Consider the following 224,912-nt stretch of genomic DNA (forward strand, 5'->3'; position numbering starts at 1 on the left):
GGACGAGGCGGAGGCCGCTGGAAGCCATGGCGGGAGGCTAGAGGATTCGGTCCTCCCGGAGGGATGACAGGAGGGCCAGGGCGCGTCGCCTAGGGTGCTGAGTGGCTGGGAGTTCGAGTTCTTTCTTGGAGCCTGGAAGGCTGGGCCCTGACCCCAGGGATTCCCGGCCCTCCCGCACTGGCGGGTGATGGTTGTATTTCAGTTTGGGTTGAGGAAATGAAGGAGCGGGCTGAGTTGCTTGAAGCAGGATAGACTCTTGAGGCATGAATAGGAGTTAATGAAGAGGTGGAAACCAGTCTTGGGGATTGAACTCTGGGCCTGGGCCCTGTCCCTGAGATGCTGTTGCTTCCTTTTCTGCCAGTCCTGGGGCTTGGACTCAGGGCCTGAGCACTGTCCCTGGCTTCCATTTGCTCAAGGCTAACAACACTCTACCACTTGAGCCACAGCACCACTTCTGGCCTTTTCTGTATATGTGGTGCTGAGGAAACGAACCCAAGGCTTCATGCATTCAAGGCAAGCTCTCTTACCACTAAGCCACATTCCAGGTCCCCCTCCCCCCCACCTTCTTTTGCTCAAAGGGAGCTCTCTACCTCTTGACCCACAGCACCACTTCTGGCTTTTTTGAGTAGTTTATTGGAGATAAGGGTCTCACAGACTTTCCTGCCCATACTGGCTTCGAATTGAGGTCCTCAGATATCCTGAGTAGCTAGGATTATAGGCATGAGCCACCAGCGCCCAGTGTATTTTACAATTTATTTGAGAGCTTTCTGTCCTGTGCCAGGTCCCATGGCAATCATTACAGACTTCTGTTTTAGTCTGGTCAGATCCTTTCCCCTCTTATGAGCCTTAGTTTCCACATAATCAAACGCCAAGAGACAACCAGAACTTTTTCCCCCTTAATTTACAGCAAACTCAAACCTACATTCCCCACCCCCTCCCCCCCCCCCCCCCGCCCTTGGCAACAGAATCATCTCAAGAATATGAGTATTTTTCAGATTTTACAAAAATAATAGAGTGCATATTTCATAATGCAGAGTCTGGAGCCAATTCTTTTTTTTTTTGCCAGTCCTGGGCATTGGACTCAGGGCCCGAGCACTGTCCCTGGCTTCTTTATGCTCAAGGCTAGCTAGCACTCTCTCACTTGAGCCACAGCGCCACTTCTGGTCGTTTTCTATATATGTGGTGCTGGGGAATTGAACCCAGGGCTTCATGTATACGAGGCAAGCACTCTTGCTACTAGGCCATATTCCCAGCCCTGGTGCCAATTCTTGATTGTCAAGTATTTCTGTAAGATGGGCTGGGAATATGGCCAAGTGGTAAATACCTTGCCTTGCATACATGAAGCCCTGGGTTTGATTTCTCAGCACCACATAAATAGAAAAAGCCAGAAGTGGTGCTGTGGTGAGCCACAGCACTTGAGAGTGGTAGAGTGCTAGCCTCATGCAAAAAGAAGCCAGGGACAGTGCTCAGGCCCTGCATTCAAGCCCCGGGACTGGCAAAAAAATTTTAAAAAAAGTATTTCTGCAAGAAAAAGCATGGTGTATTCACACTGATGAAAAGATGTCAAGGGGGCTGGGAATATGGCCTAGTGGCAAGAGTGCTTGCCTCGTATACATAAAGCCCTGGGTTCGATTCCTTAGCACCACATATACAGAAAACGGCCAGGAGTGGCGCTGTGGTGAAGTGGCAGAGTGCTAGCCTTGAGCAAAAAGAAGCCAGGGACAGTGCTCAGGCCCTGAGTCCAAGCCCCAGGACTGGCCAAAAAAAAAAAAAACAACAAAAAAAAAACAAAAAAAAAAGAAAAGATGTCAAGGTAGCTGTTTTAGAAAAAGCTACCGCTTTGGAGGTCAATTCATTTGGCTCAAATCTAGAGAAATACAGGCATAGTGGTTTATGCCTGTAATCCCAGCTATGTGGGAGGCAGAGATACTGAGTATCCTGATTTGTAACCAACCCTGGGCAGAATGCCAGACCTCAAAACAAGCCTAGAGCCTGGTGCTGGTGGCTCACAACTATATTTCCAGTTTCTCAGGAGGCTGAGATCTGAGGGTCACAGTTGGAAGCTAGCATGTGCAGGAAAGTCCATATATCTTTTATCTCCAATTAACCACCAGAAACACTGAAGTGGAGCTGTGGCTCAAAAGGTAGAGCACTAGCCTTGAGTGAAAGAGTCTGAGTTCAAGCCCCATGACACCCAAGACAAAAACAAGCCCAGAGTGGAAGCACACATGTGTTAATCCCAGCTCCACAGAGGATGAATGTAATAGGCAGACTGTAGTCATAGGCCACCTGGGAAAAATTGGAAAGATCTGACCTGAAAAGTAAAGTCCAAATGGTTGGATGGGCGGAGCACAGGGCTCAAGTAGTAGAATGCCTAACATGCACAAGGGTCTAAGTTCCAATGTCACCAACAAATCCTAAAGCAGAAAATCAGAAACCCAAGAAGCATTGTCTTAGAGGTTCAGTTAGAGACATCTTGCTTCTGGTGGGGGGGGGGGGGTGTCAAGTCTTGTGGAAAGCACTTGGTATAGAGTGCCCCCTGCTGTAGTGACAGGGCAATGAGAAGGACGGCAACCAGGGCAGAAAAAATTTGTGGGGGGACCTGCCTCCCAACACCTGCCAACCCACATTTGGGTGTAATGGGAGGCTGAGTTCGGGAGAATCATGGTGCCAGGCCAGGCTGGATAGAAAAGTCCAGGAGACCCTGACTCTAGGGACAGGAGCCAGATGTGGTGTCTGGCGTATGCGTGTGATGACAGAGGACAATGGGAGGCAGATGGGATGCAGCTCAGTGGCACACCCAGGTAGAGAATAAGACCCTATCCCAAAAATAACAGTTCGAAATAGGGCTGGAGCCGGTTGCCCGTGGCTCACACCTGTCATCCTAGCTATTCAGGAGGCTGAGATCTGAGGATCATGGTTTGAAGCCAGCCAGGGCAGAAAAGTCCCTGTGAAACTCTTATCTCCAATTAACCACTCAAAAACTAGAAGTTGGGCTGTGACTCACAGTGGTAGAGCACTAGCCTTGAGCAAAAGAGCTCAAGGAGGGACAGCATTCACATCCTAAGTTCAAGCCCCATGACTGACAAAATAAAAAATAGGGCTGGAGGCATGGCTCAGCAGCATCACACCAGATCTTAGCATAAAGCCCAGCAGTGGAAATGGAGGGTGGGTGTATTTTCTTTTCTTTTTTTTTTTTTTTTTGCCAGTCCTGGGCCTTGGACTCAGGGCCTGAGCACTGTCCCTGGCTTCTTCCCGCTCAAGGCTAGCACTCTGCCACTTGAGCCACAGCGCCGCTTCTGGCCGTTTTCTGTATATGTGGTGCTGGGGAATCAAATCTAGGGCCTCCTGTATCCGAGGCAGGCACTCTTGCCGCTAGGCTATATCCCCAGCCCCAGGTATTTTCACTAAGTACAGTTGTCATTGTGATTGCTGCATGGAGACGAACTCCCAATTCTAGACATTGGAGGACTCAGCATGGACTGGGGTCAGTCCTGGAGGGACAGGGACCATCTGCAGTGCTCCCAGCGATGGGTATGGAAGGGGAGGAGGAAGAGCCTCAAGATCACTCGGCACAGGCAGCCATGACCGAGGTGAGAGTGGCTTTGTCTTCACCAAGCATCTCCAAGGGAACAGCAGCGTGCCCTGCCTGTGCCTTGCCGTGGTTCCCAAGCCATTTACAGAATCTAAACTCTTGGGGCTGGGAATATGGCCTAGTGGTAAGAGCGCTTGCCTACTATACATGAAGCCATGGGTTCGATTCCTCAGCACCACATATATAGAAAAGGCCAGAAGTGGCGCTGTGGCTCAAGAGGCAGAGTGCTACCCTTGAGCAAAAAGAAGCCAGGGACAGTGCTCAGTCCCTGAGTCCAAGCCCCAGGACTGGCAAAACAACAACAACAACAAAACAAAACAAAAAAAACCAAAAAAACCAATCTAAACTCTCAGGGTGTCCTTCCAGGAACCCCGATTGGCTATAGGATAAAAGTGGGTTTCTCCACCTGTCCTGGCATCGTCCACCATTTCCCTAGATAACCAGTACCCACCCTGGTGGCCAGATGTTACACTGTACTTGCCAGTCGCCCTGCCTTGCCTTCTGCCTGCATATCCTGCCACTGTCTTTCCCAGCCCTTCAGACTGCTCAGCCCCGCTCTTCCTGCCCCTGCAGTCTGCCTGTCCCTGCTGTGGTCCCCTGACCACAGTCTGCCACCTCGATGGTAGCCTAGCTCACCTCAGTGTCACTGTCCCTGCCCCTTCTGCCCTTCTGCCCTTCTGCCCCAGCTCTTGTGGAACAAGATGTGCATGGGATTCTTTTGTTCTTGTTTTTGTTTTTGAAGGGGGGTTGGTCCTAGGGCTTGAATTCAGAGCCTGGGCAGTGTCCTTGAGCTTTTGTTTTCAAGGCTAGCACTCTATCACTAAGCCACACCTCTACTTCAGGATTCTTGGTGGTTCCTTGGTGGTTCCTAAGAGTTTCATGGATTTTCCTGCCCTGGCTGTCTTTGAACCAAGATCTTCAGATCTCGGCCTCCTGAGTAGCGAGGATGACAGGCATGAGCCACTGATGCCCCACATAGGCTGGTTACACAGCAAGACTCAGGAGGCGTTTGTTGAATGAATGAATACATTTTTCTACTTGGTGAATATCTGCTCATCTCTTAACAGTCCCCACTGGATGTCCTCCCCGCACAGGAAGCTTGCCTCTCCCCTCCTCCCTGATTCCCCCAGCCTCTAATGCCGTGGCTGCCACTCAGGCTGTCCACTGGTGCTATTCACATCCACCCAGCAGACTGAGCAATCTTCAAGGCCAAGGCCAGGTCTGACACATATCTGAGTGCTGCTCTTGCCATGGGGTTCTGGCCTCCAGGAGAAAGGCATCCTTAGCTGCTTCTTGAGTGTTTGGATTTTTAACAAAAAGAGCTCAGAGGTTCTGAATGCAAAAGTTGTGTCTAGAAGGTGGACAGCAGCCACGTGTCTCCAAGGGCCTGGTGTCACTAAGTCATATCACAAGTCGGGCCTCAGCTCTTACCAATTTCCAGCAAATGCAAGGGGCAGGAGGTGGCATGGTGACACCAAAAGACAGCAGGTGCCACATTCAGAATGTGGGACTATACTGGAGCCCAGCAAAGGAAAAGAGTGTATGGGGTGACACGTACAGTAGGTGGGCATGGTGGCACATTCCTGTAATCCCAGCACTCAGGAGGATGTGACATGGGAGGTTTGCTGGGTGGTAGCCAAGGACGGGACACCTGTGCAGTTCTCCTCCACCCCACTCGCCTAGGAAGCCTGAGCCCACACACATGGAGGTCTGCCTCCTCCTCTCCCCCTCCCCTTCCTTCTCCTCTTCTCCTCCCTCTCTCCTTCTTCTTTGGCTAGTCCTGGGGCTTGATCTCAAGGCCCCTGAGCTTATTTTTCTTTCTTCTTTTTTTTTTTTTGGCCAGTCCTGGGCCTTGGACTCAGGGCCTGAGCACTGTCCCTGGCTTCTTCCTGCTCAAAGCTAGCACTCTGCCACCTGAGCCACAGCGCCCCTTCTAGCCGTTTTCTATATATGTGGTGCTGGGGAATCGAACCGAGAGCTTCATGTGTAGGAGGCAAGCACTCTTGCCACTAGGCCATATTCCCAGCCCTGAGCTTCTTTTTCTCAAGGCTAGCATTCTACAACTTGAGTCACAGTATCACTTCCATATTTTTTTTCTGTTTATATGGTACTGAGGAATTGAACCCAGGGCTTCATGCAGGCCAGTCTGGGCTACAGCCTGTCCCTAAGAAACAAACAGCGAAGCACCTGCAGAGCAATGCTGGCTGAGTGCAGGGGCCAGACCATCATCTATTCTCACCAAGGAAAATGGTGGGCACATTTTCTGTGGCCTCAGGATTCAGTGATGAATTAAAAATTTGAACTAAAACCAAGAACCCAAAAATCAGGAGGCAGCTGGATTCAGGGCCAGGCAAACCCTAAGCCCTGCCTGTGGCACTTATGGGCCTCATCTCTGTCCAAGACTGTTCCCTCTGCAGTCTCCCATTCCTTCAGGTTCCGTTCAGGCTGATTTGTGCCAAGAGGTCTGGTGCACTGGGCACCGAGGACGAGGGGGTGGGCTGGTGGGCTTCGCCCCAAGCCCCCAGGTGGCCACCATGTGCTTGCATTGCAGAACACTGGTGCCCTAGCAGATGTGGACCTGGGCGTCACTTTGAATGACTGGGAGTATCTGAGTATGGACCAGGAGCCCCTGTTCTGGGAGGCAGTGCTGGACATCTGCCCGGACCTCATGCCCAGTAAGTGTTGCCATCCTGAGGCCCCGTGGCAGGGGGTGGAGATGCCCCTTGTCCACAAAGCCCGCAATCCCAATACTTCAGTAAGGAAGGCAGACCTCTGTGGGTGGGCTCAGGCTTCCTAGGGGCGTGGGATGGAGGAGGAGAGAACTGCACAGCTGTCCCGTCCTCAGCCACCACCCAGCAAACCTCCCATGTCACCATCTCAGCACCCTCAGCACCCATTCTACCTTGCTATCTGCATACCATGCCTTTGGGAATCAAGTTTCCACAGAAGTTACTAGAGGGAGCTACAACGTTTTTGCAATTTCTTTTGGCTTTTAATTTTTTTTGGCAGTCCTGGGCTTGAACTTAGGACCTAAGCACTGTCCCTGACTTCTTTTTGCTCATGGCTAGCATTCTACTACTTGAGTCACAGTGCCACTTCTGACTTTTTCTACATATGTGGTGCTGAGGAATCGAAAACGGGGCTTTGTGTATGCTAGGCAAGCACTCTAACACTAGGCCATATTCCCAGCCCCTTCTTTTGGCTTTTAAGATATATTTTTTTTCTGTGCAAGTCTTGGAACTTTAACTCAGGGTCTTGGTGCTGTCCTTGAGCTCCTCCCTCCCCCTCCCCTCCCCCCCTCCCCCTCCCCCTCCCCCCCCCCTCCTCCTCTTGCCAGTCCTGGGGCTTGAACTCAAGGCCTGAGCACTGCCCCTGAGCTTCTTTTTCTCAAGGCTAGCATTCTATCACTTGAGTCACAGTGTCACTTCCAGCTTTTTTTTTTTTTTCTGGTTATGTGGTACTGAGGAATTGAATCCAGGGCTTCATGCATGCTAGGCAAGCACTCTACCACTAAGCCACATTCCCAGCCCCCTGAGCTTCTTTTGCTCAAAGCTAGCACTCTACTACTTGAACCATACCTCCACCTCCACTTCTGAATTTTTTGGTAGTTTAGTGGAGATAAGAGCCTCACGGTCTTTGCTGCCTGTGCTGGCTTTGAACCATGAGTCTCAGAACAGCCTCCTGAGTAGCTAGAATTATAGGCCTGACCCAGGTTCTTTATGCCTCAGACCTCACAGCTGGGAGCCTAAGACTGTCCCCTCCCTTTCCTGATGACAGTGCCCGCCCCTTGCAGACTTGCATCCCAGTGGAGAAGAAGAGCTGCAGACCCTGAGCGGAGAAAGCTCAGAAGTGATGGGCTCAGGTGAGTGGGAGGGAGACCCTTGGTGTGGCCTGGGACCTCACAACTCAGTCTTCCTCAAGCTGGCATGGTGCTCTGCCATCCCCCCTTCCTCCCTTCCTCTTTTCCTTCCTCCTTCTCTCCCTCCATCTCTCCTTCCCTTCCTCCCTTACTTCCTGATTTGGCCAGGGGAGGCCTCCACTCTCTCTCTGGCCTTTCTTCCAGGCTCATCTGAGAGCAAGAACTCTCCCCTGCTGCAGGGGTTCTCGGAAGATGGATTCCCCCAGGAGATTTCGGAGGCACTTTCCAAAGACAGCTTCAGGAATCCCAGCTTCAAATCCTGTTTAAGCGACAGCTGGTTAGAGTTTGCTGTGAAATGCAGAAAACCTTCTGGGGTCTGAGGTCACCCACAAGGAGACTCCCACACCGTGGGAGAGCAATGGCAGTCCTGGGAGCCTCCTGCCCAGAGGAAGGAGCCCTAAAGAGAGCCTCCTGGCAGGCAGGTCAAAAGAAGACAGGAGTGCAGAGGCGAGGCAGGAGGAGGAAGAAGGGGAAAGTCTCAGCCAAGTTCCCACCTTGTGGAGCGCCAGGGGGTCCACACCGAGGAGAAGCCCCTGGTGTGTGTTGACCAGAAGGGCCTCAGCCAGTGTGTGCTCCTCTTAGTGTGGCCCATTCAGCCTAGCTCCAATTCCCATGCGTGGGAGGTATTTTGCTCTGAATGTGGACCTCGGGCGCCATTGGAGAGTTCGCACTCGTGGGCAATGGGGGGACTCAGCTGCTTGTCGCCCCCAGCATGTTAGGCGCCAGAACCTTCTCCGAATAGCGAAGGCCTACAAGTGTGATCAGTGTGAGCTGGCGTTCACGCGGGCCATGCTACCAGGCGGTCTTCTGCCACAAGACCTTCCTACAGCACCACCACGCGTGTGCTCCGCCGCTGAGTGCCAGCAGTGCGGGAAGGCCTTCAGATGGGTGGCCACGCTCACACTGCACCACATGGCCCACACAGGACAGAAGCCCTACAAGTGTGCTGAGTGCCAGAAAGCCTTCAGCCACCCCACCACCCTGAAACTCCACCAGCGGAACCACGCGGGCAAGCTGCCCTACCAGTGCGGCACCTGCGGGAAGGCCTTCTGCCAGCGCAGTCGCCTCCGCGATCCCCAGCGCAGCCACAGGGGACAGACCCCACCCATGTCTGCACTGCACCAGGAGCTTCATTCGCACCACACAACTCCTTCGCCACCAGTCCAGTCATGGCGCGGGGCAGCTCTTCAGCTGTGCCAGGTACCTGGAGACCTTCAGTTGCAGAGAACATCTGGAGCGGCACCAGAAGAGCCACACCATCGAAGCTCCGCACAAGTGCCCGCACTGTGGCGAGCGCTTCGTGTGCAGCTCCACCCTGCACTGCCACCTGGCTGGTCACAGTGGACAGAAGCTGGGTCTCCAAGTGGGTGGGATGTTGTGATGTGTGGGGAACAGGGTACCTGCTTCACGTGGGGCAGATGTGGAAAAAGCTCCCACCTCAGCAAGTACCTGGCGCAGCATGAGAAGATCCATGAAAAGTCCAAGGCTTTTGTGTGCCTGCATTGTGGGAAAGCCTTCAGCCAGGCCCGCGGCTGGATCGACACCAGAACACCCACTCTTGGGTGAGGTTGGGGGAGAAGGCCGGGCCCAGTAGCTCCCTCACTCATCCCCAGAGCACCCACCTCTCAGAACACCCATTAATTCATGTCACAGAGAAGCCCCTGAAATGCAGCCAGGGTGGCATGGTGTTCACACAAGAGCAGCCTCGCTCAGCACCGGAGATCACACACCGCCAGGAAGCATTTCCCGTGTGCCGACTGTAGGAAAACCTTTGGGCAGAGCTGCAGTCTCTCCAGGCACCTGCGCGTCCACTCGGGGGAGAAACCCTACACCTGCCACCACTGTGGGAAAGCCTTTGCCCGGAGAGCTAACCTAAGCTGGCACGAGAGAACACACACTGGGGAGAAGCCCTTCATGTGTGATGTGTGTGGCAGGACCTTTGGTGTCCGTGCCCATCTCAGTCAGCACTGGAGGATCCACACCCAGGAGAAACCGTATGGCTGTCCACATTGTGAGAAAACCTTCCGGAGCTGCCCGGGGCTCAGCAGACATTTGCGCGGGTCTCACTCTGCCCGCAGCAATTCCAGCAGCAGCCTCTCTGGGGCAGCAGAGCCCCACACGTCTGAACTGGTTCCTCCAGTCAGAAGATGAGCCTGACTAATCACAAGTCTTCTCCTTGTTATTGAAGACTAGAGATCTTGCATGCAGCAGTTTCAGTAAAGCTAGGAAAATCTGAAGAATGAACAGCTGGGTAGCATTCCGGAATAGACCTGGAGCCATTCTGCCTGAGTTCAATGCAAAGTGTTGCAGGGCCTTAGTGTCAAAGCTGTAAACTGGGCATGACAGTCGCCTGCCTCAGGGCTGCTGAAGATTGACAGGTGTATGTCGGCCAGCCCTTACACCCATGCCCAGCATGTAATGTTCATTGAGCATGAGCTAGGGCTGCAGGTAAATATAACGTGAATATATGCTTTTATATTAAAAGAAGAACTAGTAAAGTCTGTTTACCAAGCTTCATATTCTCTATATTATATATTGCTTTTAACTGGTGTTTTTTTGCTTTTTAAGTTTTTGTTCAGCCCATGACATTTAAGTACCTTCCCCCCCTTTCCCTTCCATCTCTGCTCTTCAGTTTTTTCTTAAGGAATCTCAGGAAAACAAAAGTGCATGCCAACTTTTCAACTCAAATGGCTAAACATATTGTTCCTAACACATGCCAGTTCTTTCCATAGCCTTCCTCCATTTGGGCCTGTGTGTGGACAGTAAGAACCAAATCTGTCCTGGTTGATAACTGAGGACAGCTGGCTCATGAATGGCTCTGGGTCCTTAGATTACATGGATCCTCTGTTGGTGTCCTTGTGTATAAATTTGGGGTAGCAGAGGCCCCTTCATATGGGGACTCTGCCAAAAATTGAGCTAAAAATAAACATCTCAGCTCTTGTTGTTTTGGCAGTGGTTTGCCTACTTTGTGTTTGTGCATATGTGTATGGTTTACACCTTTATAATCACCAGAGATACATAAGTGGGTTTTTTGTGGTTTTAGTATTCTCTTGTTAACACTTTCTCCTGTCATTTTGTGGTCAGTATTATTTCAGAGCACAAACATTTCCTGAGTGGTCTTTTGAACCTGTACTGCATTGCTGATGAGATGATGAGGAACTTGTGTATTATATTCGGTTACTTGTATGAATTTAGTTAAAATTTTCTTTGCAGATAGGTAACAAGTATGTAACCTGCTTTTTGCTGAAAAGCACTGAATACTTACTTGGGAGAAGAGCTTGACATTCCTGCTTCCATTTTATATGTGTCTTGGAGCCATTCTCTTTGCAGACACTTTGTGATCAACTTAGTACCCAGAAAGGGCAGGACTAATGGATAACATTTGTATAAACAAGAGGCCCAAACCATCCCTAAGAAAGCAATACAGCCTCCTCAAACCAGACCACTCTCCAGGCAACAGTGGCAGATAGATTTATCCTGATCAGTGATGGTATGGACAACAGTAACAACTTCTCCAAACAAGTATTCAAATTATAGCCAATCAGGCTACTACTAGAACCAAAATGGTCTCCATTTTTTGGTCTATTTAAACCTATAGCTCTTGTATAGCTTTTGTATCTATCCCAAATATAGCTGAAGACGGGCCTAAGTGTCAAACCTCTTCCCATGTGGACTAAACCTTTCTATGCCCAGAGGCAGCATAAAGTAGTGCTTAATCCTGCTGGCTGGGTGACACTCCCCCCAAATTGAACCCTTGCCTCAGTTTCCTCATTATATACAGGGAGATAATTAACACCCTCATCAATTTAGAAGATTTCAATAAGTCAATACAAGCAAAGCCATTAGAACAGTACGTGGCAGAAAGAAAACACCCTTAGAAGCCCTTGCTATTATTAAGTTATTAGTTGTTCCCACAGTATGACTTGTTTAGCTGTTCCCGCTGCCTTTCCTCCTACATCTTCTGGAAAACACTGATTTTTCTCGCCAGAGCAGGTTTTCACAGCCTCGCTCGTGGCAAACTTTCTCCCATTCCCACCCTACCCAACCACAGAGGACAATTGCTTTCCTGGGTTCTCACAGGTATACCTCACCATCCCAGGCTGATAGTGGAATAATTGCTGTGCTGGAATTCTTTAATAACTGCTTGTCCCCCCTGCCCTAGACGACGCTCATCAGAAGCTCTCGTGACACTATAATTTAGGCACAATTTAATTATCCACTCCTGGTGCCTTTCTCCCAGAAAATTCCCATGAAGGTAAAAGGAGCGTCTGAACTTGCAGCTGGAAGATATTTTTAAAACAAAGTTAAAAAAAAAATCAACAACGCGACTCACGGTTACGCAGACAAGAGGCATCGTTAGGCCACGGGTTTGCCACCTCTGCAATCTTGGGAGCTTGCTACGTGGGGTGCGTCTGCTTGCGGGATCAGCCAAGTCCAGCATCTCCAACTAGGGAGCTGTAGCCACGCCCCCGCGCACCTGCGATGACGTCATACGCCGCAGGCGGGCAGTCGTCATGGCGACCAGCCACCCGGACTTAGCTGTGCACTCAGGTTGTAGAGACGAAGCCGGCCGCTCTGCCTCGCGGAGGCTCACGGTGGAGAGAAAGAGGGGAGGCATTGCTGGGTCGGGGGCAAAAAGCTGCAGGCATGTGGACTGCGTCCCGCCGGCACAACGGCAAGGAAGACGACGCTTGGCCGCAGCCACTTTAGGAACTAAGTCTGCGAGGTGTGAGGTTAGAAACTACCATTCCCAGAATCCTCGGCGCTGCGGCCTGCTTTAGTTCAGAGCTTGGTTGGTTGCCTCCACATCGCACTGGACTGCGCAAGTGTAAAATGATGTTAAGATTTCAGCCAATCACGGGCTGGGAATGAGGCTTAGTGGTAGAGTGCTGGCCTAACATGCCCGAAGCCCTGGGTTCGATTCCTCAGCACCACACACATAGAAAAAGCCAGAAGCGCTGTGGCTCAAGTGGTAGAATGCTAGTCTTGGGCAAAATAAGCTCAAGGACAGTGCTCAGGCCTTGATTTCTGGCAGCCCTGGGACTGGCAAAAAAAAAAAATCCAGTAGTTTCCGACACTACTGGAGACATTACACTTACAGACCTGAATTTGTATTATCTTAAGAAATCTGAAGATCTGAAAACACCGGGCTTGTTTCCTCATATTTTTTTTTCTTTGCCAGTCTGGAGCTCCAACTCAGGGCCTGAGCACTGTCCCTGAACCTCTCTGTGCTCAAGGCTAGCACTCTACCACTTGAGCCACAGTGCCATTTCTGGCTTTTTCCTGTTTATGTGGTACTGAATTGAACCCAGAGCTTCATGGATGTTAGGCAAGCACTATACCACTAAGCCACATTCCCAGCCCCCTCATGACTCTCAATAGGATGAGTCTGAGTGCTTTATGAATGCAATGACTTTAACTAGACAGAGAGACATATGAAGTCTTCATGTCAGATTCTAGGAAAAAACATCAAACGTCTCTTCCTGGCTGGCATTTAAGCCCCATAGGGTTTGTTTGTTTTGGGTCATGGGACTTGAACTCAGGGCTTGGGCACTGTCCCTGAACTTTTTTTTTTTTTTTTGGCCAGTCCTGGGGCTTAAACTCAGGGCCTGAGCTGTGTCCCTGGCTTCTTTTTGCTCAAGGCTAGCACTTGGCCACTTGAGCCACAGTGCCAATTCTGGCCATTTTCTATATATGTGGTGCTGGGGAATTGAACCTAGGACTTCATGTATATGAGGCAAGCACTCTTGCCACTAGGCCATATTCCCAGCCCTATCCCTGAACTTTTTTGATCAAGGCTAGTGCTCTACCACTTTGAGCTACAGCTCTACTTCTGGTTTCCTGGTGGTTAATTGGAGATAAGAGTCTCACAGACTTTTCTGCCTGGGTTGGTTTCAAACCTTGATCCTCAAATATCAACCTCTTGAGTAGCTAGGATTACAGGTGTGAGCCACTGGCACCTAGCTCCCAAGGGTATTTTTCAAAAAGTTGTGTGTGTGTGCTGATTCTGGGGCCTGAACGCAGGGCCTGGGCTCTGTCCCTATTTTTTCTCTCAAGGCCAACACTCTACCCCTTGAGCTACAATGCCACCTCCAACTTTTTGGTTGTTAATTGCAGATGAGACTGACTTCCCTTATCTGGATGGCTTTAAACCATGATCCTCAGATCTCAGCCTCCTGAGTAGTTAGGATTACAGGCGTGAGCCATGGTGCCCGGCTGATCTTGGCTCTTCACATCTTTGGCTCCCCACAGTTCTGCTCCTATTAGTCTCTTCAAGTCTTCATTTACCCTTTAACTGTGGCTGGCTGTACTTGTGGGGCTGACAGCCCAGAAATATTGTTGTGTACCATCTTAGCCCTCTCTGCTCACCATGAAGACCAGGAGTAAGATCAGGCTTTATGGGGGTGGGGGCTGCCACACAGTGGGGCAGTGCATCAGAGGAAAGACCTCCTGATCTTTTCCAAGGAGGGTGATGTGAGCTCTAAGTTGCAGGAAGTTGTCCATGCTCACAAGCATGGCTCCTCCCTGACCAGGACAGCTGTAATGAGGTTGGGAGATGCTGTGGGCTGGGCATAAGGCCTCAAGTTCAAAGTCCAGCACTGCCACAAATAAATAATAAAAGTAAAATCCAGATAGAGAAGGAAACCTGTGCCCTCCCCCACTGACCACCATCCTCATCCAAATGACCATCAAGGGTCTCATACTGACCCTGCCCAAAGTACTTCCTCCCCCAGTGAGGCAGGCAAGGTGTCCCCTCAACAAGTCCCTCACCCCCTGGATTTCAACTCTACGAGGAGCACCTGATTCATCAGAAAAATGGCTAGAGGGCCAGGTGCTTGTGGGCTTACACTTGTAATCCTAGCTACTCAGGAGGCTGAGATCTGAGGATTGAGGTTCATAGCCAGCTAGGGACAGAGAAGTCACCGTGAAATTATCATCTTCAGTGGTAGAGCGCTAGCCTTGAGCAAAAGTGCTCAGGGATAGCACCCAGGCCCTAAGAGTAAGCCCCACACTGACAAAACAACAGCTAGACACCAATGGGGGGAAACGGTTCCCAGGAAACAGAGTCATTAAGAAATCTATTTTATTAAACTTCTTTTCCTTTCCCTTTACAAGCCTCCCCAAAATCACCACTCTACCGCAGCAGGAGTTTTCGGTTTTCCCTGTAGGTGCAAGCCCTGGTCAGAGAGAAAATGTCTGGAGGTTAGAGAATTTGGAGCCACCACTCAGGGCAAGAAACCCTCCCCCAAGCTCCCCTCCAATCATTGGCATGATTTGGCTCAGCCAGTGACGTGATGTCATGGGTTGTCGGGCAGATTTCCAGGGTTGTCAGCTGGTCTATATTGATACATGAGAAAATTTCGGACTGGGTGTGAGAGAAAGAGACAGGAGGAAGAGACATGCTGTATGTAACAGGTTAGGCTGCGTCCTCACCTCAAGATATAGCCAGGTGCAAATTCTAGCCCTCACAGACGTGGCCTTATTTAGAAGTAGGCTTTTTGCAGATGTAAGGTGAGATCTAGAGATTTTAGTTCAAAACCAACCCTGTCAAAATTACCAAGACTCGGGGCTGGGAATATGGCCTAGTGGCAAGAGTGCTTGACTCGTATACATGAAGCCCTGGGTTTGATTCCTCAGCACCACATATATAGAAAAGGCCAGAAGTGGCGCTGTGGCTCAAGTGGTAGAGTGCTAGCCTTGAGCAAAAAGAAGCCTGAGTTCAAGCTCCAGGACTGGCAAAAAAAATTTCCAAGACTCCAGCATCTCAACAAAATATCTGGGCGTGATGGTAAACACTTATGATGCTAGCTATACAGGAGAGCATAAATATGAGGTTTGAGGTCTGAGGCTGACCCCTGAACACCTTATCTGGAAAATAACTAAAGCTTTTGTTGTTGTTGGTTGTGGGGCTTGAACTCAGGGCCTGAACACTGTCCCTGAGCTTTTGTGCTCAAGATTAGAGCTCTACCACTTTGAGCCACAGCACCATTTCTCATTTCTGGTTTTCTGGTTGTTAAGTGCAGATAAGAGTCTCACAGACTTTCCTGATTGGGCTGGCTTTGAACCATGGTCCTCAGATCTCAGCCTCCTGTATAGCTAGGATTATAACTATGAGCCATTGACGCCCAGCTTAACTAAAGCTTTTAGGGTTGGGAGTGTGGCTTAAGTGGCAGAGGACCTGCCTAGCAAGCTAAAGGCACCAAACTCAAGCACCAGTACTCCTAAGTAACTAGGATCTCCCAGCTTGTTTGTTTCTTGGGGGTGGAGTATACTGGGGATGGGGGATACTGGGGTTTGAACTCAGGACTTTTGCATTTGGTAGGCAGGCACTCTACTACCTGAACCACACCTCCATGTTTGGCTTTTTACTGATGAATTGGAGCTAAGCGTCTCATAGACTTTCCTGCCCAGGCTGGCTTTGAATGGGAATGCTCAGATCTCAGCTTCCTGCGTAGCTGGGGTTACAGAGGCGCTCCTCTGGTAGAGGGCTGTTCTTTTTTTTTTTTTTTTTTTTTTGGCCATAGGGTTTGAACTCTCGGCTTGGGCTCTGTCCCTGAGCTCTATCTACAGCTCAAGGCTAGCACTCTAACCACAGTGCCACTTCCTGTTTTCTGGTAGTTAATTGGAGATAAGAGTTTCAGGGACTTTCCTGCCTGGGCTGGCTTTGAACCACAATCCTCAGATCTCAGCCTCCCGAGCAGCTAGGATTACAGGCATGAGCCACCAGCACCCAGCTAGGGGGCATTTTTGAAAAGCCCAGTTGGGGACTGGGTCGGGGGTGCTATGACTCACGAGGTGAGGATGGCCAAGAAGACCAGAATAGACACAAGCACAGAGACGGCGATGCCAATCAACTTCATGTCACTCCTGGAGTCACCATCCTTGTACTTCAGCGTCATGCGAGGCTGTCCGTCCACTGGTGAGGGGCCAGAGATCCTAGTCTGGGTCCCTCCCTTCTGTAACCTCACATTCCTCTCAGCCTCCCACCCCAAGGAGGGACAAGGGTAGGCTTTGATGTTTCTCTACACTTGGTATCTGGGGCTGTGACAGTCCCACTGTTGTGTGTGTGGGTGTGTGCACCACTCTGATGACTTGCCAACCCTAAAGGTGGCCTTAGGAGTTGCATTCAGGGCTGTCCACTCTCCTCCCTCCTCGGGTTCCAGGTTTGAGCCACCATGCCCGGCTGGCTTATGACTATCCAGTGACTTTCAGAATGTGGGAGCAAATCATTGGCCATGCTGTAAGACAGTGGTTAAGGGCAGAACCCCCAGGCTGCAATGGGGAGCCTCCGGCCTAGCTGGAAGGTAGCCTAGCTCACAGTGGGCATGGCTGTCTGCATCCCGGAACCATCAACTTACCAAAGCAGTATTTGTTCCTGATACAGGTGGAACTGATTTTCTGACAGTGCAAGCAGTCCAAGACCTCTTTTTTGAGCAAGCCTAGACAAGGGCAAAGGGAGGACAGGGCAGAACTAGCAGGGGTGGAAAGGAGAAGAGACAAGGTCTCCTTGGGCCCGTGAATTTTGGAGGAACCACAATGCCTGGCAGAGAAACTGTGGCCAAATGTATTGGCAAGTCCTGTGAAAAATAATGTGTGTGTGTGTGTGTGTGTGTGTGTGTGTGTGTGTGTGCATAACAGTGCTGGGAATTGAACTCAGGGCCTAGGAGCTGTCCCTTAGTTTTCTTTGCTGAAGGCTGGTGCTGTTTTACTTAAGCCACAGCTCCACTTCTGACTTTTTGCTGGTCACATGGAGATAAGTGTCTCAAAGACTATATTTTGTTTGGACTAGCTTTGAACTGCATTTCTCAGATCTCAGCTACGATTACAGGTGTGAACACCAGGGCCCAGATTGAGAGATGCAAATCTCGATTGTATGAGACTTCCTAGAATGTGGTGCAGCATGTTCTACCCTATCCTGATTTGCCTTCTGGAAAAATGATTTATTTGTGAGTCACGTCCAGTTTAATCCTCTTTCAAAAAGCAGGCTTTGAATCTTTAGGAATCTTGGCTTGGGGTAAGTTGATGTGTGGTAGCTGGGCTGGATTTGAGGGGAAGGACATGGTAAAAAGGTGCAGAAGGGTGGAGGAGGGAGGAAGAGACAAGAAATCCAGGACTCACGGCACAATTTGTGATCACAGGCTGCAAGAGAAATAGAACAGGTGAGCAGGGTTGGGAGAGTGGTCTGAGAATTTAATTGGGTAGGGATGGATTGGGGAGGGGGTGTTGGGTCTAGGGAAAGCAGAGAAAGGAATATTACGAGGAGGCGAAGAAGCTGGGAGGACGGGAAGAGGAGGAAGGGATCTGATTGGGAACAGTGAGGCGCACCTTTCATCTCGTAGGAGCGTAAAGCCTTCTTGAGCTCCTTGGTCAACCTTTCCCTGAAGCTCACTAGCGCTTCCAGGAGGGGAAGGTCTGGGGAGAGAAAGAACGGATGGTTGTGGGATAGAGACAGCGTGCCCTTCCGCCTCTCCCCTGTCCCCCCTCTGCAGCTGGCCTGCATACATATAGCCCAAGCATCCCAAATCGGAGATTTTTTGGGACTCATTTTGATTTCAGGGTTTTGGAGCCGGCCTTTGCCCTCTCCTGTCCTACCTGTCAGAGGCGTTTCCTGCAAGTCATGGGTTTCGTTCTTGACAAAGGCCCTGATGCCTTCTATGCGATCTACTTCTGGGGGTGAGAGGGGAGGACATGCCAGGAGTCCCCTTACTCAGAGGGAGCCCTCCCCCTCCTCCAGGCTTCAGTCTCCCCCACCCCACCCCAGCACACACCCAGTTTCCCCACAAAGGCGTTCTTGGCGTAGTCCCTGAAGAAGTGCCCCTCCATGCCCTGCAGCAGCGCGTGGGCCCGCTCCTGCAGGCCCTGGGAAGAGAAGTGGGCCGGGACGAGGGTAGAGCGCAGCTCGTGCAGGTCCCTCTGCACAGAGGAGTCGCACTGCAGGCAGCCCCAAGCGGCCGGGGCGCCCAGGCCCCACACGAGAAACGCCAGAACCCAGGCTGCAGGCATGGCAGGGAGGGGCTCTGTGACGTCGCGGGGCGGGGCATAGGGAGGGCAGGGCCAGGTTGCCAAGGAGCCGTAACAAGATGGGCGTGGCCCTAGGAGAAGGCGAGTTCGAGGCCAATAGGAACAAAGAAGGGCTGGGGGTGTGACCAGGGGGCGTGGCCTGGGCGTAACCAAGGTGGTAGAGGGCTCGCCTTGCAGGTGCAAGGCTCTGAGTTCAGATCCTAGCATTGCAAAAGAAATAAAAATAAACTGTGCTGTGGATTTTGGAATTTTTCCTCACCTTTGGAATTCATCCACTCAATACACACATGATGTGTGTATGTGTGTGTGTGTATACACGCACACACACACAATCTATTTGGGGGGATATGGTCTTTTTTTTTTGGCAGTTGGGGCTTTAACTCAGGGCCTGTGGGCTCTCCTTGAGCTTTTCCACTTACGACTAGAACTCTATCACTTTGAGGCACAGCACCACTTCCGGTTTCTGAGTGTTAATTGAAGATGAGTCTCATGGACTTTACTGCTGGGGCTGGCTTTGAACCAGGATCCTCATATCTCAGCCTCCTGAGTAGCAAGGATTACAGGCGCAAACCACTGGTGCCCGGAGTATGGTCTTTCTTTGTACCCCGGCCTGACCTGGAACTTGCAATCCTGTGTCCGCCTCTTGAGTGCTGAGATTATGGGCATGCCCCGCCATTTAAATTTCAATTTTAGGCTGGGAATGTGGCTTAGTGAGCATGCATGAAGCCCTGGGTTCGATTCCTCAGTATCACATAAACAGAAAAAGCCAGAAGTGGCTCAAGTGGTAGAGTGCTAACCTTAAGCACAGACAGGCTCATGTGCAGTGCCCAGGCCCTGAGTTCAAGTCCCAGGACTGCCAAAAAAAGATTAATTTTAAAATCTGGCTCTTCAGTTACTGAGAAGCTTGTTGATATGTTTATACTAACTCCAATGTTCATAAAAATCAGATATATATGTATATATGATATGTCAGAATTTTGATGAAAAATGCAGTCTGGACCAACGTGTTGTCCTGAGAAGGCTGACAAGAATAACTCATTGATCATTTTTACATTAGTCACAAGCTGACTGACATCCTCCTAGTTACACTTTCTGTGTAGCTGGAACGATAGGTGTGACCATTATGCCAGGCTTTTAAGTTGAGATGGGAGTATTGTTAACTTTTTCCCCCCAGCTGGTCTCCCAATCTCTGCTTCCCAATTATCTAGGACTAAAGGTATGTGCAACAGCACCTGACTCATTTTACTTTCCTGATATGTCCAGAAGAAAGCCTAAAATTACTTAAGGATCTCCCATTGTATTTTGATTGAACATCGCTGGCCCAACACGGCTAGGGCTCTTAATTGATACCATGTGAATTGAATTAGATGGGATAAATTAGCTAGGGTTAAGGAAGGCATTCCCTCAGGGGCAACGAGGCCATCACAGCACCAGGGGGCGTGTGCACCCCAGGCTTAGCTTCTGGGCCAGAACACCTCCTAGTCCCAGGAGTAGCCCATCACAGCTCCCAGGGAGACCAGAATTCGAGATGGGGCCTGAGGTGGTGACTGAATCCTCTTCCTTGTCTAAGAATTAGGAGCTGTGAGAATGGAACATAGCACACACCCCTCCCCCATCTCAGCTTCAAACGACCTAATTTCTTCCCTCACCCCCTCCCCATCATGGGCTGGGCTATGGCTGAGGGAGAAAAGAATAAATCCCACAGTCATCATGCTTCTGCCCACAAGGGACAGGTGCTCGTTACCCAGTGACATCACACAGCCACACCTAACTTGGAGCTGTGAGAATAAGTACTCAGCCCCTCTGCACAACACCTTAACAATAACAATAAAATTATATATTTAAAAGAATAAGTATTCATGTGTCCAGCAGTCAAGAGACATTCACCAACAGCGCTGAGGACCCCCACAATGTCAGAGCTTGGGCCTCAAATCTGGAAACGACAGAGAGATGAGGCTCTCAAGCTCCCTGCCTGTGGGGTCAGAGCGAGACAGTATAACAGGCACCTGCTGCTGTGTAACAAATCACCACAACCATGTAGGGACTACAGACAGTGAGACCTGTAATCCTAGCTACTCAGGAAGCTGAGATCTGAGGATTCATGGTTTGAAGCCAGCTTGGGTAGGAAAGTCTATGGGATTTATTTTTATTTTTTTAGATCTTAGGGCTTGAACTTGGGGCCTGGGCACTGTCCCTAAGTTCTTTTGCTCAAGACTAGCACTCAACCACTTTGACCTACAGCTCCATTTCCAGATTTCTGGTGGTTCATTGGAGTTAAGTCTCATAGACTTTCCTGCCTGGGCAGGTTTTTTTTTTTTTTTTTTTTTTTGGCCAGTCCTGGGCCTTGGACTCAGGGCCTGAGCACTGTCCCTGGCTTCTTCCCGCTCAAGGCTAGCACTCTGCCTCTTGAGCCACAGCGTCGCTTCTGGCCGTTTTTTCTGTATATGTTGTGCTGGGGAATCGAACCTAGGGCCTCGTGTATCCGAGGCAGGCACTCTTGCCACTAGGCTATATCCCCAGCCCCCTGCCTGGGCAGGTTTTGAACCTTGATCCTCAGATCTCAGCCTCTTGAGTAGCTAGAATTATAAGTGAGAAGATTGCCTCCAGCGAACCACCAGAAGAGCCAGAAGTGGAGCTATGGCTCAAGTGGTAGGATGCCAGGCTTGAGCAAAACATGCTCAGGGACAGTGCCCAGACCCTGAGATCAAGCTGCAGGACTGGCACACACACAAAAATTTTTAACTGATAGATGCACTGTGCTATTTGCTGTGTAATTATTGTACCCACAGCCAGCACAACCCAGTGCAGTCTGAAGCAGAGGTGGGACTGTGCCCTGCGTCCCCGTCCCCTTCTCCCGACCAGTATCTCTCACACCCACGGAGGAGACATGGTGCCACAACCAGCTCCCCGCCCCAGGGCGGCACCAGGCTTGCCCAGACGCTGGAATCCAGATGCCCGGGGCCAGAGTGCCCTACGCCCTGCCCAGGCCAGGGCAACCTCTGCATCTCAGCCTGGCCGCCTGTGTGATGGGTGACTCCCATGCTCCAAGGCTTTCGCTCTTCCAGCTTCAGTGCGAGAGCCACAGATTGCTGTGTGCCTCAGTTTCCTTCCCTGAACTATAGCACAGGCATGGTGGGGTGGGGTGGGGGAGAGAGCTAAGGGCAAGGGTGACTTGGTCTCGGAAGTTTATTTGCATGAATGAAAACAGAACAATGAAGCTGGCTGAAATTGTGTGAAGGGGGAGAAGGACAGGGCGAGGGGCATAGGGGGTGTTAGGGGGCTGGAGGAGGCCTGGGGGGCTGATGTGTGGGAAACCCCGGGGCTGGGCCTTGGTGCCAGGTGCAGTCCCAGGCAGCTGGGAGGGTGGTGGTGAGGCCTGGCAGGGGCCCCTCTCTCCCTGAAATGGGGCTCTGGCAGCTCCACCCCACCCCCCTCAGCTGTCCTGGCTTCTCAGGGCTGCAGATTTCATGGATTTGACAGGGCAGAAACATTCTTTCTTGAGCAAATTTTTTTATTCCCCAAAAGCTTTTATTCTTTTCTTTTGACCAGCACACTGTCTGGTCCCCTGCCACAGAGGCACTCAAGAATCCTTCTTAAACAGCAATTTATAACACTGGGAAGATTTCTGAAAACGATTCTTCCTGGCAGGGACTCAGCCCATGACTTGGGTAATATAGGTTCTGCCTTCAGGTTTATAAGCCGCCTCAGTCAGAGATCTGAGAGAACACTTAAGTGCTTTGGAAGGGCAATTCAAAAACCATTCAAGACCAAAAGTCAAGAGTTGTTCTAACTGCTGGGAAGACTTGGCTTGTGAGTCCGGGGCAGCATCATGGGACATGTCCCTTCCCCACCAAGGGCATCCAGGACTCTTCCTGGGAGTCTTCAGCAGAGGATGGAGCAACAGGGAAGAAGCTCAGAACTTGGCTGACTGGCCGGGGCCTCCTGCAGCTGGTTTAGCTGTGGGGATGTCATTCTGAAGCGCACCCTCCATGGGTCCCCAGACAGAGCAGCAGAGCCATCACGAAAGGCACAGAGACCCCACTCCTACTGCCTCATTGCCTGGCATTCAACACATACTCTGCATGGACAGACATTTTACAAATGAAATGATTTTCTCAAAAATACAATAAGACATCATCCTACACAATTCTCTTTGCAAAGTCCAATTCCATCCTGAAAATTAATTTATAAAGATGTACAAAAACAAACACTGATTTCAAATAAATAGAAAAGTGGAGGAAGAGCTGAATCTTCTTGTGTGTGTGTGTGTGTGTGTGTGTGTGTGTGTGTGTGTGTGTGTGTGTGTGTGTGCCAGAATTGATACTTGAACTCAGGGCTGAGCTCAGTCCCTGAGCTTTTTCACTCAAGGCTGGCACTCTATCATTTGAGCCACAGACTTACTTCTGGCCTTTTGGTAGATAATTGGAGAGATAAGAGTCTCACAGACTTTCCTGCCTGGGCTGACTGTGAACCTAGATTCTCAGGTCTCAGCTTCCTGAGTAGCTAGGATTACAGGTGGGAGCCAAGATGCCAGCTGGTTTTTGTTGTTTTTAAATTAAAAGTTAAAAACACCAGCTGCATTTCAAAATATTTGCAGGATGAAAGACATCGAGAGGGCTCTTGGGCCTTCAGAATCCCAGTTGCAGTTCCAAGTGAGGTTTGCTGGGCTCAGAATTCACAATGGATGCCCCTGCTGAGGTCCTTCACGAAGCCCTCTTTGATGAGCTTCAGGAGGAACTTGGTCTCCATGGTGATGTTATGCATGGTCTGCCAGTCCATAGCCACCATGCACTGATTGCCAAAGTAGTGCAAGGGTGTTCTGGGCTGATTGAGATCGTACCCAAAACTCACTAAGCTGACTTCATCACACAGATGTGTGGCAAACACCACAACAATAATGCCCATAGTGGGGACATTCTTATCTTGGCCCCAGAATCTTGACTGAGGCTCAGAGGATAGAAGGATGTCAAAGGCAGTCTCTGATAATAACCGGATTCAAAATCCTGAAATGTTTTGGCTGTAATGGTATTTTTTCGGCCACCTGCTTCCAAAAGAAGAGTCGTACCCAAAATGGCAGGCTCTCATTTTTTTTGTTGTTGTTGTTGCCAGTCCTGGGCCTTGGACTCAGGGCCTGAGAACTGTCCCTGGCTTCTTTTTGGCTCAAGGCTAGCACTCTGCCACCTGAATCACAGCGCCACTATTAGCCTTTTGTATATATGTGGTGCTAGGGAATCGAACCCAGGGCTTCCTGTATATGAGGTAATGAGCACTTTTACCACTAGACCATATTCCCAGCCCCCCCAGGCTCTTATTTTTTACCGTTGCTTGAAGCCAGTTGAGGTCAACACTTTTAAATAAAACAGCAATGAACAAATCATTGGCATAATATTCACCCTCAGACAGGGGTGCACCTTCTGGGTAAGTCTTCCTTATAGAAGTTTTGTTTCCAACATGCTCAGAATACCCTTCAACTGGTGAGCTGTTTAACCTTATCACAAAATCAAACTGGTTCAGGGTGTGGCCCAGTTCTAGTCCATGCAGTATCCCACCATTTCCAATAACCACGCAGCACCGCCTACATGGGTTGGCTTGCAAGTGATCAGGGAAGTTGTGCTTGGGCAACACATCCAGGAGCTCTTGGACTTGGCTGGAGAACTTCCAGAATCCGAAAGGAAGGTCATACAAGTCCTGGCTTTCACTCACTGTGGGAGCCTTCTGCACGAAAGGCACCAAGTCCACATCGTACCTGTGCTCAAATGCCGTCTTCACAAACTTTGGCCAACATTCTTCCTGCAAGACTTGCTGAGTATATTTCTGAGCCCTCATTATGCGGTCAGGATCCACATAATGCGCTTTTTTCCTGTTGCACTCTTTGGAACTGTAGTTTAACTTGAGCATGTAAAGGATCCACATCCCAAACACCAGCAATGTGCATTTGAGGATATCCTTTAACAACAAGCTGGGTCTTCTCATCTTGTTCTGGGCTCTGGTATACCATTGCAAGGTGGCCTTGAGCAACCACTTCTCAGCTTCACAAAGTTGTGCTCGCTTGGCATTTCTCGGCTGGCAGGTGCCGCAGGTGCATACTAGGGAGGGGGCGCCGGCCAGCTGCCCGCCCCCTCCTCCCCCCCAGCCCATTCAGCTTCAGGGCGCGGATCTGAGCGAATTCCTGTGAGAGCCAGGCCCTCCCATTTAATCTGTGCCCTTGCAAACCAGGAAATGAGCTGAGAGAAAAACAATTTAAGCTCCTCTGAGAAGAGGAGAGGAAGGGAGAGGAGGGGAGGGGTCCCCAGATCCTCCAGAGCTGTGACTCTTTCCCAGGCTATCCACTTTTGGGGGACAGCCCTCACCCTTCCATTTCCTGCTCTCTTCTCTGCTTTGTATTTTACCTTCATGGATTACTGATGGATTTGTGTCCTTCATGAACTTGGGACTTTTTTTTTTCAGTTGTAGGACTTGAACTCAGGGCCTAGGCTATGTCCCTCTGCTCTTTTTTGCTTAAGGCTAGCACTCTACCACTTTGAGCCACAGCACCACTTCTAGTTTTCTGGTGGTTGATTGCAGAGAAGTCTCATAGACTTTCTGGCCTGGGCTGGCTTTGACCTTCAGATCCTCAGCCTCCTGGGGCTGTGGTCCTCAGATCTCAGCCTTCTGACTATCTAGGATTACAGGAATGAGCCACCAGTGCCTGGCATCTCTTCTGGACTGGAAATGAGTAAAAAAAAAGACTCATGCAAATCAAAGCAATAGGCATTTGTGTGGTACCTTGGTCACCCAGAATTCCCCTAGAAGAGTTTTTCACACCCAAGTAGCTCAAGTGAGGAGGATTTCCCACCAAAGTATTGAAAAAAGAAAAGTGCCTGGAGCTTCTGGTTCATGTGTGTAATCCTAGCTACTCAGGAGATCTGAGTATCTGAGATCTGGGATCTGAGGCTCCCGGTTTTAAGCCAGCCCAGGCAAGAAAGCCCATGAGACTCTCACCTCCAATAAACTACTCAGAAAAAGCCAGAAATGGAGCTGTTGCTCAAGTGGTAGAGTACTAGCCTTGAGTAAAAATGCTCAGGGACAGCCCCAGGACCAGCAAAAAAAAAAAAAGGTAAGCCAAGCACCAGTGGTTCATGCCTATAATCCGAGCTACTGAGGAGGCTGAGATCTGAGGATTGTAGTTTGAGGCCATCTCAGATAGGAAAATCTTTGAGACTCTTGTCTCCAATTAACCACTAAAAAGCCAGAAGTCGAGCATTGGTTCAAGTAGTAGAGTGTTGGCCTTGATTGAAAAAGCTCAGGAACAGGGCCTCAGAATCAGCACTAAATAAATAATTATTTTTTCTGGAAGCAGTTCATTGGCCAGGCAAAAATCTGAAATGGACAGTTTGCTAATTAGGGAACTCCCAGCTGCGAGGTGTTGAAGGAGCCACTGACTTCAGTTGTTTATCCACGTCAACTGGAAAGTTCTGTGGTTTGGCCTTCAGCAGGCGGGAGGGGCTCCAGCCCTGCCTCTGTCTCCTCTTTGGGAAGAACAGCCTGAAATGCATTGGCTCTAGGACCTTATTTGGAATCAGGCTCACTGAAGATGGCTTTAATTAAGATGAGTTCATGTTGGAGCAGGGTGGGCCCCAAATTCAAGACAGTAGGTGCTTGGTGCAAAGAATGCCAGGCCGGCATGGTGGCGCATGCCTGTCCTCCTGGCATGCAAGACACAGAAGCTGGAGGGTCTAGGAAACCCTGTGTCATACACACACACACACACACACACACACACACACACACACACACACTCGAGGCCACAAGCCAACAGCGGAGGCTGGTGATGGTGGAGGCTCAAGTCACATTTTAAGCCATCCTCAGCTCCTGCTGGAGGAGGCCCTGACCCTGATGGTCCTCTCCTAATCACTGGCCCAGGTGGAGTGGCTCAGCTTACACTATCATCTCAGACTTCAGCCCTCAGACATGCTGGACCACGCACAGCGGGCATTGTGAGCATGTGTGTAGGCCTTGTTCTTGCATTTGCTCTTTGTCATCTGTCTCTAATTTGCCATGCTGAGCCTCGAACCCAGGATCCCCTGTATGCTACGCTGGCCTGCTGCCCCTCCTTCCCACCTCCCACCCAGCCTCGCAGTGGTCACACAGTGGAGCAGAGGGTAGGAGACCTCGGCTGCAGGGTAGTGCTAAGGGGAGTGGGAAGTGACCTTTCTCCCAGTGCTTGGATGGGAGGGCGGCATTTGCCACTCGGGGAGGGACAAGCTGGCATGGATACAGGTGTGGCTAGGTGGATAACGAGGACAGGACTGACCCTCTCCCCGCGCGCGTGCCTGGACCACACCGGGAGCTGAAGGAGTGCAGTGCTGACTGACCTGTGGCTTGGAAAAAGCAGATCCTGATGATGACTTTCTGTCCGGCTCCTATTTCTCTGGGAATAAACATTTCTTGTTTTGTGCTCTTTTTCTTCAGATAATGTGGTTAGAAAGTACCTGAGTACCAGCTTGGGGCACAGTCACCACCTGGCACTTATGTACTTCAAAAAAATGTAATAGGGGCTGGGAATGTGGCTTAGCGGTCGAGTGCTCGCCTAAAGTGCATGAAGGCCTGGGTTCCATTCCTCAGCCCCACAGAAACAGAAAAGGCCAGAAGTGACGTGGCTCAAGTGGTAGAGTGCTGGCCTTGAGCACCAAGAAGCTCAGGGACAGTGCTCAGGCTGAGTCCAAGCCTCAGGACTGGCAAAAGAATTTTAAAAATGTAATAAGTACTTACACCTTGCCAGACAAGAATTATGATTAAGACCTCTTTCTCCATCCCTTACCAGGGGGGATGGTGACTGTTTAGCATAATAATACACCTTAGGGGAGTAGCCACTCCCAGACACTGAGCCCTGATGGTGCCCCCTGGAAGCTTCTAGAATGTTCCACAAGGTTGGGAATGTGGAATATCTTACTGTCTAGCATGGGAAAGATCTAGCCTCGTTGTGGCTGTTGATCACAGCTAATCAGGAGGCTGAAATGTGGAGACAGTGGTTCAATGCCAACCGAAGCAGAAAAGTCCACAAGACCACATCTCCAATTAACCAGCATAAAGCTGCGCTGGAAGTGTGGCTGAGATGGTAGATTGCCAGCCATGAACAAGCCAAAGAGAATGTGGAGCCCTGAGTTCAAGCCCTGGCCCCACCATGAAAGAAAGAAGGAACAGAAAGGAAGAAAGTTAGGAAGGAAGAAGATTAAGGATGTAAATTACAGTACCAAATGCCAGAGAGATATAGCCATAAATTGTAGAAAAATGTCGACCTCTGGAAGCTTCCAGGGACCCGGAAGCAAATTCTCCTTCAGAGCCTCCAGAACATAGCCCTGAACACGCCTTGATCCACCCTGTAAAACCCATCTCAAAATCCAACCTTGAGAATTATAAAGCCATAAATCTGTGCTGTTCCAAGCCTATATAACTTCATGGCGATTTGTCCCAGCAGCCCCAAGAAGGTTGTCAGATACCTCAGAGGAAAGGCCTGCATTTCTTAAAATAAACCCATACTCACCCTGTGACCAAGAAATTCCACTCTTTTTTTTTTTTTTTTTTTGCCAGTCCTGGCGCTTGGACTCAGGGCCTAGGCTCTGTCCCTGGCTTTTTGCTCAAGGCTAGCACTCTGCCACTTGAGCCACAGCACCTCTTCTGGCCTTTTCTATATATGTAGTGCTGAGGAATCGAACCCAGGGCTTCATGTACATGAAGCAAGTGCTCTTGCCACTAGGCCATATTCCCAGCCCTAAGAAATTCCACTCTTAAATATTTATTATTTATTTTTATTCAGTTTAAGTAACTATATACATTTTAAATGATTACATATATATATTAAGTAACATACATATATTTCACAGTACCTATTTTAACCTTCACAATGATGAAAGTCATCATGCTACTCTGCAAAGCTTATGAACACTATGAACTTTAAAACTATTTCCTCCAGGGGGCTGGGGATATAGCCTAGTGGCAAGAGTGCCTGCCTCGGATACACGAGGCCCTAGGTTCGATTCCCCAGCACCACATATACAGAAAACGGCCAGAAGCGGCGCTGTGGCTCAAGTGGTGGAGTGCTAGCCTTGAGCGGGAAGAAGCCACGGACAGTGCTCAGGCCCTGAGTCCAAGGCCCAGGACTGGCCAAAAAAAAAAAAAAAACAAAAAAAAAAACTATTTCCTCCAGGGGCTGGGGATATGGCCTAGTGGCAAGAGTGCTTGCCTCGTATACATGAGGCCCTGGGTTCGATTCCCCAGCACCACATATACACAAAATGGCCAGAAGGAGCGCTGTGGCTCAAGTGGCAGAGTGCTAGCCTTGAGCAAGAAGAAGCCAGGGACAGTGCTCAGGCCCTGAGTCCAAGCCCCAGGACTGGCCAAAAAAAAAACAAAAAACTATTTCCTCCAGATTGGGTGATATGTACATTTCTTTCCATTTGTTTAGTATCATCTGTTCCCTCTTTCACGCTCATTCCCTCCCTCCCATCCCTCCTTGAGTTGTTTAGTTCACTTTCATCCATGTCCAATGTAGCTGATGGGCCCCTCTGCTGTATTTTTTTTCTCACCCTCTTTCCACTCATTCTGTGCCCTCCTCCCAGCTTCCCTCAGATATGCTTGTGTATACCTCATATATGAAGTAAAAAATACAGAGTCATCTAAAAATAATAAGATAATTACAGAAGAGGTCCTTTGTTGCCTTATCTTTGGGGTTCTTTTCAGTCTGTAAGTTACTTTATGTTCATATGAAGAGGTGCTTGGGTCTTTCAGTTTGGTGCTTTTCTCTCAAGACTGTTCTCTTCACTCTGAAATATATACTGTTAGAGAAATAAAACCAGTGCCCAAGCTAGGTGCTGGTGGCTCACGCCTATAATCCTAGCTACTCAGACTGAGATCTGACGGTGGCAGTTTGAAGTCAGCTTGGGCAAGAAAGTCTGTAAGACACCTCTTTCCAATAACCTACTCAAAAATGCCGAAAGTGGCACTGTGGCTCAAGTGGTAGAGCAATAGCGTTGAGCAAAAGAAGCTCAGAGACAGTGCTCAGGCCCAAAGTTCAAGCCCCAGGACCAGAAAAACAACAAACAAAAACCCAACAACAGTGCCCAGACACATGCACATCACAACCCCAAACCAGGACTATCCCAGGAGAAGGGAGAAACACATTAACTCATCTGCACCATGGAATACTGTTTGGCAATGAAAAAGATCAAGGCATTTTTAAAAAATTTATTTATTAATTAAACAAATTTTTTTGATAAGGTGTTGTGCAAAAAGGGTACAATTACATAGTAGGGCAGTGTGTACATTTCTTGTGATATCTTACACCCTGTTTTTCTTTCCCTTCCCTAGGTCAGGTAGACATATATACAATACCCAATGTGCCAAGAACATATACAGTAGCCATGTGGCCTACGCCAAAGAAAATTCGCCTACGGCTTTAAATGTAATGTCGACATTAGACAATATGTCAACAGTAGTCTTATATAAACGTACATACATAGCTTTTGAGCTATTGTATTCCACTGAGAGGTCAATTTTTGACCTTTATATGTTGAGTAGTTGTTTGGTTTTAGTTACATAATGTTGGGTCGCTGACCCAATCCTGTGGGAAATACCATTTGACAAGCAGTTTTTGGTTTCACAGACCTGGTCTTTACTGTCTCTCCGTCACCCCATTTTAACAGTCATATATCAGGGAGATCATGCCCCTTTGTTTTCTGTGTTCTAGGCTTGTCTCGCTCAACATTATTTGTTCAAGTTCTGACCATTTCCCTGCGAATAACAATATTTCACCATTCCTAACCGCTATGTAGTATTCCATTGTGTATAGGTACCATATAAGATCAAGGCATTTTTAAGGGCCACTCCTACAACATGGGTGAATATCAAAAGGTTATCGTGGTAAGAAAATAAAAAAGACACAAAAGATCGCCTACCTTAGGATTCCATTTATAGGAAAGTCTAGAGGACTGGAAAATGATTGAGGGTGATAAAAGGGGGGTGGTAGTTACCTGGGTGGAGTTGTGGATGAAGTGGGTGTGGGAGTGGGTAGGAAGGTAGCTGTCTTGGGCATAGAGACGTCGTTTTGAAGTGTATCAACTTGTCCAAGCTCACTGACTGAAGCTGGCTGTGGGTGGTTTATACCTGAAATCCCCATGATTTAGGAGGCTGAGAAAAGGAGGATGGAGGTTTGAGGCCAGCCAGGGCAGAAAGCTCCACAAAGCCATCCCTTGTGTGTTTGCACACCCTGTCTTTGTATAGCCAGTTTTAATTCTTTCAGGTGAATACCTGGGGGTAAGTGGGGATGTTGGTGTATAAAGCTGTTTCAGAAGAAGCTTCCAGATCATGGGTCCAAATGTGGTTATGGTAGGGGTGTGGTGGGTGTTCACAATGGAGTATTATTTAGTCATAAGTAAGAATAGGATGTTTTCAAAGAAAGATCATCAGTATAAGCAAAAAACTGATTTTAAAGTGTTGTTTTTTTCTGGGGAAATGTCCTGAAGCTTTTTTTTTTTTTTTTTTTTCTGGTCTTGTGGCTTGATTTCTGGGCCTGGGTGCTATCCCTGAGCCTTTTTGGTGGGTCATGGAGCTTGAACTAAAGGCCTGAGTTTCACAGACTTTCCTGCCCATATTGGCTTTGAACTGTGATCCTCAGATCTCAGCCTCCTTAGTTGCTTAGGACTACAGGTGTGAGTACCTGCGCCCGGCTGTCCTGAAGTTTTACCAGATGCCTAGGGACCCTGGCACCTAGGCAAAACCGTGCGCTGTTCTCAGGGTGGCTTGGCTGAAGGAAAGGGCCAGACAGTGTTTTGAGGAGCTCAGCCTGGCCTGGATTCAGGCTCAGTGGCACTCCAGGGCCAGGAGGGTGGTGACAGGCAGGGAGTGGTGAGGCCAATTGATCCTGAAAGGGGACACAGCATGGGTGGCTTCTGCCCTGGTCTCTAGGCCGCTATCCTGCCCTGCTGGCCATTTAGCCCTGTTAATTATCTACTTGCCTTATCTGTCTGTCTCACCTGCATTCCGTCTACATGCATAGAGGCTTCTGGAAAGCTGAGGGATAACAAGCCCCCATGCCAGGCCACGAGGACCGCCAGGCCACCCCACCCTGGTCCCAGCCCTTGAGGCCAGCCCAGACCAGCAGGGGAGACAGACAGGTGAGCAGGCAGCACCTGTGGAGGGGTTCAACTGGGAACAATCAGGGAAGGCTTCCTAGAGGTGGTAGCTCAGGGGCCTTTTCTATTGCCCTGAGTCTGAACCTAGCTCCGATCACAGGCCAATGTTTTCAGACGTAGCCTGGGATGCAGTTTGCTTTCTGATGGCTCTGTGTGGTAGATATGTCCCTCTTACAGCTGAGGGAAACTGAGGCACAGACTGGATTCCTTGCCCTTTGGTTGGAGAGAGCCACAGGCATGGTCTCCATCTAGGGAGGGCAGGTCCAGGGCATAGGAGGAGGCTTTGGCAGGAACTGAAGGGGGTTATGGCTTGGGGAAGAAGGGGATGTGGGGTCATGACTGGCAGGCTGCTGAGAGAGATGGGAGGTCACTTCCACAGGATGCAGCTGGGTACATAGAACTGTCTGCTCTTGTCTCTTACTTTGTCAACCCCCCCATCTCTCTTCCCCCCCCTTTATTTATTTATTTATTGGTGGTACCAGGATTGACCTCAGTGTTTGGGCCCTGTCCCTGAGCTTATTCACTCAAGGCTGGTGCTCTACCACTTGAGTCATAGCTCCACTTCCAGCTTTTTGGTGGTTCTTTAGAGATAGGAGTCTCATAGACTTCCCTGCCCAGGCTGGCTTCGAACCGTAATCCTCCAATTCAGCCTCTTGAGTAGCTAGGATGAGAGGCCGATTTCTATCTTTTAGTTTGGGCACTAGGCCCCAGCTGTAATTCTTACCTTTTCCACAGTATAATATGTTTCCAGAATCGCTCCACATGTCCACCTGAAACTCCCATTGAGCTTTGCTGCTCCTTACCAGCTCCCTGAGTGACTCTCATTATCGAAGGAGTCTTGAGATAAACTCGTACTTACTGTCAGTCTGCTGCATTGTTTATGGCGGGTTTTGAAACCTTAGCAACCCCTCTGTAGGCAGAGGTGGCACCCGGCAGCACAAAGGGCAGCCGTGCACCGGTGCCTTTGGCCAGGCAAGTCCATGTGTGCCTCGAAAAGGGCAGGGCCACACCCAGAAGAGCTGAGTAATGAATACTTGACTGGATTAGTTTCTTTTTTCTCTTTCTTCCTAAGAAGGTAAAAAGTATTGTCATGGGTGGGTGTTCAGCCATGTCTATTAAAATCACTGTGCTATTGATGCTCTTTGGCCCAGCATCATGCCTACCAGCTATGAGGAAGTAGGAGGATAAGTGCTATTTACAAGGGTTTAAGACAGAGGAAAACAACTTAAGACTTACACCAAATGAGAGGTGTCAAAGGAACTGTAGATCGTGTCCATGGGATACTATGCAGATATAAAAATGATCAAGGAGTTTTTTTAAAAAATTTGTTTATTAATTGAACACAAATTTTTTTACAAGGTGTTGTGCAAAAAGGGTACAGTTACATAGTAGGGCAGTGTGTACCTTTCTTGTGATATCTTATGTCCTGTTTTTCTATCCCTTCTCTAGGTCGGGTAGACATATATACAATATACAATGTATCAAGAACATATATAGTATTCACAGACTTGGTCTCTACTGTTTCTCCATCTCCCTTTGTTAACAGTCATATATCAGGGAGATCATGCCCCTTTGTTTTCTGTGTTCTAGGCTTGTCTCGCTCAACATTATTTGTTTGAGTTCTGACCATTTCCCTGCGAATAACAATATTTCACCATTCCTAATCGCTATGTAGTATTCCACTGTGTATAAGTACCATATTTTTTGGATCCATTCGTCTGTGGAGGGGCATCTGGGTTGTTTCAATATTTTGGCTATTGTGAATTGTGCCGCGATAAACATGGAAGTACAAATGTCTTTTTGATATCTTAGGTTTTGCTGTTTAGGATAGATGCCTAGGAGTGGTATGGCTGGGTCATAGGGTAGGTCTATATTGAGCTTTTTGAGAAACCTCCATACTGTTCTCCAAAGTGGTTGTACTAGTTTGCACTTCCACCAACAATGGAGAAGGGTTCCTCTTTCCCCGCACCCCCTCCAGCATTTGTTGTTTCCTGAGTTCAGAGTATAGGCCATTCTAACTGGGGTGAGGTGGTATCTCAGGGTTGTTTTTATTTGCATTTCCTTTACTACCAGGGATGTTGAGCATTTCCTCATGTGTTTCTTTGCCATTTTTATATCTTCTCTTGTGAAGTCTCTCTTTAGCTCTTTTGCCCATTTCCTAATAGGTTTATTGGGCTTGGAGGGGCTTAGTTTTTTGAGTTCTCTGTAGATGACAGATATCAGGCCTTTGTCTGTTGCTGTGCTGGTAAATATCCTTTCCCATATGCTTGGCTGTCTTTCTATTTTGGTGGCTATGTCCTTAGCTGTGCAGAAACTTTTTAATTTGTAGTAGTCCCATTTGTCGAGTCTTTCCCCTATTTGTTGTGCCCCTGGGACTCTATTCAGGAAGTTCCTTCCTGTGCCTATAAGTTCTAGCGTCTTTCCTACTCTGTCCTTCAGTAGTTTCAAGGATTCAGGTCTGATATTGAGGTCCTTGAATAAAAATGATCAAGGAGTTTTAAATGTAGGGAAATTAAAAAACAAACTGCCCAAGACACATTTTTTATGTATGTATGCGAGGCAAGCACTCTACCACGAGGCCATATTCCCAGCCCCACATTTTTATTAAGAAGAGCAAGTTGGAATTTCCTGTGTTGATGTGTTGATTATCATCCTGTTTCTCTATACACAACAAATCCTAAAATGTATCTACTTCTATACGTATATCTATATCTATATAGGTATATATGTCTATACACAGTGTTTGGTGGGCACTCAAGGCTGATGCTCTACCACTTGAGCTATGCTTCTAGTTTTGACTTTTTTGTTAATTAATTGGAGATAAGAGTCTTAGGGAAAGCCTGTTGCCAGTGGCTCATGCTTGTAATCCTAGTTACTTATGAGGCTGAGATCTGAGAATCACTGTTCAAAGCCAGCCCAGGCAGGAAAGTCTGTGAGACTCTTATCTCTAATTAACCACCAGAAAACCAGAGGCGGTGCTGTGGCTCAAGTGGTAGAGTGCTAGCCTTGAGCTAAAGAGCTCAGGGACAGCACTGAGGCCAAGTTCAAGCCTCATTCCATGACCGACCAAAAGAAAAAAAGGTCCTAGGGCTTTGTCTTTCCAAGGCTGGCTTTAAACCATGATCCTCAGATCTCAGCCTCCTGAGTAGCTGGGATTATAGGCATGAGCCACAATGTCTGGCATGAGTGAGCATTAGACCAGAGTTAGATTCTGGCCTTATGTGTTTGCTGAGTGGACGGAGAAAGTGAGAAGAGGAATGGAAGCCCACGCCAAGAGTTTTGATTCTAGAAAGATCTAGAATTTTGCTGTTCTTCTGCCTCTGTGACACAAAGTCCCAGCCTGGGTGTTCATAAAGAAAAGAAGTTTAAGTCTGTCTGTAGTTATGGAGACTGGGAAGGCCAAGGCCAAGGTGCCTGCATCTGTGTGCAACCTGCACCCAGAACAGGGCACAATCTGCCAGGGGTGGAGCCAGCTTTTTTAGGAAGGCAACTCCCACAATAACGAATCTACTCCCACGATATCTAATCGATTCCCAGGATAACTGGCCATCTCTCCCCACAGCTAATTTTTATTCATGTATTTGGGTGGGCAGGGCTTTCTCATGACATCATTGCATCTTACAGGTCTTACCTCCAGATTACCCAGGGATGGTGGCTGGTGTGTGTGTGTGTGTGTGTGTGTGTACTGGGGGGCATTTGGCTCAAAAGGCAGAGTAGTGGCCTAGTAAGTGACTGGCCCCGGTACCCTCTACAGTATTGCTAAGTAAATAAATACAATAAAAATGGCAACTGGCATGTGGGAATTTGATAAAATGCAGGTTCTTGGGGCCTCCTGGAGCTCTGCTCCATTGGCGCCTCTGGGGCGGGAGACCGGGCCCCCCATTTCTTTACCTGTCAGGGGAGACTGTCGGTGATGTCTATCTGTGTGTTGTATGTTCCAAATGAGTCCCCAAGTATAAAATATTTAAAACAGCGGCAGTACATAAAATCTCCCAACAAAGGGTGGCTATAATTAGCACTCTCTTGCAAAGATGATAAATACTTAATACCAAATAAAAAATGTCATCAAAATATTATCCAGCTTGGTAATATGAGATGGATAAAGTGGATTTTTTTTGCCATTTTTGCCAAATGAAAATGGATTTTGTTTTGTTTTTGCTTTTTGGAGAGCAGATCTCACTATGTAGCCCAGGCTGATTTTGAATCTGCAGTTTACCTGCCTCTGCCTTCTGAGGGCTGGGATTATAGGTGTATACCACCCTGCCCAGCTAAAACTCTTAATTAAAATGTAGACCAAAAAAGATGGCAACATTGGTTCTCCACGGTGGAATAGGACTGAAATCAGAAGTGTTGGCAAGGGCGCTGGTCGAATCTAAAGCTCTACTGGAGAAGTAGCCAGAACTACAGGTGTGAGCACCAGTGCCTGGCTTGTCTATCTGTTTAAAGAAACATTTGCTTGACCTCTTGATCTAGAAGACCTGGCACACAGTAGGCACACAATAAGTAATGGGAGGAGTCTGTCACCTATCTGGGATCCATGTCAGGGCTGCCAGCTTGTGCTTGTCTCTAAGCCAGCCCAAGTCACATGCACCAGAACAGCAGCCCAGTGGACAAAAATAAAATCTTGGAGCCATTCACGCCTTTGCCACAGAAAGAATGCCCTGGCAGTGTTACAGACAGGACCATGGAGAGACTCCCTCCCTCTTCCCTCCCAACCATACAGGAAAACTGCCCTCTAATTTTTTTTTTGTTTGTTTCTTTGGCCAGTCCTGGGTTTGGACTCAGGGCCTGAGCACTGTCCCTGGCTTGTTTTTGCTCAAGGCTAGCACTCTGCCACTTGAGCCACAGCGCCACTTCTGGCCATTTTCTGTATATGTGGTGCTGGGGAATTGAACCTAGGACCTCCTGTATACGAGGCGAGCACTCTTGCCACTAGGCCATATCCCCAGCCCTCTAAAATTTTTTTATACACCCAGAAATGGTCCCCAATTGTGGGGAGCCAGGCGCTGGGGGTTCAAATCCAGGCCCTGTCACTTTGGAAATATGTAAACATGGGCAGCTGTGCCTTACTCTACCTGCCTGTAAAATGAGTAGGCCATTAGGACTTGCCACTGAGTTACTATATAGGAGTGAGAAATAGGGATTTAACACATGCTCAAGAAATATTAATGTTTAGTCAAGTACTTAGCATAGGCATCTAGACCATAGAAAACTCTCAGCAAGGCCAGACATATGGTGGTTAACACCTGTAATCCTAGCAACAAAAGGAAGTCTGAATAGGAGGGTCAAGGTCCAAGCTGACTCAGGTGTAAAATGAGACTGTTAACTTGAAAATAATCAACATAAAAAATGCACAACCCCCAGCGCTGCAAAAAAAAAAAAATCCTTAGGAGAGGGAAACAAATTTCTATCAGTGTAATACTCTTAAGCCTTTGCCAGGCACTGGTGGCTCATGCCTGTAATACTAGCTTCTTAGGAGGCTGAAATCTGAGGGTGGTGGTTCAAAACCAGCCTGGGCAGGGAAGTCTGTTAGACTCTTATCTCCAATTAACACCCCAGAACTGGAAGTGGAACTGTGGCTCAAAGTGGTAGAGTGCTAGCCTTGAGCAAAAGAGCTCAGGGACAGTGCCCAGGTCCTGAGTTCATGTCCCATAACTGACAGACAATAATAATAACAACAATAACTAATAATAATAATAATATAGCTCTCAGCTTCCCCATAGACGACAGAATAAATGACAACTTTCATCAGGCAACTTTGGCAGTGGGTGGAAATGATGACATCACTGGTTGTCAGGCAGATTTAGCACGGAATGGGTTAATGACATCACCAGTTACCAGGCAGATTTTGGTGCCTATATGAAATTCTGCAGGCTGGGAATGAATGCAGGGCCTCCCGCAGGTGCTCTACCACGCGAGCCACGCACCTAACTACTTTGGCTTTAGTTATATTTAGAAGAGGGTCTAGTGTTTGTATTGCCCGGGCGGGGAGGCCTGCATCTCAATCCTTTTAATTTCATGCCTTCCTTCATAGCTGGGATGACAGGCATGTGCCATCACACCCAGCTTTCTTCGGTTAAGATGGGGTCTTGCCAGCCCTTTCCCCAGGCTAGCCTCAAACCACGATCCTGCCACTATCACTATCACTACAGGCGTGAGCTACCACGTCTGTAGGTTGTTTTTACAGTCACAGATAATAGCCACAGTAACAAAGTCTACTCTTTTCTTCTTCTCGCCCGGCCCCTGGCAGCCTTCGTTCCACATCGTTGGAGTGGCTTTCAGTCCCTTCCTCGCAAGCCCAGGTTCTGAGTTCAGATCTGGACGTTTCCAAGTCCTCGATCTGCCATTCTTCAGCTCCGTGGCGCCCGCCGCCCGGAATGATCTCAGGCCCGGGGCGCTGGGGCGAGGGCCGAAGCTCGGCGGGGGCCGGGCGTCTATCAATGCTCCCTGTGAGACGACTTCACCGCCCACCCCTCCCGCTGGGTGGGAGCCTGAGATCGGGCTGCTTCTCTCTCCGCGTCTCCTGCCCGCCAGCTCCCGGGGGAAACAGGCATTCCGGCCTCGGCCCCCCCACCGCGCCCCACGCCGGCCCGCACAAAGGCCCCCATTCATGCCCGGTGCACAAAGCCGCCCATTCACCCGAGCCCTAGGGCCTCCGGACCCCCACCGGTCCCCGCGCCTCTCCATTGGTCACGCTCGCTGTCTGCCAGGACTCAGGTCCCACCCACAAGCGCACCGCCTGCCGCGGCTCCCCTGGGACGGCTCCTTTTCCCACGGTTGGCACCCTTCGGCTAACTTCTGATTGGCCTGGTTCACTTGCTGCGTTTCTTGATTGGCTCTCCCATCGGGCGGGGCTACAGCTTGCCGCAGCGGGCGCTCATTGGCTCGCTCTGTGCTCGTGGGGGCGGGGCCGTCCGGGAGGGCCCGCCCCTCGTTCTCCTCAGGCCGCAGCCTCAGGACGGCCCCGGTAGCCGGTGAGTGCGCGGGGGGCGCCGGCAGCTCGCCGGAGCAGGGGGGCGGCCGGCAGGGCTCGGCCCGGGGCGGTGGAGCCGGGGGACTGCGGTCCGGGCCTCGGCGGCCACCGGGGAAGGACAGTGCCGCGGACGCTCACCTTGGGGTCCAGAGGGACGGCGGCGGGGGAGAGGGGTCGGCACTCCAGCACCCGAGTTCCCACTGTGTGCCCGAGTTCCTACTGTGTGCGGGGCCGGGTCGGGGGCCTCGCCGGCGTCGCCGGACTGTCCCACACAAGGGGAAACTGAGGCCGCCTTTGGGCCCTGGGACGATTTATTACCTGAGTCATTGCCCTAGGCCCCCGCCCCCGGGGCCACACTGGGTCCGGTTTTTCGGGTCGTGACCCCGGGGGAGGAGGGAGGTGAGGGAGCGACTACGCCCACCGGGCCCCGGCGCTGCTCAGTTCATGGCTGAAGTCCAGGCAGGTTCTCATTGTACCCATTTTACAGAGAGGGAATCGCCGAGGGAGGGGCTGCGGGGCCGGTGCGGGGGAGGGTGGGATCTTTGAGGTCAGGTACCGGGATTTGAACTCTGGGTTTTGTGCTCTTCATAGCCTTTGCTATGATCCTGAGCACATTCCTTCACCTCTCCGTGCCTCGGTTTCCCTACCAGAGGAATGGAGATACAGAGCCGCCCCTCTCGGGCTTTAAGACCATCCTACAATGCACGGAGAGCTGTTTTCAGTGAGCACAGAAGCATCCCGGCACCGCCGGGCGCCGGTGCTCACGCCTGTAAGCCCAGCTACTCAGGAGGCTGAGGTCTGAGGATGGCATTTGAAAGCCGGGAAAGTCCGCGAGACTCTCACCTCCATTTAACCAGCAAAAAGCCACAAGTGGAGCCATGGCTCAAGTGGTAGAGTGCCAGCATTGAGTGGAAAAGCTCAGGGACAGCGCCCAGGCCCTAAGTTCAAGTCCCAGGACCAGTACCAAAAAACAGCAACAACAACAGAAAAAACTCCCTGGCACGTGGGCACGCTCGTTACTCTTTTCAATTGTGAGGAGACAGAAGTCCAGAAGTCCAGAATAACATGTTGTCTTCTTTGGTGCTTTCTCTCTCTGTGCATTGCATGACTTTACTTTCAGGGTGGGGGAAACTGAGGCACAGGGGGAATAAATGACGAGACGCTGGGCCAGGCTCCTTTCTCCACCGCGTTTTATTAATTCCATGCGCCGAAATTCGCAGTGGGGTAAAGTGAGGCCCAGAAAGCCGCATCGGGATTCAAATCCCGGGCGTCCTGGGGCCTTTGGGTCTGAGGCCTTGACTTTTGCCCAGCGGAGGAGGGGGGAAGGGCCCCGGGCACTGCCCTCTCGGCCCCGCCCCTTCCAGGCCCCGCCCCGTTCCCAGCCCCGCAGGTGCAGGCTGACGTCAGGGCCCGGCCCCGCCCCGCGGCGCGCCGGCCCTGTCCGGCGCTGGACCGCAGAGGTGGCCGCACCTGGGTGCTTGGAAGAGGACGGGGATCCCCGCGTCCCCTCCCCGACTCCCGCTCCGGCTGCCGCCCCCAGGTAGTCCCCAGGGCCCGGGCCGGGAGGATGACGGCCACAGAGGAGTGTGGTCCTGGGGAGATGGGGTTTAGGCTGTGGGACTCCTGGATAGGGGGGTGGTGTTGGGACCCAGTTGTCTCCATCAGTCTGAGGACGGAGCCGCGAGGCTGCGCTCCTCAGTCGGGCTGTTTCTGGGTCTGAGGACTAGAGTCTAGTCTGAGGACTAGACCCTTGGGTCTGAGGGTGGAGGCTGGGACCTGGATCCTTATGTCTAAGGGGGGTAGGGTTGAGGTCTGGACCCCTAGGTCTGAGGGAGGAGGTTGGGGTCTGGACCCCTGGGTCTGAGAGAGGAGGCTGAGTTCTGGACCGCCGTGACTGAGGGAGGAGGCTGGGGTCTGGATCCGGTGTCTGAGGGAAGAGGCTGAGGTCTGGACCCCTGAGTGTGGGGGAGGAGCCTGGGGTCTAGACCCCTGTGACTGAGGGAAGAGGCTGGGGGCCTGGACCCCTGGGTGTGAGGGAGGAGGCTTGGGGCCTGGGTCTGAGGGAAGCAGTTGGGCAGGACACCTGGGTGTCAGCAGAAAGCCCTAGTCAGAAGCTGGATGCCAGCAACACCAACCCCTGCCCAGGGGCGGATCCCTGGCTCCTTTTCCCTTTCACCTGGGCACGGCACCCCTCCCAGGGCAGTGCTCTCACCTGCCTAGGGACAGTAATGAGCTTGGCACCGCCTCCCTGCTGCCTGAGCTGGGGCTGGGAAGCGGTACTGTGGGCTCTGGTTTGGGCTACCCAGATCCCCACAAGTACCCTCCAAGAGGGCAGAACAGCGGCGAGAGAAGGGGGCTGGCCTGGACCCCTGGATCTGAGGGAGGAGTCTGGAACACCCCCACATACACATCCCTCCGCTGCAGGGAGATGTAGGGCTGGGTGATTGCAAAAAATTTCTAAAAGCTTCCTGGTCAAAGGCCACAGGGCTGGGGAGGAAGTGGGGAGTGGGGGTAAAGTCCTGGGGATGGGACTGCTTCTGGATATATTAAGGTCACATGAGGCCTGGGGTGATCCTTGGGGATCTGTGGTGGGGCAGCCATGGGGACACTGAGGCAGTGGAGATCAGGGCTGGGCCTCTCAAGGAGAGAGGTTCCACGCAGGAACTTTCCCTGACTTTTCCCAGACGGCCTAGGAATTGCTGGGTTCTGTGCCTGTGGTCCCTGGAGGGCAAGGTGTGGCCCATGTGGCCGGCTCAGAGCTCTCTCAAGTGATCTCAGATAAGTCGGATCCCCTTGGATCCGACTTGGAGTTACAAGCAAAGTGGGTTCTTTGTACCTCACCTGCCACCCTCCTCCTTACCATCTCACAGCTGCAAGGTTCCCCGTGCCAGACACGGAGGCACATTCGTGCCTCAGGGCCTTTGCACAGGCATCCAGAGAGCTTTTCCTTCTGGCACCCCCTGTGGTTTGCTCCCTTCCACTCAACCAGTGCTGTAGGATGAGATTCCCTCCCTGGCCACCCCCAATAAAACCTTAGGACTCCTTGAGTCCTAACATCCCCCTCCCTTACTGTGTTCATTTTATTGGCATTTCGTGCCCTATGACATACTCTGCAGTTTACTTATTTATCTTTTTGTCTGTCTCCCAGGGATAGAGCCTATCTAACATAAATAGAATGTTAGCCAAACGTGTATTTAAATTTTTCTAGACGCCACATTGAAAAAAAAAGCCAAGATTCTTGAATGATTTTCATTCATTATATCCCAAACAGAATTTCATTGGTTCTGAATATTTAAAATGCCAATGAGCTGGGCACCATGGCTCACACCTGTGATCCCAGCTACTCAGGAGGCTGAGATCTGAGGATCAAAATTCACAGCCAGCCAGGACAGAAAAGTCCAAGAGACTTTTTTTTGTCAGTCATGGGGCTTGAACTCAGAGCCTGGGCAACAGTCCCTGAGCTTCTTTGCTAAAGACTAGCACACTACCACTTTGAGCCACAACTCTACTTCTGGTTTTCTGGTGGTTAAGTGGAGATCAGAGTCTCATAGACTTTTCTACCTAGGCTGCCTTCAAACCACCATCCTTAGCTCAAGAGACTCTTATCTCTAATTGGCTACTAAAGAAGTTGGGACTGGAGCTGTGGCTCAAGTGGTAGAGCACCACCCTTGGGCAAAAAAGCCCAACTCCCAGGCCCTGAGTTCAAGCCCCAGTATGGGTGAGTACATGTGTGTTCACACTCACACACACATACACACACAAAGTTACACAGATAGGAAGACCATCAGAATCCCTAGGCTGACCTCCTTACCTGCCCTGACTGGCCTTGAACTTCCATATTCCTGTTCTCAGCCTTCCAGGTAGCTTGTATTACAGGTATAAGCCATTGTATTGTATTCTCATTTTGAAACAGGGTCTTACTAACTTTACCCAGGCTGGTTTGGAATTCTCTAACCTGCCCCCACCTCCTGAGGAGCTGGCATTATACACCAGGGCTACCACCCCTGGCTAAGTTGCAGAATGAATGAGTGAATGAATGAATGGGTGTGGGAATGGAAGGATGGAAGGAGTGATTAATGGATTAATGCATGGATGGGGTGGGCAGATGGAGGGTAGATGGACAAAGGAAAGGATGAAAGGGGAGATGAGCAGATGGTTGGGTGGATGGTGGATGGATGGGTGAGTGATGGAAAGATGATGATGTGTACATGATGGGTGGGATGATGGGTAGATAATGGATGGATAGATGATGGATAGGATGATACATGGATGATGGGTAGATGGTGGATGTTTGATGGATGATAGATGGATGATGGGTGGGTGGGTGGGTGGATATTGAGTGAATGATAGATAGATAATGGGTAGGTGGGCGGGTGATGGATGATGGGTGTATGGGGGATGGGTGGGTGGATTTTGAGTGGGTGGTGGGTGATGGGCCTCTGAGCATGCATTGTGCAGATGCAGGGAGATGAAGGCGGGTGGGAGGTGGAGGGAGGGTGCTGGCCGTGGCTGATGCCTCCTCTTTCCCCCTGCAGACCATGGCAGCAGTGACCCTGTCGGTGCCCGGGCGGAAGGCGCCGCCCAGGCCAGGCCCGGTGCCCGAGGCGGCCCAGCCTTTCCTGTTCGCACCCCGCACTGGGGGCCCCGGGGGCAGCCCGGGCACGGCGGGGGGTGGCCCGCAGGTGGAGTGGACAGCGCGGCGCCTGGTGTGGGTGCCCTCGGAGCTGCACGGGTTCGAGGCAGCGGCACTGCGCGATGAGGGCGAGGAGGAGGCTGAAGTGGAGCTGGCTGAGAGTGGCCGGCGGCTGCGGCTGCCCCGGGACCAAATCCAGCGCATGAATCCGCCCAAGTTCAGCAAGGCCGAGGACATGGCGGAGCTGACCTGCCTCAACGAGGCCTCCGTCCTGCACAACCTCCGCGAGCGCTACTACTCCGGCCTGATCTACGTGAGTGTCCCCCAGCTGCACCCCTCCCCTGAGCTCCCCAGGGCCCTGCCATCCCCGACCACATTCTAAATGGCCAGCCACGTTAGCACCCATGTGGTAAAGAGCCTGTGTTGTTGATAATTCCAATTAATGTGAACCAATAGGCATGGAAAATGACACCTACCCTGTTAATTCCTTTCATGGCCCTTGGGCAGAGTGGAATCCATTGTGATCTTCATTTTCTGTGAAGAGGGCCCTAAGACTCAGAGAGACCACAGTAAATCTGACATTCCAAGATCCCACGTTCTAGAACGTGATCTCAACAAATATTTAATTAGAAAAAAAATTATTTATTTATTTTTTGCCTATCTGGGCCTTGGCCTTAAAAGCTCTACCACTTGAGCCACCCTCCAGACTGTTTGCTGGTTCATTGGAGATGGAGTCATGTGGATTTTTCTATCTGGGCTGGCTTTGAACCTGTGATCCTCCAGCTCTCAGGCTCCTTGGTGGATTGCAGGTGTGAGACACTGGCACCTAAATATAATTATAAAACATTTAAAGACTGGCTAGGAATATGGCCTAGTGGCAAGAGTGCTTGCCTCGTATACATGAAGCCCTGGGTTCGATTCCCCAGCACCACATATATAGAAAATGGCCAGAAGTGGAGCTGTGGCTCAAGTGGCAAAGGGCTAGCCTTGAGCAAAAAGAAGCCAGGGACAGTGCTCAGGCCCTGAGTCCAAGGCCCAGGACTGGCAAAAAACAACAACAACAAAACATTTGAAGACTGGGGTTGTGGCCCAAGTGGTGGCATGCCTGCCTAGCGAACACAGAGCCTTGAGTTCAGACTCCAGTACTGAAAAAAAAAAAAAAAAAAAAAAAGAGTGTTTGGAGTTCATTTCCCAGATCAAGAAATGGTTACCTGACTTTAAAGTTCTAGGTGAATTTCCTTTGGCGAACCCTACGTGGTTACTCTATATGATTTTGGTACACTGGATATTGTATATATGCCTACCTGATCTAGGGAAGGGAAAGAAAAATGAGGGTGTAAGATATCACAAGAAATGTACTCGGGGCTGGGAATATGGCCTAGTGGCAAGAGGCTTGCCTCATATACATGAGGCCCTGGGTTCGATTCCTTAGCACCACATATACAGAAAATGGCCAGAAGTGGCGCTGTGGCTCAAGTGGCAGAGTGCTAGCCTTGAGCAAAAAAGAAGCCAGGGACAGTGCTCAGGCCCTGAGTTCACGGCCCAGGACTGGCCAAAAAAAAAAAAAAGAAAAAGAAAAAAAGAAATGTACTCACTGCCTTATTATGTAACTGTACCCCCTTTGTACAACACCTTGTCAATAAAATTTAATTAAAAAAAAAGAAATGGGGGCTGGGGATATGGCCTAGTGGCAAGAGTGCTTGCCTCTTATACCTGAAGCCCTGGGTTTGATTCCCCAGCACCACATATATAGAAAATGGCCAGAAGTGGCGCTGTGGCTCAAGTGGCAGAGTGCTAGCCTTGAGCAAGAAGAAGCCAGGGACAGTGCTCAGGCCCTGAGTCCAAGGCCCAGGACTGGCCAAAAAAAAAAAAAAAAAAAAAAGAAATGGTTACCTGAGACAAGGTCATCATTGAGAACTAGCAGACTCAGGTAATTAGGGTGTAGGCTTAAAGAAAGGTAAGATGGGATAGCTGGGTATGGTGGTATACACCTGGAATCCCAGCCACTTAGGAGGCTGAGGCAGGAGGAGCAAGAACTGTAGCAAAATAAAATGGGGTTGATGATAGTGGGATTGATTGAGGTGGTCTGTTCACCTCGCACTCATCACCTGCTGTCTGAACAGTATTAAATCATTATTACCAAGAGAAGGGGGTGGACTGGGGCTCTCAGACCTGGCTTGCGTCATCTAGGGATTCCAGAAGATTCTGACACCAAGCCCTGGGGCGAGGGGGGTGGAGAGAGAGTGACATGGGTTTTTTTCATTTAATTTTCTTTTTAATTTTAAATATGTTTCCAGGGTGACTTTTATGGGCAAGATGTAGAATTAGAGATTGGCCAGGAATGCCAACCATAACAGTGGAGATGAGGAGAAGTGGCTGGCAAATATTTACTGAGCCCTCAAGATGTGCTGGGCACCATCCTGAGAGCGGCTGGCTGCTCCACTCACCGGGAGATCAGAGTCTGTGGGTGCCACTGAGGTCCAGGAATGTTGAGTAAGCGAGCCAGAGTCAGGCCCAAGTGGCAGGCCAGGTGACTGTCCAGTGTCTGTCCAGCCTGACACCTGTCCTGCCCGCCCAGCCAGGCATAACAAGTTGACCTGGGATCCCTCAGCTTGTGGTATCAGAAGTGGGATTTAAACTCAGGGCTGTTGGGTCCTGGATGGCATCCACCCCCTTTCCAGGTGGTAATGGCTTCAAGGAAGAGGCCTCTTGCCTGAACCTTGTCCCTGGGTGGGACAGACCAGAGTAGAACCCTCATTCCCACACTTGGCCACCTTCTACCTTTTAGCTTTTTTTGTTGTTGTTGGTTGTGTGTCTTGAATTCCAGGCCTGGACACTTTTACTCAAGGCTAGTGCTCTATAGTTAGAGTCACATCGCCACTTCTAGTTTTCTGGTGGTTTATGGGAGATAAGAGTGTCATGGACTTTTTTTACCTGGGCTGGCTTTGAACCATGATCCTCAGATCCCAGCCTCCTCAATAGCTAAGATGACAGGTGTGAGCCACTGGTGCCCTGCATCCTTTTGTTTTTTAATACATTTTCTGAGTTTGTGTGGCCACCTGGCAGGGTAGCCCCTGTCATGTGTTCTGCAGGTGGAGGAAGTGAACTTGGGCAGGCTTTGAACAAAGTCCCAAGCTAGGAATATGACCCAATTGGATTCGAACTCAAGCCAGCCTGACTCCAGACCCCAGAACCTTAGCATAGCATAGGAAGATTTTTTTTTTTCAGAAGACAGAAGAAAATAGTATCTCCTGCGGCTTGGAATGTGGCTTAGTGGTAGAGTGCTTGCCTAGCATGCATGAATCCCTGGGTTCCATTCCTCAGTACCATATAAACAACAACAAAAAATCTGGAAGTGGCACTGTGGCTCAAGTGGTAGAGTGCTAGCCTTGAGCAAAAAAGAAGCTCAGGGACAGTGCCCAGGCCCTGAGTTCAAGCCCCAGGACAGGAAAAGAAAAGAAAATAGTTCCTGAGCTAAAGCTGCTGATACAAGAGACGCAGTGAACTGAGGCCCGAGAGAGAGAGAGAGAGAGAGAGAGAGAGAGAGAGAGAGAGAGAGAGAGAGAGAGAGAGAGAGAGAACTATATTACCCTTGCACCCCAAATTACCAATGACTTCTTTTTGGGGAGTCCCTCCCAGCTCCTGGCACTTCCAAGCCCTTTGAGGGGGTATGGCTGTGAAATGCTCGTTTCTAGAGCTGGAAACTGAGATTTCAATAAAGCAATCCTAGCCGGGTGCCGGTGGCTCACGCCTGTAATCCTAGCTGCTCAGGAAGTTGGGATCTGAGGATCACAGCTCAAAGCCAGCCCAAGCAGCAAAGTCTGTGAGACTCTTATCTCCAATGAACCACCAGAAAACACGAAGTGGTGCTATGGCTCAAGTGGTAGAGTGCTCGCCTTGAACTGAAGAACTCAGGGACAGTGCCCAGGCCCAGAGTTCAAAAAAGAAAGCAAATCCTTTCTGCCAAAAGGCCCACAGCCGGTGAACTCCTGTTGGGCCTCTGTGCGGGACTGCTGTGGCTTCAGTCCCAGGTGGCCCACATTTCAGTGTTGAGGCCCCGCCTTGGCCTGTCTGCTTTCTACCCTTTCTCTTCCTTAATCCTCCTGGCCTTTGTGATGAGAGGGGCTCAGCCCCTGCCTGGGCTGCCGGCGGGGAGGGGAGGGGGGCATCTTCACAGCTCTCAGGGCTAGGCAGTCCTTCCAGATCATTCCAGCCTGGCTTCTCCCATGGTTACCCCAGCAACTCCGTTGTCCCCCAACCTTCTCTGCACTGGGCTGCCCCCCTTTCTTGGCTGGCTCAGGTTTCAGCCCTGGAAATAGGGTGTGGCTGGCATGGGGGCGCCTACAGAGGGGCCACCCCATCCAGCCAGGAGTGGGGGCCTGGGCGCCAGCAGCCATGAGATACCAGGGCAGGGAATGCGGTCTGGGCACCCCACCCTCCCATGGAGAGGAGTAGGCCTACACCCAGAAAACCGGTCCTTCTGCTCCTGGCGGCCCCACGCCGCCTGTTAGAAGCCAAAGCTGAAGCCGGGCACCTGGAGCCCAGTGGAGCCACGCCCTGCTGGGGAGAGGCCTGCCAGCCTGGGGTCCTCCTGTCTCTCTCCTTCCTTCCCTCCCTCCTTCCTTCTCTCTGAGCCTTGTGCTTGCTAGGCAGGTGCTCCACCACTTGAGCCACACCCCCATCCCTTCTTGTGTTCAGAGAGGGCCGCCCCCATGTTTGCATGGACTAACCTAGACTAAGATCCTCCTTCCTGTGTCTCCTAAGTTCCCCAGGTGACAGGCCCACCCCACCACACTCGGTTTATGTACTGAGATGGAGTCTTACTAACTTGCCCAGGTTGGCCTTGACACATGACTCTCCTCACCTCTGCCTCCAAGTAGCTGGAATTATAGGCACAACTCACGCACAGCTCCTGGCTTGTCTGGAGTGTTGAGTAGCCAACTACCAATTAGCTAATGAGTTAACTCAGCAGTTGGCTTACTGGCTTCGTAATGGATGGTTAAATACCTAACTAGCTGAGCCAAGAAGCACCTAACTTTTTGATTAGTGTACCCACCTTGCTCCTGTTAGCTTCTTCCTTTGCTAGGGGACTGCCTCCCTTGTGAGTGTGATTGGTTCTTTTTCTTATTTTTTCTTAAATCACTTGTGGAGCTTGAACTCAGGGCTTGGGCACTGTTCCTGAGCTTTTTTGCTCAAGGCTAGTGCTCTACTACTTTGAGCCCTACTTCTGTTTTTATTTATTTTTATTTATTTATTTTGGCCAGTCCTAGGCCGTCAACTCAGGGCCTGAGCACTGTCCCTGACTTCTTTTTTGCTCAAGGCTAGCACTGTGCCACTTGAGCCACAGTGCCACTTCTGGCCATTTTCTGTATATGTGGTGCTGAGGAATCGAACCCAGGGCCTCATGTATACGAGGCAAGCACTCTTGCCACTAGGCCATATTCCCAGCCCCCCCACTTCTGTTTTTAAAAATGGTTAATTGGGTATAACAATCTCATGCACTTTCTTACCTGAGCTGGCTTTGAACCTCCATCCTCAGATCTCAGCCTCCCGAGTAACTAGAATTATAGGTGAGCCAGCAGCACCCAGCCTGTGACTAGTTCTTAAATGGTGACAAAGTCACAAATCCAGTCCTCACTGGTGTGTGGACAGTATCTAAGGGGCCCTGGAAATTGATGCAACAACAACAAAAATGCACACACAAGAGAAAAATTCATTTTCACAGACTTTTAACCTGAAGTTCAATAAGTATATAATTCTGGGCATGGTGTGACATGCCTGTAATCCCAGCTCTCAGGAGAATTGAAACTTTGAAGCCAGCCTGGAGTACACTGAGATTATTAATCTAAAAATATGGTGCCAACCAGCTGCTAGTGGCTTACTCTGTCATCCTAGCTACTCAGGAGGCTGAAATCTGAGGATTGAGGTTTGAAGCCAGCTCAGGCAGGAAAGTCCATGAGACTCTTACCTTGAAAAAGCCAGAAGTGGAGGGCTGGGAATATGGCCTAGTGGTAGAGTGCTTGCCTCCTATACATGAAGTCCTGGGTTTGATTCCTCAGCACCACATATATAGAAAAAGCCAGAAGTGGCACTGTGGCTCAAGTGGTAGAGTGCTAGTCTTGAGAAAAGAAGCTAGGGACAGTGCTCAGGCTCTGAGTTCAAGCCCCAGGGCTGGCAAAATAAAAAAAGCTCAAAGTGGAAGTGTAGCTTAAGTGGTAGAGTAGCCAATCTTGAGTTAAAAAGCCACAGGACAGTGGCTAGGCCTGGAGTTCAAGTCCCAGTACCAGGGCGTGTGTATGCACACATACGTGTACACAGTAGGGCCTCAACAGTGCTGTGTCTGATCTCTGGGCAGGTGCACAGGATCCTGCAGTGCCTCTATATAGCCTCCAGAGGCCTTCCAGGAAACCAAGGTGACAGGAAAACCCTCTTCAGTTCAGATGGCCCTGGATCAGGTCCTTCCCTTTATCAAGCCTGAGTCTCGCTGCCAACGTGTCTGTCACAGGCAGCACATTTGTGCAGTTTGGGAAGATGCTTTCCTTTCTTTTTCTTTTTTCTGTCAGTCTTGAGTTCAATCAGGACCTGGGCAATCTCCCTGAGCTCTTCAGCTCAAGGCTAGTGCTCTATCACTGAGCCACAATGTCACTTCCGGTTTTCTGGTGGTTAATTGGAGATAAGAGTCTCATGCACTTTCTTGCCTGGGCTGGCTTTGAACTGTAATCCTCAGATCTCAGTCTCCTGAGTAGCTAAGATGACAGGCGTGAGCTGCTATGCCCACTTGCTTTCCTCTCTAGCCCCCAAACTCTTCCTGCTGGACATTTAACCCACCCCCCCAGTCTTGGTGTGGACCCCTTGCGGTGTGCAGCCCACCCAGCCCTTTGTGACCCTGATGCTGCGCGGCTGAGGCTTGCTCCCCTCTTGTTGGCACAGACCTACTCCGGCCTGTTCTGTGTGGTCATCAACCCCTACAAGCAGCTCCCCATCTACACCGAGGCCATCGTGGAGATGTACCGGGGCAAGAAGCGCCACGAGGTCCCGCCCCACGTCTATGCCGTGACCGAGGGCGCATACCGGAGTATGCTGCAAGGTGAGTGTGGGCTGGGCGCTGCAGGACCAGGGGGCCTGGGGACTTGAGGCTTCCAGGGCGCTGGAGGAAAGCAGGTCAGGCTCTGGGTCTCCCGCGCAGGTCCTCTGGTCCCTGTCTCCTGGACAGATGACAGCCCAAGGCTGTTGTTCAGGTTGCACACTGTGAGCTTCCCTGGACCTCAGGAATGTGCCAGCCACCTCTGGCAATGTTGCACAAGTTAGGGGCTGCGTGTGGTGGTACATCCTGCTGTCCCAGCACTTGAGAGGAAGAGCCAGGAGAGTCTTCCATCTGAGGCCAGCCTGGACTCCATAGTGAGATTCTGTCTCAAAGAAAACCCAAGATGATTTTTTCTTTTAAATTATACAGCCAGGCACCCATGGTCATGCCCATAATCCTAGCTACTCAGGAGACCTGAGATCTGAGGATCAGGGTTTGAAGCCAACCCCGGCAGGAAAGTCTGTGTGACTCTTATCTACAATAAAATGGCTCAAAACAAGCTGGAAGTGGTGCTGTGGCTCACGTGGTAGAATACTAGCCTTGAGCACGGAGACGCTCAGGGACAGCACCAGGCCAGAATTCAAGCCCCAGGACCAGCAAAACAAAAGCAAAATAAAACCAAACTTATACAATTAACAGCTATAATATTTGGAAGGTTAGGGCTGGGAATATGGCCTAGTGGTAAAGTGCTCATCTCATATACATGAAGCCCTGGGTTCGATTCCTCAGCACCATATATATATAGAAAAAGCCAGAAGTGGCACTGTGGCTCAAGTGGTAGAGTGCTAGTCTTGAGCAAAAAGAAGCCAGGGACAGTGCTCAGGCCCTGAGTTCAAGCCCCAGGACTGGCAAAAAAACCCAAAAAACCCAAAACAATATTTGGAAGATTAATTGGGGTGTTGTGTTAGAATCTGGAAGTGTCATTTAGCAAAATGGTCCCAGAAGGATCTTGGAAGGTGTCCTACTTGAAAGATGCCCCAAGTGACATGTCCCCATTCTTTCCCCCACAGATCGTGAGGACCAGTCCATTCTCTGCACGTGAGTAATCTTGGAGGGCTTCCTGGAGGCGGAGGCTGGGCACCGCTCTGGAAGGGGCAGGGCAGGGGCTTACCTGGCGCCTTGTTCCCCCATAGCGGGGAGTCTGGGGCTGGCAAGACAGAGAACACCAAGAAGGTCATCCAGTACCTGGCCCACGTGGCATCCTCACCCAAGGGCAGGAAGGAGCCGGGCGTCCCTGTAAGTCACTCAGCCTTTGGGGCCCCAGAACCCTGCTACCAGCAGCATCCCTTCTCCTGGGGCTCTGCTCCCCATAACTGCTGCCCAGGCACAAGTGTGGTGGCCTCAGGGGGTCCCTAGGGAGGGGCACAGCGGAATGTGACTCCAGACCTGGGGCCTTGCAGGCCAGGCCCTGCCCATGCCCTGCCACCCCTTCATCGTGTCTGTCCATGTTCCATGTGCCGTGTCCTGGTCCGTGTCCTGCTCCGTGTCCGTGTTCTGACTTCCTCAGACCTCCGTCAGCACCATGTCTTATGTGAGTAGCAAGGAATCACCTCCTGTCACCCACCCAGTCCCCTAACAGGGGTGCTCCTACCGTGTGCGCACCACATCAGGGCTGTGTTACCATCAAATGTGGCCCTACTATGTGCAAACAGCTAGCATACCCCCTACTGTCTGTGGCAGCCCTACTGTGTGCGCACACCATACCAAGGCTGGGCTACCATCAAGTGTGTTCCTACCATGTGCACATGGCCAGGGACCCGCAGTGCTGCTCCTGGTGGACCTACTGTGTGCACAGCCCAACAGGGCTTTGCTTTCATCAAGTGTGGCCCTACTGTGTGCACACAGTTAAAACATCCCACTGCTGTCCATGGTAGCCCTGTGGTATGCACACACATAGGCTGCTGTTTAGTCCTGTTCTGTGCATGCAGGCCAGGGCAGCCCTACTAGGTTCATGTGCCAGGACCACTGTTGCACTTTAGTCCTGTTATGCACACAGTCATTCATGGCAGCCCTACTGTGTGTTGCTAGCCAGGCCTCATGCTGTCGTTGAATGTGGTGCTGCTACGCTCACAGCCCTCCATGGCAGCCCTACTGTGTGCTCTAGGGAGGGCCTGCTGCGCTTGCCCAGCCTGGGCCCCCACTGTCTTCCATGGGCAAAAGAGAGCCAAATGAAAGTGCTGTGACCCCCAGACCAGACCCCTTCCCCAACAGCGACTAGTGCCCGCGCCTGCGCAGATCACTTCTCCCAGACAACGCTGTTGTCCGTGGGCCTTGCTGCAGGCCCCAGAGCTGCAGCTTGTGTTTTGTGTCCTTTGGTTTTGTTTCCAGTCAATAAGTCTTGCAGGCATTTCCCTGTTTTCCTCATAATAGACGAGGCTGGGACCCGGATGTGAGCAGCCTCCCCCACCCCCCAGGCCCCTCCCATGCAGGCAGTGCCAGCTGGGCACAGCCAGCCGGCCTCCCCGCCCCTCCCTGACCCCCCTGTATCTGTGCCCGGCAGGGGGAGCTGGAGCGGCAGCTGCTTCAGGCCAACCCCATCCTGGAGGCCTTCGGCAATGCCAAGACGGTGAAGAATGACAACTCCTCGCGATTCGTGAGTGCCAGGCCTGAGGCTGGGGGTCCTTGATGAAGACCAGGCATGGGGGAGCCGGGGCGTGGACCCTTGGCTCTGAGGGAGGAGGTTGAGTCTAGACTTCCCTATCTGAGGGGGGAGGCTGGGCCTCCCGAGGTCCAAGGAGCCTGGGATGTAGTGTGTAGGGGCCTCTGAGGTTGGGTGTTGGGAGTCATGCCTGAGGCGGCAAGGCTGTGGGCACAATGTAGGTCTTGGGGGCTCTGGGGTTCCCCAAACCCTGGCTGTTGTCTTTCAGGGAAAATTCATCCGCATCAACTTCGATGTTGCTGGATACATCGTGGGCGCCAACATCGAGACCTGTATCCACTCCCTGCCCACGAGGGGCCACAGGAAGGAGGTCCTTGTGTGGACACTGAAAATACCCTCCCATCCCTCCTCCCTAGGGTCTGTGGCAGGCTTCTGGAAGGTTCTGAAATGTGAATGCAGTTACATCCCTGTGCAGCCTCACACCTCCAACCTCCCCCCGCCCTGCCCCGGCCTCCTTCAGAGCTGGGACTGCAAACATACACTGCCCAACCTGGCATAAGCAGAGGGAGAAACTGAGTCCCAAGGGTAATGCCGAAGGCCCCACATCCAATCCATGGCTGAGGCCCAGCCTCATGGGGTGGGAGGACACAGCAGTGCCCCTGGGGGGGTTGCGTGGGGATCTCCATCCTTCGCTTGGCTCCTTGACGCCCTGTCCCCAAGACCTGCTGGAAAAGTCCAGGGCCATTCGCCAGGCCAAGGACGAGTGCAGCTTCCACATCTTCTACCAGCTGCTAGGGGGTGCCAGCGAGCAGCTCAAAGGTCAGCTTGGACCCTGTTTGGGGGGCGGGGGTGAGGGGGTCAGTGGGAGGAGCTGGGGGAGGGGGGGAGGGCAGCCCCGTTCTTGCTTGCACAGGAGGGTTTGTGGCTCTTACTGTCGCTGCCCCCAGCCTCCAGCCTCAGGCCTCCGCTCTCCTCTGCCTCCAGCCCCTCCCGTCCTGCCCAGCTTGGCGTCTCCTGCGGCTGCCGCTCCCACTCCGGGTCTCCGGCCTCTTCTCCCTCGTGGCCTCTGCTCCCTCGGTGGGGGCTATGCAGTGCCCCCCTGCTCTGCTGGGCCTCCGCTGCTTCCTGCTCTCTGACAGTCCACGTGCTGCCTCTCAGCTCTGCCCTTTGCTTCTGCCTCAAGCTGAGTGCTGGCTCCGGCAGTAACTCCCGCCAGAGGCTGAGTCTGGTGCTGTCCCAACCCTGTCCTCCGCCCTTCGTCCTCTGCCCTGTGCTGCCTCCCCAGGGCCTCCACCCATGCTCGTGGCTTCCGTCTGTCCAGCTCCCCAGGCCTGGCCCTGTCCCTCTCCCCCTCCCCCATGGGCCTAACCCTGAGCTGGCCTTTGACCGTGACCCCTTGTCCTCCACCCCAGCTGACCTCCTGCTGGAGCCCTGCTCCCAGTACCGCTTCCTCACCAACGGGCCCTCGTCCTCGCCCGGCCAGGAGCGCGAGCTCTTCCAGGAGACCCTGGCATCGCTGCGGGTGCTGGGCTTCACCCCTGAGGAGATCACCTGTGAGTGAACCCTGCCTGCCAGGACAGGCACGGGGACCCCACGGCTTCTGCACCCAAGCATGTATTGAGCGACTGCTGTATACAGGCCCTGGGGCCATGGGGGAGGAGGTGGGCAGAAAAAGAAGCAGCTATGTGATCCAGGGGTGATGAGGGCTGAGGAAACCAGGGGAGGGGAACAGGTTGAGAGATAGAACATTGGGGCCATTGGGGAAGAGCAGCGGTAACAGCAAAGGTCCTGAGGCAGGAAACATGGATCATATTGGACTGAATTCAGTCTGAACGGATGGGGCCTATGGAAGCTAGCGTTGGCAGATGATCTAGGACCTGGTATAGGTGGTGCACACTGGGCATTGCTGAGCACACCAAGCTGGGGTGGGGGGCGGGCAGCTGAATCATGGTGGTTATTTGGCAGTACTAGGGTTTGAACTCAGTGCTTAGCACTTACTAGGAAAGTGATCTACCACCTGAGTCACTCTCCCAGCCCCTTTTTTGATATAGGGTCCTCTCTCTCTCTCTCTCCGCCCTTCCACTCTCTTTGTCTCTTCTTTTCTCTCTTGGTCTCAGTCTGTCTGATCTCTCTCTCTCTCTGTCTCTGTCTCTCTGCCCTCCCTCTCTCTTTGCTTCTCCTCTTCTCTCTCAGCCTCTCTCTTGGTCACTACCTCATCTGTTTCTTGGTCTCTGATTTATCTGTCTCTCTTGTTCTCCTCCTCTCTCTCTGATCTCTCTCTCCCTCTCTCTCTTGATCTCTTGAACTGTCTCTGTCTCTCTCTGCCCTCCCTTTCTTCTGTGTCTCTTCTCTCTTGGTCTCTGATCTCTCTCTCTCTCTCTCGCTCTCCCTCCCTTCTCTCCCTTCTCTCCCCTCTCTCCCCTCTGTCCTCCCTTCTGTCCTTCCCCTCTGTCCCCCCTCTCTCCCCCTCTCTCTCCCCCTGGGCTGGCTAGATCCGTAGTGCTGGCCTGAATCAAGACTTTAGGAGAGGGCTGGGGATATAGCCTAGTGGCAAGAGTGCCTGCCTCGGATACATGAGGCCCTAGGTTCGATTCCCCAGCACCACATATACAGAAAACGGCCAGAAGTGGCGCTGTGGCTCAAGTGGCAGAGTGCTAGCCTTGAGCAAAAAGAAGCCAGGGACAGTGCTCAGGCCCTGAGTCCAAGGCCCAGGACTGGCCAAAAAAAAAAAAAAAAAGACTTTAGGAGAAGGCTGTTTGGGATCTTTATTTGTTCTATTGTCACAGTATCAGAATCTGAAATCCTGTTCTGAGAAGACCCTGAGTCTCTCAATGGAACCCCTGTTGGCCTGGAAATCTTGAGTGCTGGGATTACAGGCATGTACTACTATGCCTGGTTATATTGTTTGGATGGACTATCCCAGGTCCTCCAAGAGACCCCCTCAGGAGTTTTCAGGGTGAGGCAGGCCCGCCTTGAGGCTGGTTCTCCTCTGGCCCCTGGCACCATAGATGGGCCCTGGGGCTATTGTTGGCTTCAGGGCTGAAGCTGGAATGCTGGAATGCAGTATCCCCTTGGCTAGGTAGCAGGTGGCAAAGGCCAGGCCTCTGTGTTTGCGTTATTGACACAGGGTGCCCCCCCTTACACTTCCTGGCCAGATTTCCCAACTCCTGCTTGTGTAATTTCCACAGCCCAGCAACGGGCAAACAAATTCAGCTCATGCCATGGCCTTGCTTGGCCTCGTGGGACCTGCCAGCCTATGCCCCCTCTCACCACATGGAAAGACCGAAGCTGGTCTGTGCACCTAGGAAACAAAACCTTTGCAGCTCTTGGAGGCAGAATCACAAGTTCAAGGCCAGCCTGAGTCCATCTCCTGAGTTGGCTGGGATTATAGGTGTGTACTACTATATGCCACCATGCCTAGCTTAAGTTTACTTTTTCTTTTTTGGTGTTGGTCCTAGGGCTTGCATGTAAGGCCTGGGCACTGTCCTTGAATTTTTTCACTGAATCCTGGAGCTCTACCACCTGAGTCACAGCTCCACTTCTGGCTCTTTTTTTTTTTTCTGGTTAATTGGAAGATAAGAGCCCCACAAGCTTTCTTTCCTCAGGGCTGTCTTCAAACCACGGTCCTCAGATCTCAGCCTCCTGAGTAGCTTGGATGACAGGTGTGAGCTGCTGACACTTGGCTTTTAATTTTATATAGATTTATATGTGGCCGGTGCCAGCTGTAGACAGGGCAGGGTCAAAGCAGCCGTGATAGTACCCATTTCTCAGGGGACAGAGTTTCTCCTTCCATGGGCCTGGCTGTCCCCCAGGATGGAGCCCAGGGTTCAGCTGTGCCCTTGCCTGGCACCCCACCGCAGCCTTACCACAAGCAGGTCATGGGGCAGCGCTGTCTCCCCAGGCCCCCACCCCCTCCTTGGACACCGGAATGTGGTGGGGATGGGCCCAGCTCTCCAAATGCGCCTGGAGAGAACTCAGGCCCTGGGTCTGAGTGAGAAGTGGCTCCTGCCTCCTGGAAGCCTCTCAGCATTCCTGGGGTTCTTGTGTGTTTCTGGCTCTGAGAGGTGACAACCGGAGACCAATGAGCGCAACCCCTCCTGCTGACCAGGTGGGGAAACTGAGGCCCAGGTGGACACTCAGGGGTGCCAAGGTGATGCAGCCAACCCCACCTACCACTCGACAGTGCCTTGTGCTTTTGATAACCGTCCCACACATTCCTTAGTGTGCACCTCACTAGGCACAAAACCGAGACAGAACGGGGCTGCTGCTGTTCTGTGGGCGAGCAGACGGGCAGTGGACCCCGCACCCCCACCATGCCCCTAATCACAGAGGAGTCAAAACTACCTGTGAGCCAGGTGTGATGGGCGCCTCTCCCCTCCCATGTTAACTACACATTTTTTTCTTCTTTATTGTCAAAATGGAGTACAGAGGGGTTACAGTTTCATATGTAAGACAAGTACATCTTTTTTTTTCTTGTCAGTCCTGGGGCTTGTACTCAGGGCCTGAGCTCTGTCCCTGGCTTCTTTTTGCTCAAGGCTAGCACTCTGCCTCTTGAGCCACAGCGCCACTTCTGGCTGTTTTCTATATATGTGGTGCTGGGACTCAAACCCAGGGCTTCATGTATATGAGGCAAGCACTCTTGCCACTAGGCCATATTCCCAGTCCCTCCCAGGTTATTTTTTTGTTGTACTTGGTGAGCACTAAGGGCCCGGTGCTTGCTGGGCAGGCCACGCCCCCCATACGCAGCCCCCATGAACCACGCCCACCAGCACTCTCTTACCAAACCAAGCCCACCTCTAGTTACAGGCCACCACACAAATCACATCTAGACCACGCCCACAGAGGTGCGCCTATCAGAACACGTCTGGTCAAGCCACGCCCCACAGACAAGCCCACCAAACGGGTCTGCCCTGCCACACCCACACAGACATGCGGCCAGCACTAGTGTACCAAGCCACTCCTCCAAGCCACTCCCACCCAGGTTGCTTCACCTTCTGGGTAGCCAGGACTGCAGGCCTGTGCCACTGCTCTTGATAGAATTTTTTTTTAAGTTACACATACATTCTTTCCCAGTCTAGGATTCCACATTTCTCTTCTCCCCTTCAGCCCTAACTTACCATTCCTGACCTTGATGCCGTTGGAGGTGACAGAAGACAGTGGTGGTGGTTTTATCTCCATTTGGGTGTGTTCACCAGGTCAGATTTTAGCTTGGTGGTTTTGGCAGGAGAAAGGCTGGAGGCATACAGGCATGAATGCTCTCTCTCTCTCTCTCTCTCTCTCTCTCTCTCTCTCTCTCTCTCTCTCCCCTAGTCACCTCTGTGCTGTGTTCCACACACTAGAAAGCACACACAGCCTAGGGAACATCACCAGCATGAACACCCTGGGCGATCCTTTCCATCCCAGGACCCCAGAAGCAATCCTAACTGGAGTCAGGTGGTGTGTGAACTTCCTCCCCAGCTTTCTGCCTCAGGCCTATGTTTGTTCAGCCTGTCCCTGCTCAGGACCCTTCCAGAGGATCCTCACTTTGTCAGCATCCAGCAAACCGCTGCCTGTGGTTTGCCCTTTTTCTATATGTGTGTTATACATTTTTAGCGGTGCTAGGATTTGAGCCCAGACCCTAGGACTTCCTAGGAAGATGCTCTACCACTGGAGCAGGCATCTGGCCCTTTTTGTTTTTACTTTCCAGATATAGTCTTGCTTTTTGTACAGGCTGGGGTGGGACTGCAATCTACCTTTCTCTGCCTCTGAAGTAGCTGGGATTACAGATACATTTCCCCTATGCCCAGTTTAGTTGTTGGGATGAGGTCTTACTTTTTTTCCTGGCTGGTTTAAAGCCTCAATCCTCCAGATCTCTACCTTCCCAGTAGCTGGAATTACAAGCAGGCACCACCACACCCTGCTTGCTTTGCATGTTTACATTAGAAATTTATGTTCAGGAGAAGAGACACTTGCATGTTGAAGGTCCAGCTCAGCTGGGCTCCCAGCACTGCCAGTTTATAAGCTTTTTGAGCACATTTGGTCTGTGCCTCAGTTTCCTTGTGTGTAAAATTGAGAGTGCAGGCAGGCCCGCTCATTGGGTTGTTAGGGAGTTGGGTGCAGTTGGTTAAGAATAAGCCAGGGTCTGTTTCCCCGGTGAGCCGGCAGGAAGTGTTGTAGACTTACAGCCCTCAAGGGCACTGACCCGTGGCGTTGTCAGGAAAGCAAGAGATACAAACACAGCAGGCAGGGGGAGTCCTGACGCCCCCAAACCTAGTGTAAGTTCTGAACAAAACCAACTCAGGCTTCTTGGGAAAATGCACCTTAACACACACACACACACACACACACACACATACACACATGGGCTGGGAATGTGGCTTAGTGGTAGAGTGCTTGCCTAGCATGCATGAGGCCCTGAGTTCGATTCCTCAGAACCACATATAGAAAAAAGCAGAAGTGGCGCTGTGGCTCTAGTGGCAGAGTGCTAGCCTTGAGCAAAAAGAAGCCAGGGACAGTGCTCAGGCCCTGAGTCCAAGCTCCAGGACTGAGAAACAACAACAAAAACAGAGTACAGCTGCAAATAGTCTCAGAAAATGATAGACCATTATTACATGGTCCAGTAGGTCATGTTGTACTGGGATTTGAACTCAGGACCTTGCTCTTGACAGGTACATGTTCCACCACTTGAGCCATGCCCCCATCCAACCCCTTTTCACTTCCTTTATTTTTTCTTAAAGGCAGCCTCAGACCCTGATTCTCCTGCCTATGCCTCCTGAGTAGCTGGGATTACAGACATGACCACCACATTTGGCTTGTTAGTTGAGATGATGGGGGAGGCTCCCCATCAGAGACTATGTCCTCCCCACAGGACTGGATGCATGATCCACTTATATATGCACCTTATATATGCTCTACACAGAGCAAGGTATGGAGACCATGCTCTTTATTCACAGCCTGGCATTTGCAAGTTCACCTACTATTTAGATTTTTTTTGATGGTCTACACCAAGTGCCTTCTTGGGCATTTGGCTAGTGGCCTGGCCGTGCCTGCCATGTTTGAGCCCCCATTCCGCAGACCTTTGTCCTTGCCAGGACTCTTGGTACCAGGGATCAAATAGGCTTTTGCCTTGTTCCTGTGCGGATGGCGCCCTCTAGTGTTTGATAGGGGCACAATGCTGTGGTGGCACCCGAGGCATCAGGCACAAGCTCCTAGTGCAACCATGCCATCCACTTTGAGAGAAATCTTTTTTAGAGGATTGGTGCTGAGCTGTAGCGCACTCCTGTAATCCCAGAACTGGGGAAGGTGAGGCAGAAAGAGTTCCAGGCCCACCTGAGCTGCACAGCAAGACTCAGTTGTTGCAACTCAACAAACAAAAAAACAACCTGAAACTCAACACAAGCTGTGCTCAGTGGCTCCCCACTCAGGAGAATGAGATCAGGAGGACTGCAGTCCAAGGCCAGCCCAGGCCAAAAGTTTCCAAGCCCCACGTCTCAACCAACAGCTGGGTAGAGTGGTGCATGCCTGTCACCCCAGCTATGGGAGGAAGCAGAACTAGGAATCTGGTGGTGCAGGCATGGGCTTGACAAAAAGAGAGACCCTACCTCAAAACTAACCAGAGCAAAAAAAAAAAAAGCTGGACCCATGGCTCAAATGGTAGAGCACCTGCTCATCAGGTGCAAGGCCTTGAGTTCAAATCTCAGTACCACAATGACAATAATAAGAATGCACCGATTCATTTCCCTTCTTTAAGGCCCCCGAGGGAGTTGGGCTGAGTGTTCAGGGACGGGTGGCAGGTGGGGGTCCTGGGCCTCCATGACCCCCCACCTGTCCCTGCCCCTCACAGCCATGCTGCGCACGGTGTCGGCCGTCCTCCAGTTCGGGAATGTGGTTCTGAAGAGAGAGCGGAACACAGACCAGGCCACCATGCCGGACAACACAGGTGCCGGGGTCCCTGCACCCCCCACCCCCCAGCCTCCTCCCACCCAGTATCCTCCCGGCCCACCTGCGCATGGAGAATCTGGGAGACATGGGGCGCCCCCTGCCCCCATGCACATGGCCATCACCTGCGGCTCTGGGGTCAGAGCCTCTCCTTTCCCATCCAGTGGGGATGACTTTCCACTTCTGAGCAGAAGCTCCTGTTTTGTGTGTGCCAGTCCTGGGACTTGAACTCAGAGCCTGAATACTATCCCTTAGCTTTTTCACTCAAGGCTGATGCTCTACTACTTGAGCCACAGCTCCACTTCTGGCTTTTTTTCTTGGTTCATTGGAGATAAAGAATCTCACCCACTTTCCTGCCTGGACTGGTTTCAAACTGCCATCTTTAGATCTCAGCCTCCCGAGTAGCTGTGCTTACAGGCATGCCTGGCTATAAATTTCCAGTCCAGGTTCTTTCGTGGCTGGTTTTTCTCTGGTTCCCAGGAGAATTACTGGGGCAGAGCACATGCACGCACATACTTGGGCCATGCACACTTTTGGGGTTGGAAGTAGTTGCATTGGGAAAGGCTGTCCCCCATTTATGCCCCACCCATGGTCCAGCCCACTCGGGGCACTGATCGCACCTTGCTGCCCCTCCCCCAGCTGCACAGAAGCTCTGCCGCCTCCTGGGTCTGGGGGTAACCGACTTCTCCCGTGCCCTGCTCACACCCCGCATCAAAGTCGGCCGGGATTTCGTGCAGAAGGCTCAGACCAAGGAACAGGTAGGTGGGGCTGGCAGCGCCCACTCTAGGAAGTTGTCGGAGCCCTGCTTTGGGGCAGGGGGTCTCCTGGTCATCCCAGGGTAAAATAAAAGACCATGGAAGGGTAAGGAGTTGGGGAATCAGCCTGACTCATCTGGGGTGCTAGAGTTGGTCCTCTGTTTTAGAGATGAAGAAACTGAGGTACGGGTTTATTTATGGACCTGAGGGTCACACAACTTCTGAATGACAGAGCTGAGATTTGAACCCACATTGTCCGGCTGTATTATGGATTGGAGGGCTGGGGGAGGATTCGCGGTGGCTGAGCGCTGCTGGCACACAGTACCTGGCACAAGGTGGGGTGTCGATAATAGCCAGCTGTTATTTGTGTCAGCCTTGGCATTTATTCTCAAGAAGGTCAGAGGGACCCCCAGGAGGTCTAGAGACCTCCCCTCCTCAGAGGTCAGGCCCCTGACTTACCCACACCCCACGTCTCCCTGCAGGCTGACTTCGCCTTGGAGGCTCTGGCCAAAGCCACCTACGAGCGCCTCTTCCGCTGGCTGGTCCTGCGGCTCAACCGTGCTTTGGACCGCAGCCCCCGCCAGGGCGCCTCCTTCCTGGGCATCCTGGACATCGCCGGCTTCGAGATCTTCCAGGTCTGCCCCTGCGGTCCGTCCCACCGTCCTCCCGCCCGTCCTCCTCACCGTCCTCACCACTCACGGACTCCCTGTCCTGCAGCTGAACTCCTTCGAGCAGCTGTGTATCAACTACACGAATGAGAAGCTGCAGCAGCTGTTCAACCATACGATGTTCGTGCTGGAGCAGGAGGAGTACCAGCGCGAAGGCATCGCCTGGACCTTCCTGGACTTCGGCCTGGACCTGCAGCCCTGCATCGACCTGATCGAGCGCCCGGTGAGCCCTGCCTGGCCACGCCCACCAACCGCAAGATCCCCGCCCACCTCAGGAAGGTGGCCACGCCCAGTGCCAGGCCACGCCCAAGGGATCCCACCCCTTCTCTGTCCCCGCCCATCACAAGAGCCCCAGCCCTGCCCAGTACGAGGCCACGCCCACCAAAGATCCTGCCCTCTGCCAGAGCCCTGCTCACAGCAAGGCCCTGCCCCTCTGCCAGCCAAGCACTGCCTAGATGGCCCGCCCACCCAGTCTGCCCTGACAGGCCCCACCTACACGTCACGCCCCGCCCTTCACCATAGCCCCGCCCACCAGGCTCTGCCCAGCTGCCCCAGGCCCCATTCGCGCCACACCAGGCCCCGCCCACATGGCCCACCAAGGCCCTTTCTACCTGCTGCCCAACAGAGCCCCAGGCACTGTACTACCTGTCTCATCCTGCCCCTCACCCCACCCATGGGTGCCAATCCATCTCTTCCCGCCCCCTGGTGCCAATGCATCTTCTCCTTGCCACCAGTTCCAATGTGCATCCATCCTCGCTGCTCCAGCCACTCGAGATCCAGTGTCCCATTCAATGGGGAGTCAGGGCCCTTTTCCTAGTCCCAGTCACTAGCAAGCGATGGAGACACAGAATTGGGACCCAGAATCGGGACCCAGAGCATCCTCATAGAGTTGGATGTCACTCAGAAGTGCTAGCAGCAGCCTGGGCGTCCAGAACTGCGGTCTAACTGTCCCTCCCGGGGTGCCCAGTACCGTGGGTGCTCACTACTGGGTGCTCTGACTGTCCCTTTCACGGGTGCCTAGGCCAACCCTCCTGGGCTCCTGGCCCTGCTGGATGAGGAGTGCTGGTTCCCCAAGGCCACGGACAAGTCATTTGTGGAGAAGGTGGCCCAGGAGCAGGGAGGGCACCCCAAATTCCAGCGCCCGCGGCATCTGCGGGACCAGGCTGACTTCAGCGTCCTTCACTATGCTGGCAAGGTAGGGGGCTGGCACCAGCCTGCGTGTCATAAGGGTGGGATGGAGGGTTGCCTGTAGTGGTGGGGAGGGATTGGGTGGAAAGCAGGGCCTGCATAGCCAGTCACCACAGGTAGGAGTTAGGGCACCCAAGGCACAAGACCTCCTGGAGGAAGCCAGCAGAAGTGGTTCTGAGGGATGGGTAGGAATTCACCAAAAAACTACACAAGCAGCTGGGCGCTGATGGCTCACACCGGAACCCCTAGCTACTTAGGAGACCGAGATCTGGGGAATCTCAGTTCAAAGCCATCCAGGGCAGGAAAGTCTGTGAGATGCTTATTGAACCACCAGAAAACTGGAAGTGGCACTGTGGCTCAAGTAGTATAGCACTAGCCTAGATCTGAAGAGCTCAGGGACAGCGCCCAGGCCCTGAATTCAAGCTCCATGACCAACAGGGGGAAAAAATCTATAAAAGCTTTCACTCCTTTAGTAAATGTGAAGAATAGAAAACAACATAGGCTTTTTTTTTGTGGCCAGGAAACAGTGTACTGTGTGCCGGGGTCATTCCCTAGGCCTCTGGTGTGCCTTGGGTAGGTGGAAGGGCTGGGAGAGGCCCAACCATGCGAACGAGGCGCAGTTCCAAGTGTGGACACAAGGTGGCAGCAACGCTCTGCTCCATACTGAGTTCCAGCCTAGTGACGGGATGGGCTGGGGGAGGGGGCCAAATCACATCAACCTTCCAACCCGGCCCCTTTCAGGTTGACTACAAGGCCAACGAATGGCTGATGAAGAACATGGACCCCCTGAATGACAGCGTGGCTGCCCTGCTCCACCAGAGCACAGACCGACTCACGGCTGAAATCTGGAAAGACGGTGAGAGTCCCCCTCCCTGGAGCCCAGGGAGCCCCTGGCCTGGCTCAAGCCCAGAACACCTGGCCTCAGAAACAGCATTTCCTGTTAGCCACGGGTAGATGGACAGGTGGCAGGGTTAGTGCCCTAGGATCTTATCATCAGATACCAGACAAGGATGGCTTCTCAAAACCATGGGTAGACACCAGGTTTTAGCATTAAGATGATGATTTTTTTTAAATAGCAATACTAGCCTATGCAATCAGAGCAGGAAAATAAACAAATATGGTGTTACCTCAGTGTCCATGGAGAGTAGTAGCTGCCAGGCTACCCCAGATCACACCAGATTGTCTGCCTGGGATTTGGTTGCAGAATCAAGTTACTTATTTGTTTGATGCTGAGTGTCTTCCATCAGTACTTAGTTGAAGATGGATGAAGAATCTGCAGACAGGGTACCTGTAGTGGAGGTGGGATATTTAGGTCTGTGAATAGAAGGGAGAAACATGTACTTTGTAGATATGTAGGGGCATTCCTTCTCCTCCTCCTCTTCTTCTTCCTCCTCCTCCTCCTCCTCCTCCTCCTCTTCCTCTTCTTCATTAGTTACATGGAGGGGGTTCATTTTTAGAGACTAGGCACCAAAAGATAAGGAACAGATTCTACTGGTAAGGAATGAATTACAAGGATGTCCCCAGGTCACTGAGCCTGCCTGCTTTGCTTCTTGGCACAGACCCTGGCGAGCCCTTAGGGAGGACTGGAATGCCAAGCTGAAGTTCTGGGCAGTGTTCCTGCTGCACCAAGGGACGAATTTGGCCATTAGCGTGCTGCTGGCCAGAAAAGGCAGGAAAGCCAGTTGCCCTTGAGCCAGGGTCCTGACCTTTCTCTAGCTTCCTCTGAAGCTTTGATCTGGAAAGACAGCATTTGCAAAATGGTCTTTTGAACAGGCAGAGTCAGCAACTTGGTTTTTCCAGATTTTACCTTCCGACCATTTGTCAGCTTGTTTTACTCTTTTTTCAAACTGAGCTCATGAACAGAAAACAACAAGGAGAAATTTGTTTCTTTTTTGTCAGTCACATTGTTTATACCAGAAGACTGAACATCAGGATGCAAAGGGTAGAAAATAGTTGTTGAGCTTCCTGGCAGCCAGGGCAAAAAAGAATACCTAATAAAACAGATACAACATCAGCATATGGGGAGGGATTTTTTTTTTTGTCTTTTGTGCTGAATTCTCACCAAGGAATCTGTTCTTGCAACCGACACAAAGGTGAACAGTAGTTGGAAAGCTCCTGACTAACATCCGAGTTCCTGGCCTGCTTTGCTCTGTACTGTGAATAACCCTCTCCTCTTTTTCTTTCTGCCACCTTCTCTCCCACCTCTCTTCATTCATCTCTCCTCCTCGGCCATCTCCCTTGCATCTCCCCCACCTCTCCTCTGCCCTTCTTCCCCCAGAACATGGGGGCCTCCAGCAGTTTGCTGCCCTGGGCTCCTTCCCGCCTTCGTCCCCAGGATCTCCAGGGAGATGCAGTTCTGCCCTCTCTCCACCAGGGGGTGGGTGTGTGCATCCACGGTGAGGCCTGCCCAACTGCTGGGGGGGGGGGGGGAGGGAGCTGTGGCCTGAACCGGGGTGTGAATGTCTCTGCCCCCCCCCCCCACCCAACCTGTCTACACAGAGGTCTCTCCTCTTCCTCGCCTCCATTCTGGGTCCTCCACATTTCCAGTAAACATCTCTCAGTAAAGGCTCTTCTTTGAACTACACCGTATTTAAAAGTGCGAACAAACCAGAGTATGGCTTAAGTGATGCAGGCACTACCTTGCCAGGCACAAGGCTCTGGGTGCCATCCCCAGCACTGCAGAATAATAATGCTTCTTTTAAAAGTGGGGGTCTAGGCACCATCGTGGCTCACACCTGAAATCCCAGCTTCTTGGGAGTTGGAGACTGAGAGGGAGGCTTGTGGTTTGAGGCTAGCTCAGGCAAAAAGTTTGCAAGACCCTCATCTCCACGAATTAATCAGGATTGGTTCACATCTTGTCACCCCAGCCATGTAGGAAGCATAAATATCAATACTGAAGTTCAGGCCAGCCCATGCAAAAATCAAGACCTTATCTAAAACATAAGTAAAGCAAAAAAGGGCTGGAAATGTGGCTCAGATGGCAGAGAACCTGCCTCACAAGTGCAAGGCCCTCCATTCAAACCCCAGGACTGTAGAGAAAGACAGAGAGCGAAGTGTGACCCTATCATCTTTTCTATGCCCTCTCTCACTGCTCATTCCACCAAGCAACTGAGTAAGGGGGCCAGTAGAACTCCTTCCTTTAAAGAAACCACAGCACAGAAAAAGAAGCTAAGGAATTTGACTGGAGTCACATAGTCAGTGAGCAGCACACCTGGGATTCGAACCCAGAACCTTAGGTCTTCCTTGTGCTTGAAGAACTTCATATATGAATTACCAATGTGAAAATCACTGAAAGCTTTGGCGTAAGGGAGAAAAAAGCCTATCTCAGTCCTGACCAAGCCCCAGGCCCCGCTCCCGGGCTGGATGGTCCCCCGGAGACACTCCTGTGGGCAGTTTGGCAGAACATCAGCGTACCCATCCAGCTGTGGGTTCCCTGCACATCAAATCTTTGTGGAAAGTGGCTGAAGCGATGGCGCTTGGTCCTACTGGGACATGTCTGGTGGGGTGTGGGTGGGTGTGTCCAAGGTGGCGTGGGAGGAGCCTGCTGGTGGGCGTGCCCAAGGTGGGCGGTGCTGTAGAGGGAGGGTGTGCCATAGTGGTCCTGGGAGCCCATAGTGGGTATGGGCGGGGTCGGCGAGGTGTGGGCGGGGCCTGCGGATGGGCGTGCCCACAGCACACTGGTGTCCCGGTTGTGGGCGGGTTCCGGGTGATGTGGGCAGGGTCTGGGCACGCACAGCGTGAGCCTCAGAGTGCTTGCCTCCCAAGCTGGCAGCTGCTGTGTTCCTTGGCCCGAGTGCCCTCCAGATTGGATTGGGGCAGACATAGGAGGATCTTGTAGCCCAGGCAAAGTTAGGAAAACCTCTCGGAAACAAAAGAATACACCGAAGGGCTGGGGATGTGACTTGAAGGCATGACCCGCTTGTCTGGCATGACCCAAGCCGGCTCAGCCCCTAAAGCTGACCCTGACACCTCTCTCCCCCTTTCCCCGGCAGTGGAGGGCATCGTGGGGCTGGAGCAGGTGAGCAGCCTGGGGGATGGACCCCCCGGTGGCCGCCCCCGCCGGGGAATGTTCCGGACGGTGGGGCAGCTCTACAAGGAGTCCCTGAGCCGCCTCATGGCCACGCTGAGCAACACCAACCCCAGCTTCGTCCGCTGCATTGTCCCCAATCATGAGAAGAGGGTGAGTGGCCGAGTGCCTGGCTCCAAGACAGACAGAGGAGGGGTGGAGGGGGCTGCCAGACCCACAGCAGACCCCAGGACCCTGGACTAGCTCTGTGGCTTTAAGTGAGTGCTTCCATTCCCAGGCTCTGTGCCATTCTGGGAAAATAGCTCTATTCACGTGACCTAAGTTTACTGAGATCCTACCACGTTCCAGGTCCAGGACTTAGGAGTACAGAAAGTGAAAGAGCGTGAGTGTGTTGGTGGGGGGTCTTGTGCCCAGGATGCTCAGATACTCAGCTAACCACCTGGGACTTCTGTTCAGGTGCATTTATAAGAGCAATACATGACACATAGAATTTGATCTAGTCAGGAAGGCTTCCAGGAGGAGGCTACATCTAAATTGGTATTCCAAGCCAATAATAACTTGTGCAAAGGCCCTGTCAGAGCATGGGATGCAAGGGTTTGGAAATGGTTGTGGAATGGAGGGAGGTTGTTTCCAGGAAGGTTCTCTTATTGGGAGTATTAGGGAATGAGACCTACAGAGAAGGAGCAGGGTGGAAATTTAGACAGCCATGAGTGGCCCAGTGTGTTGTTTTTCTCAGAGTGTAGGAGCTATAGTGATTGTCTGAGCCCCTCATTCTCAGGGGCTCACAGCTAAGACGTTCCCCCACCTTGACATTCCAGAAGTGGGGTCAGGGTTGAACTGGGTTTCTCCTTCCTCTAGACTTCTGCCATTGGTGTCTTACTTTCAGCCACCCAAATGACTCCTCAGCTTTGTTCACACATTTGGCTGCCACCAGGCCTTCTGCCCCTTGTGCACACTTCAGCCAGTGCACCCACCCCCGCCCTTTCTCCCTCTAGACTCGCAGTGCCCTTTCTGCCCGGCTCTTTTCCAGGCACTTAGTAGGTGCCCAGTGAACTGTGGGTTGGACCCACTGGGTTCGCGCTGGCCTGCACAGCGCCACGGCGCCCCTGGGGGCCGCGGCTGACCCCTGCTGATCCCGCATGTCTCCTTGCAGGCCGGGAAGCTGGAGCCCCGGCTGGTGCTGGACCAGCTGCGGTGTAATGGCGTGCTGGAGGGTATCCGCATCTGCCGCCAGGGTTTCCCCAACCGCATCCTCTTCCAGGAGTTCCGGCAGCGGTGAGTGGGGCGGGCCGGGCCGGTGGGGGGTTAGGGGGGTGGCCTGGGTTCCTCTCCCCCCCAGTGCTGCCTCTGGGTTGGGGACGCAGGGGCAAGGTGCTTGTTTTGTTGAGCCTTGCTTTGCTCCACTACAAGGTGGGCAAACAGCATCCCGCCCTCCCCTCCTCGTGTATTCCAAAAGCTCAGGGCACCTAGGCATGCTGTTGATGCGGTTTTAGGGTGGTAGATCCTCCAAACCACAAACTGGAATGCACCTGAGTTTGCTGCAATGTGCAATTTAAAAAGGAAACGGAACCAGGCCCTGTGGTGCACGCCTGTATTCCCAGCTACTCAGGAAGTGGATGCAGGACAGCCAGGAGTTCCAGGCCATTCCAGGCCACATAGAAAGTCCCTGTTTAAAAAAGAAAAAAAAAAAAAGAAAGCCAGGTGCTGGTGGCTCACACCTGTCATCCCAGCAACGCAGGACGCTGAGGTCTGAGGATCTCAGTTCGAATCCAGCCAGGGCAGGAAAGTTTGTGAGTCTCTTCTTGCCAATGAATCAGCACAAAGTCAGAAGTGGAGCTGTCAAATTAACCGTCAAAAAACTAGACTGGCAGCATGGCTCAAGAGGAAGAGTACTAGCTGGGTAAACAGACCAAGCAAGTGTGAGGCCCTCAGTTCAAGCCCCGGTACTACTCCCCTAAAACTAAGTAAAAAGAACACTGTTTAGCTTTGTACATTTGGGGACTCAAAAAAGTAGACTCGGGGGAAAGGGAAAGGGGGAGGAGGGAGGGGGTATGAGGGACAAGGTAACAAACAGTACAAGAAATGTATCCAATGCCTAACATATGAAACTGTAACCTCTCTGTACATCAGTTTGATAATAAAATTTGAAAAAAAAAAAAAAAGAAGTGGAGCTGTGGCTCAAGTGGTAGAGCGCCAGGCCTTGAACAAAAGAGCTCAGGGATAGTGCATAGGCTCTGAGTTCAAGCCCCAGGACCTGCATGTGCGAACAAACAGCATTAGCAGTGGGATATTCTGCATCTCAGCTTCCTTGTGAAGCCTTGGCCATCCATGGGTACCACAGCTCCCGTAACCCTCTGCCCCTCTGCCTGCGCAGGTACGAGATCCTCACACCCAACGCCATTCCCAAGGGTTTTATGGATGGAAAGCAAGCCTGTGAGAAGATGGTGCGTGGGGGCGTGGCCTGGGACACGCATGCGCAGGAGGCCGCCATGGGTGGGAAGGAGGGAGGAGGAAAAGAGAGGGAGGGAGTCTTGCTACCCCCATCACCTCCCAATCACCACCACATCTAACCACTTTTCCACTACTCCCCAACCCTCTCCCAAACACAGATACAGGCCCTGGAACTGGACCCCAACCTCTACCGTGTGGGACAGAGCAAAATCTTCTTTCGGGCGGGGGTCCTGGCCCAGCTGGAAGAGGAACGTGACCTGAAGGTCACAGACATCATCGTGTCGTTCCAGGCAGCTGCCAGAGGCTACCTGGCTCGCAGGTGTGTGTGTGTGTGGGTACATGGTCTCTGCGTTGCTAGGGGCTGAAGCTGACTGGGGGGAGGTTGACCAGATGGCCCCAGCCTCCAAGATGGCAGAGGGAGCTGCCGTGTACCTGGGCTTCTTGGTTTTATGAAGCCCGGGATTCCCAGGGTGTAAGAATTTACTGCAGAGGCAGAGAAAGCCCGGATCCACCCAGGACGGAGACGACAAGGAGATGAGAAGGAGGAGGCCCTGTGCAGCCTGGTCACAGCTGACCATGGCTACAGAAAGGGAAGTGGGCCCAGGCAGGGGAGACGCAGCTGTGCAACGCCCTGGGGACATGGGGACATCTCTCAGGATGCAAGAAGATGGAGCCCTGAAAATAGCTTCAGAGGTTGGGCATGGTGCTTTGCCCCTGTAATACCAGCTACTCAGGAGGCTCAGGCAGGATAATTTTGAGCCATCCAAGACCTGGTCCTGGGTTTCATCCCAGCACCAAACCAAAGAAGTTGCCTGCTGGGGCCAGGCCCAGAGGGTAACAGACCCTGCTCCTGTCCCCAGAGCCTTCCAGAGGCGCCAGCAGCAGCAGAGCGCGCTGCGAGTGATGCAGCGGAACTGCGCGGCCTACCTCAAGCTCAGGAACTGGCAGTGGTGGCGGCTTTTCATCAAGGTGAGGGTCCGGAGGGTGGAGGCGACCTGGGCTCCGGGACTTAGCCTACATGGACTTAGGGTTGGGCCCCCGCTTTCTCTAAGATGGGGCCGATATGCCCAACCTTGATTACCCAATATTCTTTAGCTAGAAAGTGACAAAAGTTGTGACTGAGGGGGCTGGGAAGATGGCCTAGTGTTAAAAGCCTCGCATGCATGAAGCCCTGGGTTCGATTCCTGAGCACCACATATATAGAAAAAAACAGAAGTGGCGCTGTGGCTCAAGTGGCAGAGTGCTAGCCTGTGCAAAAATGAAGCCAGGGACAGTGCTCTGGCCCTGAGTTCAAGCCCCAGGACTGGGTAACAGACACCCTCCCCCACCCCCGCACAGCCAGTGTGGTAGGGCATGCCTGTAATCCCTCCACTCAAGCAGCAGAAGTGACTTCCGGAGCCAGGGCTGAGTTAGTGGTGCCCTGGAAGGACTCACAGCCTTGGGACTCAGAGGAGGATTTGTTACAGGTGACAGGCGCATGGGCAGCCCGCCCGCCCCCCACCCACCACACACCCCCCTCCCCTAGGTGAAGCCCCTGCTGCAGGTAACGCGGCAGGACGAGGTGCTGCAGGCGCGCGCCCAGGAGCTGCAGAAAGTGCAGGAGCTGCAACAGCAGAGCGCCCGCGAAGTGGGGGAGCTCCAGGGCCGCGTGACGCAGGTGAGGGGCGGGGCCCTGTGCCTGATGGATGGGCTGTGGGCATGGTCTGTGCTAGAAAGGCGGAGCCCGGGTGGCCTGGCAGTATGTGGGCGTGGCCTAGGTGAGGAGGGCGAGGCGGTCGGGCTAGGTGGGGGGGATAGGGCGCAGTCAGTGTGAGACCAGTTGAGTGGGCGTGGTGGTGGGCGTGGCTTCTAGCTGAGTCCCGCCCAGCCCAGCCCTGAGGCTGGTTGTGGGCAGAGTTGGGCTGCACAGCCAGGTTGCCTGTGGAATTGGGGACCACACAGGTCAGGGTCCATCTGGGTAGGGTTGTGTTCTGCAGGTGGTAGGTTTCCAACTGTTTCCAGTTTTTTATCCTCTTAAAATGCCGAGGCGCCTAGTATACTAGTGGGTGCACCTGTAATCCCAGCACCTGGGAGGCAGAGGCAGGAGCATCCTACATTAGAAGCTAGGCTGGATTACATGGTGAGACCCTGCCTCATAAAAAAAGATGATGATGATGCCAAAGCAAACCTCTTCTTGAGTATTTTTCTGTTGGTTTTTCCCTGGAATTATTTGGATTAGATTTCTGGGCATAGGAGTAGAGTAAATGACAGAGGAGAAAGCTCCCCAGGGGGTTCTCAGGAGGAAGGACTGAAACTGGAGAGAAACCGCGGGCTGAGGGGAGACTGGACAGGGAGGAGGGGCCTGGGCAGAGCCGGGCTCTCAAGGACCAAGGGTGATTTCCTGAGCTCTGGGAGCTCGGGGCAGAGCCCGCCAGAGCCCCTTCCTCACTCCTAGCTCCCAGGCCTCCCAGGGCACAGCAAGTTAGGGGACAAGGGGAGCCCTGGTGTGAGGGGGGGGCTCCCTGGGTGGGGCCCACTGACGGGACCTCACTCTGCAGCTGGAGGAGGAACGTGCCCGCTTGGCAGAGCAACTGCGTGCCGAGGCTGAGCTCTGCGCCGAGGCCGAGGAGACACGGGGCAGGCTGGCAGCTCGGAAGCAGGAGCTGGAGCTGGTGGTGACAGAGCTGGAGGCCCGGGTGGGTGAGGAGGAGGAGTGCAGCCGCCAGCTGCAAGCTGAGAAGAAGAGGCTGCAGCAGCACATTCAGGTTTGTGTCCCCCGCCAACTCAGGCCACCTCCCAGGCCCCTCACTCTGCCCCTTCTTCCTGAGCTTCTACCAATCCTGGGTTCTGGGGTCACGAATTCATGGAAAACTCAGATTCGAGGGGTTGAAGCCAAAAGGAAATACAAGTTTTCATATATTTGTTCAAATATTGGTGACTCTAGAATGTGAAGCTTCAGGTACTGCTGGATCCAGGTCTTCTAGTCCTCACTACTTTGCCCCTGTGCTGCTACCTTTGCAGGCATATTTAGTTCCCCTTCAGTCTAGTGTAGTATCTGGGCATGGTGGTGTAATTCCAGCTACTCAGAAAGCAGAGGTAGGAGGATCTCAAGCTTGGACCCAGCCTGAACAAAGTTAGTGGGGCCCTGTCTTGAAAACAAAATAATGCTTAAGGCCCTGAGTTTCACCCCCAGTACCCTGGGGGAGGGGAGCACTGGATGCGCAAAGCAGGGGCTCTGGAGATGGTTGTGGAGTAGCCCCTGGCTGCGTCTGGTCCATTTATTTGAGTGACTTCCTGGTTAGCAGGGAGCCAATACTTGCCTGTCAGCCAAAGCCACACCAGGCCCCGTGGTCAGGCAGGTAAGTGGCGGAGGCACAGTGCACAGGAGGCCACTTGGCTGGACCCTTGGATCCTTTGTGTGTAATCAGCAGCACAGGAGAATGGCAGCCTAACTGCCTAATGACTGGCATCACTGTGGGCATCATCTATAGATTCATTTGTTTATTATTTCTGATCTGCACCCTGCACACCATACCCCCAAGTATGAAATTTCTGCAGACAGGAATTTTTACCCAGTTGCAGCGTGCACTCAATGAGTGCTTGCTGAGCCAGTGCATGAACTGGGAGCCCAGGAAGATCCTGTCCAGCCTTGCCCAGCGAGCACGCAAGCTCGGTGTGATCCATGGGTCCTCCCTCTCTCCTGCTCCCCACTGCAGGAGCTGGAGACCCACCTGGAGGCGGAGGAGGGGGCACGGCAGAAGCTGCAGCTGGAGAAAGTGACTACAGAGGCAAAGATGAAGAAGTTTGAAGAGGACTTGCTGGCCCTGGAGGACCAAAATGCCAAGTTGAGCAAGGTGGGGGCTGAGAGCTGAGTGGGGGGCGTGTCCTCCGCATGAAGCCACACCTCCTGGGTGAGGGAGGAGCAATGTGGGACAAGACACGTCAGTGCCAGGGGTGGTGATATCTAGGCTTTGATTCCAACTCCTTGGGAGGCAGAGGGAGGAGGATCTGAGCTTGAGGCCCATCAGTGCAAAGTTCACAAGACCTTGTCTCCACAAGGAAATACAGCTAGGTGTGGCAGTGCCTTCCTGTGATCAGCTAGCTAGCCAGGAGACAAGAGAGCAAGGATCAAGGTTTGAAGCCCACCTGGGCAAATAGTGAGACTCCATCTCAATTAGTAAGCTAGGGCATGGTAGTGTGTGCCTGTCACTCTAGCTACGTGGGAAATGGAAACGGAAGGATCACAGTCCAAGGCCAGCCCCAAGCAAAAACCAACGCCAGGCATCTTCCATGCGCGTCTGCTGTGCTGTTGAGTGCGAAGCGTGGGATCCACAGATGACAGCGCTGAGACTTGGTGGAAGTGGGCACGGTGGTGTGGTGGTGCCCAGGCCTGTCTGCCTGGCTGGGGAGGACAGGGGGCTCCTGACCAGCTCACCCCTCCCTGCCCACCCCCCAGGAGCGGCGTCTGCTGGAGGAGCGCCTGGCTGAGTCCTCATCCCAGGCCGCCGAGGAGGAGGAGAAGATCAAGAGTCTCAATAAGCTGCGGCTCAAGTATGAGGCCACCATCGCAGACATGGAGGGTGCGTGCCAGCCTTGCGGGGGGGGGGGGGGCCTGCGAGGGCCTCACTTGCTCTGGGTGGGGGCACTCAGGAGTCTTTGCCAGATGGCATGGGAGGCTCGATCCGAGGGAGGAGGCAGGGCTGGAGTCAGAGGGAGGAGGAGCAGGAGGAGGGAAGCAGGCAGTGGGCTGACGGTGCCCTCCTGGCCCTGGCCCTGGCCCACAGACCGGCTGCGCAAGGAGGAGAAGGGGAGGCAGGAGCTGGAGAAGCTGAAGCGGCGGCTGGATGGGGAGAGCTCGGAGCTGCAGGAGCAGATGCTGGAGCAGCAGCAGCGGGCTGAGGAGCTGCGCATGCAGCTGGGCCGCAAGGAGGAGGAGCTGCAGGCAGCCCTGCTCAGGTGTGGCCCACCTGCCCAACACCCATGGGGGTGCCCAGGGCACCTGACATGTGACTCAAGTCGTCAGCCCCCTGGTCAGGCTGTGGGCCTTGTGCCCTCTGCCAGGCTGCAGCAGGGGCCCCCTGACCCTTTGCCCACCTCCCTGGCCTATCACCTCTGGATTGACTCTCCCTTATAATTGCATGAACCCACACTTAGGCAGCCCCTTCTGAATTCCAGGTGTGGCACCTGGCATTTTGGTGCTTGGTTATGCACTGGGCTTGTGGAGTCTAAGACACCTTTGAGGATGGGTGTGGCTCCATTTCAGAGATGAGGAAAAGGGAAGTGCATGTGGCCTGGAACCCAGGGCCCTATGTACAACCAGTCACCCTAAGTCCAACTTGGCGGGAGCCTGGGCCCCCTTCCCAGCCCTCCCCTAGTGGCTCTGAACTGGGCTTCCTCTTCTGTAAAGTGGGGACACTTATAGGCACCTTAGGGTTCATGAGAGAAAGTGCTCACCCAACACTTCATCCTAGCCTGGCCCCACGATAAGCACTGGGTGTTTTTATCAGAACTATTTATCACCCCAGTTCTTTTGCTTCTTAATAGTTGGTTTATCAGATAAGGTCCCCAACTTTTCCTCTTGCTAGCCTCAGACCTGGGTTCTCCTACCTCAGCCTCCCAGGTAGCTAGGATTACAGGAGTATGCTACCATACCCAGCCACCACCCTGGACAAGAAAGCTCACCTCCATTCTCTCCAGTCCCAGAAAAACCATCATCACCCACACTCTGCCTCCTTGTCAACCCCTGCAGGGCAGAGGAGGAGGGTGGGGCCCGGGCCCAACTGCTCAAATCCCTCCGGGAGGCTCAGGCCGGCCTGGCGGAGGCCCAGGAAGACCTGGAGGCAGAGCGCGTTTCCAGGGCCAAAGCAGAGAAGCAGCGCCGAGACCTGGGTGAGGAGCTGGAGGCATTGCGGGGCGAGCTGGAGGACACGCTGGACTCCACCAACGCACAGCAGGAGCTGCGGTGAGGCCTGGCCAGGGCAAGGATGGGGGGGGGGGCAAGATGCACGGGCTCCAGGACCAGCCTGGATGGGGCAGGGGTCAGAGATGAGTCAGATCTGCGGCTGCCCTAGGGCATCCTGAAGGCTTGGACAAGGCAGATTTAGGCAAAGATAACCCCAGTCCAGAATAATGAGAATTTTAATGGAGTGGTACAGGGCATTTGGAGACAGTAAGGGAAGTCTGTGGGGAAAGATCCAGGAAGGCTTGCTGCCGAGGAGCCTTGTGTGACAAGCAGGTGCTCACTCTTAAAGCCACAGCCCCCATCACTGTTCCCATCCTATGTCTTAGAGCAAACTAAGTCCCAAATGCCTCCCCTCATCGAAAGCCCCCCTTTCCCCTAGTCAAATCCTGTGCCCGTTTTCTTTTCCCTCTTAAGCTCCAAGAGAGAGCAGGAGGTGACGGAGCTAAAGAAGGCTCTGGAAGAGGAAGCGCGTGTCCACGAGGTGGCCATCCAGGAGCTGCGGCAGCGACATGGCCAGGCGCTGGGAGAGCTGGCAGAGCAGCTGGAGCAAGCCCGGAGGGTGGGTGGGCACAGATGAGGGGAGGGGGACAGTAGGGAGGGAGGCAAGACCTTTGGCCAGCTCCAGGCTCCTACTTGGCTTCATTTCGCAGCATTGGATTTGTGTTGTGCTGGTGTCCTACGGGGAAGGTGGGGGGGGGGCGTTCCTCCTTTTGGGAGGAGCAAGCAGCCAGTGCAAAGGCCCTGTGGCAGAAGTGTGCTGCGCTGCTGGAAGGCAGGACCCGGCTCTTGACTCACCTCCCTGCCTCAACAGGGCAAAGGTGCTTGGGAGAAAACCCGCCTGACCCTGGAGACAGAGGTGTCCGAGCTGCGGACAGAGCTGAGCAGCCTGCAGGCTGCGCGTCAGGAGAGTGAGCAGAAGAGGCGCCGCCTGGAGTCCCAGTTGCAGGAGGTGCAGGGCCGGGCTGGTGATGGGGAGCGGGCCCGAGCGGAGGCTGCGGAGAAGCTGCAGCGAGCCCAGGTGAGTGGTGCATCCTGAGTATGGGGGTTGGGGGGGGGGCTCTGCCGTGTGACCTTGGATGAGATACTCAGCCTCTCTGGACTTCTGGAGGTCCAGTCCAACCCCATGTCCCCTTCCAGCTCCTATATCCTCTATGCAAACATTCCCTTTGTTTGGTAGACCTCCTGATTGTTGGGTAAGTGCTGTACCATTGGAGCCCCAACCCTAGGCTTTTATTTAAGAATCAGGTCTTAATAACTGCTCAGTCTGACCTCAAACTCATAATCCTCCCAACTCCTGCCAAGTAGCTGTGATAGCTATTTTTATTGACTTGCATTACCACACCTAGCATACTCTCTCTCTCTCTCTCTCTCTCTCTCTCTCTCTCTCTCTCTCTCTCTCTCTCTCTCTCTCTCTCTCTGTAGTACCACTCAGAGCCTGGTGCTTGCTAGCCAAGTGCTCTACCACTCAACGAGCCACAAGGCCATTTCCCGTTTTTTCTGAATAGTTTGTTGAGGATAAGAGTCTCACAGACTTTCCTGCCCTGGCTGGCTTGGGATCACAGTCCTCAGCTCTCAGCCTCCTGAGTAGCTAGGGTGATGTGCCCGAGCCACCCACGCCCAGCCATGTTTATTTACCCTTTTATTGGTTGAAATGGGAGTAGAGAGTCTCACTTATTTTCCTGGACTGGCCTTGAACCTGGGTCCTGACTTCATTCTCCCAAATAGCTGGGATTACAGGCATGAGCCACCAGGTTTTCCCATCTGGATCTGATGGATCTGCCACACCTTGTCCACATTTGTCCACATTGTCCACATTGTCATTTCTGTAATTCGGCGTTGGGGCAGCGGTGGATCCTGTGAAGTGTATGGCCGGGCAGAGGCCTCAAGTCCCGGGCAGCTTCTATCCCCATCCATGCTTATCCATGCTTGAGTGTGGAGGGGATCTGAGATGCTGGGTCACCGGTGGGAGCCACCTCTGTGGGCTTCATCCCCATCCCACCTCTGCAGGCTGAACTGGAGAATGTGTCCGGCGCGCTCAGCGAGGCCGACTCCAAGGCCATCCGCCTGGCCAAGGAGCTGAGCAGCACTGAGGCCCAGCTGCACGATGCCCAGGTAACCACGCCTGGCCCGGCTCCACCAAGCCGAGCCACTCCCCAAAGCCACGTCCAGTGAGGCCACGCCCCACATGAACCAAGCCCCGCCCAGAAAAGCACGCCCACGCCCCACACCCACCAAGCCATGCCTCAGTGTCCCCCCCCCAGCAAAACCACACCCATGCGCTCACGAGGCCCCAACTTGTAAAGCCACTCCCTTAGCTGCTCAGCAAAGCCACGCCCCTCAGCGTCAAAGCCCCATCCACTGGGCTCTGCTCCTACAATCGGGCCCGGCCCCACCCAAGCCCCACCCTCCAGTCCCTGGCTCCACCCCACCCACCCTACCAGCCCCGCCCAGCCAAGCCCCGCCCACCCATTCCCTGGCCACTATGTCGGGGACCTCATCTGACCCGTTCTCACCACCCACAGGAGCTGCTGCAGGAGGAGACCAGGGCGAAGCTGGCCTTGGGGTCCCGTGTTCGAGCCATGGAGGCGGAGGCGGCCGGGCTGCGGGAGCAGCTGGAAGAAGAGGCGGCCGCTCGGGAGCGGGCAGGTCGGGAGCTGCAGAGTGCGCAGATCCAGGTGGGCAGTAAACACCCTTTTGGAGCGGCGCGGCCCTCACGCTGCTGCTCCTGGGACCCCAGCTCAGAGACGGTCCTGTCCCCACCCACTCAGACCAGAAGCCATCCTTCTGATTGAGGCAGAGCAACTGTCCCTGCCCCACCCAGCTCTCTCCAGCCCACTCCACACACCTTGGAGGACCTGCCCCTCCCTGCTCACAGCCCTTCCATAGCTTCCTGCCTGCCATAAGTCTTCCATCCAGACTGTGAAGCCCCTCGAAGTGGAGCTCCAAAGCCAGGCATAGTGACACACACCTGTAATCCCATCAGTCCAAGCCCAGTCTGGGCTACATAGCAAAACCTACTCTCCAAAAAACAATCACCCAACTCCCAAATACAAAGTAGAGCTCCACCAGAGTTAGATTAGGTGAGAATTAGGTCTCCAGGACAGTCCAACATAGAGGCCAATGTATGGTGGGCTGGCCTTCAACTAGCAAACTCCTGTACATGCTTCAAAACCCATACTCAAATGCCTCCTCTCCTATGAACTCTCCTGAATATTCAGGAGATGCTGAAACCATTTATAGACTTGTTCTTCATAGATCCATCTCCTTGGCTCAATTTCTCCTTTAGGCTGGGGGGTGGTGGTGGGATCCAAGGAAGGACCCCAGTCTGAGTGAGTCACCTATGGGGTGCTGACTGTGATTTGAATCTTCTGGGGGAAGTCACAGTACACAGATGTCCACTCAGGTCCACTGAGCAGGAGAGTCCAGGGGAGCCTGGAACATGGGGCCGCACCAGCTCACACCTTGGTTGCTTTCTCCAACCTTCTTCCTCACCCTGTCCCCCCACGCCCCCCCCCCCCAGCTCTCAGAGTGGCGGAAACGTCAGGAAGAGGAAGCTGGGGCACTGGAGGCAGGGGAGGAGGCGAGGCGCCGGGCCGCCAGGGAGGCTGAGACCCTGGCTCAACGCCTTGCGGAGAAGACGGAGGCTGTGGAGCGCCTGGAGCGGGGCCGGCGCCGGCTGCAGCAGGAGCTGGACGATGCCACGATGGACCTGGAGCAGCAGCGGCAGCTTGTCAGCTCGCTGGAGAAGAAACAGCGCAAGTTTGACCAGGTGAGTGCCTCAGTTTACCCAGTTTGAAGCTAGCTCAGCGAGTCCCCCCCCTCCTACCCTACCACCATCCTTCTGGGAGCTGTGATGTCGTGGTGTCACCAGTGGGGGGGGGGGAGGAGGCTAGCTGCTGCTTCCCCTGAGCCCGGGGAAAGTAGGCCGCCCTGTGTGCCCTGGTTTACGCCTCCCTGTTGCTTTGGAGGTGTCCTCATTTGGATGGCTGTGGCCCCCCCAGGGTGCCATGAGCAGCCAAGGAAATAGCACATCTCCCTTGTACCCTTGCTAACTCACTGTGCACATTGGGAAGCTTGCTTTTCCTATCTCAGCCTCGCTTTACCCATCTGGGAAGTGGGTATGATACTGAGTACTGGGCCAGCCCTGAGGACAAGTTAAGCATCTCAAGGAGTTAGTATCCTGTGTCCGCTTCTGCTTACCATTAGCAAATGCCTAAGGGGGTTGGCATATATGGAGAGAAGGCTGAAGCAGGGTGAGCACTGTCATCCCGGCTTCTGGGGAATATGGAGGCGGGAGAATTGTGACTCTGAGGCCAGGCTGAGCAGCGTATTCACAAGATCCTATCTCAGGCTCTGGGTATGGTGGTGGCTGTTTGTCATCTCAGCTATGGGCGGGGGGAGTTGGAGCACCTATTTAGGTGGATTGCTGTCCAGGCTGGTGTGGGCAAAACCCACGATTCTATTGACAAAAAGGAATGGGATCCTGTGTCAAGTGGTAGAGCATTCAAACCCCAGTATCAGTACTCTGTGTGTGTGTGTGTGTGTGTGTGTGTGTGTGTGTGTGTGTGTGTGTACCTATGTGAGTGTACTTAGTACCACTCAAAGTGGAAGGAAGATTTCCTCTACTGGTAAATGGACCAAAGGACCAGTTGGTTCTATCCATCTGGGAACCGATCTGGTTTGCAAATGTCACTGGAGTTGTAATCCTTGTGTCTCTCTGTCCTTCGGTATCTCTCTGTCTCCATCTCTATGTTTCTCTCTCCTCTTTCCCCACTCCCTGGGATGCCCCTGATCTGTCCCCTCACTTCTCTCCCAGCTCCTGGCGGAGGAGAAGGCAGCGGTTCTGCGGGCAGTGGAGGAACGAGAGCGGGTGGAGGCTGAGGGCCGGGAGCGCGAGGCCCGGGCTCTGTCTCTGACTCGGGCCCTGGAGGAGGAGCAGGAGGCACGGGAGGACCTGGAGCGCCAGAATCGGGCTCTGCGGGCCGAGCTGGAAGCGCTGCTGGGTAGCAAGGATGACGTGGGCAAGAACGTGAGCAGCTCCCACACCCCAGACACTGTGTTAGGGGGAGGTGTGCACACATACATGTGTACCCACACAGAGCTTGAGAAGAACGTGGTGTGCACAAGCACAAGGCCAACACCTATTGCTCTCACTTCAATCCATTTTCACACATGGTTCCTACAGATGCAGCCACCACAGGGGAGTGAGCTCACACTGGGAAATCAGGAAACTCAGAGGATGTAAGCCACCATGAGCAAGAGTCAGCTGATGTCGACTTGTTCAAACTAGATTCACCAGCTTTAGATCATAGATTGACAAGTTGAAAAGCCCTTATCTAGCTGGGCACAAGTGGCTCACATCTGTAATCCTAACTATTCAGGAGGCTGAGATCTGACGATCATGGTTGGAAGCCAGCTTGGGCGGAAAAGGTCATAAGACGATCTCCAATTAACTAGTTAAAAAAAAAAAAGTCCAGAAGTAAAGCTGTGGCTCAAGTGGTAGAGCACCAGCCTTGAGTGAAAAAGGTAAGGGATAGCACCCAGGCCCTGAGTTCAAGACCCATTATGGGCACAAAAAGAAGACCCTGCCTGAGGGCTTGAGATCAGAGTACTTCAGGTCTAAGATTTCTGGAGGTATGGCTCAAGTAGTACGGGGGAAAAAACTTGTTTTAGATTGTTTTAGTTTTTTCTTGATTATGGATTTCCCTGTATGAGGCAGCTTTTTTTTTTTTTTTTGGTCCATTGTGGGCTTGAACTTGGCCTGGGTGCTGTCCTTGAGCTCCTCAGCTCAAGGGTAGTGCTCTATCACTTAAGCCACAGCACCACTTCCAGTTTTCCAGTGGTTAATTGGAGATAAAAGTCTCACAGACTTTCCTGCCCGGGCTGGCTTTGAACTGCGATCTTCCCATCTCAGCCTCCTGAGTAGCTAGGACGACAGGTGTGAGCCACCAGCGCCTGGCCTGATGCAGTCTTTCGTGAAATGTTTTAGGATGATTGAGAATGAGACACACTTTAGGACAGGCACACGAACTTGCTGCCTCCCCACCCTTCACAAGACCCCTGACCCCTTCCTCGGGCGCCCAGACACCCCTGCTCACTGTCCCTGCCCACCCCCCCAGGTGCACGAGCTGGAGCGCGCCTGCAGGGTGGCGGAGCAGGCAGCCAGTGACCTGCGAACTCAGGTGACAGAGCTGGAGGACGAGCTGACGGCTGCTGAGGATGCCAAGCTGCGCCTGGAGGTGACAGTGCAGGCCCTCAGAGCCCAGCACGAACGCGACCTGCAGGGCCGGGACGAGGCCAGCGAGGAGAGGCGGAGGCATCTGGCCAAGCAGGTACAGTCGGGGGGCCCCAGCCTCCCAGCTGCACAGACACAGAGGGACAGCGGGTGGCAGTGGTCTCTGAAGTCCCCCCGATGGCCTACCATGCTCTTGTCTTAGAGCCATCTTCCTCAGAGCAAACCCTCCAGACACTTAGCTATTTGTGCACTTGGCTGATCCATCCCACAAAGTCACCCCCACTGACTGCCCTCCCCCTACTCCCCCATCCCCCACTTTCCTCTCCCAACTGTCATCCTAAAGAACTGGGGCTAAGCATCATGGTGCACACCTGTAGCCCCACCTGCTCAAGAGGTAAAGGTAGGAGGATGGAGAATCCAAAGCCAGCCCTTGGGTGCCCCGTGGCTCATGCCTGTCAACCTAGCCAGTCAGGAAGCTGAGGTCCTTAGGATCTCCATTCAAGAAGACAGCCTAGGCAGAAAATTCAATGAAACTCCATTTCCAAAATAACCAGCAAAAAGCAGGGCTGGAGGCATGATTCAAGTGGTAGAGGAAGAGATCCTGAATTGAAACCGGGTACCAGCAAATTGAGACATATATAAAATCTACAGAGTTGGGAATGTGGGTCCAATTGCCTTGCGTGCATATGGCCCTGGGTTCCATCCCTAGCACAGCCAGCAAAAAGGAAACTGTCTGCTTTGCGTCAGCAGCATCTGTACCCCCAGTCTCCTCACACCCTGACCAACCACTGTCCCACTGTCCCAGGCACTCCCTTACCCCGTCTCTTGAATACACTTCCCATGCTTCCTCCTTTACCCCAGGCCTCTCTCTGCACTGTGCTCTTTGTGCTAAGTTACTGAGGGGGCCCGGGGGGTGGGTGGGTCCCATGGCACCTTCTAACGACCTCTCATGAGAGGCAGAGGCAGCTCTGGATACCAGAAAGACCCTTCTGGGGCCTGGTGGGCAGACGCCTGGGGTGGGAGGTGGAATGTACAGGACCTCTGGAAGGCAGGGAGAAGACATGACCAGGTACTCCAAGACTAGAGGTCCCTGGGTGTCCTTGTCTCTCCTGAACCCCTCGGCCTAGACTTGGCTGGAGGTACTGGGGAGCTTCTGGAGTTGGGTCCCAGTGGGCTGGGGAGATGGGAGGCCTGGAAGGAGGGCTGAGTGAGAAGACCAGGGTGTGGGGTAGGGAGGAGAGGAAAGGCCGGGGCTTGCAGTGGGCACCGGGGTCGGGGACCTCCATCCTGTGACCTGCCCCCCCCCCGCAGCTACGGGACGCCGAGGTGGAGCGGGACGAGGAGCGGAAGCAGCGGGCCCTGGCTGTGGCTGCGCGGAAGAAGCTGGAAGCCGAGCTGGACGAGCTGAAGGCGCAGACGGCGGCCGCGGGGCAGGGCAAGGAGGAGGCGGTGAAGCAACTGCGGAAGATGCAGGCAAGGAAGGGGCTCCGTGGGGAGGGGGCCCCATAGAGGGAGGGGCGCACATCTCTCTGCTCTGAGACCAGCTCCAGGGCCTCCTCCACCTGTCAGATTTCGCCAGCACCTTGGTCAGCTCCACATCCCAACTCCTCACTGGGTGCTCTTGGCACTTTGCTTAGGCTTTGTTTCAAGTGCTGCACTTTGAAATCCTGGCTCATGACATTTATCATCAGGGGTCAGTGGGCTGGGATAGGGGGTAGGTCAGGCCATCCCACGAGGGACCAGGCCTAGGCTCTCAACACCACAGGTCCTCCTGACACCAGAAGGAATCCCAAGCCGAGGCACCGGGCAGAGTAGAGGCCGGCTGGGTTTCATTGAACAAGTGAGCAGAAATCAAAGACACTGAGGGGCTGCAGGTGTGGGCCCGATGGGCGTGGCCACCCAGTGGGCGTGGCCACCCAGTGGGCGTGGTCCCGCAGAAGTGGTCCGCTTGCTGGGCGTGGCCTCTGACGGGTGGGGCCTGGTGGGCATGGCCTCCAGTGGAGCGGCTGCCTAGCAAGCATGAGTCCCAGTTCAAATCCCAGTGCCAAAGTGCTGCCAAAGGTGTGACACACGCTGCCCGTCCCTGCTGAAGTTATTGGTACAGTGCTGTCCTTAGTCCCTGTCTCTAAGTCCCACTTCCCCTAGTCTGTCCTCTCTTAATGCCACTTCATTTTAAATATGGAAATTGTTTACAGGCTTTAAAAAAAAATCTGCGTGTGAAAGTTATACCCTGTGGTTGGGATTTTCTGAGAGACAAGGCTAAGTTCACCCACCGGCTCTGTTCTGCACAGGCCCAGATGAAGGAGCTTTGGCGGGAGGTGGAGGAGTCCCGCAGCTCCCGGGAGGAGATCTTTGCCCAGAACCGGGAGAGTGAGAAGCGCCTCAAAGGGCTGGAAGCAGAGGTGTTGCGCCTACAGGAGGTGAGGCTGGGGGGGTGGGGCAGGGCTGACCCTGTGGTCCTGGGTGGGTCGGGGCTGGCCATGTGGTCTTGAGTGGCATGTGGGGCAGTTGGCCATGTGATCCTGGGTGAGAGGTGGGCGGAGCTGACCACGTGGTCCTGGGGTGGACTAATGTCCATTAAAGCCAGGAGACTGCCGCTATAGGGGAGAGTTGAGAGACTTGAGAGTGAGGGACAGGTAGGGGTGAGGCCAGTGTCCACAGAGCTCCCCATGACTGGGCCCACTAATGACCCTGTCACCACAGGAACTGGCAGCCTCAGACCGCGCCCGACGACAGGCCCAGCAGGACCGGGATGAGATGGCAGATGAGGTGGCCAACGGCAACCTCAGCAAGTGAGTGACCGCCAGGACAACAAGCCAGTGCCCACCCTGCTTCCTGCCCTCACCCCACCCCTTCCGCTCTCCCTAGGGCAGCCATTCTGGAGGAGAAGCGGCAGCTCGAGGGGCGCCTGGGGCAGATGGAGGAGGAGCTGGAGGAGGAGCAGAGCAATGCTGAGCTACTGGGTGACCGCTACCGCAAGCTGCTCCTGCAGGTCCCTGAGGCCGACACCCCTGCCCCCCCCCCGTCCCCTGCCACAATGTGACAACCCCTGAAATAGACTTGTTCACAGTCAGAGGCAGAAGCTGCAGCATTTAAACAGGCGTGTGATCATCTTGTGAACTTATTAAAATAGCGGTAACACTGGAAAAGGTTAAAACCCATGCCTGGCGCATTGTCCAATGACGTCAAACCACAAGCCCGCATCACCGGGGCCTTTTGTATCCAGTGGTCCGTGTGCCCATGCCCAGCAATTCCCAGCATGACCACTTGTGGGGGATGAGCAGCTCGACTACCTTCTTCCTTCTGAGCCTGCCCTTCCTCATCTGCTCCAGGTGGAGTCCCTCACCACAGAGCTGTCTGCCGAGCGCAGCTTCTCAGCCAAGGCCGAGAGTGGGCGACAGCAGCTGGAGCGACAGATCCAGGAGCTACGGGGACGCCTAGGTGAGGAAGATGCCGGGGCCCGGGCCCGCCAGAAGATGGTGATTGCGGCCCTTGAGTCCAAGCTCTCCCAGGCAGAAGAGCAGCTGGAACAGGAGAGCAGGTCAGTGGGGAAAGAGTATGCTTTGGGCTGCATGGAACTTCAGTCCCACTGGCAGTACCAGCTATGTAAGAATGAATGTAGCAGTTAGCTAGAGCTGTGTAACAAAAAGTACCCTAAGCCTCACTGAGTTAAAGCAACAGCTACTTATTACTGCTCCTGAGTTTGGGGCTGACTGGTAGGTTCTCTTGAGCAGGGCTCATGAATAGGTGAACTATGCCTTATTTCAAACAACTAAGCTAACTTGTGGCTGCTGGGGAGTGGTTGTATGTATGGCAAACTCAAGGTCCAGCAAGTGAGGGGAAGAGGGAAAGATTTCTTGAGGCCTAGACAGAATCACTTCTGCCACAGCCTGAACTGAGAAGGTTATGTGAGGAACTCAAGTTTAAGGGCACAGGAAAAACCATCACACCTTGACAGGAGCCAAAAGTGTGAGCACATGGGAACAAGCGAGATTTGGAGCTACTTTTTTTTTTTTTTGGCCAGTCCTGGGCTTGGGACTCAGGGTCTGAGCACTGTCCCTGGCTTCTTTTTTGCTTAAGGCTAGCACTCTATCTCTTGAGTCACAGAGCCACTTCCAGCTCTTTCTGTGTATGTGGTACTGAGGAATCAAACCCAGGGCTTCATGCATGCTAGGCAAGCCCTCTACTGCTAAGCCATATTCCCAGTCCTTGGGGCCACTGTTTCCCCCCTCAATCCACCACAAAGCAGAATTTCTTACTTCTCAGATAGTTAATAAAAGCTGGAGCTAGGCTTTGGTTCAGTATTTTCCTCATGGTCACAGAATGGCTGCACTCACATAAGCATCACATCCCATTCAGAGCCAGGAAGTAACAGCACTATAGAGCTGAGACTTCATCTTTGATCAGTGAGATAGTCTGGCACATTCCCATAGCATGCACAGTGGAGAAGCACTGTAATAAAGCTAACAATATGTATCACTACACCTACATGTCTCTCTCCCAATACACAAGATTCCCTTATCCTCTGTACTAGTCAGCAGTCATCATTACTATAATACAAATTGTTATTTGCTGAGGACTCGCTGTATCAGAGGTTGGGCTACCAGGGCATAAGGCCATATATCACCTTGGTGGGAGAAGGGCCTTTTTTTTTATTGCCTATTTTCTAGATAGGAAGATCACATACATGGTTATTCTAAAGGTCACTAATCATCATAGCAGGAGCAAAGGATGCGGAGGGAGCCCCAGTCCAGTGTCTGTGGGGGTGGGAAATGGGGCACAGGCTGGTCCCCAGCATAGAAGTGCCACAGCAGGGGGGAGGGCCCATGCCCACGGGCATCCCCCTGAGCCTCCCCCATCGTTGGGTAGAGAGCGCATCCTCTCAGGCAAGCTGGTTCGCCGAGCTGAGAAGCGGCTGAAGGAGGTGGTTCTTCAGGTGGAGGAGGAGAGGAGGACGGCTGACCAGCTCCGGGACCAGGTAAGCTGCCATGGCCACTGACTGGAAACATGCATCTGCCATCACAGGAAGCAGCAGGAGGGGCCCAGCTCGGGGAGGAAGTGAAACGTGGTGAGCAGATGGCATGTGTTTAGCAGGAACAGGGTGGAGCTGGAAGCTGATTGAATCCCAATCCCAGTGCCCTTAAAAGCTCAGCTTTGCCTTGTTAACTACTCATTCCCAAAGTTACTGAGCTAGGAAACATATTCATAAGCAAAGATAAATACAGATTGTATCCAGGGCAATGAGTGAGAACAGGGAAGGAAGACAAGAGGCAAGAATGGAGGAGCCTCTTTAGATTGGCAAGTACAAAGGCCCTGGGGAATCAAAATGAATTAGATCATTTCAGAGTAAAAAAGCAAACCCATGTGGGTGAAGAAAAGAAATAGTGCGGTGGGGAGTGTTGAGAATCAAGTTAGATCATGTGTTCTCCTCCAGGAGAGGGATGGAAGGGTCAGGAAGGGGATCTTGATGAAGCTGGTCTGGCCAGTGGGCTTAAGAGACAAGCAAGAGTCTGCCAGGCTTGAGCACCAAGCTGGGGACTGGGATCTGACCTCTGTGGTACTGGGGGGCCATGGCGGGGTAAGGCCAGCTCTTGGTGAGGAGAGACCCCTTTGAGGCCACGAGCAGGACAGGAGACAGAGGGACAGGAAGCAGCATAAGGATTTCAGGTGGCAGAGAAGACTGGAAGAGATCATAGGAGCCAGGGCCCAGAGTGTGTGTGGGAGCAGGGAACTGGGGAAGGGGTGCACAAGCCCCCAGCATGTGACCTGGTTCTCACCCCCACCTACCAAGCTGGAGAAGGGGAACCTCCGGGTGAAACAGCTGAAGCGGCAGCTGGAGGAGGCGGAGGAGGAGGCTTCCCGGGCGCAGGCCGGCCGCCGGCGGCTCCAGCGGGAGCTGGAGGACGTCACCGAATCGGCGGAGTCCATGAACCGCGAGGTGACCACGCTCAGGAACCGGCTCCGGTGCGCGCCTGCCCATGGGGGGCGGGGGAGGGGAGGGCTGGGGCAGGAGGTGGGGCACCAAGGTACCGGGGGCGGGCCGGGAGGGCGAGGCCAGACTCTCAGTGACCCCCTTTCCTCCCTTCTCCTCTCTCTCCATTTTCCTGCCGGCCCTCCACCGTCCTGCCCGTCCTCCACCATTCCTCCTGTTGCCGGCTCCCGGGCCTCACTCATCTGTCCGCACCCCATCATTCCTGGTGCCCCTCTCCCACCCCCGCCCTGCTCCTCTGCCCTCCACTCCTCTCTGCATCCCCCTTCAACCCCCTCTCCTATGTCCTCCCCCTCGCCCTGTCCCCCCTACAGTCGGGGCCCCCTCACCTTCACCACGCGCACGGTGCGACAGGTCTTCCGCCTGGAGGAGGGCGTGGCTTCCGACGAGGAGGCAGAGGGGGCGGAGCCCGACAAAGAGGCCCCACCCCAAGCACCGGATGTCCCGCCCCAAGCCCCGCCCCAGTGACCCTCAAGGCCCCGGCACCCGCCCCTCGCAGACCCTCTGCCCTGCACTTTGGAGATGGCCTCCGGCACTTCTTGGAATTGAGGGACCCCGCCACCCCCACCCAGACCCCGGGCCGGGCCGGGCCGAGCCAGGGCTGGCGCTCTTCTGGAGGGAAGCGGTGTGGTTGGCCCAGGCTCAGCCCTCTGACCTTCCTCAACTGCCACGGGCTCCCGAAGCTGCGGACCGTCAAGGGGGCCTTGACCCCTCTGACGCCCTCCCCGCCCTCCTTTCGCGTGGTACTGTGGTTGCAGACTGGAGTGTTCCCCCTCCCAGCCTGGTGGGGGCGCACTAGCCGAAATAAACTTCACCCTCCAACTGGACGACGCTGTGACTCTTCCGGCAGGGGGTGGGGGCGTGGCTTCAGCCCTGGAGAGGGCGGGCTCTAGTGCGGGGAGCCCACAGTGCGCCATGCGGGGACACCTCATAGGATGCAACCTTAAAGGTAGTAAGCTGGTGGCTCACTCTGTATTCCCAGCTACTCAGGAGGCTGAGATCTGAGGATGGAGGTTCGAAGCCAGCCCAGGCAGGAAAATCCATAGGCTTCCCCCCCACACCCCAGTCCTGAGAATTGAACTCTGGGCCTGGGCACTGTCCCTGAGCTTTTTGTGTTCAAGGCTGGCGCTTCCACTTGAGCCTCAGCTCTACTTCGGGTTTTTTGGAGGTTAATTGGAGATAGTCATCTCACAGACTTTTCTCCCTGGGCTGGTTGGAACCACGATCCTCAGATCTCAGTCTCCTTAGTGACTGGGATTACAGGCGTGAGTCCAGCTTCCTAAAACATATCGCCAGCCTTGAGCAAAACAAAACCTTGTGAGAACGTGAGGCCCGAGTTCAAACCTGATTACTGATGGGCGCACACCGGGCACGCGCACACACACAAGCACACAGATTTTCAGCACCCGGGACAGCTCCAGCCCTGCGTCCTTTCCCTCTCCGGGCTGACTCTGGCTCCGGGGGTGGTGGGTGGTTGGGGCTGAGTCACTTGATCCAGGCCACAAAGCTAGGGACGTGTGTGAAGCAGACCACGGATAATTGAGCATTCCAGGGCACGGCTCCCCTGCATGCACTTTGGGGTCGGCCCTGGGAGACTTGACATTGCCCTAAATAAAGTGGCTTTGCAATCAAGGGGACATGTGCGCCCCCCACCCCCTCGCCCCCGAGTCCGCGCTCGCATTTCCACTTCTGTGGAACCCCAGCCGGCCCCCTTGGCTCTGCAGACATATGAGGCGATTCTTAAATGAAAAGGAAACGTTTATTTGGATGGGGAGTGGAGGGGATGGGTGGGAAGAGGGCATGACACTTTTTCTCTGGGGAGGGGGTGACATGCGGCAGCTTCTGCAATCGGGCGGCTCATGCACCCTGGGGAGGCGTGGGGGAGGCTTGGGGGAGGGGCCTGCCGACCCCCCCTCCCTGCCCTACGGGTGGGCTGAGAAGACCCGCCGTTAGCACCAGAGTTGGACGATTTAGAGACCTCCCCTCCCCACACTGACTCCGGACCCCCGCCCCCGTCCCTGAGAGCGCCCCGCCCCCTCCCCCACGACAGGCCAGGCCCGCCCCGCCCACATCGAGTGTGGAGGAACTTATTGCTGTGTGTGTGTGTGTGTGTGTGTGTGTGTGTGTGTGTGTGTGTGTATTGGGGAGGGGGAGCCGCTGAGCTCAGGAAGACCCCCCGCCAATCATTCCTCCCCCATCGCCCCGCCCCCTGCCCCGTGTCCGTGCGTTCCCTGAGCGCAGGAGGGGCGCGACATGCGTGTGGGGGGGCGCGTCATGCAGCGCATGCGTGCAGTTGCAGGCACCCTGGCGGCCGGGGAGAAAAAGGGGAGCCAGAACTTGGAATGAATCCCTTTAGCTCGTTCTCCCTCCCCGCATCCCACACGGTGTTGACTTGGGGGACGAGGAGAATGATTGGGGTTTTTTTGTTTTTTGTTGTTGTTTTAATTAAAGCTGAACTAAAAAGCTGGGTACGTGTGGCGGACTGGCGAGCAGGGGGAAGTCAGTCCCTTTGGAGAAGACCCTCACCCCTTCCCCGCCCCCCTGCGGCTTTAGTGAGGGTCGTGGGGAGGGGAGGTGGGGGCTGTTTAAAGAAGTTGAACCCTTTGGCAATGTAAGCACGTCGTCCCCCTACCCACCCCTTGGTGTCTGGAGCCCCTAGCCCTTTGCCCTGCCCCCACCGGATCCCACCCCCACCCCTCACCCCTGCTCACCAGGGTCTCGGGTCCCAGGGAAGGATGGGGGGACTCAAAATGCCCCTTGCATAGGAATCGTTGCATCAAGGATCACGCCCACCCTCAGGGGGCTGTGGGGGGAGGTTGTTAATTGGGGGGGGGCCCAGCTCCAAAAGGGGTCCGCTAAGGATTCTGGGACCTATGTGGACACTGGGCCTGGGGGAGGTAGCGCATCCTTTGAGCCAGGACGGGACGTTGAGAAACAGATTTAACACCCAGGTCCAGAGGCCGGGCAAGTTAGGGCTGCTGGGACCTCATCCAGAGCTGGGGGTCTGTCTCCCTGCACTTGTTAGCCCAGTGCCCCACATTCTGGCACAGCCTCTACCATTGCCTGTTTTGAGTGGAAACTTAAAGCTTTCCACCCCGACAAGGCTGACTCTGCTCGGTTCTGGGGCCACGAGCCCCACGGGAGGGGGGAGCACTGTGGCAAGAGGGGGTCCCTTTGGGGCACGGCCTCAGGGTCAGGGCAGAGTGGGGCAGGCCTAGGCGGAAGAGGGGGGCGCTGGGGCGGGTCTGGCTCCCCAGACTCGCAGGTAGGCCACAAGTCCTAACATCCAGGGAGTCCGATGTTATGGATTTGGGGGCCCATCTGAGGATTTGGGGGTGTTTCGGAAATGTCAAGAGTGGGGGAAGGAATTGGAGCATCCCAAAGGCTGAAACTGAGCTAAGTAAGAGCTGGGTCACATCTTGGAGGTGTGAAAATATTGGGGTGCGGCCCAGGGGAGTGGGGGGGGGCCTCAGGAGGGCCAGGAAGCATCCGTGCGCCGCGGGGGAGGCTGGGGTTGCGGGGTGCCAGGGTCCATCTCAGGAATTCTGGGTGCAGGTCTCAAGTCCTAGGAATGGCGAGGAGGGGAGAGGAATTGTGCTGGGGTCACACCCACCCTGAATTCTGGACGACAATCTAAGTCCTCACAGACCCCGGGGGAAGTGGGGGTGCCAGGGTGGGACCCACCAGCAGGATCCTGGGGGGGCAGCTGGGGGGCAGCCCGGCCGCTCCTGCCTCATCGGCCCACTTGAGCTCCCACGTGGCTTGGGACCGCATCTTCTTGTGTTTGTGTTTCCTGCGTGGCTGTGATGTCTGGGGCCCCGGGTGCAGAGGAGGGGATGGGGCCCAGCCTCACCCCCGGGTCCCAGCCCCCAACCCTGGAACTCACAGGCATGCAGCCCCTGGCTTATTGCTGAGGTGGAGTCGGAGCAGGGGGTCCAGGTTTGGGAGTGGGGGGGGGCATGCGGAGTGTGGGGGAGTGCCCCAAGATGGAATTGGCAACATTTGGGCTTATTTACACGAGTTGATGGGTGGGGTGCCCTATGGCTCATGGAGACCTGAGAAGGCATTTTTGGGGGGAGGGGGAAGTTGGAGGGGGTGGAGTCAGGCCCTTCCCCTCCATGGGGGGCTAGGTAGGGGTGAGAGGCCAGGGGGTGTCTGCTGGCATCATCTTCTCTGTTGCATATTAGTAATGACTTTTGGATTTTTCTTTTTTAAAAAACAAACTTTTCCCCCACCCCCAGCTCCTCAGACCTTCTTCCCCGTCCCTGCCCCCCTCCCACCGGGGGAGGGGAGCTAAAGGATGGAGGGCAGGGTTGGGGGCGCGCGGCGGGCGGCCCGGGGGGAGCCGGGAGGGGTGGCAAGGGGCGCCAGGCGCAGGGACACCCCGCTCAGGCCCGCGATACTGCTCAGGCTGCGGGATTTCTCGTAACCTGGGGAGGGCAGAGACACGGGGAGGCAGCAAGGAGGGGTGCGGGAGGTGAGGGTCCAGTGAGAGACCCCACACATGGAGGAAAAGGGAGAGGGACAGAGGGGAGGGCGGGAGGTCCCAGAGACGGGGGGTGGGGCGGGGTAGGGGGGGAGGAGGGGAGACAGCAGGATACAGGCGATGGAAAGAGAGAGAGCAGAGAACAGGAGTCAGTCCACGAGAGAGGTGCGGACGCGGGGAGGGGAGACTCAGGATTAGGAGGCGGCGACCCGAGCCTCCCCCGCCCCGCCCCCACCCAGGTCCCCTTGTCTGAGGCCAAAGGGGGGCAGCGAGGCGGGATGGTGGGCGGCAGGGGCATGGGGAGGGCTGGGGTGGGATGCATGTGGGGGAGCAGCCGGTGGAGAGGACTGGGGACCAGGCTCAGGATGCTGGACTGGGGGATTGCCGGGCTGGGGATGCCTGGCTGGGGACCTAGAAAAGGGAAAGGGAGAGGTCGAGCTGGGGGGGGGGGGGCGCTCCCGGGCAGCTTCCGGGACAAGTTGTGCCATGAGTTAGACCATCCCAAAGACTGAATGGGACAGCTGGGAGTACCCCAGGCCCAGGCGCAGTGGCTGTACCTCTTGAGTTCCCCCAGTGTGGGCGCAAATGTGGGCAGAGTTAAGAGGCTGGAAGTGGGGTGCTGGCTGCAGGAGGGGGCCTGGGGTGTGGAAGCCCGGGATCTTGTGACACCCCCGCCCAGCCATTCCCAATTGCTAACCTGGGGGAAAGGGACAGGGGGGACCCGAGGGTCTCGCGAGGTCTCAGGCGGTGACAAGAGCTGGGGACAGAAATACAGAGAGTCACGGCAGGGTGAGGGGGTGACAGGGGACCCCCCAACACAGCCTCACTGTTGGGGGGACGGAGAAACGCCGGGATCTCTTCTTCCTCTCTGGTGTTTTCCGGGGGACAGGAGAGCAGTGAAATGGGGGCGGCCAGAGACATCAAATATGGAAGGAGCTTCCGGGGTGGCTGGGGCGGGGTGGGGGGGACCAAGGAGGGAGGAGGGAGGGACAGGCCTGGGAGAGGAGGGTCTTGTGGAAAAAGGTGGGGGAGGAGGGTAGACTGGGGGATTCAGGTCTCAGGATTCAGTCAGCCCCTTCAGCTCCAGCCATGATTTGAGTTCAATGAATGGATTTTGGCATTATAGGCAAGAGAAGCAGGGACCTCCCCCAAACCTACCCCAAACCCACCCCTACTCCTCAGCCCTCCCCACTCCTCCCACTCCATTCCAACCGGGGCCCCTCAGACCCTGGGGTGGGGCAGAAAGGTTGGTAAAGATTGGGAGCAAGCAGGAAGAAGGGGGGTGGTGAGATGAAAATGGAGGATGATGGGGCCGGGGGAGGGGAGCTGGAACAGAATCCTGGCTGCACTAGGAACAAGAGCCTGGCTCTCATTTCTGGCAAGCCCTCCCTGAACCTGAACGTGGGGAGGGGGGCTTGTCAGGCCAGCTAGAGAGATAACCCAAGTGTCCCTATGGCATCACCTTAGCCTGATGTGTCTGTGCATCCCTAAGGTGCAGTCCACAGACATTGGTTTAAATGAGTAAGGGGAAGAACCAACAGGTGGCTGCCATGCTGAAGGCAAGGCTGAGGGCCAAGCCACTTGGCTCTGCCTGTAATCTCAGCTATTTAGGAGGCAGAAAAATGACCAAAAATCATTCCTTTTTTTTTCCCTGTTTATTTTCTGCTTCCTCCAATCAGGGGTTGCAGACCTGTCCAGCAAAGGCCCAGATAGTGAACTTTTTTGGCTCGAGGGGCCCTATGGCCTGGGTTACCATTATTCTCCTCTGCTATTGTGGTTTGACAGTGGCTGTGTCCCAAGTAAAACTTTACTTACAAGAACACCTGGCTGCAAGCTTGGGTGTTTGGGCCATACCAATCTCTGCTCTAGACTAAACTATGAAGACAGAATCTTTTTTTTTTTTTTTTTGGCCAGTCCTGGAGCTTGAACTCAGGGCCTAAGCACTGTCCCTGGCTTCTCTTTGCTCAAGGCTAGCACTCTGCCACTTGAGCCACAGTGCCACTTCTGGCCTTTTTTATATATGTGGTGCTGAGGAATCGAACCCAGGGCTTCATGTATACGAGGCGAGCACTTTACCACTAGGCCACATTCCCAGCCCTGAAGACAGGATCTTGCTCTAACTCCCTCAAGAATCAGTGCTGGGCTGGCCTAGTGGCTCACACCTGTAATCCTAGCTACCAGGGAGACAGACAGGACAAAAATCATGAAAACTCAAGCAATACAAGGGCCAGGAACATGACTCAAGGGGTAGAGCACCTGCCTAGCAATTAAGAGGGCCTGGGCTCAATGCTCAGTATGGCAAAGCAAGCCAAATAATTCCTTACTTAATAAATTAATGGTGAGTTTCTGAGGGAACTTCCCAGGGGTGCCCAGGCTTGTTGCATGGATTCAGAGTGTTTGATCCTAGTAGTGGAAATGATAGATACTTCACCCCACGCCCTCGCCTCTCAGCCTCCAGCCTCCTCCTCTTGATTCCTGACTTCTCATTCGGGCTCCTCCAGCCTCCTCTCCTCCTGATCTCATCCTCCACTCTAGCCTGCCCCCTGCATAATCCCGGCTCAGTCCTGGAGCTCCCCAGCCTCTCTGGGCTCCTGCACAAGGTCCCAGGCCACAGACTGGCCTTGTTTTCTTCCTCCCTTAGCCACATCCCTGTGCTCCTCTCTCTGAACCCTGGCCTTTCTGGGGCCCCACCTCTGGGCCTGCCTCACCCTCCCCGCCCTGGACCTCTTGTCTGCGTATCTGCTCCACTCCCAGGGCAAAAGGCACTGGGTGACCAGGCTCACCTCATCCTGTCCCTGGGTTGTGCCAAGAGCACTCTGTTTTCCTAATTGGTTCACAGGTGCAGATGGGGTGGAGGATTGGGTTGAGGATGGGGGGATCAGTCGTGGGGGCTGGGTGGTCCTGAGGGTGGGTGGGATGCACCAGGGGTGGTGGGGGCTGGGTTAGTCCTGGGTGGGTGGGGTCAGTGTTCATGGTGGGGAGGTCTTAGTCAGTGGGGGGGCTGCATGGTCTCACAGGGGTTAGTCAGGATGCAGGGAGAGTCAGGGGGAGCATGGTGGGAGGGGGCTACTTACCCCGGGGAGGGGTTGGTCCACTAGGGGGCTATCCAGGCCGCAGCGTTGGCGTTGAGGTCGGGTAAGAAGCTCGGGGGGGCTGGCTTATGCCAGTCTGGGGGGGGCAGTGGGGGAGCACCGGTGGCTGGGGGTGGGGAAGAGGCCAAGGGTGGGGTTGGGTGGGGGAAATGGAGATGAAATAAAGACAGGTGAAGGGTCAGTGGCGGGGTGGGAAGTGGGTGAGGTATGGGCTGAAGGAAGGGGAGCCCAGCACCCCCATCCCCCCACCCTCTCCTCTCTCCCCTGGACAGGGGAGAGAGGGAGAGTCCCACGGGGGCCCCTGGAGGCCCCCTCACCTTTCCGGATGGAGCCATCAGGCGATGGGGCGTAGTCAGTGAGGAGGAAGCAGGCCCGGTCTCGGCTGTAGCGGCCCCGGCTCCCAGGCGTGATGGGGCTCTTGTCCTCTGGGGACATGGCGGGCTGGTCTATGGCAGGACAGTCCTCATGGGCCAGCGCAGCTGCTGCAGGATCCCCATTGGGGCGGGGGTCTGCAGCCCCAAAGGTCAGACCCAGACACAAAGGAGAGAGGGAGGGAGGCAAGTCACCAAGGGTGAGGGCAGGCTGGGTGTGGGTGCATGACTGTAATCCCAGCTACAGGGGAGACAGAGGCAGAAGGAGCTCCAGGTCCAGGCCAGGCTGGGCGGTTAGCAAGACCCTATCTCGGAAGGAAGGAAGGGAGGGAGGGAGGGAGGGAGGGAGGGAGGGAGGGAGGGAGGGCCAGACAGATAGGACATGGCTCAAATGGTAGGGTGCTTGCCTGGCATGAGAGAGACCCTAGGTTCAGCCCCCCAAAATAAAACCATAAGAAGATCCTGTGGTAGGGCTTTGGCAAGCAAAGGGAAGAGGGTGTAAGTGGGGGTGCTTGTTGGTTCTGGGGAGGGGAGATTGTTGGGGAAGGGCTGGGTGTGGACAGAAAGTCTGGTACTCGGCCTAGGCGCAATCACAGGCTGTGCTGGGGGCTGGGTGGGTGGGCAGTGGGCACAGGAGGACTGGAGGAGGGCTGTGCTGTCCTGGGGGCTGAGTGGGCAGTGGGCACAGGAAGATTGGAGGAGGGCTTGCTGGGTGGGTGGGCAGTGGGCACAGGAGGATTGGAGGAGGGCTGTGCTGTCCTGGGGGCTGAGTGGGCAGCGGGTGCAGGAGGATTGGAGGAGGGCTTGCTGGGTGGGTGGGCAATGGGCACAGGAGGACGGCTGTGCTGGGTGGGTGGGCAGTGGGTGCAGGAGGATTGGAGGAGGGCTTGCTGGGTGGGTGGGCAGTGGGCACAGGAGGATTGGAGGAGGGCTGTGCTGTCCTGGGGGCTGAGTGGGCAGCGGGTGCAGGAGGATTGGAGGAGGGCTGTGCTGTGCTGGGTGGGTGGGCAGCGGGTGCAGGAAGATTGGAGGAGGGCTTGCTGGGTGGGTGGGCAATGGGCACAGGAGGACGGCTGTGCTGGGTGGGTGGGCAGTGGGTGCAGGAGGATTGGAGGAGGGCTTGCTGGGTGGGTGGGCAGTGGGCACAGGAGGATTGGAGGAGGGCTGTGCTGTCCTGGGGGCTGAGTGGGCAGCGGGTGCAGGAGGATTGGAGGAGGGCTGTGCTGTGCTGGGTGGGTGGGCAGTGGGTGCAGGAGGATTGGAGGAGGGCTTGCTGGGCGGTGGGCAGTGGGTGCAGGAGGACGGCTGTGCTGGGTGGGTGGACAGTGGTCGCAGGAGGATTGGAGGAGGGCTTGCTGGGGGCTGGATGGGTGGCAGATGGAAGTGAAACTGGCATGACCGGGGCAAGGTGCTGGGGTTTGGGATGTGATGGGTTGGCAGCGGTGCTTAGGGGCAGGTGGGGGCAGATAGGGAGGTGCTGGAGGAGGGAGGGGCATGCAGGTGTCCCCCAGGCTCTGACTTGAGCTATTTTTACTGGTGTGAAACTGGATCAGTGGCCAAGGGAGTGAGATGGAGGCTGGCTGGCCCAGCTCCTTTGCTTGACCTACTTAAGGCCTGGGGGTGGGGCCATGTCCCCCCATTGCCACCCAAATTACTACCCGTGAGCTACAGACCACCCCACAGCCAAACCTCGTCCCTCTGGTCTCATCTCCTTTCAGCAACATGTGCAGTTCTCATCCCATTCGCTCTGCAGGGCCCACCATGCTGTGGGTCCAGGCTGCCCCTGGCCTGTGACTCTTCTTTCCCCAGGGCCTTGACTCTTAGTCTTCACGTGTCCTTCTGGCTGGCCACACTACTCACCCTCTGACCACCGCCCCTCAGTCTCGTCTCCCTCACCACGCTCCTTCTGCTCTAGGTGACTTCCTGCTGGAGATGGGCCATGCCCTCTGGTGCCCCGGCTGCCCTCTGGGCTCTCAACTCGGTGCCAGGAGCTGCTAAGGTCGCCAGCCCCTACCTCTGGATGCCTGGGGCCACGTGAGTCCCTCCCAGCAAACATTCATGACTCTGCCTCCCACTGCCTCTGCCTCAGTGGCCCCTGGGATGAGCTTGGCTCCAAGTCTCCCTCAAACCCTCCTGCATGGAAAACTCAGGTCTCAGCATGCGTGCATCTCTTTTCTGGCTATCACCAATCTGGACGCCATTTTCCCCTCTGTCACCAACCACCCCAGTCTCCCTGAACCTCACCCCCCATCTTCCCACCCCTCTCCTGAGTATCAACCTGTCCCTTCCCGACCCCCAAATCCCCAGCCTCACCTGCCCTGTTGATTTCAATCACTTCTTCCTGAGCCAGGGGACAGGGTTCACCAGGAGCTGGCAGTGGAGGTAGCCCCATGATGCCCAGTCCCCCCGCGCCCCCCCTGAGCAGCCCAGGGTGTGTGTGAGGCCCTGGAGGGTAGGCCCCGGCCACAGTGACCCCCATGGAGGGCGGGGTGATGGGGGGCGGGGGGCTGAGGCTGCCGCTGCCGTGGTGTGGGGGCGGCGGTGGCGGGGGTGGCGGGTCTGGCTTGCAGTAGTTGGGTGAGCCGGGCTGTGGCGGGCGAGGGATGTGTTTGTTCTTTTTCTTGGGCAGCTTCTGCTTGGCCATGGCCAGCGAGTAGTACATGCCAAAGTTGTTGACGATGACGGGCACCGGCATGGCAATGGTCAGCACCCCCGCCAGGGCGCAGAGCGCCCCGACCAGCATCCCTGACCACGTCTTGGGGTACATGTCCCCATAGCCCAGGGTTGTCATGGTGACCACGGCCCACCAGAAGCCGATGGGGATGTTCTTGAAGTAGGTGTGGTTCGACCCCAGGATATCATCGGGGTCGGCGCCAATGCGCTCGGCGTAGTAGATCATGGTGGCAAAGATGAGGACGCCCAGGGCCAGGAAGATGATGAGAAGCAAAAACTCGTTGGTGCTGGCGCGGAGCGTGTGGCCCAGCACGCGCAGCCCCACGAAGTGCCGGGTGAGCTTGAAGATCCGCAGGATGCGGACAAAGCGGACGACGCGCAGAAAGCCCAGCACGTCCTTGGCGGCCTTAGAGCTGAGGCCGGACAGGCCGACCTCCAGGTAGAAGGGGAGGATGGCCACGCAGTCGATGATGTTGAGGCTGCTCTTGAGGAACTCCACCTTGTCCGGGCAGAAGGTGATCCGCATGAGGAACTCGAAGGTGAACCACACCACGCACACGCCCTCCACATAGGTGAGGAAGGGCTCCGTCTCCACCTCCACATTGGTGATGTTTTCTGGGGGAGCCCCCGGGATGGGTGAGGCCTGTGTCACCGTCTTGTTGCTGATGTGGATGAAACCCTCGTGGGTCTCCAGGCAGAAGGTGGTGATGGAGATGAGGATGAAGAACAGCGAGGCGAAGGCCACATACTGCACACGGGCGGAGAGAAAGAGATGACCCAGGCATCCGGTCCACCAGCATCTAAGATCCACCCCATGCCCCTGCCCCCAACCTTCTGGGAGAGGCCCCAGGCAATGCGGGTGTGCCAACCCCCAGTCACAAAAACAGTCTGTGGGTCAATGGCTAAGCCCCCCTTCCCGGGCTCCCCAAAGCAGAAAGGCAGGTTTGGAAGGTAGATCTCATTGCCACTCTCCCGAAGGTTCTGTCTTTGAGCTCCCAAGCAGGATGGAGGGCAGACTAAGACCACACAACCTCCAGCTCCCCAAAGTGGCTCAGCTTAGCAATAGGGGAAGGAACAGGGGACAGGGCAGTTAGACAGACAAAACCATGATTTGGTGATGGGACCAGGCTTCTAACCTGCCAAACTTGGGCAGAGTTCACACTCTCTAAGCCTCTATCTATCTATCATGATTGTGGCCAGTTGCCAGTGGCTCATGCCTATAACCCTAGTTACTCAGGAGGATGAGACCTGGAGGATGGCAGTTTGAAGCCAACCAAGAGCAGAAGAGCCGGAAAAACTGAAAGACCTCATCTCCAAATAACTAGCAAAACACCAGATTAGAGGTATCACTCAAGTCACACACCAACCTTGAGCAAAAAAAAAAAAAGAAAGTAAAAAAAAAGAAAAAAAGCCAGGCAAGACCTTTAGGTGGCACAAAGTTCTGAGTGCAAAGGCCAGTATGGGCACGTGTGCACGCACACCCCACAGTAGTATTGTGAGGCTTAGGTTTTGTTAACTTGGCCCAACATGAAAAGGCCTGGGCTGGCCTGGGGTAGGGGACATGAGCTGGTGGGGACCGTCGGGAGTGGGCCGAGGTGGGCCAGAGGTTAAGGATCTCCCTGTTAGTGAATGGCTTCTGGGAGGGGAGCAAGCTGGATGAGGCCCCTGGGCCAGGCTGTGGCAGCAAGGCCACCACTCTGCTAAGGGAGAATGCTGTGGAGAGGGAAGGGGGTAGAGAAGAGGTATGAGAGGGGTCCAGATATGGGGGCCGGGTGGAGAACCGGTGTTGCTACAAGGGCTGGGGGGGATGGCATTTTGAAGAGGGACAGGGTCCAGGCCTGGGAAGAGGAAGGCTTACGAGTGAAGGCCCGCGGCTGCCCGCGGAACACAGCTAGGTGGGGAGGAGGAGGGACAGAGGGTCAGAGCCTGAGTGAAGGGGGGCAGGTATGGAAGAAAGACTCGGGGTGGGGAGCTGGCTTTTGGTCCCGGGTGCAGCCCTGACAAGGGGGCCAGGGGTTTCTGGATGTCCGAGTTAGCCGGGTGGGGTCCAGTTGGGGCTCCCTCTGCAGCCCTCCGGGTTCTCCGCAGTGCTGCCCGCGCCCCGCCCCCTCCTCCGCGCGGCGCGGCTGCGGCACCGCAGTGGGGGCGGGCCGGGGGCGGGGCGCGGGCAGCACCGTGGACAGCGCCCGCCGCAGTGCGCAGCCGCAGTGGCCGCGCGTCTACTCCGCCAGGTCCGCTGGGCCGCGCGCAGCCGCAGAGCCGCCGTGTCCCGGCAGCAGGCCGCGGGCCAGGGCCGCCTTAACTCCTTCCCTCCCAGCGCACCGGGTAAGGGACGGTGGGCATCCGATGCGGGGCACGGCTGCGGGGCTGGACGGCGTCCGGCTGGTGTACCCCTTCCCTGCCCCTCCCCGACAAGAAGGATGGGAGATTAGGAGTAAGGAGAGAGGGACCGGGGACTGGACCTCCATTCGGCGCTGCCCAGAGCTCCCAGCTGTCAAGCCACCTCACTGGGAGGGTGGCGAGTGCTTGACACACTCAAGAAATAAAAACACCTATTGTGCATTACCTAAAGGACCCCCTTAGCTATCCCGGACACCCAGCCTGACCGACACATAAGGACCCCATCTTCCTCCTCCCCCTCACTCAGCACCCCGCAATGGGGTCACTGCAGGGAGAGGCGCCCCAGGCCGGGGGGGGGGCGGTTGTGTGTGGAGAGGCCGCTGTGTGTCTGAGAGGGCATCTAGGGCCATGTCCCTTCCGCACCTCTTCCTCCTCACCTCCCCCCACTCATCCCAAAATCTCGCTAACTCAGCTCTTCCCAGAGATCTAACTTCACGCAGTGCCCCGGGGGGCCCCCCCTTCCTCCCCTGGCGCGGACGCAGCACTGCGGCTCCGCGTCCTTTCCGGCCCAGGACGCGGCACGATGGGGGGGAGGGGGCCCAACCAGCTCCTTGGGGGTGTTTGGACCTCTGGGAGACTACAGGGGACCCCCAAGATCGCGCTTATTTCCCCCTCTTCTCAGTCTCCTTACTTTTTCCTACTCACCCTCACTCTGGGGGCTCACTGACAAGGAAGAAGTTGGGGGGGAGGGAGGAGGATAACACACAGCCTAGGAAGTTTCTGAGGTCTCAGAAACTTTTAAATGGAGATGGAGATACCTTTTTTGCGGGGGGGGGGAGGCGGGGTGGAGAATGTGGACTTTTGAAGGGTGTAGGCCTGGAGAAGACATGAGACTAGGCAGGGTGGGCTCTTTCCCCCAGGTGGAGGTGAGGTCAGAGGACCGCTGTTCTGGGCTTTGGAAATGGGGGGAGCTTGAGGAGGGCTGGGGGAGGGGACACGGGGCAGGTAGAAAGATACTCAGAAAGGGCAGAAAGGATTGAAGCTATTTTAAGATGTTTTTGAGATAATGACTTGGAAGGGAGGTGGGGGGGTCCCAAGGTTTCAGGTGACATAAAGTTTGGGAGGAGGACAGAGAGTAGCTTGACAGACTTGGAAAAGAGACGTGGAGTTGTGGAATGGGTCGGGGCTCCAGAGTATGGTGGGGTGTGCAATAGAATGGATAGCAGAAGGGAGCTTCCTCTATGTGAGGACCATGTGCTCTGCAGGACATACTGGATTCTGGAGGAAAGGAGTGGGACAGGGGTGTAGGACTGTTTTGGAAATATAAGGAGTGTGAAGGGCTTGTGGGGACATGGACACAGAGTGAACAGGAGGGAATTTCCAGGAGGGAAGGTGTCCCAAGACTCTGGGTGGCAGTGTGGGGGAGGGGAAGTGTCCTGGCCGGATCAATTGGCTTTGGGGTTCACACAGGCCTAGGAGATTCTGGGTGGTGGGGGGGGGTGGTCTTCTGGGACTTTCCAGAGCAGATGACAGGATCAAAACCAGCCAAACTTGGAGAGATAGGTCTTGTAGGAGTTGGGGCCCTGGGAGCATTGGGAAGATGGTGTGTGTGTGTGGGGGGGGGTGATGAGTTTGAAGATGGGACCTCAGAGCATCTGGGGCAAGGGAGCAGTGTTCCCTGGGCTCAGGGCGCTGTGAGGGATCGGGAATGGGTGTCCTCGGCGGGACCTGGGGTAGGGGGAGTCAAAAAAACCTGAGGGGTGGGAGATGAGTTCAAAGGCGGGAGAGGGGTTTTTGGAGAAGCCTGGAAGACTCAGGACGTTTCCAAATGTCTAGGGAGCCCTGGAGCAGGCGGGTGGGGTTTAAAAGGTGGGTTGAGGAGACAACTCCGGAGGACCAGGGAGAGAGGGTGAGTAGAGGAGGTCAAAGTTTAGGGGGGAGGAACCCTAAACAGACTGGGAGCCCCAGAGAGTCCAGGGGAGGGGACCCCGAGATCGCGCTCACCCTGGCTGCCCGCGATGAGTAGGGGTCCTCGAAGAGCGCCCACACTCGGGGCTGCCAGCGGCGCCACCACGTGCCGCCCGCGCCGCCCGCGCCCCCCGGCGGGCCCCCGGCGCCGCCCGCGTCCTGGAAGCAGAGGCGCTTGAGCTCGCCGCCCGCGCCATCCAGGCCGCCGCCGCCCGCGCCCGCCTCGTCGTCCAGGCCCGCGTCGCCCGCGCCCGCCGCGCCCCCGGCGTTGGCGGAGCCCGAGGAGTCCGGCGCCTCGAAGGAGTCGAGCGCCTCCTCGGCGTCGCGGTGCTGCCGGTAGGTCATCCAGCAGCAGGCCTCCACGTCGGTCTCGTCGATGCCCCAGAAGCCCAGCTCCTCCTCGAAGAGCGGCCCGCACACGTCGGCCGGGCAGTGCAGCTTGCCCGTGCGGTAGTAGTTGAGCACGTAGGCGAAGACGCCCGGGTGCCGGTCGAAGAAGAACTCGTCGGCGCCGGGGTCGTAGTCGAAGCGCGCCGCCGCCTCGGGCTCGGTCAGACCGGCCAGCCGCGTCCCCGGCAGGGTGCGCAGCGTCGACCGGTACGTCTCATGGCGCACGCCGCCCACGTTGATCACGATCTTGCCGCTGTCGCCGCCGCCGCCGCCGTGCCGCCCCATGGCCGCCGCCGGCAGCCCGGGGCATGGCTCGGCGTGCCGGCCCCCGGGCCCGCGGGGTGCCGGGGGGCCCGCCGGGGACGCGGCGGGGCCGGGCTGCTCCGGCGACTGCGGTTGCGGCTCTAGCTGCTGCGGCGACGGCGGCGGGGACTCGGGCGGCTGCGGCGGAGGCGCCGGCTGCTGTTTGCTGGCCCCCTGGCGCCCGCGGAACGAGGAGACGCAGACTGAGCTCAGCATTGGACGGGGGGCGGGGCTGGAGGGGGCGGGGCCGCGAGGGGGCGGGGCAGGGGGACGGGCAGACCTGATTGGGTGGGAGGAGACGACAGCTGGAGGGGCCAGGCCAGTGGGGAGGACGAAGACAGACACGATTGGATGGGAGGAGGAGCTAGCGTGATGAGGGCGGGGCCTTTGGAGGGAGGATCCGAACTGATTTGTCTGATGGAAGGAGGGCAGGGCTAAAGCCAGGAGATGAGGGGCTGGGATTGGGCGGGGTCACAAATAAACTTATTGATTGGTTCTTTGAGAGAGCCGAACGGAGGGGCGGGGCGCCCAGGAATGCTGGGGTTTGCCGGGCTCAGCGCTACCGGCTGGACGGAGAAAGCGGGGTAAGGTGTGAGAGACCTGAAAGAGCCCCAAAGAGGGGGAGCCCGACTGGCCGGGAAGGGTTGGAAGGAAGACGCCAATTTGATTGGGCCGAGAAGGTGCACGAAGAGACAAGACGAATCAATAGCTGGGACCTAAAGCCCCAGCAGGCAGGACTCGGTGTGGAGGGGCAGGTGCAGGGGACCAGGCTGGTGGAGAGGCTGAGGCTGGGTTAACAGTGGCTGGATGGCCAGAGAGAAGATTGCTGGTCGGGCCGGGGCGGTGAGGCAGAGGGATGAGCCAGGGCGGGAAGTGGAGATGAGTCCCCTGGTGCCAAGTAGAAGGAGCAAGGGATGAGTCCTGGAGGTTCTGCAAGGAGAAGAAACCTACAGTGCTGGATGGAGGGTAAGGACCTGGAATGGAAGGAAGGCTGCAACAGAGCCCCGTGACCTAGGACCAGCTAAGTCTTAGAATAGACGGAGGAAATGGAACAAAGCCCAGACAAGGCGGATTGCAGATTGGAGGAACAAGGCAAGGGTAAATGCTGGTGAGAGGTGAACACGGGAGACAGGCAGGCAGAGTTCCCGGAGCATCCACCATCAAGAAGGATAGGCGGGGAGGGGTTAAGTGTCTCGGAGACCGAGGCGGGGGGGGGGGGGGTGGTGGTGGTGGTGGTGGCGGTAGTCGACTTGGGGGCGGAGCCAGAAGAGAGGACCGCCTCCGAGCCCGCAGGCCCCGCCTGCAGGGGTGGACCTGGGCGCTGGGAAACTGCGCAGGCGCAGGCCTGCTGGCTGCGCCCCGGGCTGCGGTGGGAGGAGGCGCCTGTGGGAGCGAAGGGGGCGGGTCAGGGGGCTGCGGGAGTCCTCCCGCCGCGCCGCGCCGCACCGCCCCTGGCCGACCGCCCCCCCCCCCCGCCCCTGCAGGTGCGACTGCCGCTTCCCATCGCTCCTCCCATCCCATGCCCGTTCCGGTTTCTCTTTCCCCCTCAGTCCCATCTCCTTGGTCCACACCTCTTGGAGTTTCTGGCTCTGCTCCCTCTCTCCCTGGGTGTCTCAATCTGTCACCGTCCTTCAGGTCCTGGACTAATTTCCCCTCCCCCAGCCGTGGCTCTGCAGGCTTCCCCCCTCCCCCCTCCCCCCCCGTCTCTTTCTCCTACTCTCTGCCCCACTGGGAGAGATGCGCCTCTCCGTTCGCCCCGGGTCTTTCTTCCTCTGTTGAGATCTTTGTCTTCCTCTCCCTGGGTCTTTTTGTCTTCTCTCTGTCCCCCCTTTCATAGCTATCTCTGCGCGCTTTCTCTCTTTTTCCTTTTCTTATTCTTTCTACGTCTTTCCTCTCTTGGGTTTCTCCCCCTGCATTGCCCCACGCCTCTGAGCCTCTTTTTCTGAGTCTCCCCTTTCCCTGGGTCTCTGTCCCATTCTCTCAGCCCTCCCCCCACCCTTCCTGGCAGGACTGGAGGCTGCGTCACTGCAGAGAGCTGCAGAAGTGAGGTCCATCCTGCAGACCAAGGAGGTGGTTCCCTCACTCCCCAGATCTTGGGCTCTTCCGCTGTTCCCAAAAGTAGACACGATCCTCAGGCAGCCCCCAAGTCTCTGCTAGGACCCACAGTGCAGAGAAGAGAGTTCCGCACTTTCTGCCCTTTTCAACCCCAAATTCTGACTTTCTGCCCTTTTCAACCCCAAATTCTGCTGTGCCCCACCCCCCGAAAGAAGTAATGAAACCCAAGGTGAGGGACAGGTGGAGGTCGAGTAAGGCTCCAGGGCCAGTTGAGGCCTGGAGTGGACTAAAGAAGGGGTTGAGTAGGTTGTAGAAGCTAGAAGTAGGGGCTGGCATAAAGACCCAGGTCATCACCCTGACTTACACTCCACCCCCTGCTCCTACTTTCTGCTTTTGACAGCAACCAGGCACGGGATCCAGTTACCAAATCAGCGTTTTTGGCAGAGGTCAGAAGGTGTGGGAGAAGGTGGGGGCTGGTGTGGAGAGGGATCTGGAAAAGGGTGAGCCCGGGTGAGAAGCTGAGAAGCAGATTCGGGCCTGGAGAGACAAAGGAGAAGCATTCGGCAAGGAGTAAAGGATGGTCCAGACTCCTCAGTCCTGAGGATTGTGGATGCCATCGCCTGGACAGGGTATGTGGCAAGAGGGTTTGAGAGCCTGGATCTTCCTTCTATCCGTTAAAAACAATAGGCATTGGGGGAGAAGCTGGGGCTCAGAATACAGGACACCCCGCTATACTGAGGGACCAGGGGGAACATACTCCATATTTGACAAGACACCAGAAGAGAGGTGAATGTCTGCCCACTTCTTCAGGTCCTTCCCTTCCCCAACTCATCCTTTTCCGGGACACTCAAGACACTGAGTTCCTGAGATGTCCAAACACCGGCAGCCATAGTCCTCTATACTTGTTCCCTTCCCAAGGCCCTTAAAGGGGAGCTACCCATCCCGAATTTCTAGTGTTCCTCCACCCCATGCCCATCAATCAGTTCTAAGCCAGAAAGGGAATTTCACTACAGGCGAAAATATGGAAACACTCTGTCTAAGATACTTGGTTCCCCCCTCCAATATCTTGGCCCCCAAAACTCAGAATGTAGGGGGATCTCTCCGATGTAATCTTTGAGTCCCGGTCTCCCAAACTGGGAGGTGGGATGCCTTACCACCCACGGACCTAAGCCTCAGCTCCCTCCCCCATACTCACTCCAAGTCCAGGCGAGGCAGGGATAGGGGGGATCCCAGTCTTGCGATGGGGGGGAAGGGTGACCCAGCCTTGGCAGCTCTGGGTAGCAAGAGATTGCGGAGGGGTGAGTGACATCATCGCCGGAGGAGGGGCAGCACCGTTCCCCAAAACTCGGAGTCGGGGGAGGGGGGTATTCAAGCTCCGCCTTGGTGGAGGACCCAGGGATCTTAGAATCCCAAGAGGAGAGCAGAGGAGGTCCTCAAGAATGGAAACCACTTTCTTAGCACAAGGTTCAGAATGTTTTACCGCTTTCAGGAAAGTCTCCCCACCCCTACACACACACTGCCACCTGTCGCTGTTATCGCGACCTGTCGCCTCCAACGCTTGTTGTGGCTGCATCCGCCCCCGCCGGAACGGGAACATAGTGAGGACTACAACACCCGTGATGCTCCGCGGTGTGGGCGCCTTTAACTAGAGGCTGGGTAGGCCAGGGGCGTCATGGGATTCGTAGTAAGAACCCTTCACCAGAGTGAGTCTCTCAGAATAGAACGGGAGCAGTGCCCTTCCCCCTCTCTTCATGAGCTCTCTGGATCTGAATACTAATTTTTCTCTCCAAGAAACACGTGCTTACAGGAAGCAATACAGGGAGGTTCGTTCAATGAAAATAGTATTTACTGAGCAGCTGCAACCCAGCGCGCATGCGTCTAGCCTGGGCGCTTGCTGGGGAAACTACGCGTGCGCATTGCCGCCTCTCCGCTGCGCCTCGCGAGGACGCGCGCGCGCGAGGCCCACGCGGGCTCCCGCGTTCGAGTCCCCGCGGTCGAAGATGGCCAGATAGGTCCCCAAGAAGACGTCGCCGAGGATCCAGAAGGGACCGGCGGGCGGAGGCACGTCCAGGGCCTGGAAGCCAGACAAGCAGAGGCGGAAGCCACCCTGAGAAATCTGCAAGATGAGGAGAGAGGGCTGCTCAGCCACACTGGTGCCACACCCGAAATGCTGCTAGGCCGGGCGTGGTGGAGCCGCCAGTAATCACTGGCTCTTGAGGCTGAGGCGGGAGGAAGGAGAGTTTGAAACCAGCCTGGGCTATGTAACAGGACCTTCTCCCCACTCGCCCCCCCCCCCAAAAAAAAGTTTCTGCCTCCAAGCATAGTCATGGAGGGCACTTACCTGGATGACATAGTCCTGGGCTGTGAGGTTAAACCAGGCCCCACCCAGGAGGAAGGAGACCGGGGGGAGCGTTGGGACTCTGGAGCAGTGAATGAGGTACTAGGGGAGAAGAGGAAGCCATGAAGGTAGGAAGTTCCTGTTCTGCTCCACTTCCTCTGTGCCTCTCCCCAGTGTCCTTGGGGAATGTCTGAGACTTGTCCCTTAGGCATCCCTCATCTAGTCTTCAATAATAATTCTCACCCTGCTTGCCATCTATTGAAACTATATTCTTTCCCTAGGAAACTTTACTACTATCAGGAAGGGAGACATACTTCTTAAAAAACACATACACACACACACAAGTGTGTGTGTGTGTGTGCCAATACTGTGGTTTGAACACAGGGCCTTATGCTTTTGCTTGCCTCTTTTGCTCGAGACTGGAGCTTTACCAGCTCTCCATTTCTGGTTCTTAGCTGGTTCATTGAAGAAGCCCTACCTGGGCCAGCTTCAGATCACAACCTTCAGATCTCAGCCTCCTGAATAGCTAGAATTACTAGAACTTGCTTTCTTAACCAGCCCCTTCCCATCACCATTCCTGAGTCACTCAGCACAGATCCTGGGATGTGTCCTCACTTCTTCTTTCTATCCTCACAGATCCCTCCTCCCATTAGACACCACCAGCTATTTGCTTTCCATCCTCAAGCCCCTACACCCTGTCCGGTGTCTGCCATCAGCTCCATGCCCATGGCCACCACAGCTGGTCCTAACCTGCCCTGCCAAGAGAGGAAATGCCCCAATGGCTGAATGCAGGGCGTGGATCTCTTCACTGGGTCCCGTGATGAGGGATGTTCCTGTGTCCAGGATGGCAGCACAACCCTGGGCACACAGAGTCAGCCCTGTGCCCACCTTCAGGCTGTGAAGAGGAGGGGAACACGTTAAAGACAGGCTCCTAGAGCTCCAGCTCCCCACCCCCAGCTCCAGATCACGGGGCCAAGGTGCTCACCACTGCATGTGGATCTGCCAGTAAGTGGGGTTTGTGATAGGCATGAAGGTGAGGGGTGGGATATAGTGATCTGGGTCCGAGCCCCCCAGGACCAGCTCTCCTCCTTCTGCCCCTTCAGGGTCCCTGAAAGAACAGGATACTGTAGATGTCACCAGAATTTCTCCTTTCCATCCCAAGCGAGGCCAGGGATGGGACCTCATGCCCACTGTTTGTTCTGGGTCCTAGATGGGGTAGTGGGGTAGTTGTGGGCCTAGATGGGCCTGGAAGGAAGAATGGAGAGAAAAGAAATCACCCTGCCCCCCAGGCTGGGAATATGGCCCACTGGAAAAGTGCTTGCCTTATATACATGAAGCCCTGGGTTTGATTCCTTAGCACCACATATATAGAAAAATCCAGAAGTGGCAGTGTGGCTGAAGTGGTAGAGTGCTAGCCTTGAGCAAAAAGAAGCCAGGGGCAGTGCTCAGGCCCTGAGTTCAAGCCCCAGGACTGGCAAAAAAACAAAACAAGAAGTCAACTCCGCCTTTCTTCCTCCTCCTCCTCCACTTTGTCCAGGACCTGGGGCTTGAACTCAGGGTCCAGATGCTGTCTCTTAGCTTTTGCACTCAAGGCTGGCATTCTTCCACTTGAGCCACAGTGCTACTTCCAGCTTTTTCTGAGTAGTTTATTGGAGATAAGAATCTCATGGACTTTCCCACCCAGGCTGGCTTTGAACCTCCATACTCAGATCTCAGCCTTGCCAGTCCTGGGGCTTAGATTCAGGGCCTGTGCACCATCCCTGGCTTCTTTTTGCTCAAGACTAGCACTTTACCACTTGAGCTATACCACCACTTCCAATTTCTGTTTTCTTCCAGTTTTCTGTTTATGTGGTGCTGAAGAATTGAACCCAGGGCTTCATGCATGCTAGGCAAACATTCTACCACTAGGCCACATTCCCACCCCCTCAAGAAGGGATTTCTTTTTTTTTTTGGCCAGTCCTGGGCCTTGGACTCAGGGCCTGAGCACTGTCCCTGGCTTCTTCCCGCTCAAGGCTAGCACTCTGCCGCTTGAGCCACAGCGCCGCTTCTGGCCGTTTTCTGTATATGTGGTGCGGGGGAATCGAACCTAGGGCCTCGTGTATCTGAGGCAGGCACTCTTGCCACTAGGCCATATCCCCAGCCCCAAGAAGGGATTTCTAAGAGGAGAATTTGACTAGTGCTTTCCTGGCTGACTGTGAGTTCTTTTAGTATGTCCTGAGCTGTCAGGCAGCCCTCTGGATTTCCTATGGGAGGTCAGGAGTATTTATCTTGGGTAATTGATTTTTTTTTTCCAGTCCTGGGCCTTGAACTCAGGGCCTGAGCACTGTCCCTGGCTTCTTTTTGCTCAAGGCTAGCACTCTGCCACTTGAGCCACAGAGCCACTTCTGGCTGCTTTCTATATATGTGGTGCTGGGGAATCCAACCCAGGGCTTCATGTACAAGGAGGCAAGCACTCTTGCCACTATGCCATATTCCCAGCCGTGGTAATTGATTTCTTGAACTGATGTGGAAACTTTCTGTGTTCCAAGTTTCCTGACTGGAGGTGGGATTCCAGCACTGGGTTAGCTTCTCCTGGGACCCACTGTAGGGAGCCCCATCCCCAGTACCTGTTGAGGTAAAAGGAGAAGACCGGCTTTTTCAGCAGCCGTTGCTCCACCAGAGCGTCCAGCGGGGGTTGAACTCTTCCCACCGCCAGACTGGGGAAACCAAGGCCCAGTATCCCATCAAAGTGGCCAAAAGTGAAGACGATGCTGGGTTGCCACAGAGCCTCTCCGAAAGTCACTGATGCACCCGAGATCCCCCCAATCTAGAGAAGGACACAAAGGGATCCACAGTGACTGCTGGGAGAATGATGCCCACATTTTCCTGAGAAGCACCGGAATAAATAGCGAAACACAGATCTGGAAACTTCTGCAACAAGCCTCACTACCTAGGAAAATTTTGGCTGTGAGAGAAGCCACGCCCCCTTGTCAAGGAAGCCCTCCTGTTGGCCTCCCCCTACGCCACCGGAGGTTCCACCCTTGACAGCCCAGCGCTCTAGGGGCCCCGGCCCCGGTGGCTCCGCCCAGCGCTGTGAAGCCCCGCCCGTTTCACTGGAGGCCCCGCCCCTCCGGCACCAGAGGCTCCCCAGTTCCCGCCCTTTAGGGGCCGGACGCACGGTCAGCTTGTCCTTGCTTAGGATCCCTTCCAGCCGTCCCGTCCCGTACTGAATGGCAAACTTGGTCCCGTTGCGCCTGAAGGAGCTGGAGGCTTTGGCGTCAAATCGACGATGGAACCCTAAATCAGATTCCGGAAGTGTCACTGGGAACTGAGGACTCTCCAGACCTTCTGCCTGCTGACCTTCTCACCTCGCCTGAGACATCACCCCCAAGCTCAGACCATCCCCCACCGTCCCTTCCCCCCCCCCCCCCACCATCAGCCCTGCGCTCCCGACTCACAGCAGGGCAGACTGAAGAAGGAGCAGGTCCTGGACGGGACCCAGAAGTTGGAGGAGCCAGTGTCGAAGACCACAGAGAAGTTTTGTTGGGGCGTCCCCAGACCGATCTCCCCAAAGTACTGGGCCTGTGGCACAAGGGGATGCAGGTGAAGGGCGTGTCTGACCTAGGGTTCGGGGTTGGGGGACTACGGGGCTGTGGCTCACGTTCATGTAGTTGGAGAGAGGCATAAAGGTGGGCTTGTCCCCAGGGGCTGGGACCCCCAGGCCCGGAGCTGCTGCTGCCCAGTCCCAGGCTCTCAGTGGGCTCAGGGTCCTGGGTCCAGGGCGGACTCTGCGAAGAGGCACCCTGGAAGGAAAGAGCAAGTTGAGGGCAAGGGGCGTATCCTTCCTGGGTATCCACAGTAGAAGGTGGCCCGCAGCAGGGTAGGATGGAAGGTCAGACATATGTGCCCATCCCCATTCCATGGCAGGCATGGCCAGGTGGGCTGCTGAACCACCTTCCATTTAATGCCGAAGATAAATCCCCCAGGATTTAGAGGAGCAACTCCCGCACACCAAATCCACCCCCCTAACCCAGGCCTGGTGACAGCTCTAGGCTGAAGAACCTTCTAGGCTCTGTTCCTCATGGTGGGGCTCCTTCCCTTCCTTGAGTGGGGGGAAGCAGTATTGGTGCCAAGTCGCCATTCCCCACTTGACACCAGAGGACACTGCATGTAGGAGATTCTGAAATTATAGGATCTCTGGGAACCAGGAAAATGCATTGATAACTCAGAGAGGAAGGAAGCTTTTCCAAGAGAAAAATACCAAAGAGTGAGATGCGAAAGTTTCAAACTTCTCTACAGCCCTTCTCCCACAAACCTATAAATGACACACACGTACACACACACAAAAAAAATCTAAGAGACAATTACAAGTTTGTATGTCAAAGTGTCTGTATTCCTAGTAAGTAAATTCTCCACGGGCTGGGAATGTGGCTTAGTGGTAGAGTGTTTGCCTAGCATGCATATAGCCCTGGTTTGGATTCCTCAGTACCACATATACAGAAAAAGCCTGAAGTGGTGCTGTGGCTCAATTGGTAGAGCAAAAGAAGCATATATACACATATACATATATATTCATGAATATATTCATGATTATGGTGTGTGAAAAAGAAATCTGGTGTGGCTCCGATGTTAGAATAACACCAGCCATCAGTGTAAAACCTAAGGGACAGTGCTATGTTGGGGATTCAGTTTTGGCCTTGATGAGGGAAGGGGGACGAGAGCTCTCGAGACGCTGCTCTTTCCCCAGCCCTGGGACAGTGTAAAAGCTAGCCACTCCCATCTTCTGGGTTCTGCTGGAAGAGAAGCAAAGCAGCCCCCACCCCTGGGGGCGAGCACGTGTGTGCCATCATGGTGGCGGTGGCAGAGCCCCCAGAGGCCCGGTCCTTGGGGGGCTGTGGTCTCCGCCCATAGAGGAAGCTCGTGATATCACCTGAGGGACAGTCCATTCAGCCAATTATTAATATTCAATTGGTCCCGCCTCTTCCTGCCCGCCATTACCGTTATATAAACCCCTCCCTGATTAAAGCCTTTTGAGACTGGTGGAACATCCAAACTAGCTCCCCAAAATCTGTCCTGCGTCTACTCCGGACACATGAGGGGGGACAGGGGGAGGTTTCGGCATCTTTCCTCAGCTAGCGTAACCCATAAAGACACGCCTTGCTCCTTCTGCAGGCATGAGGAGTAGAGCCGAGTTTCTTTCACAATTTGGGATTTAACATCTCCCTGGGTGAAGCAGGGGACGGGGTCTTGAACCCCACAGTGCTCAGACCCTGAGTTCAAGTCTCAGTATTGGCACAATAAATAAAACTACCTGAGCCTGAAGCTGTGAGTGTTGCACAAAATTCCTTGTGTAGACTCCACATCGGTGACAAGCTAAGGTACCTGTCCCCTGAGCAGGCAGGCCACCAGAGGGTGCATACAGATAAGGGGACAAGGGGCTGGGGATATGGCCTAGTGGCAAGAGCGCTTGCCTCGTATACATGAGGCCCTGGGTTCAATTCCCCAGCACCACATATACAGAAAATGGCCAGAAGTGGCGCTGTGACTCAAGTGGCAGAGTGCTAGCCTTGAACAAAAAAAAAAAGAAGCCAGGGACAGTGCTCAGGCCCTGAGTCCAAAGCCCAGGACTGGCCAAAAAAACAAACAAACAAACAGATAAGGGGACAAAGGCCTATGCAAATGAAGGGACAGATATATGCAAATGAAGTGGGCTTATGCAAATAGAGGCTTGGCTCAATGGGACCCTTGAGCTGAGTGTTTGCCAACCCTGGCTCAGAGAGCTGTACAAACTCAGCACTCTGAGCTTCCTGGTGGGTAGGTGTGGGATGGGGCCAGCTTGAGGGGCTGAGGGGCTGGCAGGCACTCTGGGTCCTGGGAGAACATTCTGAGGCTCCCTGTTCTTCACATTGTTGTCGAAATGGCCAAAGTGGGTTGGGTTCAAAAGGTTGATTAGCAAACATCTCATGCCAGAAGAATTTTGTGTGCTCAGTGCCCTCCCCCACCATCGGACACAGTCTGGAGAGGTGGGAAATTAAATGGGGACAAGTGTACCAGTTTTCCAGTAAGCCCCCCCCCACCTCCATTCAAGAACTGGGAAATGAGGAAGAGGAGGGGAGAGACTGGGGGATGCAACCAGGCAAGGTGGGGGTGGTCCTCTAAACTTTTTCTTTGCTTACTGTGGTTATGGGGATTGAACCCAGGGTCTCCAGCAAGCTAGGCAGGCGCTCTACCAGTTGAGCCATGGTCCCCAGTCCTTTTCACTGTCTTTTTTTTGTTGTTGGTCATTGGACTTGAAATCAGGGCCTGGGTACTGTCCTGGAGCTTTTATGCTCAAAGTTAGCACTCTACCACTTTGAACCACAGCTCTACTTCCAGTTTTCTGGTTGAAGGTAAGAGTCTCACAGACTTTCTTGCCCTGGCTGGCTTCAAACTTCGATCCTCATATCTCAGCCTTCTGAGTAGCTAGGATTACAGGCATGAGCCATCGGCGATGGCCATTTACTGTCATTTTAAAAAATAGGATCTTTGGGCTGGGGATATAGCCTAGTGGCAAGAGTGCCTGCCTCGGATACACGAGGCCCTAGGTTTGATTCCCCAGCACCACATATACAGAAAACGGCCAGAAGCGGCGCTGTGGCTCAAGTGGCAGAGTGCTAGCCTTGAGCGGGAAGAAGCCAGGGACAGTGCTCAGGCCCTGAGTCCAAGGCCCAGGACTGGCCAAAAAAAAAAAAAAAAATAGGATCTTTGATGTTTGCCCACATAAGTGTGGCTAAATTCATGTTAACACCCTCCCCTCAGCTGGGATGATAGGCATCACCACACCCAACTGATTAATCAAGATGGGCTCTAGCTAGCTTGCCTCCAATTTTGATCCTCTTGATCTCTGCCTCCCAAGTAGCTAGGATGACAAGTCTGAGCCAATGTGTCCAGATGTTTTCACTCCCCCCCCCCGTTGCTGTTGTTTATGAGACATGTTCTTGCTAACTTTACCCTAGTTAGGCTTGAACTCAAGATCTTGCTGCCTCCAGTTCAAAGTTGTCTATAATCCAGTGGCTGGAATTATAGGCACTACCATGTCCAACCTTCAATGGAGGAAATCTTGGCCTTAAACGTTTTGGATCTTAGGATCTGTTATGTTGGGGGTAGAGGTCACCATACCGGATCAGCGAAGCCTGTATAGGATCCAAGTTCAGCAGCAGCAGCAGCAGTGGCAGCAGCAGCAGCAACGAAGGTGACATCTCCGGGGGTCTGGGAGTGACCTTCATGTGCTCGTGGCTCCCCTTCTTTACTCGGCCTCTGCTCTCTTTGCACCCCACCACCAGGTTTCAGAGGCGACCAGAGCCTCTGGGTGAATGGTGTTTGCAGATTTGCACTTAGCATTTTTAATGGATAGCCAGAAGCCGTTCCCCCATGTCCTGGCTGGTCACTTTCCTCTTACTTAGAGGGAGGGGTGGGACCTCCTCAACCTCCCCCCACCCCACCCCACCCTCTTCTTTGAGCCTCTACTAAAGGAGCCTCTGCCACTTTTACTTTGAAGTTTCATTTCAGTTTTCTGAGACTCATTAACCACAAGTGTTTTCCTGGGCCTTTTCAAAGGGAGCAGCTGGCTGGCAAGATGAGGTGCTACCATCGTGTCATGTGAGCTACTTGGGAGGCAGAGGCAGGAGGATCATTGTTTGAGGCCAGCCTGGGCAAAGTCAGGGAGAGAGCCAATCTGGAAAACAAATGACAAAAAAAAAAAAACAAAGAAAGAAAATCCACCAAAACACAGCCACCCTAAAAGCAAAGGGATTGTAGAGGTGGTTTAGGGGTAGATTTCGAAGCAAGCTGAAGGCCTTGAGTTTAACCACAAGGACAAAAGAAAAAAAAAAAAAAAGAGGAAGGCAGCCAGGCAGCCAAGCTGAGGTTTATGAAAGTCTGGAGGGGAAAAGTATCACAGTAGACACCTGGCTTCACATGTTGGGGCATTTGCCTCTCAGGACCCCAACATTTCCTGTTGCTGCTTGATGATTTTGCTTTCTGTGTTTTGTGTTGTTGTTTTCTGACAAAGTCTTGCTATGAGGCCCAGCCAGGTCTCAACTCTGTGTGTGTGTGTGTGTGTGTGTGTGTGTGTGTGTGTGCCAGTCCTGGGGCTTGTTTTCAGGGCCTCATACTCTCACCTTTTCCTTTTCCTCTCAAGGTTCCACTCAGCAGCTCCAATTCTGGCTTTTTTGCTTGTTCACTAGAGATAAGAGTCTCACAGGCTTTCCTGCTCAGGCTGGCTTTGAACTGGGACCTTCAGATCTCAGCCTCCTGAGTAGCTAGGATGACAGGTGTGAGCCACTGGTGCCTGGCTTCCAGTGTCTTTTTGTCACAGTTGTCTTCTGCCATGTATAGATATGCCATAGTAAACACATCCTTTTTCTCCTCCTGAGTTTAAAGCAGTTTAAATTTAGACAACCTCAATGACATTTTTCCCCCTCAACATAAATCAGTCAAAGTCAGTAAGGAGTCAAGCTGGTATCAGTGGGATTGCCTTCCGTCTGGTGTGGTCACGGGTGGATCCATAGGGCTCACAGGATTTGTCAGCCTTTTTTTCTCTTTCTCAACTATCCTTAAAGACAATCAGGAGCCCCGAAGATTTAGGTTTCACCGATTAGAAACTGGAAGTTGAAACTGGCAGTTGAAACTGGCTGTGCTGTGCTTATAAGCTGTCATAAAAGTCTTCAGCCATGGTCTCTGCTTCATGCTGGCCTGAGTGGGGTATTCCTGTCACCTATCATGTCCTTCAAGCAGGTCTTGCGTGAAGGTGGTTTGCTACAATTGCGGGCTCTGGGGATCACCCCCCCCCTCCAACCTGTGACTCTGCCCTCTCCCCTCCCCCTCCCCCCCCCCCCGCCCCAACCCTCAGTTTGGGCCCCACGGGCCGCTCCTGCCCGTACAACCCCAGATGAACTCCAGGGGGCGGTGTGGGACGCGCTCCCGCGGGTCACCCTAAGGCGCCCACTGTGGCGACTTCTTCAGCCAGGTTTGGGGAGCACCCACTGCCCTCTTCCTGCATCCGGCTTCCTTTCCGGCCCCTTCCCCAACGGCTGCCTTCGGCCTGCTCCCTGCCGATGTGTTCACCTCCACCATCAGACCTAAGGACCAGAGGGCGCAGGCCTGACTTTTCGGGGTCTCCAGGTCTCCCCGGTGGCTTCAGGATGCGATTAAAAAGCAATTTTAAAGAAAGATTTTTTTCAACCGAATATTATTACTCAGCTAACTTTATTTTTAACTTTCTTTTCTTTTTCTTTCTTTGGTTGACATCGGAACTCAAACTCGATACCTGACACTCACTGGCTGGCGCTCTACCAACTGAGCCAAGCCTCCATAACCCCTATTTTTAGTTTTAATTAAAAAGAGCGGGATTATTGTCTATATGTTACCTGCATCCCAGATGCATTTGGTGATTTGTTTCCCGTTACTAAGGCTTAGTCACGCAGCCCCCACCTCACCAGTGAGGTAGTGCTGAAACTCCACTCCTCCCCCAGGCCTCGGTGGGGATTTGAACTCCGATCTTGAATTCCCTCTCTCAGGGCTTTACTCTTGTTGCACTGCACTGCCATTGGCAGGAACCTAGTCACGTGACCATGCCTAGCTGCACAGCCCCCTGGAAAATGTAGTTCACTTGATGCTGAGCTTGGGGGTTCACACCTGTAATACCGGCACTCCGGAAAGCTGAAGCTGGAGGATCATATACATGAGGCCCTGGGTTCGATTCCCCAGCACCGCATATACAGAAAACGGTCAGAAGTGGCGCTGTGGCCCAAGTGGCAGAGTGCTAGCCTTGAGCAAAAAGGAAGCTAGGGACAGTGCTCAGGCCCTGAGTCCAAGGCCCAGGACTGGCCAAAAAAAAAAAAAAAAAAGAAAACCTACCGAACACTCAAAGACACGATATACACTGACAAACACTGAAGGGGGGGGGGGGGAAACCTTGGACAATTTTTCATCTGTCTCCTCCAACATTCTGACAGCATGCTCAAGGCCCCAGATTCAATCCTTAGCATTACAAAAAAAAGTTATATAAAAAAAATCGTGCCCCACTTAACTTGGCTAAAACCTAAACCCAACATGCAATAGAAAACAACCAAAAACGGAAATCAACTTCCAAAACAGTCCTGTGGGGAAAAGCAGGCAGTGGTGAGACGTTTTTCCAGGTTAAATCTCTGGCTGCGAGCCCAGAAGAGGGCAAGGCTGGCGGACGAAGTTTGAAGACCCCCCGAGATGCCCCACGGTTCAACTCCACACTCAAACCCCGGAACTCTGCGCCACCACAAAGCGCCGGCTGGAACAACTTCCGGTGGGCCCACTGCTTCCGGGAGGGCCGTACGCTGCACCGTGGCGGACCGGAAGTCCGTCACGTCTCATGACCCGCCCCCTTCCGGAACTGACGCTCGGCGGGGTTGCCGGAAGAAGTGGCGAAGTTACTTTTCCTCCTTTTTTTTTTTTTTCTTTTGCCCTGTTAGGGTTCGAACCTAGGACTTGGCGCACTCTAGGCAAGCTCTCTACCTGCAGGCCACACTTCAGGTCCCACCAAGTTACTTTTGGCGGGACGCCGTGGCGGTGGCGCTCAGGACCTGCGGAGGAGAAGCCGACCCCGGGGACGGAGGCAAGTGCACCGACTGGGAGGCGCGGGAAGAGCCGGGCCCCCGCCGCTCTCCGCGCCGCTCCGCTCAGCCTCCGTCTCCTCGTTCCTTCCCTCTGTAGCTCCCTTCTCCCCTGGCTGTTTCCGGGGCATCGGGAGTAGGAGACCCCAGTAAAGACCGCCCGTGAGACCCCGGCGCGCAGCCATGAGCCCCGCCTCCCGCTGGTGTTCGGAGAGGGGCGGGACCTGGAACGAGGTGGGGGCGGGGCCTGAGGGCGGTGGGTGTGGCCTGAGGGAGGGAAGGCGGGGCCTGAGGAAGGTGGGGTGGGGCCTGAAGCGGGGTTCAGAGGGGGTCCTGAGAAGGGGTAGGTGTCAGAACTTGGATTGAGGGGCGCAGATGGAATTGAGCAAGTTCAGGGCAGGCCTGTATGGGAAGACAGGCAGATCCTGGAGGAGTGGGCTGGGACTCGAAGAAAAAAAGGGAGGAGCAGATGGGATCCGAATGGTTGAGGGCTTCCTCAGTAGATGGAAGATGGAGTCTTAGTGAGAGTAGGAGGTGGGAAACTTGGTGGGGGTGGGGCTGGACAATAGCATGATTGAAAAAACGGTTAGTACTTGGGGAAGGTGGGCAGGTGGGGCTTGACAGGTAGGGCCTGGGGCAGGACAGGGGTTAAAACTGAGCTGACCTGGAACAGAAGGGGATGGGCATTGTTGAAATGGTTTGGGGAGGGTGCCTCTTGGTCTAGGGCTGGGAGTGGGGTTTCTTTAATAGTTAAAAAAGAAAAAAGGGGGTTGGGAATATGGCCTAGTGGTAGAGTGCTTGCCTCCTATACATGAAGCCCTGGGTTCGATTCCTCAGCACCATACATATAGAAAAGGCCAGAAGTGGCGCTGTGGCTCAAGTGGCAGAGTGCTAGCCTTGAGCAAAAAGAAGGCAGGGACAGTGCTCAGGCCCTGAGTCCAAGCTCCAGGCCTGGCCAAAAAAAAAAAAAAGAAGAAGAAGAAAAAAAGTTTGCAGGAGGTAAACAATAGTTCAGGTCCCCACCAGGACCTGCACTGGCCTCACCCACTAGGTGGGGCCAACCCCACTAGAGTCTCAATCTCTCTGTATTCTGCAGACTGCTCCGTGACCCCACCATGTCCTCCCCTACCACGAGTTCCCTGGATACGCCCCTGCCTGGTGAGCTACCCTCTTCTCCACTAGGCCCCCAGCACCTCCCAGTGACAAGAGAAACTCAAGTGTTCTCTCCTCTGTTTCCTCTCTGTCCCAGGAAATGTCCCCCCTCAGCCCAGCACCTCCTCTTCTTCACCAGCTATAAAGCAGGAGGGTCCTGAGCCGTGGCCAGAGGGTCCAGACCCTGATTTCCCAGGCACTGATGGGGCTGGCTCTGCCTGCATTGTGGGTGACACAGAACCCAAGGACAGGGGTATGAGAACCAGCGTGGGGCTACAGAAAGGGCTCTGGGAAGGGAGATGGAGGGGCTGTATTTTGGCTTTCCTTCATTTCTCCTTGATGCTGACTAGTTTGATTCATTCTCTGGGGTCTGCTAACTGACACAGCCGTCTCCCTCCTCCTACCCTCTGTCCTATGCCTCTTGCCTTGGGCGCTGTCCTCGGTATCTCTGCAGCCCTGTCTCAGGGCTTTGTGCACCCATTGCAGTCATCATAGAGCCAGAGGAGGAGCCTGAGCGCAAGCGGAAGAAAGGCCCAGCCCCGAAGATGCTAGGCCATGAGCTGTGCCGCGTGTGTGGGAACAAGGCCTCCGGCTTCCACTACAACGTGCTCAGTTGCGAAGGTTGTAAGGGCTTCTTCCGACGCAGTGTGGTACATGGTGGAGCTGGGCGCTACGCCTGCCGGGGCAGTGGCACCTGCCAGATGGACGCCTTCATGCGGCGCAAGTGCCAGCTCTGCCGACTCCGCAAATGCAAGGAGGCTGGGATGCGGGAGCAGTGTAAGTCCCCAGCGGAAAGTCTGCCTAGGGCTGGGAATGTGGCTTAGTGGTAGAGTGCTTGGCTAGCATGCATGAAGCTGTGGATTCGATTTCTCAGTACCACATAAGCAGAAAAGTCCAGAAGTGGTGCTGTGGTAGAGCACTAGCCTGGAGCAAAAAAAAAAAAAAAAAAAGCTCAGGGACAGTGCCCAGGTCCTGAGTTCAAGCTTCAAGCCCCAAGGCTGACAAAAAAAAAGAAAAAAGAAAAGAAAAGAAAGAAAAAAAGGAAAGAAAGTCTGTGTGCAGTGTGTGTTGTGGGGCAGGACTTAATGAACAGGGTGGGCAGGGAATGATGGCAAGTGATGGGGCAGAGTTTGGAGGCAGGGACCCAGATGATCTTGGGCCTCTACTAAGCCCGCTGTCCCCCACAGGCGTCCTCTCTGAAGAACAGATCCAGAAGAAGAAAATCCAGAAACAGCAGCAGCAACAGCAGCCGCCACCAGTGGAGCCGTCGGGCAGCAGCTGCCCAGCCTCTGGGCCTGGGGCATCACCTGGCGGGTCAGAGGCTGGTAGCCAGGGCACCGGGGAAGGTGAAGGCATCCAGTTAACTGCAGCGCAGGAACTAATGATCCAGCAGCTGGTGGCCGCTCAGCTGCAGTGCAACAAACGCTCCTTCTCTGATCAGCCCAAAGTCACGGTACCGTCCTTGCCACAGCCTTCGGGGTGCTTCCCTGTAGGCTAGACTCTTTAGAGGGTGCTCTGCTCTGGGGGTCAGGGATCCCAGGAGTCACCCAGGTCTCCTGTGTCTCAGCCCTGGCCCTTGGGTGCAGACCCTCAGTCCCGAGATGCACGCCAACAGCGCTTTGCCCACTTCACGGAGCTGGCCATCATCTCAGTCCAGGAGATTGTAGACTTTGCCAAGCAAGTTCCTGGCTTCCTGCAGCTGGGCCGTGAGGACCAGATTGCACTTCTGAAGGCATCTACCATTGAGGTAACAGCGAGGGTGCCCTCCCCCAAATGCACAAGAAAATGCAAAGGTGTCTTGGGGGCAGAGCCTGGCCACAGAGTGCAGAGCCAGAGTGAGCTCATACCTTTCCCCTGTGGGCATGACATGCCACAGGGAGTGACTAGATCTTAATAGAACAGGATGAACCTCCTGTGAGCCAGAGAGAGAAGGGGAAAAGGGACTGAGGCAGAGAATAATTGGGCTGGAGGACCCCACATCAGAGAGAATGTGCCTAGAGGCTGTTGAGAAGTGTTGACACTTGAACCAAATCACAGGTATCAGGTAGTGAGTGCCCGCTGTATGCAAAGCTCCGTTCTAAGTGCCAGAATGTGGTGGTAGGCTAAACAAAACCACATGTCCCCAGTGTGGGACCACGTGGGAGGGGCACAAAGTTTGGTGTGGCAGAGGGATGGGGAATGATCCTGAGCTGAGGGAAACCTGGTCACTAAGGGGCCACCCTGCACTCTCCCTCAGATCATGCTGCTCGAGACGGCCCGGCGCTATAACCACGAGACAGAGTGTATCACCTTCCTGAAGGACTTCACCTACAGCAAGGATGACTTCCACCGCGCAGGTCCGGGGCTGCCGGGGGCCTCTGCATCTCAGCCCATGGCCTGCTGCACAGTGGGGCTGCACCAGCAAGGGAGCTCTGCCACCCTAGCGCATCTGGGTGGGAATTGGGGGCACCCTCTGTCTCAGGGAGGCAAGCTGCTGGATCTCCCACTGGGAAGTTGTGTCTCTGCCTAGGCACAGGGCCACCCAGGCAAAGAGCAGTGCAGGTGGACCTGGGGATGAGCCCCAGGGCAGGGTGTGTGCAGAGGCCTCCCACACTTACCCGTGGCTTTTCTTTTTTTTGTCAGTCTTGGGGCTTGAACTCAGGGCCCGGGCACGAGCTTTTATTGCTCAAGGCTAGCTCTCTACCACTTGAGCCACAGCTTCACTTCTGGTTTTCTGGTGGTTAATTGGAGATAAGAAGCTCACAGACTTTCCTGCCCCAGCTGGCTTTGAACTACAGTCTTCAGGTCTCAGCCTCCTGAGTAGCTAGGATTATAGGTGTGAGCCACCAGCACCCAGCCTATCTTTAGGGTTTTCTCAGTATGAAAAAGCCCCCCTGCCCTGTTCCCTCCCAGGTATGAAATGTACACTTGGTTGTAAGTCAGCCCCAGGACCCCTCCAGGCATCCCTTCTAAATCTCCCCGCAGTCTCAGCTGGGGATTTACCAATGTTTATCATCTGTCTTCCGAAAGACAATTTCTACCTGGGGTCAGATACACAGTAGGGGCTCACTTCTGTTTGATGGATGAGTGAATAGGTCTCAGAAGTGAGCCTGGGTTTTACATCCAGAGCAGTGGGGTCTGCTAGGACCAGGCACAATGAGGCCTGGGTTCGGCCCTATGCCCTCTGCCTTCTTGAAGGGGTAGTAGAGACAAGACTGCATGCAGGAGTGAGGTGGGTGTGGGGGGAACTCCAGACACACACCCTTGCCCTCATTCCATCATGTCAGCACGGGTGCCAGGCCCAGGTGCCAGGCCCAGGTGACAGGTGGGACAGGATTCCTGTTATCTCACCTGTGATGGGCTGCTGGAGGCCCTGGGTGGGAGGACGAGGGTTGGGCTGAGCGAGGCCTCTCTCCCACAGGCCTTCAGGTGGAGTTCATCAACCCCATATTCGAGTTCTCGCGGGCCATGCGTCGCCTAGGCCTGGACGATGCTGAGTATGCTCTGCTCATTGCCATCAACATCTTCTCAGCTGACCGCCCCAATGTGCAGGAGCCACAGCGCGTGGAGGAGCTGCAGCAACCCTACGTGGAGGCTCTGTTGTCCTACACGCGCATCAAGCGGCCACAGGTATGGCCACAGACAGCCTAAACACTGTTTCCTAGCGAGCAGCCAGCAGGCACAGGGTGGGGCCCATGCCAGGCCAGGCAGGTCCATCCATGGATCTGGCCAGCAGCCAACTCTGTCCTTCTGCCCTCCAGGACCAGCTCCGCTTCCCACGCATGCTGATGAAGCTTGTGAGCCTGCGCACGCTCAGCTCCGTCCACTCCGAGCAGGTCTTTGCCCTGCGGCTCCAGGACAAGAAGCTGCCACCTCTGCTCTCTGAGATCTGGGATGTCCACGAGTAAGGGGCAGGCCACCCCGGCCTCCACCTCACTTGCCTACCCTTCCTCCTCCTGGGTGGAAGGGGCCCAGGCCAGGCCTCAGCCTTCAGTATGCATCCCATATGGGGTCCCAACCCTCCAAGTCTTCCAGGAGGGGTGATGGGTCACAGGTCCCGACCTCTGACCTTTCCTAGCTGCCCTCCCTGCCAGCTTACACCTCAAGCCCACCATGCAGTGCACCTTGAAAGGAGGGAGGGGGGCTCCTGGCACCCCCAGCCCAGGAGACAATAGCCCCCTCCTTCTGTTCCTTTTATTTAATAAAAACTAAAAACAAGGAAATAAAATGAGTACACATAGGCGCTGCACTGAGCAAAGGAGGGAAGTGGGCTTCCACGGGGGTTGGTGATGCCAGTCCCCAAGTCTGATTACACAGGCCAGTGGCTTCCAGGCTCCAGGCTGTGGTGACAGATTCCCCAGTGCAGGTGATGTTCACTAGCTGCCTGGGGCCAAGATGGGTGCCTGGCAGGATGACTTGGAACCACTCCTGAGGGACAAGCAAGATCTAGGTTGAGGGGCCCTGAGACGACTTTGGGGTCTGGCTGTGCATTTGTTTGGGGATCAGAGGTGACATGCCGCTGGAAGGGATGGAGTGTGACATCCAACAAGGTTTGGTCCTTGGAGACCTCGGTGACAGGACAAACCCCGAGGTGGCCAGCAGGCAAGGGGGACTTGGTGGGAGGGCAGGGGCTCTGGTGGGGTGGGACCCAGGAGCGAGGGGATCCCGCAAAGGACCCAGCTAGATGGGCCTCCAAAGTGAGGGACTGGAGGCCTGGGTGGTGAGTCCGCGGTGGTGCCCCTGGGGCAGGGGCGGGATGCACGGAGAGATGGGCTGGACTCCGGAAGCCATGTTAGTTACTTATGACCACCTTATCCCACGGTCGTACACTTGGAGGAAACAGGCTGAGAGCCTCGGCAGGGATGGCAGGCCGTCCTTCGTCGGGCAGACTGCAGGGCAGCGCATACCCGAGCATTCCTCGGATCTCGGCCCGGACCCAAGGCGGAGGGGAGCGGAGGGTGCGCGGGCGAGGGAGGCAGAGCGCGGGGCGCGTGGGGCGGGAGGAGGGCGTGGCTGGCGCCGACGGGGGCGTGGCTTTGTGGGTCGTTGCGTCACGAGGGGGCTGGGCCACTTCCTAATTTGGTCACGGGGCGTGGCCTGTCTCTCGGTCGAGGGGCGGGGCCACCGAGAATGGGCGCCGCGTTGTGTTTTCCTAGTGCGACGTTCTGCGGCACTGGGCCTGCGCGCGCTGGTGTCAGAGGTCACGGCGGCGTACGCCGTGGCGGGAAACGGAGTTTGAAGCAGGTGAGTAAGGAAGGAGGGGAGTCCGGGAGTGGGGAGCCGGGGCGCGGGTCCGGCAGCTCGTTCGGGGCTTGGGGTCACGTGGGACGGGGTGGATGAAGAGACTCTACTGGTTGGGGGGCGGGGGGGAGGACGAGTGCGTCCCAGGCACGGGCGGGTGGACTGCGCGGGAAGAGCCGGTGTGAGCATGGGGGCGGCCACTCCGTGTGCTGAGGGCGCGGGGCCGGGACGGCGCTGCTGGGAGGTCGGGCGGGCGGGGGCCGGGGGCGGGGCGGGATGGGCTGGGGAGCGCACGTGCGGCCTGGTGTCTCCCGGTGTTACCTGTTGTGTCCGGCGCTGTTCTAGGAGCCAGCCGAGGCGGCGGTGGGCGACCGCGGGTAGTGTACTGGTCGGATCGGGCCTCCTTCTGCTTTATACCAGGAGAACCTAGCCGCCACGGTGGTCCGGACCGGCGGGGGCCGCCGGCTTCTTTAGCTGGAACTCCAAAGTCAAGCTTTCCGGAGCAGGAACTGTCTGGAAGGAAAAAGCCGAGCAGAAGGGCCATTGGCAAGTGCAAAGGCACTGAGGTAGGAAGGAAGGAGCTGGGCTGCTGAGGGAGTAGGGGCGGAATACACCTGGAGGCAGAGATGAGATGGGGGCCCGGGTCCTGCCGAGCCTGGTGAGCCTGAGCTGGCTGCGGAGTGGCGATTGGGTTGTAGCTAAAGGGAGAGCACAGCATGTCTGTCTCCCGTTGTTTTGTGTTCGATGTAATGGCACCGGGGCTTGAACTCTTATGCCCTCACTCTCCTCTTTCCTGACAGTTTTCTGCAGCTTATACTATGCCTTTACTTTTGGCATGGACTTTTCTGGCCTTGAACTGTGAACCTCAGATATCAGCCTCTTGAGTAGCTAGGATTAGGAGTGTGAGCCACTGTGCCTGGCGAATCTTGATACTTTGTATCCCAGGACCTTCCTGTACCACACGTCATCATGGCAGCTTTTTCTTTTTCACTTGTCACAGTGACAGTTTTACAGGCTGCACAGCAGTTGCTAGGCTTCTGTTTGGATTTGTTTCTGTGACTACAGTTAGGGTCTTACTAAATACAAAATACAAAACTGCAAGCTCACCATCATACCTGTGGCTTCCTGAGCAGTCCCTCTGCCAGGTCCTCCCCCATCCGCTCATCCACTCAAATGGTACACCAGTACGCCTCCCTTTTACACAGCTCCATACTACTCCTTTGTTTTGTTTTGGCCCCCGTCTTGGGGCTTGAACTCTGGGCTTGGGCACTGTTTCTGAGCTTCTGCCCTAGGCCGTATCTCTGCCGTTGTTCTTTAGGCATAGTTTTGGTCCCGTTCCTTGTGGTAAAGTCCTTAGGATCAGTCTTGTTCTCTCCAAGGTGACTGACTGCGCAGGACTTCAGAGAGCAGCTTAGAACATGGTCACACACAGATTAGAGGAGGCATACTGGGCTTTTCTGGCTTTCCTTAGCTGGTGGTCTTGACAAAAGCTTGCTTTTTTTTTTTATTGTTTGTGGGGCTTCAGCTCAGGGCTGAACCTCTGTGCTCAAGGGTAGTGCTCTACCATTTAAGCCACAGCACCACTTCTGTGGTTTTGGGGTGGTTAATTGGAGATAAGACTCTCGTAGGGACTTTTCTTCCAACTAAACCACAATCATCAGATCTCAGCCTCCTGGGTAGCTAGGATTACAGCCATGAGCCACAGGCGCCTGGCTCCAAAAGCAGCTTTTAAGTCCCTGTTCTAATCCTCCTTGAAAAGTAGCTAAGCAGAAAGGGCTGCTCATGTGGCTCTTCGGGTAGAACCCTTGCCTAGCATACTTGAGGTCCTAGGCTCCATTCCCAGTACTGAGGGTCAGGGGGAAGCAAAACAGCTTGGTCCTGGTGAGTGCAGGGGTCTGTGAGGAAGATAGGAAGGGGGTCTGTCTGATCTGGACCTCCACCAGTCCCTGGCTTGCTAGCAGGATGGACAGCAAGCGGCGGCAAGGCCCAGGACCCGAGGTGCCCCCAAAGAAGGCACGAGGGGGCCTCTGGGACACCTATGAGCCCCCAGCATCCCCGTTGGAGGAGGACTTGGCTCTGCTGGAAGAGATGGAGGCGGAGCACAGGCTGCGGGAGCAGGAGGAGGAGCAGCTGCAGCAGGCCCTGGAGGGCGCTCCAGATGGTAAGTTCTGGGCTGGGCCCCCCTCCCCCCCTCAGCCCTCACCTGTTCCCATGTGGCCTCAGCAGTCTTCAGTGACACTTCCGCCCCATACCAGCGCATGTCTTCCCATGCTTGAGGTTGGAGTGGTTTGAGATGGGGTCCCACTATGTGGCTGACATTGCTCTAAAACTCGTGGACTCTGGCAATCCTCTAACTTAGCCTCCTGGGTTACTAGGCCACTGTACCCCCATGTCTTGCTTTCTGGCCCCAGTCGCTCCCGAGTCTCCCACCTGACCCAGACCCCCCCCCCCACCTCATTCCCCCTCCACCCCACCCCTCCTGTAAATGGGGCTACCGAGGGGCAATGGGCTGTGGGGAGTGAGGGGAGTCACTTCTGGGGAGAACTAGTATGCTCCTTGCCCCATACAGGCCAGTTCCCTTCAACAGCCGTGGATCCCCGCTGGCTACGACCCACCCCACCCCCCCTGGACCCCAAAACAGAGCCCCTCATCTTCCAGCAGCTAGAAATCGACCACTATGTGGGTGAGTTGGAGGAGGCAGTGTTGGGGTTGGCAGGGGGCGGAGAACAAGAAGCCAGGCTCCCTACCCCAGCTGCACTGTGGGTACAGGGTGATGGTTACCAGGACACTCACTAGACAGATGAGCTGCACTCAAGCCATACTCCCACCTCCTTTATCCTTTAGGTTGTTTTTTGTTTTGTTTCGTTTTTGTCAGTCCTGGGGCTTGAACTCAAGGTCTGGGCACTGTCCCTGAGTTTCTTTTTGCTCAAGTCTAGCACTCTATCTCGAGCCACAGCGCCACTTCCAGCTTTTTCTGTATATGTGGTGCTGAGGAATCCAACCCAGAGCTTCATGCATGCTAGGCAAGCACTCGATATCACTAAGCCACATTCCTAGCCCTCCTTTTTCCTTTAGTTACTTGTAGAGTAACATCCTTTCATTTGCCCAGGGCCAGCATTAGACAATCCTCCTCCTCCCTACATAGGTAGCTGGGGTAACAGGTGTGCTTCATTCACCATGTCCAACTTGGTTTTTGAGATAAGGTCACAGTTAGCCCAGGCTGGGATTCTCCTGTGTCTATTTCCAGAGAAACTGTGATTGCAGGCATGAGCCACCAAGCCTGGCCTGTAGTAGCTGTTTTTTATACTGTGGTATGGGGCTCCATGCTGCAGCCATGCTGGACAGGCACACTAGGCGGGGAAGGAGCCCAGTGCTTGTGGGCTTGGGAGTGGCCAGCTGCTGGAGTGGCTTTAAGAGACCTCCATGGGACCTGAGGGTTCCCTGCCTTGCTCTGTTAACCGCCTCCCCCCCCCCCCAGGCCCAGCATGGCCCCTGCCAGGGGGACCCCCACCTTCCCGTGGCTCTGTGCCTGTGCTCCGTGCCTTCGGGGTCACTGATGAGGGTGTGTCTGTGTGCTGCCATATTCATGGCTTTGCACCCTACTTCTACACTCCTGCACCTCCCGGTGAGTGGCCCTGACCTGAGGATCCCCCACCTCCCACCGTCCGTCTGTGGCACCCCAGGCCCTGGCTCTGACCGGCTCTCCTGTCCCAGGTTTTGGCTCAGAGCACCTGAGTGAGCTGCAGCGAGAGCTGAGCGCGGCCATCAGCCGGGACCAGCGCGGGGGCTCACAGCTCACTGGGCCCCCCGTGTTGGCTGTGGAGCTGTGCTCCCGGGAGAGTGAGTGTGGGGTCCCCCAGCCTGGGCCCCGTGGGGATGGGGCAGCTTGCCGGCTGGTGCCAGTCTCCTGTGTCCACAGGCATGTTCGGGTACCACGGACACGGCCCCTCCCCATTCCTGCGCATCACCCTGGCCCTGCCCCGCCTGGTGGCGCCCGCCCGCCGCCTGCTGGAGCAGGGCATCCGCGTGGCAGGCCTGGGCACCCCCAGCTTCGCACCCTACGAGGCCAACGTGGACTTTGAGATTCGGTGTGGCCCTGGCCCCCCTCCCAGCTCCTGCCCCCCTCGCCCCTGCCCCCGACCCCTTTTCCACTGACCTGCTGTCCCTCAGGTTCATGGTGGACACTGACATCGTCGGCTGCAACTGGCTGGAGCTCCCGCCTGGGAAGTACTTTCTGCGGCCTGATAAGAAGGTACGGGGCTTCCTGAGAGGGGGCGGTGCCCCAGAACCCCTACTGTCACTGACCTGTGCTGTCCCCCAGGCCACCCTGTGTCAGCTAGAGGCCGACGTGCTGTGGTCAGATGTTGTGAGCCACCCCCCAGAAGGGCCATGGCAGCGCCTTGCACCCCTGCGCGTGCTCAGCTTCGACATCGAGTGTGCGGGCCGCAAAGGTCTGCTCCCCTCCGCTTCCCTTCCCTCCTCTCCCTCCTCCTCCATCAGTGGGTGGAGCCCGCCCCAGGGGACTGCCAATGCAAAGCTCCTGCACCTTTCCTGCTGGTGTGGCTGGCATGGAGGGAGCCGGGTAGAAGGGGGAGAGGGAGGGGCAGATCCACCCATGGACTGAGGTAGGAAGAGGCAGCAATCAGGCCCCTGTACCCCCTCTCCTGCCTCCTGTCCTCTGCAGGCATCTTCCCTGAGCCTGAGCGGGACCCTGTGATCCAGATCTGCTCACTAGGCCTGCGCTGGGGCGAGTCAGAGCCCTTTCTGCGCCTGGCACTTACCCTGCGGTCCTGTGCCCCCATCCTGGGTGCTAACGTGCAGAGCTATGAGCGGGAAGAGGACCTGCTGCAGGTGACTCCTGTCCCTTATGCCCAGCCAGGCCATGGGCCACGAACACCAAAAGGGCATCAGGAACACTGGAAATAGGGGTGTCTGAGGCAGAAGAGCCAGACTGATGCTTTGTGCTCTGCCCCCAGGCCTGGGCCACCTTTGTCCGCACCATGGACCCTGATGTCATCACAGGCTACAACATTCAGAATTTCGACCTCCCCTACCTCATCTCCCGGGCCCAGACCCTCAAGGTGAGGCCCCTTCTGACGAACAGGCTCCTGGTGTCTGTGGCTCTGTGAATCTGAGCCCCAAGTCCTGGCCAGTCCCAACAGTCCTACGCCCAGCCCTGCCCCGTTCAAAGTCCCCTCGTGACAGGAGGGTGTTGCCACCAGACAGGAAAGCCCTTGTGTCCAGAGGTCTAACCCTCAGTACACAGGGGTTTGTAAGCCATTGTGTCCAGTCCTAGCTTTAGAACTGCTAGTAAGAACTGGGTGAGGTAGTGTATGCCTGTAATCCCAGCATGCAGGAAACAGGAAGGAGGATTGATTTGAGCCAGGGTGGGAATCCACCATCCTTCAACACCTATCCCCCTTGCCAGAATGAACTGGATCTGCTCTTGGCTCTGGGGAGCGGGGGGGGGGGGGGTGGTCATGAGGGCAGTGTCTACCCCAGCAGGCCTCACTTCTAACTTAGCCCATGCCTGGTCATCTGCCTGTCTGTTACACTTTCCTTTCTTTTCTATTTTGGCAGCACTAGGAATTGAACTTGGCCTACGTTGTGCTGGGCAGGCACTCTACCACTTGAGGTTTTCGTTTGTTTTGTTTTTCTGCCATGGGGCTTGAACTCTGGGCCTGGGTGCTGTCCCTGAGCTTTTTAGCTCAAGGCTAGCTCTCTATCACTTGAGTCATAGTGCCACTTCCAGTTTTCTGATGCTTTGTTGGAGGTGAGAGTCTCATGGACTTTCTTCCCGGGGTTGGCTTTGAACAGCGATCCTCAGATCTCAGCCTCCTAAGTAGCTAGGATGACAAGCGTGAGCCACCAGCGCCCGGCTCCACTTTTGTTTTTTTAGATAGGGCCTCACGCTCTTCCCTCAACCACCCTGGGACTGTGATTCTCCTGTCTCAGCTCCCAGATACCTAAGACTACGAGCGTGGGGCAGTGTGCCTGGTCCCTGCTTTGCCGTCTTGTTAAGCATGAGGTGATGCAGCACAAAGTGGCTCTAATTCCCTGCAGAGACGCGTTTCCAGATGGGGCTGTGCTGTAGTCCTGGGTGGGGACTTCAGCATCTGGAGGGCACACGGTGCAGGCCTAACAGGGATCCGGTATTGTTCTGCTGCTTTTCTGAATCTTTGGCCAACTTGGTAATGAAAAAGCAGAACAAACTCTTACGTCCCCAGCAGCACCAGGCCTTCCCATGGTGTGTGCCCAGGCCATGGTGCCCCGCCAGCCTGCAGCTGCCAACCACTCGCCCACCTAATAAGCACCCCTCATCCATGGCTTCCCAACACCCCGGGTGCCGCCCTTGTCCCTGGCCTCCACTCTACCCCCAGCCCAGCCTCCCGGACGCACCACGCAGCAGCCACTGTGCTCAGCCCCTCTCCCCGCCCTCTGCCCTCCAACCTGGCGCCGCCAGTACCACCCAGCCCCTCGTCCCCACAGGTGAAGTCCTTCTCCTTGCTGGGCCGTGTGACTGGCCTTCGCTCCAACATCCGGGACTCCTCGTTCCAGTCGAGGCAGATGGGCAGGCGGGACAGCAAGGTGGTCAGCATGGTGGGCCGTGTGCAGATGGACATGCTGCAGGTGCGGGCAGCGAAGGGGGGTGAGGGGTGGGGGACGCCGACTTGGCGTGTGCCGGGCACTGGCATCATCCCTCGCACAGGTGTTGCTCCGGGAGTACAAGCTGCGTTCGTACACACTCAACGCTGTCAGCTTCCACTTCCTGGGCGAGCAAAAGGAGGATGTGCAGCACAGCATCATCACCGACCTGCAGGTGCTCACCCCAGCCTCTCACCTCCACACTCCAACCCTGGCCCTGACCTCGATCCCTCACCATCCCAGCCTCTGACCTTTCACCTTGACCTCACTCAGTATCCCCTGATGGCCATCTCACACCCCAAAGTTTTGACCTTGACATCTCAGCTCTCCTGACCTCTGGCCTCATGTTGACCTCCTGCCCTCCCCTTACCTGGCTCCATGACCTCAATGCTACCATCTTGCACTGACTGCTTCCCTCCTGACCCCTGGTGCCTGTAGGGCCCTCAGCCTGCCTGACCTCCCCTACCTCTATCCCTCCCATGTCCTCCCTGCCCCGTGTGAGCGCGCTGCCCATGGGTGCCTTTTTCCGCAGAATGGGAATGAGCAGACACGCCGGCGGCTGGCCGTGTACTGCCTGAAGGACGCCTTCCTGCCGCTGCGCCTGCTCGAGCGGCTCATGGTGCTGGTGAACGCAGTGGAGATGGCACGGGTCACCGGTGTGCCCCTCGGCTACCTGCTCAGCCGGGGCCAGCAGGTCAAGGTGGTGTCCCAGCTGCTGCGACAGGTGAGTGGCGCTGCTGGGATCGCTGTCCCTGCCCAGGGTCCCCACGCTGCTCACCTGCCTGTGCCCCCAGGCGCGGTGTCAGGGGCTGCTGATGCCCGTGGTGAAGACGGAGGGCGGCGAGGACTACACCGGAGCCACCGTCATTGAGCCCCTCAAAGGGTGAGGCCTTGGGATGAGACGAGAGGGGGGCTGTGGGTGGGACACCCCAGCCTTGACTCCACCTGGCCTCCCCAGGTACTACGATGTGCCCATCGCCACCCTGGACTTCTCCTCGCTGTACCCGTCCATCATGATGGCGCACAATCTGTGCTATACCACGCTCCTGCGGCCTGGGGCTGCACAGAAACTCGGGTACGGCGCCCCACACCACCCATTCCAGAAGCCAGCTGGCAGTCTGCTGGGGAGACGGCAGGCCCAGGAAGAGTAGGGGTGGCAGGGGGGCCTGTCATCCCCAGTGACATCCCACCAGCTGCCCACTGCCTCCCCAGCCTGGCTGCAGACCAGTTCATCAAGACGCCCACTGGGGACGAGTTTGTGAAGGCGTCGGTGCGGAAGGGCCTGCTGCCCCAGATCCTCGAGAACCTGCTCAGCGCCCGCAAGAGGTGGGCGCTGCCCCCGCCCTGTCCTCACCCGGCAGTGCCCATGGGGCTCTGCCCTGCTTCACTGCCGGAGTGTGCCAGGCTCTCGAGCTGTGCACAGCGCCCCTGTTATATACGACACCATGACCCATGCCTCTGGAGCTGGGGTGCCACCTGAGCAGCCTTCTCCCTCCCCGCTTCTTCCACTCCCAGGGCCAAGGCTGAGCTGGCTCAGGAGACGGACCCGCTGCGGCGGCAGGTTCTGGATGGGCGGCAGCTGGCGCTGAAAATAAGCGCTAACTCCGTGTATGGCTTCACCGGGGCCCAGGTGGGCAAGTTGCCCTGCCTGGAGATCTCGCAGGTGAGCCCCGCCACCCTAGCAGGCAGGGTGGCACAGGCTGTGGGGGTCACCTGGCCTCTGGGCACTGGGAGGCCTGAGCTTGGCCAGTTTGTTCCACAGCATCTTACTGAGCTTGTGCTGTGGGTTGGGTGGGTGTTGCTCTGACCCCTGGGGGCACGGGGGTGACCAAGCCGTGCCCGGGGATACCCTGTGAAGGAAGTGCTCAGGAGGCAGGTACCGTGAGGACAGCGAGGGTGGGACCGGGCAGCAGGAGTCACTGATGGCCTGTGGGAAGCCTGCGCAGCCGCATGGGCCGTTAGGACTTTGGCCACAGAAGCTCATGTGAGCTCAAGGCCCCGAGTTGAAACCTCAGTATCATTAAAACATTGACTCAGACAAGATAGCGGTGCACATGATGGCAGGGGAAATGCCGGGCTTTGGGACCCTGTCATTCTGTGTCAGCCAGGAGGCTCCCAGATTCATGGCCTTGGTCTTCTGCATCCATCCTGGGGGCAGCATGGGGCCTGACCTTAGTGACTGCACTGCTGGGTCTCCTGCCCAGGCCAGGCTGAGCTCATGGAGCTGCCATCAGCTGTCTCCCTGGGGAGAGGGCACGCCCCTGAGGCCATCACCCTCACCCAGTTCTCCATGTCCCTCAGCAGCTGTGGGGGGGACGCCTGTCCACCCCTGTCCGTCCCCCTTTGTTTCATGGCCTCTCCGTATTACTGTCTCAAGCAAATGGAGGAAAAGGGGTGGATAATAAAATACTGAATCACTCAAGGAACAGACAGGAAGCAAAGGACTTGAGTGGAGGTGTCGAGGGCACGCCACATGGATGTGAGCACACATGCCCACTCCATGCAAGTGTGAGCATGCGTGTGAGCTATACAAAGTGTTTGTGCACTAAGCATGTTGGCTAAGCAGCAGAGTGAGCTGATTGGATCCCTGGACCCCCGTGACTAAGTGGGAGAGTCACTAATGTCTGTGTCCCTGTGTTCCACACTGCACCCCAGCCTCAGGCTTCTCTCCTGTGATGGGGGAGAGTGTGACTTATAGATAGAGCGTGCGTGTGTGCAGGCGCATGCGTAGGACCCTGCCCCAACTGCCTCCCCCTCCCCAGAGCGTCACCGGCTTCGGGCGGCAGATGATCGAGAAGACCAAGCAGCTGGTGGAGTCCAAGTACACCATGGAGAATGGCTACAGCGGCAATGCCAAGGTCAGGACCTCCGCCCTTGATAGGCCTGGTACCGGGCGGGAAGCTGGCCCGTGTCCCTCCTTGCAGGTTCCACTCAGTCATGCGTGTCCCTCCAGGTGGTATATGGCGACACAGACTCGGTCATGTGCCGGTTCGGTGTGTCCTCAGTGGCCGAGGCCATGGCCCTGGGGCGCGAGGCTGCAGACTGGGTGTCTGGTCACTTCCCATCCCCCATCCGGCTGGAATTTGAGAAGGTTTGTCTCCGACTTCTGAGCTGCGGGCAGCCAGGTGGGCCTGGCCAGTTTTGGGTCATCTGGTTCTTAGGTTCCCTCAAGGCTTGAGGCTGCATTAATGTGGGGCCCCTGGCCTGCCAGGCTCTGGGAGGCCCTGGTCCACAAGGCCTGTCGGTGTTAGGGTACCCCTTCTTCAGCATTAGGGGCTGGGTTTAGGAACGTTAGCCTCTAGTATTTGAAGGGCAGGGACAGAAATGGTGGCGTGAAGACTCTGTCGTGGTGTCCCTGGCTTATGGCAGGTATTAGTGTATTTGGGCCCTGGCCACAGCTCATCCTGGCCTTGGGCTCCTTTTATTGGGGGTGCTGGGGACCCTGCCTGGGCACCCCCAGCTCTGCGTTCTTTCATGTCGCTGTCTCTTCAGGCTGCCCTAAGTGTAGGATGACCATCCTGGGGACTGTTTTGCTAGGTTCCAGGGTTCTCCCACACCTTCATCCTGCATCCGAGAAGCAGTTGTTGCCTCACCCATTTCTGAGGGGCTTCTAAGGATTGAGGAGCAACCTGCAATCTCAAGGGTCCCCAACTTGAACCCCTCCCAGGTCTATTTCCCCTACCTGCTCATCAGCAAGAAGCGCTATGCCGGCCTGCTCTTCTCCTCCCGCCCTGACACCCACGACCGCATGGACTGCAAGGGCCTGGAGGCCGTGCGCAGGGACAACTGCCCCCTGGTGGCCAACCTTGTCACTGCCTCCCTGCGCCGCCTGCTCGTGGACCGGTATGTGTGCCCCATCCCCCATCCAGCCTCCCCACATCCAGGGGTCCAGACCCAGTCCCCCTCTCAGACAGAGATCCAGCCCCCATCCTCCTCCCTCAGACCCAGGGGTATGGGCCGCAGCTCCCATCACCCCCTGGGACACAGGTACTTGAGGCCCCTTGGGGGCAGTAGTGACTTGGGTCCCGCATTTGTGAGTTCAGGCCCTGCCACACTTGTGGCATTTGCCCCCTTTGCCCTGAGCTCAGCCTGCAGCCCAGCCTGGCTCTGGAAAGCTCTGATGTTGCTCCACAGAGACCCTGAGGGCGCCGTGGCCCACGCCAAGGACGTCATCTCAGACCTGCTGTGCAACCGCATCGACATCTCGCAACTGGTCATCACCAAGGAGCTGACCCGCGCAACGGCCGACTATGCGGGGAAGCAGGCGCACGTGGAGCTGGCTGAGAGGTGCGGGGGGCTGGGGGGGCCTCTACCCACAGCCCAGCAGCTGTGCCCACTGCGGCCCACGCCCACGCCCATTCTCCCGCAGGATGAGGAAGCGCGACCCTGGGAGCGCGCCCAGCCTGGGCGACCGCGTCCCCTACGTCATCATCGGCGCAGCCAAGGGCGTGGCAGCCTACATGAAGTCTGAGGTCAGCCCACCCGCCCCCTCCCACTTCTGCTTTCCCCCTCCCACCCCCGCTTCTTATGACCTGTGACCCCCACAGGACCCCCTCTTCGTGCTGGAGCACAGCCTGCCCATCGACACACAGTACTACCTGGAGCAGCAGCTGGCCAAGCCGCTCATGCGCATCTTCGAGCCCATCCTAGGCGAGGGCCGTGCCGAGGCCGTGCTGCTGCGTGCGTGGGGGGCCCTGGGGGGGATGGGGGCTCAGGGGGAATGGGGGTACTGGGGAGGGGATGGGGGCTCTGGGGGGGAATGGGGGCACTGGGGATGGGGGCATGTGGGTTCCAGTATGGAGGGCAGTAAAAGCGGACTGGGGGGCACTGGGGAGGAGGAGCAGCCTCCTCACATCCTGCCCTTCTGCAGGGGGCGACCACACGCGCTGCAAGACAGTGCTCACCGGCAAGGTGGGCGGCCTCCTGGCCTTCGCTACGCGGCGGGTTTGCTGCATTGGCTGCCGCACGGTGCTCAGCCACCAGGGTGAGACCCCCGCCCGGGCACCTGGGTCTGCGCCCTCTGCAGGGTCCTCACCCGCCCCGGGGTTCCCCAGGGGAGTTTTCCCCACACACACTTGCACCCTTGTTCTCTGGCCTGCAGGGACTTTCAGAGGCCGGGCTGGGCCTGGGCGGGGAAGGGTAGAGGTGGGGGGCCTGGCCCAGTTCAGCCCCAGCACCCCCATATCACCCACTCTCAGGAGCCGTGTGCAAGTTCTGCCAGCCCCGTGAGTCAGAGCTGTATCAGAAGGAGGTGAGGGGCGCTGGCCGGGCGTGGGGGTGTGGGGTGGGGGTGGGGGCCCCCAGCTCTGCTCAGCCCCGCCGTCCCCAGGTGTCGCACCTGAACGCCCTAGAGGAGCGCTTCTCCCGCCTCTGGACGCAGTGCCAGCGCTGCCAGGGCAGTCTGCACGAGGACGTCATCTGCACCAGGTGCGCCCCACCCCACCGCCTGGGGGCCGAGCCCAGCCCCCCACCATCGCCCCAGGACCCTGGCTGCACGGCAGGCCTGCAGGAAATGGCCCCCCTCGCCACAACCCCAGGGTGGAGCTGGCTTTCCCCAGGGAACGAGTGGGCGGGGCGGGTTCCCACGCCAGGTGACAGGTGATATACGGCCACCGCGGAGCCTGGGATGTCCGCTGTTATCTGCCCCCCTCCCTGGGCAAACAGCCCCCTCCCCTCAGGGTGGGCAGCTGGCGGGGGCCAAAGTCCTGGGAACCGCCCAGCCCTGCTCAGTGCCCCCAGGCCCGGCCTGACCGCCATCACCCCCACAGCCGGGACTGCCCCATCTTCTACATGCGCAAGAAGGTGCGCAAGGACCTGGAGGAGCAGGAGCAGCTGCTGCGCCGCTTCGGGCCGCCCGGCCCCGAGGCCTGGTGACCCCGGGGATGGGGACGGGGGAATAAAGCTCGTACCTCTCACTATGGGCTGTGTTGTGGTCTCTGGTGGGGAGGGGGGACTTGGTCCAGCTGCATCAGCCCAGGTCCCGGGGCCTCATGCAGAACCAGGCCCCTGGGCTTTTGCCTGAAGGCCTAGCATGCCTCAGTTTCCCCACTGCCTCTCTGGGGGCAGTGGCCACTGGTATACCAGGTGCTCACTTGTTTTTTCCAAGCCCTGGGGCAGCCCCGGCCTCCAGGCCCTCACTCCATGCTGTCCCCAGGGGCCCCCCCTCCCCCTGCCACATCCCACCCACGGAGCTTTCCACCGCCTGCGCTAAGGGTCAGCCTCAGCTGGGGATCCCCGGTTCCCCAGCCAGACCCCCACGATCCTGGGGGCCCTATGGTCAGCTACTCCCCCCTCACATGCCCCAGGGCCTGTGCAGACCCCCGCTGCCCCTTTCCCCCCATCATGTTCAGCTTCAGTCTCCCCCCTTGCCTGCACACCCCAGCCAGTGCCCTGCCAGACCCCGCCCGCTGCTGCCTGGCAAACACTTCCTGAAGTGTGTGCCCCCCTCCACGGCACCCGTGCTCTGGCCCACATCCAGCTCCTCTCCCAGCATCTCTCAGGGTCAGCCCCCAATCCCCACCTCCAAACGTGGGGATCCCCAAATCCTGGTGGCCCCCAGGCCTGCCCTCCCTGCTGCAGGACAGGACAAGGGCTTGTGCAATCCCGACCCCTCCCCTCGGGGATTTTTGAGGAGGCCCCAGGCCCTCGCCCCTCCCCTGGGGTTGGGCCAGGGCATATATAGGGGTGCCGCTGTGGCTGCAGCCCAGGCAGCCAGCACCCTGCACCGCCATGCTTGCCCTGGAGGCTACACAGTAAGTGGGCACCCCAGCCCCCATCCTGTACTGCCCCTCTGCCCTGCCCATGCCAGTGCGGGTAGCATGCGGGAGGGTGGGTCCACACCAGCCCCTGTGTCTCCGGGGTCTCCGAGTCCCCAAAGGTCAGGCCCTCTGGGGACCTGTCCAGTTACTGTCTACTGTCCTGGGGCCCCCATCACCCTTTCTTTCTGGCTTTGGCTCCCTGGCCATGGCTCTGCCTCTGCCCTCCCTGCCGTGCCCTGCGGTGGGTGCAGGAACCACCCCTCCCTGTGCCAGGCACCCCAGCCTTCCATCGCTACCACGGTCCTCTCCTGATTCTTCTCTGACCCCAGGGGGGCAACCAGGTCCCTCCACCCCCCCCCCCACCCCTGCAGGCCGCCTGGGGCCGCAGGTCCCTGGGGGACTTTCTCCCCCGCACTTTCGCCTGCACCCCGGGTGTCTATGCAAATCCCTGGATGGGGGACATTTGCCTGGCCCCGCCCTCCACTTCCTGCCCTGGGCGAGGAGGGGGCAGCGGGGCTGCAGCGGTCACAGCTGCGGCCTCCGCCCCCAGGTGTGCGACCATGCCCCTGCGCCTCTCCCCCGCCGCGCTCGACCCGCCACACTTCAGCTGCCTGGTGAGTCTGGGCCCCCTGGGATCGGAAGGGGTGGGGGACCCACAGGGCCCACTGTGACTTTTCTGAGAGAAATCGCTCGCTCTCTGCCTCAGTTTCCCTTCCCCAGATCCCTACCCTCCAACTACACATGTATTTCTGACATCTTCCTCTCACCATTTCAACAACGACTCCACAATCGGCCAGTGTAGAGATCCTTCCCTTTTCATTCCTCCTTTTCCATTTTGTATTTGATTTTTGTTTTTTGTTTTGGTGCGTCTGGGATTGGAACGCAGGGCTTTCCCCTTGTTAGCAGGCACTCTGCCATTGAACCACCCGCCTCAGCGTTCGTTAATTTACAGATAAGGTCTCAGACGTATGCCCAGACTGGACTATAATGCTATTGACACTTTACACATAGCTGGGACAACAGACATGTACCACTCTGCTCAGCTTTTATTGGTTAAGATAGGGTCTCATGAAGAAGAAAAAAAAGATAGGGTCACACAAACTTTTTGTCCAAGCTGGCCTCGAACCATAAACCTCCCAAGTAGCTAGGATTACAGGCAAGGAACCACCACCATGCCTGGCTAAATGTTTCTATTCTATAACATTTCAGACCAACACCCTTGAACCGCAACCTGTTCCAAGAAATAAGACTTCCTTGTTTGTGGCTGACAGAAACCCACTTTGAATTTTGTTGGGTTTCTTTCTTTTTTTTTTTTTTTTTAAGACAGAGTCTTCACTGTGTAGCCTAGGTTGGTCTGGAATTAATAATCCTCCTGCCTCTGCCTTCCCAGTGCTGAGATTACAGGCCTGCACTACTATACCTGACTTCGCTGATTTTCAAAAGTTGGAAGTTTGACTCATGCACGTATTTGTGTAGCCTTTACCAGATCTAGATCTAGAACATTCCCTGGAGTTCCTTCCCAGGCAATACCACTCGCAACAGTCTCCACCATTTGACTCATTCTTGTCTGTTTTTGTGCTGTTTGTGAATTCCCACAGTGTGAGTTGGTCACTGCCCTTTTTCCTTACTATATAATGCTCCATGCCCTGCTCCCACAACCATTTGTTTATTGGTCTTTCTCTCGAGAATTGCCTAGGGCTGCTCCCAGTTTGAGACAATGCACAAAACTATTCTTGGCCTGGGCCACCCTGTGGACATAGATGTCCAGTCCTTCTGTCCAAAGAAAGAGGTGGGGGCTGGGCTAGTGGGAAGAGGCCCTCAGCCTGAGTTTCCACTCGCCTTCAGTGGATGAAGCCACATGCAATTCTCAAGCTGTTAGAACACAAATGGAGGTGGATTAAAGGGACATTGAGGGGCCCCAAACCCCCTTACCTCCTCTTATCCTTTACCTCCCATCCCAGCCAGGGGAGGCTGAGGTTATCAACCACGGCTCCCCCACCTCCCTGATGGACAGGCAAGGAAGGAGCTGGCTGTGTGTGTGTTTTCACACCTGTGTGCCCCTGGGTCTCCCTGTGGTCCCCTCTCTCTCTCTCTCTCTCTCTCTCTCTCTCTCTCTCTCTCTCCCCCCCTCCCACCTTGGTTTCTGTCTTCCTTCCTCTTTATGTGTGTGTGTTTTTTGAGGCAGGGTCTCCCTGTGTGATCCGGTCTGGTCTTGAATTCGAGAGATCCTCCTACCCCAGCCTCTAGAGTGCTGGGATTATAGGCATGCAGCACCATGCTCCTCTCCTGTCTCTCTCTCTCTCTCTCTCTCTCTCTCTCTCTCTCTCTCTCTCTCTCTCTCTCTCTCTCTCTCTCTCTCTCTCTCTCTCTCTCTGCCTGTTTCCCCCTAGCCTCTCCCCTGAATGGGCAACAGTCTCTCCCAGGGTGTGTATGGGGGGGGGGGGTGTCCCCCAAACCTGGGCTGATTTTCTCCCTACCTACCCTGGCAGTACCCAGACGGCATCTTCTACGACTTGGACAGCTGCAAACACACCAGCTACCCGGATGCAGAGGGGGCCCCTGGTGAGTGACCCTGGGCCCCCTGGACATGGGGCCCATTTCACAGATGGGGAGTGGAGGCCCAGGGGAGGGGTCACCCAGCAGAGCCGGAAAGGGATGCAAGCCCCCAGACCTCCTCCTCTTTCTTTTCCCACCTTCTGTTCCCCATGCAAATCCTGGGGTGAGAGATTTGCACAACTACAATGGCTCCTGTGTGAGGGGCACTTGGAGCCAGGTCCTGGCTCAGACCTGCCGGCTTCTCACTCCACTCCGCCCTTCTCCCAGACCCTGCCTGGGGCTGGCCTGAGGCCCCACCCACCCCGGCCACCCCCTACGAAGCCTTCGACCCAGCAGTGGCCACCTTTGGCCACCCTCAGGCTGGCCCTCTCTGCTATGGACCCTCTGCTTACAGCCCAGTGGGGAGCCTTGAACAGGTCCCCAACCTGGAGGCCCCAGGGACAGGCCTCCCTGCCTACCCCACAGAGGACTTCACCAGCCAGGTGAGTGTCTGGGAGAAAAACACACCAGTGCCTCTGGCTCACACCCGCAGTCCTAGCTACTTGGGCGGAAGAGATCTGGAGGATCACAGTTTGAGGCTAGCTGGACAGAAAGTTTGGGAGACCCCATCTCAACAGAAAACTCAGGGCATGGAGGCGCCTGCCTGTTACGCCTATCATCCTACTTATGAAGGAAAACACAAAGGGAAGGATCAGAGTCCAGTCTAGCCTGGGCAAAAATAACCAGAGCAAATAGGGCTGGGGGCATGACTCAAGTGGTAAAGTGCCCACTTAGCAAGTACAAAGCCCCGAGTTCAAATCCCATAATGATAAAAAAAATGCTGATCATGTAAGGGATCTAAAGGGATCGAAACAGAGCAGTCAGCAGACCTATACCTGCACTCACCCCTCACATTCTGTCACTGCCCTGTGAAGGTCACAACACGACATTATGCCAGGCACCCATGGGAGCACAGAATGGCTCTCTGCATGCCTGGGTGGCTGTTGAGATCTGAAGATCACAGTTCAAAGCCATCCAGGGGCAGGAACTGGAAGTAGAGCTGGAAGTGACTCAAGTGGTAAAACACCAGCCTTGAGTTAAAAAAGAAAATCTCAGAGACAGCTCCCAGTCCCTGGGTTCAAGCCCCAGAACCAACACACACACACACACACACACACACACACACACACACACACACACACACACGAAAAGAAAAAGAAAATGGAGACCGGATTCAGGAGGGCAGGGGGGAAAAGGAGGGATATGGATTGAGAGAAGAGGCCCCCAGAAATTCAGGCGCCCCTGGCCTTCTGCAGACCCCTGGCCCCCTGGCCTACGCCCCATACCCCAGCCCTGTGCTGTCGGAGGAGGAAGAGGTGTTGCTGGACAGCCCTGCCCTGGAGGTGTCGGACAGCGAGTCAGATGAGGCCCTGGTGGCTGCCCCCGAGGGAAGAGGATCCGAGGCAGGTGTGTGGGAACCGGGTGATGGCGGGGACCCCAACTCCAGGTGGGACAGCGAGATCTGGTGGGTAGTCCTTCTGTGGGGTCAGTGACTGGATCAACACCATCTGCTGGCCATATGACTTGCACACATGTCCCAACCTCTCGGAGCCTGCTTTCCAGTGTGGCGAACAGACACGGTGGCAGGGGGGCAATCTGTGCCATGGGGGTAGCCACAGTGGGCGCAGAGTGGTCACTCAGTCTGTGGACACGCACACAGAGGTAGCAAAAGGAGCCCCAATGACCACCCCAACTCTCGCTTCTAAGCCAGGGCAGGTGGGGCCCATCTGTAGTCCCAGCTTTTCAGGAGGCAGAGGGCGAGAGGGTGGGAGGCCAGCAAGGCAAAGTTAATAAGACCCTGTCTCTAAAACAAAGTCAAAACCAAAGGGCTGGTGATGCAGCTCAAGGGGTAGCGTGTCTGTACAAGAGGTCCTGGGTTCGAATTCCAGTACTCCCATCTTCCCAGTGCCCCTGTGTCTTCTTTTTAGCTATTTTTTTTTTAATGTTAGCTCTCTGTTTTCTGTGTACAAATGTCATGGTCATCATCACCCCTCCCTCTCCCAGGCTTCCACAAAGATGATTAATATCTGTGTATGTGCTGGGCCTGGGGTTTGAACTTGGGTCCTGGGCGCTGTCTCTGAGCTTTTTCCGCACTAAGTTGCTGCGCTACCACTTGCATTGCACCTCCACATCTGGCTTGTGGCTGGTTAATTGTAGATAAGAGTCTCATAGTTTTTCTTCCTTCCCCTGGGCTGGCTTCGAGCCTGGATCCTCAGATCTCAGCCACTCGAGCAGCTGGGATTATAGGCATGTAGGCTTTGGGTGGTTTTGGCTCAGAGATGCATAGCACCCACAAGGCATGCCACAGAGAGGGGCACAGGGCACTCACGAGGGTCCCCCCCCCCATCTTGCTCTAGGGACACGCAAGAAGGTCCGGCTGTACCAGTTCCTGCTGGGGCTGCTGACCCGAGGCGACATGCGAGAGTGCGTGTGGTGGGTGGAGCCGGGCGCCGGCGTCTTCCAGTTCTCCTCGAAGCACAAGGAGCTGCTGGCGCGGCGCTGGGGGCAGCAGAAGGGCAACCGCAAGCGCATGACCTACCAGAAGCTGGCGCGCGCACTGCGCAACTACGCCAAGACCGGCGAGATCCGCAAGGTCAAGCGCAAGCTCACCTACCAGTTTGACAGCGCGCTGCTGCCGCTCCCCCGCCGGGCCTGAACCCACTCAAGTCCCGCAGGGGGGGGCCTGGGAGGGACCCTGCTGGGACCCCTCTGCAGACTGCTGAAGACCTGTGGACCCCCACATCCGGGGGCCACCATCCTGCCGCCTGCCTGAGATCCCCACACAGGGCTGGGTCACAGGCCCTGTGGACTGCTATAAGGTGGAGGTGGGGGCGGTAGTGTTTCTAGAATCTCAAAGGTTTCTTGGGGATCCCCCGGTGATGTCTGAGGCGCCCCAGCCGGGGTCAGGAACCTACTGCATCCCTTGGGGGTCTGGGGGCCTCCATCTCAGTACCCCATGGAGGGTGCCCCAGGGAAGGGGGTGAGATCCAAAGAGGCCTGGTTATGCCCCAGAGGCTTTTGGGGAGCCCTTGAAGGCCTTGGCTCTATCCACCTGTGACTTGTCACATCTGCCCCCCTCCGAGGCCCCCCGTCATTTGTCATCTCATAGATCCTCATTAGACTTCACCTTTCCCAAATCTGGAATGCTCCAGTGGCCTCTAGGGCCCCCTCCGCTCTCTCTGAGTCCCACCTGAAATGACCCCATCAAGCCTGGGCCCCTCTGGGGTCCCCTTGTGTAATCTGGGATGCTTTGGTCACATCTGAGGCCCCCTGTGTGCGCCCCCCACCCTCCCGGTAAAAACCAGCACAAAGCCCTACACTGTCGGGGGCAAAGCAGCCATTCCAGGGGTAGCTTCCATAATGATATGCCCAGGGGCCCCCCAGCCACTGGGCTGATTTCTGGGTGCTGATGTCCTCCCCATGCCATTTACAACTAGAGGTGAAACTGGCTCATCCCCTTCCTACCACCTGGGCAAAGTCAGTCCCTGGAGAATTTCCCCTCCTTCCCCACTTCACTAAAGTTTTGTGTGAGGGGTGGAAACAAATGATCATGATCATCCAACCTAGCAAACTAGGAAGGTTTTGCTTAATTCCAATTTCTGGCTTCACCTGGTGACAGTGGACCAGGGTGTCTGGAGCAGGGCAGTGCCTCCCGCTCTCAGTTCCTGCCATGACTGATTCCCACCCCAGCTGCCCGTTCAGCCCCCACTCCTTCTCTTTCTTCCCTGTTGTCAATGGAGCCGGAGCTGAAGCCAGTGTGAACTTAGAGAAGCTCAGGAGGGCCCGGGGAGTCAGAGGCCCAGGACTGGGGGCCACAGGAAGCTGCTCTCAGCTGGTACTTGTGAAGAAGGGGATGAGGAGGGCCTCCAAAAGCCATGGTGCCATGTTGAGCCCCAAGGGTGGCCCAGGGGTAGGAGAAAGGAACGCCATGGACCCGGAACGGGGACAGGCCCACATGTGCACAGCGTGGCAGGTGGCACAGCCTCGGGCTGGGACTTGCCCTCAAGAGAAAGAGAAAAAGGAGAGGCATGCAAAATGTCTTCTCCCCAAAGATACATCCTACAGAATCTGTCATCTTCCTTCTAACTATGAAATAAAAGAAGCTGAACGAAGGTATCCCGGCAGCCCTTTCTCAGTACTGCAACCCTCCACTGGGCTCGGCTGGCTCTGAGCCCCACCGTCTTAACAACGAGGCAGGCAATGGGACCTCAAGACTAGAGGCAATGCCAGACACGCTTGTCTGTGCCCAAATGGGTCTAGAGATGCATGATCGAGGTTTGGTTCCGTTTTTGGTTTCAATTTTGCCTTTGTTCCCTACCCCTGGTGATTCCGGAGTCACAGCGCCTTCCGGTTGCTGTGGAATTCTGCCTGGCAATTAATGACGTCATGAAGCAGCGGACTCCTGATAGGCTTATGGAAGTTTCCGCTTTGAGGGGGGATAGGGGAAGAAAAGGGGAGAGTTGGGGGTCAGAAGAAAAACGAAGGGACTTGTGCTCGCTTACAAAGGTGTCCCCGCCTGGGCCCCAATCCTGTACACCCTGCCCTTTCTTTGACACCTCGTCCTCCTGGGTGAGACCATACCTGGTCACGGGCCACGCCCCCCGTAAGCCACGCCCCCACCCCTGCCCAGCGTTCAGAAAGTCACCGGTTGGCCTGCTGGGAAGGGCGCCCGGCCCGGGTCCGGGCAGCGCTCCAGGGCCTTCCCGGCCGCCCCCCGCCTCTCCCCGCCGAGCCCCCTCCAGGGACCGGGGGCACCGCCTGCGCCGGCCTCAGAGAGGGCAGGCCGTGGTGACCCCACGCCTTGGGGTCTGCCCAGCCTGGGGGGCCCCCGGGCCTCCGGGGTCCCAGTGTCCCTTCTGGGGCTCAGATAAGCCCCCGCCCCTCGCGGCCGTCCTGCCTACGCCGGGAAACCGGACCCTCCCTCCGGGCTCGGGTTCCCGAAAATTCCTGACTTGCAGATACTAAGAATGGCTTTCCAGACCTGTCTCTCCCCGCCCCCTTTCCCGAGGCTGGATGGCAGCCCTGGCCCAACAGGGACGCCCCACCCCCACCCCAGACCCTGTCCCCCCTCCCAGGACACAGGTGTCCTGCACCCCCAGGCCCCCTGCAGCGGCTCCCCAGCATGCCCAGGTGTCCGGGTCCAGCCTGTCCCCCCAGGCCCTGGCCTGGTGGCAGGTGCCCTCCTTCAGCTGATATTTCTCACCCTTTAGAGCTCGAGAAGAATGTGGGGCACCCCCCTCCTTACTGGCCTCCCAGAGCCTTCTGGGAGCTCAGGGCTCCTTAAAGGGCTCCCCCTGGTCACCCACCTGTCCTCCCCAGGGCCTGGCAAGCAGAGGCTGCGGTTGAGCTCCAAGGAGCTGAAGAAGGTCCACAGGCAAGCATGCCCGAGGCCAAACCAGGTGGCTTTCTAAGGGGGATGGGGCCCCTTTTCTGAATGGGGTTTTGGCCTCCACTCTCTGGGTTTGAACCATCAGAGTGCTTCCCCTGACTATGAGGAGGGGCTCCTCTCTCGGGATTGGGGGAGGGGGTTGCATGTGCTTAGGGTGGAGGATACATCCTGAATGGGAAGGAAGGGCCCCTTCTGTGTGCTGAGAGCTTTTCCTTATGGATCACAACTCAAAGCCAGCCCAGGCAGAAAAGTCCATGAGATTCTGCTCTCCAATTAACCAGCAAAATAAATAAATGGAGGTATGGTTCAAGTGGCAGGGCATCAGCCTTGAGCAAAAAATCTCAGGGACAGTGCCCAGGACCAACCTTGGTAACAACATAAATAAGGGAAGGGATTCTCTATCTTTGTACGGTGGAGGGTCCCCTTTGGTCTGGATGGTGGGGCTTTTCTCATCAGGCGATTGAGGGTCCTCTCTGGTGTAGATGGGGACCCTCTGATCATGAGTTGGCGTCTGACCCCCCTCCCCTTTTTGGGGGCCATTTGGGGCTTGAACTCTGGTCCTGGGCTCTGTCCCAGTTGCTCAAGGCTAGCACTTTACCGCTTTGAGCCTCAGCACCACTTTCGGTTTTTGTTTTTTTTTTCTTAGTAGTGTATTGTAGCTGAGAATCTCAGTTTCCTGCCTGAGCTGGCTTTGAACCTTAATCCTCAAATCTCAGCCCGAGTAGCTAGGATTACAAGCATGAGCCACCAGCTCCTGCCTGTGCGCCCCTCCCCCCCATTTTAAATAGGATTGCTGCATTTTTTGGTAAAGCTTTGGGACAAGGATAGGGGACAATGTCCTATAGGTTGGGGTTTGGGCAGCTTCACTGAGTGGAGATTGGAGGTGTCCTCTGTAGGATATGGGGAAGTTTGTATATACAGGGTGTAGGGGTCCCAGCCTGCCTGGGGACAGGGACATCCTCTGTGACAATTGGGGATTCCCTGTGTAGCAGCTGTCTAGCAGCTGGAGTTCTTTTGTCCTCTGGTACTGGAGATGGGACCCAGGGTGGCCACCTGCTATTCAAGTGCCCAGCCCTGAGCCACCATCCTGTGCTTTACTCCAGCCATAGTCTTCATGTGGAGTTTGGGGTGGGGACACTTCTTCCTCTGTGGAGGGACTCTTGTTTTCTCTCTGAGGAAGTGTGTACAGATGACCCAAACCTGGCGGGGAGAGGGGAAGGGTCCCCACTTCCTGGGGCCCGGGGGTCCTCTGGTGTCAGGCCAACCAGACTGGGGGAGATGAGCCCCTTGCAATATGCCCCCCTGGGCAAGGGGCCAGGACCGCATGGGAGACTGCTGTGGTCAGCAGAGTGTCCAGTTTCCGGGCCAAAGGAAGAGCTAATTATACCCCCAGAACCCAAAGGTCAGGCCATGGCCTGGGAGCTGGGGCGTGGCCACTGGGGGAGAGAAAGCTGATCTCACAGACTGGGGATTACATCAAATTACACCTAGGTTGGGGGTCTGGACCCCTGGGTCTGAGGGAGGAGGCTGGGGTCTGGATCCCTAGGTCTAAGGAAGAGGACTGGGGCCTGCAACTCCTGGTGTGAGGAGTCAGGTGCTCAGCTGAGAATATCTCCTACATCACAGCTGCCAAAAAGGCCCCCAAGGGGAAAGATGCCGCCAAGGAACCGTCCCCTAAGGAGGCTCCTGCAGAGCCTCCCAAAGGTGAGAAGGCCGGTGTGGTCCCTCTCCCTGTGCTGCCCCGCTGTGCATAGGCCCCAGGCCTCCCTCTGCTCCCCATGCTTAGGTCGTTCCTCACTCTCCCACTCCTCAGCCCTGCCTGGGCTCACAAGTGCCCCAGGATGGAGCTGCCCCCCTCCCCATGGGTGGCATGGCTCCTGCTTCCATCAGCTCCTCCCAGTCACCAAGCCCTGCCTTGCCAGCACCGCAGCTCTTCATGCCTCTCCCACCTTCTCCAAGGGTGCCTTCCAGACCACGCTGGGAACCACCAAGGGGGAAACTGAGGCTCAAAGAACTGGGGGAGCCTGGCCAAGGTCCCTCGGCTCCCTAGGTGATTCGTCCTCTTTCCCAGGACAGGAAAAGCCGCTTTATCCCCATGGTATTTGGTTTCTGAGCCCAGGGTCCCCCACTGGCTCTGAGCCCCATCCCCAGGCTGGCCATCCATCCCTCCAGCCCCCCGATACCTTGTCCCATCCCCTGAACAGAAGCTGCACCTGAGGACCAGTCCCCCACTGCCGAGGAGCCCACGGGCATCTTCTTGAAGAAGCCCGACTCGGTGTCCGTGGAGACTGGTGAGGTCCCCTGGGTGTGAGGGAGAGGTCTGGGGTCAGGACCCCTGGATCTAATGAAGGAGGCTGGGGTCTGGACCCCTGGGTCTGAAGGAGGAGGCTGGGGTCTGGATTCCTGGGTCTGAGGGAGGAGGCTAAGCCTGTACCTCTCAGTCTGAGGAAGGGGCCTGGAGTCTGACCCCTGGGTCTGAGGGAGGAGGCTGGGGTCTGGATTCTTAGGTCTGATGGAGGAGACACTGTGTCTTCCAACCTCACACTCCTGTCCCCCCCCCCCCCCGGGGAGAGTTCGGGGTCCTGACCAACCCCTGTTTCTAGGGAAGGACGCAGTGATCGTGGCCAAGGTGAACGGCAAGGAGCTCCCGGGCAAGCCGACCATCAAGTGGTTCAAGGGGAAGTGGCAGGAGCTGAGCAGCAAGAGTGGGGCGCGCTTCTCCTTCAAGGAATCCCAGGACTCAGCCAGCAATGTGAGCCATGGCGGAGGGGCCGGTGATGGGGGAGCATGAGGGGCGGGGGGACAGTGCAGGCTGGAGGGGGCTATGACCACAAGGGAGCGGGAATGGGGTGAGGCTTGTTAGGGTGTAATGGGGGGTCCCCACGCTGGGCGTCACTGGTGCCGCCCCCAGGTGTACACGGTGGAGCTTCACATTGGGAAGGTGGTCCTTGGGGACCGCGGGGACTACCGCCTGGAGGTCAAAGCCAAGGACGCGTGCGACAGCTGCAGCTTCAACATCGACGTGGAGGGTGCGCTGGCGGTGGGGGGTTAGGGTGGCCTCCGGGCCTGGGGGCGAGGAGCAGATACACCGGCGGGGAGGGGGAGGACACATGTGCGGGTGTGGAGGCGAGATGGGCATAGGTCCTTGGGGAAGGGACTCTAGACTTGAGGTTCAGGGGATACAAAATTGGGGTGAGGGTCTACCTACTAGGAAGAAGTACAAGCTGGGGAGTGAAAAATGTTTAAAATCTTGGGGTGCGCTTGCGAAACCTTAGGAATCCAGGTTTGAGAAAGTGCAATGAAGAACTGGGGCTGGGTGTGGTGGTGCACATCTATAATCCCAGCCACTCAGGAGGTGGAAATCGGAGGATCACCCTCTGAGGCCAGCTTTGGCAAAGTTAGCAAGACCCTCTCTAACAAGCACACTGACATCAAAGGGCTGGGCATGGGTCTCAAGAGTGCCCCCCAGGCAGCTCAAAGCTTTGCGTTCAACCCCCCCAAAAAGATAATGCCACAAGGAATTGGGGAGTGAGGGAGTTCAGGTGAGAACACAAGGGTATTGGGGACAGGCAGGGCGGAGAGGCGGTGGCCCTGATTTGCACAGAGGTCATGGAGTCTGGGGATCTGTAGCCCAGGCTAGGTGGGGGGAATGTGAACAGGGAGGACAGGGGATGAGGTCGCCCAGGGAACTTGGGAGCAGGAGATGCTGACAGGCTGGGGAGGTGGAGGGTGAGGGTGGCCAGGAGTGGGATGGAGGAGTGGGATGACATGGAGAGGGGGGTCCCAGGCCGGGGAGACCATGTGCTAACCCCCAGACTGGGCCGGAGGGGCCTGCAAGGCACTGCTGGTCTTAGATGAGCGCCCCCCGTGGCTCGAGCTCACACTCTCTCCCCTGCCTCTGCCAGCACCCCGACAGGACGCCTCTGGTGAGAGCCTCGAAAGCTTCAAGCGCTCGTGAGTGACCCTGGGAGCAGGCCCCTTGGAGATGAGGATCCCAGGAGGCGGAGGGGCTGGGGAGGCAGCGGGTGTGGTCCCCCGGGGGGAAGTGGGTGCAGTTCACACACTCCCTTTAATGGCCACAGGGGTGAGGAAAAGTCAGAAGATGCAGGGGAGCTGGACTTCAGCGGGCTCTTGAAGAAGAGGTGAGCCTTGAGTGACCCAAAGATGGGAGCAGGGGCCCAGGGTCAGGGGTAGAAGGGGAGCCCCACTGGCCTGATACCCCAAAGGTCATCCCAGGGTCTTCTGCTGGCCCTCCAGCAACCCAGCCAGCCACCTGGTCACCCACCCTTCCACCCAGCAGTCAGCCATCTGCCCACCAAGTTACCTACCTCATGCCCTGTCCTGTTTGCGCAGGCTCTGGTCCATGTACACATCTACCCACTCACCCACCCCACTGCCACCCATCCACCTCCCCAGCCATGGCCTTGCAGGTCAGGCAATGTCCAGCAGAGAAGAGGACTTGGGTGCTAGGTGTGGGGTGGGATGGGAAAGTCGAGGAGGCACGAAGGCTTGGGGGGCCGGCAGAGGCCAGAGAACTAAGGTCAGGATGGTCTGCATCGCTGGGGTGAGGAGTGGGTCACCCTCCTGCGGATCATAGGGAGCCATAGCCTTGAAGGGAGGCCCAGGAGGGCCGGGAGGAGGCTGGGGCCAGTGGTCCAGGTGGGAGAAAATAAGGCCCTGAGCGAGCAAGTGACATATGTGTATGGGGAGGGGGGAGTCACAGCAAGTGAGAGCCTCACGTCCTCCCTCATGGACCCCCCCAGGGAGGTGGTGGAGGAGGAGAAGAAGAAGAAGAAAGATGAAGATGACTTGGGGATCCCCCCTGAGATCTGGGAGCTCCTGAAGGGAGCCAAGAAGAAGAGCGAGTACGAGAAGATCGCTTTCCAATATGGCATCACCGACCTCCGGGGCATGCTCAAGCGACTCAAGAAGGCCAAGGTGGAGGTCAAAAAGAGTGCAGGTCAGAGCAGGCCCCGGGGTGGGGGCTCCTGGCACCCCAGTGTCCATCGGTCCCTGGGCTGGACACCCCCAGGGGGAATGACCAGGACAATGAGGGGTCACCCCCACCTCCTCATCGCTGGGCCTCCCTCCTGCTCCAGCCTTCACTGTGAAGCTGGACCCTGCCTACCAGGTAGACAGGGGTAACAAGATCAAGCTGGTGGTGGAGATCAGCGACCCCGATCTTCCCCTCAAGTGGTACAAGAACGGACAGGAGATCAAGCCAAGCAGCAAGTATGAGTGGGGGTCACCACCCGGGGGTTCAGAGAGAACACCGCAAAATCAGGGGGAGCTGTGCTTCCTGCCCTTTTTGCTCTCTCTCTCTCTCTCTCTCTCTCTCTCTCTCTCTCTCTCTCTCTCTCTCTCTCACTCTCTTTCATCAGTCATGGGGCTTGAACTCTGGGCTTGGGCACTGTCGCTGAGCTGTTTAGCTCAGGGCTAACTCTCTACCACTTTGAGCCACAGTGCCACTTCAGTTTTCTGGTGGTTAATTGGAGATAAGAGTCTCACGGACTTTCCTGCCCAGTCTGGCTTTGAACCATGATCCTCCGATCTCAGACTCCTGAGTAGCTAGGATTATAGGTGTGAGCCACCAGCACCTTTTTTTTTTCCTAGTAGAGTCTTATTATTATCTTTTTTGGTGAGGAGAATGCAATTTTTTTTTTGGAGGGAGGAGTCCAGGGCCACCCTCTGATCTCCATCCTTCTACTATTGCCTCTCCTGTAGCTGGGATCACAAGTGTGAACCACCATACCCACCAACCCAGGATGGGCTTAATTTTTTTCTCTCATGTTTGTATATTCTACAATGGATATTTTTGTATGTGTGGTGGTCGTGGTGTTGTCTCTGTCCCAGCTGAGGGGAAGTGGTTGGGAGTGCAGGGATTGAGTGTGGTGGTGGATGTCTGTAATCCTGGCTGTGGAGAGGTCAAGGACCAGGACAGCCCAGGGCAAAGTTAATGAAACCTTGTCTCAAAAGCAAAAGGGCTGTGGTTTATGTGGCAAAGAACCTGCCTAGCATGCAAGAGGCCCTGGGCTTAAACTCTGGGGGGAGGGAGGGGAAGGAGGTAGGGAGGTAGACAGACAGATAGACAGAGAAGATGGGCCTTCTGTCCCCTCCCATGCTGTTGACTGGGGAGGGGGGGGGGATGGCTGGGAGGAAGTAGGTGGCTCTGCTCTGGCCCAGGCTGGGCTCTGAGTGGGGCTGAGGTGGGGCCTGTCCTGCCCCGCCCCCACCCACAGGTACGTGTTTGAAAACGTGGGCAAGAAGCGGATCCTCACCATCAACAAGTGCACTCTGGCCGACGACGCTGCGTACGAGGCTGCGGTGAAGGATGAGAAGTGCTTCACCGAGCTCTTTGTCAAAGGTGACCCCCCGGCTTCTGCCAGAGCTCAGCCCCCGCTGAGTGCGGGGGTCCCCACCTGGCTGACCTCCTGTCCCCTACCCCATGCAGAGCCCCCAGTGCTGATCATCACTCCCCTGGAGGACCAGCAGGTGTTTGTGGGTGACCGCGTGGAGATGGTGGTGGAGGTGTCAGAAGAGGGGGCCCAGGTCATGTGGTGAGTGCTCTTGGTCCCCAACCTTCTCTGCGGCTGGCCAGTCTTTCAGACCTGGGACCTCCCGGGAGACCCAGCCATCCACCCATCACCCTATTGAGTCATCATCCATCTACCCTTCATCCACCCATCTACCATCCATCCATCCATCCTTCATCCATCCGCCTGTTATCTATCCATCTGTCCAATCCTATCCTCCACCCAGCACGTATTGATCCCCTGTTGTGTGGCTGCCCTCTTCAGCATCTCACACATGTGCTGAGGAGAAGCAGCCCAGAACATTAGTAATCCGGAGAACCAGTGGTGGTGTGGTGGGGGAGAGAGAGAGAGATAGAGAGAGAGAGAGAGAGAGACAGAGACAGAGACAGAGACAGAGACAGAGACAGAGAGAGACAGACAGAGAGACAGACAGAAAGACAGACACAGAGAGAGACAGAGAGACAGAGACAGACAGACACACACACAGAGATAGAGATAGAGAGAGAGAGAGAGAGATTAGCCGAGCCCACTGGAGCCAGGGCCTCTCTCAGGAGAGTTCAGGAGGCCAGGGAGGGCATCCCAGAGAGATGACAATTGGATGATGGGACCCCATGGGTGAGATGTGAGATGGGACTTGAGGGGTGTCTTATGTGGGGGAGAGCGTACCCCCAACACCTCCTGCCTTGTGACTGCCAACTTTCACGACACCTCTGCCACCCATTTGCATCCCATCCCTGGCACGAACTCCAATGGGTCCTGGGTCCCTGGGGAGGCTAAGCCAGCAGGGTGTTGACCCCCTCCTCGCGGGTGTCCAGGATGAAGGATGGGGTGGAGATGACGCGGGAGGACTCTTACAAGGCCCGCTACCGCTTCAAGAAGGATGGCAAGCGCCACATCCTCATCTACTCCGACGTGGGCCAGGAGGACGGGGGCCGGTATCAGGTCATCACCAACGGTGGCCAGTGCGAGGCCGACCTCATCGTGGAGGGTAGGGCTTGTGGGGGGGGCAGTGTGCATGCTCCCAGCAGCCCTCGGCCTCAGCCCCAACCCTGGGGGTGGCCTGCCCCTCCTGTCTTCCACTCGCTGGTCCAACCTTCGGAGTCCTCAGTGCGCCTGGCCCAGGCCTCCTCCCACCAACTGGTGCTCCCCATGGTGCAGAAGGGCTCAATACCCTGTCTCCTTCCCACCCCATCCAGAGAAGCAGCTGGAAGTCCTGCAGGACATTGCTGATTTGACTGTGAAGGCCTCGGAGCAGGCCGTGTTCAAGTGTGAGGTGTCGGATGAGAAGGTGACAGGCAAGTGGTACAAGAATGGCGTGGAAGTGCGGCCCAGTAAGAGGATCACCATCTCCCACGTGGGCAGGTGCGGAGCAGGCCGTGGGCACAGGGGACGTGGCACAGCGTATCGGTTAGCTGGGGCTGAGGAGCGGATGGACTGGCTTAGAAGAGCAGGGGCTGTGGGGGTGTTGGGGTTGGAACCCAGGGCACTTTACCACTTGAGCCACACCAAGCCCTTTTGTTTTCGAAGACAGAGGTCTTGCTGACCTAGCCTAGGCTAGGACTTGAAATGCTCCTACATCTGCCTCCTGAGCAGTCGGGATCCCAGGTGTGCATCACTGCACTTGGCCCTGGAGCTGTATTTGAACATTGGTAATAACAAATTCTGAGCACACACTAGTGCCTCTAGCACACGCCTTATGCATCTGGTATTTCTCTGGATGCTTCCCCACAATCCTGAGGTAGATGGTGTCCATTACTTCTGTTGAAGAGATAGAGGTGCAGAACGGTTAAGTAACTTACCCCATATCACACAGCAAACCAATGGGATTGGAACACAGGCCAAAGCCCCAAATAAAAACAGTGAGCGTGTAGACGGCATGGAGATGGGGGTTTCTCAGGAGACACAGAAGGAGACAGAAGGGGGGTGGAGCTGCCTGGCTATTGTCCTGCTTTCCCCTGCCTAGGTTTCACAAGCTGGTGATCGATGATGTCCGCCCCGAGGATGAGGGAGACTACACCTTTGTGCCTGATGGCTATGCATTGTCGCTCTCGGCCAAGCTCAACTTCCTGGGTGAACACATCTCCGCCTCTTCCCCTAGGGACATGGGCCCTGGGCCCGGGGAGGTCCCCACCCCAGGACTCACTGTCCCCAAGAGTTCAGTGGGGCGATGGCAGGTGGGTGTGGGGTTCATGGAGAAATGGAAAAGATGGGCAGAGAGGGTGTTGCCTGGCCCAGGAGCAGGCAGAGCCATGACTGGCCCAACCTGGCAGCACAGATCCTGAGAGTCCCAATCGGAAGCCCACCACTGGCTCTGCCTCTGGCTTGAGAGGGTGGATGGGGCCTGGCACTTCCCACCTAACCATGTGTTCTCCTTGGACTTGCAGAAATCAAGGTGGAGTACGTGCCCAAGCAAGGTGAGGACAAGAGCAGCTCTCTCAGGCCAGGGCCCGGGGCCTGGGGCTGATGGGGAAGGTTGGGTTCTGGGACTTGAGCCTGAGGGAGGAGGCTGGGGTCTGCGCCCTAGGTCTCTGTTTTCCCTTTGTACCTCACCTCTCAAGGGTCCCTCTACCTCTCAGGGCCCTTCTGGTATGGCAGGAGTTCCAGTTGCTTCCTCTCAGTCTCACAGGGACTCTTTTGTGCCTCCAGAACCCCCAAAGATCCACCTGGACTGCTCAGGGAAGACCTCGGAGAACTCTATTGTTGTCGTGGCTGGGAACAAGTTGAGGCTGGACGTGTCCATCACCGGGGAGCCCCCTCCTGTCGCCACCTGGCTGAAGGGAGATGAGGTAGGCTGGGCTGGCTTGAGCAGTATTGCTGGGTGACTTCAAGTCAGTCGCTTTCTTTCTCTGAGTCTCAGTTTCATCCTCTACAAAATTAGGGTAAAGATTTGTTCTTCGTGGGGTTGTTTTTAAGTCTGGGTACCACCACTTGGCATGGCTGGCATAGTGGATTCTATATCCATCTATCCACCCATCATCCATCCATCCATCAACCAATCCATCCATTTGTCCATCTGTCCATCATCTATCATCCATGTACCATCCATTTATCCACCCACCCATCCATCATCATCCATTCATCATCCATCTAATCATCTGTTCATCCCTCTATCCATCAATCCATCCATCCATCCATGCTTCATCTATCATCCACCAGTCATCTGTCCATCTATCATCATCCATTCATCCACTTATCCATCATCCATTCAGTCATCATCATCACCATCATCATCATCCATCCAATCATCTCTCCATCCATCCATCTATCCATCCATCCACTCATCCATCCATCCATCCAGTCATCTGTCCATCCATCCATCTACTCATTCATTATCTATCCATCTATCCTCCCATTCATCATCCATCCTCCATCCAGTCATCTGTCCATCCATCCATCCATCCATCCACATTCATCAACCATCCATCCATCCTCCCATTCATCATCATATCCATCCATCCTCCATCCATCCATCCATCCATCCATCCTCCATCCATCCATCCATCCTCCATCCATCCAGTCATCTGCCCATCCACCCAACATCATCCATCTACCCATGAGCTATTTTTATTTTGTGTGTCCTAGCCCCTAGGCCGCTTCCAGTTTCCATCCCTCGGTGCTTGTGTTAGTCTGTCACTGCAACACATAATGTACATAAATCATCTTAAACAGACAATAGGTTTATTTTGGCTTATGTTTCATTCCATGGTCTCTCCCTCCCCGATTCCCTTTGGACCTGTGGTGAGGTAGAGAGCATCATGGTGGGGGTCAGGTGCTGCCCCTATGATGGCCAGAAAGCAAGGGGAGGGACAGGAAGGGGCAAGCTGGTTCCCTCATATCCTTTCAGGACCACATCCCCAGTGACCGACTTCCTCCTGCTATGACCTCCCCCCCAAAGGCTCTGCCCCTTTCCAGCAGCACTAAAGGCTGGAGGCCAGCCTTTAATCCATGGACCCCTGGGGCCACCTCTCCAAATGACAGCTGTGCTCCAGGGTTCTGTTATGTGAAATGATTCACTCCAGCAGCCATTCCCCCACATAGCAACTAACCCATTCCTCCGCTTACCGTGTGTGTGTGTGTGTGTGTGTGTGTGTGTGTGTGTGTGTGTGTGTGTGTTATTGGGGGTTTAAATCCATATTCTCATGCTTGCTAGGCAATAGCTCTACCATTTGAGCCATGACCTCAGCTACCCATCTGTCGGTTTAGCCATCCTTCAATCTGGCTGCCCATTCATGCTGTGACTCGGCCTTTATCCCTGCCTTTGCTCTGGCAGCTGTTCTGAGCTGTCTCTGCATGCAGGCTCTTCCTTATCTGCAATTGACATCAGACCCAGCCCTGCCTTCAGGGCCTTTCCGGGAGGCAAGGCGGGCACTAGCCAGGGCTTAGCTAAAGAATGAGAGTAAGGGCCAAGCATGGCAGTTCATGCCTACAATCCCAGCTCCTCCAAGGTGGAGGTGAGAGAATCATGCTTCAAGGCTGAGCAGGGCAAGCTTAGGAGACCTTTTCTTTCTTTTTTTTTTTTTTGGCCAGTCCTGGGCCTTGGACTCAGGGCCTGAGCACTGTCCCTGGCTTCTTCCCGCTCAAGGCTAGCACTCCGCCACTTGAGCCACAGCGCCGCTTCTGGCCATTTTCTGTATATGTGGTGCTGGGGAATCGAACCTAGGGCCTCGTGTATCCGAGGCAGGCACTCTTGCCACTAGGCTATATCCCCAGCCCAGGAGACCTTTTCTGAAAGACCAACATAAAAATAAAAAGGCTGGGGATTCCCTCAAGTGGTAGAGCACTTGCTTAGTCTGTGAGATTCTGAGTTCAATCAGGAGGGAGGGAGGGAGAGAGGGGGAAGGAAGGAAAGAGGGAGGGAGGGAAGGAAAGGAAGGAGGGAAGGAAAGGAAGGAGGGAGAGAAGGAGCAGGAGGAGGCACTGAGGTATCTAGAGGTGGAGTGGTTCCTCCACCTGGAAGCTCCCAGGATGGCTTCCTGGTAAAGGTGACTTTTTGTGTCCCCACCAATTTGTAAGAGCCTGGTGGTGAGGACCCAGCTTTTGGGGTTCCAGGACCACACAGTGTGGCATCTTCATGATGGGGGCAATGGGGGTCTAGAAAGGGTAGCAATAGGGAGTCCCTGGAGGCGTTTGCGAGGGGGCTGGCAGGGCATCCATCAAGGCCCCGGTGGCTCTGCACAGGTCTTCTCCGCCACTGAGGGCCGGACTCACATCGAGCAGCGCCCAGATTGCAGCAGCTTTGTGATTGAGAGCGCAGAGCGTGCAGATGAGGGCCGCTACACCATCAAGGTCACCAACCCCGCAGGCGAGGACGTGGCCTCCATCTTCCTGCGGGTTGTGGGTAAGCAGAGGCATGAGGATGCTAGAGGTGGCTCCTTGAGGTATTTGGGGGCCACCTGACGCTCTTGTCCCCTTCCCCTCAGATGTCCCTGACCCTCCGGAGGCTGTGCGTGTCACCTCGGTGGGAGAAGACTGGGCCATCTTGGTGTGGGAGCCACCCAAGTATGATGGCGGTCAGGCAGTTACTGGTGAGGCGGAGCCCCCTGTGACCTCTGAACTCCCCTCCCCTCTGCTCCTCCACCCCTGCACCTAAGGAGCCCTTAGTATCCTCCTTGGCTGAACATGGGATCTTGATTTCCACCTCCACTTTGGTTCTTCCTGATCCCTTTGGCTCCTCCCACCATTTCCTTCTGCTTTTGTGACACTGAGGCTTTGAACTCAGAGCCTTGTGCTCACTAGGCAAACACTCTAACACTCGAGCCACATCCTCAGCTCTTTTGCTTTTAGTTTGATTTTGGAGAGGGTCTCCCACTCTTTACTCCCAGGGCCAGCTTTGGACTGTGGTCTTCCTACCTCGCCTCTTGAGTAGTTGAGATTACAGATGTGCAGACCATGCTTAGTTTGCATTATTCTTTATGCCCCAGTGACTGACTTGGGAACATGTTTTACTTTGGTCCATAGTCTGGGGTTTTCTGTGACCTCTGACCCCTTACTTCAGATCTGTGATCTGTGAGTCCCAACCCCATACATAGCTCTGACCCCAAAGAGGAAGCCAGTTGGTGGCCCTGGGCCTCTCTGTGAGCCTTTCATGTGACCCTGTCTGTCCCACCTGTGCTGGGCCCCCACGATGTCCTCTTTCCCCCAATGCTGCTCTCGGGTTGCCCCTAGGGTACCTCATGGAGCGGAAGAAGAAAGGCTCTCAGCGGTGGATGAAGCTGAACTTCGAGGTGTTCACCGAGACGACCTACGAATCCACCAAGATGATCGAGGGCGTTCTCTATGAGATGCGGGTGTTTGCCGTCAACGCCATCGGTGTCTCCCAGCCCAGCCTCAACACCAAGCCCTTCATGCCCATCGGTAACAAGGACATCATCCCCTTTGCCCCACTGATCTCTGACCCATGTGCTGCCTGCTATTGACCTCTGACCCTACACACTGGCCTTTGACCCATAGACTGTGCTGACTTCTGACCCCTCTTGTCCCTCAACCCAGCATGTGGACCTCTTCACTCCAACCTCCCATGTCCTGCTGACCCAGGACTCTAACCACGGACCTCCTGGGTCCTGGCTCCTGCTCTGACACCTGACTGCCTGGCTGGCCGCTGGCCTGCAGCCTCACTCTTCCCCTTGACCTTGGAGACTATCTTGCTTGGAGAGTTTTTGAGTCAGGGTCTCACTATGTGGCCCAGGAGGACCTCAAACTCTCCATCCTCCTGCCCCAGCCCCCTGATTGCTGGTGTTAAAGGCCATCACCACTCTTGGTGGCCGTTGGCCACAATCACAGTAGTCCCTTCCCTGCCTGGAAAATACACCTCTGACTCCTGCCGACCCCTGGCCCTGTTCTCCCTTCCCCTGGGTCCCTATAGCTCCCACAAGTGAACCACTACACCTGACGGTGGAGGACGTGACAGACACCACCACTACCCTCAAGTGGAGGCCTCCAGACAGGATCGGAGCGGGAGGCATTGACGGCTACCTTGTGGAGTACTGCCTGGAAGGCTGTGAGTGCTCCCCTTCCGGTCCCGGCTCCTCCACCGGGGAGGTGCTGGAGCCTGCTGTGGGGCAGGCATTGTCATGTGGTCATGGAAGCAGGCTGAGGCTGGGGGACCAAGCCTGACCCTAATGACCACGTGTCCTATCCCCCTCCCCCCATGTCCTTCCTCCACACAGCAATGGCCTTTCATCCCTCTGTCTATCCTTTCCTCCATTTATCTTTGCCTCTGCCTCCTGCCTGCCTTCCATCCATCCATGCAACAACTATTGGCATCTAGCCCACTACCTACTCAGCCTCAGCCTGCCTTCATGCAATTCTCCTGCCTTCCTCCCTTCCTTTCTCCACCTCCTCCCCGCCCGCCCTCTGTGCAGCACAGGGTTTTGAACTCAGGGCCTCCCACCCAGGCAAATCCCACTTAAACCATGACCCGAGTTCTTTTGTTTGTACTTTGAAGTAAGGTCTCACTAGTTTTGCCTGGGTTGGTATCGACCACTGAATCCTCGTTTCTGCCTCCCGAAGAGGCTGGGTATTACATCTGGGCAGTGCCTCTAGTGGGGCCCAGGTCACCAGTGGGGACTTGTAGCTGAGGGTGGGGAGGGGTGAGCCTGGGGCCCTGAGGACCCCGACCCCTCTGTCTAGCCGAGGACTGGGTTCCTGCCAACAAGGAGCCGGTGGAACGGTGCGGCTTCACGGTCAAGGATCTCCCCACTGGGGCGCGGATCCTCTTCCGCGTGGTGGGAGTCAACATCGCGGGGCGCAGCCTGCCGGCCACCCTGGTCCAGCCGGTCACCATCAGGGAGATCGTGGGTGAGCCCTCCCCACGCCCGCGCCGGTCCCTTGGGAGACGGCCCAGGTCCGCCCCCGGAGGCCTTCGGGTCCCAAGCCCCCTGCTGAACCCCTGCCCTGTGTTTGCGCCCTCAGAACAGCCCAAGATCCGCCTCCCGCGCCACCTGCGCCAGACCTACATCCGCAAAGTCGGCGAGGCGCTCAACCTGGTCATCCCGTTCCAGGTGCCCGCCAGGGCCGGGCCGGGGGCCGGGCTGGGGCTGGGGCAGGGGCGCCCCGCGCTGACCCCGGCCTCCCCCGCAGGGCAAGCCCCGGCCGCAGGTGGTGTGGACCAAGGGCGGGGCCCCGGTGGACCCGGCGCGTGTGCACGTGCGCACCAGCGACCTGGACACCGTGTTCTTCGTGCGCCAGGCCGCACGCTCCGACTCCGGGGAGTACGAGCTGAGCGTGCAGATCGAGAACATGAAGGACACCGCCACCATCCGCATCCGGGTCGTGGGTGGGCGGCGGGGGCCGGGGGAGGGGAGAGGGGAGGGGAGGGCGCAAGGGGATGGAGGAACGCGTGGGCAGTGACCCTGGTGCAAGGACGTACCCTCCCGGGAGGGCGTGTCCGAGAGCGGGTGTGGCCAAGGCTCCACTTGGAGGTTAGCCGGGGATGGGGCGTGCCCAAAGGGGGCGTGCTCTCCGCGGAGACCCACCCAGTATGGGCGTGGCTCCAGTGGCAGCGTGTCTAGAAAGCATGAAGCCCTAAATTCAAACCCCCAGGACTCCCGAAACAATGTTTTCTCCTTTTTCAAAAGAGTTTCCAATTGTTATTATGAAGGTGATGTACAGTGGGGATACAGTTCCATAAGTCAGACACTTCTTTTTGGACAAGGTCACCCCTTCCCTCGCTGTCTCCCAGTTTTTCCCTCCCATCCCCGCCCACAATTTGTCTAGTTCATTTTCAACATAGTGTCTAGCACCCAAAAGTTTTAATTTAACTTTGAAAATAAAAGATAGAGGAGAATGCAGAATCCAGAAGGGAGGGAGGGTGGGTTGGGAGAGGAGAGGAGCAGAAGCCATCTGAGACCCGGACTCTTCCAGAAAAGGCAGGGCCCGCGGAGAACGTGATGGTGAAGGAGGTGTGGGGCACCAACGCGCTGGTGGAGTGGCAGCCCCCCAAAGACGATGGCAACAGCGAGATCACCGGCTACTTTGTCCAGAAAGCTGACAAGAAGACCATGGTGAGAGAAGAGGGGGCCAAGGAAGGGCACAGGGAGGGGAGAGGGGGCCGGGGTGCAGGGAAGAGGCCCTGAGCTGCGAAGCATGATGGATTTCTCTACACTGAGCCATCCACTGATGATTGTGGCAGTACTGGGGGCTGCGCTCAGGTTTTCATACTTGCTAGGCCTGGTCTACCTCGAGTCACCCCGCCAGCCCGTATTGTGTTGGTTTTCTTTCCAGATAGGGCCTCACTTCATCCTCAGTCCTCAGCGTGGACTTGGATCTTCCCACATTACTAGGGTGACAGGCATGTGACACTGCCTAGCCCTGGCCAGCTCCCCACCTCCACCTGGGCTGGCTTCAGACCTCAGTCTCCTAATCGTGTCATTCAGGTTCACCCATTTCACAGCCAGCAGCAGGGCCACATTCTTTTCCAGGCTGACCAGTATCCATGGTATGGGGGGCCTGCACCTCGCTTGTCCACCCATGGCCCTCCTTATGGCGTTTGTGGATGGTGCTGAGAGGTTTCTCAACTGTGGTGTACACTTTTCTCCCCCCCACCCCCGTGTCTATGTCCACTTGTGTCTGTGTCCACTCGTGTGTATCTCCCTCGCCCCCGGATGCCTTGGTCCCTTGTGTCTCCATGGCAGGAGTGGTTCAATGTGTATGAACACAACCGCCACACCAGCTGCACTGTGTCTGACCTCATCGTGGGCAACGAGTACTACTTCCGCGTGTTCAGTGAGAACATCTGTGGGCTCAGTGACTCCCCTGGGGTCTCCAAGAACACTGCCCGCATTCTCAAGACAGGTGCAGCCCACCCCTCCCCGGTGCTGGCCTGGACTCCCACCCTCCCTCAGCTGGGACCCTGAGTTGAGGATGGAGGCTTGAGGGGGATAGCAGTCGCCTTACAGGTGCCTTTCTCCCCAGGAATCAGCCTCAAACCACTAGAGTACAAAGAGCATGACTTCCGGACGCCGCCCAAGTTCCTGACGCCTCTCATGGATCGGGTGGTCGTGGCGGGCTATGCTGCTGCTCTCAACTGTGCTGTTAGAGGCCACCCCAAGGTGCTGGGGTGGGGCAGCAGGACCCCCAGCCCACCACACCAGCTCTTCTTCCTTCCCCAAGTTCTGTCTCTGCCTCTGTCTCTCTTCCATCAGTTGTGAGGCTTGAACTCAGGGTCTGGATGCTGTCCCTGAGCTCTTTTCCTCAAGGCTAGTGCTTCACAGCTCCACTTCTGGTTTTCTGGCCATTAACTGGAGACAAGTCTCACAAACTTTCCTGCCTGGGCTGACTTTGAACTGTAATCCATAGATCTCAGCCTCCTGAGTAGCTAGGATGACAGGCATGAGCCACCAGCACCTGCTCAAGTTGTGTGTGTGTGTGTGTGTGTGTGTGTTTTCCTGGAGCTTGAACTCCGACCCTTAAACTCTCCCTTAGCTTTTTTGCTCAAGGATGGTGCTCTAGCACTTGAGCCACAGCTCAACTTCCAGCCTTGTTTTGGTTAATTGGAGATGAGTCTCATGAAGTTTCCTATTCAGGTTGGCTTTGAACTGTGATCCTCATATTCAGCCTCCTGGGTAGGTGGGATTACAAGGTGTGTCAGGGGCCCATGGCTTGTGAGGGTCAGTGAGCAGATGTGGCTAATCCTGGACACCCCAGCCAAGAGAAGGAGCAGTCCCTCACCCCTGACCACTGAGTTGCCATTGCCCCAGGCACCCCTTGATGTTGTCTTTTTCTCTCTTTTGGCCCCCTCTCCAGCCGAAGGTGGTGTGGATGAAGAACAAGATGGAGATTCACGAGGACCCCAAGTTCCTGATCACCAACTACCAGGGCATACTGACACTGAACATCCGCCGCCCCTCACCCTTCGACGCTGGGACCTACTCCTGCCGGGCCTTCAATGAGCTGGGGGAGGCACTGGCCGAGTGCAGGCTGGATGTCCGAGGTGAGCAGGGCCCCACTGGGGAGGACGCTCAGCATACCTGCCTGAGGCACTGCTGAGCGGAGTGGGCTGGAAGCTGGGTGGCGTCCTAGGTAGAAGAACAGGTGTGTGGCGCAGAGAAGGCAGCACAGGCTGGGTGCAGGAGCTCATGCCTGTAATCCCAGCTACTTGGGAGGCAGAGATTGGGAGAATCAAGGTTTGAGGCCTTCCTGGAGAAAGTTTCTGGGTACCCACCTCAACAGAAAAAGAAGTGATAGGCTCTTGATGGGGGTGCACCAATCTACCTCCCTGCTGGTCACCTGTGAGGGGGTCAACTGGGGATGTGGGAGGTGCCTGGGCCAGCCCCTCCCCTTCTCTCATTCCTCCACAGTGCCACAGTGATGCCAGGCCCCCTGCCCGTCAAGGCAATCGAGTCCCAACTTCAATCCTGTACCCCACGGGGAACAATGGGGGGTGGGTTCTCATTTCTGAAGCTATGAACTTCAAGAAGAGTATTGTGTTGACTATCATGTGTCTGTCCTTGACTGTCTGCGCCTCTCTTACCTCCTGGATGGGACTGGTCACTCTGGCGTGGGTCATGAAGCTGTTCTATTGGAGTAGCAACTTTAGTGTGAGCCACGTTGCTATGGCAACCACAAGTTCAAATGTGAACGGGGATTATGTGGTGGGAGCCCTGGATCAGGGCCAGGCTGGGGAGGCTGCGCTGCTCAGGCTCCAGGGAGGAACCAAGGGGAGGCCCAAAGTGCAAGAAGACACGGCAAGTGGGCAACACTGCCAAAAGGGCCTAGGGCCTAGTGGTTGGTTAAGTGCCAGATCTTTATTAACTTTAATAATTCATCTGTCTGCTCTGAGATGAGCTGCTTTCATCTCTGGTCCTTGGAGGGACCGTAAGGGATGTTGGCAGAATCAGAGTCCCCAAAGTTCAGAGGCCTGAGGGTCCAGTCTGGCTTCCACGGCTTGGAGCTAGGAGGGGAGAAGGAGCAGGCCTCAGACTGGGGAGGGGGAGGGCTGGGGGGTGTGCCCCCACCAGCTCCCACCTCCACATCTGCATGGCTTTAAATCTGTCCTCCTTCCTGTGCTAGACCCCCCAGCATGCACCCCCCTCCATGGACCCCTTCCCAGCTCGGGGCTCGGGGAAGCAAATGTGCCTAGGACAAGAAGCCATCTTAGCTTGGATGTGCAGAGGCCCCCATGGCATCCTCTAGGTTTCACACCCTCAAGGCCCATGGGTCACATCCTCCCTCAGGCCCAGGGGTCCAGACCTCCGTTTCCTTCTTCAGCCCTGGGGTCAGGCCCCAGCCCTCTCCCTCAGTCCTGGGGTCCAGGTCCCAGCCCCCTCCCTCAGTCCTGGGGTCCAGGTCCCAGCCCCCTCCCTTAGTCCTGGGGTCCAGGTCCCAGCCTCCTCCCTCAGTCCTGGGATCCAGACCCCAGTTTCCTCCCCCAGGTCCAGGGCTCCAGGCTCCAGTCCTCTTCCCTCAGACCCAGGGGTCCAGCCCCAGCCCCCTCCCTCAGCCCCCAGGTTCTGCCCCAGCACACCCGCTGGGCCCAGGCCTTGCCTTCACCGCCTCAGGTGGCAGCAGCCCCTCGTTGTCATCATCATCGTCGTCGTCATCGTCCTCGCTGTCCAGTACCGAGTCATCCAGTGTGAAGGGCACGGCGACCTGGGCCGAGTGGAAGCGCAGGCGGTAGAGCAGCCGCACCCACTGGCCGAACTCTCGCTCACGGGTCTCGGGTGGGGCCCGTAGCTGCAGGTAGAAGGCTCGGCCAGTGCGGAACTTGACCTTGAGCTGCAGGCGACTCTCATCGTGGACAAAGAGCTGGACGAACTGCAGGGGGAACAGCCTGTGCAGGAGAAGCAAGGGGAGGCCTCGGGTGCAGCTCCTCCCCACCGCCCAGCCGCCAGAGGGCGCCAGCACCGCCTCCTGATCAGAACAGGCCCACCACAAACCCCAGGGAGGACTTCCCTCTCTGCCCCCTCTGTCCCTCCAGCCTAGCTGGCCACACTGTTCCATCAACACAGCAGGCTCTGTCCTGCCCCAGGACCTTGGCACTGGCTGTGCCCCCCTCCACCTGAAACCTTTCTCCACACATTCCCCAACTTCATTTCCCTCCTCTTTCCTTAGGAGGCACCTGCTCAGGGGGGCGATCTCTTGGCCTATTTAAAACTTCATCAACTCCACAGACCCCACCAGGGTCCCTTTTATATATATTCCCATCTGACAAACTACCATTTATTGTCTTCACAGTGAAACATGAATTGCAGGGCAGAGATGTGGGCCTAATTTTGCCCAGTGCTCTTTGCCTAGTACCTGAGCTGGCATTAGCAGGTGCTTTTCCTCTTAGCCAGAGACCTAGGCAGATAGGGCTTTTAGCCAAAGCCAGTAGAGAGGAAATTAAGGCAGCATTTGAACCTAGGCCATTTAAAGGCTGGAGACTCACACCTAAAATCCTAGTTACTCAGGAGACTAGGATCTGAAGGTCAAGGTTTGAAGCCAGTCCAAGTAGGAAAGTTGGTGAGGCTAATATTTGCAATTACCCACCAAAAAGCCAGAAGTGGAGATGTGGTTCAAGTGGTAGAGTGCTAACTAGCCTTGGGCAAAAAAGTCAAACGAGAGTGCAAGACTCTGAGTTCAAGCCCCAGTACCAGCACACACACATGCAAAGTTCTCCACTTAGGTGAGGGGGTAAATAAAAGATTATTAGTCTTGGGTATGTTCAGGATCATCCTTGCTATCCTTTTTTTTTTTTTTTTGCCAGTCCTGGGGCTTGGACTCAGGGCCTGAGCATTGTTCCTGGCTTCTTTTTGCTCAAGGCTAGCACTCTTGCCACTTGAGCCACAGCACCACTTCTGGCTGTTTTCGTATATGTGGTGCTGGGGAATTGAACCCAGGGCCTCATGTATACTAGACAAGCACTCTTGCCACTAGGCCATACCCCCAGCCCCCATCCTTGCTATCCTTATTTTTCTTTTCTTTTTTAGATAGGGTCTCACTAATGCAGACAGGCTGGCCTAGAACTCTTGATTCTCAAACAAGCAAAAGCAGAGATTATATGCATGGACCAAGGGGCCATGGCATGCAAAGATGCTGCATCCATGATTACCCCTTCCTAACCTCTGCAAAGTGTCACAAGGGCTGTTCTACCTCCCCCCCCCCCCAGCCATCTAGTCCTTGATAGTCCCTGTGGCAGGTGGCAGCTATCAGCACTTGGCCCAGGGGGCCTGGGTACCAGAGCTGCAGGAGGAGGGGGATAGATCAGACAGGACAGTCACCCAAGGAGCTGCAAGTGTCCGTTCTCCTTGGCAGGGCCAGCTAGCAGCAACAGATCAGGGAGTTCCAGGGCTGGACTGGAGGCCGCCACCCCCATGGTAACCTTGTTGGCGACTTCTCCAAACCGAGTCACCTAGAGTCACAGGCCAGAGGTTAGAGACAGGATACATAATAGCAGAGGTCTGGGTCAGATGGGAGTTATAAATCAGGGTGGGGGCCAGTTATCTTAGGGTTAAAGGCCAAGAATCATATGACTGTAATATCTGGGGAAACTGAGGCAGGGGACACAGAAGCCAGGGTTCATAATCAAGCTAAAAGACTGGACTTGGGGCGGGAGAAAGGTCAGGTCACTAGGAGCTGGTGGTAAGCAAATCTGTGCCGTGGGTAATGGTGGAACAGCACTTCATCACATGGGGAGGGGGGCTCTGGGGTTTGAGGGAGGCTCTGGGGCTCCACACCTGCACGAAGTTACTCTCAAAGATGGGGAAGTCCCGCAGCTGGTCGAACTCGCCGCTCAGGAGGTGTCGTTGGAGCCGTCCAAGACGGCCATGGGGATGGGCTGGAACCAGGGGGCGTTCTAGAGGGGTGAATTTTGGGGGTCTATCCCAGGCTAGGCCTGGGTGCTCCCGCAGGTAGGGCCCAGGGTAGTACTGCGTCGAGGAAGAGGGGAAAACTACACGTTTCCCGATCGCTGACCCCATCACCTGGTGCCCTCACTGGTCCCCTCACCAGGTCCAGCCCCCCGTGGCCTGGCTGTGCTTCTCACCTGCCATCCCACCTGGTCCCGCCTCACCTGCTCCAACAAGGGCTGACAGAAATCCCTGCCCCGGCTTCATCGCAACGCCCCGCCCCTAGGTGGGAGCGGCGGGAGGAGCCAGGGTAGAAAAAGGAGAGGGCCGGGCCACGGGATTGTGAGGTCACAGCGGGCGGGTGACATCACAGGTGACGCTCGGGACAGTGACGTCACTGGAAGGGCGGGTCTCGGAGCCCCGGATGGAGAGGTGGTCGCTTTGCTGAGTAGCCGGCGCCGGCGGCCAATGAGCGCCAGTGCGCATGCGCGGGAATCGGCGCCGGCGCACGAGCATCTGGCTGCGGCTCCGGTTGCCCCCAGCGTGCTCTGCGGCGCTACGCTCGGCTTACCCTCTTGGGTGGTGGGAAGGAGCTGGAATGGCGGCGGCCGGTGCCGGGGCAACCCGGCTGCTCCTGCTTTTGCTGATGGTGGCAGCAGCGCCTAGTCGGGCTCGGGGCAGCGGCTGCCGCGCCGGGGCTGCTGCGCGGGGGGTGAGTGTTTATTAGTGCCGTACCGCGCGGCCCGGGGTCGACGGAAGTCGTGTTTTCTCGGTTGGCAGGTGCATTAAGGCAGGCAGGCAGGCAGGGTGGAGGCAAGAGGCTGGAGGACACAGGAAAGCGAGGCCGCCTAGGCAGGGAGGGCGCTGGGCCTGCACGGGGCTGTGGAGACTGTCAGACCGAGGGTCGTTCGGATCTTGAATGGATGATGGGCGGGGCTAGGGCGGGATCCTTCCTTGGATTGGCTGAGGCGGAATAGGGGCTGAGCTGAAAAAGCAGGGCGGGGCCAGTTCCCTCTAACTCCTGGATATAAGAAGCTGGTAAATATTCACAAAGGGTGTGGCCATGAGGGAGCATTGGCGAATCAGGTGTCAGACTTGTCAAAATGCAAAGCGTGGGGGCGGAGCTCCAGGGCTGAGGCCTTGGGATCGCTGTGCAGCTAGGGCCGGAAGTAGGCGGAGGATGCAGAGGCAGAAATTTGGAGGTGAGAATGGCTAGGAATGTTGAATGCACTTGACAGGTGTTGGACCTCGGGTCTTTTGGGTTACTGGCTATTTGGACTGGTAAGGTGAAAAGGAAGACATTTTGGATGGATATTGGTCCATGGATATGGAGGCTGGCTGCTCTTTAACCCATGAATAATTACGATGCGAGAATATTTATGATGGAGAATATTTGTGAAGTGAACTGGGGATGGTTGCCTTAGAACTGAAGGAAATGCTTAAGCAGGTTTGTGGGGTTTTGTAGGGGTGGATGGGAGTTTCACGAATATTCATGAGTGGGTGTTTTCTGGAGGATAGGGATGTGTGATTGGATGTGAGCTTGAAGATGAGGCTCCTCCTTCAGTCTTCCAGTCTGCCATGGGTCCTGTGGGTGCTGTCCTGTTTAGACCCAGGTAGGTCCTGAGCTGGGGACCCTGTCTTCTCTGCAGGCTGGCGCTGAAGGCCGAGATGGTGAGGGCTGTGGCACCTTGGGGCTGCTGCTGGAGCATTCCTTTGAGATTGGTGAGTCCCTCAATGTCCTCACCTGGAAAGAAACTTGGTGCCTTTGCAGAGGACAGGATATGGTGGAGATGTCCCCAGTTTGCAGATCAGAAACTGGGGCTCAGGATAAAGAGGCTACCTGGTCACACTGGGGTGGAGGCCAGGCTGAGGCTTGAATCCTGATCTCAGCCCCAGGCCACCACTGAAAGGGAAGGTGGCCATTGAATCTGGACCCCTCCTTCCCAGATGACACCGCCAACTTCCGGAAGCGGGGCTCACTGCTCTGGAACCAGCAGGATGGCACTTTGTCTCTGACACAGCGGCAGCTCAGCGAGGAGGAGCGAGGCCGACTTCGGGTGAGGTGGGGACCCCAGTGCTGGGTTGGGTATCAGGGACACGGAGTGATCTATGCAGCTGTCCATTTCCAGGCAGAATTATCAGCTCCTCTTGTGGGCCCCTCCAGGCTGGATGGCACTTTGTTTCTCAGAGCCTGGCTCAGGGCTCCTCAGGGCTCCCCAGGCCACTCCCATTCTTCCGACTGGGGTGGGGTTTGCTTGAGAGGAAAGATCCTGAGTAGCCCTGGTTAAACTAGAAGGTCCTTCTGTCACTGTTTTGTGGCCACATAGTGGGCCAGACCCCAGGGGCTCTGTCCTCCCTCATGAAAACAAACATGGTCCAATCCTGCTTCTGTTCCATGTGTAGAGGCTGGGAAACAGCAGCCGTGAGCCCACTGGCATCTTTCCTGTGGAAGAGGGGGTGTCAGTCTTCCACTACCAGCCTTTCTGTCTGGGACCTGTATGATTCTGTCCCAGCTGCCCCCCAAAAGAATTTATTGCTTGGGTAATTGGTCTAGTATGGGGTGACTGTCAGTTGTGGCTTGATCAAGGCATCTGGCAAAATGTCCTTGGGACTCACTCTGCCTCTGAGCTGGACTTTGCTGTCCTGGGAAGCTTCTCTCCCAGGTCAGATGGCCAGCTGTTCTGGCCTTGGCTACTAGCTGGGTGAGCCAGGCCAGGGACTGTGGGGTGCTGGGTGTTTGAGACTGGGGAGGGGGGGTCCTTCCCAGCAGGTCTGGCAGGCCTGAACACTGCACCTTTCACTACCCTGCCCTTCTCTGCATGTCCTGAAGGATGTGGCAGCCCTGAATGGTCTGTACCGGGTCCGAGTCCCCAGACGGCCAGGGTCCCCTGACAGTCCAGAAGTTGGTGGCTATGTTTCATCCTTTGTCCCGGCGGTAAGTCAGTGATGGGTCTTTCCCCATCATGTTGAACTCAGACCTGTGCCCAAGGTAGCAGGCCATTGCTGGAGTCCGGTGGGGTAGAAGGGCAGCAGCCCCTTCTCCGCTACCCCTACCCCAGCCCTGACGGTGGCACCCCACTGCAGTGCTCACTGGTGGAGTCACACCTCTCAGACCATCTCACCCTGCATGTGGATGTGGCCGGCAATGTGGTGGGCGTGTCAGTGGTAACATACCCTGGGGGCTGCCGAGGCCATGAGGTGGAGGATGTGGACCTGGAGCTGTTCAATACCTCCGTGCAGTTGCGGCCACCAGGAACAGCCCCAGGGTGAGGAGCGGGGGTGGGGGGGGAAGAGTATGGGTATGGCAGGGAGGGAGGTCCACCCCTGCCTTGGTTGCCATCCAAGCTGGCTGTCCCTGGGTATCAGGGTCCAGCCCCTCACCCCTTCCCTTCCCTCTGCAACCCTCAGCCCTGAGACAGCAGCCTTCATTGAGCGCTTGGAGATGGAGCAGGCCCAGAAGGCCAAGAACCCCCAGGAGCAGAAGTCCTTTTTTGCCAAATATGTGAGTGGGGCTATCCTTCCCTCCCTGCCCAGGCCCTACACAGCCAGCCTTCTCCTGTCTAGTATTCCAAACATATCCCTGTTAGCCTTGGCGAGTGGCCAGGGCTGTGGACCTGTCTGCATCAGCTCAGGCCCAGAACAACAGGGTGGGTGACCCTAGGAGCCCAAACAGCCCCTCTGGGATGGAGACCTTTGGGCATGCCAGTCTGGGCCTTGTGGGGGAAGGCATACAAGTGGTCGGGCTAGGCAGGCAGGAGGGGCAGGAGGGGCAGGGCCTGCAGGTGGAAGCCCTGGCCCCTACTGGGCAGAGCCTGCAGGAGATGGAGCTAGAAGGCAGTGGGAGAGACCGAGCTGGAAAGTTGTGGGAGTGACCCGTAGGAGGTGTAGCCTATAGGAGGCGGGGCAGACAGGCGAGGGTGTGGCCTAAGGGGTGGGGCAGAGATCAGGGCGGGGACAGCAGGGGGCCAGGCAGGACAGCAGAAGGGAGACAGCTGGAAGGCCTGGGCCCCTGAAGAGTGCACTGGGTGGGTGGGTGGCAGGATAGGGGTGCCCAGGCGGCAGAGCCTGCGCAGCCAGAAGCAAGCTGTGGAGGCCAGAGGCAGAGGTGGGGAGAAACCTGGGGGAGGCGGGCTCCACCCAGCCCTCTTTTGCTGGGGCTGGAGAGCCGCCCTCCGCTCTGCCCGCAGGCTCAGCCAGGTAAGGGCTCCGCGAGGCCCGTGGTGCCCGGGTCGAGGTGGGTGGGAGCTGGCGCCCTCGCCGGGCCCTGTGCCCCTAGCCGGCTCTCAGCTCCTGGCCCTGGCCCTTTAGCCGCTGGCCGGGCCTCTCCCTCCCGGAGGCCTGGGCCCCTGACCTGTGCCCCTCCCTCCTCAGTGGCACCTCATCCTGGGGGGGGCCGTGTTGCTCACAGCCCTGCGTCCTGCCGCCCCGGGGCCTGCGCCAACGCCGCCGGAGGCCTGAGTGAGGACCAGCCCCGCCCCACCTCGCCCTCCCGCCCGCCCGTAGTGACTAGGGGGCCGGCCCTCCCCGGCCAGCCGCGCCCGCTCACCTCCCCGCCTGTCTCTCTGTCTGTCCCTCTGTCCTGTGGCCGCAGTGGATGTACATCGTGCCCGTGGTCCTGTTCCTTATGATGTCGGGAGCGCCAGACGCCGGGGGCCAGAGCGGGGGCGGCGGCGGCGGGGGGCGGCGGCGGGGGCCGCTGAGCTGGGCCTCGACCGGGGACGCCATGCCCCGCTGGCCCCGTCCCTGCCCGCCCCGCTGTGCCCATCTCCTGCTGTGCCCATCTCCTGCGGGCAGACAGGAGCCAGCAGGCACCTGCATGGCCCCTTGGCCTCCTCGGGCCTCTGCTTTGCTATTGGCCAAGGGGTGGCAGGTTTGGGGCATTCGTGATGCCTCCCCCCCACCTCAGCCCTGTTGACTCCCTGTGACCTCCCCCCCACCCCCAGTCCAGCCCTGGCCTCCCCTCCTTGACGCCAGGCTCCTCCTGCAGTATGGGAACATGCCAGCTTCTCTCCAGCCTCCGTGCCTTCCCCCTGGGCAGGCCCCTGGCTCTCGCCCTGGTGCCGAGGGCCTGGGCCTCTGCACTAGGTGCTGACCGGGCTTCCACAGGCCAGGCTGAAGAACAGCGGAGTCCCCAGGGAAACCCAAAGTTCCAGTTAAGGCTGGAGGACAGAGGGTGGAGGGCAGAGGCGGGACCTTGACACACACACTCTGGACAGACATGGCTCCCAGCAGCCATGAAAGCATCCCTGGGGATGGGGTCTTTGGGATTTTGGCTCTCGTGCCAGCTGAGCCAGAGGTGCCTGTGAGCTGGTGTCACCTTCAGAACTGGAGGCAATGTGGCTCGAGAGCCTCCCTCCCTCCCCTTGTCCCCCCCCCCTCGACTTTTGGTTTTGGTTTTGAGACAGAGTCTTTCCAGCTTCACCCATGCTGCCCTTCCATTTGTGATTTTTCTGCCTCCATCTCCCAAGTAGCTGGGATTACAGTCAGGTGGCACCACGCCCAACTTCAGATCTTAACTGTCTAGTGCGATGCCTTCTCCTCGCAGTGGTCTTCAAGGCGTCTCAATCCATTTTAATGAGTGGAGCCTGGGGGTCCTCACATAGGTGACTGCATTCTTTCAAGCCGGCACTTTGTAGTGAGTTCTAGTCAGTTCCGAGTTCCCGCAGGCTCCCCAGGGCTCGGTTCTCATTAAACTTCCCTCCCAGTCTTTGCTGTCATTTGCTGTCTTTATTTTATGGGCTAGGATATCCAGAGCCTGGACCACTGCTGGCTCCCTGCCACACCCCACAGTTTAGCAGGACAGCCAGCTGCCCCTCAGTGTTCTGCACCCTTCCTCCACTACGTACATCAGAGGGCATCCTGGCTCCCTCCACTAGCTCCTGTCCAGGGGTGTTTGGGATGTTGGCCAGCAGTTTTGCAGGAGCTTAGGCTCCCTGATCGTTTGTGCAAGGTTCTGACCTCAGGATTCATAGTCATGGGAGGATATGTGTATGTGTGCATGTGCGTGCACATGCACACACGTGAAATGGTGACATGAGTGGCCCATTGCCACTCTGCTTCACAGTTGCCACCTCACACCAGACCCTCCAGTGGTACCTGCTTCACCCCCTTCCCCAATCCCCATCCACACCCTCCTGCTTGCCAGCCTGTGGCCTCGGCGCCCCTCCCCTCTGTGCACTTGCGCTGAGAGCCTTGTTTCAGGAGCTTCAAGGACAATGCCTTGCTCTGGCCTTGGCCAGGCCACTTGCCCCACCATCCCCACCCCCCTAGTCCCTGCAGCCTTGTCCTTTCCCTGAGGGCTCATTCTCCCTAGGATCGCCCCCCTCCCCAGCTCTCTTGTCACAGGAATTCTGATGGCAGAGCTAGTCACACTGCTGCTCTCCTGGGATGAAATCCTGCCCCTTCTGCCAGGCCCCAGGTACTGCTCTCCCCTCTTGCAGGCCCAATTCTCCTCCTTCCAGCCACAACCTCATCTGCCATGGTTCCACTCCTGTGTCCACCCCTCTGGCTCCAGCCCAGCCCTCCTCTCCCTCTCCACCCCCCTTGAACCTTTCCTGCCTGATTCCCAATGCCATTCTCTGTGCTTCCTTCCTAGCCTAGGGTTTCCTGCTGGCATTTAGCATGTGATGTTAGGGTATGGAAGTCCAGTCTAGAATTTGGAGAGGCTTCTGTCCTGGACTGGCATGTAGGAACATCACTATAGGCTTCTTAAGAACCTCAGTGAGGCTCTGTGTTGGGGAGCAGGGGCTCTGGCTTGCCTGTGGGCCCACCCACCTTGGCTTGCAGTCACCCTAACCCAAGTCCCATCTCCAGGAGCCTCCCCAAGGGGGTGCAGGAGGGGCTCATGCAGTGAGCGGCTTGGGAATTCAGAGGTACAAACTGGCCCAGAGTCAAGCTTGCTGGATACATTTTATATTAGAAGAAAACTGAACATTTCTACAGATTTTTGCAGATACTCGCCCAGCCCAGGGCCCCTCTCCCTCCCAGAAGTGTCCTTTCTGGAAGGGCCAGGTCTCAGTGTCTGATACAGCAAGGTTTCAGTCCCCCCTGCTGCCAGCAGAGGGCAGCAATCCTCATGGTCAAGGCCTTCCTGGAAGGTTGGTGGCTCCTTTCCTCCGACAAAGGTGCCATGCTGGTCCTCTGGGCAGGGTCAGGTCCCAGGAAGCTTCTGTCTGAGCAACTGCTGTCTTGATGGGCGTCAAGCACTGGTTTTCCATCCATGTGAGGTCCTCAGGAACTGAAGAGACACCTGCAGCTGATGAAAAGTTGGGTGGGGCAGGGGCCCCTGGCACCAGGCTCAGGCTTGATTCCAGGGGCCCAACGCTGGCTTACTCAGGGGTGCCCAGTTTGATCTGCCACTTACATTCTGTGGGTCTGTAGGCAACTTGCTTCCTCAGAGCCTCCTTGTTCCCTCCTTCCTGCGCTTGGTTCCTCCGGTCAGTGTGCAGCAACCAGGACACAGTGAAGAGAAAAAGAATGGTGTCAGGTGTGCCCCTAGTGGCCAGCCTCCTGCCACAGGCCTCTGGAGCCTCTGGTGGACACCCCCACCCCACAGAGAGTCTGTGGATTCTGACCCCCAGGGCAGCACAGAGGAGGAGGGAGGGGCTGCAGGGTTCTCTGCATGGCAGGAGAGGAAGGGCTCAGTGGGCCAAGAATAGGGAAGGAGGGATAGAGAGGGGAGGAGAGAGGAATGGGGGAGATGAGAACAGAGCAAAGGAACAGAGGAGATGAGGGGAACGTGGAAGAGTGCAGAGAGCAAGGATAATGGGGAGAGGAGGCAGGAAGGAGATGGAATCAAAATGGGGAGAGTCTGAACTGGTAGAAAGAGGGAGGGGGAGGTGCAGGAGGTACAGAGGCAGGGCTGAGGGGTAAGGGCTCAGAACATGTGGGAGAGAAGAGGATTCCAGGGGAGCTGAGAGGGAAGCTGTGGTGGTCAGGGACAGTGGTGTGTAGGAGGACAGGGGTAGCACATAAGGAAGACTGGAGAGAAATGAGGGTTCATTTGTGTAAAATACAAAGGGCTGGAGAGGAGAGAGAATGTGTGGAACCAGAAAGGGAAGGATGAGGGTGCAAGGAGGAGACATAGGGATGAAGAGAAGAAAAAGAAGGCAGAGGAAGAGATGGGAGGACCAAGGAAAAGGAGGACAGGAGGAAGATGAAGGACCAAAAAAAAAATTGAAAGATGGTGAGAACAGAGGAAGAGAAAAGACGGGAGAAGGTGAAGGGATGAGAGGAGGAAGAGGAAAGACTGGGAGGAGGAAAGAGAAGAAGGTAGAAAGAGGAAGGCTAGAGATTATTGAAGTAGTTGGGAGGACAGAGGAGGAGGAGGAGGTACAGAATGGAGAACTGGGGGAGAGAGGAGGGGCATAGAGGAGGAAGAGAAAGGTTGAAAGTAGGAGGAGAAGGGAAGGCAGGAGGAAGATGAAGGACAAAGGAAGAGAAGATTGAAATATGAAAGCAGAGGAAGAGAAAAGAAGTTAGGAGAAAGGGGAAAGATTGAAAGGAGGAAAGAAGGGAAGAGAAAAAGGAAATAAAGGAGAAGAGGGATAGAGATCATTGAAGTAGTTGGGAAGAGGAAAGATCAGGAGGAAAGAAGCAAAAAGGACAAGGAAAGAGAAGGGAGGAAGAGAAGGGATAGAGATCATGGAAGTGTTTGGGAAGGCATCAGAGGAGGAAGAGGAGGCACAAATGAAGGGTTGGGGAGAAGGAAGAGGAGGAGAAAAGTTGAAAAGAGTAGTAGGAGAAGGAAAGGTAGAGGACACCAGAGGGCTGGGAAGTAGTGAAGGAGTTGGAATGGCACGGAGAAAAAAGAATGTGAAAGAAGAATAGCAGGAGAGAGGAGATGACATGAGGAGGAAATGGATGGAAAGGAGGAGAGGATGGTGGAGAAAGTAACAGACATGGAGATAGTGGAGGGGAAGTGGCATGGGAGAAGACTAGAGAGTGAGAAAAGGAGGAGGAGGAGGAGCAGTATATAGAAAGGGAGGATACAAAGGAGGAGGTTGGGGAGGAGCTGAGGAGCAAGGGATGGCCGGAGAGATAGAATATGAGACAGGAGTGAAAGTAGATGGAAGGAGTGGAGAGTCAGGAGGAGGACATAAAGAGGAAATGGAGGTGAAGAGATGGAAGACAAGCAGGATTTGAGAAGGAGGAGGTTAAGAAAGAAGAGTAGATGAAAAGTGAAGAGGAGGGAATAGAGAAGAAGGATATGGAGAAGGAAAAGTAGATGAAGAGTGAGGAGGTGAAAGAGGAGAGGATGGAGGAGGAAGAGAAATGAGATGATGGAGGGGATGGAGAGCATGGCAGGGAAGGAGATAGAGGAACAAGCAGAGGAGGAGATGGAGAAAATAAAGAGGGAGGGGCTGGGAACAAGGCCTAGTGGCAAGAGTGCTTGTCTCGTCTACATGAAGCCCTAGGTTTGATTCCTCAGCACCACATACATATATAGAAAACGGCCAGAAATGGTGCTGTGGCTCAAGTGGCAGAGTACTAGCCTTGAGCAAAAGGAAGCCAGGGACAGTGTTCAGCCCCTGAGTTCAAGGCCCAGGACTGGCAAAAAAGAAAAAGAAATACACAAAAGATAAAGAGGGAGGAAATGGGGAAGAGGATGGAGGAGCAGGAGATGGAAAGAGATTGAGGAGAAGAAAGAGATGGAAGAGGAGGAGGAAGACAGATGGAGGTAGAGATGGAGCAGAGGGGAAGATGTGGCCCTGGAGGAGGAAGATGTTTATGATGAAGGGAGATTGAGGAGTAGGAGTTGGAGTACAATGGAAGAAGATTGAGGAGGAGGAGGGCAGGGAGGAAGAAAAAGGAAAGGAGGAGATGAGGGTGAGATGGAAGACAGGAGAAAAGAGCAGGAGAACATAGGATGAGTTGGAGGAGAGAACAGGATGAAGAGAAAAGCAAGACTCAAAGGGAGAAGTAATATGAAAGGAAGCTGGAAGAGATCTAAGAAGAAGAACAAGAGGAGAAATGGAGGTTGATGAGGAAGAGAAGCAAAGGTGAGGAAGAAGAGGAAGATATGTAAGACAGGAGAAAGATGGATGAGGAAGAGCAGATATGAGAAGATAAAAGGAAGAAAGGCGTAGGTGGGAAGAGGAGGAGATGTGAAGGAGGGTGAACATGGAGGGGGAGGGAGCAGGGGGAGATGGAGGGATGACAGATGAAGAAAGATGAGGGATGGAAGGGCAGGAAGAGGAAGGAGGCAATGGAGATGATGGCAAAGGAGGAGAAAGGAGGCAATGGGACAGTGAAGAGAAGGAGGAGTTAAAAGAGGTGGGAAAATAGGAGAAAGATGTCAGAGTAGAAAGAGATGCAGAGAGATGAGAACTAGAGAAGTAGGAAAAGAGAGAAGGGAGGTGGAGGAAGATACAAAAAAGGAATCTGAGGAAGAGGGGATAGAGGAGGAGGAAAAGGAGAAGGACTTGGAGTAGGAGAAGATGGCAGAGGAGATAGAAGAGGAAGAGACAAAGGAGAAGATGGAAAGGAAAAGGAGAAAGGGTTGGAGAAGGTGGAGAAGAAGGAGATGGAACATGCAAACAGGAGATGAAGCACAGAGAAGAGGGAAAGGAGGAAGAACAGAGGGAGGAAGAGAAGATGAATAGTATGAGAAGATAAATAGGGAAGACAAGAGGGGAGGAGGTGGAGGATGAGTAACTAGAGGAGACAAAGATGGAAGATGAGTTATTGGTGGCGGTGAAGATGGGGATGAAAGATGAGGATACAGAATCCAGAGAAAATGGAGAAGTATGAAGAGATGGAGGAGACATAAAATGAGGAGAGAAAGAGGAGGAGATGGAGGAGGAGAAGCAGCAGTTGGGGGAGGAGACAGTAGTAATTGAGATGGAGGAGGAAAGAAAGGCAAAGGAGGAGATGGGAGGAGGAGACAGTAAGCAGTAGGTGGAAAAGAAGGCAGAAAGGAAGAATTGGAGAAAGGTATCAAAGGAGGAGAAAAGATGAGTTGGAGAAGTAGGAGGAGATGGAAGAGGAGAGGGAGAAGGAGATGGAATAGGAGATAATGGTAGAAGATGAGAGCAGTTGATACAAGACAAGGAAATGGAGGATGAGAAGATGGATGCAGGGTGATGGAGGAGGAGATCTGGAAGATGGAGAAGAAAGAGGTGGAGTTAGAAGAGGAGCTGGAGGATGAGATGGAGAAAAAGGAGAAAGTGATAAAGAGGAGATAGGTATATACAGGAGGAGGAGCAGACTGTAGCAGATTAAATGTAGCAGAAGGATGAGGAAGAGAAAAGAGGAGGTAGAGAGTGAAGAAGAGAGCAATGAATAGAGATTGGGGAGGAGAGAGAGGAGACAGTATTAGAAGGAAGTGAAGGAGAAAGCAGTGGTATAGGAGCTAGAGGAGGAGGAGAGAAGTCATAGAAGCAAAGAGGGAAGAGGAACCGTTGGAAAAAGCAAGAAGAGGAAGAGGGGAGATGGAGGATGGGGAGATGGAAGAGGACCAGAAGATGGGAAGAAGATGGGGGAGAAGGAGTTAGAGAAGGAGATGAAGGAGGAGAAGATGGGTAAGGAAATGAAGGAGGAAGAGGAGGAGGAGGAGGAGGAGGAGGAGGAGGAGGAGGAGGAGGAGGAGGAGATGAGATGAATAATAGATGAGATGGAGGAGGCTGATAGGGATGAAATGGAGGGGCAGGAGGAGATGAGAAGAGGGAGGAATTTGAGGAAGAGATGGAGGAGGGACAGGAGATGGGGCAGAAAATAGAGGAATTGGAGGAAGAGGAAGAGATGGAGAAGGTGAGAAGGAGATGGGGAGGAAGAAGGAGAAGAGATGGGGAGGATGGGGGAGAAGGAAAGGTGGAGGAAGAGGAGATGGAGGAGGAGGAAAAGATGGGGGAGGAGATGGAGGAGGAGAAGGTGCATAAGGAAATGGAGGAGGAAATGAAGATACATGAGATGAAGGAGGAGGAGAGGGATGAAATGGGTGAGCAGGAGGAGATGGAGAGAAAAGGGAGGATGAGTTGGAGGAGGAGATGGAGGAGAAAGAGAAGATGGGGGAGGAGATCAAAGTGGAAAAGGAGATGGGTCAGGAAATGGAGGAGGAGATGGAAGGAGGAGGAGGAAGAGATGGGGATGAGGAAGAGGAGATGGGGAGGAATAGGGAGGAGAGGAGGAGGGGGAAGAGGAAAGCTGGAGGAGGAGGAGATGGAAAGGAGGAGAAGATGGAGAAGGAGAAGACGGAGGAGGAGGAAAAGATGGAGAAAGATGGGGGAGTAAGAAATGAGGGAGGAGATGGAAGAGAAGGAATTGGAAGAAAAGGTGGAGGAGGAGATGGGGAAGGAGACAGAAGAGAAACGGGTGATGAGGGAGGAAATTGAGGAGACAGAAGGAGGAGGAAGAGAGGGGGGTGATGATGATGAGATGGGGTAGGAAGAGGGATAAAAGGAGATGGGGAGGAAAAGGGAGAAGAGATAGAGGAAGAGAAGATGGAAGAGATGGAGACAGAGGAGGAGGAGATGGGGAAGATGGAGAAAGAGGAGCTGGAGGAGGAGATGGGGAGGAGGAAGGAAATGGGAGAAGAGATGAGGGAGGAGGAAGAGATGGGGAAGGGGAGGAGATGGAAGAGGAAGGGGGCGGAGAGAGGAGATAAAGAGGAAGAGAATGGGAGGAGATGATGGGGAGGAAGAGATGGAAGAGGAGTTGCAGGAAAAGATAGAGGAGATGGAAGAGTTGGAGAAGATGAAGGGGATGGAAGACTTGTAGCCTCTCTCCCCCTCCCCCTTCCCTCCTCCCTCCCCCTGCACCTGCCCTGTGGAGCAAAGCAGAAAAGGATAGTGGACTGCATCCGGGTCTCTCCTGCTCCCCGCCCACCTCGCTCAGCCCAGCCTATCGGTAGGCACGGGCGTTCACCGCCTCTCCTCCTGTCCAATGAGAAAGCAGAGCGCTTCCACCGCCCAGCCCCTGGGCGGAGCTGAGCTGGCCCCGCCCCCCAGCCCTCGGTCTGGTGTGACGCTGGGCCTGGAGCACCGCAGGCGATCCGTAAGTGCAGGGAGAAGCAGAGGCTGAGACGCAGTTCAGCAGAGGGCGGAGGACAAGAGCAGGGTAGAGAAACGGCACGATTGCCTGGCATACCAGAAGTGCTCAATACATGTGTCCTAGCTTTAGAAAAGGGCAGAGACCTCAGAAAGACAAGGAGAGGACAACGAGTGGGACCAGGGAAGAAAGGAGGGCATGAGGAGAGAAAAAAAAATCGTTAGGTATTTGGTATACAGTAAGTGCCCAAAATGTGTCCATTCACTTCCCCCGGAGAGCAGAACACCAGGGGACGACAAGAGAGAAGAAAGAAAGGAAGTGGCAGGTGGCAGGAGGAGAGTAAGGGGGAGACAGCGCTCTGTAAGTCCCCTAGCACACAGGAGGTGCTCACTAAACACCCTGTCTTTGCCAGAGAGGAGAGAAGGGAAGCACAAAGGGCAGAAAGGCCTCTAATGGGGCCGTGCTCGCCATCATTAGGTAGCTAATAAATGCTGCTTTCTCCAGGAGTGGAGCCAGAGCCCCGGGAGGGCAGCAGGGGACACTGAGGAAGGGGTGGGGACATCGTAGGTGCACAGCACTGTCTGTCCCCTCCCCAGGGCCACTCCACCCTTCCCAGGACTCCCCCCATACCTGCTAGGAGGAGAGGAGCAGGGGCCCTGTCTGTTTGCCTGCTCCCTGCCTCCCTGATTCTGTTGAGTATATGGGGGTTCGCCTGTGTCCTGCTGCCTCTCATAGGAATTTGCCCCCCCACCATATCTGCACCTACCTAGCTCTCTCCCAGTGTACCCATCTGAGTCATCCCCACCCGGGCATCCCACCACCCTTCTCCCAGGGGCCAGGCGGGCTCAGGTCAAGGCAGAGAAGGAAAGAAGGAAAGAAGGAGGCCAGAGGAGCAGAGCCTAGGACAGAACCAGCTTTATTGAGTGGAAACGCGGTACAGGGCTGGCTCCATCCCCAGCAGAGCCCAGCGGAGCTGACAGGTGGCAGAGGAGAGGAAGGATACAGTGGAGGGAGTGGTGGGGGACAGACAGACATGGAGGAAGGGTGGGGGACATGGAGAAAGGGATAGTGAGATGAGGGGAGGCAGAGAGAGGGGAAAGCAGAGAAAGAATAAGACTGAGACAGACATACAGATGAAAGAGAACTGAGATAGAGGCAGAGAGATGGGTCAGAAAGAGACAGACAGAAAGAGAGAGACAGAGAGACTGAGAGACCAAGAGAGAAGAGACACAAGGAGAAAGGGAGGGGCAGAGAGAGAGAGAAAGAGACATCAGAGATCAAGAGAGAAGAGACACAGGATAAAGGGAGGGCAGAGAGAGACAGAGACAGTTCAAGAGATCGAGAGAGAGGGAGAGAGAGATCAGAGAGAGAGGGGAACAAGAGAGACAGATAAATGAGAGACCAAGAAACAGATGAGGTAGTGAGAGAGAGAGAGAGAGGCTGAGAGAGAAGAGGAGAAGCAAAGAGAGAGGGAGGGCAGAGAGAGACAGAGAGAGAGATCAGACAGACTGAGACCAAGAGAAAAGAAGAGACAAAGAGAGTGGGAGGGGAGAGAGAGAGAGGAGAGAGAGGAAAGAGAGAGAGAGAGAGAGAGAGAGAGAGAGAGAGAGAGAGAGAGAATATTGTAGGGGAAAGGCAAAGTGAACCAGAGACAGAGAAAGGGGGACAGGGAGACAGAGATGGAGTCGTGGTCAAGAAAGGATGGGAGGGAGACCGAAGGGAAAGGGTGGGAGGCAGATGGGGAGATGAAGAGGAGAAGGGGCCGGAGGCGGCCCAGGTTGGGCTGGCGGAGATATGGCCCCTCTCACCTGGTATCAGCAGCTGCAGCCCCCGGCCCTGAACTGGGAGATTTAAGGGGTGCCTGTGGGGGGCGGTCCGTCACCCCCACCACCTTATCTGGCCAGACCCAGGCACTGCAGCTAAATTGGGCATCAGCTGTCAGCCCAGGCTGCCAGACAGCTGCAATTCCTCCCTCCCTCCCCCCTCCCCCAAGCCCTCATGAGGGTCTGCCTGGACACCCCCAAACTGCAGCTGAAAACTCATGCCTAGCTCTGGGACCCACATGGTGGGTGTCCTTGGTGAAAGGGCAACTTTTTGAGATCCCAGGGACTCCCCTGAAAAGTGGGGTGCCAGTAAGAGGGCAGTGAGGGGGCAGGGGTCCAGCCCCACAGGAACAAATGGGACAGGCCCAGCTGCCACCAGGCAAAGGAGGGGCTGCCCCTCCCCATCCCCAAGGTCCGCACTCCAGACCTTATATGGCCATCTCTGAGGATGAGGACGCACCTGGGAGGTGGCCACCACTGCCCCCAGCCCGGAATAGAAACCCTCAGGGCCCTGCCAGCTGCCACCACTCCACCAGGACTGGACAGATGACAGGTGAGGGGAGGGACTGTAGGGAGAGGGGGGAGGAGGGCAGGGGGTCCAGCCAGGGGCACTGAGAGAGACAAAGGGAGGAACAGGCAGGGCCTCAGGAGGGCTGGGCCCCAAGGCTGGGGTGTCTGGACCCCCCATCAGCAGCCCTGTACCCCCCTACTTGACTTTCCACTTTGCCACTGCCCTTGACCTTGGACATCCTGGGAGCTGAGACACCCTGCGTCTCCACGCCTTTTTTTTTCTTTTTATTAGCTTTCTGCCAGGCGTCTGTGCCCTGCCTCCTTGGGTCCAGGCACAAGTTCCTTGCCCAGATGAGAAGCCCTACCCCAGAATGTCCCCCACTTGTGTCTCAGAGTCTCTGACCTGGGTCCCCCACCTCCAGGCTTCACAGGCCTCTCCCAGCCTACTGAGCGCAGATCTCCCCCACACCCACTTTCCCCACACTTTTGGGGCCCAGGGCCAGACTTTCTTCTCCTTGTCCCTCCCCCTCTTCAGGTGCCTCTGCCCTCCTATCCCATCTCTTCTTGCCTTCCTGGGGCTCCTCCCCACCCAGCCCCCCTCTGTCCCCACAGCCCAGCACTGGCTGGTGTTGCCTCCCCCTCCCCCCCACTCCCACCCCGGGGCCTGCCGGTCTGCCGGCTGCCAGGCTGCCTCATCTTTCATCACCTCCCCAAATAACCACTGCGATAATAAAACGGCGGCAGGCGGCGCCGTCCTTTCCAACTCCAGGCTCAGGCTCTTTCTCCGCTCCCACGGCCATGCCGGTGACTTGGCCCTGTCCGCAGGGCCCTGCCCTTCCTCTCCTTCCCATGGTGACCTCTGGGAGCCTGTGTGATGCCCAGAGCCTCGCATCCGTGTTCGTCTAGCCTGGCATTGGGGGCATGTGCTGCTGACTGCTCCAGCTCTGATGTCCATCAGGCCCGAGGTGACACCAGAGGACAATGGGGCCACAAGAGGCAGCTGGCCTCGGGGAGCCTAATGGCATCTCCCCATGGGGTTCCGTTGCCCCCTCTTCCCATCAGGACTGCTGGGACCCCAGTCCCCCACTCAGTGAGGCCCAGTACCTCAGGGCGGGGGGTGTGTGTGGGATGTGTGCTTCCTATGCTTGCAGTGGAGCTCAGAGCCCCAAGGTGGGGTCCTCTGGTGGCATTGGGATTTGAACTCAGGGCCCTGGGCTTGCTGGGCTGGTTGTGCTGTGGCTAAGCCATGCCCTGCCAGCTGTTTCCAGTGGTTACTTTAGGACAAGGCCTCCCTTCTCACCCAGTGCTTATTTCAGGCTCCTCACTGTCCCTGCGAGGACAGGTGAGTATCAAGTCCAGCCTCCTCCACTGAGGTGGAGTGTTCCAGACTTTTCCTTGGGCTGATTTGGAACCTTGATCCTCTGGATCTCAGCCTTTCAGATAGTTTGGGATGACCCATATATGCAACTGTGCCAAGCGCTGTGTTAAGGGGTCCTGTGAATTTTTCTTCCCTGGGCTGGCCTCACATCACAATCCTCCCCATCTCAGCCTCCCAAGTAGCTAAGGTTATAGATGATGTAGCAATCTGGTGCCAATCTTTGTTTCCTTCTTCCTTTCTTTTCTTTTTTCTTTTTGACACAGGGCCCTACTACATAGCCAAGGCAGGCTTCAAACTAGCACCATCCCTGCTTCACCTCAGGAGTGTCCCACCACACCTAGTGCCCTTTACAGCTTTTAAGGGCCCCTGTGATTCATCCAGCCATCCTGAGTCCAAGCTCTCAGTCTCCATGTTGTGAGGCCATGTACAGCTCGATGCCACCTGGGGACTTTCTTCCCTGCTCCTAGAGCCACCAAGTCTGGGTGCTGGGCTACTGGACAACTTTGGGGACCATACTTCTGCCTCCTGGGCAGTGACCAGACCTGAGGATAAGGATCGAATTCACTTTCTGTTCACTTGGCAGTGGGCACAAGTCCCCCAGTGGGCCCTTGGCCTCTCCCACCACAGGGACATCTGGCCTCTGGTGGGGGACAGCAGGATGGGGCTCATCACAGGCAGGTGGCAAACCAAAGGATTTATTGAGGCAGCAGCGGCATTGGGGAGTGGGGATGTGAGGAAGGGCGGGGTCCTCCCTGGGGCCCGTGGGGCACAGGCCCTTCCTTCCCTGGAACTCCCTGGGTGTTCCCCAAGCAGGGATGCCCAAGGTGGGCACCAGCAGGCAGTCTGCGTAGCGGGGAGGCGGTATGGGTCTGCCTGTCCGCAGCCCTGTGGTCAGTCTGTCCGTAGCCAGCAGCCCGCCTCCTCCACCTCTTTGGTCACCACCAGCAGCACCTCACACAGGCCCTGGGCCAGGGCGGCTGCCAGGAAAGTCCTGGGTATGACAATGGGAGAGACTGAGGCCCATCCAGCCTTGGTATGTCCTGGGGACTTGAGGGGGGTGTCCAAGGTCCAGTTTCCGACCTGGACCAATTCCACCACAGCTCACCTGACGCCGTCCTCACCCCCCAGGGCCTCGGGGGCACGCAGCTTGGAGTCCAAGTTGTAGTAGATGCCATCTACCTGGCGCAGGGCCACCCAGTGCCGGCGGCGCAGTGGCAGGGACAGAAGTCCCAGGGATACAGGCGACGGCAGGTTCAGGATGAGCCCTAGCACCTGGGGCAGTGCCAGCTGGGATAGGGGCCTGAGGGCCAGGGGGCCAGGGGAGCCCAGGGTCAGGCCCCTCCTGCCTGGCCCTGGCTTCCTGCTACCCAGTTGGCAGCTGTCGTGACTCCTGCGGCTGCCCTGTTCTTGTCCACCCTGCTCCAGCCCCCATCAGTTCTCACTGCCTGCCAGCCATAGCCTGTCTCTTTTATCTAATTTATCTGGCATTTTGAGACAGTGTCTCACTGTGTGGCCCAGGCTGGCCTGGAACTCACCCTTCTCCTGTCTCCAGCTCCCCCAACTGCTCATCTTCTTCCTCCTGAATCTCCATCCTTCTGGACTCCCAAAGTCCCACAGGTCCAGCCTTCTATTCCCCATCCTGAGTGCCCAGTGGCAATCCTACCCCTCATCCACAGGCCTCACAATCCAACCAACCCCCACCGGTCCCAGCCTCCCACCCCCATGGGTCCACGCCGCCCTCCGAGCCTCCCTACCTCCTCCTATCCCACCACACAGCCGCCAGGCCCAGCCCCTGCAGGGCAGCCATGATCACGTTGACGTCATAGTTGCCAGTGCCCAGCAGGCTGCGATGGGGGTTCAGCCGGGAGTCTGGGGCCAACCTGGTGGGAGGGCAGAGTCTTCAGCACATCCTTGGATATCCCCTACTCTAAGAGGGGTCTCCTGACCCCTAGGCTGGCTCTCTCACTGCCCATATATCTGGGTTTGAATCCCCTGCATCTCTAACTTGGGGCTGCACTGCCCTTTCCTTGCCCACAGCCCTCCCTGGCACCTCAGCCCCCAGGACAGGGTCCTTCCCACTGCCATTCGTGCCTTGCATGACCCCAGCACCAGCCCTTCCCAGCCACCTGTCTCCAGCTATGCCCTGAACCCCAGCCTTCTGGCTAGCTCTTCCCAACCCAGCCACCACATGCCCCTCTGGGACCTGCTTTCTGAACAATTGTACCTTTGTTCCCAGCTAGGAACAGGGGGCAGGGGAGGGGGAAGTGGGGGGGGGGGGACTGTGGCTTATTTTTCTGTTTCCCAGGCCATGTCCCTCAGAAAAGGGCTCTTATGTGACTCAGCTCTGGGTCACCAACAGGGCCTGAAAGAGTCCAGCAACCCCTGTTATGAGTGACAGAGGTGGCCTTGGGCTAGGGTGGCCCCCAGAAAGGTCCTGGGCAGGAGGCGTGGGGAATTAGAAAATTACTTCTATAAATGCTATAATTGTCTGTGTGAAGATGTTGTGGTCCCTAGGCTGTGACCATGAGGGGAGAGTCCCCCTCTCACTGGACAAGGACCCTGGCCCCCAGGATTATGTGGGGGCACTGACTGGATGGGAGAGACTAGAGGCATGGAGGGTGGGATGGAGGCTGGAAGGAAGGTCCGGGCAGCAGAGGACCAGGCTTGAGCTGGAGCCACACCTGTGGGGCTGATGGACATGGATGAGGCAGAGTGTAAAGAAGTGAGGAACATCCAGGCTGTGAGGCGGACACAGCCATGCCACTCAGAAGCAACAGCCTGTGCAGACCTAGAAGCAGCACACTGGGGCTCATCTGTGGACTGCAGAGTCTGATTTGAAGGGAGCAGTGAGGGGTGAAGCTGCAGAGGCAAGTGGGAGCAGAGCATGCAGGCCCTGGATGTGGCTGAGGGAACTGGGGTGTTCCTTAAAGGTACTAGGGAGCCTGGAGGGAAGGTAGAGTGAGCTCTGAACCTGTGTGTAGCCGGACTGGAGAAGGAACACTGGCATCTGGGAGGTTATGACTAGGACCCAGATAAGAGATGGCTGGGCCTGAGCTGATCTGAAGCCGGGGGCATGGGCAGGGGCAGGAAGCTCCAGGCCTGGCAGGTGGTGGGGCACTGGGGACCCAGGTGAGCTACTGCGCCTGAGGGAAGCCCGCATCTCCAGGGCAAGGGCTGACAGTCACCTCTTGCAGATCTCATCGGCGGCCTCCTGGCTAAAGAGTTGCTGCTGGAGCACGTTGTTGAGGGCATGCACAGCGCACAGCTCCAGGCGCTGCCGCTCGTGGTACACGGAGGGTGGGTTCGGCCGCGCTTCTGGGGCCTGGGACATATCGTCCTCGGCTCCTGCTGGGGTTGGGGTGGGGAGAAGATGCTCAGGGACCAGGCCTCCAGCAGGAGCCCGGGCACCACCACTGAAGTGGGGGCTGAGGGCAGCCTGCGAGGACTCTGGACCCCAGCCCTGCTTCTTGGGCTGTGTTTCTTGGCAACAGAGGCGCCTCCATCCCATAGTGCTAGAGAAAAAGCTCACTTCCATACACCTGGCAACCATTCCCATCACGTCCCTTAAGTGAAAGGGTCCCCATTACCATCACCTATCAACAGAGGATCCAGCTCCCTCCAGCCCCTAGGTAAAGCACGGTTTCTTCCTGGTTACCTAGCAACAGAATACACCCCTGACACTAGGTGACAAAGTCTTCTAATTACCTGGCAATGGAGCACTCCTCTCCTGTCCATAGGTAACAGGGTCTCTTCCGGTTGCCTAGCAACAGGGCCCCCGCCCGTCACCAGGCAACCAGATCCCCTCACCGTATCACCTGGCAACCAGGCCCTCCACCCGGAAACCAAGTAACAGAGCCCTTTCCCGACCCGTACCCAATCACGGCGCCCACCCTTTGCCTAGAGACGCCCCTCACCCCGCCTGCCTCTCCGCTTCCCTGAGCCAGGGGCTCCCGCATCCCCCTGGGCCGCGGCTCCGGGTTCTGAGTGCCGGGCGGGACACACCGCGCTGACTGGGCAGGCGGGATGGACTGCAGATCCCAGCGACCTTCGCGAGCTGGACTACAACACCCAGCGGGCCCCGCGACACGCTGGCTTTCTAGGGACCGTCTAGGACCCACGTGGCCCGGAAGTCCGCTATGGCTTCAACGCGAGACTACAACTCCCGTGGGTCTCTACTAACAAATCCCGGAAATGCCCTGCGGAAGTTAGACCCTTCGCGTACTCTCTCGCTCGCTGCTACCCCGGAAGATGGCGGGGAGTAGAATGGGCTCTCGCGAGGATTTTTATGAGATTTGCTCACGTATATGGCGCGTGCAGACGACCTGTGACGTCACACAGAGCTACAGTAACCCGGTTTATTCTGACACCATGCGCCGTGGGCACACAATGTGTGACGTCAGAGGGGCAACTGGAACCCGAGGGGCCAGAGCCCGGGGTCCGCAGGGCCTCTGATCCTTACGGAGGCCGGAGGGGGCGGGCTCCAGGAGAGCTGGCAGGGACGAGAGAGGGGCGGGAATTCCTCAGCAGAGATGGATCCCGGGTCTGGAGGGCAGCCGGCAACAGCCTGCGCAGGAGAGACGGAAAGCTGGGGCACAGATACGTGGAGGGGTGGATAGTGATGGAGGAAAGGGTGGGGGAAGAGACTGACCGACGCACAGACAGGCAAAGAGACCCAAAGAGGGGCTGAAGACTTAGAATTAGTCACGGAGTGAGAAGGTTAAGGAGAATCAGGGGTACAGATATACTGAGCCAGAACCAGGGCTGGAGACCCCTGCACTTGGCAGAGGCCAGGGAGAGAGAAAGGCCTCTGGCACTGGGCAGGGGCCTGGCCTCACCCAGAAGACTATGCCAGAAGGCTGTGACAGTGGCAGAGCCTGTCACAGCCCCTGGCGCGGCAGGGTTCTCTCTGTGAGTGTGCACAGCGAAGCTCTGGCCCGTGGGGCCTGGGGGTCCTCGCAGCTCCACGTCCACCACATGCATGTCCCTGAGGCTACAGCAAGGAGGATGGTCAGTGTGGTCCACCCAGACTCAGCCCCACCCCACTACTCAGCTCTGCTCACCTGAGATCTGCCACAAGCACGCCAATCACGTTGTCAAAACCCAGGCTTGGAGCAGCCAGGGCAGCCGCTGCCATAGTGTTGGAGTTTTGGGGAGCAAGGGGACACAGCCCACGAACAGGACCTTCATAGAGCACGGTGCGAGGCCTGGTGCTGCGGGCTGCAGCCAGGGGTCCCTGGAGGCGGAAGCCATCTGGGTGTGTGGCCATGGTGACTTGAAGACTCTAGAAGCAAGGGCTAGGGTGAGGGGCTAGGGTCAACAGGCCCTGCTCTGGTGCTGCCGGACCACCGAGCCTCACCTGGAGACCTCCCGCAGCATCCAGTCGGCTGATGTCCTCAGTTCCCCACAGAGCCCCTCGAGCCACAAACACAGAGTGATCCCATTGTCTTGAGGCTTCCAGGAGCTGCTGCTCTGTGGTGGGGTCAGCCAGGGCGGAGGCAGACCCCACCTGTGGTGGTGGGATGGCAGAAAGGACCCAGATCAGGAACAGGTTGCTGATTTGGGGTGCAGTGTGGCTGTGCCAGAAGTGGTAGGGGCCTGGGTTATGGACTGAGGGGGGCTCACCAGAAGGTTGGCATGGTGCAGGATTTGTGCCCCAGACTCGTGGATTACTTGGGGGTGGGCCACTTCTACCACAAGGTCAGGGTGCCTGGGTGGGAGGGAGAGACAGGGCAGAGACTTGTGTGGGTGGGGTGGTGGTGGTGAGATTTTCAGGAAATTGGGCCTCCCCTCCCCCAGGTCTCTCAGGGTCTTTGGAGGCCTGTCTGTCACTCCTCATCCTGGCCTAGGGAGGAGAAATGGGATGTGTTAGCTTTTCTCATTTTCTATTTGGGTGCACCAAGGCCCAGAGGTGAGTAAGGGACTAGGCTGAGACCACACAGCAGCTAAAGACAAGCAGCTAGGGCATTTTAAGCTTCTCCTGTTTGGTAAGGCCACTGACCTTTCCCCAAGGGTGGCCAGGTTGTGAAGCTGCAGGGAGAGGGGCACGCTCCCTGCCATCCGTCCTGGGTCACGGTTCCAGACAAAAACAAGTTCCAGGCCCAGCTCTGATCCCTGAGCCAGAAGGTGAGAGACAAGAGACTGTCCTGGGGGAGAAAAGGAGCGGAGCGGGCTAGAGGTCCAGAGGGAAAGGGTGGGGGAGAGAGAGAGAGGGAGGGAGGGAGAAGGGGAAAGAGAGACCCAGAGGGAAAGAAGGGCAGAGAGGCTGGGCTGGCAGGTCTGGGGTACACAGACACAGATACAGGTCTGGTTGTGGAGAGCAGAGGAGATTCTGGGACTTCTGCAAGATGCTCCAGGAAGGAGGCCTGGATGGTCAGAGACTCACCTAGTCGGCCATAGCCCACAACCCCCACTTTCCTCGGGACCTTGTCCAGGGCCATGTCCGTCCACCTGCTGGGCTACTGGCTGCCCTACTCCCAGACCAGGGCAGCTGCAGACCTTTGGACTTTTGACCCTTGAGCCTTTCTGGAACCTTCCTGTGACCAGATGTGTGGCAATGGGCCCTCCCCCAAGTTCTCTCTGTCCTCCTGTCCTGGGCAGGGGAATTTGGGGGCTCAGGATCTTGCATGCCAACCCCCTTCGGTTCTTTCCTCTGCATCCCACGCTCCCCCCTTCCTGCTCATGTGGAAAATTCCTTCTGCAGTCCCCGCCTTTCTCTCGGGCTGGCCAGGTTGTCATGGAAACTGCATCCTGCTTGGGGCAGGCAGAAGAGCTGTGACAGGGACTCTGGGCCCTCAGCCCAGCGCCTGGCTCCCAGGTCCCAGCTCCCCACCCCTGTGGGAGGGGGGCAGGCCTGCTCCTGTGGACTTCTCTGGAGCAGTAGGGGTGGCAGAGCTTGCTATGCCCAGGCCTCAGTGGGCCCAGTACTGCCCAGCCTCATGGAGGGGGGATGGTGTCTCTGCACCCTTCAGCTCTAGCCAGAGCCCCTCCTGCCTGTCTCTGATTGTCCTTCAGTTCACCTTGATGGCCCACCTTTCACCCACAGGCCCGTCCCCAGCCCCTTTGTATTCCTGTTTGTCAAACCCTCTCCCCCATCACAGAAGAGGAAGCTCTTGCCTTGGGGAGTCTCCGAGTGCCCCAAGATGCCACTGCCCTGGCACATAGATGGTGGTTGCGGCTGCAGCATGCTGCCTACCAGCCCCCACCGCCGCCACCTGGTACCGCCTTGCCATTGCCATGGCAACCAGGGAAGAGAGCCTGAAAGCTGCAGCAGGGCGCTGCTTAGTCTCAGGCCCAGGGAGATAGGGCCCAGGACAGGACTCACTGTGTCACTGTCACCATAGATAAGGGAGGAATGGGCTCTACGAGCCCCTAAGGTGAGAGTGTGATAAGATCCTCAGACTGTAGACAGAATAAAGGGCAAGGCCCAGGCATGCAGAGCCCTGTGCAGATCCTCCATGGCCCCCCAGGGTGCTGTTGGTTGGGGTGGGGGACTTCTGATCTTCCCAGTCTGTGGTGGACTCCAGCTTGGGCTTGAGTATCCCTACAGTGCTCAGAGCAGTGAGGTCTAAGGGCCAGGCTGAACCAGGGAAAAGGACTGGGTGCTGGGTGGTTTGCCCCAGTGTTGGCCCGGGTGGCACATGGGGGGGAGGGGTGACTGCATGGCTTGGCTTGTGGCCCTGAACTGTGGACACCTTGGTTCTCCCCCCCCCCCCCCAGGTCATACTGTCCTTGCCAGGCCCAGCACTCCTCATGTCTGCTGACCTTCCAGGGTGGTGCCCCTGAGTGTGGCTGCTGCCCTCCAGGTCATCAGTAGGCTCTGAGGTCCCACCCACCCACTGCTGGCCCCTGCGGTGCCTGCCATCCTGTGGGACAGACTGGTTTGGCCGTGGTGATGGGTGGAGTTGTCACCTAGAGGGAAGCCCTGTTCCCACCTGGCCCTCCACAACTCGATGCCCTCCACATCAGGGGGGCCCTCACCCCACACTTTTGTTTCCTGACCCCTTCATGCTTTTCATGACCAAAAAAATGTTTAAACTTTTTCCGTGTTTTTTTTTTAAAGTAATTACAGAGCAGGTAGTCATTGACGCAAACCTTCCTTCAGTATCAAAAGAGTCTGTGGGTCAGATGGGGCCGGGCGGTGGGGGCCTCCTTTCCACCGCCAGCCGGGCCAAGCCGGAGTGGGGGTCCCCACTGGGGACTGGGGGTATGGGGTATCGCCGTGGCGACGCGTTTGTCTCTTGGATTTGGAAGGTGGAGGAGTGGAAGGGAAGGACAGGCGTCAAACTGTAACAAAAGAAAGAAAGAAAAAAAAAAAAGAACCGTAAAAGGAGGGGCGGTTGGGTGGGTGGGGGTCAAGGGAAAAAGGGCACCGCTCAAAAAAAAAAAAAAAAAAAAAAGCTCCTCTTCCCTGGAAGGCGGTGGATGGGGGACAGGAGAACAAGGCGGCCAAGCGAGGGGCTCGGCCACCTCTCTAAGATCCCCGCGTCCCCTCTGGGCACCGGGATGGGTAGGGCGTGGCCCGGAGCCCCAACTTCAGCGGCCCTCTCCTGCCGACCCTGCGCGCGCGTCCAGGGGCCGGGCCCCGGGAAGTGGGAGCCAGGAGACCCGGAGGGCTGGGAGCCGGGGGCGGGGGGGAAGACCCGGGCCATCCTCGGCCTCAGATCTGCGTCTCTTGCACGTTCTCCTTGGAGCCGCTTTTGAAGAGCAGAGGTTCGTGAATGGAGTTGAGGCCCCCGGGGCCCTTGCCCCCCCCACCCGGGTTGCCCCCGCCGTAGTGCGCCTTGAAGGCGGCCGCCACGTAGTGGTGGTGGTTGAGGTGGTCGCGCTCCAGGGCGGGCAGGGCCAGGTGGCTGTCCCCACCCGCGCCCCCTGCTACGGCGGCGGCGGCAGCCACAGAGACGGCGGAGGCGGCGGGCAGCTCGTCCTCCACGTTGATGATCTCCACGGTGCGCGTGGGCCCGTGGTGCTTGTGGAGCTGGTGCTGCTTGCGCAGCTTGTAGAAGGCCACCAGCATGACGGCCGCCATGAAGGTGATGGCCACGAAGCAGCCGATGATGATCTTGGTGGTCTTCATGACGTCGTCCAGGTCCTTGAGCGCGTTCTCCGTCACGTCCGTGATGGGCACCGTGAACGGTTTCTCCGTGGGCCGCGACGAGCGCGGCGCAGGCGCGGCGGTGGAGGCGGAGGGGGCTCCGGCCGCGTCCCCGGGCCGGCCCGCGCCCCACGCGCCGTCCGTGGTGGGCCCCGGGGGCTCCTTGTCAGTGCCGCGGGGCTGCAGAGCCTCCTCACCGGGCTGCGTCTCCAGAGTCTCCACGGTGACGGTGGTGAAGTAGGTGTAGCCTCCGGCCGCGCCCCCGGGGCCCCCCACGCCGCCCCCCGCGCCCCCGGGCCCCGCACCGCCGGGTCCGGGCTCCACGGCCGACACGTTGAGCGTGGCGGACGCCGTGGTGTTGCCCGCCGAGTTGGTGACCATGCAGGTGTACTGGCCGGTGTCCTGCACCGTGACGTTGGTGAAGTTGAGCGTGCCGTCGTGCAGGACGGAGATGCGCACGCGGTAGGAGCCGTGCGTCATCAGCGTGCCGTTGGGCGTCAGCCAGTTCACCGACGTCATGGACGTGCCCGTGCGGCACTTGAGCTCGGCCGCCATGCCCTCAGTGACGTTCAGGTCGGTGGGCGGCTCCACGATGACGGGCGCGTAGCAGGTGAAGTGCGATTGGTCGAGCTCGCCGATGTAGCGCCCCTTGAGGCCGGCGGGCGCGTGGCAGCGCGCGCAGCACGTCGTGTTGCTGGGCACGGTCTCCTTCAGCCACCAGCTGAGCCACAGCACGTCGCAGTTGCAGTGCCACGGGTTGTGGTTGAGGTGCACGCGCTCGAGGCGGTGCAGGGGCGTGAACAGGTCGTGGGGCAGAGACATGAGGTTGTTGTGCGACAGGTTGAGCTCCTCCAGCGACTTGAGGTCGTCGAAGGCGTTGCGCTCGATGGTGGCCACCTGCGCGTGCATGAGCCACAGCTTCCGCAGGCTGGTGAGGCCCTGGAAGGAGCCGGGCCGGATGAGGTCCAGCCGGTTGCCCGACAGCTCGAGCTCCTCCAGGCGCACGAGGGCCGTGAGGTTGGGGATGTCCTTGAGGTCGCACATGCCCAGGTTGAGGTAGCGCAGGTTCACCAGGCCCTCGAAGGCCGCCTCCGAGATGTACTCCAGCCGCTTGAGCTCGCCCAGGTCCAGGCGCCGCAGCGACGGCACGCGGTTGAAGGCGTACGAGGGGATGCTCTCGATGGGGTTGTTGCGCAGCCACAGCTCCCGCAGCTTGGACAGGTACTCGAAGGCCTGCGTGGGCACCGTGCTCAGCCGGTTGTCGAACAGCTCCAGTGTGTTCAGGCTGGGCAGCCCGTTGAAGGCACCCACCTCAATCTTGCGGACCAGGTTCTTGCTCAACTGCAGGATCTCCAGGTGCCGCAGGTGCTTGAAGGTGTCGGTGCGGATCACCTGTGGGGAGGGGGAGGGGGAGAGGGGCAGGACACAGAGGTGCGTGGGTCAGTCGTGGGCCAGCCACTGGGTTCTATCCTCCTACCATTTTGGCTGCCCGCGCCCCCGGGTGGGAGCAGATGCGACACCTGCCATGGGGCCCCTGATCATTGCCATCCAAGGAGCCATCCCCGGGCACATGGTACCGGACAAAGCAGGATCTATGCAGGGGTGGGGGGAGCGAGTGCCACGTGTTCCACGTGGGGTCACTGGGCCGGTTTCTGGACGAGGGCATTGTGCTTGACAGGGGTGATAAAACACGCCTGTAATCCCGGCTACTTAGAATGTGAATGAAACTCAGAACCTGCTGACTACCGAGGAGGCTTGAGATCAGAAGGATCGAGGTTCAAAGTCAACGCTGGGAGAGAATGTTTATGAGAGCACCCCCTAGACAACCCCTCCCCTTGAACCAATAAAAAGCTCGGGGGTGGTGGGACACGGCTTGTCATCCTGCTCCAAGCAGGCCGGGACTTAAACCATCAGGCCCTATCAGAAAAAAGCAAAAGGGGATGGGGGCGTGGCCTCAGTGAATGTGGCTAGAGTGGGTGTGGCCAGTGCGAGCGCCAGCTGGGTGGGCGTGGTCTTTGATGGGCGGGGCTCGAGTGGTAGCCACCTGACTAACAAGTGCAAGACCCTGACCACAAAGGCCCAGTCCTGCAATAATGCCAGTACCCGTACACTTCAAATGGGACGCTGTTATTCCTATGCAATGACACCTATTTAGACAAGCAAAAAAGAATGAATAGGAATTCTGGCAGCTAACACTCACTGAGTACTTATTTGGTTATTTCACCAGCAATGACTCATTTAATCCTGTGGGACAGGGAATATTTCGAGTTGCTCAACACTCCCAACTCCAAAATCTATCCAGTGCAAACCAGAGTTTTCAACATTTTGGTACTATGCTACTGAGCCCAGTCTTCATATTCCTCTGTAGCTGCGGTATCTAGTGCATGCTACAGAGTCCAGCTACTGGTTCAGATGGCATCTCTTGAACTTTTAGGCTCTGGCTAGCCTCAAACTTAGATCCCCTCAATCTCTGCTTCCCAAGTAACTAGGATTACAGGCTTGAGCTACCATGCCCTGCATCAAAGGTTGAACATATGGGAAAGTGTGAATTAGTCACACACAGAAGCTGGTCCCAGGCCCTCTAGTACCGGAGTCTCCAGCTCTTTACCCCTGGCTTTGGCTGCCCACTGAAGGGACTGGGCAGGGGATGCCAAAAGCTGGGGCACCAGGGGCAGAATCTCATGGCTCCATTTCACTGTCACCACCCTGGGTACACTGAGGCATGGAAGACTATATAGTTGTCAAGTCACCTGTTTGAAGCCTAATGTCCCCAGGAATTACTGAGTGACAATATTAAGGAAGAAAGGGAGACCATGTAACTTGCTTCATTAAACTAAAAATGAGATAAATGTTCATGGAAGGAGCTGAATGTGGTAATGCATGCCTGTAATTCCAGCTAACCATAAGGTAGAGGCAGGAGGATCGCTCTTGGAGGCCAGCCTGGGCAAAATTAGCAAAAGATTCTATCTTTAAAAAAAAAAAAGTGGTAGGGAATATGGCCTAGTGGCAAAAGTGCTTTCCTCATATACATGAAGCCCTGGGTTCGATTCCTCAGCACCACATATATAAAATAAAGCCAGAGGGGCTGGGGATATGGCCTAGTGGCAAGAGTGATTGCCTCGTATACATGAGGCCCTGGGTTCAATTCCCCAGAACCACAAATACAGAAAATGGCCAGAAGTGGCGCTGTGGCTCAAGTGGCAGAGTGCTAGCCTTGAGCAAAAAGAAGCCAGGGACAGTGCTCAGGCCCTTAGTCTAAGGCCCAATCCTGGCCAAAAAAATAAAAAATAGAATTCTGTACCTTTCGGGCTGGGGATATGGCCTAGTGGCAAGAGTGCTTGCCTCGTATACATGAGGCCCTGGGTTCAATTCCCCAGCACCACATATACAGAAAATGGCCAGAAGTGGCGCTGGGGCTCAAGTGGCAGAGTGCTAGCCTTGAGCAAAAAGAAGCCAGGGACCACTAGTGCTCAGGCCCTGAGTCCAAGGTCCAGGACTGGCCAAAAAAATAAATAAATAAATAAATAAAGCCAGAGGTGGCTCTGTGACTCAAGTGGCAGAGTGCTAGCCTTGAGCAAAAAGAAGCAAGGGACAGTGCTCAGGCCCTGAGTTCAAGCCATAGGACTGGCAAAAAAAAAAAAAAAGTAAAAGCAAAAGGATTACCTTAAGTCATAGAGTACTGGGCTAGGCTCTGAGTTCAATCCCTACTACTGGGGAAAAACAGCAACAACAAACAGAAAAAAATAAATAAAAGCAAACAAGAAAAAAAAAGGAGAAAAGAATCAGGCCTGGAATGAAACCCTCTAAGCTGTTCTTAGCATTGAATTCCAGCTGTTGTAGATTATGAATTTTTTTTGGTTATTTTTTCCCCTCAATGAGCAAAAATTACTTTCCAAAGAAGCAAGAATAAAAACAAACCCCAAAATGTAAAAGTTAAAGTTATGTGAGAGGCACCCACCATAAGGAACAGTAATATTTTTGGTACAGCCGTTGTTACCATAATAACCACTATGTATGCCAATGCTGCCTGGTAGGAGAAATGCTGTGTGAGACCAGGCATGGTGGCTCATGCCTTTAATCCCAGCTACTCATGGACAGAGATCAGGAAGATTCAGATTAAAATTTCCTGAAGCCCCCATCTCAATCCCAGCTGTTTGGGAAGGGTAAATAGAAAGATCAAAGTCATGAATATGAAACTTGTGGCTCACGCCTGTAATCCTAGCTACTCAGGAGGCTGAGATCTGAGAATCTCGGTGCAAAGCTAGCCTGGGCAGGAAAGTCTGAGAGACCTTATTTCCAATTAACGACCAGAAAACTGGAAGTGGCACTGTGGCTCAAAGTGGTAGAGCACTAGCCTTGAGCTGAAGAGCTCAGGGACAGCGTCCAGGCCCAGAGTTCAAGCCCCGCAACTGACCAGGGGGGGAAAAAAGCAAAACTTTACTTCAAAGACAATGAAACATAAAGATCTGGGAACATGGCTCAAGCAGTACAAGTACAAGGCTCTGAGTTCAACCCCAGTAAAGAAACAGGACAAGACAAAAAAGCCAATTCAAACAAAAAACACCACGTTACCATGTGAGCAATTCCAAGTTTCCTACATCTGCTTTTATTTTATTTTATTTTTTAAGGTTTGGGGAGGAGTGTGTGTGTGATTAGCACTACATCTAAGAAAGCCAAGTAGGTGAGATTTATCTATCTTTATTGACAGACAGGGGTTCACTATGCCCAATGTAGCCTCAAATTCTCCACCCTCCTGCTTCAGCCTTGCCAAGTGCTGGAATTAAAGGCATGCCCCACCATGCCTGGCACACGCTGTCTCCCGCTCTCTCAATTGATGCATAATGAAATCAGCTTTAATGATGTATTTATTTAACCCAAGATATTAAAAATATCACCATTTCCCCATGTAGCCAAGGCGACAGCTCATGACTGAGAGGTTTGCTGTCTTCCTAGGGAACCTTGGAGCTGGCACATTGTCCTCAAGATGGAGGGCTGGCCCAGGCTCCCACAAACACCTGGGGGTGCAAGCTTGCACACCCAGAGCTCTCTGGGCACCTGGGAACTGTATGAACACTTGTGCAGTTTAAGTTCTAGCACCCCTGTGAGCAAGCCTGCCACTGCCTCACCTTACAAAAGAGTGCTGGGCCCTGGGCCTCACCGATGGTGTTGTCTGTACAGGGGACCCTGTCCTGTCCCAGGGAGCCAGCTCCCTCGCTTGGGAACCCAGAGCCTTGCGCAAAGTCATCTGCAGAGCCTGGTCCCTGTCACTATCAGCTCCTGACTGGTTGGAGGCTTCCAGCCATCCCCCCCTACCCCGGCACATCTCTGACCCCTGTGCACCCCCCTTTCCATCCCACAGTCCCAGCCCAGCCCTTCTTCTCTCCCCGCAGGCCCCAAAGGTCTGGTTTCTACCCCTAGATCTTTGTAACCATCCCCCTCTCCTCAGATTTTCTAACACCACACTGAGCTACATACCAACACCATGATGTCAGCAAGGTCCCACAGCCAGAGGCAGACCCCAACCCAGGGCAGCAGGTCTGCCAAGCACCCCTTTCCCTCTTCCTCATCTGCTAGGCTCTCCTTCCATTTCCTGCTCCAGCAGGTTCTTGAGCACAGCAAATGCAGTGCGGCCCCTGGCCCTTTACACTTGCAGTGTGCTTTTGCCTAGGTACTGCCCAGTTCCTGGAATGCAATCTTCCTTCTTGTCTGAAAACTCCAATCGCCTCTCTCAGGAAAGCCTTCTGTGGCCTGGACCTCTCACCCACCACACACATTCTCTTATTAGACATGTTGTGTTGATTGTACAGGGTTAACACACCTGCATCCTTGAGTACACTGGGAGTCTACAAGGAGAGACTGGGGCTGAGGTCTGCAAGCCCAGCACCTAGTGAGTATGGTCAGCTGACTTGGGCACAGTCAGCCTCAACCAGCTCTGCAGAGTGGATGGACTAGAGGCCTCTGATGAGGCTCATCCTGAAGAGTACTCAGTGTCTCGGGTGGATGTTCCTGCTTGCCTTGCAGCCTGGTTGGCAGTGCCACCACAGCATCATCCTGGGTGGCAGAATTTGAGAGTTGAAGAGCACAGGTGTTTCAGTGGACTCTGCTCTTGTGCCCTAAGATGGACATAGCTGACACTATCCAGGCCCCACCACTCTCTGGCTGGTGTTTGCCATCACTGCTCCCATCATTTGTCCTCTGAAAGTCTCCGCCTTTTTTTTTTTTTTTTTTTTGCCAGTCCTGGGCCTTGAACTCAGGGCCTGAGCACTGTCCCTGGCTACGTTTTGCTCAAGGCTAGCACTCTGCCACTTGAGTCACAGCGCCACTTCTGGCCGTTTTCTATATATGTGGTGCTGAGGAATCAAACCCAGGGCTTCATGTATAGGAGGCGAGCACTCTTGCCACTAGGCCATATTCCCAGCCCCTAGTCTCTGCCTTTTAACTGAAAGTTTTAGTCCATTTATGTTCATTGTAATTACTAATATACTTGGCATAGTTCTTACAATATTATATTCTTACCTATTCCTGTCACCTTTTAGATTGATGGAATTTCTGCTTATTCCATTTCTCTTCTGTCTGACCTAGAGCATATACATTTTTTTCTTAGTGTTCACCCTTAAATTTTAACATGCACACCTAAAGGCCAAAACTAGTTAATTCCTCTCTTCTCCTCCCAGCATCCCTGACTTGAAAACAAAGATCTGACCGGGGCCAGTTCCAAACAAGTTTTTTAAAAAAACAAGACCAAGACTACCAGTGGTTAATCAGGTAACTATTAAATGCCAGGCTCAGTGCTAAATGCTCCCACACCATAATCTGAATGCACCAGGGTTCAGAGAGGAAAAGTCACTTATCCTCTGTGTCCCATCTGCACAACTGGTACTCAAATTCTGCATCTCCTGATTCCAAACATGATGCCCGCCCTCTCGCCACTCCCGAATCCCCACATCAGTGACCTAAGCTGAGCGAGCTGGGCAGCTGGTGGATTTCCAGCTCTGCAAACTGCAGAGCCATAACTCACACAAGCTTCTGGGGATGGAACCCAAGGCGTCTGTGTGATTGGCCACCACTCATGCCATGCTCACACAGGCCACGCCCACACAGGCCACCCCCAAATGAGCCCTCTTTTTGTTCTTTTCTGAGATAAGGTCTGGATACCTTTGCCCTGGTTAGCCTGGTAGCTGGATTACTACTGTGAACCACCACACCTGGCCCACGTAATGATTCATTTAACAGGTGTGTCTTATAAAATTTGTTTTGTTTTGGAAATAAGGTCTTACTCTGTAGCCCAGGCTACTAGAATTGGTGATTCTCTGGCCTTTGCCTCTGGGATTCCAGGAACGTGCCACCGTGCGTGGCTTAGGCAGGTGTTTTTGTGTCAGGTGTCATATGGACTCTGGAGACCCAGCTATGGACAGGACACTCACAGACCTGTCCTGTAATAATTATACAGATGGTCAATTAAACCACCATGGTGTACAGATTGCAAAATTGCCTGGCTGTGGCTGCAGAGGCCTGGGCTCACCCAAGGCACGGTCTGAACCACACCAGACCTGGTCACACCAGAGCCAGGTGGCCAGGCCCCTGCTGGATACCCTGGGGACCGGCTCTGGAGCAGTCGGACTCCCTGCTTCAAGCCTGCTCCCCCCTTACTAGGCATGATGCCAGGGCAGAGAACACGGACAGGATGCAACCCAGGGAATGTGGCCCCTCTGTGACTGCTTCCTCTATCCAAGGGGACCTCTTCCTTCCTTCTATCCTGCAACCTGGCCTCTTCTCTGTTTTTGGCACTACTAGGGTATTTAACTCAGTATCTCATACTTGCTAAGCTTGCTTGGTGGGAACTTTGCCCCTTGATCCATGTTCTCAACCTTTTTGTTTTTATTTATTTATTTTTGTCAGTCATGGGACTTGAACTTGGGATTTGGGCACTGCCAGAGCACCTCTGTTCCAGGCTGGTACTCTACCACTTTGAGCCACAGCACCACTTCCAATTTTCTGGTGGCCCATTGGAGATAAAAAGTCTCACAGATTCTTGCCCAGGCTGGCTTTGAACCTCAATCCTCAGATCTCAGCCTCCCGAGTAGCTAGAATTATAGGCATGAGCCACTGGTGGCTGGCATTTATTTATTTTATTTTATTTTGCCAATCCTGGGGTTTTAACTCTGGGCCTGGGCACTGTCCCTGAGCTTCTTTTGCTCAAGGATAGCACTCTTCCACTTGAGCCACAGCGCCACTTTTGGCTTTTTCTCTTTATGTGGTACTGAGGAATCAAACCCAGGGCTTCATGGATGCTACGCAAGCATTCTACCACTAAGCCTCATTCCCGGCCCCATTATTTTGTTTTTAAGATAGGGTCTCACTACATTTGCTCAGACTACCCTTGGGTTCATGATTCTCTTACCTCCACCTCCCAAGTGCTAGAATTACAGCCCTGTCCCACTATACTTGGCTACAGGGTACAGGGCCTTCAGGGCACCTTCAACTTCAGCAGGGAGATAGGTAACATTACTAGAGCTGAGAAAATCCCACTGTGTTTTGTTGGGGCTTTTAAGAAAAAAAACTGTCAAGAGACCCTTATTAAAAATTTAATTGTGGTGGGAAATGATAAAGTGACTTGTTCATTTTCATATTATTAAGATAAATTGTTTTTATGCATTTGGAATGTAAATGAACCAATAACAGGGGTTTAATAAGCTGACTTGGAGCAGGTGCTAACTACTCAGAAGGCTGAGATCTGAGGATCGAGGTTCAAAGCCAGCCTGGGCAGGAAAATCCTTGGAACTCTTTTTTTTTTTTTTTTTGTCAGTCCTGGGCCTTGGACTCAGGGCCTGAGCACTGTCCTGGCTTCTCTTTGCTCAAGGCTAGCACCCTGCCACTTGAGCCACAGCGCCACTTCTGGCCGTTTTCTACATATGTGGTGCTGGGGAATCAAACCCAGGGCTTCATGTATACGAAGCAAGCACTCTTGCCACTAGGCCATATTCCCAGCCCCTTGAAACTCTTATCTCCAGTAAAATTGCTCAAAACAAGCTGGAAGTGGTGCTATAGCTCAAGTGGTAGAGCACTAGCCTTGAGTACAGAGAAGCTCAAGGACAGAGCCCAGGCCCTGAGGGTCAAGCCCCAGGACTGGCAAAAAAAAAAAAAAAAAAAGCTGACTTGGGTCTTTGGCTCCCATTCAAAATTTAAAAACTACTGTTGTCTTCTGGAACATCTGGTGTTACGGTGCCTTGGCCTGAGATAAGGAACTCATGCACCCCTCTTCAGTGGGATGTTCTGGGCTGCATCACATGACTGACAGTCGGTGCCAGGCTTGTTGCTGAGCTGCTCAGGCCTAGACAGGCCTCTTCCCTCCCTTCTCTATCTCCTTCCCCCTCTTCCTGTCCAAGGCCTAGAGCCCAGAATGGCTACCATTTAGGACATGCCCTGAATTGTACTGAAAAAAAATGGAGTCCTGCTTTCGTCTGCCTAAACTGGAGTGCTGGGGCGTACTTATAATCCCAGCTAGTGGGGAGGCAGGAGTTGGAGAATCTCACCTGAGGGTCAGCCAAAGAAAAGTTAACAAGGTCCTATATCAAAAACAAAGTGAAGGCCAGAGGGCTGGAGGCCTAGTTCAGGTCATAGGGTCATAGGGCACTGGCCTAGTAAGCAGGAGGCCCTGAGTACCTAACACCTTCTCATGCTAAGGGTTTGAAGCACAGGGCCTGGTCTTGGTGACATCAAGGGGCCCAGGCCCAGGTGGTAGCCTGGGTGCCCATCAGTAAAATGGGCCCAGCTACCCACACCCCTGGGAAAGGAGGTGTACTGGCAGGAAAGGCACCTCGAGTGGCTGGACCGGAAGTGCCTTGAAGTACTTCTGGGGGAGGATCAGCCTCCTGCCGGAAGTACTTCTTCAAGGGCAATTACTTTCTCTTTTTCTATAAATAGGTGTTTGCATCCTGGTGGAGGTGATTGTATTTGGGGGACTACTTTGTACTTGTTAAGTTCATTTTGTCCTCATGATAAAAAAAAAATTAAAGAAATGGCTGGAAATTTAGAGAATCAAGAAAGCCTAAAGAGATTAAATAGTCTCTGTAATTCTGCTGCAGAGAAAAGTATGTTAACATTCCTGGGTAGATGCCTGTCTTTTAGATTTTTATTAAGATTTTAAAATATTTAGAGAGTCTAATTGCATGCTCTGAAAGCTCATGTAGATTTTTTCTTTCTTTTTTTTTTTTTTTAAATGACAGTGTTTTGCTGTATAGCCTAAGATGGCCTCAGATTTGTCTGCCTCTGCCTCCCAAGTGCTGGGATTGCAGGTGTGGCCACTGTACATAGTCAAAAGGTCAGTAATATGTTTGGGGCAATTTCCTATAACATCCAATATTCTTTGAAATTCCATCTTATATAGCTACATAAGAGAACATTAGCAGAATATACAGGGCTAGGGGTGTAGCTCCGTGGTAGGGTGCTTGCCTAGCACTGACAAGGCCCAAGGTTCAATTTCCCAGGACTGCTGAAAATCAAAACAAGGGCCAGGTGCAGGCAGCTCACACCTGTAATCCTATAGCTATTCAGGAGGCTAAGATCTGAGGGATTGTGGTTCTAAGCCAGGTCAGACAGAAAACTAGTGTTCCCTAATTAACCATTCGAAAACCAGAAGTAGAGCTCTGCCTCAAAGTAGTAGAACACTAGCCTTGAGAAAAAAAGCTCAGAGATAGTGCCCAGGTCCTGAGTTCAAGCCCCACAACCGACAATAAAAAAAACCAACAACACAATAAACAATAACCACAACAATTAAAAAACCAAAAACACCAAGATGGCCTGGAGGTGTAGCACCATTAGAATGCTCAAGGCCCTGAGTGCGATCTGTAGCATCAAAAAAAGTTAAAAGGACATTAAAAAAAATGCAGTCACTTAGTTGGGGCTGGGGATATAGCCTAGTGGCAAGAGTGCCTGCCTCGGATACACGAGGCCCTAGGTTCGATTCCCCAGCACCACATATACAGAAAACGGCCAGAAGCGGCGCTGTGGCTCAAGTGGCAGAGTGCTAGCCTTGAGCGGGAAGAAGCCAGGGACAGTGCTCAGGCCCTGAGTCCAGGGCCCAGGACTGGCCAAAAAAAAAAAAAAAATGCAGTCACTTAGTGAATCCTGTGGGGGACAAAGCGAGCCTCTAAATGTGGGCCTCTGGGCTTCCTTACACTTATTTCTTAGGGTACAGCCCTACTTTCTTGCCATCTGACTTCTTGGGGGGGGGTTCCCAGGAGGGACCCAGGGCAGCCCACTAAAAGCCTCTGGGTGGGCCCTGAGGTACTTTGTTAAATTAAATGCCAACACCACCTAATGACCCAGCAGTTCTCCCTGGGGACGTATTCCAAAGGAGCCACAGCTCCCCAAGAGGTCTCTAAGTGCCACTTTGTGGTGAGGCCCCAGGAGTGAGGCAGCCGCAGCCCAGCCCTGCACACACCAGTCCGCCTGTGAATGGCGCTCCGTGAAAACAAAGAAAGCGATCTGTAACCCTGCTTCGTTTACATAAATTAAAAATCCACAAAGCAACCATAAGCATTTTGCAAACACATACACACACAACCAGAAAGAGGCACAATAAACACATTGCTATGGGAGGAGAAGAGGGGTGAAGGAAGAGAGGGTTGGGCTAAGTGAAGACCCTAGTCCTTGGTGAGCACAGAAAAGCAGTGTGAATGAGGAGATTGCGGGGGCGGGGGGGGGTGGGCAGCCCCCACCTAGCTCCTCTTGGGGCCCTGTGGCTGAACTGTCTTAAGACGAATTGGAATGTGGAGTCTCTGGGCCTCCATTTTAGGAGGCCTCATCTCTGGAGCTCTCGCCTGCTCAAAACGATCAGGGTACATGGACAGTTGCTAGGCTTTTGTTTTGCTTTATTTTTAATTATCTTTTATTTGTTTGTGGGGTTTCTTGCCAAACATGGAGCTTGAACTCAGGGCCTGGGCACTGTCCTGGCTTCTTTTGCGCTAGGCTAGCACTCTACCACTTGAGCCACAATATGCCACTTCTGGCTTTTTCTATATATGTGGTGCTGAGGAATTGAACCCAGGACTTCATGCATGTCAGGCAAACACTCTACCACTAAGCCACATCCCCAGCCCTGTTTTTGTTTTTTAATACTCTGGGTTAGATGTCCAGTTACTCAGAAGAAAGGAAAGAATGGAAGAGAGGGAGTTTCCGGAAACCTGGATATGGTGGCTCACGTCTGTAATCTCAGCTGCTAGAGAAGTCGAGATCCAGAGAATTGTGGTTCCAGGCCAGCCCCAGGCAAAAAGTTAAGGAAGCAAAAAAAAAAAATACAGCTGGGGCGTGACTCAAGTGGGAGAGCTCCTGCCTAACAAGTTTGAAGTCCTGAGTTCAAATCCCAGTATCACCATAAAGGAAGAAAAGAAGACAGAACACAAACTCCTACAGCCTCTCTATGGAGACCCCCTCCCACCCTGCACCATCCATTACTCAGTGCACATGGACTCACAGGAGTGCAGGGCAGTCCTACTGCATGCTTACTGCAGCCCAGGCAAATGGGGGGCGGCCTCTGAGTCCTCCCCCACCCCAGGTCTCCTAAGAGGCCACAGCCAGGACTAAGACACACAGTTGGGGAGCCCTAAGCACCGGCCAGGAGCCCTGGGGCTGGCCTTTTGTCTCCAGCAAACATCTGCTGAGCACCCCACTTCAGGCCAGGCTCTGCTCTGGGTTCTGGGGGACACAGAAGTCAGGGACAGGTGACACCCCCGTCACCAGGCAATGGGGCGGCAGGTGAGGGACAGCTCTGAGGATGCTGAAGTGCCTGGCCCATATTTGGGGAGAGGAGGGGCGCACGCTGGAGTACAAGGCAGTGTCTGCTGCAGCAGGCCGGGTGCATCTCCTTCTAGGAATTTACCCCAAAGGCGGAACAGCTCGAGGCTGTTCCCCCACCCTGTTGCCTCATTCAGTTCAAAACTTGGCTCTGGCAAGGGGCTAGTTATTCCTGTCTGTGCTTTTCTGGGTTTTGTTTTCCTTGCAGGACCAGGAATCAAACCCAAGGCCCAGAGTGAGCCAGGCGAGCACTGGCAGGTAAGCGCAGCCGCGCCGCGCCCTGTTTCTCTGTGATCACAGCCTAACGTGCCCATGCACAGGCATGCCTGTTATGGCTAGTCTGTATTTGGGGGGGAAGCTTGGGACCCTGTGTGTGCTGTCTGGGTGCACTACCCGTTGAGGCATCCCCCTGCAGCCCTTTTCTGCTTTGGTTTGCTTTTCAGATAGAGTCTCCTGCTTTTGCTCTGTCTAGGCTTGGACCTGGATTTTTCTACCTGTGCTCCCAGGTAGCTGCGATTACAGGCACACACCACCATACCCAGGCCTACATTAGGCCCTCCCTAAGGACAGGCCATCCACCCCTGGGATACAACTCTATCATTAACAATAAGACCCCAAATCAGGTTTAACCTGTAATCCCAGCTCTGAGGAGGCTGAGGAAGGAACAGCTCAAGCGCCAGGTCAACCTGAGCTACACAGCAAGAACTTTTGTTTATAAACAAGACAAAACCACCCCCCTCCCTGCAAATGACACCAGAGACACTGGAAACAGTGCTCACAATGATGCCACTAGGTGTCCCAAAGCGATTTCCGAGCAGTATGAGAACACTGTGACTCCATTTGTTCTAAAAAAGCCAAGTATCCCCCACCACCCTGTGCCTGGGGTGGGACATCCTGGAGCTGGGGCCATCTGTGAAGGCGACACCCAGTGTGGGAGACCAGGGCCTATCGGATTGTGGCTGGCTTTTTTTTGGTCCAAGACTGGGACTAACACTCACTATCTGATGCTTGCTTTCACTGATTGGCTGGTCCTCTACCACCTGAGCCATGCCTCCCATCCTGTGGCTAGCTTTTGTCCCTGTGTTTTTACTCAGGTATATTTCCTAGTTTTCCTAAATTAATTTGCATTCATTCTGTAATAAATAATTAAAACCTACATCTATGTAAGCATGGGAAAGAGCCAGAAAGGTATTAAAGCAAAATGTGAACAGTAGTTATTTATATCTAGGTGGAGAGACTGGGGGTAATTTGTTTTGTTTTTATTTGGCTAATAAGGATTAGTTTTTATTGTTTTGGTTTATTTATATTTTAGCAGTACTTGGGGTTAAACTCTGGAGCTCGTACTTATTAGGCAGGTGCTCTACCACTTGAGCCATGCATGCCCCGGGCCTTTTTGCTTTAGTTAAGTTTTCTGTCTCTGGTCTGATTCATGGTTGCCTAAGAAGGGTCTGTCTTCCATTCAAGGGGTCCCACTTTGGCCTGAGCCTGGCTCTCTGGGGGAGTCACACTGGGCTGCCAACCCTCTGGCTAGGCGGGAGGCCTTTAGCTCAAAGGCGCCCACTTCCCTCTCCCGCCAGAAAGAGTCTTGGGGCAGCAGAGGCTTTTGAGAGTCAGTCAGGCTCTGGCCTGGAGGCAGGCAGGGCGAGGCTGGCATCTAGTGGCCAGGGATACTGGTCAAACCTTATGGTGCCCTGGGCGGCCCTGTCCCCACCCGACGATAGGGGATGACCTGCCCCAAGTGGCAAGGTGGGGGGAGTGTCCCCAAACCTGCTTTCCAATAGCACCGCTCTTAGAAGCACAGGCGTACGGCCTGTGTCACTTGTAGCCACCACCAGTCAATGGCCACCTGACTCCCGCTGCGCCCCGAGCCGGGAAGAGCCGGACCCCAGTCCTCGCGCTCCCCGGCCGGGGGCCTTGCTCTTCCTCTCCGGAGGACGACCCAGGCTCAGAGCCGAGCCACCGTGCCAGCGACGGCGAGAGCTCCGCACGGCGGCCCCGCGGCCCCGGCGCCCGGGGTCCGGTGCTCCCGGTGCCAGGAAAACCTGGAACTTTGGCCCCGCCCCGGAAGTCAGCGCGAGTTAACGAGATGCAAATGAATCCGGCTCCAGTTAATGAGATGCAAATCGCCATGCCCAGCGCTGGGCTGGGGGGGCAGGGGGCGGGCTCCTCCCCTTTCCTCTCCCTCCCCCTCCCGCTCCCCGTCCCCGCCCCGCTCCCGCGCCGCGCTCACCTGGATGCCGTTCTCCTGCAGGTTCAGGTAGCGCGTGTTGACCGGGATGCTGGCGGGGACCTCGGACAGCTCCCGCCGCGTGCAGATCACCCTGCTGGCCTGGTTGCTGCAGGAGCAGGCCGCGGGGCACGAGGTGGCGGGCGGGGAGCCCCCGCCGGCGGCCGCCGCCACGGCCACGCCACCCCCGCCAGCCCCCAGGGGCGGGGAGCAGAGCCAGAGGAGGAGCAGAGCCCCGCGGGGCCAGGACATCCTACCGGGGGCCCGCGGGGGGCGCGGGGAGCCGCGGGCGCGCGCCATCCTCAATGGTCATGCTCCGCGGGGGCGCCGGGGGGCTGCGAGGAGAGGGGCCGGTGAGGGGAGCAGGCACCATTACCCCACCCAACCTAGCCCGCCCAGGTGGGGGGCTCCACCCCCCCATCACCCCACCCAGCCCAGCCCGCCCAGGTGGGGGGGCTCCACCCCCGTCACCCCACTCAGCACGCGCAGTGGGGGGGCTCCACCCCCATCACCCCACCCAGCCCGCCCAGGTTGGGGGGGCTCCACCCCCATCACCCCACCCAGCCTGCCCAGGTTGGGGGGGGCTCCACCCCCATCACCCCACCCAGCCCGCCCAGGTGGGGGGGCTCCACCCCCGTCACCCCACTCAGCACGCGCAGGTGGGGGGGGCTCCACCCCCATCACCCCACCCAGCCCGCCCAGGTGGGGGGGCTCCACTCCCCCAGTCCATCATCTTCACCTGGCCCAGCCCCCCCCCAGGTGTGAGGGCTCCATCTCCCCAGTCTACCCCCCCTAGCCCCTCACCCCTCCCAGCCCAGCCAGCCCAGATCAGGGGCCCCACCCCCAACCCAGCCCATCCACCCCCATACCCTCCAGTCCAGGGCCATCTCCAGTTCACCCCTTCCACCCAAGGAAGACCCAGAGCCTTGAGTGTCCCAGCCACAAGCCCTTTGGTTTGCCGATGATGTTTGTTGGTTTGTATTTGGGATAGATAGGGTCTCCAGTTCTGGGGAACTCAGCTTTTGGGGCTTTAAAAATAGTGGGGTTTTTTTATAGTTATTGAAAATTCCTTAAAAATTATTTAGACTAGGAACCAAAACAATCTGTTTCCTTTGAGGTAGATGGGGGTCTCCATAATGTACCCCACCACCCTGGAACCTCAGATTGTCCTGTCCCCACCTCCAGAGTAGCTGGAATTAAAGCTGTGTGCCATCTTGCCCAGCTGGGGAAGACTTTCTGCCCCATTGTACAGAAGGGAAAACTGAGGCTGGCAGAGAGGAAGTTCTGGCCCAAGGTCACTCTGTTAGTTAAGTGGAGCAACCAGCCAGGTTCAAAACTTAGGTCTTCACAAGGTAGACTGGTAGAGGTGGAATGTGGGACACACACACACATACACACACACACACACACACACACACACACACACACACACACACACACACGGCAACAAAGGCACAGCCAGAGGGAGGGAAGTGGTGCAAGGCCGGCATCCCAGGTTAAGACCTGGCTTCCACCCGGTCCCCTGGGAGTGGCTCCCAGCCTCGGAGTCCCCTGCTCTCTCCTCCCAGGTGTGTGGACAGAATGGCCCCCAGGCCAGCCACACAGCCCCCCAGCCTGCTCCACCGCCCCCCCCCCCCCGCAGGCCGGCTCCACGGTGCTGTGCCCACGCTGGGTAGGTGGGGAGAGCCTGAGGGAGGACGAGGCTGCTGGGCTGGAGGTGTGAACAGGTGGAGCTGGGGCTCCAGGCAGGGGTGTGGTGGGACAGGGAAGAGGCCCAGGTGGTGGCAGGGCCAGGAAGCCCTGCATCTGCAGGTGCTCCCCGCAGCCAGCCTCTCTGATGGGGTCCATGCCAACAGCTACCGCAGGACAGCGCTGGGAGAGGCGTGCGGAGGGGTGGGGGTCAGTGCCTGTTTTGGGGGAAGGGGAAGGGGGACCTCAGAGAAACCACTGCTGGTATCTCCACGTGTCCCCCCTCCATTCCCATAGGACCAGAGAGGGGAGGGCAGGAATGGCAGCCATGCCACTCGGGGAGCGAGCTGTGCTATGCACCAACCCCACACCACGGGCGGGCGGGCAGCCGCCGAGCCCAGTGCCAGCACAGGCGGCCCCAGGATGCCGGCGCGGCCAAGGGCACAGCTGGCCAGGTGTGTGCAAGGGGAGGGAGGGGAGGTGCCCTGGCCTGGGACTCTACCTTCCATGCGGCACCCCCCAAGTGCACACAAATGAACCCCCTGACACAGTTCCAAGAGCCCCCGGGGGTGGGGGCAGCCCATGAATACAGACCCCCCCCCCACTTCCCCTCCCCTCTGCGGCTCCCAAGCCTTCAACCCAGATAAAGACGGATGTGCCAGAGCTGTGACACCAGCCAGACAGCCGAGGACAGCAGAGAACGAGCGAGTGAGAGACAGAGAAGAACAGACAGAGCAATTAGGGCAGAAGCAGAGAGAGACCAAGAGGCATAGAGAGACTGAGGCAGAAACAAAGAGAGAGGGGGAGAGAGAGAAAGGAAGAGAGAGAGAGAGGCACGGAGAGATGAGCAGAGACACAGCGAGGTAGATTGAGATAGAGGCTGAGACAAAGAGACAGACAGATGGACAGAGAGAGCAATTGAGAGCGGAGACAGAGGGGAGGCCGGGGCCTGGCAGGGCTCGGCTGCCCGGAGGGCTGGCCCTGTGCTGGCCCGGCTACTCTGGCTGAGCCGTGGGGTCTTTGTTCACAGGGTGGCCTGGGCGCCACCACCTCCATCTAGCACGCAGGGCCAGGGTTCGAGGCCAAGGTCCTGCAGGCCCGGCTGCTCCGTCTACCTGCGCATCTGTGCCCGCATCTGTGCCCAGCGCTGCCAGCCCACACCCCCACCACAGCTTCTGCAGCAGCCACTCGGCCTCCCTCCCCTCCCTCCCCTCCCCTGCCTCACCCTCCACCATTGCCGTCCTTGTCCCCCTCACTCACCCCGGCGGCTCGGCTCCCGCTGGGCTTCTCTGGGCGCCCCAGGCCCCCCCTGCACATGCTTCCAGCCGCGGCGGGGGAGGCCGGGCCTCCCCAGCTTTCCAGTGCTTTCCGTCCAAGTTGGGATGGGGGAGGGGGGGCGCAGGGGCTTCTCAGTCTCCCTGCGCCCCCCCCCCAGGGGGGAGGCCGTCCTTTCTCCTCGTCCCTTTCTCCTGGGCAGTCGCCCTCCCTGGTTGCCACCTCCGGCCTCGCCCTCCCCACGCCCCACCAGCCCTCCTTTCTCTCTGGCCACAGACCCTGGCCCTGAGGAATCCTCCCCCTCTGTCTCAGGCCACCCTCTCTTGGGGACCCCCCTTGGATCCTTCTCTACCGGTTCCTCTGACCAGCCTCTCTTTGTCACCCTCTTATTGCTGGGATCCTGGCTCAGTCAGGTCCTCTGTCTGTCTGTCCGTCTGTCTCTCTTGGTCTCTGTCGTGGGCTCTGCCTCTCTCTCTCTCTCTCTCTCTCTCCTCGCGATTACAATTTCTAGTCACACGGCAGTGCAGAGCCAAGCTGCCTCGGCTCGCTCCCTCCCCGCCCCCTCCCTCCTTCTTTCTCTCCTTCCAAGGGAGGGTGGAAGGAAGGGAGGGAGGGAGGGTGGACGTCTCTCCTCCCTCCTCCCGGCCCCCTCCCCGGCGCTGCCATGAGAGGCCTCCCCCTCCCCTGCTAATCAAAGGCTCCGTTATCTAATTAACCCATTGGTTCTGGACAGCAGGGAAGGTGGGGGGTGGGGGAGGCGGCCAGGGATGGGCTTGGACTGTGCCAAGCCAGAGCCTCTGGGCACAGCCACCGACAGCTTCTCCCTGAGGCTGCAGAACCAGAACCATGCTCACCCCTACCACTGGCTCCCAGCCGGACCCAGGACCTCCACCCCCAGCTGCTCACTGGACCCCACCCAGCTGGGCCAGCAGACCTGAACCGCATCTCCATTGCTTGTCCTTCATCTGGGGCCACAAAGAAATCTACCCCAGTCCTGGACCCCCAAAGCTGGAAACCTGCCTCCTGGTGATCTAGAAACCAGCAGACAGACTGGCCTTTATCTGATTAATCAATCCATTCAGCCACCCCCTCTCCACCAATCTTTGTCCATCTACTCTTCTATCTATCCACCATCCATCCACCACCTTTCTGTCCATCCACCCATCTGTCCATCCATCCACCATTCTTCTGTCCACCTACCCATCCATCCACACATCTGTCAATCCATCTCTTCCTCCACCTATCCATCTCTCCATCCACCCATCCATCTATCCATCTACCATTCTTCTGTCCATCTACCCATCCATCCACCCTTTCTGTTCATCCACCCATCAATCTATTCATACACTCATCCAACATTCTGTCCACCTCCCCATCCATCCACCATCTTTCTGTCCATCCACCCACCTATTGTTCCTTCTATCCATCCATCACCCACTATTTTTCTGCCTATCTACACATCTGCCCATCCATCCATTTTCCTTTCCTTCCTCCTATCAACTCTCCATCCATCCATGAATCCATCCACAGTCTTTCTGTCTGTCCACCCATTCACCCACCCATCCTATCACCCTTTCATTCCTCCTCCCATCATCACTCCCTAAATCCATCCAGTTATCCTTCCTCCCTCCTATCCATCCAGCCAACCATCTATTCACCAATTATCCATCCATCCATCTTTGTCCATCTACCCACTCGCCCACCCATCCATCCATTGTTCCTCCTATCTATCAATCCATCATCCACCATTTTTCTGTCAACCCATCCACCTACCCATCCATCCTTTCCTTCCTCTTCCATCATCCCTCCCTCCACTTACCCTTCCTTCTATCCATTCACCCACCATCTACAGTGTATCAGTTTTTTTCTTTCCTTCTATCAATTTCTGCAACTCATCTCTCTCCCTCTACCTCTCCTTCCATCAATCCCTCTTCCCTCACCTTCTCCACCTCTTCTGCTTATATCAATCCCTCTACCATCCACCTATCCACCATCTACCATCTCATCCATCTCATTTCCTCTTGTCCATCTACCCACCATCCGCCTACCCCACCCTCCTTCTCTCCACTCATCCATCCACCCATTCCTCATCTCTCCCTCTTTCCATTCATCCCTCCCTACCTCAACCCATCCAAGTCTCCTTTCCTCCTTCCATTTCTCCCTCCTTCTGCCTCCCCCCTCCCTCTACTCAATATCCATCCACCCCGAAACTATTTACCAAGTCCTTCCTATGTGTCCCACACTGAAGTCCATGCTAACAAGGGTGTGCTCCCTGTGGACGCAGAGCCCCATGGAGCTCCTGGTCACGTGCTGGGACTTGGGTCCCAGTCCTGAACATGTGCTTATTTGCTGTGTGGTCTCAGACCATGACCGTTCCTCTGAGCTCCAGCTTTCTTCACAGAGAAACGAGTGGCACAGGAACCACTCTGAAGGGCTCTGGGAGGACGGAGAGCTAAATGCGCAATAAAGCGCAACACAGGCAGTCAGATCACTTCTGTGCCCCCAGGCTAAGCTGGCACCCCAAGCCTGCACACTCCACTCCTCGCTTGGCCCCTCCGTGGCTGCCCCCTGCAAGCAGCCCAGGCTGGACCTGCCCTCCTGTTCTCAGGACCCCCCAGGCTGACTTCAAGCCCTGCTGGCTTCTTAGCTGGCCCTGGGACCTTCGAACTTGTCCACGGTGCTCCTCCTCACCTGGGCTTTCTTCCTGCCGTTGGTCAGACCTTGGCCTCGATTCCATTTCTCACTGAGGCCAACTTGAGTACCCCACTTCAAATGACACCCCATATTCTTCTCCAGAGCCTTTTCTTTTTCGTTCTTTCTTTTCTTTTTTTGCCAGTCCTGGGGCCTGAACTCAGGGCCTGAGCACTATCCCTGGCTTCTTTTTGCTCAAGGCTAGCACTCTGCCAGCCTGTGCCACAGCACCACTTCTGGCCGTTTTCCATATATGTGGTGCTGAGGAATTGAACCTAGGGCTTCATGTATACAAGGCAAGCACTCTCTTGCCACTAGGCCATATTCCAAGCCCCAAGAGCCTTTTCTTCATTCTAACTTATCACCAGCCATTCTCTTCTCTGCTCATCTGCTGGGATGGATGCTCCTCCCATGGCAGGGGCTGCATGTCTGGGGCAGTGCTCAGCACCTAGCAGGTGCTCAGCAAACACTGGATGAAGGCCCTGCCATTGCTGCGGGTCCCAGTTTCTCCCCAGTTACTGGCTGCCTCCCACACAGCCATGCCCACCAGCCGGCCCACTCCAATATGCAGGCAGGGCGGGACCACCAGCTGTGGACAGCCCTCCTGCCTGCCTGGCAGTGGTGACACACCCAAATGACACCATGCCTCCGGCTGGACACCCAGGGCTCCACTGTACTGTGGTGCTGTCTCCACACGGTCAGGTCCCCGCACTGCTCGGACACTGCAATAAACATCCATGTGTCCAAGGCCCCCAGCCAGGCTGCCCCTACCTCCGCCCCCCCCAGCTCACTGCATCCACCACAAAGCACACTGACTCCTTAGCCATGTCCAGGACAAGCTGTGGGCACTGACCCCAGGACCTTTGCTCTGGTTCTTCCCCTTCCCTGCCCAAGGTCCCCAGGGCCAAGCATAATTTCCCTGTGTCTCTGAGCACAAATAGGGAAACTGAGGTCCAGAGAGGCCCAGACATAGAACTAGGAAGAGCTCCCACGCCAGTGCCCTCAGACCCCACGTTCGTCCTGGCCCTGCGGCACCAAACTGCAGGGTGAGCAGGAAGAGTGGCCACCTTCTGAGCAGCAGGTCACTCCCTTGGGCCCCTGCCTTCTCCCCACTGCATGGAGTGACACCCTGTCCCACCCCCTGCACCCCACTAACAGGAAGGGGATGTCCCTGTGCTGTTTCCCAGATGGGGGTTCAGACTCAGGGCCAGAGGTACTGGCCTAGGCTGGCAGCCCCACTGTGGCCTCGCAGGGTTAGAACGCCACACCTGGAACGGAGCCAGGCCTCTTGTGCCCAGGTGCTCAGAAGGGGCTGAGGTGCAGACAACACAGGAGAGGTGTAGAGGGCAGAGACAGAGACTCGGAGACAGCCATGGGTGCAGGAGGAGAGAGAGGTGACAGACAGACAGACAGAAAACAAGAGTGACCCAGGCCCAGTCAGCTGTAGCGGCACATGCCTGCAATCCCACCTACTCAGGAGCTGGAAGATCTCAAGTTCCAGGTCAGCTGGGGGCAATTCAGCAAGACCAAAATGCCAACAAAGGGGCTGGGGGCATGGCTCAGTAGGCAGAGCACGAAGTGCCTGCCTAGCCTGCAGAGGTCCTGGAAGCGGCTTCCATCCCCAGGACCATCAGAAAGTGAGTGAGACTGAGGCCGGAGAGGGAGGCACGGCCATGGAGGCCTGTGTCGGTCCTCCCACCTGCACCATCCCTGCAGCTCAGCTCTGAGAGTTCTTGGGCGCTGAGCCTAAAAGGATTTGGGCAGATGGCAGATCGGAAACTTGGGGGCCCAAGAGAGGCGGGGTGAGGAGAAAAGGGAGGGAGGAAATATTCCTGTCAGGCACGCTCATTTTTCTGGGTTAGTTCAGAAGGTGAGAAGGAAAAGATAGCATCACAGCAAGAGGGACAGAGGGGAGAACCAAAGAAGAACTTCCTGACTGGAGTGGCTGGAAGTAAAGCCCATAGCCCAGGAGGGTGAACGGACAGCAAAGCCGGAGGAGAGAAGACTCTTGCTTCCGCCTGTTTAGGAAGGAAGGCCAGAGCAGTTAAAGCTAAAGGGAGAGAGGACCGCAGCTCAGCCGTGGGGACCAGGCCTCCTCCCTTGGCGCTTCCTCTGAGCCAACCCAGGTCCTGAGTGCTTTTAAAACCAGAGCAAGTCAGGAATCAGTATGGTAGTGCACACCTGTAGTCCCAGCTACTAGAGAGGTGGCGGTAGGAGGATCACAGTCCCAAGCAAGGTTATCCTTAGGGAACCTATCCAAAAAAACAAAATCAAACTAAAGTGTAAAGGGTTGGGGGTGTGGCTCACGTGGTACAGCACCTGCCTAGCAAGCATAAGGCCCTGACTTCAAACTCTGAGTTGAAAAAAATCAAATGTAAGAGCAGCATCCTAGTGCCAAGAGCTGAAGTGTCCTCTGTGCAGGGAGATCAAGGGATCTTGGGGATGGCAAGAAGGGGGTCGGGGCCCAGGGGAGCCAGGTGAGGTGTCCCCAGCACTGGCAGGGAACATGGTGGCTTTGCCTCGAGGGATGACCTGGCCTAGGGCAGGGCTCTGCCCCTGGTTCTGTCCATGGCCTGTCATCCTGTGTTTGCCCGTAGGCACCGAGCCTCTCTCCTCTGCCTGTCTATGGCAGATGTGGAGAAAGAGCAGTGGGGTTCCTCTCGTGGGTGGGAGGGACCCCGCAACAGCTGAGGGCAGAAGGGAGGGCATGAGTGTGCAGGTGAGGTGCCTGTGTGTGACAAGACTGGGGAGACAGAGCCCTTGGTCATGGCGATGGGGGCAGGCCTTCTTCCTCGGGTCTCCCACACCAGCCTGGGCATAGGTGCGTGTGTGAGAGACACAGACAGACATACACAGAGAGAGCAGTGTGTGTGTGTGCGTGCGTGTGTGTGTGTGTGTGTGTGTGTGTGTGTGTGTGTGTGTGTAGAGAAACCCAGGGGGACATGGTGAGCCTGTGGGGTTTTGAGCAGACTGCAGTAGAGATGCTGGAGGTGGGGAGAAGGTGGGCCTGGGCACGGAAAGGATGGAAAGATGGACAAGACACAACAAAATGACCCAAGTGGAGAGTGTAGAGGTTGCACAGGCGCAAAGCAGCAGCCAGGGATGGGACCACACTGCTTCTGGACCCCTTGCTGCTGACTGTCTGCTCAGAGCAGTAACCGTGCTGTCACCTGCTGTCCTCCTCTGAGAAGTGGGCACTAACTACAAAGGCAGGGGGTGGGGCACAGAGAGGGCCCAGCTGGAGTGGACATACTGTGAGATTTTTATTTTTATTACTTTTTTTTGTGGTACTGAGGATTGAATTTGAGGCCTCAAGCTTTGTAGGCAGGCACTCTAACATTTGAGCCATGCCTCCAGCCCTTTTTTGCTTTAGTTATTTTTCAAATAGGGTCTGGAGTTTATGCCTAGGCAAGTGTATGCCTGGACCTCCCTGGACCTCGATCCTCCTGTTTCCACATAGCTGGGGAGACAGCTGTGACCACTACACCCAGACATTGACTGAGACGAGGTCTCCTGCAGTTGTATGCCTGGGCCAGCCTCCAGATGCAATACTCCATTCTCTGCCTTCCAAAAAGCTAGGATAACAGGGGTGAGCCATCACTGTATCATCTACCCCTATTGGGCTAGATGAACAAATCTCTCCATTCTGTAATTCAGTCCCCTCCTCAGCTATAAACCCACTGTTTCTGACTGAATCAGAGCCACTGGCTCAGTCAGCACAGGTGCCCTTGTTCCTCTGAAGGGGAGTGGTTAAGGATAGACACCACAGGGAGGGGCAGAGGGCCCCCGAGTCACAGGAACTCTAATATCTTCTTAAAAGTTGGTACCTGGATCAGGCACTGTGGTCCAAGCCTATAATCCCTGCTACTCTGGAGGCAGAGATCACAGGTCAGCCCAGTCCCACCCTGGCCTTCCCACAAAAAAAGTCTAAGAGACTCCATCTCAATCAGTGGTTGGGTGCCCTGCAGCACATATTCCTATTATCCAGCAACAAAGGGAAGCACGCTAGCCCAGACACAAAAAGACTGTCACACAAGCACCAACATAAACAAGGGTCTGGCAGAGTGACTGGAGCAGAGTCCCTGCCTAGCAAGTGAGAGACTGAGTTCAATCCCCACAGTCCTGCCTGCAGTCAGGGGATGTGGCCAGCTACTAGGGAAGAGGAGATCTGGAGAATCTCAGTACCAGGACAACCTGGGTGAAAGAAATTAGTGAGATCCCATCTTAATAATAATAGTAATAGTAATAATTTGTTAAAGCTGAGCATTGTTGTTCACAGTACCCCAGCTACACAGGAAGATTAGGCAGAAAAATCATGGTATAGGTTGGCTGGAGATATATGCAAGCCCCTACCTGAAAAATAAATAAAGCAAAAGAAGGCTGGGAGGCGTGGCCCCATGGATGGGCGTGGCCCCATGCTGGGGGGTGTGGCTCCCTGCCTAGCACTTATGAGGCTCTGGGTTCCATTCCCAACATGGGACCAAAATAAAACCCCCAAAATCCTTGTTCTCTAAGAGTCTACTATGATTCCCGTGGTTATTATTTTTACTAAGTTTCCTAATTTCCACCTGGAGGGCTCAACCTCCCATCCCTGGGCCTCAGTTTCCCCTGTACAGCAGTGGTCTCAGCTGGGTAAGTTTGTCCCGTGCCAGGGCTCCTAGCTCTGCCCCTCCTAGCTGTGGGAGCATGGGCACACAGTGGGTCTCAGTTCCCTCATCTGTCAAGCTAGCGCGGATGTGTACAAGCCCGACAGGAGTTCTACCACATAAAACGCCCAAGTGCAGGGCTGGGCCTGTGAGCCACTATCATTTGTTCCTGGCTTTGTTGGATGGAACAGATTTCCTCCATTTCTCCCCTGATTTCTCCGCGGCCCCTCCCCCACCAACCCCGTGGCCAAACTACTTGGACCTGGTGGTTTGGACCAGAATTCAGGCCTAAGCTCATCTCCCTGGGCCAGCGGGGGGGGGGGGGGGGGAGGAGGCTTCAGGTCCCCAGCCACCCCCTTCCCCTTGATCCTCCTCTGGGTCACACTCCATCCAAGCTTCTGCTGGGACCCCAGGCCCTGATGGACACCAGCTACATTGTCACTCACTGCTTCCCACGTCTATTCTGCAGGACCCCCCACAGCCCATCTCTGGGGTCTGCACAGCCCCTTCTTATTGCCATGACAAGTATGGGGGAATTCCAGGCAACAAGGTGCACCTGCCACAGTTCCTACTCTCCTGCTGCCCTGTCTCGCAAAGCACCCCAACCTCAGGGACCAGGAAAACCCCAAACTCAGAGGAGGGTTAGTTTCCTGTATCCTTCCAGAGAGAAAGAAGCAGTGCGCTCTCCATGCCACGTGGCAGTGGGTAGAGGACTACTGCGTGTGGGCACCATCATGGCACAGAAGGCCCCCACTGTTTGTTCCATTCTGGAGGTAAGATGCGGCAAAGCCTCCAGGAACCCCCCCCCCCCCCACACACACACTCTGCCCTGGTCCAGGCCACCTTCACCTTTCAGGGAAACCCAGCCCTGCCTCAGGGCTGAGATTGGCTCAGGACTGTGGAGTATGGCCAGTAGAGACCACTGTGGCCCAGTGGCTCCCTACAGGGGGTGACTACAGATCAGAGTTGGGGGGCTGGCCCAGGACAAGTTGTGTGTGCTCTACACCCCATCTCCAGAACTACTGCTCACCGACAGGTCCAGGGATGCTCAGAGTCAGGGCAGAAGGAAGGAGAGGAACAGAAGGGACAACGGCAGCCCCTGGGGTAAAGGAATCTAGTGGAAGCCAGCAGAGAGTGAGGAGCGCCCAGGGGGAAAGGGAGGGGGATCACTCAGCCGACTTCTAGCCCAGCCCCTCTCCCCCCTAGAAGAGACAGCTGGGGAAGCCTTGGAAGCAGCTAGAGGGAGGGATGGTGATCCAGGGACGGAGGCGCAGCCCCCTGTGGCCCACGGGGCAAGAACTGCCTTTTCAACAAAAGCTGGCAATCTGGATTTTCACACAAAATTGCTATTTTAAAAATGCTTGTAATCTTAGCCACTTAGGAGGCTGAGATCTGAGGATCCAGATTCCAAGCCAGCCCAGGCAGAAAAGTCCATGAGACTCCTATCTCCAATTAACCACCAAAAAGAAGGAAGTGGCACTGTGGCTCCAGTAGTAGAGTCTCAGCCTTGAGCAAAAAGAGCTCAGGGACAGTGCCCAGACCCTGAGTTCAAGCCCCAGGACCTGGAACAGGCTTGGGGCAGCTGGGCTGGTGGAAGGCTATGGGGGTGAGGGGGTGACATGGGGGAGGATAAAGCTGTACATGGCCCAGCACCAGGCCATGGGGGTGTGTGTGTCTCAGGTCTCCTGGGGGAAGTGGAGAGATGGGGCACAGGGGTGTATGCCAGAGATTGGGCCTGGCACATGGTGGCACAGAAGCACATGTGCAGCAAACCAGGAGGCCCACGGGAGCTGAGGGTGGGGGGCAGAGAGGACTCGGGGTGCTGATGAGGTGTGGATTCCATGCTTCCCTTGGCTCTCTGCCGGGGGGGCACAGCCGCCTCTCCATGTGGCCCTGTGGAGCCCTGCGCCTGGCCAGGCTCTGCAACAGCACCTAGGACCCGCGGGGTGGCTGAAGGCTCAGCCCCCCCTTTGTGGAGGGCCCCAAGGTCTTGGCACAGCCTTCTTCCACTGCCTGTCTCAGATTGGGGTTCAGGCACTCAGGATGTCCCTCTGCCACCCCACTCTCACTCCCTGGGTGGCATCTTTGGGTGCCCGGGGCTCTTTGTCCCCAGGGGTGGGAGGCAGTGGCAGGGCCTCTGCCTGTGTAGCTTGGGGCCGGTGGAGGGCAGGGCTCCCACGGGCCACACTCAAGGGGGGCTGTCTGTGACCCTGGGGTTCCATATTTGGGGCTCAGGCTGCCGGGGCCTGCAGGAGTGTCTGTCTGCTCTGTCCTCTGTCCTGTTCTCACTCCACTCTCTTCCGGGTGCTGCTTCAGGGTCCCCTCTGCTGCTCTGCAGCTTTGTGTGATAATGGGGGTGGTGCCTCTCCTACTTGCCCTTTCTTCAGCAAAGTGAGTGAGAGTAGAGCCTGGCTCCATGAGGTTTGGAAGGCTGGGTCCCCCTCACTCCCTTCTCCCTCACTCCACTGTCTGTCTAGTCTTACCCAATTGGGGCAGTCGGGTGAGGAGAGGAGAGAAGGCGGAAGATGCCAGAGAGAGAGAGAGAGAGAGAGAGAGAGAGAGAGAGAGAGAGAGAGAGAGAGAGAGAGAGAGAGAGAGAGAGAAGCTAGTTCTAGCCATGTCCTGGCAAGGATGTCCTGGCAAGGAGGGTGTGGGGCAGGTTTGCTTTTTGGGGGGGCACAGGAGAGAAGCCGCTCGGCTACAACCAGCTGTCACTGAAGGCCTAGTTCCTGTCTGGCGGCCGTGGCCTGACTCGGGTGTGAGGTGCATAGTAATGGGGCTGCTGGGCTGATCCCAGCCGGGGAGGGGGTGGGACTGCCCATGGTCCCCCCCCCAGACCAGCTGGGCTTCCCCAGGGGATCCCCCACCCTGGGAGCAGCGCCAGAGGCTGCAGGGTGCAGGCCAGGGATAGGGAGGGCAAATGGGCCTGTGGAGATGGGTCTGGGGGCTCAGGGCCCTGGGGAGAGACCGTGGAAACCGGGCCTGGAGAACCCAGGGTAACTCGGGACAGAGCCTGGAGCCCTGGGGCAGACAGAGGAAAATGAAGGAGGGGGGCTGGGTGTAAGGGTGGGTGGGTTGGGGGGGAGATCCGTAGATTGAGGTATATAAGAGTCACAAAAGGGGGTTCCAGAAAGAACTTGGTCTGAGGAGTAAGCGGGGTGCCAGGGAGGAAGGGGGGATGCTGGGGGTCCTAACAGAGGGGCGGGCCGGGTGTGGAGGAGGAGACGAGCGCAGCCGGCTCTCCTGGAGAGAGGGTCAGAAATGGGGAGACTGATGGAGTGGAAGGCCCGGAACAGGGGCGAGGGGAGAAGGGGGCATGTCCCCACGAGGCCGTGGTCCCTGAGAGACCCCAAGGACGGAGACCCTGAGGCGGAATGGGGTTCTGGAGGAGGGTGGGAGTCTGCTGTCCCCTGGGAGAGGCCGGGGTTCCCCGAGGGAGGAGGGCCAAAGACCGGGAGGCGGGTTGCGGGGTGTCCCACTCCCCACTCAGCCCCTCTGTCTTTCCATTTTCACTTCCCAAACTCCCCGGTTCTCCCCGGTTGCCACGGCAACCGCTCCTGCCAGGCGCGGTCACCAAGGAAACCCCGTGCCCGCCTCTCCCCCTCCCCATCTCCACGAGCCCCCAGCCGCGGCGGAGGGTGGGAGGGGCGCTGGGGCCCGGCGGGCGGCCCCGACCCAGCGCCCGAACCCCGATGAGACCCGGGCGCGGCGCCCCGATCGCCCCGGCTCCCGCTGCAGCGCCCCATCGCCCCGAACCCCGACGCGGCCCGGGCGCAGCGCCCCGATCGCCCCGAACCCCGACGCAGCGCCCCGATCGCCCCCAACCCCGACGCGGCCCGGGTGCGGCGCCCCGAGTGCCCCGATCGCCCCGGCCCCCAGACGCGGCCGGGCGCAGCGCCCCGATCTCCCTGGCCCCGACGCGGCCCGGGCACAGCGCCCCGATCGCCCCGGCTCCCTGACGCGGCCCGGGTGCAGCGCCCCGATCGCCCGGGCCCCCGACGCAGCGCCCGGATCGCCCCTGCCCGGACACGGCCCGGGCGCAGCGCCCCGACCCCCGGCCCCGCCCACCGTCCTCTGCGGCCGGGTCCCGAGGGCGGCCGGGACCCCCGGCCACGGCTCCTACTCACGGCGGGCGGGCTCCTTCCGGGGGGCAGCATGCTCTGCGGGGGGGACCCCCCAGGGGGCGCCGGGATTGGGGTGCGAGGCCCGCGGCGGGGGCGGGGCTGCGGCCGGCAGGGCCTCGATGCCCCCGGGCCCCGGGTGTGGGAGCCCCGCGCAGATCGGGGTGCAGGGGGGGGCCGCTTGGCCCCGCGCCCGCCGGATTCCTGCCTCCTTCCTCCTTCTTTCCAGGCTTCCGTCCTTCCTTCCTTCTTTCCTTCCTTTCTTCCGTCCGTCCTTCCTCCTCCTCGGGCTGCCGGCGCCGCTCCCCCCACCCACCCCCCCCAGGCCCCGGCCCGGCCCCCGCCTCGGACGGTGCCGCAGCCACCGGGAGAGCGCGGCCGAGAGCGAGCGCCGAGGACGGGAGCGGAATACTGATGACGGCGGGCGGGAGGAGGGAGGGGAGGAGGGAGATGGGGAGGGGGAGGGGAGAAAAGGAGGGAGGGGGAGAGGGGGGAGGGGAGGAGGTAGAGAAAGGGGGAGGAAGGGGAGAGTGGCTGAGAGGAAGGAGAGGAGGGAGAGTAGAGGGAGGGCAGAGGAGGGGAAGGAAGGAATGGAGTAAGAGAGGGAATTGGGGAGGGAGACAGGAGGAGGGGGAGAAAGGAGAGGGGCAGGAAAAGGGCAGGGGAGGGAGAAGGGATGGAGAGGGAGGGAGGGAGGGAGGGAAGAAGGAAGGAAGGAAGGGAGGAGGGAAGGAAGGAAGGAAGGGAGGGAGGAGGGAAGGAAGGAAGGAAGGAAGGAAGGAAGGGAAGGAAGGAAGGGAAGGCAAGGGAAGAGGAAGGAAAGAAGGAGGAAGGATGGAGAAGGGAAAGAAGGAGAGGGGAGGGAGAGAAGAAAGGGGTGAGGGGAGGGAAAGGAGAGGAGGAGGTGGTGGTGGTCGTCCTGGAGAAAAGGCTGCCCCTCTCCTTGCAAATCTGCACAATGGGCGGAAGGCCCGCAACAGGGGGGGGGAGGACTTCCAAAAGGCAGGAGTGGGGAGGCGGGACTGAGGAGGGCACCCTGGGGAGTGGGCAGGAGCAGGCCCAGAGCAGAGAAGGAGCAGAGGAGTGACCCTCGAAGGAGTTGGGGACAGGGGCTCCTAGAGGTTCCTGGGGCAGAGAACCAGAGAGAAGTCCCTGGCCCTGGAAAGGGGGAGCAAGGCTGGACAGCGATGGGGGGAGAGAGGGGGCTGGGAGGAGGGTGAGTCCCGGGGAGCCAGGCCACCCAGGCGAAGGTCAGGGTGATTCTGGAACCCCATCCCCCCATCAGAATGGAGCCGCAGACCCTGGACTGGCAGGCCTGACCAAGGTGGCCCTGGCTCAGAGCTCCCAACCCTGAGGAGTCAGTGGGGCTGTGCCTGCCCAGCCCTGCCCCCATTCCTACCTCCCCGAGGTGTTGGCAGCAAGTGCTGGGGTCACACTTGGAGGTGTGAGGCTGCTGGTGCAGTGTGGCAGGGAGGGAGAGGAGGGGAGGTCACGGGCTGCCCCACTTCTGCCCTCCTCTACTGGACTCACTTCCCCATAGGCTGGGGAATTGGGGGTAGAGACCCCAAGCGGGGCACAGAGGAGGCAACTCCTGGCCACACCTGCACTGCATATCCACCCAGATGTTCACATCAAGGCAGGGACTCCTTTCTGGGCTGTTCCCCCACACACACATGGGGGGCCATCCCCAGGAGAGGACAACACCTCCACCCTCCACCCCTGCCCACAGCTCAGGAAGAAGGAAACTAAGCCCTGAAAAGAGCCAGAGGCTTGGGTGAAAGGGTGAAAGGAAAGGGAGGACAAGCCCCAGGGAGGGTACATGCTTGCAGTCCCA

At 55.8% G+C, this 224,912-nt stretch overlaps 13 protein-coding genes and 1 pseudogene across 33 annotated transcripts; 6 read left to right on the forward strand and 8 right to left on the reverse strand.

The window, feature by feature from the left end:
- Positions 1 to 14,649: 14,649 nt before the first annotated feature.
- Izumo2 (IZUMO family member 2) lies at positions 14,650 to 18,518 on the reverse strand. The gene is made up of 7 exons (XM_048368961.1): positions 18,284 to 18,518; positions 18,108 to 18,182; positions 17,841 to 17,927; positions 17,634 to 17,654; positions 16,874 to 16,954; positions 16,308 to 16,431; positions 14,650 to 14,692 (listed from the first exon to the last, which is right to left on the reverse strand). The coding sequence occupies exons 1-7, from the start codon at positions 18,516 to 18,518 to the stop codon at positions 14,650 to 14,652; spliced, it is 666 nt and encodes a 221-aa protein (XP_048224918.1).
- Positions 18,519 to 23,032: 4,514 nt separating this feature from the next.
- LOC125338521 lies at positions 23,033 to 24,609 on the reverse strand (annotated as a pseudogene).
- Positions 24,610 to 38,627: 14,018 nt separating this feature from the next.
- Myh14 (myosin heavy chain 14) lies at positions 38,628 to 88,987 on the forward strand. 4 transcript variants are annotated; one of them, XM_048329339.1, is made up of 43 exons: positions 39,912 to 40,218; positions 43,214 to 43,624; positions 50,242 to 50,398; positions 51,406 to 51,433; positions 51,529 to 51,631; positions 51,903 to 51,926; positions 52,896 to 52,988; positions 53,263 to 53,326; positions 53,715 to 53,813; positions 54,407 to 54,547; positions 60,817 to 60,912; positions 61,551 to 61,669; positions 62,149 to 62,301; positions 62,384 to 62,557; positions 63,356 to 63,529; positions 64,264 to 64,378; positions 65,801 to 65,899; positions 67,515 to 67,702; positions 68,703 to 68,824; positions 69,924 to 69,993; positions 70,159 to 70,319; positions 70,861 to 70,969; positions 71,526 to 71,657; positions 72,538 to 72,744; positions 73,696 to 73,833; positions 74,436 to 74,559; positions 74,764 to 74,935; positions 75,729 to 75,941; positions 76,356 to 76,500; positions 76,753 to 76,959; positions 77,949 to 78,053; positions 78,464 to 78,616; positions 79,462 to 79,710; positions 80,758 to 80,970; positions 82,061 to 82,273; positions 83,488 to 83,649; positions 84,468 to 84,596; positions 84,880 to 84,968; positions 85,045 to 85,168; positions 85,509 to 85,717; positions 87,046 to 87,154; positions 87,968 to 88,140; positions 88,480 to 88,987. In XM_048329339.1, the coding sequence occupies exons 2-43, from the start codon at positions 43,217 to 43,219 to the stop codon at positions 88,631 to 88,633; spliced, it is 6,117 nt and encodes a 2,038-aa protein (XP_048185296.1). In that variant the 5' UTR covers positions 39,912 to 40,218; positions 43,214 to 43,216; the 3' UTR covers positions 88,634 to 88,987. The 4 variants fall into 4 exon arrangements, with proteins under 4 accessions (XP_048185294.1, XP_048185296.1, XP_048185295.1 ...); XM_048329337.1 differs by lacking the exons at positions 39,912 to 40,218; positions 65,801 to 65,899 and adding an exon at positions 38,628 to 38,679; XM_048329336.1 differs by lacking the exon at positions 65,801 to 65,899 and having other exon boundaries at positions 39,915 to 40,218.
- A 1,904-nt stretch (positions 88,988 to 90,891) lies between these two features.
- On the reverse strand, positions 90,892 to 104,004 carry Kcnc3 (potassium voltage-gated channel subfamily C member 3). Of its 6 annotated transcripts, XR_007208330.1 has the most exons (6): positions 103,132 to 104,004; positions 98,428 to 99,535; positions 96,061 to 96,252; positions 95,726 to 95,849; positions 93,349 to 93,408; positions 90,892 to 92,595 (listed from the first exon to the last, which is right to left on the reverse strand). XR_007208330.1 is itself a non-coding variant. In XM_048329350.1 (5 exons), exons 1-4 carry the CDS (start codon positions 104,002 to 104,004, stop codon positions 93,392 to 93,394), a joined length of 2,190 nt encoding a protein of 729 aa, XP_048185307.1. In that variant the 3' UTR covers positions 90,892 to 92,595; positions 93,349 to 93,391. The 6 variants fall into 6 exon arrangements, 5 of the variants coding, with proteins under 5 accessions (XP_048185307.1, XP_048185305.1, XP_048185304.1 ...); XM_048329350.1 differs by lacking the exon at positions 95,726 to 95,849; XM_048329348.1 differs by lacking the exon at positions 93,349 to 93,408 and having other exon boundaries at positions 90,892 to 91,730.
- A 2,896-nt stretch (positions 104,005 to 106,900) lies between these two features.
- On the reverse strand, positions 106,901 to 116,182 carry Napsa (napsin A aspartic peptidase). 2 transcript variants are annotated; one of them, XM_048329364.1, is made up of 9 exons: positions 115,319 to 116,182; positions 111,822 to 111,963; positions 111,619 to 111,742; positions 111,339 to 111,457; positions 110,788 to 110,987; positions 109,167 to 109,289; positions 108,932 to 109,076; positions 108,185 to 108,283; positions 106,901 to 107,959 (listed from the first exon to the last, which is right to left on the reverse strand). In XM_048329364.1, the coding sequence occupies exons 1-9, from the start codon at positions 115,423 to 115,425 to the stop codon at positions 107,747 to 107,749; spliced, it is 1,272 nt and encodes a 423-aa protein (XP_048185321.1). In that variant the 5' UTR covers positions 115,426 to 116,182; the 3' UTR covers positions 106,901 to 107,746. The 2 variants fall into 2 exon arrangements, with proteins under 2 accessions (XP_048185321.1, XP_048185320.1); XM_048329363.1 differs by lacking the exon at positions 115,319 to 116,182 and having other exon boundaries at positions 111,822 to 112,511.
- A 2,700-nt stretch (positions 116,183 to 118,882) lies between these two features.
- On the forward strand, positions 118,883 to 124,147 carry Nr1h2 (nuclear receptor subfamily 1 group H member 2). Its single transcript, XM_048329358.1, has 9 exons — positions 118,883 to 119,022; positions 119,885 to 119,946; positions 120,038 to 120,193; positions 120,427 to 120,717; positions 121,128 to 121,393; positions 121,508 to 121,687; positions 122,177 to 122,276; positions 123,341 to 123,549; positions 123,681 to 124,147. Exons 2-9 carry the CDS (start codon positions 119,904 to 119,906, stop codon positions 123,825 to 123,827), a joined length of 1,392 nt encoding a protein of 463 aa, XP_048185315.1. The 5' UTR covers positions 118,883 to 119,022; positions 119,885 to 119,903; the 3' UTR covers positions 123,828 to 124,147.
- An 886-nt stretch (positions 124,148 to 125,033) lies between these two features.
- On the forward strand, positions 125,034 to 137,720 carry Pold1 (DNA polymerase delta 1, catalytic subunit). The gene is made up of 28 exons (XM_048329341.1): positions 125,034 to 125,163; positions 125,581 to 125,726; positions 127,122 to 127,321; positions 127,730 to 127,843; positions 128,639 to 128,785; positions 128,875 to 129,000; positions 129,080 to 129,248; positions 129,331 to 129,412; positions 129,482 to 129,611; positions 129,845 to 130,011; positions 130,137 to 130,241; positions 131,650 to 131,790; positions 131,870 to 131,980; positions 132,338 to 132,529; positions 132,600 to 132,688; positions 132,764 to 132,880; positions 133,018 to 133,131; positions 133,321 to 133,468; positions 134,568 to 134,663; positions 134,759 to 134,896; positions 135,473 to 135,648; positions 135,940 to 136,092; positions 136,175 to 136,277; positions 136,353 to 136,485; positions 136,676 to 136,789; positions 137,004 to 137,056; positions 137,135 to 137,232; positions 137,574 to 137,720. The coding sequence occupies exons 3-28, from the start codon at positions 127,123 to 127,125 to the stop codon at positions 137,677 to 137,679; spliced, it is 3,321 nt and encodes a 1,106-aa protein (XP_048185298.1). The 5' UTR covers positions 125,034 to 125,163; positions 125,581 to 125,726; position 127,122; the 3' UTR covers positions 137,680 to 137,720.
- A 795-nt stretch (positions 137,721 to 138,515) lies between these two features.
- On the forward strand, positions 138,516 to 145,274 carry Spib (Spi-B transcription factor). The gene is made up of 6 exons (XM_048329378.1): positions 138,516 to 138,557; positions 139,114 to 139,177; positions 141,053 to 141,125; positions 141,387 to 141,601; positions 142,415 to 142,565; positions 143,516 to 145,274. Exons 1-6 carry the CDS (start codon positions 138,535 to 138,537, stop codon positions 143,812 to 143,814), a joined length of 825 nt encoding a protein of 274 aa, XP_048185335.1. The 5' UTR covers positions 138,516 to 138,534; the 3' UTR covers positions 143,815 to 145,274.
- A 1,136-nt stretch (positions 145,275 to 146,410) lies between these two features.
- On the forward strand, positions 146,411 to 164,516 carry Mybpc2 (myosin binding protein C2). Its single transcript, XM_048329340.1, has 28 exons — positions 146,411 to 146,557; positions 148,174 to 148,251; positions 148,752 to 148,838; positions 149,151 to 149,299; positions 149,459 to 149,576; positions 150,453 to 150,501; positions 150,630 to 150,689; positions 151,311 to 151,507; positions 151,647 to 151,779; positions 152,787 to 152,911; positions 152,999 to 153,104; positions 153,896 to 154,068; positions 154,277 to 154,442; positions 155,044 to 155,150; positions 155,465 to 155,494; positions 155,727 to 155,866; positions 158,259 to 158,418; positions 158,501 to 158,605; positions 159,246 to 159,434; positions 159,943 to 160,077; positions 160,710 to 160,877; positions 160,992 to 161,080; positions 161,160 to 161,355; positions 161,943 to 162,082; positions 162,713 to 162,872; positions 162,993 to 163,129; positions 163,824 to 164,010; positions 164,378 to 164,516. The coding sequence occupies exons 1-28, from the start codon at positions 146,539 to 146,541 to the stop codon at positions 164,386 to 164,388; spliced, it is 3,414 nt and encodes a 1,137-aa protein (XP_048185297.1). The 5' UTR covers positions 146,411 to 146,538; the 3' UTR covers positions 164,389 to 164,516.
- Positions 164,517 to 164,805: 289 nt separating this feature from the next.
- On the reverse strand, positions 164,806 to 168,229 carry Garin5a (golgi associated RAB2 interactor 5A). 5 transcript variants are annotated; one of them, XM_048329395.1, is made up of 5 exons: positions 168,070 to 168,229; positions 167,735 to 167,853; positions 167,279 to 167,409; positions 165,564 to 165,849; positions 164,806 to 164,970 (listed from the first exon to the last, which is right to left on the reverse strand). In XM_048329395.1, exons 1-5 carry the CDS (start codon positions 168,110 to 168,112, stop codon positions 164,914 to 164,916), a joined length of 636 nt encoding a protein of 211 aa, XP_048185352.1. In that variant the 5' UTR covers positions 168,113 to 168,229; the 3' UTR covers positions 164,806 to 164,913. The 5 variants fall into 5 exon arrangements, with proteins under 5 accessions (XP_048185352.1, XP_048185351.1, XP_048185354.1 ...); XM_048329394.1 differs by having other exon boundaries at positions 168,043 to 168,229; XM_048329397.1 differs by lacking the exon at positions 167,735 to 167,853 and having other exon boundaries at positions 168,070 to 168,145.
- Positions 168,230 to 168,297: 68 nt separating this feature from the next.
- Emc10 (ER membrane protein complex subunit 10) lies at positions 168,298 to 173,552 on the forward strand. Of its 3 annotated transcripts, XM_048329370.1 has the most exons (8): positions 168,310 to 168,557; positions 169,495 to 169,567; positions 169,793 to 169,902; positions 170,676 to 170,780; positions 170,930 to 171,111; positions 171,254 to 171,347; positions 172,217 to 172,303; positions 172,437 to 172,603. In XM_048329370.1, exons 1-7 carry the CDS (start codon positions 168,330 to 168,332, stop codon positions 172,301 to 172,303), a joined length of 879 nt encoding a protein of 292 aa, XP_048185327.1. In that variant the 5' UTR covers positions 168,310 to 168,329; the 3' UTR covers positions 172,437 to 172,603. The 3 variants fall into 3 exon arrangements, with proteins under 3 accessions (XP_048185324.1, XP_048185325.1, XP_048185327.1); XM_048329367.1 differs by lacking the exon at positions 172,217 to 172,303 and having other exon boundaries at positions 168,298 to 168,557; positions 172,437 to 173,552; XM_048329368.1 differs by lacking the exon at positions 172,437 to 172,603 and having other exon boundaries at positions 168,308 to 168,557; positions 172,217 to 172,420.
- An 11,664-nt stretch (positions 173,553 to 185,216) lies between these two features.
- Positions 185,217 to 188,596, reverse strand: Josd2 (Josephin domain containing 2). 4 transcript variants are annotated; one of them, XM_048329402.1, is made up of 5 exons: positions 188,458 to 188,596; positions 187,729 to 187,888; positions 186,298 to 186,423; positions 185,649 to 185,843; positions 185,217 to 185,534 (listed from the first exon to the last, which is right to left on the reverse strand). In XM_048329402.1, the coding sequence occupies exons 2-5, from the start codon at positions 187,872 to 187,874 to the stop codon at positions 185,435 to 185,437; spliced, it is 567 nt and encodes a 188-aa protein (XP_048185359.1). In that variant the 5' UTR covers positions 187,875 to 187,888; positions 188,458 to 188,596; the 3' UTR covers positions 185,217 to 185,434. The 4 variants fall into 4 exon arrangements, with proteins under 4 accessions (XP_048185359.1, XP_048185358.1, XP_048185361.1 ...); XM_048329401.1 differs by having other exon boundaries at positions 187,729 to 187,891; positions 188,458 to 188,584; XM_048329404.1 differs by lacking the exon at positions 188,458 to 188,596 and adding an exon at positions 188,249 to 188,422.
- A 284-nt stretch (positions 188,597 to 188,880) lies between these two features.
- Aspdh (aspartate dehydrogenase domain containing) lies at positions 188,881 to 191,293 on the reverse strand. 3 transcript variants are annotated; one of them, XM_048329373.1, is made up of 7 exons: positions 190,926 to 191,072; positions 190,542 to 190,686; positions 190,166 to 190,250; positions 189,900 to 190,049; positions 189,604 to 189,824; positions 189,379 to 189,533; positions 188,881 to 189,107 (listed from the first exon to the last, which is right to left on the reverse strand). In XM_048329373.1, the coding sequence occupies exons 1-7, from the start codon at positions 190,978 to 190,980 to the stop codon at positions 189,064 to 189,066; spliced, it is 855 nt and encodes a 284-aa protein (XP_048185330.1). In that variant the 5' UTR covers positions 190,981 to 191,072; the 3' UTR covers positions 188,881 to 189,063. The 3 variants fall into 3 exon arrangements, with proteins under 3 accessions (XP_048185330.1, XP_048185331.1, XP_048185329.1); XM_048329374.1 differs by having other exon boundaries at positions 190,542 to 190,654; positions 190,926 to 191,067; XM_048329372.1 differs by lacking the exon at positions 190,542 to 190,686 and having other exon boundaries at positions 190,926 to 191,293.
- Positions 191,294 to 192,589: 1,296 nt separating this feature from the next.
- On the reverse strand, positions 192,590 to 223,354 carry Lrrc4b (leucine rich repeat containing 4B). The gene is made up of 3 exons (XM_048329351.1): positions 223,085 to 223,354; positions 208,660 to 208,991; positions 192,590 to 195,026 (listed from the first exon to the last, which is right to left on the reverse strand). The coding sequence occupies exons 2-3, from the start codon at positions 208,954 to 208,956 to the stop codon at positions 193,200 to 193,202; spliced, it is 2,124 nt and encodes a 707-aa protein (XP_048185308.1). The 5' UTR covers positions 208,957 to 208,991; positions 223,085 to 223,354; the 3' UTR covers positions 192,590 to 193,199.
- Positions 223,355 to 224,912: the final 1,558 nt, after the last annotated feature.

This window comes from Perognathus longimembris, chromosome 20 (assembly GCF_023159225.1).
Source record: "Perognathus longimembris pacificus isolate PPM17 chromosome 20, ASM2315922v1, whole genome shotgun sequence".
Classification (NCBI taxonomy): domain Eukaryota; kingdom Metazoa; phylum Chordata; class Mammalia; order Rodentia; family Heteromyidae; genus Perognathus; species Perognathus longimembris.

Bases quoted from the DNA above. Each gene is read 5' to 3' on its own strand.
- Mybpc2 (XM_048329340.1), top strand. The intron at 151,508-151,646 runs GTCAGAGCAGGC...CTCCTGCTCCAG, and splicing joins GGAGGTCAAAAAGAGTGCAG to CCTTCACTGTGAAGCTGGAC. The intron at 158,419-158,500 runs GTAAGCAGAGGC...CCTTCCCCTCAG, and splicing joins CATCTTCCTGCGGGTTGTGG to ATGTCCCTGACCCTCCGGAG.
- Kcnc3 (XM_048329348.1), bottom strand. From the start codon at position 104,004: ATGCTGAGCTCAGTCTGCGTCTCCTCGTTCCGCGGGCGCCAGGGGGCC. The intron at 99,536-103,131 runs GTGAGCGCGATC...GCCCGTGTGCAG, and splicing joins ACTCATCGCGGGCAGCCAGG to TATGTGGCCTTCGCCTCGCT. The intron at 95,850-96,060 runs GTGAGGGGGCCT...CCCCACCCCCAG, and splicing joins TGATGGCTCCATCCGGAAAG to CCACCGGTGCTCCCCCACTG.
- Izumo2 (XM_048368961.1), bottom strand. From the start codon at position 18,518: ATGCCTGCAGCCTGGGTTCTGGCGTTTCTCGTGTGGGGCCTGGGCGCC. The intron at 18,183-18,283 runs GTGTGTGCTGGG...TCTCACCCCCAG, and splicing joins CGCCTTTGTGGGGAAACTGG to AAGTAGATCGCATAGAAGGC. The intron at 17,655-17,840 runs GTGCGCCTCACT...TTTCTCTTGCAG, and splicing joins ACGCTCCTACGAGATGAAAG to CCTGTGATCACAAATTGTGC.
- Emc10 (XM_048329367.1), top strand. From the start codon at position 168,330: ATGCGCGGGAATCGGCGCCGGCGCACGAGCATCTGGCTGCGGCTCCGG. The intron at 168,558-169,494 runs GTGAGTGTTTAT...TCTTCTCTGCAG, and splicing joins CCGGGGCTGCTGCGCGGGGG to GCTGGCGCTGAAGGCCGAGA. The intron at 171,348-172,436 runs GTGAGTGGGGCT...CTGTGGCCGCAG, and splicing joins AGTCCTTTTTTGCCAAATAT to TGGATGTACATCGTGCCCGT.
- Lrrc4b (XM_048329351.1), bottom strand. From the start codon at position 208,956: ATGGCGCGCGCCCGCGGCTCCCCGCGCCCCCCGCGGGCCCCCGGTAGG. The intron at 195,027-208,659 runs GTGAGCGCGGCG...CCCTCCCCACAG, and splicing joins TGCAGGAGAACGGCATCCAG to GTGATCCGCACCGACACCTT.
- Josd2 (XM_048329402.1), bottom strand. From the start codon at position 187,874: ATGTCCCAGGCCCCAGAAGCGCGGCCGAACCCACCCTCCGTGTACCAC. The intron at 186,424-187,728 runs GTGACTGTCAGC...CCCTCCCACCAG, and splicing joins GCCGATGAGATCTGCAAGAG to GTTGGCCCCAGACTCCCGGC. The intron at 185,844-186,297 runs GTAGGGAGGCTC...CCTGGCCCTCAG, and splicing joins GTGTGGTGGGATAGGAGGAG to GCCCCTATCCCAGCTGGCAC.
- Aspdh (XM_048329372.1), bottom strand. From the start codon at position 191,278: ATGACAACCTGGCCAGCCCGAGAGAAAGGCGGGGACTGCAGAAGGAAT. The intron at 190,251-190,925 runs GTGAGTCTCTGA...CCTCCCACCCAG, and splicing joins TGTGGGCTATGGCCGACTAG to GCACCCTGACCTTGTGGTAG. The intron at 190,050-190,165 runs GTGAGCCCCCCT...CCACCACCACAG, and splicing joins TGCACCATGCCAACCTTCTG to GTGGGGTCTGCCTCCGCCCT.
- Spib (XM_048329378.1), top strand. From the start codon at position 138,535: ATGCTTGCCCTGGAGGCTACACA. The intron at 138,558-139,113 runs GTAAGTGGGCAC...CTCCGCCCCCAG, and splicing joins CTTGCCCTGGAGGCTACACA to GTGTGCGACCATGCCCCTGC. The intron at 141,126-141,386 runs GTGAGTGACCCT...CCCTTCTCCCAG, and splicing joins GGATGCAGAGGGGGCCCCTG to ACCCTGCCTGGGGCTGGCCT.
- Napsa (XM_048329363.1), bottom strand. From the start codon at position 112,121: ATGGAAGGTGGTTCAGCAGCCCACCTGGCCATGCCTGCCATGGAATGG. The intron at 109,290-110,787 runs GTACTGGGGATG...CTGTTCTTTCAG, and splicing joins TTCTCCTTTTACCTCAACAG to GGACCCTGAAGGGGCAGAAG. The intron at 109,077-109,166 runs GTGAGCACCTTG...TCCTCTTCACAG, and splicing joins TGGCAGATCCACATGCAGTG to CCTGAAGGTGGGCACAGGGC.
- Myh14 (XM_048329339.1), top strand. From the start codon at position 43,217: ATGGCAGCAGTGACCCTGTCGGTGCCCGGGCGGAAGGCGCCGCCCAGG. The intron at 65,900-67,514 runs GTGGGTGTGTGC...TTTCCCCGGCAG, and splicing joins TGCCCTCTCTCCACCAGGGG to TGGAGGGCATCGTGGGGCTG. The intron at 83,650-84,467 runs GCAAGGAAGGGG...TGTTCTGCACAG, and splicing joins AGCAACTGCGGAAGATGCAG to GCCCAGATGAAGGAGCTTTG.
- Garin5a (XM_048329393.1), bottom strand. From the start codon at position 167,977: ATGGGGTCAGCGATCGGGAAACGTGTAGTTTTCCCCTCTTCCTCGACG. The intron at 167,410-167,734 runs GTGTGGAGCCCC...CTGTGACTCTAG, and splicing joins TTGAGAGTAACTTCGTGCAG to GTGACTCGGTTTGGAGAAGT. The intron at 164,971-165,563 runs GCAAGGCCTGGG...CTCCCCTCCTAG, and splicing joins TGCCACCTGAGGCGGTGAAG to CTCCAAGCCGTGGAAGCCAG.
- Pold1 (XM_048329341.1), top strand. From the start codon at position 127,123: ATGGACAGCAAGCGGCGGCAAGGCCCAGGACCCGAGGTGCCCCCAAAG. The intron at 127,322-127,729 runs GTAAGTTCTGGG...TGCCCCATACAG, and splicing joins CCTGGAGGGCGCTCCAGATG to GCCAGTTCCCTTCAACAGCC. The intron at 136,278-136,352 runs GTCAGCCCACCC...TGACCCCCACAG, and splicing joins CAGCCTACATGAAGTCTGAG to GACCCCCTCTTCGTGCTGGA.
- Nr1h2 (XM_048329358.1), top strand. From the start codon at position 119,904: ATGTCCTCCCCTACCACGAGTTCCCTGGATACGCCCCTGCCTG. The intron at 120,194-120,426 runs GTATGAGAACCA...CACCCATTGCAG, and splicing joins CACAGAACCCAAGGACAGGG to TCATCATAGAGCCAGAGGAG. The intron at 123,550-123,680 runs GTATGGCCACAG...TCTGCCCTCCAG, and splicing joins CGCGCATCAAGCGGCCACAG to GACCAGCTCCGCTTCCCACG.